The sequence below is a fragment of the Rhodnius prolixus genome, unplaced genomic scaffold, assembly GCF_049639745.1.
Source record: "Rhodnius prolixus isolate KJV_2025 unplaced genomic scaffold, Rpr scaffold_7, whole genome shotgun sequence".
Taxonomy (NCBI): Eukaryota; Metazoa; Arthropoda; class Insecta; order Hemiptera; family Reduviidae; genus Rhodnius; species Rhodnius prolixus.
In genome coordinates this window covers 9,146,105-9,381,037 of record NW_027411582.1, presented here as the reverse complement: position 1 = coordinate 9,381,037, position 234,933 = coordinate 9,146,105, and the positions used below count along the sequence as shown (strand labels likewise).

Below are 234,933 nucleotides of genomic sequence, written 5' to 3'. Positions count from 1 at the left end.
GTTAGCAACAGAGTACAACGAAATTCATGTAATAGTATTGAGGATGTAGCATTGTTACCCTTCTAATGAATTTATTTATGACTCTATATGTATATCTAATGACTTTTATTTCTATCTTTCCAAGAGGCCACAAGAAGACGATTAACAATGAACTAAAGACAAATGCCTCGGCTTGAAATTAAACAAATCAACCTAGAAACGACCAATGGAAAACTGAAACGCGTTATGTGTAAAATCTTCCAGAGTTTCACTGTAGTTTCCTTCTTTTCTGCTTATAATAGTATATTTTCATGGCAAGCGTATATTATACACATTAGGTCAGCTAGTTTTGGTTGAAATGTTTCAGCTAAAAGTGAAAAATACAATATCTTTCACAGTTTAACTGTAGTTTCCTTCCTTTCAATTACTAACAGTATATTTTCATGCCAATTGTATATTTTACACATTAGGTCGGCTAGTTTTGGATTTAGAGATTCAGAAAAAAAGGAGTAAATACAAAATCTTATTTAGTTTTACTGGAATTTTCTAATTTTTTTGTATCCATCTTTGCTTTTTCATGGCAAAGATGGATACATTATATATTTTACACTTTAGGTCGGCTAGTTTTGGTTGTTGATGTTCCTAAAAGAGGTGAAAAATTGATAATCCTTATAGGCAAATTTGTAATATTTTTATGTTAATCATTACAGCTTCTGACTACAGTTACACAGTCAAAAGATCCTGATGAATGATACCTATGGACCAGAAACTAAATACTTTCTGCTAAGGCCATCAACTCTCATTATTTTTAGTCCTATAATAGTAGTAAGTGGCCACAGCTTCGGCTGATTTAGATATTATGTATTTGTATGAATAATGTTTAATAAATGGCTACTATTATTATTATTATAGTAGTAACCAATTCTTACAGAGAACTGATTATTTAGATATATTAACTTGAATATTTATTTCTTACTAAGAATGGGTATGTGAATAGAAATAAAAATCTGAACACTTGTTTTTTAGTTTTACTGGAACCGTGCTCAAGCAGTGTATCCAGAAGAATATTTATTTTTGTATTTATATATTTACAAAAACTTAATACACATACAAAGAGTTACAGCAATACAAGAAATATACAATTGTTGTTGTTTTTTTTGTGACAATTCATTGTAACTGCAATAGTTAAGTGGATATTCTTCTAAGAAACATTTTCTCAGCATAAGAGATCTTTGGACAGTAATAGAATTGACAATTTAAAGGTTGTTCGTTGTATTCTCTTAAGTATTAGTCACAGTATCATTGGTTAAACACACAATATTTCAATATATGATCGCCTTAACTTCACAAAACATGGGCAGCGAAAAAGGAGATGCGCTAGATCTAGATGCACTACCCTCTTTATGATTGCATACCCGGTGAAATTTGCAGTTAACTGAAGTAAAAGATTCCTCTATATATGCATGTTTAAAGACTTCTTTATTTGAGTCTCTCATCTGGCTGATTAATCTGATTTCCATTAGATGACATTCAAAGTTGGGAAACTGAGAACAACACACATCAATGAAATAGATACCAAACTATTTCGCTAAACATCAATTAAATCCACTAACATTTAAGTGAACAATAACGAACTTAACACAGAAATGAAATTAACTGTAGTATGTACTTTCAAACTCAATAAAAAAAAAGTAGATTTGTACTTCCAAAGAAAATACGAATAAATACCTAAATGCTGATCCTTTGAAAAATTGTTGGGTTACATTTCAGTTATAAGACTATATTGTCACATAAGGACACGATGTCATCCCCCAAACAAACTGCAAGCAAAAGAATAGGGCATGATTCTTCTAGATCTGGTTGGAGTATTTTCCCATTTTTGTAATATCCTAAGATTTGGCATCATCCAATCTGCAGACCAATAGAGAAACACCAAAACCTCTGAAATCAAAACAATTAAGAAAATGTTGATTCACAAGGAATAACTACAGTTATTTTTGGATTCTTTGGTACCCTGCATCAGGTGCTTCTGAAGTTGTTTCTATTAGTTAATTACAGAAAGCAGAAATTCATTCAAATGAATCCTGATGAATGAGACCAGAAACTAAAAGGAAAATAATTGATTATTTCAAAAGCTTTTTCTGCTACAGCTGATCTTATAACCAATTGTAACTGAGAATTATTTATATATACTTTAATATCAAGGTTAACTCACAATGTAAAACCACTTAAAACTGTTTATAAGTATAAGCCCTGAAGATGGCCTAGTCCCCTAGGTGGAAAGGCTAACACTAAAACAAATAAAAAAAATTATAACTTAAAATGGTAATAATCTATCTTCCTCTTAGATTAATAATCAGTCACTAAAAGAGTCCTAAAATATCCATAAAGGTGACGACTAAGATTTTTGTAACTGTCTTCACATCACCGAGGAAAAAAGAGGTTGGTTGTACTATTAACATTTCTTTTGAGAGTTTGCAATTCAGTGATCAATTTCACTAAACTGCATTCTTTTTTTACGTATCAGCTAATTTGTATTAATTGTATAGTTGAAAAATTTATCATTTCGTTTTGCTCATCAGAAATGTAAGGCAACTCTAAAAATAATGAAAACCTCAAAATGACGAAACACTTCAATTTACTTTATTTTGTTTAAAGGTGCGTCAACATCTGAGGTCATTGGCGCCTGGAGCATTTTTCAGTGCACAGTCGGCCTCCAGACAGTGTTCCCTCTTTAAAGAAAACACGGTCCATCACCGGATTATAATTACTCCAAGTATGCATTAAAACAAGCTTTTTCGCAAATAAGATGGTAAGTTAAAAGTATGGCTGAAGTAAAGGAAACTTGAAAATTACTTGTTCCATAGCCAATTTGTTTTTAAACTAAACTTTTAACTATCAACTTCAAAATTGTTGGAGGCTATATTAAGGGAGAGTCACCAGTTTTAGAGTTATACTGGATGAATAAACAAACTGTATAACTAACTAGCTACATCTTTATGCAACAGATATAGATAGGAAGTAGGAGAACATTTAACAAAATATACAACAAACTGTTATTCGTAACTTGGAATTAGACCTGATAAATGTAACAAAATATAGCAGTGAGCATTGAACTATTGAAATTTTACAATTAATGCAGTCAATTTTTAAGAAAAAACATCATTTTGGGTTCTATTTTTTTGCAAACTTCGTTGGGGATGGTTAATAGAAAAATTAACAAAAAGAGAATAGAAACTATATATAATAAACGCAATAAGAAAAGCCTTATTTTCCTTTGCAAGAAAGGAGAGCAAAATAAACACTTTTTAGCTTAACAATTCTACTATTATAAAAAAAAACAGCAAAGAGATTTATAACTTGTTCATGGGGCTTTCTACCTTTCATAATATGGATAAGGCTTCTTTTAATTAACATAAGTGAACTATAACAAAATTGAAAAAATAAAATAAAATTATACATACTCGTACATCAAAAATTCAACTTGTACCATTAGAAATTTATGGTTATGATTACACTGGTTAGATTATTAAATAAAACGCGGTCTGTTTATAACCTTTAAATAGTTCACCCATTGGATTCGAATCATTGGATTGGTGGATTCAAGCGTTGTCCTATTTATTTCATAGTTTCTCGAAAACAATTACACCAATTTGCTTGAAACTTTGTACAATTATTAAACATATCATATTCTATTATTTTTATTAAAAACTATTTTCTGAGATATCATTTCAAAGAGGTTTTTGGTGTGGAAGTCCAACTCCAGAGTCATCACTCTTATCTGCCTCGTACAACTGTTTAAAAGATTTCCCAAGCATTTTTTTTTAGAAATTTTTTGTCTTCATTGCGTAAATTTGCAATCTTACTTACGTTTTAACGATGGATCATTAAATACCTACTAAAAATTCAACCCTGATCTCTTTTGTTTGATGGATACGAAGATTGTCCTATTTGTTTTATGGTTTCTCGAAAACAACTACACCAATTTGCTTGAAACTTTGTACAATTATTGAACATATCATATTCTATTATTTTTATTGAAAACTATTTTGTGAGATATGATTTGAAAGAGGTTTTTAGTATGGAAGTCCTTCACCTCTGGACCTTCACTCTTACCTACTTAAGATTCGGATCTAGTCTCATTTACTTATTTGACGGTTCAATCACTGATTAAATTTTAAAGATAGATTATTACTTAACCCAAATTTCAATTTTAAAGAAAATCTATCGAGCCAATTTTCAAGAATCGCCAAAATGAAGTCGTAGCTATTACTTTCTACTTTCGTCTTTAAAACTTAAATTACATTTAAAAACTCAATTTCAAACATTAATTAGACTAAAACTAGTCTCGTTAAAGTAAAAAATGATAAAAAAATGGATAATTAGTTGGAACTAATTTATTATCAAAAGCACCGCATGGTCACCATTCGCATAACGTAGTACCTAATAAATTAATGAATAAATAAATAAAAAAATATTTTAGGTGTAGAAAACTTTTTTTAAGCCACAATTTCATTAAATTCAATATAAGTTGATTGAATAATTTTTAATATTTGTAAAGTAGAACATATGTTGTACATATGTAACGGCCATTTTTGCCATTACACTCGTGGTCTCAGCCAGGCAACATCATAGATGCAAAGTAAATTTATTTTCTTAATTAAAATTGAAAATATTCCATCAAATTTGTATTATTATTAATATAATAATAAAAAAGCAATAAGATTATATAAAAATTTATGATTTTACAAAATTTTATTTCAATAAAATCGAAAAAAAGAGCTGGCTGCTTAAGCAACTAGTTCCAACAGGCATGAATTTTTATTTCTTGGAGTTAATTAGTGTTTTTTGTAAATTATTAGTCTTTTAACTTAAATTTATTTTTTTTTTATAATAATTTTAGGATAATTTAGTTTTTATAATAAAAATTTGATGGAAATATGTTTTTTTTTTCATGGTTGTTAAGTATCCTCAATCCTTCTAACCAAATTTTACTAATATTTGTGTTTTCTTATTGTTACAGATACCGAGTTCGGAATTGTTAAAATCCTAAAGAGTGATTGTTCACGATTTTTTCAACCCTTTAGACCAACCAAAGTTCAGAGTACCCTTTTTAGTTTAGCTTTTGCTGTTAACATAAACAACACTCTTACACTGACACCATATCAGATAACAACAATCACATAAAAACATGTAACAACATGTCTCATAACTACATCCAAGGATAAAATCACATTACACTTAAAAAGTTCGATGGCATTTGAATAATCAATGAGTGTTGTATAATGATTCTTGAATAAAACCTTTTTTTATTACTAAACTGTGGTACAGTTGGTTTGAAACAGATATATTTTTGTTGGCACCAAAAGGAAGAAGACAACAAAGAGGATGACTTATTTGATGAGGTATTATACTGCCCAAGCAAGACTATTCCGATAATATGTAAAGCAAGAACAGGACCAAAGAAAATTACAATTTAGTTCTAATTACAAATGTTTGAGATGAAAACGTTTATGCAAATGCTGGAATTGGTTAAGATCACTTTAATAAAAATAGAATATTCACAAAAATGGAAAAAAAGAAAATTACTGATGTAAATTTACTTACTGATGACGCTTTTTAAATTGCGCATTAACTACTTTAGCAAATTCATGTCTCAAATCGAACTAAGTAGAGTTTAGGTGTTACACATTCAATTTTCAGTTTGAAATTAGAATCGAGCTACAGGCTTTGGTATTAATGAAACATGCCATCACAAAGCTGCGATAAAATAATACATTTAAAAAGTTTTTCTCTTTATTTTGTTATGGAGAAGGTTTGGTTTAATTATTTACAGAACTCAATTTTTTAAGTTTGAGTTCAACAGCAGGCAAGGTGACTTGAATTCTGTGGGTGCATTTAGGCTTTTTGTAATTTTTAATTAGGCTTACAACTTAGTTATGGCTCTTTGGAGGCGTCATCCTCAAGGAGACAGATGCATCTAAGGTGTCATAACTAAGTTGTCGGACTAAACATATGTTATTCTAATGATGTTAATCTGAGATATATGAGCGAATTAAGAAAATATTAAATGATCAATAAAAAAAAATATTTGGAGTGCTTCCGAAAGCAATTTTGTGGATATTAGAATTCACTTTGAAGCCCCTACTTTTCCTTCCGAGGCCACTCAAGAGGAAGTCAACAGACAGGAGGCACTACTCAACTAGACCTAACGATTCAACGATTTCCTGTTCTTAAAATTCTGAAACCAAGAACGAATTGGTAACCAACAGTTGGTTCTTCTATTCCGACACTAGCTTTTCAATCATCAACCAACCCTTCTGTTCGGTCGCGATCGGGGACGTTCGGCTGGCTATGACTTCGCGCTGGTCGGCCCATCGCCCGCGCGCGTACTGACGTTCGCCTCCGCTGGTTGGACTTTCAGCTTTTCGGGTATATTTAAAACCTTATTCTTATTCTCTGAAGCTTTGTATATATTTTAACTTATTTTCTATGTTATTCTATGCCATTCTCACGCTGCCCAACTACCCCCTCTACCTTCTCTTAGACCACATGGTCACCTCCTTATCTATTGAGAGAGTCCACTCCTGACCAGCGTCCTGTACGGTGCTTGGTCTGCTGTATGTGCCTTTGAGCCTGCTGGTTTTACTGTGCTTCTTACCGCTTCTCTACGCTGCTACGCTTCGCTTCCGCCTTGGTGGTATACGCGTACCATCACTCGATTGACATCCAGCGACATCACCCCAATAATTCTACGCTTCGCGGGCCACTCCGTGGCAAGGTTCGTCCTCTCCTTACGCCTTTCCTGAAATTTCCCTCCACGCTACGCTTAACCCTCAGACAAGTATATACAGTTACTATTTCCGCTTTCCTTCTAGACGCATATACATGTACTATTTCCGCTTTCCTTAAAGACGGTTATACCTCTACCATATCCGCTGTCCTGGCATTCGCCCTTATACTTCTAGCACTGCGCTTCAGGAGCTTCACATCCGGCCGCAAGGGTAAGTGTTACTCATTCCTACCTCTGCTCTACTCTCTATATATATTTGCATGTATTCAAGTGTGACCTATTCACGATATTGTGACCCGCTTCGTCACTTCTGGTTTTATCCGCTGGCGCAAAGCGCCCCGATTAACGCTACGCTTTGGGTTTTATTTTACATAAAGAAAATGCTGTGTGCTTAATCTTTAACTTAGCGGCTGGACGCTCTTTCTCTTATCTTCATTGGCGAAAGTTAAATCGTGTACATGTTCTTACAACGATCAAAGAAATACTGAGCTAAAAAATAGTATTATCTAACTGGTTTACTTACTGCTGTATCCCTCCCACTCTATCACCTATTTCAAACATTCGTCGATTAGAAATAGGTTGGAGTTAAATATTCGTTTCATTTGAAAACAAAAAACATTATTACGCTTTCTCAAGATGTTTTTAATTTTTAAAAATTTGTTTTTGTCCAAAATACGAAGAATTTCAAATAAAATATAATATACAAACACAGAATGATCTAGAGTGCAGGTGGAGTCAGTCGTCGTTACCATGGCAATGGAACCGTTTAACGACTAAGGCCCATCACCAGCAATTTCATTGGTTAAATCCACTGGAATTGGTGGAGTTAAATCCGGAGTGATTTAAATCCTTTTGAAACCGGACTCGTTCCATTTTTTCGTTCACTGAATCTAGCCAATAGAAAATGCTGGAAACATTAGCGGGAAGTTGAGAAATTTAAAAAGAATATTTTGAACATTGGCGGGAAGTAGTTTAAAAAGTCAACGGTAAGTGTGCTGTACTGCGCATGCCCTAAAAATAAACAGGCCACACCTCCGGGCGCTATTCTTTACATTAGCCAAAATGGTACTTAGGAAAAAACGAAATAATTATTAATGAATTTCAGAAATTTCTCATGTTTCTCTTCAACTTCGTTTTTTTAGGTGCCTCTTTCTTTCTTACAAAAAGTAAAGTTAATATTCAGATTTAATATTGGTAAGCATTGTTTCCTATGTTTGTTTAGCTTTTAGATTTAAGGAATTATTTAGTTGTCGACATTCTTAAGTGGAGATTAGGGATCCAGTTAGGACATTTCCAAACTGAAATGATGATAAAGAAATAATTTCTTCTTTTTATTAATCTCTAGTGTGATTCCTGTGGTGGAGTGAAGATCCTTAGCCTGCATTGTTTTGGACTTCTGTTGAGGAAAGAAGTTGGAAGATTGACTGGAAAATGCTACGACGATAGAAGAGGAAGCAGCTAGAAAATGTGTTTGCAGTAAGTGCAGATTTTGTTATTTCGTTGTTTGTATTATACCGAAATTTTCTTAATAAATTTGGGGCCTCTGTTACGAGGGTCGTTTGAAAAGTCCATGCAAAGTCAGAGAGATAGCACTACTGGCGCGTATCGAGGTTATGTTTAGTTATGCTACTAACTGAATTGAATATTCAGTTTTATCGACCAATCATTGAAAATATTGACAATTTAAACTTAGTTGAAAATACAAAATTCAAATTTATATAGATTTTTAAACTGCTACGATTTTTAAACTGCTTATAGACAATGCTACTTATTTATTGTATTCCACTTGTTGATCATGGTAGGAAAGTTAGACATTAGTAAATTAGAGCCGTTGGTTTGGAAATATTTTATTAAATCTCCAAACTACATATTTGCATAAAACATTGTGATTATGTTTTGAAAACATGAAATGAATTCAAATTAACGTAAGTAGTTTGTGAACCTCAAATGATTATTACACGAAGAAGTACAATTTGTTTAAGTACAATTTCTTCAATTTGTTCTCAAAACTGTATTCACTTGAGTTAAACATTTAATATTTGTTTATTGCCTAAGGGAAAAGTAATCCCTTTAAGTATTGGTTTGCCATTCTCTACACTATTCGAACTAAGGGAAGAATAAAAACTCAGATAATTTCTAAATTCCTCTTTATTACTTAATTAAGTTGAACTACAGATATAAACATTATTTTTTGAATTACACATCCTTCTAAGTAATAATTGTACATCGAATATTAAGCTATTTATTTTTTTTTTCTTCAAGGAGCACCTTATCAAATACTAGTTATCTTATGGAATTGGTTGAAACCTCTGGCATCATCATAAATATTTTCCTGCAGTGCTGTATATTGAGCTTTACAGAGATCGGATTTCTGAACAAAACAGTAATATGTAAGTTTTTTGCAACATAATGTGCATATATTATTCTTAAAGAATGCGTTATATAATTCATTTACATGAATAAGGTGTGAATAGGTTCAAAATAATGCAATAAAAAAAAGTAGTTTGAGAACATGCTAACTTTAGTATGAAATTAAATTGATTATTAAACGAAGAGGGAGAGTACAATTTTTTAAATTGTCCTCCATTGTTTTATTTTCTTGAATTGATCATGAATTTATTGCTTAAGAAAAATGGAATCCCTTTAAGTTCAGAAATTTATCAGTCCCCACAAATTCGAACTGAAGTAAGATGAAAAAAACCTCTTATCTGACAATGTAAGCATTATTAACCAACTGTACATCCTTATAAATAAGTGCAAACCACAAATTGAGCCATTTATTATTTTACAGGAAACACTACGTTAGCACCTAAGATATTTTCCTGAAATGAATGGGTTCTCAACTTCCGTCAAGGACTATCCTGGAATCTGCTTATAGAAAATCGAATTTCTGATCATAACTGAGATCTGTAAGTTTTTTGTTATATTATACCTAATGAACGCACTAAGTAATCACTAAGTAAAAATAATAATAATTGAAGATTTTAAAACATTTAATGTAATGTAAGGGTTGTGGGTGAATCAGGATAAATTTGTTTTATCATCAAATAGAAGCAATCATCACATCATTTTAATGTACCCAGTATGCAAGACTTCTTCACCTATGATTACGGTAAGAATATCTTACGCCAACTTGTAACCATGTTGGTGACTCTGTAGACTTATATAAGCCCACCTTACACATGTAACGATGCTGGTGACTCGACAGTGGTCTGTATTAGTTTATGGAGGTCCTGTATAAGTCTTGAGAGTCGTCAACAAAATATTAGATAAAGGATGTAAACATGTATTGTAAAAAAATGAATAAATAATTATTAATATTCAATAAACGAATTAATTATAACAATATTGTATTTATTTTTCCTTTTAATCTTCAAATTTATATAAAAAGAACTTGAAATGGGTGCAAGAGTCATGTGAGTGTGTATGAAGCATTAAGCAAGGTTACAACAATGGCCACCGAAGTCTAGAGAGTGTTTAGCAAGTTAGCAAGTTGACAAAATGGCTGCCAGAGTCGTGAGAGTTTGTATGAAGCATTTAGTAAGGTTACAACAATGGCCGCCGAAGTCTAGAGAGTGTGTAAGAAGATAGGAAGGTTACACAACAATGGCTGCCAAAGTCTAGAGAGTGTGTAAGAAGATAGCAAGGTTACAGAAAGGCTGCCAAAGTCATGTGAGTGTGTAAGAAGCATTAAGCAAGGTTATAAAAATGGCCGCCGAAGGCTAGAGAGTGTGTAAGAAGATAGCAAGTTAACACAATGGCTGCCAAAGTCTTGAGAGTGTGCAAGGAAGGCTACGAGAGGTAAAACAGACAGCACGAGCGATCTAGTGACAGCTGGTGGAACTAAAAGTAGGGGGGGAGCCCGTTGTCATGGTGATATGACGCCATCTAGAGGGTATATAAGAAAGTTCGCGGCGCGGGCCGGGCCGGGTGGGGCGAATAGTTGCCTTCCGACCGTCGAGGTGAACACATCTCCCTAACCATTACACATGACATTTTATCAAGATTGTTTATGTGAAGAGAGGTGTTTTGACTAGATTAGATATTTTTGGAGCGACGAGCGACATAGCCCCCTCCTAACGAGTACGACTCTGCAGTCGTACTGAGGAGACATCTTGTTTGACAGTAGTATATAAACAGTGTTAGTGCTACCTAGTGGCAAACATGTGAACTAAATTTTGTTTACATAGTAAACAAGTCCAGTAGGTGCTGCTACCTAGTGGCAAATATGTGAACTAATTGTTCTTTTTTTTTGTTTTACGTCTTTCTGATGCAATTTTTTCAACTTTTTTTTACATTTTCTGCTTTTTAACGCTCTCTGACGCCATTTGTTCGTACTACTATTTTATTTATTATTTTTTTTGTTTGATGTAAACGGAATTTTCAGTTTTATACGTACCTGTACATTACTTTATTTGCCTCTTATCATCTTTAGTCTTTTTTAAATTTGTTTTTTCGCAAATTAATAAAAATAAGAAGTTTATGGGAAAAAGAGAAAAGACATAATGACGTTTATAAAAATTTCTAGATAATTCTTTATTTTGCTACCAATTATACATTTTTTTTTCTTTTGTATTACCAAAACATTTTAAATTCAATTACATCTTTTAAGCAATGATTCTTAAAATTATCTACATTATAAAATTTAAATTTAAATTACATTTTCAAACTTAAATATATTTTTTTTTACATTTAATCGACCTAAATAATAAAGAATTGCAATTGGATAGGTGTTTTCCAACGTCTTTTTCATTTTGGCTTAATTCGATGAACCTCTTTTGCAGGAAGCACTCCAGTTTCGCCTGTTTCAACTCTGAAAAATAACAATATACAATGAGATAGACTGTTCGGCTACTGAATCGTCCTACAAATCAAACTCAACTTTAATATGTTACTTTATATAATACGTTTAAATAAAAATAGATCAATCTTTTAGAAAGAAAACGCGAGAAAGTAAAACTGTGTGTTAGTAATTACATGAACTTAATTCATTTCAAAATAGCAGTTTACTGTACTCTTTTAAGTGAAATAAACATTTTTTAAATAAACACTCGACATTTTTTGTTCTTGTACCTTTAATTTTTCCAATCAAATTAAACTTTCTTTAATACAGAATCTTTACTATACTCATTCCGATTCTACAGGAATATATAAACAAAAATGCTCAAATTTTAATAAATAATGGATAAGATTATCTGGAAGACAACACCACAGAGTGGTAGGTAGATTTCCTTATTTGCTTATTGCAGGAATAGAGATGGATGGGAATCACCTCTTATTTACGGAAGTGCTGCAGCATTCAAAGAAATGCCCTCAAAAGTAATCATTTTAGATTATGTCTCAGCTTTACTGGGCTGCGAGTCGGCCAAGGGCTGAAAGTTTTCATGTATTAAAACCTTAGTAAATGATAGAAATTCATTCACACTTATATAGCATTTTACATACAAAATCTTAGGTAAGTCTGTAACAAATTAAACCTTTCTGCAACTAACTCGTAAAAAGGTTTAATTTGTGTTGAAAAACCTACACATCTAAACTATTTGTTAAAAAACTTATCAATTAAAATAATTTTAATTTCGATAAATTAATATGTTTTCATTGACAATTGGGTTAATTACCGATAGTTCCTGAAAACAAGTTTCATTAGTTAAAAATGTTTAGTTCCGCAGAAAAATAGTTTGAATAAATATAAATGTTTGACGTCTTATTTTTTCAATCTTTGACACGAAATTACAACTTTTTATTCAGATTCAAGAGAAAATATTTAATTTATTGGGATAAAGGTTTAATTGATGTTGAATAATAATAATAATAAGGTGTATATTTCCAATTTACAATAAACGTAATGAAGAAAAATTACAATATATAACACAAATGCATGGACTTGGTCCATCAGCAGAGAAGCACGTAACTAAAATTCTAACTTGATACAAAGCAAACAAAAAAATAAAATAAAACAAAAATACATAAAATTTAAGAGAAGAAACTAAAAATTAAACTGTTCTATCATAAACTTCCTATATCTACCTGCGCATATACAATACATATTAAGCTGTGCCCAGTCCTTACCATTCAAATACTCTAAAAATTGGGGTTCACCTAATTGTTTTGTCCCAAAACATTTAATTCTGAACTCCCTTAAAACAGGACAGACGGCAATGTAGTGGTAGACATCTTCCACTTGACCCAGATTGCACAAACTGCATAAATGCTCTTGCTCACTTCTCCCAATTCTAAAATTCAGTCCTAAGAGCTGACCTCTTACCTTAAAAACATTTTTCATTAAAATAAAATTGTTATCATCTGCTATATAAGGATTTTGTAAACTCAATGACAAATCCTTATATATACTATGATAAACAGAACGATTTGCTTTTGACAATAAACTGCATTTAAATTCATGTTTAATTTTATCTAATAAATTAACTATATTAGGTGAATCACTATAATTTACTTCACAATCATATTTTTTGCATAAATTTATAAAATTCTCGTGCCAAAACAGTTTTTTATTAATGATTTCTTGAGCAAGTAACTTGGTCAACCTGGAATTATCTAATGACAATACTTTATGAATATAGTTGATATGCAGAGATAAAGTAAAGATATATAACGGACTAGCCCCTGTTTCCAAATATATTATATAGTCCGGCGAATTTCGTGGAAGAGAGAATATTTTTTTGATGAAAAAGGTGAATACTCTTTCAATAGAAACAAACCGCCTAAAACCCCAAACTTGCGCAGCATAACAAATAACTGCTCTTGAAACAGCGTTGAAAACTTCCAATTTCGCTGATATGGGGACACCATAATTTTTCAATAAGCTGCTATAGGTCGAATTTATTCCAAATTTAGCAGTAGATACTTTTTCTAAGAAATGCTGTCTAAAAGAAAGCCTTGGCGACACTCGAATCCCCAGATACTTATAGTCATTTACTATTTCTAGATTTTCTCCAAGATATGACCAATGTTCATTTCGCGCTAACCTCCCACCATTTCTGAAAACCATTATTTTCGACTTGGTAAGGTTCACTGATAAATTCCAGCAATCACAATACCGAGACAAATTATTTAACATTCTTTGAAGTATGGAGGGGTGATCAGCCATTATAACAATATCATCGGCGTATAATAAACATCTAATATTTATACCCGCAATACGAATGCCACCTTCTAGGGCCTCATGTATATCATTTATATATAACGAGAACAACAGTGGTGATAACAAGCATCCCTGTTTCAAACCCATTTTCGTTGGAAAGCTTCTCGTAAGGCCTACCGGAGTCCACACACAGACCTCGGTCTGTTTATACAAACCTTGTACCGCATTTATGAATTTAGTAGACACCCCCATTGTATGTAATTTATAAAAGATATTATTTCTACTTGGAGAGTCAAACGCCGACTTAAAATCAATAAAACAACAGTATAATTTTTCCCCTTTATTACTAGTTTTCAATTTAATAATGTTAAGAAGATTAAAAATGTTGTCCACTGTGGAATATCCTTTTCTAAATCCAGCTTGGTATTCCAGCAAAACATTATTTTCAGTTACCCATGCTTCTAACCTCTGCAAAAGCAAACCAGTAAATAATTTAGAAATGCAGTCCAAAAAAGAAATCCCTCTGTAATTCCCAGCAACATTTACATCTCCTTTTTTAAGTAATGGAAAAATAATTGATCGCGAAAAACTCGCCGGCACATCTGACGATTCATAAATGTAATTGAACAAATTCAGTAATTTCTCCAAAAAATGTTGTGTACTATACTTATAAAATTCAAAAGGAACGCGATCAAGACCGGGCGCTTTTCCAATCTTTACCTTATTTATTAACTATCGGGTTAATTACCGATAGTTCCTGAAAACAAGTTTCATTAGTTAAAAATGTTTAGTTCCGCAGAAAAATAGTTTGATTAAATATGAATGTTTGACGTCTTATTTTTTCAATCTTTGACACGAAATTACAACTTTTTATTCAGATTCAAGAGAAAATATTTAATTTATTGGGATAAAGGTTTAATTGATGTTGAAATGCTTTAGATGTAATCAATAATGGATAAGATTATACGAAAATCAGCTCCATAAGGTAACATGGTAAGTAAGGAGATTTCATCACTGATTTATTTAATGGAATGTAGAAATAGATTTGAATTATCTCAAATTATATGCTGGATGTGATGAAAGGCCATCTCTGTAACAAGCAAGTCGGCAAAGGACAGTTCTTGGGCGAAGGTTCCAGCTAAAGAACAAAAGAATTTCATTGAAACCTTTTCTAATTCAATTGTGATATCGAAATGATGAATGAAGTTCAGGCTTTCCCACTAAATTAGACCAATGATGTGTGTAGCGTACTGTATAGCAATAATATTACTACAATTATCAATGAAATAAAAATACCATTTCTATAAAGTTGGTATACGTATATTAAAGAAGACAGGTGGGTTCTTATAAGGAAAGTTACGAAATAACGATACTTCAATGTGAATAAAGGTGTCAGCGTGAAGGAGAAGATACAAAAGTATCAACAGCAAACCGATGAACATTGATTTTCATAAATCTAAATCAGAGATCTCACCTTACAGATAATTACTTATTTATACAAGAAAAATAAAATGAGAATTCAGTAATAAATAAATAATCTTGAGATGAAAAACCAATAGAAAGAGCTGAAGTGAAGGCCTTCATTTCAACACAATAATGGTGACCCTTAAATCTTTCTTAAAAATTAGAATGGAGAAAAGAATCATCCACCTAAACTATTGACTAATATCTTTTAATACTACAGATACCAAAACCTGTTGCTCAACTATGTTGATCTTGTAGCAATACAGCTCTCAAAAAACAATTCCTTTCCATACAAATTATGATAAATTATAGTCAGCTATTATTAGATATACTTAAATAACATTTCCGCTGGAAATGTCACACTACTAAGATCGATCCTAAATATTCCAGAAAGCCCTACGTTATTTACGATGATTCCAATTGAACGAAAATCTACAATAAATGTTTTTGTAAACAAATTCTACAAATAGCAATGAAATGGACTAATGAAAAATAATAAAATTAAATTGTAACTCTTTAAATTTGTGCCTTAAAATAAACTAAACTTACACACATAAACAAAAAGATAAAATGCTAGTTACTACTTCTATTAATCGACGAAAATACACTTAAACTTAGAATGTTATCACAACGGGTTTCATGTGAAGCATACTTGATGAAGGACTTACCTTCCTTGGCCAATCATATAAGTAACATACACTTCAATCTATCCCCAAAAGAATTCTGAACAAAACATTGCAAAGCGTAAAAAGGCCTAAATCAGTAAGCCTAATCAGGCAATTCGCAATAGATAGAAAATAAAAAAGTAATGACTTGAATGGAATCCAATAATCACAACAAAACAGTCAATGAGTCATTACTCTAACCCAAAGAAAGAAACCTTTTCTAATTCAATTGTGATATCGAAATGATGAATGAAGTTCAGGCTTTATCCACTAAATTAGACCAATGATATGTATAGCGTACAGTATAGCAATAATATTACTTCAATTATCAATGAAATAAAAATAACATTTCTATAAAGTTGGTATAACGTTATTTGAAATACATTCCCACGAAAAAAAAAGAAAAGAAAACGTTTTATGCAGATATTAATAAGATAGAACTTAATTATGTTCCCAAATTTCAACTCCTTCGAATCTACTAACATAGTGACTCCACTATCCGGTGTGCCCTACATATTATTAATTAGGTATTAAAGACAAAAGTACTAATGATTTGATAATTGATCAATAAGATCTAGGAAATCCTACTTTCAATACTTTTGGCAATCAAATTTAGGAAACGATAATGAATATAAAGGAAAGTTCGCAATTAACGCCTGGTGTTGACTAAAATTAAATCAAAACTGATTCAACAGTTAAAAAACGAATAACAGATCTTTCAATACCTATACATATTAACAGCATGTTTTGCCGAAAATGTATGTGAGGTTACCTAACTGGATGAAAATTAATATAATCTTACTTAATATTTGACGTTTTTCTTTATCGGAATTTATAGAATTTAAGTTTAGAATATAAGTCTGAGCAACGATAAGGTAAATCGTATGGAAAGTAAATTACTTTTTCATTTCCTTTATCTATTTCATCGAAGACTCAATGCAATGTAGGAACCACACTACAAAAGTATCATCACTGTTATAACAGTGCCTTTCTTCAAATTAATACGCGATGCGTTATTTAAGAACTTTGTCTTTACTTAGAGCTATTATTTGAATAACTCTCATTTTCATACATTAATTAACATGCTGTGCTTACTAAAGCATTTCTAGAAACAATTTTATACCCCTCAATCAAACCTTGTTTTTTATCCTGACAGGTGAAACTAAATGTGACATAGCTACAATGAAACACTGTTTACGCAATTAGGGGACAAGGTTTTCCAAAACCAAGGGTATCATCTAAGTTATAAATCATTATCCACTAGCCAGATAAAAGAATTATATAAATATGTGAATCTCAGACATACATATATCTACATATGTCTCATTAAATTAAAAAAAAGAGTGTGAGCAACCTTTAATTAGTTAAAATATACAGATATGTACGCCAAGTGAAAAAATTGCGGTTATTACTTGAAAAGTAAATCAAAGAAGAGTTCCACAATTATTGTCAAAAGTTTTTCATGGGTAATTCCATCTTTACCGTATTTTTTGTTGAAAAAAAAACCCAAATATTAGACGACAATTAGCTTTTTACATCTTACTTTTAAAAAAAGATATTTCCTACCTGTACATTTTACCATTGGCCTCAATTCAAAAATTCAAATACCAAACAGGACCGTTCGGATGAACACAATTGTTTATTAATTGATACATCACAAAAATTTCCTAGGATAGATGATTTACGTCTATTTCACTTGGGCTTCTATTGATGAACAGTTTTGCAGGCAGTACTCCAGTATCAGAGGTATTTAATCTGAAAATCAATATTATGTACAATCAATAATATTTATGTAAATAAAATAATTAGTTTTTACTGAGTTTAGCTTGAATTAAGGATCTAGGAATAAAAAAACATTTATAATAATTGATTATGTATTCATAAAAATTAAATAAATGTGACTGAAATAAAACTAAAGAATTGATATGAAGGATTAAATTATTTTTTAAAGAACCTAATCCTTTCTTTCAAAGAAAATGAAATATATTTTCAAAAAACATATTATTTATTAAAAAGATTACTCTGATTGAACAATACAACAAACATGCTACTAATATTCTAATTTTTTAATTATTTTTTTATACAGAATAGAAATAGTTCTGTGATTGTAAAATATAACAGGATTTCAATCAAATTAAAACCTTTCACCAAAATTAAAAACTTTTTTTCAGCTACAAAGATAAAAATTTATATGAAAAAAGTTTTAGATTATGCAGTAATACTCTGAACGTAGTAAATAATAGATAAGAATACTTAAAGAACAGTTCCTCAATTAGAGAATCTAGTTTAGTTTATCATCAAAAAAGAATACCTCATAAATACGGCCGTACTTGATGGAAGTATAGAAAGATCCTTCAAAATAATGAAATGGGTGAAATAATGGAAAGCGAAATAATGAAATAGCGGAAGACAACGCGCCCAATCATCCTATTTGAAGTACTTGACTTAATTGTTGCAAAAAGTTCAGTTTTGAAGAAGTAAAAAGACCAACCAAATTATATAATTAAATATTCTGAATGTGCAATCTGTACAACACTAATATTTATGACAATAATTCAATTCAGTAATACCAATTTGATCCAAAACGCCCTAAGATGATAGAGAATCATTAAAAGTGTAAGCACAAGCACTTTTTTTTTTTTTAACGTAAATCTAAGTTCATGTACCTCCTTCTGGATAGTTTGAATTTAGGTAAATCATTGCACTTTCTAGGAATCTAATCTATTACTCTATACTTAATTATTTATATTTAGATAATACGACATATCTTAACTAATATCTAACTAAGAAACTAATATCCTAACTGAGAAACAACATGCTGTAAGCTGAAAACACGTACTTACTGTTGCTGTAGGAGTTAAAATGTGTTACACTGGATAAAATGTCATGAATGTCATCAACCCAGCCATTTGTCTGAATTAAACTAGATCAGAATTACCATTAGAATGTCGAAAGATCTCTGAGAACAAAAATAAAAATTATATAAACTCTTATTTATACCATTGTTTTCATTGTAATTTACAAATATTTAGAAAAACATCAATTTTCAATAAGTTAGAATTTAAAACTACTGGTGCGAACCTTGCAAAATTCAAGGTCCATAATTCTTGGACGTTATTAAACTTTACATTAATTTAAATTTCATGGAGATTACTCTCCCTTTTAAATGAGAGAAATGTGGAAGTTCATAATTCCCAAATACATAATCTTAATTAGCTATTAACTTTTACAGTAATAAAATTATTAACATGTTACGAACTAAATCTACCTACTTATGACAGTTGAAACATTTTTATGAAACAAAATAATGAAGACTAAAATCAACATTTTTAAAATTACATGCGTACACTTAAAATGCATCTACTATCAACTGTCTTGGAAACATGTCAATTTCATAAACACTTCTAATCACATTAACTCCTAATTAAAAATAAAAGTATACACAAAAAATGTAGCTTACCGGTAAGAAGTCCTTAACGCAGTAATGATGCAAAAACGAGTTTTTTTAATTTCCTAGGAAGTTATCGCTTAATGCAAATAGACAACACAATTTTCTAAGGTATGTAAAGTCCTCACTGACTTAGTTACAGCAGCATCAACTGGAAAACTAATAATCATAAATAAAAAAAACATCAAATTATGAGGTTAACGGTGAATTTTAAACGTGGAAATTCTTTTAAAGGAAAACTTTTTTTTTAAATACTAACGATATAAAATGTTTATCAACGTAGGTGAAGAACATTTAATTAATAAGGCAAATTATTACTGTTGCTACATGATAAAGAGAAAATTTGGACAGAACCGAGTGACCTTTTTACCCCATTGCTTTGCCAGACAGTTTAGTTAGGAGGTTATTTCATGTTTATTTTATAGAGTCAACGTACATGTTCATGCTACCTAGCGGTAATCACTAAAACTAGTTTCTATGTAATTACATCTTCTTAGTTTGAGCTATTGCCGCTAGATAGCATTAACATGACATTAATGTCTATTTTTTTCCATTCCTAATTTTAAAATAAGAACAGAATGAATAGAATTTCTAATAAGGTTGCCCAATTTCTTTAATTTAAATATATCACAAGCTATGTATAATAGAACCAACAAATCTTATGAAACTATTTTAATAATTATGGGACAATAATATTGTTATAACAAGCGAGGAAAATTAGTAATAAATCTCCATAAGATGTATTCATATTTCACTATTTACAAGAAATGTAACTAACATTTTGCATAAGTAAATCAATAAAAACTAACGATTTTTATAAGAAGTTGAAGATGTGGAGTAAAAGGTTATCTACAAATCTAACGTTGTTCCTCAGCCATGCTAATCCATTGAAACCATTAATCAACAGTAAGACTTCAATCTTCTGCCATTACTTTATGCTAATATGAAAATACATTGAAGGCGATAATAGATTGGCCCAAAGGTGACTTCGTACTTAAATGCACTGCTGTCAAACTTTTATCGGATGACAATATCACTTATTACTTACTAAAAACTTCACTCAACTCGATACCGAAAATTTAAGTCTTACCATTACCACAGGAAGACTTCACAATCCTTTCTAGAACAAAGCGCCTCAATCTATCTTTTAGATTATACAATATAGCGTTTTTCATTTATTATATTTTAAATGTGTCCAAAATTCAATCAAAATAACGAAATTCATGAAAAAGTAATGAAGATTATGCAATTTTTCTTTCTTTATGAAACACAACATCCAAAATTAGTCGAACTAATGAGTATAATATGCGTTTGGCATAAAACAATGCTAGAAACCGACCACAAGGAAATTCATGCAAAAGCAATAAAGATTATGCATTATTCCCTATTTTCTCTCCAAATCCAAAAATAGTCGATCTAACTTGTATAATTTACGATTGGCAAAACAAAAAACATAAAACAAAGAAATACCAGTAAAAATAATGAAAATTATTCAGTTTTCCATTTTCACATCCAAAACTAGCAAGTTTAATGAGGACAATTTACAACAATTTTTCAATATATATCTCAAACTTTCGCAGATACAGCATAAGAAAACACTTTTATGTTCTACAACCCTTTTAAAGCTGTCGTAATTTATAGTTTGTAGACATTTCGCTTATCGTTAATGGAACAATTTTGAATTTTTAAAGTTTAATTAAATTTGGAAAAAATTTTAATTGAAGCTACATTTAAGCATTGAAGTGTGTACTTTCTCTGTTAGCCTACTCCCGGGAGAAGTTGCCCAGGGAGCACCTCAAGAAGGTAGAGATCAGATTTCGCTCCCCAAAAATTATCTACCGATTATCGGAATAACAACAATGTATAGGGATATCTTTTCTTATTAATGCAGTGTACAAACTTAAAATATTTTTTATAAAAATTAAGAAGTTTTAAGATTTGCAGTATCGATGTGTAATGGAAGAACCTTGACAATTATTATAGAAAGAGAAAATCGTGTGATAGTTCTCTCGAATTGTTTTCTCTTTCGTAATAGAAATTGAAAGAGGAATAGTGGTGATTTAGATAAAAGACACTGAATGAAACTCAAGTGAATCGAAATAAATTTGTTATCTTAATTCGGTCACATAACAGTATAAATAAATAAGAAATTATTTCAAACATTATTATAACTAATTGTCAAAAGGTTTTATAAAAATAATTTTATATTTAAAATTTTAAAATACTTTCAATTAATTATTAATAATTTTCATATTGGTAAATATTAAATATATAATTGCTACACTGTCTTTCAGCAAAAGTTTCCCTCCATTTGTACTATACATTTCTTTTGGTGTATTGTAATTGTAGGTAATAGAGAACAAAAGTGGAATACTTTGGTTCTTTATATGGTGATTTGGTTTTGTGTGGCTTTGTGTGGAATAAATATATTTAATTTCAATAAAAATGCAGTCAAGAGTTTTCAAGACTGCAGACTGTTTCAGTTGGAAAACGTAAAATATGGGTGCTCTGTTTCCCAGTTTAATCACCTAGCAATCAACATTTTCTTTTTAAGATTGTAGGAAAGTAAGTAATACATAGTTTTTCTTGATTCTTTTGATTAAAAAATATCATCAAATTGTATGATTTACCAAAATTTTCTTATAGTAAGTTCTAGAAGGCAGCAAAATTTAAAAACTAATCATGAATTTTGAAGAAATCTAGATTTATTTAATTCTATGTATGAGCTATACCTGAAAAATCAACTCTCTAAACGTTTCCAATAAAAATGAATGTTTTATTAGATAAAATACGTGCAATTTACTACTACAATAAATAGACATAGGCCCTAAATACTAATAATTCAGATAGGTCCAAACGTTCTAAAACACATACAGTTAACAATATTATACCACCTTCTTTATTTATTGATATTTTAAGAGCAACCAAAGCTTTAATAAACATTCTGAGTTATCAAGAAGATTTGTCCAATTATAATTATAATAATTGTAGTAAGCGAAAGTGGTTTTAGATGATTTTAAGTTGCTCATACTAAACTTGAAACGTTCAATTTTAACTGTATTTCACCTATTTGATTTAAAATTTACTTAATGTACAATCAAATTTAATCTTTTCTCAGAGCTAGTTTTTAGAAAAATTGTTGGCAAATTGTGAATAATGTAGAACTTTTTAGGGTACTGCAATGAATGTTGGTTGGTTGTCCTTAAACAAAATTCTGCATTAATAATAAGCCCAAGAATGCATTTACAAGTAATTTTAACGCCATCTAATGTAAATTAAACCAATAATCTGATTTATTTCTTTTAGATTTTCTTTAAATTACCAAAATTATGAAAAGTGCACGAAGTAAGCCCTCTCTTACGCACTATTTTGCTGTAATTTCTATGAAAGGATATTAAATAGAACTCTGTTTTCGTAATTAAATACTTCCTCTGTTATGATTATGAAATAAAATGATTATATTGTTGATAATCTCTTTCCAGGATTTTATTATTATATTGAGAGGATTCGTCTCTATTGGGATCGATGAAAAATGTTTTTCTTGAAACGAAAAATGCCAGTTCATGTCACTTTTTCTTGAGGAAAAAACAAATGTGATGTGAGATAACCATTTTCAAAAGAGGTAAAAATCTACTTAATATTTATGTTTAGTTAGTGTTGCCTTGATGAAGCTTGACGAAAGGCTTTCTTTAATTCTGTCAGGCCAGAAAGTTTATTCTGCCTTGAAGTATCACTATGTAAAAATTTTAATTGAAGCTTTTTTAATCTTTAAAAAGTGTACTGTCTCTGTTAGCCTACTCCCGGGAGTAGTTGCCCGGGGAGCACCTCGAGGAGGTAGAGATCAGTTTTCGCTCCCCAAAGAACGCCTTTCTACCCACACCCGCATTCTAGTTGGTCTTTTAAGCAGGCAAAGGGTTATATAGAACTCCATACAACGGAGTTTATATAAATGTATTTGAAGAAAATTGGAGGTAAAGGTAATAGGATCAATAGATCGTTTAGAGATAAAAGGAAATACAGGGAGATCTACCTGCATAGACCAGAGACTAGAATGAAGTAAACCTAGATTTCTAGGTTATGTATGAGATAGGGTAATTAGGGATATAGGGAAAGATAATGAGAAAGGCGTTCGGAAAGAAAAGGGTTTTTGGTCTGGTGGGTAACTGGCATTATAAAAAGATACAGACTTGATGAAATTCAAGTCTCCAAAACTAACAAAGAAAACGAAATTGAAGAAACAAGAAGAAGACAAGTAACAACTAAAACCCCAGCCTGAAATTAAACAAATCAACCAAGAAACAACTAATTAAAAAAACAGTAACGTGTAAAATCAGAGCTAGTGTTTTTTGTCACGAAGTGTTGTGCAGAATATGTATCCGAAAAAACCTAACACAATAATTAATTGGTCGGTATATGTGATTCACATTTAGTCTTAAAAAACCGAGTAAATACATTGTTAGTGGCCACTAAAATGTTTTAAATAATTATAATTCCAAGTATTCATTTAGGTGAGTAGTGAACATGCAATTAGTGAAATGATTTAATTTTTCCATGCATTATTATTATCATGCTATTAGTTACACCATATTAATTGGATATGAAAATAGAATATAAGTGGAATTATAATTATTATTGAAACAAAAATTATAGTAGAAAATTTGTAGAAGTGTTTCAATAATTTAAAATAAAACTCTTAAATATTTTCGACAAACTTCAAACCTATTAATGTAGACAAAATTAGAATCCTTTGAGAATGCTATCAATAATAACTAGAAAAGATCATCTACCCTTAGACGAATTTGAAATGAAACCATCTGGACACGTTTCCCAGTAACAGCGTACGCAATCAACCTATTCAACCGTTTTCTTCTTCTAATCAATGTCTTTCTTTACTTTCAACTAGATACATCAGCCATCCATTGAAATTCCTTTGAAATGGTTTCTTCTAATGAGGCAGGGGCACCCTTGCCCAAATTACAACTAGCCTTAACCTAACTTATAAACTAGATACTTTAGCCATCCATTGAAATTCCTTTGAAATGGTTTCTTCTAATGAGGCAGGGGCACCCTTGCCCAACTTATAACTAGGCTTAACCTAACTTATAAACTAGATACTTTAGCCATCCATTGAAATTCCTAAGATATGGTTTCTACTTATATAGCAGGGGCACACTTGCCCAACTTACAACTAAGCTTAACCTAACTTACAAACTAGATACTTTAGCCATCCATTGAAATTCCTTTGATATGGTTTCTTCTTATATAGCAGGGGCACACTTGCCCAACTTACAACTAAGCTTAACCTAACTTATAAACTAGTTACTTTAGCCATCCATTGAAATTCCTAAGATTTGGTTTCTTGTAATGTGGCAGGGGCATACTGCCCTACTTACAACTAAGCTTAACCTAACTTACAAACTAGATACTTTAGCCATCCATTGAAATTCCTAAGATATGGTTTCTACTTATATAGCAGGGGCACACTTCCCCAACTTACAACTAAGCTTAACCTAACTTACAAACTAGATACTTTAGCCATCCATTGAAATTCCTTTGAAATGGTTTCTTCTAATGTGGCAGGAGCACCCTTGCCCAAATTACAACTAGCCTTAACCTAACTTATAAACTAGATACTTTAGCCATCCATTGAAATTCCTAAGATATGGTTTCTACTTATATAGCAGGGGCACACTTCCCCAACTTACAACTAAGCTTAACCTAACTTACAAACTAGATACTTTAGCCATCCATTGAAATTCCTTTGAAATGGTTTCTTCTAATGTGGCAGGAGCACCCTTGCCCAAATTACAACTAGCCTTAACCTAACTTATAAACTAGATACTTTAGCCATCCATTGAAATTCCTTTGAAATGGTTTCTTCTAATGAGGCAGGGGCACCCTTGCCCAACTTATAACTAGGCTTAACCTAACTTATAAACTAGATACTTTAGCCATCCATTGAAATTCCTAAGATATGGTTTCTACTTATATAGCAGGGGCACACTTGCCCAACTTACAACTAAGCTTAACCTAACTTACAAACTAGATACTTTAGCCATCCATTGAAATTCCTTTGATATGGTTTCTTCTTATATAGCAGGGGCACACTTGCCCAACTTACAACTAAGCTTAACCTAACTTATAAACTAGTTACTTTAGCCATCCATTGAAATTCCTAAGATTTGGTTTCTTGTAATGTGGCAGGGGCATACTGCCCTACTTACAACTAAGCTTAACCTAACTTACAAACTAGATACTTTAGCCATCCATTGAAATTCCTACTATGTGGTTTCTTCTTATATGGCAGGGGCACACTTGCCCAACTTACAACTAAACTTAACCTAACTTACAAACTAGATACTTTAGCCAACCATTGAAATTCCTAAGATATGGTTTCTTGTTATATGGCAGGAGCATACCGCCCTACTTACAACTAAGCTTAACCTAACTTACAAACTAGATACTTTAGCCATCCATTGAAATTCCTTTGAAATGGTTTCTTCTAATGTGGCAGGGGCACCCTTGCCCAACTTACAACTAGGCTTAACCTAACTTATAAACTAGATACTTTAGCCATCCATTGAAATTCCTAAGATATGGTTTCTACTTATATAGCAGGGGCACATTTGCCCAACTTACAACTAAGCTTAACCTAACTTACAAACTAGATACTTTAGCCATCCATTGAAATTCCTACTATGTGGTTTCTTCTTATATGGCAGGGGCACACTTGCCCAACTTACAACAAAGCTGAACCTAACTTACAAACTAGATACTTTAGCCATCCATTGAAATTCCTTTGATATGGTTTCTTCTTATATAGCAGGGGCACACTTGCCCTATTTACAACTAAGCTTAACCTAACTTATAAACTAGTTACTTTAGCCATCCATTGAAATTCCTAAGATATGGTTTCTACTTATATAGCAGGGGCACACTTGCCCAACTTACAACTAAGCTTAACCTAACTTATAAACTAGTTACTTTAGCCATCCATTGAAATTCCTAAGATTTGGTTTCTTCTAATGTGACAGGGGCATACTGCCCTACTTACAACTAAGCTTAACCTAACTTATACTTAAGCTTAACCTAACTAGATACTTTAGCCATCCATTGAAATTCCTTTGAAATGGTTTCTTCTAATGTGGCAGGGGCACCCTTGCCCAACTTACAACTAGGCTTAACCTAACTTATAAACTAGATACTTTAGCCATCCATTGAAATTCCTTTGAAATGGTTTCTTCTAATGTGGCAGGAGCACACTTCCCCAACTTACAACTAAGCTTAACCTAACTTATAAACTAGATACTTAAGCCATCCATTGAAATTCCTAAGATATATTTTCTTCTATAGTGGCAGGGGCATACTGCCCTACTTACAACTAAGTTTAACCTAACTTATAAACTAGATACTTTGGCCATCCATTGAAATTCCTAATATGTGGTTTCTTCTTATATGGCAGGGGCACACTTGCCCAACTTATAACTAGGCTTAACCTAACTTACAAACTAGATACTTTAGCTATCCATTGAAATTCCTAAGATATATTTTCTTCTATAGTGGCAGGGGCATACTGCCCTACTTACAACTAAGTTTAACCTAACTTATAAACTAGATACTTTAGCCATCCATTGAAATTCCTTTGAAATGGTTTCTTCTAATGTGGCAGGAGCACACTTCCCCAACTTACAACTAAGCTTAACCTAACTTACAAACTAGATACTTTAGCCATCCATTGAAATTCCTAAGATATATTTTCTTCTATAGTGGCAGGGGCATACTGCCCTACTTACAACTAAGTTTAACCTAACTTATAAACTAGATACTTTGGCCATCCATTGAAATTCCTCATATGTGGTTTCTTCTTATATAGCAGGGGCACACTTGCCCAACTTACAACTAGGCTTAACCTAACTTACAAACTAGATACTTTAGCTATCCATTGAAATTCCTAAGATATATTTTCTTCTATAGTGGCAGGGGCATACTGCCCTACTTACAACTAAGTTTAACCTAACTTATAAACTAGATACTTTAGCCATCCATTGAAATTCCTTTGAAATGGTTTCTTCTAATGTGGCAGGAGCACACTTCCCCAACTTACAACTAAGCTTAACCTAACTTACAAACTAGATACTTTAGCCATCCATTGAAATTCCTAAGATATATTTTCTTCTATAGTGGCAGGGGCATACTGCCCTACTTACAACTAAGTTTAACCTAACTTATAAACTAGATACTTTGGCCATCCATTGAAATTCCTCATATGTGGTTTCTTCTTATATGGCAGGGGCACCCTTGCCCAACTTACAACTAGGCTTAACCTAACTTACAAACTAGATACTTTAGCCATCCATTGAAATTCCTTTGAAATGGTTTCTTCTAATGTGGCAGGAGCACACTTCCCCAACTTACAACTAAGCTTAACCTAACTTATAAACTAGATACTTAAGCCATCCATTGAAATTCCTAAGATATATTTTCTTCTATAGTGGCAGGGGCATACTGTCCTACTTACAACTAAGTTTAACCTAACTTATAAACTAGATACTTTGGCCATCCATTGAAATTCCTCATATGTGGTTTCTTCTTATATAGCAGGGGCACACTTGCTCAACTTACAACTAAGCTTAACCTAACTTACAAACTAGATACTTTAGCTATCCATTGAAATTCCTAAGATATGGTTTCTTCTTATATGGCAGGGGCATACTGCCCTACTTACAACTAAGCTTAATCTAACTTATAAACTAGATACTTTAGCCACCCATTGAAATTCCTAAGATATGGTTTCTTCTTATATGGCAGGAGCACACTTGCCCTACTTACAACTAAGCTTAACCTAACTTACAAACTAGATACTTTAGCCATCCATTGAAATTCCTTTGAAATGGTTTCTTCTAATGAGGCAGGGGCACCCTTGCCCAACTTACAACTAGGCTTAACCTAACTTATAAACTAGATACTTTAGCCATCCATTGAAATTCCTAATGTATGGTTTCTTCTTATATGGCAAGGGCTCACTTGCCCAACTTACAACTAAGCTTAACCTAACTTATAAACTAGATACTTTAGCCATCCATTGAAATTCCTTTGAAATAATTTCTTCTAATGTGGCAGGGGTACACTTCCCCAACTTACAACTAAGCTTAACCTAAGATATAAACTAGATACTTTAGCCATCTATTGAAATTCCTAAGATATAGTTTCTTCTATAGTGGCAGGGGCATAGTGCCCTACTTACAACTAAGCTTAACCTAACTTATAAACTAGATACTTTAGCCATCCATTGAAATTCCTTTGAAATGGTTTCTTCTAATTTGGCAAAGGCACACTTGCCCAACTTACAACTAAGCTTAACCTAACTTACAAACTAGATACTTTAGCCATCCATTGAAATTCCTGAGATATGGTTTCTTCTTATATGGCAAGGGCTCACTTGCCCAACTTACAACTAAGCTTAACCTAACTTATAAACTAGATACTTTAGCCATCCATTGAAATTCTTTTGAAATGGTTTCTTCTAATGTGGCAGGGGCACACTTCCCTAACTTACAACTAAGCTTAACCTAACTTATAAACTAGATACTTTAGCCATCCATTGAAATTCCTAAGATATATTTTCTTCTATAGTGGTAGGGGCATACTGCCCTACTTACAACTAAGCTTAACCTAACTTATAAACTAGATACTTTGGCCATCCATTGAAATTCCTAATATGTGGTTTCTTCTGATATGGCAGGGGCACACTTGCCCAACTTACAACTAAGCTTAACCTAACTTACAAACTAGATACTTTAGATATCCATTGTAATTCCTAAGATATGTTTTCTTCTTATATGGCAGGGGCATACTGCCCTACTTACAACTAAGCTTAACTTAACTTATAAACTAGATACTTTAGCCACCCATTGAAATTCCTAAGATATGGTTCCTTCTTATATGGCAGGGGCACACTTGCCCAACTTACAACTAACTTAACCTAACTTACAAACTAGATACTTTAGCCATCCATTGAAATTCTTATGATATGGTTTCTTCTTATATGGCAGGGGCACACTTGCCCAACTTACAACTAACTTAACCTAACTTACAAACTAGATACTTTAGCCACCCATTGAAATTCCTAAGATATGGTTTCTTCTTATATGGCAGGAGCACACTTGCCCTACTTACAACTAAGCTTAACCTAACTTACAAACTAGATACTTTAGCCATCCATTGAAATTCCTTTGAAATGGTTTCTTCTAATGAGGCAGGGGCACCCTTGCCCAACTTACAACTAGGCTTAACCTAACTTATAAACTAGATACTTTAGCCATCCATTGAAATTCCTAATATATGGTTTCTTCTTATATGGCAAGGGCTCACTTGCCCAACTTACAACTAAGCTTAACCTAACTTATAAACTAGATACTTTAGCCATCCATTGAAATTCCTAATATATGGTTTCTTCTTATATGGCAAGGGCTCACTTGCCCAACTTACAACTAAGCTTAACCTAACTTATAAACTAGATACTTTAGCCACCCATTGAAATTCCTAATATATGGTTTCTTCTTATATGGCAGGGGCACACTTGCCCAACTTACAACTAACTTAACCTAACTTACAAACTAGATACTTTAGCCACCCATTGAAATTCCTAAGATATGGTTTCTTCTTATATGGCAGGAGCACACTTGCCCTACTTACAACTAAGCTTAACCTAACTTACAAACTAGATACTTTAGCCATCCATTGAAATTCCTTTGAAATGGTTTCTTCTAATGTGGCAGGGGCACCCTTGCCCAACTTACAACTAGGCTTAACCTAACTTATAAACTAGATACTTTAGCCATCCATTGAAATTCTTTTGAAATGGTTTCTTCTAATGTGGCAGGGGCACACTTCCCTAACTTACAACTAAGCTTAACCTAACTTATAAACTAGATACTTTAGCCATCCATTGAAATTCCTAAGATATATTTTCTTCTATAGTGGTAGGGGCATACTGCCCTACTTACAACTAAGCTTAACCTAACTTATAAACTAGATACTTTGGCCATCCATTGAAATTCCTAATATGTGGTTTCTTCTGATATGGCAGGGGCACACTTGCCCAACTTACAACTAAGCTTAACCTAACTTACAAACTAGATACTTTAGATATCAATTGAAATTCCTAAGATATGGTTTCTTCTTATATGGCAGGGGCATACTGCCCTACTTACAACTAAGCTTAACCTAACTTATAAACTAGATACTTTAGCCACCCATTGAAATTCCTAAGATATGGTTCCTTCTTATATGGCAGGGGCACACTTGCCCAACTTACAACTAACTTAACCTAACTTACAAACTAGATACTTTAGCCATCCATTGAAATTCCTCAAATATGGTTTCTTCTTATATGGCAGGGGCACACTTGCCCAACTTACAACTAACTTAACCTAACTTACAAACTAGATACTTTAGCCATCCATTGAAATTCTTATGATATGGTTTCTTCTTATATGGCAGAGGCATACTTGCCCAACTTACAACTAAGCTTAACCTAACTTACAAACTAGATACTATAGCCATCCATTGAAATTCCGAAGATATGGTTTCCTTTTATGTAGTAGGGGCCCACTAGCCCAACTTACAACTATGCTAACTAAAGCTATTTACTATGTAACTAAGCTTACTGATGATGATGTGAATAAAAAAAAGAAGTCATTGGACTAGTATCGCACCTAGACAATAAGCTTAAATCATTCTATTCCCATACAAACTAATCACGTGTGGCTTTTCTTAATATTCCAAAGATATCGGTGTCGTCTAACTTGGAGGGTGTATTTCGTCCAACTTACAGCTAAATTAACTTACTAACTAATGACGTTTAACACACGTGATATTCCTAAGATAAGGTTTTCGTTTGACCTGAAGGGGTATTTTGTCCAAATTACAGCTAACTTAACTTACTAACTAATCACGTTAGGCACATGTTGTTATTCCTAAGATATGGGTTTCGTCTGAGTTTGTGTTCATGCGGTTTACTTAATTATTTGCAAGAGATGTGAACACCAATAGGTGAAGTCTTAAGATATAAACGCGAACTTTAAAAGCTTAATCTAATCCATTACTTGATTAACTAAACACCTATCGGATCCTGTGATATTTCGTAAAATGTGAATTTGGTTGGGCGATTCTAAGGATATTACATTCATCTGACATAAAGGGTTCATGTCTCCTGTCTTGTAGCCAAGTTACCTTAGAACTGATTTCAGTTGGCACCTATTGGGATTCCAATCATCTGCCATGATCTGTAAAATTTCCTTAACTTATATCTAAGTAAACTTAAAAACTAATGATTATTCTATTATAATTTTTGCTAGGCTGGAGTTTCATCAGACGTAGATTTACGTAATGCGGTGGTTTGGATTAGTTCCATGTTATAGCTGCATAGCAGAAATAACAGCCTACAAAGAATCTATGAACCAACGAACATCAAAGAATCATAAAAAAGAGGTATCAGGTTTACTTCCATTTACTATCTACAAAAGTAACCGCCTTTAAAGATACAATTAATTTACAATGGACCATTTTTGTCTGAAGAACAGCTATCGAGAATTCACAAAGAACACAAACCAAACAAAACGAAGCTCTGTGTACGCCTAACAATCTACTCAGATTTCGCAGATCAAGGTCAAAGTAATCACAAAAAGAAAAGAAGTAAATTAGCTTCTAAATATTTGATTACTAATACGTTTAAAATTTACATTAACGATAAAAACAAAAATATTTTTAGTTTTTATTTAACTTCCCACGTTTCGAATCTATAAAAAGGATTTCATCTATTTAGAGTTTAACCCCTATGGATTGTTAATCTACTGCAGCGAAAACAAGTCCATGAACATTAAACTCTCAACAGAAAGAAAAACTATCTCAAAACATTAAATTCAAAACGTTGAACGTATTAAATAAAAGCACATTTTTTGAAATTAAGTAGAATTAAAAATCTACATAAATGTTTAACCAAAATCATAATATACACATAAAACCGTACAAATAGACTGTTTGAGACTGAGGCACTCAATTCGGAGCAAGTCAAGCAATTTCACTAAATTAGAACTCTTATACTCGTACATGCTCTGCGCCCAGTTCTGCTTGGCACATTAATAACAGTAAATTATTTGTTCGGCGACATATGTCGTTAATAGTTGTTCTAGAGATCACATAGTATCCCTGTATACAGCGGTAGCCGATTTAGTTCCGTTTGCCACACCGTATTACTTCCCGAACTCGCTTCACGCCGAATAAACTTTTAAGCTATTTAAAATAAAATAGTAACTCGGACGATGGATATTTCATACCGAATGTTTTGACGTTCACGGATTATCTTAATACCCGGATATCCGATTTTATCGTTCCCTAGAAGACCCGCTAATACAAATATGATCAGAACGCGCACCGTTTTATTTTATATTAGCCAGGATATTTATAGTATGGTACCATACTTTTAAAATATATCGTATTAGTAGTGAACTCTAGAAAAATTAAGTGTCGCATTTAAGCTAGCAATTATTTTTTTATTAACGTGCAAAGGAGCGTAAGGTGCAGATAGTTTTAGAGGAATAAAAGAGTAAAATTGCATGTCTGGAAAATAGCTTCAAATTCGCTTATCTTTTACGCGAAGTTAGGGTAGGAGCTAGTTATATACAGGTTAGTAACATAATGTAGTAGGAGTAAGAATTTAAAACAAATCAGGTCAGTTATCTATTAAAACTGCATCTCACTACACCTGAACTTTTTCAATGGATGTAAACTGATATGATGGCCTTTAAATGTGCTTAAAACTATACCTAATTCTATAACTAAATCGTTAAAACTATACCTATTTCTATAACTAATTCTTAAAACTATACCTACTTCTATAACTAGTTCTTAAAAATATACTTACTTCTATAAATAATTCTTAAAACTATACCTACATCAATAACTAATTCTTAAAACTATACCTACTTTTATAACTAATACTTAATTCTATCGCTACTCTAAAACTAATGCTTTACTTAAACTAAACTACAACTAACAATGTAACTAAAAGTAGTGCCATCTATCAGTTTTTATTGTCACTTATGATATAGTCAGTTTCAATTCTTACTTCCTAATACATAAGAGAAAGATTCTCTAAGAAAAGTTTAATCAAGTATCAACTTGTAACTTTACGAAATTCCAACGTGTGTCAATACTGATGAGTTTCAGAAGGAATAAATGCCTAAATAATCAACAGTCTTTGCCATGAGAGAAATAATAAAATACATAAATGCTAATGATAAATGTAGAGGGTCAATACAAATAAGAACAGAGTTTACAAATCTGCTTCTGAAAATATTCAATGATGAGCAGCAGTGATTATAATTCAATCGAGATTAATAATCGATGGTATGGGACACTAGGAAAGAATTGTTTTTATAAAGTATGGATGCACATGGGTGCATCATTTTTTGGAGTATCGTCTCAACTACTAGCACTCAAAGCAAATGCGATATTATACAAACTACACTAGATCCAATCAACATTTTCTTAAAAAAAATATTTTGCAACAACGAGAGGACCAATTTCAACAAACACCAAATTGATTAGAACATATTCTTTTCTCCATTCTCCGTTAAGCCATCTACCATTACATCCGAAATATTTATAGGACTTCCATTCCATTCCTTCATCCATATCCACTTTGCTCATCTATAACGTCATCCCAGCCTCATTAAAACTAAGTTTTTTTTTTACCTGGATGAGAATGTTAAAAACATATGTCCCTTATGTAAAAATATTGTAGAGTTAGATTTCTTTTTTTATTTATCCATCTCATGTTTGACATCTAAGTTGGTACATGTGCGAATCATATAACTTCTTTTTATATTACACGGTTTTCACATCACAGCTTCTAGTTTATACTTACTTAAGAGTTAGTAAACTAACTAATTTAACTACGTTTGAAATATTTTTTGGTGTTCACATCATCTCATGAAGATTATAACTATCTTATAAAACTAACTAACTAAATTACGTTTGAAAAAATATTGGTTTCCACATCACTGCATCAGAATTATAACTATTATTTGAAACTAGGGAACTTAATTACTGAACGATGTTTGGTTTCCTCATCACAGCATTAGCGCTAGCGTTTTCTTAAAATTAGCTTATAACTAACTATCGATTAAAATATGAGTTTTTTCCACATCCCAGCTTAGATCTAGCGGTTCTTATAACTAACTTATTAATAATAAGCGTTTAAATGGTATTTGGCTTCCATATCGCAGCTTGGAATTAGCGTTTCTTTAACTAATATCTTATAACTAATTAACAACTAAACAATAATATGTCCCCAGAATAATTTAAGCTTTTTTCTAAAATTAACTTATGTCAACAAAATTTTTTTCACAAAATTCACATCACTGCATCACACTTATAGCTACAAATTTACTAAATTAATTAATTTAAAACTATGACTTCCACATCATTGACTGTCAGGGTTTGACTGGCTCACTTCTGTAGCTTCTTATTTACTTAATTCCTATTAACCATTTTTGGCTTCCATATCATAGTTGCTTTGCCCTTCGTCATACAAGTTAATGGCATACTGGAGTTTAATATTAAGAGGATCAGGGAGAAAAATAGTAAGAGATATCTTTTTTGTTCTTTTTTTTTAAATACAATGTACAAACTTAAAGTCCCTTAAAACTAACTTATAACTAAGTAGCATTTCAATTTTTTGGTTTTCACTTCAAAGCTTGGTTCCACATCTTCATTATCATTGACGTTCTTCATTATCGTTGATCTTAATAATTATCTTAACTGTACTTAAAACTAATTGTTTGGAACATGAATAGTTTAATTTGTTAGGTAAACTATAATGTTATTTTCGTGAAACGTCACTAAATAAACTACACTTAAACTAACAAAAAGCCTTCTTTAATTCTGTCAGGTCAGAATGTTTATTCTGCTATGAAGTATCGCTATGTATATATTTTTCTGTTCATCACTTTTACTTGTTTTTGTAAATAAACCATTATTGATTTAAAAAGAACCCTGATTCTTATATTAGTACAGAAATTGTATATTTAGCTGGCAATAAATTTTTCGCTAGTTAATTTAAGTTTTGAACATAAAAGGTAAAAGACAAACTTAAGTGAAAAGAAGACATCAATACAGAAAAAAGTTGAAAAAAATTTAACACGCTTGCTGTAGAAATAACTTGACAAGATCTTATTAGTTTTATTTCAAGTTCAAACTGGAGCAGTTGAGGTATATTTTTTTAAGTAATTTTTCATATATATCTCAAACTTTCGCGAAACTGCACGAGATAACACTTTCATATTAAAACAGTTCTAATTTATCATTTCGCTTATCGTTAATGAAAATCTTTGTATTTATAAAGTTTAATTAAATTTGGAAAAAATTTAAATTGAAGCTTTTTTAAATCTTTAAAAAGTGTACTGTCTCTGTTAGCCTACTCCCGGGAGTAGTTGCCCGGGGAGCACCTCGAGGAGGTAGAGATCAGTTTTCGCTCCCCAAAGAACGCCTTTCTACCCACATCCGCATTCTAGTTGGTCATTTAAGCAGGTATAGGGATACGTAGAACTCCATACAATGGAGTTTGTAAAAATGGATTGGGATAAAATTGGAGGAAAAAGGAATAGGGTAAGAATATCGTTTAGTGATTGAGGGATATACAGGGAGATCTGTCTGCATAGACCAATGACTAGAATGAGTTAAACCTAGATTTCTAGGTTATGTATAGGATGGGGCAATTAGGGAAATAGGGGGATCATTCGAAAGGCGTTCGGAAAAAAAGGGTTTTTGGACTGGTGGGAAATTGGACTTACAAAAAGATACAGACGAAGAAAACAAAGTCTGCAAAACCAACAAAAAAAAGAAATTCAAGAAACAACCAGAAGACGATTAACAACTGAAACCCCAGCCTGAAATAAAACAAATCAACCAAGAAACAAAAGATTTTAAAACAATGAGACTTGTAATGTGTAAAATCGGAGCCAGTGTTTTTTGTCACGAAGTGTTGGGCAGGATGTGTATCCGAAATAAATCTAACACAATAATTAATTAGTGGGTATATTTGATTCACATTAAGACTTAAAAAACCGAGTAAAAACATTGTTAGTGGCCACTAAAATGTTTTAAATAATTATAATTCCAAGTATTCATTTAGATGAGTAGTGAACATGCAATTAGTGAAATGATTAAATTTTTTCATGCATTATTATCATGCTATTAGTTACACCATATTAATTGAATATGAAAATGTAAAATAAGTGGAATTATAATTAAACATTGAAGCAAAAGATTATGATAGATAATTTGTAAAACTAAGTGTTTCAATTATTAATAAAAGAACTCCTAAAGATTTTCGACTGACTGCAAAGCTATTAATGTAGAAAGAATAAGACTGCTTTGAGAATGCTATCAATAATAATTAGAAAAGATCATCTACCCTTAGACGAATTTGAAATGAAACCATCTGGACAAGTTTACCAGTAACCAGCGTACGCAATCAACCTGTTCAACCGTTTTCTTCTTCTAATCAATGTCACTCTTTTACCTAAATACAACCTTTTTAGGATTAAAACGTAGATTAATTAATAAAAATAAATTGCCAGGAAATATACTCTATCTGTTCCAAGAGAAACGAAGTCCCTTAAATACACCAATAATGCTAAGTGAACAAAAACAAATACAAGTGAAATTTAAACATATACCAATACTTCAAGAGCACTTCAACAGTCTGCAAAACAAACTGGAAGAGTTCACTTAAATTAGTTTAAGTTGAAGATGAAATTACTTTTTTAGTCAGAACGTAACTAAATAATCTATTTGTCCCAAACAATTTCCTTAAAATACTACTTATCAACTACTTTGAGATCCACCACTAAGATTCCAAAAATATGGTTTTCTTTTGAGCTGAAGGATGACACTTCATTACATCAGGCATCCATTGAAATTCCTAAGATATGGTTTCTTCTCATATGGCAGGGGCACACTTGCCCAACTTACAACTAAGCTTAAGCTAACTTACAAACTAGATACTGTAGATATCCTTTGAAATGGCTAAGATATGGTTTCTTCTTATATGGCAGGAGCTCACTTGCCCAACTTACAACTAAGCTTAACCTAACTTACAAACTAGATACTTTAGCCATCCATTGAAATTCCTCATATATGGTTTCTTCTTATATAGCAGGGGCACACTGGCCCACTATACAACTAAGCTTAACCTAACTTAAAAACTAGATACTTTAGCCATCCATTGAAATTCCTCATATATTGTTTCTTCTTATATGGGAGAGGCACACTTGCCCAACTAACAACTAAGCTTAACCTAACTTAGAAACTAGATACTTTAGGCATCTATTGAAAGGCCTAAGATATGGTTTCTTCTTATATGGCAGGGGCACACTTGCCCAACTTACAACTAAGCTTAACCTAACTTACAAACTAGATACTTTGGCCAACAATTGAAATTTTTGATATGTGGTTTCTTCTTATATGGGAGGGGCACACTTGCCCAACTTACAACTAAGCTTAACCTAACTTACAAACTAAACACTTTATCCATCCATTGAAATTTTTCATATATGGTTTCTTCTTATATGGCAGGGGTACTCTTGCCCAGCTTACAACTAAGCTTAACCTAACTTACAAACTAAAGACTTTATCCATCCATTGAAATTCCTCATATATGGTTTCTTCTTATATGGCAGGGGCACACTTGCCCAGCTTACAACCAAGCTTAACCTAACTTACAAACTAGACCCTTTAGCCATCCATTGAAATTCCTACTATGTGGTTTCTTCTTATATGGCCGGGGCACACTTGCCCAACTTACAACTAAGCTTAACCTAACTTACAAACTAGACCCTTTAGCCATCCATTGAAATTCCTACTATGTGGTTTCTTCTTATATGGCCGGGGCACACTTGCCCAACTTACAACTAAGCTTAACCTAACTTACAAACTAGACCCTTTAGCCATCCATTGAAATTCCTACTATGTGGTTTCTTCTTATATGGCCGGGGCACACTTGCCCAGCTTACAACCAAGCTTAACCTAACTTACAAACTAGACCCTTTAGCCATCCATTGAAATTCCTACTATGTGGTTTCTTCTTATATGGCAGGGGCACACTTGCCCAACTTACAACTAAGCTTAACCTAAATTATAAACTAGATACTTTAGCCATCCATTGAAATTCTTCATATATGGTTTCTTCTTATATAGCAGGGGAACACTGGGGTAACTTACAACTAAGCTTAACCTAACTTACAAACTAGATAGATCAGTCATCCATTGAAATTCTTCATATATGGTTTCTTCTTATATGGCAGGGGCACACTTTCCCAACTTACAACTAAGCTAAACCTAACTTACAAAACTAGATACTTTCGCCATCCATTGAAATTCCTCAAATATGGTTTCTTCTTATATGGCAGGGGCACCACTTGCCAAACATACAACTTAGCTTAATCTAACTTACAAACTAGATAGATTAGTCATCCATTGAAATTCCTCAAATATGGTTTCTTCTTATATGGCAGGGGCACACTTGCCCAACTTACAACTAAGCTTAACCTAACTTACAAACTAGATACTTTAGCCAACCATTGAAATTCCTATGATATAGTTTCTTCTTATATGGCAGGGGCATACTTGCCTAACTAACAACTAAGCTTAACCTAACTTACAAACTAGATACTTTAGCCAACCATTGAAATTCCTATGATATAGTTTCTTCTTATATGGCAGGGGCATACTTGCCTAACTAACAACTAAGCTTAACCAAACTTACAAACTAAATACTTTAGCCATCCATTGAAATTCCTTAGGTATGGTTTCTTCTTATATTGCAGGGGCACACTGGCCCAACTTACAGCTAAGCTTAACCTAACTTACAAACTAAATACTTTAGCCATCAATTGAAATTCCTAAGATATGGTTTCTTCTTATATGGCAGGGGCACACTTGCCCAACTTACAACTAAGGTTAACCTAACTTACAAACTAGATACTTTGTCAATCAATTGAAATTTCTGATATGTGGTTTCTTCTTATATGAGAGAGGCACACTTGCCCAACTTACAACTAAGCTTAACCTAACTTACAAACTAGATACTTTAGCCATCAATTGAAATTCCTAAGATATGGTTTCTTCTTATATGGCAGGGGCACACTTGCCCAACTTACAACTAAGCTTAACCTAACTTATAAACTAGATACTTTAGCCATCCATTGAAATTCCTCATATATGGTTTCTTCTTATATAGCAGAGGCACACTGGGGTAACTTACAACTAAGCTTAACCTAACTTACAAACTAGATAGATTAGTCATCCATTGAAATTCCTCAAATATGGTTTCTTCTTATATGGCAGGGGCACCACTTGCCCAACTTACAACTAACCTAAACCTAACTTACAAACTAAACACTTTATCCATCCATTGAAATTCCTCATATATGGTTTCTTCTTATATGGCAGGGGCACACTTGCCAAACTTACAACATAGCTTAACCTAACTTATAAACTAGATAATTTGGTCATCCATTGAAATTCCTCATATATGGTTTCTTCTTATATAGCGGGGGCACACTTGCCCAGCTTAAAACTAAGCTTAACCTAACTTACAAACTAAACACTTTATCCATCCATTGAAATTCCTCATATATGGTTTCTTCTTATATGGCTGGGGCACACTTGCCAAACTTACAACTTAGCTAAATATAACTTACAAACTAGGCACTCTAGCCATCCATTGAAATTCCTCATATATGGTTTCTTCTTATATAGCAGGGGCACACTTGCCCAGCTTAAAACTAAGCTTAACCTAACTTTTAAACTAGACAATTTGGTCATCCATTGAAATTCCTCATATATGGTTTCTTCTTATATAGCAGGGGCACACTTGCCCAGCTTAAAACTAAGTTTAACCTAACTTACAAACTAACCACTTTATCCATCCATTGAAATTCCTTTGATATGGTTTCTTCTAATATGGCAGGGGCACACTTGCCCAACTTACAGCTAAGCTTAACCTAACTTACAAACTAGATACTTTAGCCATCAATAGAAATTCCTAAGACATGGTTTCTTCTTATATGGCAGGGGCACACTTGCCAGCTTAAAACTAAGCTTAACCTAACTTACAAACTAAACATTTTATCCATCCATTGAAATTCCTCATATATGGTTTCTTCTTATATGGCTGGGGCACACTTGCCAAACTTACAACTAAGCTTAACCTAACTTATAAACTAGACAATTTGGTCATCCATTGAAATTCCTCATATGTGGTTTCTTCTTATATAGCAGGGGCACACTTGCCCAGCTTAAAACTAAGCTTAACCTAACTTACAAACTAAACACTTTATCCATCCATTGAAATTCCTCATATATGGTTTCTTCTTATATGGCAGGGGCACACTTGCCCAGCTTACAACTAAGCTTAACCTAACTTACAAACTAAATACTTTAGCCATCCATTGAAATTCCTTTGATATGGTTTCTTCTAATATGGCAGGGGCACACTTGCCCAACTTACAGCTAAGCTTAACCTAACTTACAAACTAGGCACTTTAGCCATCAATTGAAATTCCTAAGACATGGTTTCTTCTTATATGGCAGGGGCACACTTGCCAAACTTACAACTAAGCTTAACCTAACTTATAAACTAGATAATTTGGTTTTCCATTGAAATTCCTCATATATGGTTTCTTCTTATATAGCTGGGGCACACTTGCCCAGCTTAAAACTAAGCTTAACCTAACTTACAAACTTAACACTTTATCCATCCATTGAAATTCCTCATATATGGTTTCTTCTTATTTGGCAGGGGCACACTTGCCCAGCTTACAACTAAGCTTAACCTAACTTACAAACTAGACCCTTTATCCATCCATTGAAATTCCTCATATATGGTTTCTTATATGGCAGGGGCACACTTGCCCAGCTTACAACTAAGCTGAACCTAACTTACAAACTAGACCCTTTAGCCATCCATTGAAATTCCTCATATATGGTTTCTTCTTATATAGCAGGGGCACACTTGCCAAACTTACAACTAAGCTTAACCTAAATTATAATCTAGATACTTCAGCCATCCATTGAAATTCTTCATATATGGTTTCTACTTATATAGCAGGGGCACACTGGGGTAGCTTATAACTAAGCTTAACCTAACTTACAAACTAGATAGATCAGTCAATTATTGAAATTCCTCATATATGGTTTCTTCTTATATGGCAGGGGCACACTTGCCCAACTTACAACTAAGCTTAACCTAAATTATAAACTAGATACTTTAGCCATCCATTGAAATTCCTCAAATATGGTTTCTTCTTATACGGCAGGGGCACCACTTGCCCAACTTACAACTAAGCTTAACCTAACTTACAAACTAGGCACTCTAGCCATCCATTGAAATTCTTCATATATGGTTTCTTCTTATATGGCAGGGGCACACTTGCCAAACTTACAACTAAGCTTAACCTAACTTACAAACTAGGCACTCTAGCCATCCATTGAAATTCTTCATATATGGTTTCTTCTTATATGGCAGGGGCACACTTGCCAAACTTACAACTAAGCTTAACCTAAATTATAAACTAGATACTTTAGCCATCCATTGAAATTCCTCAAATATGGTTTCTTCTTATATGGCAGGGGCACCACTTGCCCAACTTACAAATAAGCTTAACCTAACTTACAAACTAGGCACTCTAGCCATCCATTGAAATTCCTCATATATGGTTTCTTCTTATATGGCAGGGGCACACTTGCCAAACTTACAACTAAGCTTAACCTAACTTATAAACTAGATAATTTGGTTATCCATTGAAATTCCTCATATATGGTTTCTTCTTATATAGCTGGGGCACACTTGCCCAGCTTAAAACTAAGCTTAACCTAACTTACAAACTAAACACTTTATCCATCCATTGAAATTCCTCATATATGGTTTCTTCTTATATGGCAGGGGCACACTTGCCCAGCTTACAACTAAGCTTAACCTAAATTATAAACTAGATACTTTAGCCATCCATTGAAATTCTTCATATATGGTTTCTTCTTATATAGCAGGGGCACATTGGCCCAACTTACAACTAAGCTTAACCTAACTTACAAACTAGATAGATTAGTCATCCATTGAAATTCCTCAAATATGGTTTCTTCTTATATGGCGGGGGCACACTTGCCCAACTTACAACTAAGCTTAACATAACTTACAAGCTAGATACTTTAGCCATCAATTGAAATTCCTGTGATATAGTTTCTTCTGATGGGACTGGTGGGTAAGTGGGCTTACAAAAAGATACAGACTTGAAGAAAACAAAGTCTGCATAACCAACAATGAAAACGAAATTCAAGAATCAAGAAGAAGACGATTAACAACTGAAACCCCAGCCTGAAATAAAACAAATCAACCAAGAAACAAAAGATTTTAAAACAAAGAAACTTGTAATGTGTAAAATCGGAGCCAGTGTTTTTTGTCACGAAGTGTTGTGCAGAATGTGTATCTCAAATAAATCTACTAAAATAATTAATTAGTCTGTGTAAATTGATTCACAGTTGCTCTTAAAAAACCGAGTAAAAACATTTTTAGTGGCCACTAAAATGTTTTAAATAATTATAATTCCAAGTATTCATTTAGGTGAGTAGTGAGGATGCAATTAGTGAAATGATTTAATTTTTTCATGCATTATTATCATGCTATTAGTTACACCATAGTAATTAAATATGAAAATGTAAAATAAGTGGAATTATAATTAACATTGAAGCGAAAGATTATACTAGAAAATTTTAAAAGTTAGTGTTAATTGAAGCTACATTTGAGCTTTGAAACGTGTACTGTCTCTGTTAGCCTACTCCCGGGAGTAGTTGCCCAGGGAGCACCTCGAGGAGGTAGAGATCAGATTTCGCTCCCCAAAAATTACCTACCGATTATCGCAATAACTATAAGGTTAAGGATTATCTTTCCTTATTAATGCATTGTACAAACTTAAAATCTAGATATTGTTTTGAACAATTGAGAACGTTTTATGATTTGCTGTATCGACGTGTAATGGAAGAATTATTATAATAAAATGTCACATAAACCTTGAATAATATTTTAATTTCTCTCAGTCTAGAATATTTTATTTAAGAACATAAGAAATCTTTTTAGGGAAACGAAATGCCCTCCAATTGTTTTAAATAGAAATTGATGGATCTTTCCATAGCTTAAAATTTTTTTAATGAAGTAATTGACTAGCCCATTTATATTTATATCTTTCTTTTTATTCAATGCTGAACTCCAAAGTGAAGGTTGCCTTTCTTATTGTGCGCTTTAAAATTATTTCAAAATCCAATCAATTTTAGAATGTTTCATTTGAATCCTTAATTGATTTCATTAATTAATTTTATTTTAAACTATTTGAATTTCTATTATAAAATTTTATTTTGCAGTGTTCTTATTGAATAAAATAATAAATATTATTACTTACTTATTTTTTTCCAAAATTTACTTAACCCCTGCTTATTCTGTTCAAGGTAGGTAAAGACTGTTCGGGATGACGTACTTCACAATTCGGACTATTGATTGTTTTAGAAATGTTATTAAGAAATGTCCCAAGGTCTGAAGCTATCTCAAGAGTTAAGTTACAACAGAAAAGTAAATTAATAAATTTAAAATTAGAATAAACATAAATTTAAATTCAAAATGTAAAAATTAATAAAGTGAATTAGAAAAATAATTAAAGCAATAAGAATCATTGCTTGTCCAGGCATGCAAGATTCGTTGGTCGACCACGTGCTAAAGTGTTTAATTTTTTATTAAAAATTATATTTAAAATAATAAAAATTAATTTCATGTTAAAATGTAAAAATTAATAAAGTGAAATAGAAAAATAATTAAAGAAATACGAATCATTGCTTGTCCAGGCATGCATGATTCATTGGTCGACCACGTGCTAATTCAATTCTTTTAATTTTTTAGTAAAAAAATATCTAAAACTCCGTAAATTTAATATATTTGTATCACTTTATTAATTTTAATAAAAATTTGATTGAATTTAATTAAATAAATAATAAAATCTTACTTACGTGAACAGCATAGATGTTGACTGGTCGGGAGCCCAATGGCAACTGACTGCAAAAATCCGTTAGTCGCCATATTTGAACTTGGATTTTTTATAAAATCAAATTTAAGCATAATTCTATTTAAAATGGATTAATAACAAGTTAATTTAGATAAAAAAAGTGATTTTCCCATACTATTAATAGATTTAACGCCTTTTTTTAAATAAATAATTTGGGACTACTTTATGACGTCACACCTAAGCACATGGTTTTGCGGAAGAATACAAAAAGTAGTTCCAATTGAAAATTAATAATACTAATTTTTTTTTTAAAAAAAAAATATTAAATTATCGAGTTGAAATAAGTAGTTAAAAATTTATTTTCCATTAGAAATAGTTTTTTAAGGCAAAAATGAGCACCTCTACTCCTGACCTTCTTTGGCTAATTCTTGAAAATCTGCTCGATAGATTTTCTTTATATTTGGAATTTAAATTAAATAATAGGTAAAGTTTAATAATAAATTAGTGGTAAAACTTAAAATTTTATTTAAATACTAGTTTTCGAGTGTGACCTAGGGCTGAAGTTGTACTCCAAAAGTGGTCTTAAAATAAGTTTTCAGAGAACGGTTTTTAGTAAAATGTATGTAATACGGCTTAAATAGAAAGTACACAAAGTTTGAACAAAATCTTTGAAGCTGTTTTTAAGAAAATCCGTAAAAACTACTTAACCTATTACCACCTACCTTGTAAGTGGCGAATTTCCACGAACCTACGCGATAATTTTCTCTTTAAGGTTAATATTTTTGCAAAATCTTCATTGTCTGTAATACTACGTTAGTGGTAAGATCTTACTCTTTTGTTGAAATTGTTTCATATGTAAGCCCTAAAGTAGAAAACCTTTTCATATTGAAATTTTAGCTCGCATTTACTCATTGTAATTGAATTTTACATAATATTTAATAATAATAGTTAAGTGTAGGCGGAAACTTTTACCTGTGAGCCGTTTTATAAATAACTTAAATCAGCCTTTACTCAATCTTCCTTTTTCCCGTAAGTGCACTCAACCAATTTCTTTCTATTGGTTAATATTAATCAAAAAATAAAATTTAGGTTTGGTTTATGTGATGCGCCTGTTTTTAACCAGTTATATTATACTTAAGGGCAGTTTAGACCCTAGATGTAATGTTCAGTTCACCAAGATAGCTCAAAAACCAATCAATACTGAACTATACATTCAATATTTACTTTTCTGGTTGATCAATATAGCAATTTTAGATCAAAGTAATGTATTTTAATAATAATATACACCTAGAATCCTAAAGATTAATATATCTACAAATTATTTGAATCTGGGATGTCATTTCGTTCAAAATACTATCAATTATGTGATTTGCCATCACCTACGTGAACATACAGAAGTTTATTAAAAAATAAAGTTATTAAAAATTTTATGTTTTTTAATTTGGCTAAAAAACAGCCATCTATAGACAGGATAAGAGTATAATCAAGATGTTTATTAATATTTATTAAGCAAGTTACAATAAATTATTTTTATCATTTTCAGATACGAATGAGGCAGTTTTAACGTTACAAGAACGTTAATATTAAACGAGCTATCAAACCTAAAGAAAAAGTGTTACACTTTTACAATTATACTACAATTATACACCTCTACAATAGAGAAAATCTTCTCATGAACTAACCACTAAAATTACGAATTGAGGCATCTAATAGATGGCACTGGATTTATTTTAAAACAATTTTAATGTGACATTCATGTAGAAATATTAATAATAAAAATCTTTGTTAACTCATATTTGTGATGTTTATTTACTTACTTTAGAAATCCTTATTTTAGACTCTAAACTTTAGAGTGATTTGATATAATAAATCTTTCATTATTAATTTTACTATGTAATTACTTTCACTGTAATCACTTTTCTCCACGTAAATAAACTCGGAGAGTGTTCTGTATATTATTGTAAGAAATGTATTTTATTCATGATAAATTACATGTTTAAATATAACATTTTTTTTATAACCCTTTCCAATCAGTATTGCTTGTCTGCTTAAAAAAATCGGCAAAAATAAATAAAATTAGTTGCAAAAACTGCAGCGCTCAAAGGATTATTATAGTAGTTGCGAATGGCAAATAAAAGGTCGCAGTCTGAAACAACTAAAAGTTATAATTACAGTTTTACTATTGCTTTATGCTCTATATTTGTTACTACCGTAACGTAGACGACTTTCTAGACTTTATAGGACCTCCTTACCATTGACATTTTACCACGTTGGCGACTCTCTAGACTTAAGTATGGCCTCCTTACACTCACATATAACCATGGTGGTGACTCTCTAGGCTTATATAGGGCCTCCTTACCTAGACTTATATAACCATGTTGACGATCCCCTAGAATTATACAGGAGTACCTTACACGCATATTGAACCATATTGACGACAAACTAGACTTATGCAGGACCTTTTTACACTCACATTTATCCAAGTTGCCGACTCAAGACTTAAAAAGTACCACCTTACACTTACATTTAACCATGTTGGCGACTCTCTAGACTTAAGTATGGCCTCCTTGTACTCACATTTAACCATGTTGGCGACTCTCTAGACTTATGTAGGGCCCCCTTACACTCACATTTAGCCATGACTCTCTTGACATATGTAGGGCTTCCTTGCCCTCACATTTAACCATTTTGGCGAATCACAAGACTTACACAGGACCTTTTTATGCCTAGTGTGTCACCAAAATGGTTAAATTTGAGTGTAAGATAGTCCTAAATAAGCCTATAAGTCGTCAATATGGTTAAATGTGAGTGTAAGATAGAAATGAGTGATAAACTTCTATACTAATAGGAATCTGGTTCCCTTAGGCAATAAACAAATATTAATTAATTAACACAAGTGAATAAAGTTATTGAAAACAATTAAAAAAAATTGTACTCAGTCTTTTCGTTTAATAATAATCATTGGAAATTCACAAACATCTTACGTTGATTGTTGTTCATGTTTTCAAAACATAATCACAATGTTTTATACAAATATGTAGTCCCAGGATTTAATAAGATATTTCCTTATCATATTTATTATCTACCTTGACAAACATCGAAGCACAATGCCTGTAATCGTAGCAGTTGAAAAATTGATACCAACATGTATATTGGTTTAATTTTTTTTTAAAAAAAACTTTTTCATTTCTATAAAATTAAAAATCTTTCAACTGTATTTAAATTATCGATTTTAAACTTGTTTTCAATCAAATTACCGGTACACCTAAAAAAGATGGATGAATATACTGATAACAGTCTCGTCAAGTTTTCGTTCTTACATATTTGTTACTTGAAAGTAACAAGAAACCTTACGAAACGAATCAACATTCTTATAGATAAAGTAAAAAATTTAATAGATCTTAGATCTGAACAAATTACAAATGAAAAAATTAAAATGTATGCATCTTACTCCATCTTTGTACGTACATCTGAGTACACTGAACCACTGTCTTCATGCCAGCATTCAGACAGTGTTTCCTCGTAACAGAATTTACAACCCAACATCACTTTTAGGAAGTTGCTAGGAAGAAAAAAAATCTAAGGACAGGCAGATGGATTCGAAACCACGTTCTCTAACCTACCATTCTGCGTTATATTATTACTTATTCGTAGTAGGTAATAAACTCTGACACAACCATCAAGTATATTGTGCTGAATACATGTTCAACCGTAACCAGTTATCAAATCTAGGCAAAATAGATTGTATCTCCGGATCACCGAATCTAACATTCAATAGAGTCTCTATTTAGTGTTAAAGTTTCCTCTATAAATATTGTTAGAGTTAAGTTAACAAAATTACTAAAAGTTAATGTTTCCTCAAATTCAATCCGTACTTCTTGGTCTCTTATTTTCTCCTTCCTACACTCTAGTAAGATCCCTGTGTTGTTCATTAGTATACAATAAAAAGGATACGATATTACTTTAATATAGCCACTTTAACTGCTGTGGTCATTATGCCTTAAGAACATCCACTATAAACAGTAATTAAATGGTCCACCATTACCACTACCAACTACTAGCTACTGCATTACTGAATATATGAGACAATTTATACTATTAATACTGCAAAGTACATAAATACAATAAAATAAATATTAAATATGAAATGCTATAAACAAAACAAAACATATAAGAATACAAAATTTCCAAATGTGGACTCTCTAAATAAGGCAGGCCTCTAAATAGAGGCGGCTTACAGATAGGCCAGGACATTGCTTACTTCAGAGTGGTCGAGAACTTAGTGCCTCTTTGACCGTTGATGCTATTTTATGGAGTTTTCTGAGCCAGTTATATCTTAAACACGAAACCAGGATATGTTCCATCGTTAGTAAGCTATAACGTGTTACACAGACAGGCAGCAGTTGATGTCACATATGGCCATTGGTAAGGATCCTAATAATAATATTCTATCCAAGAATCCTATCTAAAAATCAATGTTGCAATGCCACTTCAAAAATCTAGAAACGTTTAGAAATTATTTCTAAGTTATGCTGGCTTACCCCCTTATCACCACAAACCATAGTGAAATTACTTACAATCATACATTCGCCAAAATTCAAAACTATTAGATAGTTTATAAAATATAGGAAAATAAAATCGTATCATAGTTTGTCAGCAAAAATTAAATTTCTATCGCTGGCTACCAAAATCTAAGACATTATTTCAGTGGTTCAAATGCGGTTACACATTATTGAAAATAAAATGTACAAATTAAGGCGGAATTTACCATTTATTTACTTCCACTTTAAGCACTTCTACCTTCAAATTAGAGATCACCGGTTTATAATACAGTTTAAAATGTTGAGTATAAGGGTTGATTAAACGCCAAAAGGTACACAAATCAGCAAGTACCCAACATTTCATTAATACTTCATTGATATTATTTAAGTACAGTTGGGTATTAGCTCTGGTGGAGTAAAGATCGTACTCCTACTATAATTAATTTTTCTCTAAGTTCTAGTTAGTTTTGATTCATGAAAATTTACAAAGTTAAAGTTTACAAGTGTTACTTACTTATTAGAAATTTTGTTTAAAAACTGTCGAATAGTTTTTATGTTATTAGCTTATGAATAAATCTCTATTTAGTTAAACTAGAAGCAGTGTGTGCAGTCACTACAAGTGGTGGGGATTTGTGTGTGTGTGTCGGTTTCGTGTATATCGACAAACATTGTGCTCGCTAATTGTATCTGTCCAGAGTTCACAAACTTATTATTTACCTTCAAACAATTTCTTATATCTGCAATATTTATATATTTCTTTTTCTGTTGAAAATTCATACAAAAATGGGAGATTCTGATAAGTTTGAAAAACTGTTTGAGCAGCTTGGATGCATAAACAACACTTTAATTTCCTTTCAACAGCAATTTAATGCATTAAAAGCGGAAAACCAAAGCTTATCGAACAATATTACTAGCTTAAAATCTGATATTAAGGCGGATATTAACACTTTGAGAAATGACCTTAAGATATTAAATGTAAAAAATGCTAAATTACATAAACAGCAGATATTATTTGATGAAAAAATCAGCCATTTAAATTCTAAAATGAGGGAATATGAACAGGTTTCTCATGCTAATAGAGTACGACTGACAAATATACCCTATTCTGATAAAGAAAATATTTTTTCTGTAATAAAAACTATTGGTGATTTCATTGAATGTAGTGTTACCGAGGCAGATTTTGACTTTCTTTACCGCTTAAAAGTAAATCGCTTTTTGCAATCTCCACCAATAATCATAAAATTTGTTAGAAAAGAGTTAAAAATTAAGTTTTTTAACTTATTCTGGGCTAAAAGAGAGTTGGTTAATACTAATTTATTCTCTGACAAAACAATCAGTCCGATGCGTATCTATATTTCTGAGGACCTGGGCCGTGAAACTTACAGATTGTTCCGCAGAGGAAAGGAGCTACAGAGAGAAGGTAAAATAAAGTCTATTTGGACTAGACAAGGAAGAATATTTATTAAGAAAGAAGAAGGGTCTCAGCCTACACTTGTGAGGAATGAAGAAGTTCTGACGAAATATCGATGTGATAGTATTGTTGATCTTGGTGAATGTTCTTCGCTAGCAACTGGAGAGGATAAAACAGAAACCGATGAGTTGTTATTGTCACAAGAATCTAGGAAAGCATCAAAGAAACGCAAGATTAAAAAGATGCTGTCAAATAAAATTTCGAGATTTTTAAAGCCTACACCGTCTAATGTGGTGAGTGACAAGTCTACTTTGCCGTCTCCAATAACCATCACGCCTAGCTTGCCATTCACTACAACTACCAAGGCTAATCAAGCTACACCACTCCCAAAAAACGATTCAGGTCTGCAGCTGAAGGTGTTTCCTTAGGCAACAGCCAAGTAAGACTTTTAAATTACAATGTTTCTATCAATAATCCTTCAATTGTCGTTTGGAATATTAATGGATTGAAAAATATTTGTGATTTTCCTTTGTGTTTACAAGACTTGTTAATAATCGGTCTAGTAGAGACTCACTGTACTAGTGATCAGTTGAAATTTCCTTCTGCCTTTACTAAATTTGACTACATTTCCTCTCCAGCAGTTAAGGTCCATAAAAAAGGAAGAGCAAAAGGTGGTTTGTGTGTCTTGTACAGAAAAGATTTGGGTCATGTTAGAGTAATTAGAGAATCTCTGCACTGGATATTTTTGCTCTTTACATTTACAAAACCTTTTTTTGTCAATTGTAATTCTTTTCTATTTGGTTTAATTTATATTGGCCCAAGTTATGATAAATTTGAAACATTACTGTCATTAAACGATACTATTGCTGATATAAAAAATAACTTTAATGATGTACCTTTCTTGTTGGGAGGGGATACCAACTGCCGTATTTCAGATTTAAATCAAACAATTTATGAATATTTTGAGGCTTCTAATTTGAATTGCAGGAGGAAATCTCTAGACAAAGTTGTTAATAAAGAAGGCAGGCAGCTTACAGAAATGATGGAATTATACAATTTTTTTGTAATTAATGGCAGATCGAAGAGTGATTACTGTGGAAATTATACTCTGGTGAATTCACTTGGTAAAAGTGTGGTTGATATACTCTGGTCTAATTTATCATTTTTTCCTCTTATTAAGGATTTTAAAGTTATCCAAGTGTACACTCCATCTGATCATTTTATTCTTTTGTTGGAATTAATACCAGCTCAAAACTATTTTAACTCTAACCACATAACTGCTCCAGAAGATCAATTTATGTCTCTTAAATGGAAACCGTTGATGCTTAATAAATATTACAATAACATGTTACTAAGCAGTAAATTGGGCATTGATTTTACTGTTTGTTCCGTTTCACAGATGTATATAAATTTAATAGAAGCAATACATGAAGCTGGTAAAGATTGTAAAATGTATTCTCATTCATCAATTATAAAGTCACATTCCATTAGTCATAAACCATGGTACGATAATCAATGTAAAACGTTAAAAGGTGAATTGAAAGAAGCTCTGAAAGTTTGCAAAAAAGAGTGTTTTCCGGAATACTTAATAAAAGAATACGTAGGCTTAAAAAAGAAATATAGGTGTTTTTTAAAAAAGAAGAAAAAAACTTATGATATTAATTTTTCGGCAACATTAGCACAGATAAAAAATAGTAAATCTTTTTGGGAGATGTTGAAACCTTTCCGCTGTAAAACATTCACTGAGAATCCTATTGCCAAGGAGGTTTGGGAAGATTATTATAGTTCCTTTTACTCAGACAATTTTGTGGATAATACCATTTTTTTTGGCGTTGTACACCCCATTTTAGATGTTAGAATCTCTCAAGATGAAATAAAGAGTGCCATTTTTACTCGTAAATCTGGCAAGTCATCTGGTATAGATGGTGTACAGTATGAATTCTATAAGAATTTACCTGATATTTGGTTTTTGTATTTGGAATTTTTTTTTAACAGAATATGGGATCAGGAAAACCCCCCTGTAGAATGGTCAGAATTTTTGAATATCTTGATTCACAAGAAGGGCGACCCGAACTCTCCCAATAATTATCGTAGTATTACCCTGGCAAATACAGTACTCAAAATCTTCACTCAAATTTTGTTTAATAGATTGTTTAACTGGGTGGAGTGCGTGAATCTTCTACCAGAATGTCAATCTGGCTTTAGAAGTAACCGTAGCTGTTTAGATAATATTTTTACCCTCATGACAATGATACAGCAGAAACTCGCTATTAAAAAAGGTTATTTGTACGCCGTTTTTGTTGATTACAGAAAGGCGTTTGACTCGGTCAATCATCACCTTCTTTGGAAGAAACTTTTTAATTTTGGTGTCAGTTCGAAATTTATTAGAATTCTAAAGTTAATATACGTTCGAGCTAATATGATTCTTAAGATTAATTCTGAACGCTCAAAGCCAATAAACATCAGTAAAGGGGTACTTCAGGGTGAAATCTTGAGCCCGTTACTTTTTAATTTATTCATTTCGGATATGGAAACCTTTTTTAGAAAGAATGGGGCTTTTGGTTTGCGGATAAACTCGAGTCTTGACATCCTCATGCTATTCTATGCTGACGATCTTGTCGTTTTTGGAGATAGCCACTGCGATTTAAGGAAGAAATTAAAACTGTTGGAAATGTATTGCCTAGAAAATTGTTTAGAGGTAAATCTCGAAAAAACCAATATTGTTAAGTTTTATAAAGGAAGACCCAAAAAAGAAAGACACTTTTTATATAATGGCCGTCCTCTAGAAGTTAAACCAGAATATAATTATTTGGGGGTAAGATTTTCTTCCTCTGGGAGTTTCCATAAAGCGCTTGAGCAAGCTTTATCAAGAGGTAATGCAACTACGGGTGCAGTTTTAAGTACTTGCTCCAAAGCGAGGCTCATGGACTGGAACTCGAGAGAGAAATTATATCAAGCAGTCGTTATACCATCTATTCTATACGGAGCCCAGATTTGGGGACTTGCTCACATAGAAGCTTTAGAAAAATGTCACTTGAACTATTATAAAAGCCTTCTGCGTCTGCACACAAATACCTCGAATTATATTGTTCGTCTCGAGACCGGCTCAGTCCACATTAGTTGGTACGTGTTAAAGTATAGTTTACTATGGTACCTCAAATTACTTAATACTAGTAGCGATAGATACCCTAGAGCATGCCTAGATAAAATGTTGTCCTGCACACAGGGAAGTGAAATTATTTGTTCCCGAAAGTCTGCTAAGTACAATTGGGTTGTACGATTGAAGGATTTATTAGATCAGTTTGATGAGTCTAGCCTGCTGGGAATATCTGACCCTGAAGTTTTCTCACGAATGATTTCTCCAACTTTGGAAAAATATAGACACTTTCTTGTGAATCAGGATTTGGATAGACTACATAGCTCCACTTGTAGTATTTTTTACCCTCAAGTATTCAACCATAGCTCGATCCCGCAACAATATCTCCTTACTCAATTACCCATTTCATACACACGTTTATTTGCTCAACTTAGGACAATTAATAAATACACATTTTCATTAAAATTAAAAAATAGCGCTTACAGGATAGATTCAAACAGTAATTGCCTTTTATGTGGTAATGTTCTAAAAGAGGATTTGTACCACATATTCATGGTTTGTCCAGCATATTTTAGTATCCGAGAAAAGTATCAGAACAGAGCTTCTTTCAGTTTACCTTTTGTGTTAACTCAGTGCAGTAGAGCTGCAATGAAAACTGTATTTTGTTATCTGTGTGAATGTTTCTCTTTAAGAGAGGAGTTAATAAGTTGAAAAATTGATTTATGTTTTTTACTTTATTTCTTTTTTAATTACTTTGATTTTATTTATCTTTTTACTTATTTCCAAGGTCTTAAAAAATACCATGAAATACCTCAAAGGAGCTATTCCTTAGACCTATTTCAATGACATATTCAAAGTGTTTCTTTCATTTTTTATTGTGCTTATGTTTGTATATATTTATATTAATTTATGCTGTACCCAACTGTTTTTGAGACAGGACGTGAGTCCTATAAATCAAATAAATAAATATAATAATATTATTTAAGTAATTTTACCGCATTAATTTTCATTAATATTTTTTAAGAATTTATTAGATGTCACATACCCTTATGCTGGCCATTTTCATCTACAAAATATTTGTTCAAGTAGCACACCATTTAACTTAGATTGACTGTAATATCTATTTATCTATAATAATCAAACTATTGATTACAGGTAAAAAAGAGAACATTATAAAAAATAAAAAAATATGAGGCTAAAAAATTCATAATTTTTTTTAAAAATTGCTTACACCAACATACATCAATGATTTTATTTATTTATTTTTATTTTTAAATAAAAATCGTCGGTTTAAGTTCATTCTTCGATTAAAGTAATTGTTATTTTATGTAGTAGTCAATCTGGCTTTATCGTAAATAATATAGTTTTCTTCAATTACATTCTCCATCTAGGTGTTCTTCCCACAATGTTGTGTATATGTAATATAAAATAAATAAGATATGCATATTTTTAGGACAGCTAATTATTCCAGTATTTTACCATAAGTAAAATTAGGGGAACTAAATTAAATTACAATTGAGAAATGAATAAATAATGTTGAATAATCTACTTGTTATTAACTGTGTGTTATTTGTCCTCACGAATATTTCGGTAAGACGAATTCAAGACTGAAATATTGTTTTAAATCCTCCGTGATTCAAATTTAAACAGTAGCCGACTCTAAATTTGTCTTTTTCTAATTTAACATGCATGTATATGTGACAACTTCAGAATAAAGGGCACATTAAAGAGAAATCAGAAGAATAATTTGGAATAGAGTTAAAATAAAGTACCTATTTATACGAAGATATAATATACATTTTATCACAATTATAACTATTATGAATGAACTGGCCAGCATAAGGGTATGTGACATCTAATAAATTCTTAAAAAATATTAATGAAAATTAATGCGGTAAAATTACTTAAATAATATCAATGAAGTATTAATGAAATGTTGGGTACTTGCTGATTTGTGTACCTTTTGGCGTTTAATCAACCCTTATACTCAACATTTTAAACTGTAAGTTTTTGTTAAGGAGATTTTTGTACCTTTTGGATAGATTTTCCTTTTTGTCTATTAGCAAAGTTACGTCTGCTTTACAGATTTTTTTAAAATTTGGAATAAGCTATTCTATCATTATAACCTGATATGGTGTTAAATCGGAACCGTAACTACCACTGGAGAGATCTTTTTAAAGAATGGTTATAGTTGCGGTCCCCAAACCATCCTCAATAACCACTTTTTTGAGAAAGCGTTTTGAATAAAATAGGAAGGTATTTTTACGTAAATAGCAAAATTAAACTGCGATTTCAGTACTTCCTTTTAAGAGGAGCAAGAAAAATAAACTGCGATTACAGTACTTCTCCCTAAAAGGCAAAGATTTTGAATCGAACGACAATTCATTGATGTAAATCGGTTCACTCATTGATAATTTTAACGATTGCAGTACTTCCTCTTAGTAGGTGTAAGAGCATGATGGCACTTCACAGCCATGTAGAGGAGCTTTAATCACTTCTTCGTGCTAAATTTTATCAAAATCGGACTAAGCTTTGTAGAAATATTAGTAATAATAGTTTTAGAAAGGGCCTTATTTGGGTGGGGCAAACTTCCCTTCTTATGTGGCATAGCGTTGAGACTTTTAAAGTACAAATCTGTACAAAATTTTGATTCGAATGACACTTCATTCATGAAAATCGGTTCACGTGTCGATAATTTGAAACGATTGCTATACTTCCCCTTAACAAGTGTAAGAGCAGATCGTCGCTTTATTGTTAGGTAGGGGAGCCCTAACCCTATCATCCTATCAAATTTTATCAAAATCGGGCTAAGATTTACAGAGTAATTAGTAATAATAATTTTGGAGGGGGCCTTACATAAAGGGGGCTAACTCCTCTCCCATTCGATGTACAGCATCGATACCCCCAAAAGGCACATCTACATAAAATTCCGAATCGAATGACACCTCATTCATGAAAATCGGTTCGCGCGTTTAGGCGCTACGTTGTTTACAAAAAAGGTAACAACAACAAGAACAACAAGAAGAACAAGAACATTTTTTGAAAAAGCCGTTTTTGCTCATTTTCGGCAACTTTTTTCTCGAAACCTATTAGATCTGGGTGGTTGCAAAAAAATTACAGCTATAAAGGAGTGTTTGCTCTATATTTTAAAGAAAATTTGGAAATTTTATTTTTTATAGAAAAAGAGAAAAAATTGTCAAAGTTGGGTGTTTTTCAACGTTACGCTTTTTCGTGCAGTTTTTGATGGTCAACCCTTATACAACTGTCCTACCGGACAGTTTTAATATCTAACACTGGTTAACTTGTGGGATATTAGTGACGCAAATTACCGATTTATCCCTGTAGCTAGGCTTGAATCGTACTGACTAGGCATCAATTTCCACTGTTTTCTCAAATATTGGTACTTCTACCTTCCAATAAGAACAACCCTGTTTGTACATTCTAATACTGGCCTGGTTTTGGGACTTTAGAGACGAAATTTACCTTTTAAACGTACTAACTAGGCATCAATTTTCAATTTTTCTAATAGTTTTGGCACTTCTACCTTATAACAAGATCAATCCTGTTTGTACCATCAAACACTGGCCTGGTTTTTGGTCTACACAGACGGAATATACCTTTTAATCACTCTACCTAAGCTTCAATATCCATTTTGTCCCATTGTATTTGCACTTCTACCTTCGAATAAGAGCGACCCTGGCTTTATATTTTAATACTGGCCTAGTAATGGGATTTAGAGACGGAAGTTATCTTTTAATTACACTAACTAGGCTAGAATTTCCACTTTTTCCGATTGCATTTGCACTTCTACCACTGAAAAGAAACGACTTTGTCATTACGTTCAATCACTAGTCTGATTTTGGAACTTAGGGTCGAATGTTACACAGTAATGTCGCTAATTACGATTGAATGTCCACTTTTTAGCCTTCCATTTGCGCTTCTACTTTTAAGTAAGAGCGACCCTCAATGTACATAATAATACTGGTTTGTTTTGGCACATTAGAGACAAATGTTACCTTCTAATTACACTACTTATGCAAGAAATTTTAGTTTTTCCCAATGCATCTGCACTACTACCTTCAAATAAGGTCCTCCTATTTCTACATTTGGTCATTGGTCTTGCTTCAGGACTTTTGAGACGGAATTTTCCTTTTAATTATACTAACTAGCCTTCAATTTTTACTTTTTCGCCTTGCATTTCAAGGTATACCTTTGGATAAATGCGATCCTAACTAAACATTTTAACTCTGGTCCGATTTGTCACGAAGTGGTGGATGTTACCTTTAAATCACAATAACTAGGCTAGAATTTCTGCTCTTTCCCACTGCATTTTCACTTCTACTAATAAATAAGGAAGTCCCAATCTGTACATTAGAACACTGGTCTTTTTTGGGACATTTGAGACGGAAGTTTCCCTTTTATCTTACTAAGTAGGTTTGATTTTCCAATTATTTCAAATGTACTTCCTCTCCTACCATCAACTAAGTGTGATTGTAAGTATAAATTCTAACTCTGGTCTGGATTGGCACATTGGTGGAGGAAATTACCTTCTAATCTCACTATCTAAGGTAGAGTTTCTACTTTTCCAAATATATTTGTACTTCTAGCTTCCAATAAGGGCGACCCTGTCTGTACATTCTAACTCTGGTCTGGTTTGGCACATTGGTGGAGGAAATTACCTTCTAATCTCACTATCTAAGGTAGAGTTTCTACTTTTTCCAATTATATTTGCACTTCCAGCTTCCAGTAACGACGACCCTGTCTGTACATTCTAACTCTGGTCTGGTTTGGCACATTAGTGGAGGAAATTACCTTCTAATCCTACTATCTAAGGTAGAGTTTGTACTTTTTCCAATTATTTCAAATGTACTTCCTCTCCTACCATCAACTAAGTGTGATTGTAAGTATAAATTCTAACTCTGGTCTGGATTGGCACATTGGTGGAGGAAATTACCTTCTAATCCTACTATGTAAGGTAGAGTTTGTACTTTTTCCAATTATATTTGCACTTCTAGCTTCCAATAAAGACGACCGATTTTGTTTGTACACTCTCACACTGACCTGGCTTTGGCATAATCTTGGTGAATGGTATCTTTTGATCGCAATACTAGGCTAGAATTTCTAAGTTATCCCATTGTATTTTTACTCCTATTAATAAATAAGGACAACCCTGTCTGCCACACATAATAATATACTTATTTCCCTTTAATGTAAATTTTACTGACATATGTGTCTCTCAGCCAACCTCAGTAGAGCATACAGACGTGTCATCCTAAATGACAGATCATTTATTAATAAGTATGACTATGGGTCTTCGGTCAGAATTGAAGCTCTATAAAAATTACTAAATGTAAATCGGGAAAGTAGGTCGTGATCATTAGCTTTCAGACAGTCTCCGCCGTCCTAATAGCCCGTCGAATATCTCCACTTGTTAAGGAATCTAAGCGATCAAAGTCAACTAGGTTGGAGCAACCCGCATATTGTAACAGATCCACAACTTGGGACACCCAATTAAACTTTTTATCAGTGGTAAAATATATAATTGTATTTTCTTGTAACCTAGAATTGCATAAAAAAGAGATAAATTTAATAATGATGTTGATAGAATGCGACACATTCCTCCAGAACTAAACTATTAATTAAGGAAAAAATATAAATAGTACTGACATAGTCCTATATAAGTCTAGTGAGACGTCAATATGGTTAAATATGCGTGCAAGATACTCCTGTATAAGTCTAGTGGGTCATCAATATGGATAAATGTGAATGTAAACAGGTCCTGTATAAGTCTAGTGTGTTGTCAATATGGTTAAATACGAGTGTAAGGTGGTCCTATATAAGCCTTGAGAGTCACCTATATGGTTAAATATGAGAGTAAGGTGGTATATTATATAAGTTAAGTGTAGGAAGTCTCCAACATGGTTAAATATGAGTGTAACGAGGTCCTATATAAGTCTAGTGAGTCGTCAACATGGTTAAATAATGTGTATGTAGAAACTGCATTTATGTTTACAGAAATTGCCGCTAGAGTTCTCCACCTGATGGAGCGTTAAGTAAGCTTACAGCCTATTTAATGGCGGCTCATAAGCCCATTTCTCTTTAATCTATTTCACGATTAAACAACACAAATTCTCAACTTTTTTGTTTCTGTTAACGATAATTGGGTAAAATATGAAGAAATATCCCAAAAGAAATATTATTTATCGTATTTTTAAAGGATTTTTTTTTCTTGTTTAAATCAAAAGTTTATCAAATACCTATGGGAGAAATGTTGGGAAAAAATTTTTAAATTAATTATTTCATTACAATTATCACGTTTGAAGTAGTGGCCAATCACATTGCAGTACGGTTGCAGACGGTGGGCAGGTCACGCCTACCTCTAACGTCATCACCTCACCTCTAGTGTAGTCACGCCCCGTCCAATCATAGCGAGTCAGAGCTGATCAAAGCGTGCTTAACAATGGTGCTTCAATACTTTCACTTATTTTTCTAAATCTTTTATTATTTTCTCATATTTTATGATCTTTTTTTGCTTGATATAGAAGTAATATTAATCTTACGTAGATGTTGAGAATAAATGCTAACAAAATTTTAATATTTGAAAGAGAAACATTCTCAATTTTCAAGGAAATTTTTTATTAAGTTAAGATCGTTTTCGAATAGTTTTTGCCAATATTTGACAGTTTCGCCAAAACCATTTTGAAAAGTCGTTTAGTGAGTGTCGAAATCAATTTGATTAACGATTGAAATTATTTTTTTTTTTGTTTGATTAACGATTGAATTTGAAATTTAGTTCACAAACTATCAAATGAACCTGTAGGGAGGAAGTGGATTAGCCACTTCTTCAGGGTACTTAGCGTCCCTGCGGGTATCCCAACCTTACAACATGAACATGAGCAACATATACTATAACCCCCCCCAATATATTTTCACAGTAAACATAGGACATAGTCATCATAGTACAGGGCTTATTAGTTCAGAGCCGTTGTTTAGATTGTGTCAGAATGAGGAGGAAACAGCCTGTTAGATAGCGTTGCAATCGAGTAATTGCGCTATGAAACCTTTGGATCTTTCAGACCAAAGGAGATAGTAGCGCACAAAGAACTAGTTGGGAAAGACCTCCACCTCTTTAGAAGGGGAGGTTTTATCTTCTAGATAAAAGGGGATGGCACAAAAAGCCTCTTTTGGCTGCGGTAACGTGAGGCATAGGTCCCATCTCCCATAATCTAATCTAACTGTCAAATGATCAAAAGTACGATTAAATTTTGATTAAAATTTAAAAAATTAATTAATTAAATTTATGATTAAATTGTATCATCAGTGCCCATCTCTGAGTTAAAATAAGAATCAGCTAGTAACCGAGTGGCAACACTGAGTCGGGGAAGAGAAGGTAGCACAAGGTTGCTTCTACCGTGACATCGAGCAGTAAGTTTCATGTTTAACTTTATTTTGTAATCGTAATCGTGTCTAGTTTATTTACATTATTTTAGTGCTTACCTATGTTCTGATTGAATACAAAGTGCATTGTTCGTTTTTTTGTTTTTTTTTTAGTGGTCAAAATTGGGTCCGACCCAGTATACTATCTATCCCGGTCTTATTAGGAGTAGTAATCTTTTTAAAATCTTTTTTTCTGCCCTAATTAGCTATAAGATTCCAAATTTTCCTTCATTTTTTTAATGTATAAAAAAAAAGGTCAATGCTGGCGTAATATTGATTGTCGTCTCTCCAAAACTTTTTTTTTTTTTGGGGGTGTTTTGAATCATCGATCCCCGGCCTTAATAGTTGTTTTTATATTCACTTCTTTCTGTCCAACTGGCTATAATTTTCCACTGTTTCTGGTAAATGCAGACAGAAGTTTAGAGTCTACATCTACTCTTTCATGAAAGAAAATTCGTGACTAGTACAAAATAGTCGTTAGTTATTACATCTATTTGTTAGATTGAGTCTTCTTACTGGTGTATTATTTTCTTTTATAGTTCTAATTATGTTAAAGAAAGTTTATTTTCGTTTTTTAACTAATTAATTAGTTTTGATTATAATGAAACAGTAATTTTTTCTTCACTTACTGTAGGCTAAGTAAGCATATTGTAATGTGACAAATTAACGAAATAGAATTATTCTATGTATATTCGTTTTGAGGTCCCCTAAGTCCAAAAAAATGTTTTTTGAAAATGTTCAGTGTGGTGAAACTAGAGAGCTCAAAAACGAAAAATCGAAGTAAGTCCAAATTTACAATATATTTTGTTAATCTTAGCATAATAATTTTTTTCGCTTTTGAGGTTTGATCAGTATTGAAGTGATTTTGATTAGCTGTTTCCTTAAATACTTTTTTAAAATGTCAGCATACACATACTGATCTATGAGCCCACCTATAAAATGCAGGTTGTCAGGAGCAGAGGACGACATACTACCCCAGACCAAAACTGATCCAACACAATGCTTGACGGTTGTACTAATATTCTTCGTCTCGAGCTCCTTATACACTCTTCTCCAAACCTGTCAGACCTAAAAAGATTAAATTTACTTTCGTCACTGAAAACCACTTAATCCCAGAATTTGTAATCCTTTGCCAAGTATAAATTTGCGGAGTCAATTCTTTTCTTTTAATTCTCATTGCTAATGAATGTTCGTTTGTTTTGCGGTATACTCTAGCACTGTATCCTACATTTCGCAGAACCCTCCTCACAGTTTCTGCACTATCATGTTTAATTCAGTTCTCTGAATCTGTTTAATCTCTAACCGTATTTTAGGGGCACCAATATGGGTGTTTAGCTCAATTTTCTGTTCTATAATTTTGTACAACGGGAACTTAAAATTTTAGACCGGCCATGTATTATTTTTGTTTTTAAATTTTTGGATTATGGATTGCAGTGTAGAAAACAGCGCATTGGCAATTTCACTGTTCTTTCGGTTACTTTCATTTTTTTCCCAGTGTTGAATTACGAATTTTCTTACTTCGAAGGAGACGTTTTTACCACACAGACATCTTTATTTGGGTATTTAAGTAAAGCTACTGAGCAAATATTTTTGCCAGTATTTACTTGTTTTAACGTTTGCCCTTCATTAGGTTAAGATTTAAAATTGACTTGTTTGTGTGAAGATATCATACATTTTAAAATAAAATATTGATAGATCAATGTATAACTTTTGTGAGGTAAAAATGGTTAATTTTTGTTCTTGTTTCATTCACTAGCGGCTTAAAGTTTCAGTAAATGAAACTTTTCGAAATGGATTCTTCATTGAGAATACTAAAATTACATTTTTCTCAATTTATTAATTTCCAAATTAATTACATTAATTATGCTTATTAGGGTGTATGAAACTTTTGTGAGGCACTGATAGATGTAATAATACCAGAATATTGGTAATTGTGGTGTTAATTACTGTTTTCCATACATGTATTGTATATCCCAATTTTATCGATTATTGTCATGCTTTGCTCCCCAAATTGTTTTTTCATTAATTATTTCAATAGTTATTGGATGTAACCTGAAACTCCTTTTCCCTCGTCATATTGACTTCTTGATTTCTTTCTTTTACATTTTCGTGTTGATTATAGCTGTTACAAATATCTTCATTTTGTTCACAATTAGAATGATCCTCAGTACTTACATTTGTGAAGTTATTTATGTTGATTCAGTTTCTATTACTTTAGTTTGAAGAGTCGGAGATTTATCTGGAGAAATACTTCTCTGATCACCCTCATTTTGTTAACTTGGTGTGTAATAAACATTTTATTAACCGTTTACTACAAATAAAATAAAAGATACACTTTTTGAATGAAATAGATAAGAAGAAAAAGGTAATGTAAAACAACTTTTACAATTTCTACAATACAAGTGAGTGCAGTGCAGTTCGCAATGTTAACCTCTAACCTATCACTGAAAATCTTCATGTAAAGTTTCAGTACCAGACACGTGATTACAATATTGGGAACAGCACCTAGCTAAATATATAATATAAATCATGTGTACAAATAAATGGAATTTCGGTCTAATTTTATTGCAGATAGTATTGAAGTGATTCTAGTACGTATACGGATGAATTCTAATTGTGATTGGTGTGTTGTATTTCTTAGATAGAAATATTTCCACTGCAATAGTACAAATCGCCAATAACAATCCTATTCCGTAAATAATAAACGCTCCTTGTACGTGAGACAGCTTGAGGATAATTGGTCCAGTTTCACTATGAGCATTTCTTGCCTCCATTAGAGCCATTTGCTTCCTACAATCCAAACTCATAAACTATATTCCCAGGTAAACAGACAGAAAATAAAAAATTATACTATTTAAATACCTGGTGTTTAAGAACTTTCTGGACACCGCACCTTCCCAATAGTACATTATTCCTGAACTAAGAAGTATGTTCACTAATTTGTTTAACCGGTAGGTAAATGGGGAACCTAAAGGTTACTAGTAATTAGTACAATACTGCATTCATTGGCCCTGTTTTCCCCTACTACTAATATCCATACTAACTAATTATAATATATGTTATACCGTGCCATAATAATTAATGGTTTCTATCATTTAGTCAAAAATTTGATGGCACAAATTAGTTCGTCCAGATATTAAAGAGGGTGTAACTTCATTTAAAATAGTCAATCTAACAAACCTTTACGCAGAGCGAAAATGAGCAGAGATCCAAAAAGATTTTCTTTCATGACATGAGAATTACTAATTACTTCATCAGTAAAATGACTCTGTTCAGCAAAGTGTCCTTTATCAAACAAAATATTGTGTTAGTAATAGTACAAAAGAACGATATTGATTCAGCACAGTACGAATCACAGTAATAATATACCAGCTGGCAGTCGCTCTAAAGCTAAACCATATTTTTGTTTTGGTGCTTCTGCTAGCAGACGCTTTTCTGGCAATTTCTGTGTAATTGAGATTAAAGATGGTACATAATGTGAGTATATCTTATCAAAAGATAGGAAAAAAACTTTTACTATCACAAAAATTTACAAACTTTAAAATGTTTTGCCACAGTTTGAACTTTTTCATCTTCAACCGGTAGCAAAGAATATACAAAGGCCTCGTGAATGGCTAACCAATATAGTCCACTTGTGGACAGTTCATCAAATGTATCTATTGGTTTAGTGAATCTGAAATAGATACAAACTGTTAGTAAGTGAACAAGTAGGTCAATAGTACTTTCTCTAACTTCTTAAATTAAGATGGTGCAAATTTTTTGTATCGGGTTTCTTTAGCTCCAGCTCTATTAATATTTAGCTAATGTGGAACCTGAATGGGTGATAGTAATTAGCGGTGGCTGACTGGTGCATTGCTCTCACTGGGCTTTGTTCTGGTCAAAAATAGTGAACTTAGGTGACTGTTTTTTTTTAAAAAAAAAAACTTTTAGTGTAGATCTACATTTATTCGAAACATTTTTGGAGGTAAATGAAATTCAGGAAACTTAGGGTGGCTTTGGCTCCCATGAAAGTGTCAATACACTTTAATGTACAGTTCTAACACATACATTCAAATTTAAGAAGGGTTAAACTCGGTGTCAAAATTTTGAGTTTAAAGAAACTTTATCGTCCGGATGCACAACATTGTTGCGCGGATATTATTTTTTGATGATGACACTTGCATTTCTTTTAACATTATGCAGTGCTATAACTTTTAAGAGTATGCACAATGATAAGCCTTTTTTACTATAGAATTTAGCATGATTAATTCGTGTGAATGATCACACCAAATTATTTGTATTATGGCGTACCATTATCTTCTGTCATTAAATCCAAGAATTCGCTACCTACATCTGGACCGATGTTCTCAATGGCAGTATATATATGTGCTGGAGGGGCTTCTAAGAGGAGAAAATCTGGACTACCAGACTCAGGACCAATTCAACTAATTAAATTGTGGGTGTAATGGATGTTGGTGATGAAACCCTAGCTGCGTTGAAGTGTAGAAGGTAATATATTCTGAAAGCAATCTGTATCTGATTGATAATTGTGATAACATGAAATAGATCTATGTTGATGCTTACTGTGGTACAGTCAAATGAGAAGAAAGTCCTGCTGAGTAGCAGGAGGTTAGCAGTACACACGATATTGCCACAGAAGTAACTATCTGATTTATAGAGACGTGATTGTCTTCTAAATTTTTCGATGGAGGTTGCTGTACATACATTCCCAAGACCATTAAAGTAATATCTTTGATACCTTCTAATTCACGCTCATTCGCATTATGATTTCTTCCTAATCAAAGAAAAAAGTAATTTATTTTCGTTAAATTCGCTTTAATTTAATCAATTTGTTCTTTTTCTTTTTTTAGGGCAACCTCAGTATTACGCACTGCTGATTATCCAGGAAGCAGAATAAATAAAAATGGATGAAATTGCGAGCGATAAGAAAATAGCACTCCACATGAATGGATCGAACGGTAGGAATGGAACCCTCCATCCGCTTAAAGGGACCGGCTTTGGAACAAGCAGAGTTACCGCAGCATAAAGCCATGTAGCACTGTAGTCCAAGTAGCTAGCTGGATCTATCCAAAGGTAAATTGCGCCAAATCCCACGTCAGCTTCATCCTTGTATACCATTCCTAATATACCTAAATAAATGTGACTCTGTCAGATTTTTTTTATTTTCGTAATTCACGTGTAATATTGAAAATATTCTTACCATCTCCAGAACCGTTTCCTTGTATAGTTCCCCATAATGCGTCATCATATACAATTTGTATTGTGCAATTGTACAAACGGCAAAATAACAAGACTACTCGCATTTCTATACCTTCGATTGAATCCTTTTCTACTATGGTGTAAGGAGAATATGTAAATGTAGCCACTCTCATCGCTATGTTCGTACATAAAATTAGTGAAAACATTCGTTTGTTTAAAGGAATATAACTACATAAAATTAGTGTTTTTTTTTAAATTTTTTATTTTTGTTAAATGCTGTCGGGAAGTTCCAACCGAATAGCGAACATATCTCTCTCATACCTGAAGATCCAAATTCAAGTTTTTCATGTAATTTGTTAACCAAATTTTTGACAAAAATTACATTTTTCTGTTTCTGCAAGTAATTGTTTTTACTGACAATACTTTTTGAAGAATTTAAATGCATCGTTAGAAACTGGACTATAAGAATCTACCTCATCGATTAAGATAAGATGACAGTTCAACAGGTCCTTAGAAAAAGATAGAAAAACAAATTATTTTTCTTTTTCTTTTTTTTTTAGCTATACACAGTTATTCAAGCGTTTCTCAACTTTTTTAAGCCGTTCAAAAAGTAGGATTTCGGAAGGTCCTCAGAATAGACATCTGTATGGGCGATGGTCTCCTAGTTTAACGTAAATCGTTGTCCACCGAACCATTTTTTCGAGTAAATAAAAAGTCAACTATTTCGCGCACCTTGATTCGTCGATCACTACCAACAGTATCGTGGATTTTATTATATATTATATTGGCTCATAGTGTTTTCAATGTTATTTTATGGCTAAGGGACTTGACTTCGAGAGCGCAAGAAATATAGCTCGTCAATCAGTAAATTACTACACTTTACCATTCATTCAATACATGTTCTGCCAATGTGACGTTTTAATTGTTTCAAAATATTACATCAGCTACATTTTTTATATCAAGAGACAAAACATTTTCTTCTTGCAACGCTCAGACCTATCTTACAGAAATTTATTGTTCATTTAAAAAAAAGTCACCATTTTTACTAAATTTCTTCTTCGTTTTTACAAGCCTATTTACGCGAATTCTGTGTTCTGAATTTTGATTTTAAAAAAATGTAATCCGCACATTTGAATTGAATAAATTTCACGAAATTTGTATCTATAGTAAATATTATTTCAATGTACCTCATTCCATAGAACTAGACACTTAATAAAATAAATAAGAATGTAGGTCAAGAACTCATTCATCAAGAATTTAATTGTCAAATAAACTGTCAAATACCTCTTCCCTCAAGGTTCAAAATTTTATCATAAAATATATTATTGTTGAAACGAAAACCCTTTATTGGATGCCAGCTGTCTACAAATATTTTTGTTCGCCTTGGTGAACTAGCGAGCTTGCTAAAGTCATTCGTCCATAATGTTATTGGCCAGTCTGAAATTTTAGAATATTTAAAATATAAATACGAGTAATTGATTCAAAGTTCCAATTAATTTAATCTTATTGTACCTTCATGATGATTTAGACCAAACTTAGACTTATTAGTGTCGTTGAAGTCTATTTCAGCTACAACGATATTTACTGTAATATCTGATTCTTGAGCAGAAAGTATTTCCATAGCATGATTTCGTTTGTTTTTACAATCGGGTAAACAGAAAAATTTGGGATTAAGCCTGTGGAAGGTCATTTGAAGTGATGTATGCCATATTTTAAGAAAACACAAAGGGTCTTCTACTTGTACAATGTAACTGTAAAAATGGGTCAAATATTTATTAGTCTATATAATACATTACAGCAAGTGATTATTTCCGTTAATTTATATTATTTTGTATTCTAAATGATTTTGTTTTTGTTTTTACAATTACCCGTCGCAGTTTTGTTTAAAGCCCTCAGCAATAATATCCACCAATCCTTGATCACACTTCTCTTGAGGAGTTATCTGCATAAAACTGGTTCCTAGATCTGTATTAAAATCTTGAAACATTTCCTTAGTTGTAATTAGAGCGATACATTTATGAGACAAGTAGTAGGTAGTAATTACTTGTTTTGTAAGTATCTCCATATTTTTGCAATTTTCCTCTTCTTTATTAGGTAAAATAGAATAGGCTGCAACTTTTATGGAAATCAATGCATTAGTCAGCATAATAAATACATAAATAACTTGACCCATGTTGATTCATTTACTAAACGTTTTCATGCACTATAAAGTGAAAGAAATTTATCTACTTAATATATAAGATCGCTGGGTTATTATAATATGCAAATTACCAATAAGGGTAATTTTAATAGTCTAATGAAAGGAATAAACAAATTTAGGTGAAGAAAGAATAATTCGTTTGATGTAATTTTTTCACTTTCTCTTAATCAAATATTTAAGTTTTCTTTATGCGGTAACTTCTTTTTCATACTTAGAGAAATCAATAGCAACTATTCCCAAATAGTTTAGTATTGTAGGAAATTTCAATTCTTTTTATTGAATAAAATTATCAAATAGTATTTTACTTAGAAATGTAGTATGAATGAATTTAATTTCGAACATTAGATTTTCATGGAAAATGTATTTTTGGTCCAAAATAAGTATTTAATAAAAGGGAAAGTCCGATTTATTGACATTACATTTGAAGGGCGTGCTGTCTCTATGTACGAGTGTGCTCACTTTTATTGCACGCCCTTAATTAATATTTAATAAAAGAGATACAAGCTATAGATTGCAAGAAATTATACTGCATTAATTCCAAATAATAATAATAATAACGTTTACTTGCAATGTTGTATTTTAATATGTGAGAGTGAGTTGTAAAGTGACAATCCGAATGAAAATAACCTATTAACCTTTGTTTTTGGATACGTCTAATCTTGCTTTACTTGAAATTAAGTCACAAGAATAAATTGTTAGCCTTTAAAGACTTGATTTGGTGCGTCGTTTCTTTTAACACATAAATAATCTATAGTGGGTATTAAATAGAATCTCATAAATCAAAAGTGTTTAGAAAAGAGCCTAAACTAGATATTCCGTTTTGATTCTACTGTTACATCCGATGTAAACATTTTGACTGGCAACAGACAACAAAAAGTCGAATAAACTGATAGTTTTTCCAGATTTTCTAAAAAATAACTCCATGTTGCTTGCCTTTAAACTTCTAGATTTCCCTGTCTAAATGCTTCCAAATTTGGTTTGAAGATTGTTCCCTGTAAAAATAATTTTAAGATGTTCTTAAGGAATTGAATCTTGAGCACCTTTCTAATGTGCCTTTTCAGCAGAATGTACGGTTTCACCAGTTGTTTACTATTAAGGAGCATTGCTAAAATTCTAAATTTGTATTATTAATTCAAGGACAGATATTGGTCTAGTGGTTATGAAGTGTGGCATTGTAAGTGGGAGATCCCCAGTTCGAATCCCGAGTATAACTACTTTTTATTTGTCAGAGAAAATATTAATAGTTAAGTATGTGTGTTCACGATATCTAATTGGTAGTTAGACGTTATAACCCGCCAGCAAAATAGGACACTTTATATTTTATTAAAATAAAAATTCGTAGAATAGAACCAAATAGAAAAACAAGCAAATTTTATTATTAATTTTGGAAAATATATTTTGTATTGATTTATAGCTAAATCCCTCAGTAACGCACTCCTTTGCAGTTAGAAAAAACAACACGAACAAAATACATTAATGGAACGTTTAATTGCAGGGAAACTCTAAACAGTTTAAAGTGCGGAAAAAATTTCAATCTAAAGCCTGTCTCAGCAAGATCGATAACTGGACTTCCACTAAATCGCATTGGTATGTTGAATTCATTTTTAATTTCATTCAAGACATTTTTATTATTCATGTTGATAGCTACAGTAAATAACTGATATATCAGAATAACAAAATTATTTAATTATATACAGGGTGACAATGTCTGTAATTCTAATTTGTAATAGCAAAAATTGTTTATAAATTGAACTAATAATATTCAAGGATTTTTTTTTTTTTTTTTAAGACATATTACTGATTCAGAATTACATAAATGTTTCTCCTAACTCATCGTATTTTTACTATGAAAGCAATTATTTTACCTTTCTATAAAATAGATAAATAAATTTTGCTTTACTATTATTATTATTACTTTTTCCCAATACTCTCACAAATTTGGTTAGATCGTTAAGTAATTATTCTGTCGAGTTTAAAGTCAACGTAAGTCTTCAAAAAATTTGTTACTCTGTAAGTTAGTACTGTTGCTTGGGCGCTACTTTATGTCCAACAGATCAAAAAATTCAACTGAAATTTTTTCAAAATTTATTTTATCCTCCAAAAGATTCTAACTATGTAAACATCTCGTTCGCCAAATTTTAAAAATAGCAAATCCAAAGACATTATTAATTAAAAAAAAACAAACAAAAGAATTGTAGAATCAATTGTTGAACCGCTTTGACAAAAGGCAATAATGCTTATTTTGTTTCGAATGTTGTCCGAGTATAAAAATTTGCACATTAGTTCCAATGGTTCGGAAATATTTAATTCAAATTCTAGGGCTACATGTAAGTATGGAACATATAAGTGTTGAAAATGTTAAATGATACAACGTAAGTAGTTTCTGTACTTCCAATTTTGTGCTATCGAAAATACATTTATTCTTATTTTATATTATTTATTTATTTTTATTTTTCATTTTTACTATTAACTTGCTGGTTATCCCACTTCCAAGGAGAGACAACAACTTACAATTCGGAATAAACATAGAGCCTACTGACCCTATTACTCACTATGTGCAAATAGCCAAATATAAGGGTCATACGACTAGCCTATTCCAACATTTTCGCCACTATTACTTTCATTGGAAATAAGACATACTAAGCAACCTTTTCAAGTAACTAGTCCTGAAAACCTCGAGTAAGGATGACGGTATCAATAACACAATGACGCTGTTACATAAAAGAAAGAAGAGAAAACGGATGGACGTCTTAGAAAGAATAGTAATTTGCAAAACGTACGAGTCAATCTCTAAAACATTATATTCATCAATATTTTAGCAATAATTGTTTCCCTGTACAAATGAAATTAGTTTAATTCCGTGTTTTCAAAAAATTAAATTCGCGCCCCCCAAGTAAAATAAAATTGCAACTTTACAGTTCTAAAATATGTACTAAATGTGTAACCCTTAACAAGTACTAGGTTTCATTAATTGTTGTTTCATCATTTTGACAAAATGTTTTCAATTCATTAACATTTTGAATATTGAATAATTCATATAAACACCATGTAACCTCCCTCATTCAGTCAATCAGTGGTGGGCGAGATGGTAACGTGGTGAAGTCGTTGTGTATTATCCGTTCTGATTAATCCATTTCTAAGGATGGTTTTAAGCCCGAAACTTGTCAGGGATAGAATTAAAATGCGTGCTGCGGTGAGTAAAATCAAAGTTTTCAATTATTATTAGTTTTCAGTTAGTAAAAATACAAAATTTATTTTGGTAGAAAGTGATTAAATAACAATAAGCAATATTTTATAAATTAAGTTTAAAAATGATTAAAAATTCTTAGGAAAAAACGAAAATTAATGAATCTCATAGAAATTTCTCATGTAAATAGTAAACTTCGTTTTTATAGGTGCCTCTTTCTTTCTTACAAAAAGTAAAGTTAATATTCAGATTTAATATTGGTAAGCATTTCTCCCTATGTCTATTTAGCTTTAAGGAATGGATGGCTTCGCGAGTTTAGTTGTCGACATTCTTAAGTGGAGATTAGGGATCCAGTTAGGACATTTCCAAACTTAAATGATGATAAAGAAATAATTTCTTCTTTTTATTAATCTCTAGTGTGATACCTGTGGAGGAGTGAAGATCCTTAGCCTGTATTGCTTTGGACTTCTGTTAAGGAAAGAAGTTGGAAGAGTGACTGGGAAATGCTACGACGATAGAAGAGGAAGGAGCTAGAAAATGTGATTGCTGTAAGTGCAGATTTTGTTATTCCGTTGTTTGTATTATACCGAAATTTTCTTAATAAATTTGGGGCCTCTGTTACGTCCTAAATTATTGAATGAGTTCAGCTTTAGTTTCTAAAAAATTCTACTGTCTGTCTCGGAGTTTTTCAGTCTGGATATTGTATTGTCAGTAACATTAAGCGAACATAATGGAGGAAAAGTTTGTAATGCCTAGTTTCGATTTCCTTGTTTATATTGTTATACTGTTTCTAATATATTATATATTTATATTACTTAATATAAGTAATAATAACATCTCTTATTTGAAAAGTCAAACTCAAAGACATGGGGTTCTCAACACAGTCCTGAGATATGTGGGACAAACGGGAGATAATTTTCGTAGTTCTAATACTCATTCCAAATTTAATGTCAATTATAGGAATATAGTTAACTAAGTTGCACTAAATTTTATCTTAATTTCAAGCATCACATCATGGTAATATAATCAATATTACCTACCATGCCATTATGCATGAAGTTTCCCATGCTACTTCGGAAACGTGCAATCTATAGATATAAGCCAATCACTATCCATTAAGCTTAACTATAAACATTATATTCAGCATTTTCTAGTTTATTGAGCATTTCCACTCGTGTAAGAGAGCAGTTTATTGCCAAATTTGTACCTCTACCCACTCCTGTTTCTCAGGTGGAATATTTACTATTGAATTCATGTATGAATTAACAAGTTTTTCTATATAATTATTCTTGATCAGTCCTCTGCCAGTATTGCAACCAATAACATTAAGCTTCCTATTCATTCTTGTAATGGCAATTTTACATAATAATGATTGTTGATACTATTTTTAAGTTCTTCGTAATCTGAGTTTTCTGGGTTTACACTCATTAAATTTACTTAATAGTTTTTCAATATATGCTATTCGACGTTTCTTGTTACTTTCAAGTAACAAACTTGTAAGAACGAAAACTTGACGAGACTATTATCAGTATCCTCAGTTATCTTGTTTAGGTGTACCGGTAATTTGATTGAAAACAAGTTTAATGAGAAATTGAATATTCAGTTTTACCGACCAATCATTGAAAATATTGGCAATTTAAACTTAGTTGAAAATACAAATTTGTATAGATTTTTAAACTGCTACGATTACAGACAATGCTACTTATTTATTGTATTCCGCTTGTTGATCATGGTAGGAAAGTTAGACATTAGTAAATTAGAGCCGTTGGTTTGGAAATATTTTATTAAATCTCCAAACTACATATTTGTTTTATGTTTTGTAAACATGAAATGAATTCAGATTAACGTAAGTAGTTTGTGAACGTCTCACATCTCTCTGGTGTGATACCTGTGGAGGTATCACACTAGATTATTACTTGAAAAAGTACAATTTTTGTCGTTTTTCTCAATAATTTCATTCACTTGAGTTAATAAATTAATATTTGTTTATTGCTTAAGGGAAAAGTAATCCCTTTAAGTATATAAGCAAAAGTTTGCCTTTTTCTACATAATTCGAACTTAGGGAAGAATCAAAACTACCAGATAATTGCTGAAAACCTTTTTATTACTTAATTGGAACTACAGATATAAGCATTGTTTTTTTAATTACACTTCCTTATAAGTAATAATTGTACATCGAATATTAAGCTATTTATTTTTTCATTCTTCAAGGAGCACCTTATCAAATACTAGTTATCTTCTGGAATTGGTTGAAACCTCTGGCATCATCATAAATATTTTCCTGCTGTGCTATATATTGGGCTTTACAGAGATCGGATTTCTGAACAAAACAGTTATATGTAAGTTTTTTGCAATATAAGTGCATATATTATACTTAATGAATGCGTGATATATAGTTCATTTACATGATCAATCTTTTAGAAAGAAAACGCAAGAAAGTAAAACTTTGTGTTAGTAATTATATGAACTTAATTCATTTCAAAGTAGCAGTTTACATTTGAATAGTTTCAAAATAGTGTAATCTTAAAAAAAAGTAGTTTAAGAACATGCCAACTTTAGTATGAAATTAAATTGATTATTAAACTAACTGGAAGAGTACAATTTTAAAAATTGATCATGAATATTTATGCCTAAGGGAAACGAAATCCCCTTTAGTCTAGATCAATCATAGTCTCTATAAGATTCGAAATAAAGGAAGAGCATTATTAACCAACTGTACATCCCTATAAATAAGTGCAAACCACAAATTGAGCTATTTATTATTTTACAGGAAACACCACGTCAGCACCTAAGATATCTTCCTGAAATGAATGGGTTCTCAACTTCCGTCAACGACATGGATACTTTCCTGGAATCTGCTGAGAGAACATCGGATTTCTGAACGTAACTGAGATATGTAAGTTTTTTGTTATACATAATGAACGCACTAAGTAATCACTAAACTTATACAGGACTGTCTTATTTTAAAATTTAACCATTTTGACGACACTCAAGACTTATATAGAACCTTATTACATTAACATTTAACCATGTTCGCGACTCAATAGACTTATATAGAACCTTATTACACTAACATTTAATCATGTTGGCGACTCACTAGACTTTTATAGGACTTCCTTACACTTGCAATTAACTATGTTGGCGACTCACAAGACATATAGGATCTTCTTAAACGAACTTTTAACCATATTGACGACTCACAAGAATTATATAGGAACTCTTTTCACATATTTAACCAAGTTGGCGACTCACAAGATTTTTATATAGGACCACCTTATACTCAAACTTAACCATGTTGGCGGCTTACTAGACTTAAATAGGACCTTCTTAAACTCATATTTAACCATGTTGGCGGCTCACAAGACATATATTACCACTTACTCTCACATGTAATGATGTTAGTGATTCTCAAGACTTCTATTTTAACCACTTTACACTCTCATTTAACCATGTTAGTGGCTCTCCTGACTTATATAAAACCACTTTACAAATTTAACCATGTTGCTGACTCCAAGGTGGTCCTATATAAGTCTAGAGAGTCACCAACACGGTTAAAAGTGGGTGTAACGTGGTTCTGTAAAAGTCTTTTGAGTCACCTACTTGGTTAAGTGTGTAATGAGAAAGGTGATACTACAAAAGTCTTATGAGTCACCAACTTGGTTAAGTGTGTGTAAGGTCATCCTATATTAGTCTTGTGAGTCACCAATATGGTTAAAAGTGTATGTAAGATAATCCTTTATAAGTCTTAAGAGTCACCAACTTGTTTAAAAGTATGTGTAAGGTAGTCCTTAATATGTCTTGAGAGTTACCAACTTGTTTAAATGTGTGTAAGGTAGTCCTATATAAGACTAGAGAGTCTTCAACATGGTTAAAAGTGGATGTGTAAATTGAACCTATATAAATCTTGTGAGTCACCAAGTTGGTTAAAAGTGTTTGTAAGATAGACCTATGTAAGTCTTGAGAGTCAACAACTTGGTTAAAAGTGGGTGTAAGGTGGTCTTATATAAGTCGTGTGAGTAGCCATCATGGTTAAAAGTGTATGTAAGGTGTTCCCATATGTCTCGTGAGTCACCAGCATGGTTAAATGTGAGTGTAAGGTGTACCTACATATGTAAGTCTAGAGAGTTACCAACATGAATAAATATGAGTGTAAGGTGGTCCTGTATAAGTCTTGAAAGTCGTCAAAAAATATTAGGTGAAGGATTTTATAATTAATTGTAAAAAAATGTATAAATAATTAATTATAAATAATAAATGGTTTAATTATAATAATATTGTATTTATTTTTACTTTTAATCTCCCAATAATAAGAAAAATAAAAAAAAATGAGTAAAAATTAAGAGAAAATATTTAAAAAAGGTCAAAAATGGCTGCCAAAGTCTAGAGAGTGTGTAAGAAGATAGCAAGGTTACAGAAAGGCTGCCAAAGTAATGTGAGTGTGTAAGAAGCATTAAGCAAGGTTATAAAAATGGCCGCCGAAGTCTAGAGAGTGTGTAAGAAGATAGCAAGTTAACACAATGGCTGCCAAAGTCTTGAGAGTGTGCAAGGAAGGCTACGAGAGGTAAAACAGACAGCACGAGCGATCTAGTGACAGCTGGTGGAACTAAAAGTAGGGGGGGAGCCCGTTGTCATGGTGATATGACGCCATCTAGAGGGTATATAAGAAAGTTCGCGGCGCGGGCCGGGCCGGGTGGGGCGAATAGTTGACTTCCGACCGTCGAGGTGAACACATCTCCTTAACCATTACACATGACATTTTAGTTCCAAGATTGTTTATCTGGAGAGAGGTGTTTTGACTAGATTAGATATTTTTGGAGCGACGAGCGACATAACCCCCTCCTCACGAGTACGACTCTGCAGTCGTACTGAGGAGACATCTTGTTTGACAGTAGTATATAAACAAGTGCTACCTGGTGGCGAACATGTGAACTAAATTTTGTTTACATAGTAAACAAGTCCAGTAGGTGCTGCTACCTGGTGGCAAATATGTGAACTAATTTCTCTTTTTTGTTTTACGTCTTTCTCATGCAATTTTTTCAACTTTTTTTACATTTTCTGCTTTTTAACGCTCTCTGACGCCATTTTTTCGTACTACTATTTTATTTATTATTTTTTTTGTTTGATGTAAACGGAATTTTCAGTTTTATACGTACCTGTACATTACTTTATTTGCCTCTTATCATCTTTAGTCTTTTTTAAATTTGTTTTTTCGCAAATTAATAAAAATAAGAAGTTTATGGGAAAAAGAGAAAAGACATAATGACGTTTATAAAAATTTCTAGATAATTCTTTATTTTGCTACCAATTATACATTTTTTTTTCTTTTGTATTACCAAAACATTTTAAATTCAATTACATCTTTTAAGCAATGATTCTTAAAATTATCTATATTGTAAAATTTAAATGTAAATTACATTTTCAAACTTAAATATATTTTTTTTTACATTTAATCGACCTAAATAATAAAGAATTGCAGTTGGATAGGTGTTTTCCAACGTCGTTTTCATTTTGGCTTAATTCGATGAACCTCTTTTGCAGGAAGCACTCCAGTTTCGCCTGTTTCAACTCTGAAAAATAACAATATACAATGAGATAGACTGTTCGGCTACTGAATCGTCCTACAAATCAAACTCAACTTTAATATGTTACTTTATTTAATACGTTTAAATAGAAATAGATCAATCTTTTAGAAAGAAAACGCGAGAAAGTAAAACTGTGTGTTAGTAATTACATGAACTTAATTAATTTCAAAATAGCAGTTTACTGTACTCTTTTAAGTGAAATAAACATTTTTTAAATAAACACTCGACATTTTTTGTTCTTGTACCTTTAATTTTTCCAATCAAATTAAACTTTCTTTAACACAGAATCTTTACTATACTCATTCCGATTCTACAGGAATATATGAACAAAAATGCTCAAATTTTAATAAATAATGGATAAGATTACCTGGAAGACAACACCACAGAGTGGTAGGTAGATTTCCTTATTTGGTTATTGCAGGAATAGAGATGGATGTGAATCACCTCTTATTTAAGGACGTGCTGCAGCATTCAAAGAAATGCCCTCAAAAGTAATCATTTTAGATTATGTCTCAGCTTTACTAGGCTGCGAGTCGGCTAAGGGCTGAAAGTTTTCATGTATTAAAACCTTAGTAAATGATAGAAATTCATTCACACTTATATAGCATTTTACATACAAAATCTTAGGTAAGTCTGTAACAAATTAAACCTTTCTGCAACTAACTCGTAAAAAGGTTTAATTTGTGTTGAAAAACCTACACATCTAAACTATTTGTTAAAAAACTTATCAATTAAAATAATTTTAATTTCGATAAATTAATATGTTTTCATTGACAATTGGGTTAATTACCGATAGTTCCTGAAAACAAGTTTCATTAGTTAAAAATGTTTAGTTCCGCAGAAAAATAGTTTGATTAAATATGAATGTTTGACGTCTTATTTTTTCAATCTTTGACACGAAATTACAACTTTTTATTCAGATTCAAGAGAAAATATTTAATTTATTGGGATAAAGGTTTAATTGATGTTAAAATGCTTTAGATGTAATCAATAATGGATAAGATTATACGAAAATCAGCTCCATAAGGTAACATGGTAAGTAAGGAGATTTCATCACTGATTTATTTAATGGAATGTAGAAATAGATTTGAATTATCTCAAATTATATGCTGGATGTGATGAAAGGCCATCTCTGTAAAAAGCAAGTCGGCAAAGGACAGTTCTTGGGCGAAGGTTCCAGCTAAAGAACAAAAGAATTACATTAAAACCTTTTTTAATGCAATTTTGATATCGAAATGATGAATGAAGTTCAGGCTTTCCCACTAAATTAGACCAATGATGTGTGTAGCGTACTGTATAGCAATAATATTACTTCAATTATCAATGAAATAAAAATACCATTTCTATAAAGTTGGTATACGTATATTAAAGAAGACAGGTGGGTTCTTATAAGGAAAGTTACGAAATAACGATACTTCAATGTGAATAAAGGTGTCAGCGTGAAGGAGAAGATACAAAAGTATCAACAGCAAACCGTTCATCCTTGATTTTCATAAATCTAAAACAGAGATCTCACCTTACAGATAATTACTTATTTATACAAAAATGAGAAGTCAGAAATAAATAGATTATCTTGAGATGAAAAACCAACAGAAAGAGCTGAAGCGTTGAAGGCCTTCATTTCAACACAAACATTGTTACACCTAAATCTTTCTTGAAAATTAGAATGGAGAAAAGAATCATCCACGTAAACTATTGACTAATATCTTTTAACACTACAGATACCAAAACGTGTTGCTCAAATATGTTGATCTTGTAGCAATACAGCTCTCAAAAAACAATTCCTTTCCATACAAATTATGATAAATTATAGTCAGCTATTATTAGATATACTTAAATAACATTTCCGCTGGAAATGTCACACTACTAAGATCGATCCCAAATATTCCAGAAAGCCCTACGTTATTTGCGATGATTCCAATTGAACGAAAATCTACTATAAAGCTTTTATAAAAAGTTCTACAAATAGCAATCAAATGGACTAATGATAAATAATAAAATTAAATTGCAACTCTTTAAATTTGTGCCTTAAAATAAACTAAACTTACACACATTAACAAAAAGAGAAAAAGCTAGTAACTACTTCTATTAATCGACGAAAATACACTTGAATTTAGAATGTTATCACTACGGATTGCACGTGAAGCATACTTGATGAAGGACTTACCTTCTTTAAAACTGAAAGAAAAGTTCTTCGATTGAGATGAGAACACTTCCTTGGCCAGTCATGTAAGTAACAAACTCTTCAATCTATCCCCAAAAGAATTCTGAACAAAACATTGCAAAGCCTAGGCGTAAAAAGGCCTAATTGCAATAACATTGCAAGCCTAATCAGGCAATTTGCAATAGATGGAAAAAAAGTAATGAATCGAATCCAATAATCACAACAAAACAGTCGTCAATGAGTTTACAAGCATACGAATAACGTTGTTCGAAGTACATTCCCACGAGAAAAAAAAGATTTATGCAGATATATTAAGAGACTTAATTATGTTCCCAAATTTCAACTCCTTCGAATCTACTAACATAGTGACTCCACTATCCGGTGTGCCCTACACTGTCCACATCTTATTGATTAGGTATTAAAGACAAAAGTACTATTGATTTGATAATTGATCAATACGATCTAGTGAATCCTACTTCAATACTTTTGGCAATCAAATTTAGGGAACGATAATGAATATAAAGGAAAGTTCGCAATTAACGCGTGATGTTGACTAAAATTAATTCAAACTTGACTCAACAGTTAAAGAACGAACTACAGATCTTTGAAAGGCTAGAGAAATTACTTTTTTTAAGTTGGGCTTGGATAAATTATTCTTTAGTATAATATATCCAATTAGAGAAGCAAGACATACTTTTCCAATGTTTATTTACAATCCGATGTTAAAATTCATATTTACACAAATAAGTTTTGATGCAAACAATTGAGATAAATTCATGCTGAAATATTTACTTCAAATGAAGTAAGAATAAAACAAATTAACCTTTTTTTCTTCTGCAGTGGCTTTTAAAAAATTACAATTCTTATGAAGAAACATCCAACTTAACTAGTACTGGAGAATTTCTTTCAGTATTGGAGATAAACGGTTTGTCTTCATTTATTTGTATGTTTTGTAATAGGTAGTAACTACTAGTACGTTTTACGAATAACTAATTTGTTATTTATCCATTTTTTAAACCAATATAATTGGTGAAATATAAAATTGCAGCCGTACCAAATATGATTTTTTGAGCTAGAAGGCGCTAAGTTTGAAGTTTGTAACATACTAAGAATGACAGCTGATAATAGTTTGTTTCCAAAGTTATACACATTTTCCATGACATATTAGTTTAAATTAAGTTATAAAAAAGCAATTCGTACTATAGGTATTATCCTGTAATATGCTATTCGAACAATGCAGTAATAATACTGAAAATCTAGCCTTGTAGCTTGTTCTAGCTACTGTGACTCACTCACGTGACTTGCGCAATGATAAGTGCATAGGCGTAGCGTAACTTGTACCTGCCTTAACCTAAACAATACCTTCCCATTCAGGGTACAAGAGATTGCGGTCTTCAATCGGTGTGATTTGGTGGTTGTGCTTAGTAGTTGAAATGCTGGTTGTAAATTCATAAATTCAATTGTAATCTATTCTTGACATTAAGTGGTTACTTATGTGCAATAACTACTGAACGATTGCCAAAAAGAAAAAGTGTTATGTTAAAGTAAATTGCAATCATTTTACATTAACTAAATGACTCAATCGAAAATAGTTCTGTTATCATGCGGGTCATACAACCCACCAACAAACATGCATTTACGAATGTTTGGTAAATACCTATAATATTTATTTGCATATTTCGAAATTCATCAATGTGAAGCTCAGTTTCCATCACATTACTTATTTTGAAAGACAATTCACAAAAATAATTTTAAAGGTTTCCCTATCTATTTATTTTAGAAATAGCAAGAGATCAGTTGAATCGGCAAGGAAGATTTCATGTTATTGGTGGTATAATTTCACCGGTGCATGATAACTATGGGAAAAAAGAGTTAATATCATCAACGCACAGATGTGCACTCGTACGTTTAGCTTTACAAGATTCTGATTGGATTCATTTGAGTGATTGGGAATGCAATCAAGAAGGATGGCTTCCAACAAGACAAGTTTTGCAGTATCATCAGGTGCCAACTTTATTTGATGTATGAATTTTTTTATTATTATTCATTTTTAAAGTTTGTTTTTTTTGTAGAATAAATTAAACTCTTGCTTAAACTCCAATGAAATGACTGGAAATAAACGATCATTGTCAGATTCCGACGTACCTCAGTGGATTCAACAAGCACAAAAATTTTGTCAAAACAATATGAGTAGTATTAAAGTGAAATTATTGTGTGGTGGTGATTTATTAGAATCTTTTGGCACACCAGGTTTATGGAAAGACTGTGATGTAAGTAATCAAAATATATTTTTTTTCAATAAACGCGAAAATACAGATAAAAAGCTCTAATGTGAATTAGTTTTGGAAACTACTGGGTTTATTAGGATTTGATCGTTTTTAAGATTTTGTTCTGTTTGACGAAATCCAGAAAAGTTTAAACAAATTTCTACAAAATGTGGATGTTTAGATACCTTCTTAAGAAACTCGTATTTATTTTTTTCTGGCGTAAAATAATAAATGTTAATAAGAGTTTTATTTGTGCCCTATTCCCATATACAGGACTCAGGACTCAGTATCAATTTACATTACATTTATTTTTTATTAAAAACTCGTACGCATTAGTTTTCTAGATTAGAAACGTCTAACTTATAATAATACATATTTCGAGATTTTTTTTTTAATGCCCCTGGCCAGCAATGAGAACTTAATTACAAATTATTTTTATTCTATAAATATAGATTGAAAATATTGTTGGCGATCACGGTCTTGCTGTGATAACGAGAGCTGGGACTGATCCTTTAAAATTTATTTACGAATCAGATGTTTTAACTAAATACCAGGTAAGTGATTCCTTTTAATTAGGTTTTAATCGATGGTTAGTTCATTGTTATAATATTTTTTGTTTTAACAGAACAATATATCGCTTATAACCGAGTGGATTTCAAACGAAGTTAGTTCAACAAAAATACGAAGAGCTTTGAGGCGAGGCGAGAGTGTGAAGTATTTACTCAGCAATCAATTAATCGACTACATCAAAAATAATGGACTGTATTCAGCACTTGACAAGTGAGTTCAGGGTTTTTATTAAGACTTAAAAGAGTTTTAAGATTTCTAAGTATTGTGCAATTTTTTGTAGGTTTTTCGATGTCTTAAATGGCCAATGTTTAATCAATAATCTAGACTTAATCTAACCTTTACCATTCACGCAAGATTTTTTTATTTCATAAATTTAAGGAGTCATTGATGATAAAATAATATAATCATACTGATTACTTTCTATTACTAATATAATTATTCTTTAAGATGCAGTTTTTTTTCTGATATCTAAATAAATTAAGACGTACTATTTAATAAGTACCTTAGTAAGTCTTAAACAATTGTTGTTGCCCCGCAGGCATGTAGATCAGCATACAAGTTGTAACCAAATATTTTTGTTGATAAAACGTCTCTTTTACAGCGTTATAAGCCAAATGTACATCCCAATGGAGTTAGGGAAATCTCAATCTTGTGTTTATAATCATTACATTTCTGAAAATCCTTCTGAATTGGAAAATCAGCTTATTGTTATAACAGCTTAAACTTTCCTACAGATGTGAGAGATAATTTTTTTTTGTCTTAGTGTACAACAACTTAGACTATATTATGCTTAAATGCCTTTGATAATTGTTTCCTTCTTGCTTTGCCCTCGAACTAGTTCTACTACTGCGTTCCGTGTCCCCATTTAACAAAATGTTCATTGATATTACCTTCCCATAGTTATCAGCCTTCTAAATCTCCTTCACCAGCTGTCCAAATCATTTAAATCATAAATATAAAATAAATATTTAAAAAACATTAATAAATCGAGATTTTATCATCGTTTATGCAGGGAGATCTTTTAACGCGTGTAATTTCTGAAAATAAGGAAGAGTGAAAGTGGAAGGTGTTTGAGCTTATACTTTAAAATTTATTATGTATTATATTTTGTCGATGTGTAAGTCTGTCACTTTTGACCAATGCTTACATTTGCTTGTTAAAAATAATTGAATCAACTTAATTTTATAAGTAATACAAATAGAGATTTGTAGAGAGAAATGAGCTGATATTATTTCTTGGAGTGGAAATATGTTTTTCCTTTAAAAAAAAGGAATACTGAATAATCATGGTTAGAATGATTTTTAGGATAGCTACTGGGATGTGCATTTGAAGATGTATAATTGTGTAAAATCACCTTGAACATCGACACACTTTCCAATAGTCATTTTATTTTCAAATATAATGCTTTAGGACAATTTAAAAAATTATAATTCTTTTATTTGTTGCCGCTTTACAATTTAAAATAAACTATTTAATTGTTGCACGCTTTCAATAATTGGAAACGAGCAGCAAGTATGACGGAAGCAGTGTACTACTTACTCCATCGCCGAACGATGTCATCATGTCAACAATCGACGTACCCGATACTGGTAATTACTACAGACAGAACAACAGACTTGGTGTTCAGGAGGCGGTGATTAAACGTGCCAGGCCTGGCCTGGCCGTGCCTCATAGAAAGGTAACCACCTCTTGTTGTGGTGGTAACCAAGGTAGCGGTGCTGGGCCTCCGTCAGCCTCCTTTGATGAAGGCCTAGAAGAAGTAGATGAGATTGAATGTAATGGGGCTAGTTGTACAGTTGAACGTGAAACTAATGAGACCAGGGTTGAAATACAGATTAGCGAGGATGGGCAGATACAAGTTATTAGTGATAAAGAAACCACTGTCTAAAGTCGATAATTAAATTGCTTAAAATTTTTCAGATTATCAAAGATTAGTCAATATTAAAATTTGTTGATCGAAAAAATCTTGTGCCAAAAAGTCTTTTTTTTTTCAGCTTTCTGGAGAAGTATATTTTTCTAATTTCACAAACAATCGTTCAGAGATCTCGTTCAATTTAATGAACAGCTTTTTTAAATTAATTTCACAAAGACTACTGGGGAATAACATTAGGAGAGTATAAGTTCAAGAAATGTATCCATATGTAGATTTTAGAACTAGGTACGTTCTAGGAAAACATCCTGGCCAAATAAGATTAGTATCTATTAGATGTGATAAATTTCTATTTAACGTTTTCACAGATCAAGTTAGTCTTGACATCAAGCAGTTTTAAAAAATTAACACTTATGTAAAGCTTGTTAAAGTTTTAAGTGCCAATCCTGGGTTTCCCAGAACTTCAATCTCGACTTAAGTTCAAACATTTTTTTTATATGGCAAAAATATACTAAAATGGGGTGTAAAATGTAGAAGTGTTCCAAAACTATCCCGCTTATTTAGCATAAAATCTGTTTTTTATGAATACAGTTTTTATCCAAGAAATATCCCTACTCAAATTAATTGCGCTCTTGTGTGGAAACTCTTCCAAATAGATTTAACTTTCTAAAGTGGAACACGTATCTCGTACATTAATGTAGGTACTTAAATTTTGTATTCCTTAATCTAAACTTAAAAGAAAATGAACCGCTCAAGTTCTCAGTTCTAGGTCAAAGATAACGAAGACAACCAACATATTTAAAATTAATACATTGTTAATAAAATTCTATAAAATTTCTCTGAAGTTCAATTTTTCGAAATCTAGTAGTGGAATGTGATTTTGTCTTCTTTTTTAGAAAATTTTATTATGGATTTTAATTAATGGAAACAATTTTTAGATTTTTCATTTTTTTTATAACTTTCTTACTTAAAAGTTGCATGTGGATGATATTTTCTGTAGCCTGCATTTTCTGCATAATCTCTCTCTCTTGGGCTAATCATTGAGTTCTTTTTTTCAGTGATACATTTTCCTCCTTAAGTCTTGAGAAATAATCTAGAAACTGGCAAGTTATAACATAGATATGAAATTCTAAAATGCATCTTGTGTGTTTCAAACATTATTTTAAAGTTATTCATCTCGATATGATAATAAGCACAAAAAGTCGTCTTCATTAGATGAAAACCAACAATAATTTTTGTGCCAATATAATTATATATAACAAATTATGTTTTTGTTTTCTTTATTAGATTTTTATTAATCATTGGTTGAGAGATTATTTAATAATAAATTTTAATATTTTTACGAATTAAAAAAAATAAATAGGTAAATTATATTTTTTTAATGCAGATTTTTAGTGTAAAAATCTATGTGGAAACTTATAAAAGTAAAAAATTGGAAATTTTGTGCATGTAATAGTTTTAGTAGTAAAATCAATTTTGTCGTAGTTTTTTTGAAAAGTCTATTAATTTTTTTTTAGTTAATTAAAAGCAAAAAATTAAGCAAAAGTGCATATCATTAGGTATAAACATGATAACAAAATTGTTTCTTGTTTTTTAATTCAATCAGTATTAGTCGGTTAGTGTTCGGTCCCTTCAAAAATTTGAGCTTTGTATAATCTATACAAATAAATGTAAAACAGAGACTTGAAAACTAGAATTAGCTCACAACTTAATTGATTGTCTCTTTCCAAATTAATCGCGATTCTTTCAAGACTGCTAAAATAACATCTGTCTGCTGCAACTATTTTTTATCTTGCTGTCTTTGTCGACACACATCATTGCCTGCATTTATCAGGGTGCCGAAGTAAAAGTGCTGTGTGGCAGATTTGAAACTGTAATTATCTAAAGAAAATGGATTCAGTGATGACCTATCTAAACCTGAGATCATATAGCCTTTATTATCATGAATAGTGAGATCTTATTCTCCGAGAAGAACATGTCATTGAGAAGTACATGTTAGTAATTGGTTAGATTTATTAAAACAAAAAACTAAAGAATTGAAAATTTGTCTTCCCAATTTGAATATTTTTTTGTTCCTAATAATTTTTTTCCAGTGTTGCATTAAACAAAAGACATGCCATGTGACCACTGCTCTTTTCCTCGACAAAAGTAACTTTAGAAGTATTTTCTATGTAATATTGCATGAAAAACTAAATAGAAATCAAAGTACATTCTAAAAAGACCGAAATTACCTAAAAATTTGGTTAGTTAACAAGCGCAGGACAATATTTTTCTCGTGACAAACCACCTTGTACTATCACATCATGTTGCCTTTACGAGTTATTTGTACCAAAAACATAAGTTCTCCGATATACCTTATTTAAAGTACTTTTTTAAAACTAGCTTAATTCATTTGTGGGATACTTACTTGGTATAAGATTTCTGAAATATAAATGAGACGTTAATTTGTCATCCTTTATGTAGATAGTTCGTTCTTAAGTTGTACAGTACATACTTCCTAAAGAAAAAAAAAAACTGTGATTGACAATTTTATAGTTTGCTAGATTATGTGTTGTTCCTATTCTTACATTAATATTGCATTTCATTAAAAATAAAGTTCAATGTAATGTCTTGTATTTTTCAGGCAGTGAGACCTGCATGCCTGCAGTAAAACGCCTGATTATGTACGTTGGATGTGATCGTCAGCCTGTTAATGTCTAGTTTATACAAACTAACTTAAAAAAAAAAGAAATAATAAAAGCCTACAGAAGATTATTTAACAATTTTGCATGCACGTTCTTAAATTTTAAACTACTATTTTTCTTAAAGTTCTATCCGAACCTATTTTTGCCCTCTCTTTTGCATTCGCTCTAATTACATACTATTGCTGTTAGAATATTATTACTAATAGAATACGTAATTTATTTTACCACCTTGAAAATTCTGATATATCAGGGATGAATAAGATTCAGTAATTTGAAAACTGATTTTTAATTTTACTTAATTTTGAAAGAGGAAATAAATAGTGTCAGATTTTCGACTTCGGGTGTCGTTATGTGAGTCTGAAAAGTAGTTCTAAATATGTCTGTATGTATCATCTCAACTATTTGGAAAGTTAAAACTTCATATTTTCTTTGTGTAAAGATCCCCTTAGATCTTAACTATTTATAATTAATGAAAACATGCACGTTAATCACATCGCTTAGCAAGCAGTAATTAGGAATTTAAACTAATTAAATTTGTTTTAGAGCAGTTCTGTAGGAAATATAGAGGTGTGAAGTATAATTACACTTTATTGTTTTAGAAAGGAACATATATTTTTCCTACGTACGTACTTATGTAGTTAATATGAAGCATAAGAATTTTATATGTGTAAGCCGTGTCCACATCGTTTTTTTAAAAACAATATAGATTTTAAATAATGAACCTTTTCACATACAGGAGCAAGAAGTTGGTGTCTGCTCCATCCTATCCGACACAGCGGTTATAAAATGAACTTTTGATATCAGACACTTACCTCTCCCTGGCTTAGCTGCCTGTCATTGATTCCTTTAAGTGAATTAATCCTTATTTTTTGAAGAATTTATCCGATTGTAAGCCAAGCAATTGTCAAAGACGAATTCTTTAAACTTATCTAAATATAATGGGTACTAAAATTACTGAAACTTATTCATAATTAATTTATCGTAAATATTGTTCTAGGTGTGAATATTATTTTGACAATATTAAACTTCTGATAGTAATAGATTGTCTAACAGAAAATAACCAAAAACTTTTTCTTTTATGTTTTCTTTTCTTTCTGTGAATTAGTAAGTTATAAATGTAGAGTTTTTTGCTTTAGTATTTAATTCTAAAATGTAAACTAATGTGTAAATTTCAGTTGATTTTTAATTCATTTTCGAATTGCCTAAAAATTATTATGAAATGAAAATAATTATATTTTTTTAAACTAGAATTGCTTGAATTAATTAAGCCGAATTTTAGATGTTCCTAATTAAGTTACCAGTTCAAAAAAAAATAGCAACTTATTTATTTTCGCATTGGAAAAAAGGAAAATAAATTTTATTAGTTAAAACTTTATTTATTATTAACTTTCCCTTTTCCTTTGTATTAGACCAAATAATTTTCAAAAATTTGCATGTCATTTAAATTCATTTTTTAAAAGTGTATAGATAATATAGTTTAAATACTCGTAGAAATAAAGTATTTTTAATTGCACATATTCTTAGACTGGATATGTTTTGTTTGGTAAGTGTTATACAGATTTTAGTTTGGTAAGTGTTTTTTAGTTGTCTTTTATTCCATCGTTACCAGTTTTGGGCTTTTTTTTTTCATATAAGGAAATAACAGGTGTAGGCAACATAGCCTTCATCGATTTTATTAGTAAAAATATCTTACCTTTGAAATTACATGAGAAATTACATAGAAAAACATGAGATGGTTCTTGATCAACGAGCCCAAAACCCAGGGATTACGAAGTGACTGTTTTTAGAGTAATAGTACCATCTCTCGTCTCTCAAAATAAAGAAAGAAGCATGGCGCATGTTCTTTTAACCATATTAATGTGCTTACTAAATCATATTTCTTTGTCGGAACCTAAGTTTCTTATTAGCTATTTTTGAATATCTGAATGCATTGCATTAGAATAATTTTTGTTTACCTTTTCGTCTCATTGAAAGATTTTGCGAAGGGATTGCAGTTAGTTCTTGTTTTTATAAAAGAAGTATTTCATCCGTGATCTTTAATTTTATGATTTTAAACTTCTTTTTTTACGTATCAAGTAATATTTCTCTTAAACGGACACCTATCAGAAATGGAGAACAATTAAGACTTTATGTGAAATAAAAATTAAAAGTGCCGCAAAGGGCAAATGGAAAGACGTGTGAAAAGAAAAGATAGAATCAGAAGCTGAATAATTTGTTTGGCAAGAAACGAAAGTTAAAGACATAGAGAAGACTGTGAAGACACTGAAATGGAAGTGGACTGGCCACGTTATGCGATGTAATGATGAAAGATGGTCTAGGACATGCAACATTATGGACGCCCTTTTATGGCAGTAGGAAGAAAGGAAGGCAGAAAATGAGATGGTTGGATGACATAGTAAAGGTAGCCGGACACAAGTGGCACAAAAGAGTTTACAATAGAGAAGAATGGACCGAGATGGGAGAGGCCTATGCTCTATGATTGGGCCTGGTTTCAAAATAAAGAAGAATTATATTTTATTGTGTTTTATAAAGAAGTATTTTATTTTGTTTTTGATTAAATATTTAGTTTTGTTCGTTATTTATCTGAATTTAAATAAATAAATTATATTAAATTTAATAAATAAGTTATTATGTATGTAATGAAACCAATATAGGCTTATACTATTATTATGAAGTAAAAAAGCTATTTTTTAATGCTTTTAATTTGTGGGACTCTGTAGTGAAAGTGGTACTTTTTGGGGCTTTAATTTTCACTTGAAAACATATTTCTTGGGTAGCAAGCGAGGTAAAAACGTAAAATAAAAACGTGGGTTTAAAACAGTGATTCCCAATCATTTTGTTTAGGCGTCTAGGTCTCATTTTGAAAAGATTTTCAAGGGCAGGTTGAAAGATTTATCTGAAATTATGGCTGATCACCAAAAACTGCTCGAAAAAGCGTAATGTTTAAAAACATCCAACTTTGACCATTTTGTTTCTCTTTTTCCTATAAATTTATAGTTGATATATACATATAGCAAGAGTGTATAAATCCCCTTTTGACTGGAGTGTTGTATTTTTTAAATTTGTATTCTTCTGCCAAAAAAAAAGATGCCCATCAACATTAAAAACAAAAAAACATATCAGAAATTCCTTATAAATTTAGTATTACAACAAAATGTGGAACACCGTTAATTATTGCAATACTTAAAAGATAATAAAGAATGTCTTCTCAACAAAATAAATTAATTTTTTTTAGAAATTGTATTTCTAGTTGATAATAGAAAACTTAGTTAATGCATCTTAGCACATAATAAATTAACCATTATGATTTAAGCAAAATTAAAATTAGAAAGCTACCAAATAATATTTATGGGGAAAATAAATTGTTACTCTATTAAGATGGCTCTAGCAATTCTTAGTAGCAAACAATATTCTAAAATTAACTTTCTTCATATAGCTGATAGGAAACTTTATACTAAGAATAATTGCTTAGTTTTAGAAACAGATTTATGTAAAAATAAACAAATATGAGTTACAAATTTCGGATAAAATTATAGGGTTAGCAAAACTGTTTGGAACAGTTTTAATGAAATAGTTATATTTTTAATTACCTGTAGCCATTTCTATCGTAAGTAATTCTACTGAAGGTCTACTAGTTCTTCGGGAATGTTCTTAAAAAAATTAAGAACATTCTATCCGATTTCAATTAGATTATTCAACTATTTTTATTTTATCGTACTAGGTAAAGAAAATATTGTTGTTCATAAAGTGTAAATTGTACTTAACGAATTATATACTGTATTGTTTGTAAAGTTGAAAATATATACTAGTTACAATTTTTCTAATTACTAGTCTTTTTCTTAACCCAGAATATGATGCATGAGTGAAACAAAGAAAAACAAACAAAACAAAAAAATAAATTAAGATTCAATGATCTTGACTAACCTGTTATATCTTAATTAAGAGATCTTTAGAGAATAAAACCTTCGCTGCTTATTTAATACACAAGATTTCTTTCCATTGGAAACAAGTAGAAGATTAAGAGATCACGCTAGTGACTTTGATTCAAATGTCCTTAAATGCCATCCTCTGTACGTGACTTCATGCAAAATTTAGTTTTTGAAACGATAGTCCTGGAGATTGGATAGAGATCAATTTTTCACTATTTATATCAGTCAGATGTATAACAAAAAAAGTAACAATACTTTCTCTTTAAGTACGACTTCATAGGCAGTCAAATTCTTTCTAGCTTCAAACAATCCTCTCTGCTACTGATATCAGTCATTTAGATGGGACTCTCAAAATGAAATTTCTTTGATAAAAAAGTTACAACATTAAACATTAAAAACAATATATATTAAATATAAAATATATTTACAATATCATTATCACATTGACAAAGCATTTTTATTATTATTTTTTAACTTTGTTTTTTAAAATAGACGACGAGCTTAAAAACTAAGTAAATAATACCACAATGAACATGCAACTTGTGTTCCCATTGGATTATAATATATTTACTGGATTATAAAAAATTACCATTTTGAATTTACTTTAAATTTTTTTATATCAAAAAGAGCCACTGATAAAAGAGAGGCAAAAAAAAAAAATGTCCAAAATATAAATAAATAACACAAAAAGGAACTAATTTAGAGATAACAATGTTTTAAGCTAAAAAAAATACGACTATGCAAATTGGAAAAATAAAAACCACTCTGTAAGTGTGATAGTCTTTTAGTGCAGGGTCTTTTTTATGTATGTGTTTGAATTGTAAAAGTTTTGTGAAAATATATTTCTTGGAAGAACCTGAACACACTGTTTTCCATCTTAATGAAAAAATAGAGAAGATCATTTACAAAAATACATTCATACTAATTGGAAGAAAAATGTTTCATAATGAATAATTAGGCTTTTTATACTTTAAAACATTTTCTCACCTCTCAGTCTAAATCCATCACCAGGAAGCAAAAGTAGAAGAAAAGATCCACGCAATCCTTACCCTGTCCAGGAACCAGCTGGTTATTACCACGAAAAGAATGCCAATTAAGCGTGCAAGTGATACTAACATTTATGTATATAATTAGAAACACTCACAGAAATAATTCTCCAAACAATCGTAAGTCATTTACTGTTGCAGTTTACAAAATAGAAAAATTTTCCCCCAAAAACCGAAGGTTATATTACAACTTATTCGTGCAATTCTCATAAATGGTACTAAAAATAACCTATAATTTGTTTTCTAAAAAAAAAAAAAGGATGAGGAATATTATCGGTTAGAATTTGTATGGCACCATTGACTAGACTAAGACGTTTGTCTTCTTGAGTCATGAGTATTTATACGGAACTGTGAATAAACAAGATGCATAAACAAAAGTAGGAATAAAGGAGTAATTATTGTACATAGAAGTGACGTAATTATTTCTTACTGGATAAAAGAGTCAAAGAAGGAGGACCACCTCTCGTCAATCCTCCTCTATAGTCTGGAGTAACTAGATCTTGGAATAAAAATCGTAAAGAAATTTATTATGGCATGATGATTACCTAATCATCACAAGTTATTTAAACGAATTAGGAATTAGAGAATATCTTGACTAAAAATTCAGAAAAGACTGTCGACAACTTAGGATGTGATGGAGATAAACCTCTTCACTCTGGTTAGTGGTAGGATTCTCAAAATCAGTAGGAGAAAGAAACGCATTGGCACCAGGAATGGTTATCCTGATAGTCAAAATTAAAATAAATCTATATTACATAAAATAGATAAGTAAAAGAACTCATAAAGTGAGAATCACGTATTATTTTTAAGCATCTGATGCGCTCGCTCACTAAAATGACAAAAGTATTTTATAAATTCAATGTAATGAGCCACTAATAATAGATTTAAAGAAAGTTTGCTTTAGAACAATCTTCAACAAAAATTAAACGAGTGACGGATGGAAATTAGTTAAAAAATAGTACCTCTATGTTAGCTAAACTTCTTAACACTAGTAAAGAAAAGTAATCGCCTATTTTCCAACTACCAATTAGGTGTCGTGAGTTACAACATATTATTCTTACGATCCTTATATGTTAAGGCTGACACTACAAGCTGTCTCCACAAAACATCATTATAAAAACCTCTAATTTTTTCATATTCCCTCTCTTCATGTTTTACACTCCGAGCTGTTGAAATCTACGTTTTATTTTATTAAATATTTTTCAAAAAGCTCTTTGTACTTGCAAGCATCATAATTGGCGCTCACGAACAGGAACTCGAAAAGCTTTTGAAAAATTTTATTTTACCGTGGTCATTCACCCCGAACAGCAGGAAGCAGCCCTAAGGAGGAAGACTTCGAGGAGCAGCAATATCACACGAAGACGAAGGAAGAATCCAAGATCAATTTCTTGTGAGTAATTCTCTCATATCTCATCAATTGTATGTATTATTTTTTATGTGTATTTCCTTATCATTTTCAAGTTTTGACTTACAAAATTCCAAACGAAACTCCTTTAGTTTCCAAACCTATCTCAGTTGAGATACTCAAATACATCCCCCGATATGATGGGAACATCCTATAAATTACCTAATTTTATCTCCACTTTGCAAGATATATACGCAGTGCATTCCGATGAAGCTGTAACAGAAAGGGTTAGTAATCATTGGGTACTATTCAGAGCTGTGATGAGCCATTTAAATAGTCCCGCGAAGGCGGTAATCTTTAACAATAATGCGGATCACAAATGGACATAATTAGGATTCTAAAGAAAAATTTCGCAGATAATAGGACCGTTCCGAACCTAATCGCCGAAATAACAGTAATGAAATAGACTAGAGGAAATTAAATGAGAAAACATTAGCTGATTAGTATCCTCTACCAAACATCTAAGATCTGTTTGGAAAAATAGGAAGAGCTACTTATTTTTCGGCCATAGATCTGGCTTCAGTGTTCCACCAGATTGAAGTAGAACCAGAATCGGACCCAAAAACCGCATTCTCTACCGAAACTGGTCACTATGAATTTCGTCGCTTGCCATTTGGTTTAAAAAAATGTACCACCAACTTTCCAAAGAGCGATGAATATAGTTTTCTCCAGACTACCAAATGTTTTAATATACATGGACGACATAATCATTTTCTCAGACAGCTTAGACGAACGTTTAAAAGCCGTATTCGACAGCACAACCTAAAAATACAACTCGACAGGACAGAATTCTTCAAACGTGAACTACTATACTTAGGCCACCTCATTTCTAAGGATGGAATCCGGCCTAATCCTTTAAAGCTAGAAGCAATTAAAACTTTTCTAATACCAAAGACGACTAAACAAATCAAACAATTTCTAGGATTAACTAGGATAACTAGGCTATTACAGAAAGATGATAATGAACTATGCAAAAATCTGTAAGCCTCTTACTTGTGCACTGAGAAAAGACGCCAAAATAGAACTGGAAAACAAAGAATATAAGAAAGCATTTGAAAAACTTCAACTCTTACTTCAAAACAGCCCAATATTACAACTCCCAGACTTCTCAAAACAATTTATCTTAACTACAGATGCCTCTAACTATGCTATCGAAGTAGTATTATCACAAATATCCAACGGCAAAGACTTACCCATATCGTATGCATCAAGAACACTTAATAAACATGAATTAAATTTATCTACTATTGAGAAGGAATTGCTATCCATTGTTTGGGCCTGTAAACATTTCTGTCCTTACCTTTACGGAGGGACATTCCTAATACAGAGAGACCACAAACCTTTAAAATGGTTAAACAGTATAAAGGAACCAAATTCTAAGATAATACGCTGGAAGCTTTTATGGGAAGAATTCGATTTTGACATTAAATATGTTCAAGGGAAAACGAATAACGTAGCTGACGCACTATTCAGAATAACTGACCACCCGGTAAACACTCTTGACGAATTAACCCAAGAGACACTTGACGATTTCCTTAGAGAATACGGAAATGAAAACAATGATGGCGAAGATGCAAGTTTGATAACCATCCATCCCCAAGGCAGTTCTAACGAGCAGGTAATAATAGTAGATGATGATAAAGTACTTAACATACAACAAAATCAACTAATTTTAGAACGCGGCACCAAAGCCCCAATTATTCTTAAAATTTTAGGAAAGACTAGACCAAAACTTTACATCCAAAACTCCTCAGATATTTCAAACAAACAACTTCTTTGAACTGAATATTTAAAACCTAACACACTTACGGAATACTAAGTTCTAAAGAAGGTCCTTTAAATGAAGAGTACGAATCCATTTTTAACAAATTAAAAAATGTAATAAAATAACCAATAATTTCAACACAATAAAATTAAAAAGGCACAAGAAACCCAATCTAGATATTACAGATCTAGAGGAACAAAAAGAAATAATCACTAATTATCATACAGGTAAAAAGTACGGTATTAACGAAAGTTACAATCAACTTTGCAGAAGCTATTATTGGCCCTCCATGTTAAGAGACGTTACAGACTTCATGTTAAATAAATGTCAAATCTGTCAAAATACAAAAGGAAACCTGTTTACATAGACTATAAAATCATTCCGACTAGATACCTTCCAATACGACCAATGTAAATTCCTTACTATAATAGACTGCTTTTCTAAAAAACTTTAGTTAGAAATACAATCTTGTCTCAATGAATATTTTTCACTCCAAAAATAGTACAGATGGATAACGGACGAGAATTCGACAACGAAGGACTGAGAAATTTCCTAAAATTATATGACATCGAACCGTACTACATTACTCCAGGTCACCCCAATTCGCAAGGTCTATTAGAAAGAGTCCGCTCTACATTGATTGAACTTTTAAATGTTATTCAATTAGAAACCAAAAGTAATAAAACTGAGGAAAATATGAAATTAGCCCTCAAAGCCTTATAACCGAAGAACGTACAAACAATTAGAACAATTACAATTAGTACACAAACTAGTCAAAAATAAAATGGAAGAAGAAAAACAACGAAGAACTGAGAAACTAAACATTAGTCGTGAGAAAAACCTAGACATTTCTGACCATCCATATTTCAGAACAACCTTTCCCATGAAAAATAAACCTAAGTATTTTAAAGTAGCATACGACAAAACAAAGAATACTGCCAAGAATCCCAACCTAAACCCTAAGCACTCCTTTAAAATACACCCTAATCGCATCAAGAATCCTAGAAGACGAATAAAACAAAAAGACTCGCTTGTTTCTGCAGAAGATGCTCATTCTCCTATTCCTGGTCCCAGTGGCCTCTTACAAGACAACTGACTTAAGCAACACTTAGGGTATTGCCCCTATTAAAATACAAGATTCCTTAGTGATTAACCAACATTGCACAACATTGATGTAAAATTGCTGCAAATAGAACTAGGCAACATTGAAAGATCACTGCAACTCATTCGAGCTAAAACGCAAGACGAGCATTATCTTAACATTATCAATTTACATTTAAATCATAAGAAAATGAAACTAGCCCACCTGCACTTTAACACCTATAGAGCAAAACGAGGACTTATTAACGGACTTGGTACTGTAATATCATGGCTAACCGGTAAAAGGGCCGTTAATGATAAAGCTAAATATGACGAAATACTGAAACAAGTCCAGACCAACGAATATCATTTAGAACATAATGTTGAAAAGCAACTGACTATTAACAAAAGACTTATAGAAGAATTCAATAAAGACCTCAAAATTATACATTCAAATAATCAAAAAATAAGCGACTATTTTAAACTAATCTATAACGAATGCCATAGAACTTAACCATCAACTCTCATTTCTATTTAGTACACTCACTTTATTATATAAATGATTTAGTCACAAGTATAGAATTTTGTAAACTAAACATCCTCCATTCCAGCACTCTAACTCTTGAAGAATTGAACATCGTGGTCAAAAATTCTAAAGCAAGTTTAATCTCAAAAAACTTAGAAATATTATGGCAGTTAGTTACCGTACATTGTTCTGTCCACAATGATTACCTTTCCTACTTTATAAAGTTTCCGCTCAAATCCCCAACCTACGAAACTAAAAAGAGATAATGAGTTGTGGGTCCGAGTAGAACGTGTGCCCCTTATAATGTACATGCTTGTATAAAAAAAAAAAAAAATATAAAAAACTAAGAGATAATGAGTTACTCACAGGCAATTGTATCTTACTTAATGATAAATATACTGAATGAATGTCGAAGCCTACCGATGTACTGTAGCATACCTCTGGAATGTATGGAAGACTGAGTAAAGTCGCAATAAGTAACCAAAAGAGAGTTAAGAAATCAATCAATAGAACTCGATCAACAAGAAGTGAACAAAACTCCAGTGAAAGATAATGAATGTGATGTTCCAAGTGAAATAATATTGGTGTAAACATAAAAGAAGTCGTCTTAGAATTTCACGAAAAAACACCTGTCCACCACACAGATCAAGAGGATCTAGTAATTAAAAAAATTTTCTATTTCAAACATCTGGGCTCCTTTACTAAAGCTGATGGCACCTCAAATAAAAAAATAAAGGAACTAGTATCGTTGAGATTTTACTATTATATGTATACATGCCGATGAGAAATGAGCATTAATTGTCAGTCCTTTCTATGGAGAGGAATACTAGAATAAAGAGTGGAAAAAAGGAGGACTGAAGAAGTTAAGAAGACGATGGAGTTGAAGATTTGAGGTAATACAACACTTTATAACAATACTAATTGATACAATGATATTAGAACCTATGTAGTAAAAATAGAGTGCTCAATATTTTACTCTAATTGAAGGAATGTAAATGAAATAAAGCCAAAAAGTTGATATTAATAAAAATGTTGAAAAATTTACAATATCAGATTCTCCTTTACTCCTCTAAACTTATACATTATTTCGAAATATTAACAATTAATCAACAGAAGCAGAAATCTTCAAGTTTCAACAAGAAGTAAACTAGGAATCGTTAGGAGAAGTGAAAAAAGTTGATCGACAAGTTTGTAAGATGAACGTCAAGAAAAGGACGCATCTTTTCCAGTGATACTAGTTTGAGAAAGAGAAAAAAAAAGCTAAAATCGCAAACTGACATTTAAGATACAAGATTCATGAAAAACTGAATTGACGTGAAAAATAAAATAAAATTGTTGAGAATGATTTTTGGTTAAAAACATAATATAACTGAACGATCCAGTCTAAACAACATTTATGAAGAAGTTACCTAACAGATCAAGATATTAAGGTCTTTCCTAGAGGGCTAAATCTGGCTATGCCTTTTAATTCACAATTTTCCTTTGGAAGAAGACTGAGTTTGGAGACCGTTTATTTGTGAAACATTCAACTGTACTTTGTTAGAGTTACGAATGCCAGTGAGTTAAGAATAAAAAAAACAATGACCGATGTTTTTTCGATTTTACACACTTAAACAATTTAACAAATATGTGCGAGTAAAAACACTGAGTGTTTTTTTTAGAAACATTGAGTGTACGCTCAAATATTATTACAGACTAGTTAAAGATGATCAAGTTTAATTCTTATAAGAAAAGAAAATACCATTGATAAAAATTCAAGTAAAACCTCACTCTTCTTAGTTATAGTAAATGCATCATCCATAGGCCAGTCCAATCTCCTGCGCTTTCTGACTTCTTTTTTTTCTGGATAATTATTTCCATTTTGAAACTGAATGTCACCTAACTGATGTTCTTTTGAATACTGTTCCGCCTTGTTTCTTTTCTTCGGAACATAAACACCAGGGTGTTATTGTACGATTACAACGTAATAAAACATTAACAACAGTGAAATCAGCGCTGTCCACAGTGACTCTTTGACGTGATCTAACTGAGTAGGATACATCTTTTAAGCCGGTAACTCGATCTCTTCTCCGTGTCACTTCTTTCTGGTTGTAACACTTTGCCATATCCCTTTTGCGAACCACACGATCGTGTACATGCCTGTAAATGAATCACAAAATGTAGGAATACAATTTTTCAAGAAGGTATAATAACCAGTATGATATGCCAGATCCTAAGACGGGAGGCTAAGATCTAAGGGAATCCAGTCGCCTCTTGCCCTAGATTTTGAGGGCGTTCACTGACCTTATAAAAATAGGACAGTTTTTCCCCACTAGTTGATCTATAAAGGTATAAGCACAGATCAATTTTATACCAATGCATTAAAAACATAAATCAGTTTTTTTTTTCTTTTTAAAGCTACATGACACCGGTTGTGGTTGGTAATTGTAAATTATTACTTTTATTTATACACATAAATGAACTCATTAATACATCAAATATTGGATAATATAAAGAGATCTATCCGTCATTGTTTGCCGATCTGTTTCGGATTCTTTTCCCATCTTCATATAGTGCCTCACTCATTAAGAAATTCAAACAGAAAATTTGTCTATTCACAACTTACGCTGTATAACTTTGTGAAGTAATATTTTCTACATAAATATTTAGAATTCTCAAATCTTCTTCACCGCTTAATAATTTTAATTGTTAATACATACCTGAAAGTATTTTCAATTCCGGTGGTAAGATTTGTGGGTCTTGTAATATTCAAGCCTGCCTCTTTCAGTCTCACAAAAAATTCATCATCTTCTAAACCCCAACCCCAGTACTTATTACTCATCCCGTTTACAGCAAGAAAATCTTCTCTATATAGAAATGACAATTTTTTTTAAAAACTATTATTTCATTCAATATGTTTAACATAAGGCAAAAATATATACTTACTTCTTTATAATAAGAATACCACCAACGAAATTCGGATAGTGATACCTAGGATGAAATTCTGGTGAAGCAACATGATGAAGACCACTGTTGGGGTAGGCGTAAGATAATGAAGGGTTTAATGGTAACAGATCGACATCATGCATTGCAATATAATCACAACCTTCTGTTGTGGCGACTAAGAATCCAACATTAATCAATGAAGCACGATTAAATCTGTACTGATCTACCTAGAAGTAGATACAAAATTAAGTATACATTGATGGGGTTTGTAATAAAAACAAATGACCACATTCGAAACAAATGATTTCTAAAATCCAACAAACAGGTCTTTCAAATCCAATATTAATCTTTAGACTGAGAAATGTTTCACACAAATTATGTTTCTTATACCGTCAGATTAATTATAAGCTACCTAGAAAACCATGTTAGTGCTTTACTACACATTACTAATTTGATTCATTATATATTTTTAAAAAACTGCAGCTATTAAAGTTTAACGAGCTCCTTTAAAATCTAAGAAGATATCCTCGATCAGCAGCTCTGGTCTTGTACTAGTATGTTATCAAAACATTTTGAGGCTAAAATGAGATTGAGACATCCGAAATATCTTAATCATTTAGATAAAAAAGATTATGTAAAATTTGAAATCGGCATTTCTTAGTTATACAACTTTTCATTGATTAAAAAATCTGAAAATATATACATACCTGTTATGAAAGAACTCTAATAATAGTGGAAGTGACGACAAATAATGGCTGAGCAGAATTGTAGGGGTCTATAGCAAACCTAACTTTTAGTTATGCCATAAAAAAGCAAAGTCACAATAGGAGACCCTAACCAAAATGTCCAGTAAAGTACCATACAATTTCTTGAGGATGAAACGACATTAATTCAAAATACCTTTCAAATACGTAAACACATAGTCTTCATTTCAGGGAATTAGAAATACTTTTACGGTTAAAGAGGATTTGTAAAAAAACATCTAAACTTTATTGGGCTGCCAGAAGGTTGATGACCAAAAAGGCCAGCACTACACGCTAAAGGAAAAACGTTTTCACTGCATAACATATTTCAATCATTCGCAGGCAAAAAGTAGATTAGGTGGTGGACGAGGACGGATTAGGTGTATAGTCTAATAAAAGAACCGAGTTTTCAAAAACAAATAAACACGCTAAGTTTTGGAGACTATGCCGTTAGAGCCGTCTGTAAATGCAACAATAATAGTTATAGTGAAATCCATGATATCATACCTGATTAATGATAAATATTTTATGATTTATATTCTGCTTAAGCAAGAAATTATGAATATGTGGAGCAAATTCCAATAATTCTTCAAATCTATCTCTAAATGGCACAACTACCCCTAATAAATGTGTACTGGTAAATGAAGGTTTTGAAGAATCTTTAGAGCACTCACATTCTTCTTTAGAACCTAATTGTACAAGATGTAAACATTATTTTATGTCGCATAGGTTTTAATAAAACATTATAGAGGATACTAATTTTACTTTACCTGCAGATATGTTAGCTAATGAAAATAACGAAAAATAGAGTGAAACAATAAACGTTGCAAAAATACAAACAAATAAAAACTTCAAGCGAATAGCTCTAAATAGATTATTGTGCATTATATAAAAAGGTTTACATATCAAAGAATTAAATAATTTTAAATTAAAATACTGGCAAAATAAAATTACGTACAAAATCTATAAAAGCCATTTTTAACTGGCTTTCCTATCCTTCTAGGTGGAACCTACCTTGATGGTTACTCTTTCAGTATGTCACCTGGTCGATATAAAAAATTCTTACATAATAAATTATTTGTTTTCTATTTTTACAAGCATTGCCTTATTTAATAAAAATAATGCTTATAAAAATAAATTGTTAAAATAAAAAAATTAAAATAAGTTTTGTTGTTTTTACACGTATTTTAATGAAATATGCTTTGCTAAGGAAGTTCTATACCTTTTTCACAATAATTTTTTTTTTTCTACATGAACACCTTTTCTCACATTCAGGCTTTGAATATGTGAGCATAAAGCAATAGTATTAAGTTTATGTACTTTACTGTCGAGTTTCATGAATCATGCTTGGTCTATAACTTGTGTTAGATATTCTAAGGTTATATGTATGTGGTTGTCAATTCTGCAATATGGTAGGCGAGGATGTAGCATATGGGCCTAGGACTGCTGACCTCTGCCTTTTTTAAATTTAGAACCAAATGTATCGAAACCTGGAACATTCTAGATTTGTATTTATTGTACCTCAGCAGGGTACTATTTGTACCTTAGCATGGTGAGGGGAAGAATAATTAGTTGAACCTTAGTTAGCCAGTATTTGTGCTCAAAAGTCTTGTCTTGAATGAAGAAATGGATAACGAATTCTTCAGATATTAAGGCGTCTCTATCGAAATTCTGGCATGAGATCTCAATGGATAGGCCGCCACTGACATGGTTCTTTCCCCCATGATATGGTCTGCAAAGATAGTTGATTTTTTATCTAATGTAATGTACGATATAACATCAAAATGACCGTGTCCTAACTAAGAAGTTGCAAGGTTGACTTCTTAAGAATTTCCAACTTCATATGAAATCCTTCACGTACACCATCTAGTACGACTGAACCATGATACCTACAAAAACCATAAAGAATGTACTCTAATCAATTCGAGGAAAAAAAAAACTATCAATAAAAAAATCAAAACTCTATTCAATAAAGTGACGCTTTTGGACAACCGATTCTCTTGATACTTGAAATTTCCATTACATATATAATTCCTATTAACGATATGCAGGTGATTACACAGAAATGACATTTATGAGGGATGCCTACCTCTCTCCCAAAATACATTTTCCTTGGAAAATGTTACAAATAAAAGTTGAAGACCGCCGTACTTTTAGATTTCATGACGGATTCACATGAACGAACCCCACTTACTTCATCCACACGAATTCTTGAAATGCGTATTCCCATAAGAACTCCAAGTCCAAAATCTGCATAGTTCCAGAACTTTCTTTAACAGAAGACAAGAGAAAGTAAAATGTGCTTGAAGATTTCTCGACACTGATTCTGAATTTACTATAATCTAAACAAATTGTAAAAAGTGAAATGAATTTAGAATTTTTTAAAAATTATTTTATTTTTAAATTTTACAAATAAATTATATTACAATAGCCAATTTATTATATAAATAGATTAAATTATAAATATACTTCCGTCTTACTGAACACAAAAAACTTGATAGTTTTTTTTTAAAAGTTCTAAATTATTCATTAAATTATAATTAAACTCTATATTCCGATGGCACCTTTAAATAAATACATAGGAAATGGCAGATCAAAAATTTGCTTAAATTTTTTGGTTCATCTACGCCATCAAGGAATAATGTTATTATATTAAAAGGAATGTGAAGGTGATTTTTAAAAAAATTAGGCTCGTAACTGATACAACTTGAGAAATTTTGCTTGCTTTTCGAATGCATTTGTTGGTGGTAGGATTAGGAATCATTTATTAAAATATTTTGTTACACTGGGTCCAAATTTTTCAATCAATTCATTGCATCCACTCAATGTTTTTTTGAGTCTCGCCTCACAATTAAATTTTTAAAAAAGTAAGAAATTACCTATAAAATTAACCAAAATTTTCAAAATGATGGATAAAATATGGCAATTTTCTGCCTTTGTTAACTTCTTCACAGGCTGACATGATGCTTTTAGTCAGTGGTCGAGGGCCGCAACTGAATACTCCAATTTTACTTACCTAAAACACATTGATTTTAAAATCAAGCTAAACAAGTTTAAAGAAAGTATTGGAGTAGGCTTAAAGGGTTAGCACAGACTAATGCGGTGGCTGGACGTTCCTCTTTGTGTGTCTTGGGAAGCCCAGCCAATTCTGGACAATAGTCTTATCAAAATATCCTGGGCGGGCATCAAAAGCTGGATGGTTTAATGAGTCGCATTGATAGCGTCTACTATCAATACAGCAAATCAAACCAAGAACTCATAGGTTTAAGGATTAGAAAGCAGCATTCACAGCCAAGTTCTGTAAAGTCTGATCAAATTGTTAATACTCATAATAGTAGTTAATTAAAACAATAAAAAAACTTACATAGCTGTGCTTTTTCTGTACAAATTTTAGGAAAGAAGACATATCCGGCCTTCCGAAGTGATTTATTGCCTTTAGGCCAGTAAACATACTAGTTTTGGAAAGACGTTGGAAATGATTTTCACATATATACTGAAATAAAAACAAACATTTTTTTTTATAAATAAATCAATTGACTTTAAATAAAATTTGGTGACAAATACTCTACGGTTATAATATACGGTTTCGAAAAAACAGAAAACCAAACTTACCAACATAGTAGTTCTTAAATCAAATTTATGAAAAAATTGTGTAATAAATATATGAATTTCTAAAACATTGGTTACATCTTTTTTCTCTACATCCCTTAAAACTTCGATGAACCATTCGAAATGTCTGTGTGATGGACAAATCCATAGGAAATAGACCTTAAATTTTTTAAAAAGAAAAAACAAATATTTTTAATTTTTCAAGATATAAATGATTTTCAAAAATGTGTAATATTTTACCTTTTTACAAGACACACCGCTGTATCTATTTGTTGAAGTGCCAAAAACTAGATCATTTAAAATTGAAGCGTAAGGAGTTACTCCAATTCCACCACCCACCATAACTGCAACTTCAAATTTATACCAGTCTTGATTACCACCTCCAAATGGTCCTTCAAGGCGTATCTGTAAAGTAGGGGGACAAATTCGAGTTTTAAATTATGAACGTGTAGAGTGAGCTTACAGAAAACTAAGTGTATTTAAGGGTTTGGTACTAAAGTTATAAAAATAATGTTATGGACTCGTAAAGTTGGTTCGATTTAAAAACATTACACAAACATACAGAATAGATACCTATAAGGTATTACACATCCCTAAATACAAGGATCAATTTCTGAAAAAACTCTTTTTTGGACTCAGGAGACCAAAGCAGATTCTACATCCTTGCTTGAGAATCCTGTTTCGGTAACAGCTGCAAGAAAGGAGGCTGTGGTATGCTTTCGTATGACTACAGGGCATGACTACCTCCAAAAACATTTGCACAGGATTGGGGTGGTGGATAGCCCTATGAGTCCCCTGTGCCTGCAAGAGGAGGAAATGGATAGTCAGCACTTACCGGTCTGCCACGCCTTGATAGATGTCGTCGCGAACGACAGCACAAATCTAAATATCCATGACAATAAAGCCATTATGACTAAATTATATAAAAAGATTCTACATCCTTATTTCGAAAAGAATATCCTTTTTGAAATGCAACCTTCTTACAAGCAGTAAGAGAACGTAATCAAATAAGTGTGTAAAAACAATTTCAGTTTACCTTAGGTTGATCCAATTCCGCATTAAAATTGCAAGGGTCAAAATAATTTCTTAGTTTCCAAGTCCAAGGTCCTTGAGCTTTAATGTGACAAGATAAGAAATTCTCATGGGGTGCTGAGGTTAATGTAAACGAATGGAATTCCTCTTGTCTGAATGATGTACAGGACAGACGTACCCACTGTCCAGAAAGATATTTAAAATTTGGAGGACGATAGAATTTTATTTTAATTACATCCGATGGCAATAGTTCCGTTTCTAATACATCCAACGCCATGTACTTTGTACGACAGCTCACTACCTGAAAAATAAAGTTAATAACTATATTTTGACGCATTACCTAAAGAGAGATAGATAAATTTAAAGTCACACAATGCTGATCGAAAACAATTGTTATAGTTGTAAAACTTTTTACAGAGGGCTCGCTCAATTTTTTTAGTAAAAAAAAACATGAGTTTAAATATAATTTAAACTACGGAACCTCGTTAAAAATAAGAAAAATATAAGTTAATAATTAAAATAAGCAATGCCCATTGTACATCACTTGCCACATCCTTGATTTCCACACTTATTCAAATTATTAACAAGGAGATCATTATATCTTTATTCGAATTCAATGTTTGAGTCCCCAACATCTCGCAAAGTAATATTCAGTTATCAAAGGAATCCAGTAAAACTAAAGGTGTTACCTAGCTCTACAACTAAGAATAGTAGCAACGTTTGAGGTACGGTAGTTGAGAAGATATTGGATGAACAATTTTGCGTGATAAAGAATAATAGAAAATATCAATCTGTCTAAAATATAATTTGTTCCATTTTTGCGTAACAAGTTCGAAAGAATGCTAACTCATTTACATACACTGTGAGTGTTTATACTGAATGGCAGCCTCTGCTGAAAGATTAATTTTAATATTTGGAAATGTTACATCAGATCGTCATGTGAAAATGCATATGAGGTATTTTCTTTTGAGAGCAATTGAAAGTCAGGGAATGGCTAGGAAGGCTATGCTCAAGTGACCTTGAGGACTGACGTCGTACACTAGTAGTAGCATACGGTAACTTTACATTAAATTTAAAATAACAAACCTGTAATTCGTACTTAGTGGGTTATTTCACATTAAAAAAAATTAAAGCTTACCTTATCTAAAGTATAGATAATACCAGGTCCAACGAAAAATATCCAAAATCTTGGTGGGCCGGTTAGTTTGGCCAGTCCATGCACCAAACATAACACATACAACACTACATACAGACTGTGTGCCGACCAAAAGAACTTGTAAGCCTTCTTCCTTATAGTTGGATGTGCGAACACAAATATTATTGTCATCACAATAAATAGTAGAACACCGGTGATACCTATGTTCGATAAAAATTGATGATTCAATCGAGGAAATTCTCAAAAACAATTAATGAATATGAGTTACAAAAATATGTATCAGAAATTTATCCATACCTGTTATAGTTTGAAATAACCAGAATGTTATACCAGGTTTATAATCAGATGGAAAATGTACTTCGCTTGTTAAACAATGTACATGTTCTAATGGTTGTGTGGATACATGATAGAAATTGACAATATGTCCGACAGTGTGTAACAATGAGAAAAATAATGCTGTACATGCGGCTATTTTATGAAATACTATATGCGAATCTAATGGTATATACTGTTGAATTGAAAACTCTTTTAATTTGGTCAACAAGTTCCTGGACATTGTCAACAGTACTAGAGAATAGCAAAAGGATAGTGAGGCTGCAGATCCTCTTGTAATAGCTATGCCTACGCCCATTATGTGACGTAGATCAGTATGTTCAGCTAGGAATGAATAGTCTGAAAATAAATTAAGAAATAAGAAACATTTAAAACTGCTAAATTTTTCTAAAATTTATTTTGACAATTTAAGTAAGCCTTAACTCTTCTTTAGTAAAGTATCTTTTTAATCTGAAATCTGAAACACTCATACTTATTTTCTGTTGGTTCTGTTTACGTCATAAGAATTTTTGAAACTTAGAAGTTGCACAAAAAAAGATGGTTGTCTTTAATTTTAAAAATGTACATTCCAGTAGCAATACTTTTTTTTAAAGAGGGATAAGAGAAATTAAGCAAAGATTCCGTTGATGGAAACCATAAGCCACAGCTCTTCCAGAACCTGCTATAATCAATTATTTCTGAAAAAGTTCCTTTAATGGTAATTGTACCAACAAGTTCGTGGATTAAAAACCATGTTTTGAAACAGAAAAAGTTTCTATTGGTTTCTATTATGTTTCACATGAAGCTAATCATGAATTGAAAGGGAATTTCGGCCCCATCCTTGTGTTTCAACCCCGATATTTTAGGATATATAAGAGCCTTATATTGGACAATATCAGGGGTCCCCAAATTTTTACACAGGAGGCCAGTTCACTGTCCTCCATACGGTTGGAGGGCCGGACTATTAAAAAAAGTGCGGCAGGGGCCAGATAAATGGCCTCAGGGGACCGCATGGGGCCCGTGGCCCGTAGTTTAGGGACCCCTGGTCAATATGTTTAATAACAATTAACCACATTAATTGCATTCAATTAGCTAGCAAAAGTGTAAACATTAAAGATATCGAAAATATTAAGTAAAACTTACGAATAAATCGTTCAACAAACAAAGCTATGGTGATTACATAAAATAGAAATAAATAGAAAATATTCTGGCGATTCTCTTCTAGAAAAGTAACAACACAATTATAAGTTTCCGTAATCCAATGTTTATCATCATCTATGATTGGTTCGATATGAAAACTTGTCATCCTATAACATGTAAGAAATCGATGATCTAATAACAGTTCTATGAAAAATGAATAAATAATTAAATTAAAATAAAGACAAAAAAGAATGTTTATTAAAGCTGAAAAACTAAGTTGTACCTTGCAACATTGGTAGAAGTGTCTAAGAAATTTTGTTTTGCTCCTTTACAATCAAGTCCAATAGCTACAAAGTCACCTTTATATTCTTTCATCATCAACTTGAAATCAGCATAAGTTAAGAAATCTTTCTGCTCAAGTCCGGCATTCTAGAAAGCATAGATTCTTTAATAAGATCAATAGATTAAAGAGTAGAAATCCAGAGATTTTCTGTAAATAGCAAATTTGAAACAAATAACTTTTGAAAAATCTGATGTTCTTTCTAACATATAAGCATTACTGTATTAACAATGATCATAAATTCAAAATAAATATAATAATGTAATATCATAAATTCTAGTTCTCCAATCTTGAAATTCACATAAACACTAATTTAACTAAAATATTCAAATGTTATCAATATGAAGTTGGAATGCTTATGGGGAATTAATAAACTGAGTAGATTTTTTATCGAATCTTCGATCTTCCGCCTCATGTCATCTTTCATGAGTTGACGTATGACTATTCGAATTCATTTAGACTCAGAGCTTCATCTTAATCTGGGGACTTCGATCATGTTTCTCCATTAAAAACTCAGTAAATTCGGTTTTCTTCGAATTCTCATACAAATAAACAAAATTCCTTTTAAAAAAAATCTTTAATTACACTCAATAATTTAATTACCTGAAACATGCCATCAATAAGTTCGGTGACATGTTGATCAGAGAGACTAGTAGTTCTTGCAATTTCCACGAGCGATCGCAACATTTCTGACAATTCACCTTTATCAATCACACCATTCCTATCATTGTCGCACATGTCGAATATGATTCTTAATTTATCTTCAGTTTTACCACGAGAAAATAAAACTACTGTGTCCAAAAATTCCTGTCAAATTAAGAAGTAAAAATTTTTTTCATGAATTAAAAAGTCAACTTTAATTCGTTTAATAAGAGAATTTAAAAAACAAATAATAACCTGAAAAGAGATTCGCCCATCACCATCCTTATCAACGATATTGAACATCATTCTAACAAAAACATCATCCGGTTTCATGCCTAAAGCTGACGCAAATTCACCACGAGATAAAGAAGTTCGCATCACTACATCACCATCTGCAGCTTCAGCAGAACCACGTCTTCTACGTTCTCCTGGTTTTAGCCCAAAAGTTAGAGCGTAAGCTTCACGAAAGAAATGTTCCAGTCTCCTTTGGCGACGTTCTTTTGTTTCTGCTTTGGATAACATCGCTTCACGGCCGGACTGAAGTTTAGAAATAAATCAATTATATTAATATTTACTTTAATATAAATATTTTAAGCTAACGTTCTCTAAACATTTCCAAACTCACTTGTAAAATAACCAAATGTTTCTTTTGTGAAGTCAAGAAAGCATCAAGTTTATTGATGAATTTCCTTCTCGCAGACAGAGTGTCAAATTCAAGGACCAGATCATGATCCCTTGGCACCCTAATTAATACCATTGGCCGCTTCTTCTTGCCACGTTCAGGTGCCTAAACAGATAAGGATATCAGAGATGAGTTAGAGAGTGTGCTAGTTGATTTTTTATTATGATTATATTAAGGAATCATGAATCTCAAAAACTTTTTCGGCTGTTAATGTTTTAAAATTAGGACGTTCGTCTGTACAGGTACATCAAGCAGGCAGGTAATGTAGCCTTACTGAGGCAAAGCCATGCTCTCCGGAGTCCCATCTGAGAGAAGTTTAGACCAGAAACCATTCCTTCTTTAGGATGATATGAATAAATAGTATTAAAATAATAAATAAATTATAAAAAGGTGAGGATTCATTAAAAAAATGACGTTGCAAAGCCTTGCAAAAGGGAACTTACACAAATGGAGCAGAGGAACGCAAGGCAAGTCCAAGATGAGAATATATTTTTGGATTATTGCATACTATTAATCATATAACAATAATAAATAATAATAATATGAAACAGAAGATTATAAAATTATGCCTACGACCACGGATTCTTCTACGGTGACAGTATCAGTATTCTTGAAATTCACCGTCCTAAGTTTTTCGCCTTTCCTGTCAACCGTATGTAAATAAGCTTCAGGTCCAAACCTTACTTTAACTAGTCGTCTATGATTTGCGTGCAACCATTCTCTAACAATAGAAGAAAAAAAACACAAAGTTTTGATTACTTTAATTAGATAATATTGATAAGTTCATAGAAAATTATTTCAAATACCTGACAGCCATTTTATCAACAGTAGCACTTGAGGATTTATTACCCGATTTAATTTCTTCCTGTCTCATCCTGAGTTGACGACGTCTCCTATTCTGTAGTTTTACTACTCCGTAACCAGCGCCAGCGGTTACTAAAGGCACAAAACCTAAGAAAACGCATGCATACACATATGCCAGCTCACTGCCCTGAAAATAAAATTAATTAATTATGATAAGGAAATTAAATCGTAGGTTTTGAGCGACTTTTTGTTTTCCTGATTGGTACCACTAGTTTTCTTATTAATGCCATTTTATAGGCATTCAGTTTTTAGTTCGCCACTTAGAAAATTTCAAAATAATTCCAAATAAATTCGGAATTTACCATTATTGAGCTAAATTACCTATTAAATGCTCAAGATAATGGTTATTTTAGCTGGGTATGTCGTACCCAGTATGAATTTACATCAAAAAGTTTTCCGAATGAATATCGGACTTATCTGTACTATTTTTATAAATACAGATCGTGAGAACCATTCCTCACTGTGGAGGAACTTCCTGGAACTTCATAATCTAAATAAGAAATTTTTTCGAAACTGAATTCTCTAAATGGATACTCCCCAGATCAGTTCCAAGAGGGCTAGATTCGAAATGAGTTATTTTTATCAAAATTCTATTGGACGCTGAATTTTAGTTAATATTTCCAAAGAATAAAAATGTTTTCTTTATAGAAAAATATTTTTGGGAGGCTCAACCTTGGAATCTAAAGAGAAACTACGCCATTAAACTAGCGAAGACAGCGAAGATTTAGAAAAGTTTCGTCATTGTTTTCACGTTGATATCATGGCGTAACTCACATCGAACAGAAATTGCAATTAACACGCATGTAATTGCAATTAGTGTAAACCCTGACTGACCTTCGCGTCTAATTGATTATAGTCGATACCTACCAGGCACCACCAATTATTAGCAGAACAGATGACTATGTTTTTATTTATTAGAACTTTATTTTTTACTCACGCTGTTATTTAATTACTGCAGTTCTTATAAACTGGGCGTGATCACCCAAAATTTAATGGCGACTTATCTAAAAGAGAGGTTCACATTAATCTTATATAAGATTAACTTACAATTCCCAAATTTCCGCTGAATGGTCCATGGACACACACTCTTCTTAGTAATAGGGAATCCGCAAGGATAATATTTTTAACTGTGTTTACATCTTATTTTAAATAATTACTTAAAAAAAGCCTTACCTCAAAATAATCATATCCTTTCAAATAGGAACACGGTTCAAGTACGGAAGCGTTTAACATGGCAGGCTGTGGACAAGGATCTCCTTCTGACCAAAAAAATACATCCTTTTGCAAAGAATCCGGTTCAATATCTGTAGCATTAACTATCACATCCCATAAGGTTACTTGCTTTATTTCAGCGATTTCTTCTTCGGTAAAAATTCTTTAAAAAAAATAAAAGAAACATTTTAATACTTATTTTATCAAGCCTTCACAGTGTAATTAGAGCTTTCTATTACCTACCCATTTTCAGTATTTTCAAACCAAAATCTATCTGAATCTCTAAGTCTGGTAAACTGGTCCAATATTATAGCAGCAAACAATTCTCCTGGTCCGTCTTTTGATTCCAGCATACCACCAATGTAGAGATCGATATTATCTATGGACCCACCATAAGCTGTCGATAATTTCCCTTCCAATGTTGGATCAGAATTAAATAAATCTGGATTTATATCTGACCATTTCTTGTGTTTGGATAAGCGGAAAAATGATCGTACCTATAAAGAAAATTAAAAGCAAAGAATTTGATAATTGAAACTTTAAAATTGCTCACAAGCTTATCATCCTAATCTTTAAATAAGTTACTCTGTCTAGAACGGAATAACATCAAAAGTTCATTAATGTTAATTTTTGAGGGAATCATTACAGTTCACCAATTTAAAAGAACAGACAAATTAATGACGCCTATTATCACTTTGTACGAGGGTCGTTTGAAAAGTCCGTGCAAAGTCAGAGAGATAGCACCACTGGCGCGTATCGAGGTTATGTTTAGTTAGTAGCATCTCTTGGAAGAACACACACCAAGTTTCAGCCAGATCGGTCTATTTCTTTGTGTTTGGCATTCGTTTGAATCGAGGAAGTCGAGTGATTTTCAAAAAATGGACGAAAAAGAATTTCGTATATTGATTAAACACTACTTTATGAAAGGCAAAACGCCTCAAGGAGACTAAAGAGAAGCTTGATAAACATTATGGTGACTCTGCACCTTCAATTAGAACAGTTTATAAGTGGTTTCAAAGTTTTCGGAGTGGCCATATGGGCGCAAGTGACGCTGAACGTTCTGGACGCCCTGTTGAGGTTACTACTCCAGAAATCATTGATAAAATCCATGATATGGTGATGGATGACAGAAGAGTGAAGGTGCGTGAGATTGCTAGTGCTGTGGGCATCTCGAACGAACGGGTACATAATATTTTGCATCAACATTTGGACATGACAAAGCTATCCGCAAGATGGGTGCCGCGATTGCTCACGCTTGACCAAAATCGAAATCGTGTGAAGTGTTGCAAGGACGGTTTGCAGCTGTTCCAGAAGAATCCGCAGGACTTTAAGCGTCGTTTCGTCACTGTGGATGAAACATGGATACATCACTACACTCCTGAGACCAAAGAACAATCTAAACAATGGGTTACCAAGGGGGAATCTGCGCCAAAAAAGGCGAAGACCGTTCCTTCGGCCGGAAAGATTATGGCGACTGTCTTTTGGGATTCGCAAGGAATAATCCTCATCGACTATCTGGAAAAGGGTAAAACTATTACAGGTGCATATTATTTATCGTTATTGGACCGTTTGAAAACCGAGCTGCAAGAAAAACGCCCACGATTGGCTCACAAAAAAGTCCTTTTCCATCACGACAACGCACCAGCTCACACCTCAGCAGTTGTGGTCACAAAATTAATGGAAATAGGGTTCCAACTCGTTTCACATCCCCCCTATTCTCCAGACGTGGCTCCCTCGGACTACTATTTGTTCCCCAATATGAAGAAATGGCTGGCGGGAAAAAGATTTTATTCAAACGAGGAGGTGATTGCAGAAACGAATGGCTATTTTTCAGACTTGGACAAATCCTATTATTCGGAAGGGATCAACAAACTAGAGCAGCGTTGGACGAAGTGTATATGCCTAAAAGGAGACTATGTTGAAAAATAAAAAAGGTTTACCCCAAAAAATTAAGTAGTTTTTATTTTTGCACGGACTTTTCAAACGACCCTCGTATATTGGTCAGCGTTACCAGCGTTTAAATGAGTTACCATCAACTAAGGGTCTTAAATGAGTCTTAAATTGTATATTAAAAAAGAGACCTCAATTAAAATGGGCTAATTTAGTTTTGGAGATCTGTTAAAACAAGAATTGATACTGCAGTTTAAACTGTTTTCTTATAATAATGTATCATAAATAAAAGCTAGTAGAACAAAGCACAAACCGTATTATAATCAGGAAGACCGTTATCCCGTCCCCTCATGATATTCAGAGCGCCTAGATCTCGCCTTGAGAACTCATTAGGGCCAAAGAGTCGATCTCTGACATCTGAACATAGGGTTGTATCTTCTTTCTCAGCTAATTGTGAAGCCATACCCAACAGGACTTCTTCTAGACTACTCTCGCTTAGGACATCCTATTAAATCAAATTATAACCATATAAATATACATATGAAGTAATAACATTTTAATTATATTATTGATAGAATGGTACTAACACTGGAATCCCACCAATGAGAACACAATCTCAACGCAGGATTACCCATTGGGGTTTTTCTAAAATTACATTTATTATCACGTCTGTAAATACCTGGCGGTATCAATGTGTGACCAAAACGGAAAGCTGCTGATTGAAACACATGTGATACCCCAGGATGTACATCTAGTTTGTAACCAGTATACTCAGGCAGTTCTATACCAGTGAATGCTGGTAAATATTCATAAGCTATGATATTCTGAAAAACAAATTGAATTAATTTTTTGTATACTTATTATTTTGTGAGTGCATAAAGTAGAATATAAAGTACCTGTAGATGAGCTATAAGTAATCGCCGAGCTCTATGAAAAATCTCCTCATCTGGCCAATCAGGATGTGCTTTGTGCACCCTTTCCGCTAATTTGTTATGCCATCTGAACCAGAGTATGGAAAATGATAGTAAAGCAGGATTTTGATTACTTCTGGGATCTCCAAGCACTACCAACAATTGACAAAATACTAAAGATAATAATAAAATAGCTGTTAAATAAAATATCCTTAATCCTGGATTGAATATCGTAAATTTACTGTCTATTGTACGAAAAACCTGCCGACGAGGGTGACACCTGAAGAGAATTGTATTTCGGGCGAGATGCTAGCTTCTAGACCTAAACTTTAAACCATGGGCAAATGAAGAATCCCTTAACTGAACCACGGTAAACTTACTATTTAAAGGACATGCTCTTCATTTTCTTGCCAAGTGTCCGATTTGTAGGGAGTACAGGCTGCATTTTGCATTGAAAAATAATTAAACGAACTAATAAAAGCAAGCTGCTTTATTTCAAAAAACATTTTGGATAGGCTAAGCCTCGGTGCCTAAACAGAAAGCTAAGCTCCTGCTTGACATTTTGTCAGCCTTAAATTTAGTAAGATTACGCGTACGTATTAGGCTATGCATATGGGATGATCAAGCAAAGGAATGGATGTTATATTGGGTGATCTGGGTGCACTTGTAATCGGTGTTAAACTCTGGCGCTGAAGTGCAGGCAAACAGAGTAGTCTGGGAACACTTGCAAAAGTAGATCAAGTTCTATTTCGGACCGAAAAACCGTGGAAAGGAAGTAAGAAAAAAAAGGAAAGAAAATGGAGCATATTATAAGGCTGTAATTAAATAAAGTATTGTATGTAAATTACTAAGAAATATCATTTCAGATTACTTGTAAGTGATTTTTTGGTCTTTGTCTTTACAATCGTTCACACTGTGGGAAGAAATACATTAATTTACATTATAAGTTACAAATTAGCATTTCACGGTTCAAATTGTAACACAAAAGCGATCAAAAACAAGAGAAAGAGTTCCAGAATGTTGATTCCAGAGACGCTTGTTTGTATTTCATTAGGTTTGATAGAAATGGCATAATTGCATCCTACATTGTTCATAAGAATCTCTGATCAGAAAATCTTATTTTCAAAGGACATACACACGCCAAACATCCCTTTGATTTAATGAACCTAGGCGGTGAACCCAAATATCTTGGAATGATGAAACCATTTGGGAAAAACTCTGCCCTGAATGAATGCTAATTTTCATAGAAATATATATTTTTTTCACTAATTCCCTAAATAATTTTTAAATATTAACTGAGCCAGGGAGCAGGTTCTGTTTTCTAAAGTTCTTTTATGAAAAGGTTCGCCATGAAAACTGAAGCCAACTTAAAAATATTTTCAACTTACAGAACAATCTTTCAGGTGACAAAGTTCTTAGAGCATGCGGTACAGGTTGATTGAAGAGCGGTGCTCGCATAGTATTCTTAACGGGAAGTTTTCCAGTAGTATCGGTAAGCAAGCTACCGTTCGCATAAGATCTCATTGTGCTTGTCCATGCTTCACTAGTACTATACACAAAACTACCATCAATCCAGCTAGTTACACGATTAACCTATAAACATAAATATACTTCCACTTGTTTCTACGTTGAATAGAGATTTCTAATTATAGATGAAGATAAAAACTCATTAACCTGTTCCCTAGGGCTGTTTGGACTCTGCCCTGTGGATGGATCATATCTGGCTCGATGAAATGGAATACTCTTACCGCCTTTACATTCTGGATCGTACATTTCATCGCATTTATCTATGGGTATCTGATGTACTTCAATCGGACAGCCACTCTCTGAGGCCATCACTACTTCGCTGCTAACAACTTGACCTTTTGTCCACCATAAAAAACTAATATTAGTTATAAATTGAATTATATGAATAATAAAACCAGAATAAAATGGTTATTAATTACCGAAAAACGCTAACAATGCAGTTCTATTTCTGATTGAAGGTAATCCATCTGAACCTTTCATAAATAGTTGTGAAATTCTTCTTGCACTCGGTCGATCTTCACCGGACATCATGTAAACTCCATCTTTATAAGCTGCCGGTGTTTTTCTGGTCATCTGACTTTCTGCAAAAGAATAATAATAATGGAAAAATTAGATTTGCATTGATGGTTTCCTAACTCATGGTATTAGTGTTAATCACGCAAATTAAGTTTAACTGAGGCAGGAAATTTGCATAGATGGCACAGAATTTTTCATTTTCGCAAAAAAAAAATCAGTCCGAAATAGTAGCAATTTAAATATAATAAACATCACCAACTATAGCAACACCAGTTCAAATTCAATTAGGAAATAGCAATGGCTGCCAAGACACCTGTGCGCTGCTGGTCTCTGTAGGAGACAATAGGAACTACTCAATTAAATAAGATTATTTTATTTAAGCAACAAATTTATTCTTTTGCATTGATTCTCCCAAAAACAATCATTATTCAAGAATTTCTTTATTATTTATCTTATTTTGTAAACTATGATAATCTATTCATTTATCTTATTTTGTGAACTAAAATGATCTATACATCAAAAATAACAAAATATTTCAGAAATTCTCAAACGTTTGAAAGAACTTTTCTCTGATCCCAAATATGATTACTTCAGATCCCTAGTTTAAATACGAAGTATAATACACACATTATTCTAGCTTTAATTAATTAGCATTCTTTATTTACAATTTAAAGAGATTTAAACGATTCTCATTAGTGAGGCTAAATTTAGGCCGAGTTTTAGATCATTTTTGCAAAATTGATTGGTTTGGATTCTTTACTGGTAAACATTTCTTTAAAATAATTTAAAACCATTGTAAAATTATCTCCCTAAAGAATTTTCCAGGTTGTAACTACAGCTTAACTTTTAAGGTCTTTTTTTTTCCTAAAAAAAAGTCTAGATTTTTTCTCGTGTAGTACACGCTATTACAAAACTCATTTCCCGTTCAATGGACAAATCTCTTCCACCGAAAAAAAAACTGGAAGCCTAAGTTGCACAAAGAAATGGATCTGAGAAGCAAGAGAGAAACGGAGGACTTAAGTTCAGATGATTTACTACCAAACACTGGAAATTCACAAAATTAAATAATAAAGGATAATTATTCGCGGTCTTTTGACCATCTGGCCACAGTTCTGATTAATACGGGATCAGGGCAAAAACTGAAAACCTACTATAATTTATCCTATCCTAAAATAATTTCCAAACCAGTGGAAACAAAAAGAAAATTCATTCCTCTCGAAAATACTTTTCTAAAAAACAATAATAGAACTGTCTTTAAGTCTTACGCTTCCACCTTAAAATTAAATACCCAACTCCTCTTATTTAGCTTAACAGCTGATAAAGCATAACACTGATATAACGATCATGGTTAAAGCTGTAAAAGCACCCCAATATTTGTAATAACTTCAACAGAATTTAAAAAAAAAATCATTACAAACAATTTGGAAGTAAAATAACACCGAAATTCATTAAAAATTACCCTCTTCCAACATTACGGTCTATAGAAACCTAATGAAATTTTATGAAACACAATGTTAAAAAACATTTCATATAATTATTGATTAATGCTTCCATAAGTAAATGGTGATCTGTTAAAAAATTATACTAAATATAATATTAATGAAATTTGGAGTCATAGAATATATGAACCCAGTTGATGCTGTTTGTCAATAATATTTAATAACAAATCATAATGTATATACATGGGAAAACCAATTAAAAATTAATTACAAAGTACTCATAATAATCAAATTAAAGTACCACTGTAATTGACAACAGTAATATTTTTAATGACACTTAAATCAGTTGAAACTATTTTATTTAAACATTATTTATGGCAATTACTTTTTTTAAAGGAGTTTTCATAAACTGTTGGCTATTTTTGTTAAAACATATATTATCTACAAAATATAATATGGATATACCATTTCTAGTAAGTTAATAAAAATAATAGGAATAATATTAAATTATAGACACCAAACAGCTTTTGGCGCTGTAGCCCATATTTGTACAAAACAGCTATAACTGGAAATTAAATTTTATTTTGTTGTAATTTGCTGTATTTATTTCTATTGCCTAAATGTAAATAAATATATTTATTTATTTTATTATGTACGATTCCAAATTTATTTAATGTCTCTGTTTAGAGTTCTTTAAAAGATAATTATGATTTGTTGTATCGTAACTCAAGCCAGTAACTACCGAACTAAAATACTACATTGATGAAAATAAATTCGGTACCATTTTAATCTGCTGATTCTATCCTATTGCTAGCTTTATACATTTTTGGACAAAAGCTAGGTCACCACACGGAAAATTTGTAGACTATACCTTCGCAGTCTTAGAGTCCATAACTTTTCGTCTGTTTAAGTAAATTCAGGCTAAAAAATATAACAGGGCCATATTAGCACTGTTTTTGCGCCTTTCTTTAACCCTCTGATAATCGCAATTTAAATTTAGTCTGGGTGATAATAATTGCAATATAATTTTGTAAAAACTAAAAAGATCTATACATCAAAAATAACTAAATATTTCAGAAATTCGCAAACATTTGAAAGAACTTTTCTATGATCCCAAATATGATTACTTTAGATCCCTAGTTCAAATACAAAGAATAATACACACATTATTCTAGCTTTAATAGCTAAAAGTTAAAAAAAAGTTTTAAATACCTTAGAAAGTGGAGAATCAAACTTAACCACACTAAAACGGAGCTGATTCTTTTCTCTCGTACAAGACTGATCGACCATAATGTAATGGAGTCTCTCTACCATGGCAAAAAGAAGTTAAATACTTAGGATTAACTTTAGACTCAAAACTAACATACACAAAGCATGTGAATGGTGTATGCAATAAGGTGCTAGGCGTTATGTGCAGTCTGTTCTCCTTGCTTAATAGAAACTTATCCTTGGGCTTACAAAATAAATAATTAATATACTATCTTTAAATTCGACCGATACTCCTGTATGCAGCCCCTGTCTGGTCTCACACGTGTGCTACCAATTACAGTAAAATACAGAGAGTACAAAATGAATGCCTCAGATTGATTGGTCCATTTCCCAGATGGACGCCCATAGACTGCATGCACGCAGTACTTGGCGTTCCTAGCAACTCCACTACTGTTTATTGCCTTCTGGAAACTTTTGTCACTACCTGTTACAATTGTCCATACTCTCATATAGTAACCATTGTAAATTATATTATAAGTTCTCTTGGCCATAAAAAATATAAACATAAGCGCTTTAAGCATATTTTGTCGTAACTATTATATATCAAGTTGAGGTTTTTTTTGCTATTTTTTCCTTAATAAGTAAATATGTTCCCTTTTAATCTGTACTAATATTTATCTGATGAGGGTACATAGGCGCTAAGCTTGAAACCTCAATTTCTGTACTTTACATATGTATAGTTTTGTAAATAAATATTATTCATTCATTCTATTTTTAATTAATTAGTCATTCTTTACTTACAATTGGAGAAGGCTTTTATTATGATACCACTTTACAAAGAAAAGAAATGTGTGGCATGTGCACTGGTCTAGACCGGATCTAAGAACCCGCGACCAGTTAACGGCATTAACTAAACCCTTGCTTTGCGATGCTTAATCGCGCTTAGAGGGATCTTCCCACACAGTAGCATTTTTCACTGTAAATCGCCTTTCGGTTGTTCCAAGCGCCATCTTTCGTCGCACCCTATCGCTCAGGAGCAATAAGTTGTAATGAGGCACTTGGGTTCGATTTCTAGTCTCGTTCTTTCATTTTGTTTGATGCATGAGTAAATATCAGAAATTTAAATACAAATCCGTTTGCTTCTTCTCATCATACCAAAAAAATAACTGCTCAGCAGGATGTAAAGACTGCCTGTAAAAAGTAGGCAAAGCTTTACTTTCAGTCTATGAGAAAAATCTGAGACAGATTACATAATCTCAGGCCAAAAAAATGTGTTTGTTTTGGCGTAGCCAAATTCGTCATAGTCTTCCGCGCTGTTTAATTAAGTGGGCTAAGGTGCTTCTACAGAGTTAATAGTCAAATGGCAATAAAGATCCTCAGTTTGTCAAGTCTATTGTAGGTTTTCATGGGATCACACAAACCATCGTTGAAATGAGCAGCTTCTTCAATGCTTATAATTATCTCTTGCATAAGTAAGCTAGGCAATAAGAAATCGGATGAACTAAAATATGCTATGAACTGAAATAATGAATAAAATGATACCGCGAGAGAATAAGGTGCGTGGGCCACCTTACGCTTTTTATCTGAACGTATTCACAATATCTATTACAATTGTATCAGCTGATGGATCTTTAACTCAGTGCGCATTAATTGCAAACATTATAAATCAAACCATGATGAAATAAAATGAATAGAAAATTATTTATTAAATAAAAATAAAAGAAAACAAAAAAAAGAACTGGCATGATTGACGATGTTGATTGGTCAGATCGAGAGGTGTGGTTCTAACAACATTGATACAACCTGTATGTTAATAAATTTGTTTTCAAAGCCTGTCAAACTTAAATGAGGTTTAATAAAAACAAAATAAAAAAAAATAAGAAAAGAAAAAAATAAATTATATATTCAATGGTGACACAAATTTTAAGTAAAAAAAAAGTTAAATCAGTGAATCTAACTTTACAAAAAGAAAATTTTAACAAAAACTAAATTGGAGATTTAGTCTAAGGTTGCAGTGAATTGATATCACTTTATAGAATGGATAAATTACAGAATTTGCATTTATTCATTATGTTAATAGAATAATCAAAAATTGACTATCAGCATCTTTTAAGAGTTTTGTAAGAATATTGTATGTGGCTGATTTTCGTGCAGATTTTCAATTTTATCACCGAAATTTACGTTTTAATAGTTAAAAACAATAGTTTTTACAAATTACTCACTTTCTTCTGCCATCACAGCCAGGAATATGGAACGGAATATACAGAAAGAATATAGATCTACTAAGAATGCAACATACAAAGCAAAACGTATTATCATACACCATAACACAAATATAACATTATGCATAAAAAAACGTATCCAGAACATAACACTCATATGAATAATCACCTTCATCATTGTACAGTAATTGCATATGCACTTTTCAGAGAAATCGTCGTAGACAGTAACATAACCTGAGGACTGAGTTAACAGTGACTACCTATAAATATTGTACAATTTACGTAAAAATGAAACAAATCCTCTTCACAATATTGTCAAAAAAGTTTAGAATACAGATAATTTGTTTTAACATGATCAAATTTTGGTAGTTTCATTTACAAACTTAACAGTCAATAACTTGGCACCATTTCAATGATTTCAACTGAATCAGATGCGGCCCCTTAACAGCGTTATTACAACACCAAGAAAATTTGCGATTTGTTTAACATTAATAATTTTAAGAATAAGAAGTAATTTCTTTTCTTGAATCATTTGAATATCCAATTAAATACAACTCGTGCCCTAATTTTTTCTTCGGCAATTTTGAGTAGATTATTCATTTTTGCCTAGTTTCCATTAGACAATCGTACTTGTTCAAATCATTGAAGCAAAGCAAGCAGTTGTTTAACCTGCACGAAATTACCGAGGAAAAATTATCAGCGTCGGTGGTATTAACGTGGAAAATTATTACCATTTTATATATTATTTCTCTTCAATTTTCGAATACCAATGGTGCCCAACATCTCCATCAGAGCTGGGTACAATTAAGATCAAGGTTTGGTACATCCATCAAAACAAGTTCCTGATGTTGGGCTCCCTTCAAAGAAATATTAAATCAATTAGTCTTTAAAAATAACATCTGGTTATTGTCGGTAAAAACTTCTCGTCATAGTTTAAGGCCTAACGGTTAGTTAGCCTAACGAATGATACTTTTTTTCTAATTTCTTTTTACAGTTTAAATCTAATAACTTTTACTGGCTAATGATTCTGAGGTCCTAAATTATGAAGTTTTTATTGGTGATGTCCAAAGAGTGTCCATAGTGTACACTATAGGTATGGTAGATCAAACCTGATTAAAATGCATTAAAATTAGTTTACCAAAGACATTACAGAAAATAAAATTACAGAAAACAGACAAAAATGAATGACGGAAAAGTAGGGATATATAAAATTGAATGAAATATTTAAAATAAATTTGAAACATTTGAAAAGATAATTGGGGAGAGATATTTTAAGTTTAAAGAACCAGCAAAGTGTAGTGGTGGCAAGGATTTCGGAAAAATAATTACTTCGGAGACGGAAATTCAAAATTAGAGATAGAATCGTTGAGATTTGTTTTTATTAAAGTTTTTAAAAATTGTTATTATGGTTAGAGGTACCAAGATTCAGAAAGACTTTCTTCTTCTTTTTTTTTTTAATTGAAGAGTTTGGGTGGAGTTGTCTGCGTAATAATTCTGATAGGAGCCGATGAAGTGAAGGAGGAGTAAATATGGAAGGGCTGTTGAAATCCATAGTTACTGGATTTATACTAATAAAGTTATTGCTTTCAAGTTATCACCATAGCATGGGGTGAGCATACAAAACTGGTAACATAATATAAATTATAAAAATTATTAATTTGACAATGCATTAGAGCTGAGCTCTTTGAAATCCTGTAAAATAGTGAAATTTACATAAAAAATACATACATGGGTATAGGAAACCTTATTAGACAATATAATGGAAATCTTCAGCATCTTAAGATATAAATAAATGAGAATAATTGTACTGATATTTTGAAGAAATGAATGTTAAGCCAGAGAATAATTCAAACACAAAAGTACAGAAGAGACAATGGTACATGTTTATGCCCTACAATAAAATTGATCTTACTCTTAATCCCTCGATAGTAAATTTACATATACGAGGGGGTACCCAAAAATAACCGGAATTGCGTTGCCGCGCATGGAGCTTATGTAGTACGCATTTCTGCCGCTAGACGTGTATAGCGTAATTCCTTGCCAGTTCAGTCCTGCCTGTGTTGTCTGCCTGGCTTGTTCTGTTCATCTGCAGTGATTGTTTTTACCAGCGCTGTTTTGTTCTTTTTTCGTTTTTTATGATGGCAAGTTTAAGTGAACAACGTGCAGCTCTGAAATTTTGTTTTCTACTCGGCAAAAATGCTGCTGAAAGTGTTTTAATGTTGAAAACAGCTTACAAAGATGACGCTATGGGAAAAACCTCGTTCTGGACGTCCATCAACTGCCCGAATCGACGAAAATGTTGAAAAAATTCGAGAGCTGGTGTTCACAGACCGTCGACAGACAATTGATCAACTGTCAGAGAGTAGTGGGTTATATTGGAGCTCGGTTCAGCGAATTTTAACGGAAGATTTGGGGATGAAAAGGGTTGCTGCCAAGTTTGTTCCTCGAGTTCTGACTGACAATCAAAAAGAACATCGAGTTGAAACATGTCGTGCTTTGAAACAACAGCTTGAAACTGATCCAGACTTTCTGTCAAAGGTCATTACTGGTGATGAGTCATGGTGCTATGGTTATGACCCAGAAACAAAGCAACAGTCGAGCCAATGGAAGACGTCATCTTCACCCCGACCAAAAAAATGTCGTCAAGTCAAGTCAAACATCAAAACAATGCTGATTTGCTTTTTTGATGCCAAAGGCGTAGTCCATTCAGAGTTTGTCCCCTCCAAGTCAGACCGTCAATCAAACCTTGTATTTGGAAGTTTTGAAAAGATTGCGCAATAGTGTTCGCCAAAAAAGACCCGATTTGTGGCAAACAGGAGACTGGTTCTTCCACCACGACAATGCACCTGCACACACAGCCATCTCTGTTACACAGTTTTTGGCTAAAAATGGCATGGTTCCGCTGCCCCACGCACCTTACTCGCCTGACCTGGCTCCGTGCGACTTTTTCTTATTTCCACGCATGAAAAAGGGCATGAAAGGTCACCGATTTGACAACATTGAAGAGGTCAAGAAAAAAACGAAGAAGGAGCTGTCAGCCATTTCTAAAGATGACTACAAAAAATGTTTCGAACAGTGGAAGCACCGTTGGGACAAATGTATTAGTTGTAATGGAGAGTATTTTGAAGGGGATAAGGTTGTTCTGTAAAAAATTTGTAAATAAATAGCTTTTAAAAAATAATTCCGGTTTTTTTTGGGTACCCCCTCGTATTGCTTACTTTGATGTCATCTAGGCACAATAATTTTTCAAATTGGACCAAGTTAGAAACCTGATCCTCTTGAAAATAACATAGTAAGCATTTTATTGAATTTATACATGTCAAGCAGATGTACCAAAAGAGAAAAATACCTGATAATAGGAGAAAAATCAATTATTACATTCATATTTTCGACTTAATGATAAAAGTTAGACCCTCTCACGAAAACTTAAGCACAAAAACTGTTGAACATCAAATTCTGTAACAAAAAAAAAAAAAAAAAGCGAAAACAACAGTTGCTATCTACATATGTCAAAATTGGACCAAACAATAACAGAAATAAGAAGAGATAAAATTAAAGTCCCACAGATTACAGTATCTCAGTCCGGATTCGTGACTTAAAGATTTACAGAGTCACACACTTCATTGTTTGCATGATTCGCTAGTCACGATCCACAACTACCAACAATTGTAAAAAAGTTGTGAGCATGATTTAAATTACACTTCTATGGCTAAAACGATGCTATTATATAAATTGTTATTTAAGAAAAATAAATTCTTTAATTTGAATTTATTACATTAGAATTAATCATATCTAATTCAATTACATCTTTTACTTCATGTCTAATCTACTTCGAGATTGCCAAATCTAAATTTTTTACTACTTATTAGGGGAAAAAATAAAAAATAAGATTTTGCAGAAAAACAAATAAATAAAACCAAATCTTACAAAAGGTGGAACTATATTTTTACAGATTAAGCAACAACTAGGATAGTTGACATATCCGAAGGAAGTGTGACCTGGTCTAGTTTTGACATTATTATTATTTTTTAGTTTAAATAAATTATAAAGAAGAATGAAATTCCAAAAAATTATAACTAATCTTATATAAATATTTATGTTAAAATAGTAAAAGGAATATTCCAACAACTGCAATCGAAAGTGGATCAACAAGTGTGTAACTATGTAATACTGGACCCCAAATTTGGTTTTGTTGGGTGACAAGATAATATTTACATAATAATGCAATCAATCATAATAGAGAACAGATCGGGTTGATCAACTTAGATAAAACTGAACCACAAGGCGGATTTTGATTCCCAAAGAGGATCATTTATTGTGCTATCCCCCTATAACTATTTACTAGTCCTTTTTTGTGACATGATCTCAATGCTAAGAGTCACAAGGGTAAACAAAATATCCTTGTAATTTTATGAGATTAAGTTGGAACAGGCACAACGGCCTGGGTCTTGGTCAAGTTACCGGTATGAAACTGCTAGACAAATATCCGATTTGAATTCTCCGCAAGTTTTCGTCTTTTACTTACACGGGCCCGCACACATACAGCAAAGAACCATTATTTGTGTACTTTAGAGCACAGAGCACATCATATTATCAGTCCTAAAACGATACAGTGATGAGGATTATCAGGAAATGAATTAAGGGAATTAAAGTATGTAGCTGGAGAAAGTACAAGGGTTTTACAGAAAGAAACAATTCGGGCACCAGTAAGTTACTCGTTGGATTTGGGAAAGAAGTATTTAAGAGTTCTATTACCTGGGGCTGGTTACTTGAAAGAAAGAGAGAACAACTCCATTTGTAAATCATCATTCGAAACAGAGTTCTCGCTTCCTGTACACCAGATGTAGAATTTTGTTGACACCGGCAAGATATTACAAGGTAGGATCTCGGCAGAACTATTTGGGAATTGAGAGATTTTTCTTTTTTGGATTTAAGTGGCATGATAGCCTTGAAGTGCCTCCAGTTTTTGTGACCCCTAGCTACAATAATAAAACCACAATATCAGCACAATACCGATACTTACTTCTAACGAGAAAATAAATGAGGCTAGAGTACCTCACAAATAATGAAAACTTTTTTAAAAATTAAATCGACCTGTATAATTTCTGAACTAGTATAAGACGTATGAACTAATGAATGACACAATTAAAACAGGTCCATTGACTATATTAATATTATTTTTTTTATTTCCTATCAATATTATTGGTACTTATATTTAATAAACAGGGATTAAAAGGAGTGTTAACTGGCCAATGTAAGGACACTGTCACAAACTGGATGTAAGTTTTATTAACTCTTACGAAATTATTATTATTGATTACTCTAATATGTATTACATATTTATCAATGTATACACGTATCATTTGTTATTATTTAAATAAATATGAAATAATAATAATATTGTAATGTCCTTAATTACTTAACGTATTAATATTAAGAAATGTCACAGCTGCGTAACTTTTTTTTTTTTAAAGATTAAGTAGTCTACGGTCTCTTAGAGTAGTGGCCGGGCAAACACATTAGTCAACAGTTCAGCAATTAAAAAATTCTTTTTTGCGACTTAAATTTGTTTTAACTTTAGACTGTATAGGAAGGCACATTGCTTTAAACCTACTTACGAGTATTCCTGAGCTGGCATTTTCCCAAAACCTCCTCTAGCTGTTTGAGGTATGTTCACTTTCCTAAAGAACCTTCGAGAATTTATAATTAACATAATAATCTTCTTCTTTTGCCCGATCGCACGCTTTTTCCCATAATTCAAGAGTAAAAAAATCCATACTCTTCAACAGATAAGATATTCCTTTTATTGCTTCATTTTGCACGACTTCGAAGCATTGTATCAAAACCCTTCACTTCCGAAGATATTGTCAAAAGCAGCCAAATCGGTGCAGGTGGTAACGAGTGTACACTATACCTTCAATCAAACTACTATACAAATAAACTCACCCATGCCAAAATCCGTCTTCTGCATATGGACCGCAAAGTTTCAATCACTTAACAATGACATTCATAAATATTCACACAGGGGAGGAAAAAAACAGAATTAATCCAAAACCACTTACAGTTAACAGTTCTTCCACCTAATTTGCAATAGATATTTCAGCAATTAGAACGTTTCGATCGAGAAATTGCAGAAATAAAATGCATGAACTTCTGCTTTAAGTAAATAGATAAACCATTAGGTAAATGATCTATTGCCACAAATTGAAACTCGAAAATAAGCATTCTACTTAGATAAATTATGATAGCAAAGTTATAATTTGATTTGCTCATGATCGCTACATACAAAATAGAATACATACAGAATAGATTAAGTTGTAGCATTGAAGAATTATCTTTAATCTTTTAGACCTTGGAGGAATTGAGAATATATACAGAGTGTACACGGAGAAGAGGTCGAAGCTTCGGGAGGTGATTCAGCAGCTTAAATGCAACGAAAAATATACTATTCACTTTGTCCCGATTCTCAATAGTGTCCAAGATATTTGCATTTTTAACTTTTCCGTAACGGCCGTAACTTTTCCATCCTTTATCCTACAACAATCCACAATAGCCTCTAAGTCCTGTACCACTAGTGATAGTGAGGAGGATAACACTGGGGAGGTAATATAACCCATACTGCCTTCATAAATCTAATATTTACAATTAATAAATTTTAAAAAAAGAAACAAAAAATTATTAATAAAAAAAATAGATGAGAATTCTAAAAATACAAATAAAAAATACTACATTTTGAACACTAAGCAACAAGTATAAATTTCATTAAAAAATTACACAATGGGTGCCCCCTATTAAAAGAAAGTAAATAAGAACGATAAGTTTTTCGTTGCTCTTTCTTCAACTATTTTAAGAACAATTTCACCTTCTGATGCACTGATAGATTACCAAGCTCTTCAATGACGTATTTGCTCACATCTCTTCCCAAGACTGCAAAGTTCTACCAACTTTAAAGTTCGAAGTGTTTGGACAAATATTTGCAATGATTAAGTTGTAGCATTGAAGAATTATCTCTAATCTTTTACACCTTGGAGGAATTGAGAATATATACAGAGTGTACACGGAGAAGAGGTCGAAGCTTCGGGAGGTGATTTGGAATCTGCTTATTCCAAAAGAAAGAGCATCAAATTTCCTATAAATCTGCTTAATCCAGAGTCTCAAGACGTTTCTTATAAACAATGAAATTTTTACTCTGTCTAAAAAATTCGTTCTCATTGATTTTTGTTAAAATTTTCAACTGCATTTTTTTCAATGATTAATGAATCAAGGAGTCCACCCAATTACAGAGAAAGTTGTACATTTATTGAGGTTCAAGATCATATGGATTTTTTTTTCGTTTTTAATAAATTGTCCGAATTGTCCAAACTTTTGAAACGCATTAAAAATGAATGTCTAATGGCTAGTTAGTTACAAGCTTATAAAAAGAAGAACAAGAAAAGAAAATTAGAAATATCGCTATGCGGTGTACACGACCATTTTAATGCACTTTTCAAATAGTACCTTGGAATGGGGCCAATAAGTATGAAGTAAATTAACTTATAGTGGGCATACATTGTTGTGTATGCAATAACAATACTATATTGTAGACAGCACTGTCAGATTTACCATAAACTGACATACCAACATACTAAAGGTTAAATTACGTGTATAAAATGTATCTAACTGACTGGTAATAATAGCCTCTGAAGCTGAATGGTTTTCTTTCAATGAATTAAAAAAAAAAAAAAATGGCGTTTAACGCAATCATATGGCTTTTTCTTTAACCAATGAGAAACATTTTAACTGGCACGTTTTCTATAACGTTTATCTGAAATAAATCTGGTAGGAGAGAAAACATTGGTCGCCTGAGCCTAAAGAGCCTGAACTGAACGCACGTCTGACCGTCAGACACGCCTTCATTAGAAATGCGCAATCATAGGCTAACCCAGGAGCAGGGGATAGTGGTTTTCTAATGATATGTTATAAGAGAAAGAGTAAATTAACGTAGTCTAAACGTTATTTAGGAAATTACACCACTGAGACAAATGGAGGATTTCTTTAGGCGCTCTTAAGATGGAGCATCCTTCTAGTATTGTGTGTTTCCTTCGAGTTAAGATTCTGGCGAGAGATGCCTGGCTAAAGCTTGAACGGAAGAGTTTTTTTAGTGCCAATCATACTCAATACGTGTATTACATCCCTTCTTCCAGTCTAACCTACACAGGATATCCGTATATCTTCAAAGGATAGAGAGCTACGCCGATATTGTTTACCTAGTCCAGCAGTTGCCAATCAAGAGTCTACGATTATCCGAATGGTCTTTCGGTCATGTTAGAGTAGCCGCAGTAAACTTATGCTGATGGCGAATAACCTGAGTTGGTTTCCACCATGCTTTGTCCGCAGGCCTAATGTGGCACCTTGTTGAGCAGCTTGATGACTTTTTACCCTTTCGAGGGTTACCATTGGATCCCTATTAGACCAAGCAGGTCTTTTACTCTTTTAGTATAAATCTCAAAGTAGAAATCCTTTGACACATTGTACGAAAAATTGTCTAAAAACTAGGCAATATATTTTGTAAAAACAATATCACGATCTTATTTGAAACTAAAATTCTAGGCTTGCTTTAAATTGCTCAATACTCGTTTCATAGTGACTAAAAAAAGATCCATCTTTGAACCCTTATTCTACAATGTGATCACTGCAATAAGGGATGAACTCACTGACCTAAATCTTCTTCAAGGCCCTTTTCTTTCGGGCTTTCATCCTTTAATTAATTTGGTGCGCAGAGATTTCTACTTGAGTAAAACATCAATGAATCATCTACCCCTGAAGATGAATGATATTCTGAAACCGGACGACGGATAAAATCAGAGCTATTACCCAGGCAAGAGTGGACCTAACAAAATTCTCAAATCAATTAAATTTTGCTTTCTCTTAGTGGCAAAGAGGAAGTGTCAGTGATCGTTCACAGGAAATGGACCGTTTCAAGATTCGTCCTGAAACCGTAAAAGTACTTTTAATTAACGAAATTTATGTATGCAGAGAGTTATAACTTCAAATTAACTAGATTTATTTATTTAATACTATTTAGAATTTAATTTTTGGACACTTCTAGGGAACGAGAATTCCCTAAAGTGTAACGAGTTGGGATTTTATTCGCTGATACCACTCCTTATAGTTCTGAATACGAAATTAAATTTAAAAAAGGTAGGTCTTCAATTTATCGATATAAAATCCAAATTAACTGCCCAAATACTGTTGTTATTTATTATTATTTTCTGTAAAAAGTAATAAAGTGTAAAACAAATTCAATATTTAAAACGATTTCAATGTTTAACTTTAACATACACAGCAAATAAAATTATAAAATTTATAGGGAACCCATTTTATCGATTGTACAAGTGGGTGGTCCTGTGATTTTGGCCATTGAATTTTCTATTGACATTATTGATTTTTTTTTTTGCCATTTTTAAAATGTTTACGCTCATAATTTCACATAAATATCGATTTTATGTCGCTATCTTTATTATATCTCGAAAAAAAAAATATTATAAAAATGGATTCATATTGTAAAGTTTTTCCCCAAAAAAAAACTTTACTTACACAACTAATGCCTGCCACTAGTTATTTTATATGTGGGTTTGATTACATAATAAAACTCGCTAAAGTTGTAAGTAATAACCTGATTTATTAACACGTTAACATTACTCACATTAACATTTACAAGCAACTAACGCTATTCATTACAGTCACCATTTACAACAGTCACAACAGTTTACTGTTACTTACTCACTTCGTAACGCCACAAAACTGTTCCCCGACTGACCACTGGTCCGCACTGCACCGAATTGCACTAGTCTCAGCTACACTAACACAGCTCTACTCATCAACTGACTAATTGCCCAACTAGCTACCACTGAAGCACTCCGCAACACTGACTCTCCAAGACTAACTCATAAACTTGACTAATAACTATAAACTCTAATAACTCCTTAAAACTTGCTTAAAAACTTAATTGAAACTTAATTGAAAACTGACTTCTCCAGCTGTGTCTGCCTCCTTTTAACTGCGTGCCTCCCTCCAACTGGGACTGCCCTCCTCCAACTCTCTGAGCATAAGTTTCCACGCCCTCCTGATGTTCATTGGCTGGAGAAAACATACTGCCACCACCTCAGCTGTGAGCCGCCTCCTCCCATTCTCTGTCTCTCTCCAACTCCGGCTGTCTCACTCTCACCTGTCAATCACTGGCTGGGAAACACATATGCCACCACCCCAACTGAGGCCTTTCTCTTAGCTGGCTTTTACACAGGTCACTAACTCCTTGAACAATCTAGCCCCTTTCCTTTCTAGTTCATGTATAGACCGGCCCTTTTGTCTACACAGTGGTGGCCTGTTACCGACTTTGGTCGCTTAACCCCTAGAACAATCTAGGCCTTTCTTCTTTGCCACAAGTAGATACCGCCCCTTTTGTTTATGCAGTGGCGGCCTGTTACTGACTTTGGTCGTTCAACCTCTAAAACAATCTAGGCCTTTCTTCTCCGCCCAGGTCAACTTCGTTACAATATTTTAAAATTTGGATCCCGTATGGTAGAGGTGGCCGTAAATAGGTGATAAATTCACAGCTGATTTGAATATACAAAAAATAAAAATAAAAAATCGATTGTGAACACACTCATGTGACTTTCTCTTGCTATATCATTATCATTCTGATAAAGTAGATATTTAGTGAAATATTATAGTTATCGAGACTTTAGAGGAAATCGAACTCAGATCTATCGCTCTGGTTTAGAGACGTTATTTAACCCCTAGTGCATTACAGGATAAGATAAACAAATAATCAATCGATAGCATTTGAAATAAATATCGTAGGATAAAAGTGGTTTTATACGAGACCAATTATCACGATTTTTCGAAGTATTTCGTATGTGAAAAGTAGACGCTACTTTAGGCCGGAAGGAAATTTTAAAAACAGTACTGCCTTAACAAACAGAAAATATGAAATAAAACCATTATAATGAGATGTTGAGTGTTGTAAATAAAGACTTCGTAAAATGGGCCCCCCGATTATTATTAGTAGGTATAGAAAATAAATAAATGCACGTTACTGAATGCAAGTGTGTGTAGCCACACCCTATACCGTCCACTGCATTTGAAAACAAATGCACATAAAATATAATTGTGTTTTAGAAAGTAAAAAAATTAGGTTAAAATAAGTTTTGAAATCAAGTAAAATGAACCCAGGGCCAGGTTTTATAATGACTGTATTTAAAGTTGGAGTCTCAACATGGAGAGAGAATTCAGCTAATGTTGCTGGAAAATTGTCTCACAATAAAAATGTATTATTTTAAATTTGAACTAATCAAGGAAAATATGTAGCGTGAAACAAACATCTGGTTTGTATTATTTGTCTTTAAATTGAGGCACGTCTACGTCTAAATGTATTTATTTATTATTGTTACTATGGTTTCTTAGCAAGTCCTTAGCAAGTATAAGCGAAATTTATAAAGCGATGTTGAAACAAATTTTAATAAACCTGTTGTATAAAGAAATCCAACTAAAAAGAAACAAAAAGATATTAGATAAGGAATATACCCGTCAAACTCCTGATACGTAATGTCGTTTCACGAATATATTTGTTTGTCAAATCACGTGTGGGAAAATTTGAAGTCAACCACCGGGTCATGTTCTTTCTTAAGCTGTCCATTATCGGTCCCTACATCCTAAATACGTATGGAACAAAAAATATTGAAAAAATTCTAGACTACAATCCGAAAAAATTCTTCAATCCAATCAAAATTAGGAAATAATACATATTCTGCAATCATTCGTAAACCGTAGTAGTTGGTGTAACGTAAAATAAATTTTAGAAATAATTTCTTTTTGTTTTTGCATAATTTCATTCTTTATTAAATACCTACGGTGGAAAAGTAGTGAAATAATTCTAGAGTACATTTTTGAAGCAAATAATAACGATTAAAAGTCTTAATGGCGGAACATAGAAGTGGTTTGTGGCAATTGAGTATGGTTTACTCCCACCTAACTGCAATTCTATTGGCTAGTATACACGCCCACTAGACCCCACTTCGTTCCGCCATTAAGATTTTTAACCGTAAATATCTCTATTAAAACAATAGTTTAGAATTTTTTCACTATTTTTTCCTCCGTAGGTATTTCATAAAGAATCAGTTTATGCAATAAAAATTTACTCTTCAAAAATCAATGTAATTTCCAACTTAACTGTTTTATTCCGACGAAATTCATCAATCCAATCAAAATTAGGCACATGATGATTGAAATAAAACATATTCTGCAATCATTCGTAAACCGAGTACTTGGTGTAACGTAAAATAAATTTTAGAAATAATTTATTTTTGTTTTTGCATAATTTCATTCTTTATTAAATACCTACGGTGGAAAAAATAGTGAAAAAATTCTAGAGTACATTTTTGAAGCAAATAATAACGATTAAAAGACTTAATGGCGGAACATAGAAGTGGTATGTGGGCGTGTAATTGAGTATGGTTTACTCCCACCTAACTGCAATTCTATTGGCTAGTATACACGCCCACTAGACCCCACTTCGTTCCGCCATTAAGATTTTTAACTGTAAATATCTCTATTAAAACAATAGTTTAGAATTTTTTCACTATTTTTTCCTCCGTAGGTATTTCATAAAGAATCAATTTAAGCAATAAAAATTTACTGTTCAAAAATTAATGTAATTTCCAACTTAACTGTTTTATTCCAACAAAATTCATCAATCCAATCAAAATTAGGCACATGATGATTAAAATAAAACATATTCTGCAATCATTCGTAAACCGTAGTAGTTGGTGAACGTAAAATAAATTTTAGAAATAATTTATTTTTGTTTTTGCATAATTTCATTCTTTATTAAATACCTACGGTGGAAAAAATAGTGAAAAAATTCTAGAGTACATTTTTGAAGCAAATAATAACGATTAAAAGTCTTAATGGCGGAACATAGAAGTAGTTTGTGGGCGTGCAATTGAGTATGGTTTACGCCCACCTAACTGCAATTCTATTGGCTAGTGTACACGCCCACTAGACCCCACTTCGTTCCGCCATTAAGATTTTTAACCGTAAATATCTCTATTAAAACAATAGTTTAGAATTTTTTCACTATTTTTTCCTCCGTAGGTATTTCATAAAGAATCAATTTAAGCAATAAAAATTTACTCTTCAAAAATTAATGTAATTTCCAACTTAACTGCTTTATTCCGACAAAATTCATCAATCCAATCAAAATTAGGCACATTATGATTGAAATAAAACATATTCTGCAATCATTCGTAAACCGTAGTAGTTGGTGAACGTAAAATAAATTTTAGAAATAATTTATTTTTGTTTTTGCATAATTTCATTCTTTATTAAATACCTACGGTGGAAAAAATAGTGAAAAAATTCTAGAGTACATTTTTGAAGCAAATAATAACGATTAAAAGTCTTAATGGCGGAACATAGAAGTAGTTTGTGGGCGTGCAATTGAGTATGGTTTACTCCCACCTAACTGCAATTCTATTGGCTAGTATACACGCCCACTAGACCCCACTTCGTTCCGCCATTAAGATTTTTAACTGTAAATATCTCTATTAAAACAATAGTTTAGAATTTTTTCACTATTTTTTCCTCCGTAGGTATTTCATAAAGAATCAATTTAAGCAATAAAAATTTACTGTTCAAAAATTAATGTAATTTCCAACTTAACTGTTTTATTCCAACAAAATTCATCAATCCAATCAAAATTAGGCACATGATGATTAAAATAAAACATATTCTGAAATCATTCGTAAACCGTAGTAGTTGGTGAACGTAAAATAAATTTTAGAAATAATTTATTTTTGTTTTTGCATAATTTCATTCTTTATTAAATACCTACGGTGGAAAAAATAGTGAAAAAATTCTAGAGTACATTTTTGAAGCAAATAATAACGATTAAAAGTCTTAATGGCGGAACATAGAAGTAGTTTGTGGGCGTGCAATTGAGTATGGTTTACGCCCACCTAACTGCAATTCTATTGGCTAGTATACACGCCCACTAGACCCCACTTCGTTCCGCCATTAAGATTTTTAACCGTAAATATCTCTATTAAAACAATAGTTTAGAATTTTTTCACTATTTTTTCCTCCGCAGGTATTTCATAAAGAATCAATTTAAGCAATAAAAATTTACTCTTCAAAAATTAATATAATTTCCAACTTAACTGTTTTATTCCGACAAAATTCATCAATCCAATCAAAATTAGGCACATGATGATTGAAATAAAACATATTCTGCAATCATTCGTAAACCGTAGTAGTTGGTGAACGTAAAATAAATTTTAGAAATAATTTATTTTTGTTTTTGCATAATTTCATTCTTTATTAAATACCTACGGTGGAAAAAATAGTGAAAAAATTCTAGAGTACATTTTTGAAGCAAATAATAACGATTAAAAGTCTTAATGGCGGAACATAGAAGTAGTTTGTGGGCGTGCAATTGAGTATGGTTTACTCCCACCTAACTGCAATTCTATTGGCTAGTATACACGCCCACTAGACCCCACTTCGTTCCGCCATTAAGATTTTTAACTGTAAATATCTCTATTAAAACAATAGTTTAGAATTTTTTCACTATTTTTTCCTCCGTAGGTATTTCATAAAGAATCAGTTTATGCAATAAAAATTTACTCTTCAAAAATCAATGTAATTTCCAACTTAACTGTTTTATTCCGACGAAATTCATCAATCCAATCAAAATTAGGCACATGATGATTGAAATAAAACATATTCTGCAATCATTCGTAAACCGAGTACTTGGTGTAACGTAAAATAAATTTTAGAAATAATTTATTTTTGTTTTTGCATAATTTCATTCTTTATTAAATACCTACGGTGGAAAAAATAGTGAAAAAATTCTAGAGTACATTTTTGAAGCAAATAATAACGATTAAAAGACTTAATGGCGGAACATAGAAGTAGTTTGTGGGCGTGCAATTGAGTATGGTTTACTCCCACCTAACTGCAATTCTATTGGCTAGTGTACACGCCCACTAGACCCCACTTCGTTCCGCCATTAAGATTTTTAACCGTAAATATCTCTATTAAAACAATAGTTTAGAATTTTTTCACTATTTTTTCCTCCGTAGGTATTTCATAAAGAATCAATTTAAGCAATAAAAATTTACTCTTCAAAAATTAATGTAATTTCCAACTTAACTGCTTTATTCCGACAAAATTCATCAATCCAATCAAAATTAGGCACATGATGATTGAAATAAAACATATTCTGCAATCATTCGTAAACCGTAGTAGTTGGTGAACGTAAAATAAATTTTAGAAATAATTTATTTTTGTTTTTGCATAATTTCATTCTTTATTAAATACCTACGGTGGAAAAAATAGTGAAAAAATTCTAGAGTACATTTTTGAAGCAAATAATAACGATTAAAAGTCTTAATGGCGGAACATAGAAGTAGTTTGTGGGCGTGCAATTGAGTATGGTTTACTCCCACCTAACTGCAATTCTATTGGCTAGTATACACGCCCACTAGACCCCACTTCGTTCCGCCATTAAGATTTTTAACTGTAAATATCTCTATTAAAACAATAGTTTAGAATTTTTTCACTATTTTTTCCTCCGTAGGTATTTCATAAAGAATCAATTTAAGCAATAAAAATTTACTGTTCAAAAATTAATGTAATTTCCAACTTAACTGTTTTATTCCAACAAAATTCATCAATCCAATCAAAATTAGGCACATGATGATTGAAATAAAACATATTCTGAAATCATTCGTAAACCGTAGTAGTTGGTGAACGTAAAATAAATTTTAGAAATAATTTATTTTTGTTTTTGCATAATTTCATTCTTTATTAAATACCTACGGTGGAAAAAATAGTGAAAAAATTCTAGAGTACATTTTTGAAGCAAATAATAACGATTAAAAGTCTTAATGGCGGAACATAGAAGTAGTTTGTGGGCGTGCAATTGAGTATGGTTTACGCCCACCTAACTGCAATTCTATTGGCTAGTATACACGCCCACTAGACCCCACTTCGTTCCGCCATTAAGATTTTTAACCGTAAATATCTCTATTAAAACAATAGTTTAGAATTTTTTCACTATTTTTTCCTCCGTAGGTATTTCATAAAGAATCAATTTAAGCAATAAAAATTTACTCTTCAAAAATTAATGTAATTTCCAACTTAACTGCTTTATTCCGACAAAATTCATCAATCCAATCAAAATTAGGCACATGATGATTGAAATAAAACATATTCTGCAATCATTCGTAAACCGTAGTAGTTGGTGAACGTAAAATAAATTTTAGAAATAATTTATTTTTGTTTTTGCATAATTTCATTCTTTATTAAATACCTACGGTGGAAAAAATAGTGAAAAAATTCTAGAGTACATTTTTGAAGCAAATAATAACGATTAAAAGTCTTAATGGCGGAACATAGAAGTAGTTTGTGGGCGTGCAATTGAGTATGGTTTACTCCCACCTAACTGCAATTCTATTGGCTAGTATACACGCCCACTAGACCCCACTTCGTTCCGCCATTAAGATTTTTAACTGTAAATATCTCTATTAAAACAATAGTTTAGAATTTTTTCACTATTTTTTCCTCCGTAGGTATTTCATAAAGAATCAGTTTATGCAATAAAAATTTACTCTTCAAAAATCAATGTAATTTCCAACTTAACTGTTTTATTCCGACGAAATTCATCAATCCAATCAAAATTAGGCACATGATGATTAAAATAAAACATATTCTGCAATCATTCGTAAACCGTAGTAGTTGGTGAACGTAAAATAAATTTTAGAAATAATTTATTTTTGTTTTTGCATAATTTCATTCTTTATTAAATACCTACGGTGGAAAAAATAGTGAAAAAATTCTAGAGTACATTTTTGAAGCAAATAATAACGATTAAAAGTCTTAATGGCGGAACATAGAAGTAGTTTGTGGGCGTGCAATTGAGTATGGTTTACGCCCACCTAACTGCAATTCTATTGGCTAGTGTACACGCCCACTAGACCCCACTTCGTTCCGCCATTAAGATTTTTAACCGTAAATATCTCTATTAAAACAATAGTTTAGAATTTTTTCACTATTTTTTCCTCCGTAGGTATTTCATAAAGAATCAATTTAAGCAATAAAAATTTACTCTTCAAAAATTAATGTAATTTCCAACTTAACTGCTTTATTCCGACAAAATTCATCAATCCAATCAAAATTAGGCACATTATGATTGAAATAAAACATATTCTGCAATCATTCGTAAACCGTAGTAGTTGGTGAACGTAAAATAAATTTTAGAAATAATTTATTTTTGTTTTTGCATAATTTCATTCTTTATTAAATACCTACGGTGGAAAAAATAGTGAAAAAATTCTAGAGTACATTTTTGAAGCAAATAATAACGATTAAAAGTCTTAATGGCGGAACATAGAAGTAGTTTGTGGGCGTGCAATTGAGTATGGTTTACTCCCACCTAACTGCAATTCTATTGGCTAGTATACACGCCCACTAGACCCCACTTCGTTCCGCCATTAAGATTTTTAACTGTAAATATCTCTATTAAAACAATAGTTTAGAATTTTTTCACTATTTTTTCCTCCGTAGGTATTTCATAAAGAATCAATTTAAGCAATAAAAATTTACTGTTCAAAAATTAATGTAATTTCCAACTTAACTGTTTTATTCCAACAAAATTCATCAATCCAATCAAAATTAGGCACATGATGATTAAAATAAAACATATTCTGAAATCATTCGTAAACCGTAGTAGTTGGTGAACGTAAAATAAATTTTAGAAATAATTTATTTTTGTTTTTGCATAATTTCATTCTTTATTAAATACCTACGGTGGAAAAAATAGTGAAAAAATTCTAGAGTACATTTTTGAAGCAAATAATAACGATTAAAAGTCTTAATGGCGGAACATAGAAGTAGTTTGTGGGCGTGCAATTGAGTATGGTTTACGCCCACCTAACTGCAATTCTATTGGCTAGTATACACGCCCACTAGACCCCACTTCGTTCCGCCATTAAGATTTTTAACCGTAAATATCTCTATTAAAACAATAGTTTAGAATTTTTTCACTATTTTTTCCTCCGCAGGTATTTCATAAAGAATCAATTTAAGCAATAAAAATTTACTCTTCAAAAATTAATATAATTTCCAACTTAACTGTTTTATTCCGACAAAATTCATCAATCCAATCAAAATTAGGCACATGATGATTGAAATAAAACATATTCTGCAATCATTCGTAAACCGTAGTAGTTGGTGAACGTAAAATAAATTTTAGAAATAATTTATTTTTGTTTTTGCATAATTTCATTCTTTATTAAATACCTACGGTGGAAAAAATAGTGAAAAAATTCTAGAGTACATTTTTGAAGCAAATAATAACGATTAAAAGTCTTAATGGCGGAACATAGAAGTAGTTTGTGGGCGTGCAATTGAGTATGGTTTACTCCCACCTAACTGCAATTCTATTGGCTAGTATACACGCCCACTAGACCCCACTTCGTTCCGCCATTAAGATTTTTAACTGTAAATATCTCTATTAAAACAATAGTTTAGAATTTTTTCACTATTTTTTCCTCCGTAGGTATTTCATAAAGAATCAGTTTATGCAATAAAAATTTACTCTTCAAAAATCAATGTAATTTCCAACTTAACTGTTTTATTCCGACGAAATTCATCAATCCAATCAAAATTAGGCACATGATGATTGAAATAAAACATATTCTGCAATCATTCGTAAACCGAGTACTTGGTGTAACGTAAAATAAATTTTAGAAATAATTTATTTTTGTTTTTGCATAATTTCATTCTTTATTAAATACCTACGGTGGAAAAAATAGTGAAAAAATTCTAGAGTACATTTTTGAAGCAAATAATAACGATTAAAAGACTTAATGGCGGAACATAGAAGTAGTTTGTGGGCGTGCAATTGAGTATGGTTTACTCCCACCTAACTGCAATTCTATTGGCTAGTGTACACGCCCACTAGACCCCACTTCGTTCCGCCATTAAGATTTTTAACCGTAAATATCTCTATTAAAACAATAGTTTAGAATTTTTTCACTATTTTTTCCTCCGTAGGTATTTCATAAAGAATCAATTTAAGCAATAAAAATTTACTCTTCAAAAATTAATGTAATTTCCAACTTAACTGCTTTATTCCGACAAAATTCATCAATCCAATCAAAATTAGGCACATGATGATTGAAATAAAACATATTCTGCAATCATTCGTAAACCGTAGTAGTTGGTGAACGTAAAATAAATTTTAGAAATAATTTATTTTTGTTTTTGCATAATTTCATTCTTTATTAAATACCTACGGTGGAAAAAATAGTGAAAAAATTCTAGAGTACATTTTTGAAGCAAATAATAACGATTAAAAGTCTTAATGGCGGAACATAGAAGTAGTTTGTGGGCGTGCAATTGAGTATGGTTTACTCCCACCTAACTGCAATTCTATTGGCTAGTATACACGCCCACTAGACCCCACTTCGTTCCGCCATTAAGATTTTTAACTGTAAATATCTCTATTAAAACAATAGTTTAGAATTTTTTCACTATTTTTTCCTCCGTAGGTATTTCATAAAGAATCAATTTAAGCAATAAAAATTTACTGTTCAAAAATTAATGTAATTTCCAACTTAACTGTTTTATTCCAACAAAATTCATCAATCCAATCAAAATTAGGCACATGATGATTGAAATAAAACATATTCTGAAATCATTCGTAAACCGTAGTAGTTGGTGAACGTAAAATAAATTTTAGAAATAATTTATTTTTGTTTTTGCATAATTTCATTCTTTATTAAATACCTACGGTGGAAAAAATAGTGAAAAAATTCTAGAGTACATTTTTGAAGCAAATAATAACGATTAAAAGTCTTAATGGCGGAACATAGAAGTAGTTTGTGGGCGTGCAATTGAGTATGGTTTACGCCCACCTAACTGCAATTCTATTGGCTAGTATACACGCCCACTAGACCCCACTTCGTTCCGCCATTAAGATTTTTAACCGTAAATATCTCTATTAAAACAATAGTTTAGAATTTTTTCACTATTTTTTCCTCCGTAGGTATTTCATAAAGAATCAATTTAAGCAATAAAAATTTACTCTTCAAAAATTAATGTAATTTCCAACTTAACTGCTTTATTCCGACAAAATTCATCAATCCAATCAAAATTAGGCACATGATGATTGAAATAAAACATATTCTGCAATCATTCGTAAACCGTAGTAGTTGGTGAACGTAAAATAAATTTTAGAAATAATTTATTTTTGTTTTTGCATAATTTCATTCTTTATTAAATACCTACGGTGGAAAAAATAGTGAAAAAATTCTAGAGTACATTTTTGAAGCAAATAATAACGATTAAAAGTCTTAATGGCGGAACATAGAAGTAGTTTGTGGGCGTGCAATTGAGTATGGTTTACTCCCACCTAACTGCAATTCTATTGGCTAGTATACACGCCCACTAGACCCCACTTCGTTCCGCCATTAAGATTTTTAACTGTAAATATCTCTATTAAAACAATAGTTTAGAATTTTTTCACTATTTTTTCCTCCGTAGGTATTTCATAAAGAATCAGTTTATGCAATAAAAATTTACTCTTCAAAAATCAATGTAATTTCCAACTTAACTGTTTTATTCCGACGAAATTCATCAATCCAATCAAAATTAGGCACATGATGATTGAAATAAAACATATTCTGCTATCATTCATAAACCGTAGTAGTTGGTGTAACGTAAAATAAATTTTAGAAATAATTTATTTTAGTTTTTGCATAATTTCATTCTTTATTAAATACCTACGGTGGAAAAAATAGTGAAAAAATTCTAGAGTACATTTTTGAAGCAAATAATAACGATTAAAAGACTTAATGGCGGAACATAGAAGTGGTATGTGGGCGTGTAATTGAGCATGGTTTACTCCCACCTAACTGCAATTCTATTGGCTAGTATACACACCCACCAGACCCCACTTCTTTCCGCCATTAAGATTTTTAACTGTAAATATCTCTATTAAAACAATAGTTTAGAATTTTTTCACTATTTTTTCCTCCGTAGGTATTTCATAAAGAATCAGTTTATGCAATAAAAATTTACTCTTCAAAAATTAATATAATTTCCAACTTAACTGTTTTATTCCAACAAAATTCATCAATCCAATCAAAATTAGGCACATGATGATTGAAATAAAACATATTCTGCAATCATTCGTAAACCGTAGTAGTTGGTGAACGTAAAATAAATTTTAGAAATAATTTATTTTTGTTTTTGCATAATTTCATTCTTTATTAAATACCTACGGTGGAAAAAATAGTGAAAAAATTCTAGAGTACATTTTTGAAGCAAATAATAACGATTAAAAGTCTTAATGGCGGAACATAGAAGTAGTTTGTGGGCGTGCAATTGAGTATGGTTTACGCCCACCTAACTGCAATTCTATTGGCTAGTATACACGCCCACTAGACCCCACTTCGTTCCGCCATTAAGATTTTTAACCGTAAATATCTCTATTAAAACAATAGTTTAGAATTTTTTCACTATTTTTTCCTCCGTAGGTATTTCATAAAGAATCAATTTAAGCAATAAAAATTTACTCTTCAAAAATTAATGTAATTTCCAACTTAACTGCTTTATTCCGACAAAATTCATCAATCCAATCAAAATTAGGCACATGATGATTGAAATAAAACATATTCTGCAATCATTCGTAAACCGTAGTAGTTGGTGAACGTAAAATAAATTTTAGAAATAATTTATTTTTGTTTTTGCATAATTTCATTCTTTATTAAATACCTACGGTGGAAAAAATAGTGAAAAAATTCTAGAGTACATTTTTGAAGCAAATAATAACGATTAAAAGTCTTAATGGCGGAACATAGAAGTAGTTTGTGGGCGTGCAATTGAGTATGGTTTACTCCCACCTAACTGCAATTCTATTGGCTAGTATACACGCCCACTAGACCCCACTTCGTTCCGCCATTAAGATTTTTAACTGTAAATATCTCTATTAAAACAATAGTTTAGAATTTTTTCACTATTTTTTCCTCCGTAGGTATTTCATAAAGAATCAGTTTATGCAATAAAAATTTACTCTTCAAAAATCAATGTAATTTCCAACTTAACTGTTTTATTCCGACGAAATTCATCAATCCAATCAAAATTAGGCACATGATGATTGAAATAAAACATATTCTGCTATCATTCATAAACCGTAGTAGTTGGTGTAACGTAAAATAAATTTTAGAAATAATTTATTTTAGTTTTTGCATAATTTCATTCTTTATTAAATACCTACGGTGGAAAAAATAGTGAAAAAATTCTAGAGTACATTTTTGAAGCAAATAATAACGATTAAAAGACTTAATGGCGGAACATAGAAGTGGTATGTGGGCGTGTAATTGAGCATGGTTTACTCCCACCTAACTGCAATTCTATTGGCTAGTATACACGCCCACCAGACCCCACTTCTTTCCGCCATTAAGATTTTTAACTGTAAATATCTCTATTAAAACAATAGTTTAGAATTTTTTCACTATTTTTTCCTCCGTAGGTATTTCATAAAGAATCAGTTTATGCAATAAAAATTTACTCTTCAAAAATTAATATAATTTCCAACTTAACTGTTTTATTCCAACAAAATTCATCAATCCAATCAAAATTAGGCACATGATGATTGAAATAAAACATATTCTGCAATCATTCGTAAACCGTAGTAGTTGGTGAACGTAAAATAAATTTTAGAAATAATTTATTTTTGTTTTTGCATAATTTCATTCTTTATTAAATACCTACGGTGGAAAAAATAGTGAAAAAATTCTAGAGTACATTTTTGAAGCAAATAATAACGATTAAAAGTCTTAATGGCGGAACATAGAAGTAGTTTGTGGGCGTGCAATTGAGTATGGTTTACTCCCACCTAACTGCAATTCTATTGGCTAGTATACACGCCCACTAGACCCCACTTCGTTCCGCCATTAAGATTTTTAACCGTAAATATCTCTATTAAAACAATAGTTTAGAATTTTTTCACTATTTTTTCCTCCGTAGGTATTTCATAAAGAATCAATTTAAGCAATAAAAATTTACTCTTCAAAAATTAATGTAATTTCCAACTTAACTGTTTTATTCCAACAAAATTCATCAATCCAATCAAAATTAGGCACATGATGATTAAAATAAAACATATTCTGCAATCATTCGTAAACCGTAGTAGTTGGTGAACGTAAAATAAATTTTAGAAATAATTTATTTTTGTTTTTGCATAATTTCATTCTTTATTGAATACCTATGGAGGGAAAAATAGTGAAAAAATTCTAGAGTACATTTTTGAAGCAAATAATAACGATTAAAAGTCTTAATGGCGGAACATAGAAGTAGTTTGTTGGCGTGCAATTGAATATGGTTTACTCCCACCTAACCGCAATTCTATTGGCTAGTATACACGCCCACTAGACCCTACTACGTTCCGCCATTAAGATTTTTAACTGCAAATATCTCTATTAAAACAATAGTTTAGAATTTTTTTACTATTTTTCCCGCCGTAGGTATTTCATAAAGAATCAGTTTATGCAATAAAAATATTTAATAAAGAAAATCGATTTAATTTTTACTTAACTGTTTTATTCCGCAATATTGAAGTGGAAAAGTGATTTAGATATTTTGAATTTTATCCATGTCAATCACAGGGTACCCCTCTAAAATTTGATGTCAACCAACGGGTCGTCATTGTCATACTTTAAAAAATTATTTTTGGTTGATATAAAGATCGAATTTACTGCTATTTAAATATTAATTATTCATAATATGTCCTAATGGTTCGAAATTGTACATCTGGAGCCAAAATAACGGAAAATATTCTACAACAAACTCGAATTTTTTTCTTAAGCTATCGGTTACCGGTCTGTTCACCCTGTGTCCAATTTAATAATGTGACTCCTGCGGGAAGTAGATGACAGAAGGATAGTAAACTATTGAAAGATCGACTTGCCATAGAACTAGGATCGTACCATTGCAAAACGATTACATTTAACGATAAGAAGAAAGCAAAATGTGCAAACACGTGGTGTTATTGTCTGTAAAGGGGGAGATAGAAAGAAAAAAAACAAATCTTAACGAGCTAGAACGGCTCGTTCTATTGTGGTCTCACTCACACCAACAAACACATCTACTCACTCTCTCTCGCTCCTTTCGAACGTATGTATGTCTGTAAGGTGTGTTTTGTGATTGGATTACAAAACATGTAGGGTAACTTCTAACACAAGGAACACCCAGTGCACACTCACATTAACACTAAGATAAGACGAAAAAACAGATAAATAGTGTCCCTATGTGTATGTGAGACTCCTTTGGAAGTCTTATCTAAGTGTAAGTAACCAACGTCTTGGCAATTCGAAAACAAAAACAATATCGAAAGCCCCACCCTGTTACGTCCCCAATCTCGGCTCTTCTTGCGGTTTCTTGTCATTTCTACTTTATCATTGAATTTACCACTTTCTTGAAATGAATAAACGATTCAGAGAAAGGGAATGTTGATGAGGCAAATAATTAATTAATTGAAAGACCATGAAACAAAAAAAAAGAGAGAGTTAGTCTGGTCGATACTGGCAACAATCGATAGCTGACTAATTGCCTGGACTTTTCCACCTACAGAATCAAGATCACTGATCAAGATATATTCTGTACATGATCTTTGTGAATAAATAATTAGTTTAGTTTTTTATAATGTAAATATTTATTTATTTTTATTTAACGTGTAATCATTAAAAGGACCACTATAAGAACAAGCAGTGAATATAGAATATCAATCAGAAGTAGACGTTTTAACCAGAGATCGAAATTAGAATTTAACTTTCATTAAAAAAAAATATTAAGGTTTAACTTACTTTTATTTTAAGCGTACTGATGTTTTTATTGAACTTTTACGTCGCAGAAACGTTTTTTAAATTAATAAATAATAATTATAATAATTTCCAAAAAGAAAGTGATGAAACGTTAAGAAGTACCTACTTTTTAAAAAGTATTTTTTATAAACCAGGTTAACCAACCTCAATTCATATAAAAGAAATATCCCTTTACCAGTATAGCTGGTAGAAAGACATCAGTGCAATTATTTCTAATAATAATAATAAATAACATCCAAATACCATCCTTTCCACCTTTGCTGATGAGACTGCGATCTTATCTCCTCATTCCGATCCTCTTATCGCTACACGGGCTCTTCAAACACACATCAACCACTTACCGGGCTCGTTTATCAAATGTCGAATCAAAACTAACGTTACCAAATCAAAATATATAGTATTTATTTACTCTTAGGCGGAAAATCCTACCTCCCATCTTCATGAACCAAACTTCTGTACCAACTGTGGACAAAGTACGCTACCTTGGACTGTACCTAGAAGCAAACGGTTGACAAGGAATCCCCCAGACTAGACTGGAAAGACTAGGCGCCACGGTAGCCGAGCGGTTAGAGGCGAGACCTGAAAAGCTAATAATGTATTGTGGTGTATGGTGACCGGGGTTCGATTCCCCGGTCTTAGGCCTTGGATGTTATTTAATGGTTAATAAAAGAAATTTACAGTAAAGAATGTTTGCTAGTCGCCTCCGTCCACGGCACCTAATTGGTAGTTGGACGTTTAGCCCCGCCTGAAAAAATAGGTAATTACTTTACTTTACTTACTTACTTTACTAAAAGACTAGAAACTAACCAACGCTACAAAACTTCTCGCCAGACTACTCGATAAACGATCGAAACTCAACCTACAAAACAAAAGACAGTTACAACTGCTGTTACTGCGACCTATTTGGTCATACGGCCCATCGAAGTATGGGGGATCGACTAAGCGTTCCAACTCTTTGCGCATCCAAACATTGCAGCCTAAAATACTACGAAAATTACTTAACTAGGTATCTAACCTCACTATCCATAATGATCTCCAAAATCCCTTTCGTCAAAGATCTTGCTAAAACTCGTTTTCTCAAAATTTCATTCCTCTACAGCAGCTCATCCTAACCCTCTCATAGAAAACCTATGTTCCTCCACATTACCAGGTAATCCTCTAAGGAGATCGAAGAGAAGATGGCCCCGCGATCTACTCTCTTCGTAAGAGCAGTATAGCAAGAGTTAATGGAGTGTCGCCAATAGGGTGCCTTCTCCGATCTATATTCATGTTATTGTTATATTATATCACATTTGCTTGTTGCAACAGTTGTTGCAGTTGTGAATTCCAATAAAATATTATAAAAAGTAAAAATAATAATAAATAATTACTGTATTAATATAATATTTAATACCAAGTTAAAAAGTTTTGTATAAAAATATTTATGTTGGTTTTTTTCCTTTAAATATTATATTTGCCGAAGGTTACCCCCGCATGTAATTAACAGTGTATCACTAGATTGAAAAATAAACAAATCAATTTAAAAATTAGACTGGTTTTCTTTTTTATAACCTGCAATATGAACAAAAAAAATGATTAGATGTGGTTGTGAATGTTCTTTACTTTAATAGGAGCATTAGAGTGGTCCACCGACATTTTAAGACTTACTTCTTTAAATACAATTTTTATCCTTTCATCAGTCGTTAAGTTTATCTTATTTATTTATTTTTTTTCCCTCTCCTATATCTGATTAAGACTAAAACAGTTTACGGAATTTTTTATACTTGTATGAGAAACGACTGCGATAGATCTATAAATTTCAATATTGAGTTTCAAGATTCTTTGATTTCAACCCGCGTTTAGAAAAATGGATAAACTGAATGAATTTTACTATGTTTTACTATTTGTTGCTCAAATGATTCGTTTTATTGACAATATCCAGGCATGAAATTATTTTAACACTGATTATGTAAATTTTTTTGGGGTGTATGCGGGTAATTTAACTTAAACTAAATTGTAGATAAAACTGTTTTATTTTTTTACCTTCTTTTAATGATTTTAATACGGGGAAGTAATGCAAATTATTTCTAATCTTGCTTACATATTTTGAAGAACGAAGAAGTAGTGGGCTATAATGAGAATTCCATTTTTTTTTTTTTACAAAAATTGGGGGGGCAGAGAAGCCGCATCGATTGCTATGTTCATTTGCACCTTTAAAAAAAAAATTGTTCAACGCTAAATTTGTATTAAATGAGGTGGAGCGAAAGATTGAATATTTGTTGCGATGTACGTGATCAACTCCAAAACACCAGGAGCACACAAATATGTGTACTAAATTTATTGAAAAATAATCAGCTTTTAGTTTCTGTTTTGTGTAGTAAATTTTCATTTATAAATTAAAAAAGTAAAGTAATTGCCTATTTTTTTCAGGCGGGGCTTAACGTCCAACTACCAAATTAGGTGTCGTGGATGGAGGCACATATACTTTACTGTAAATTTCTTTATTAACCATTAAATAAAATCCAAGGCCTAAGACCGGGAATCGAACCCTCTAAACCAACAATACATCTTAGCATTGCGGGTCTAGCCTATAACCGCCTAACTTAATTTACTGTAAATTTCTCGCATTAACCATTAAATAAAATCCAAGGCTGGGAATCGAACCCTCTAAACCAACAATACATCTTAGCATTGCGGGTCTAGCCTATAACCGCCTAACTTACTTTACTGTAAATTTCTCGCATTAACCATTAAATAAAATCCAAGGCATAAGACTGGGAATCGAACCCTCTAAACCAACAATACATCTTAGCATTTCGGGTCTAGCCTATAACCGCCTAACATACTTTACAATAAATTTCTCGCATTAACCATTAAATAAAATCCAAGGCATAAGACTGGGAATCGAACCCTCTAAACCAACAATACATCTTAGCATTTCGGGTCTAGCCTATAACCGCCTAACATACTTTACAATAAATTTCTCTTATTAAACATTAAATAAAATCCAAGGCCTAGACCGGGAATCGAACCCACTAAACCAACAATACATCTTAGCTTTGCGGGTCTAGCCTATACATGCCTAACATACTTTACAATAAATTTCTTTTATCAACCATTAAATAAAATCCAAGACCTAGAGATAGGGAATCGAACCCACTTAACCGACAATACATCTTAGCATTGCGGGTCTAGCCTATAACCGCCTAACATACTTTACTGTAAATTTCTTTTATTAATCATTAAATAAAATGCAAGGTCTAAGACCGGGGAATCGAACCCAGCAACCACAATACATCTTAGCTCCGCAGGTCTTTCATTTATAAATTAATCACATTAATTTCAGGTCAAGGTGTTTTGACTGTCCTATTGCGATACTATAATTTTTGATGGTCGATGATACTATAAGAATTTGAGCTATCTGCAATTATTTTGTTTTCAAGCTAAAGTGATTACTACATACAAACATACATCCACAAGAAGGAGTCACTAGAAGGCTACCAATAATCTTGGTTGTTTGGATCGAAAGCTTTTAGTAAATATGCAAAGTCCTAGACTCATTATAAAATCCGAGAACAGAAAGCTATTATTCAAGCAAAGCAGAAAGAATTGAAACCAAATGCATAGTTTTCAAGGATGGGATGACCAATCCATTGGATAATCCTTTATTGAATGGATTAAAGCTCATGCAGGCAATACTGGAAACGAGTTAGGGAATCATTCGACCAGGGAGTATGTAGCAAGCATTGTCCCAAAATTTTGTTTTTTTGTAATTGAAGTTCTCTGTTATGTCTATGTTTTGGGGAATGAACATCTCTTTATCATGGGATCACTTTTATCACTAATGGGATTAGATTAGATTAGATTGTTTAAGACGGGCGGTTCCACCAAAAGGTGGAAGGAACGCAGGCAATCCTAATGCCCATTGTTCCCCGCCCACCCCTCATCTCATAAGAGATACCGGGGTTTAAAAAAAATAACAAATCCGGCTAAAAGTTGCCAGATGCTAATATAATAAACTAATAAATTAGTAACAGGGCACTAGGGAGCATAACGACTTAATCGCCCAGTGCACTGAATAAACCTAGAAAGTTCGTTTAGATTACCCGATGCCACAATCTCCGGCAGGGAAACATTTACCCTACCGAAGACGAGGAATCTAGTTTTAGAATAAACTGGACACACCTCAACAAAGTGCCTCACAGTTTCCACTAATGGAATAGATCGTGAGCTGGTAGTGTTGGGAAATTTTTGAGAAATTGAGGGAATAATCACTAATTTACATTGAAAATTACTAATTCATCGTAATGTTTTGCTTTTACACTATTTGTAATCGTAATTTTATTTACTTTTCAGTGCAGTGTGCTTGTTAAGTATTTTTTTTTTTTTCAAGTACGAGCACGTTCCAATTGTTTCTTTACAGATTTTTTCCATATTTTACTGAATAACCACTGCCATCTAAATATTGCCTTATAAAAGCTTGTAATATACTATGATTAAATTAGGAGAATGATGTAATAAATATTCTACAAGATTTAAAGCTAAATTCCAGAGCACATTAAAGAAAGATATATTCTCTGAGCGATATTCCAGCCCAAGAAAGTGGTGCATGTTAATGGTTGGAATATAAAAGAAATGAGAATAAATTAGAATGCCACGACAAGCCGATCTTGTAAATCTTATATATTCATGTTAGAAACGTCAGACTAATACTGACATAGCCTCAGGTTATCGCCGCCATAAGACAGCTGTAATTGCCCAGGTCGGTTTTGTTTTAATTCTAGGCCGATCTCTTTAAACCGATTATTTAACCAGAAACATAATAAGAAATACTTATTTTAAAAACACTTAGAGCTTAAATCTCGGCTTATTAACTCAGGTTTTATAGTGCACTTTAATAAATAATCTCACGAGAGAAAAATCATAAATTTTATGCACTAATTTACTGCGGTATATATTTTATTTTTAAAAAAATCAATTTATTAAAAATTTAAAAGTGATAAATTTTGACATTTAAATTATTTTCTAAAATTTTATTTTAAGACTGCAGCCATAAAACTAAGTACTAATTTTTCAACGAGCTTTACAAGTCATACGATTTTTAGATAATCGATTAATCGCGGGCGAGTGTAGCAGAAGTGACTCTTTTATTACTGTTATTATTTCGTAATTAAAGCCTCATCTCCGTCTGAGGACATTGGCGCCCTCATTACAGGCAACATCCTCTCTTTACGGAGAATATTGCCTCATCACCGGTACAGTAAGCTGCTTCTTGAATCCGGAATCTCCGTATTCTTAAGATCAATGCCACTGCCTGCAGTAGACCTTTCAATTAGTCGTCGATATAATATAAAAATAATAAGATAAGATAAGATTAAATTAGGGCGGCCTCAAGGCCAACGCCACTGCGACCCCTTTGGATCTATTGTGGCTCCCCGACTTTAGAGCTCACCCTCCAGACCCGTCCGTTTAATTAGACTCTTAATTCTGGAGAGTGACTCCTGGGTAAAGCTCTCAGGCCTTGGTTTTTCCTCCCCGAGAAGTAACATCCTTAGCCATACAAGCCCCTCACACTGACACAACACGTGCAGTGCAGTTTCCTCTTCTTCCAGGCAGAACCTACAAAGGCTGTTATCTGCCAGGCCTATAAAAACAATGCTATTGGAGGGATCAAATCAAAAATTAAACAAATAATTATTAATTTCCTTTCCTCCTGATCTAAAATAGGCTCTATGATTTCTAAAAATCTGTTGGTACGTAGTTTTACATTAACATCAATACTTGATAGAGGTAAGCATGATTATGTAGCTGGTAGAATGGATATTTAAGTTATTGTAAAAGTTATTGCGTTATTGCTGGAATGGAGGAAATAATTCTGTAATGTTGGGCAAGATAGTTATTTGTGGATTTAAATACATAATTTATTTTTTCTAATAGTTATTAGCAATGATCTACTGTACTATTGGGTGATAAATAAATTCAACAGACTTACCAACCGAACCCCAATGGGGATGCGCCAAATTGTTGAACCAGCCATCGTATCGTTGTACTTCGGTATAACTATGTGTTCTCTCTGCAACATATCAACAATAAATTACGTTTAATTACAAAAAAAATTACAAAAATTGTGAATTTGAACAAAAGTGGTTCTAGTTTCTTGAGAAAGGGCAACTAATATCTATAGTCACTAAGATCAAGTTTCAAAACTAGGTGAATTGAAGCGCCTAGTGTACACTTAGATCCAAAAGTTCAAATCGAACACTTTGGCAACAGCCTCTAAAATGGCTTTACTATTTCCGGTGTTCTTCTGCATGCTCGGAAATTGCATAGACATAAATATTTAAAATAAAATTTTAGAACCGCGACATATACTGAAACTTTAGGCGCCACGGTAGCCGAGCGGATTAAGAGGCGAGACCTGCAAAGCTAATACGCCTTGTGGTACTCGGTTCGATTCCCGGTCTTTAGGCCTTGGATTTTATTTAATGGTTAAATGAGAAATAGTAAAGTACGTTTGCTAGTCGCCTCCGTCCACTGTCACCTAATTGGTAGTCGGACGTTAAACCCCGCCTGAAAAAATAGGCGATTACTTTACTTTACTTTTACTTTATACTGAAACTTTCTGGTAGAGCTTAAGCTGCAGTCCAAAAGAACCAATCATAAACCGAATGATAAAATTTGGATTAAAAAATATTTGCATTTTTTGAGCTAAGCAAAATGTTAAATTTTGAACTTAATGCTTGTTTTTGAGTTATGGTGGATAAATTTACCCCATAGACAGACAAACAGACACCCAATAGACATCGTTTGCCCACATAAATCTCCGGAAATAAACTGAAGTTCTGTTCTATCTAGTATCCTATCGCCAAATGATTGTCACAACTTTTCAAGCATCTAGATAACTTCCTTACAGATAGAATGGAACTCCTTGAATCCCAATAGCCAAATTCCATCAGTGATGGGGGATAAGTCGATTTATTTATTTTAGGAAAACAAAATATATGGATACTAATTGTGGTTAATTCGATTAAATCGATGGAGAATTAGTTGAGACATAAATTTTTTTATGCCAGAAACCCGCCAATCATTGCTACCAACGTTTATATTAAAATCCACTTTAATGATATCATTAGCATTTACCTGATCATGATTAATAATAGTGTAATTTGAGAATGTCAAATCAAGTCCAGGCCAACAGGTAGTTGTTTAAACACCACTACTAAATATTGACATCCAGTCCTGCTTACACTCTTACTACTAGACCACCACGCAAGAGTTATTAATTTCCCAGTTACCTTAAATAATTCATAGTTCGGACAAAAAGGTAAGAGATAAAGAAGTGACTACTGTCCAGGTATTACTAACCTGTTCCCAGTAGATTTATCAACTTGTTTTTTTTTTCTTTCACTCGGTATTTACTATAATAAATGGCCGGTGTCAATTGTGGATGTATTCTACATACTTAAAGAAATATTACTCATACTGTAATCTGAGATGGGGCCGCAGTTGCACGGCTGAGATTCGTTTAGAAATATGATAGATAACCTTCGCCGGATTTAAGGTTTTCGTAAGGTTTACTGTACCTATTTAAAATGATAAATGTTTAAAGTAATAAATAAAAATAAACGAGCATTTTTTTCATTCTCTTAAGGACCTAAGGCTTACTTAAGGTCCTGTTTTTCCACAAAAATTTGGCACTTTTACTAAAACCATTTACTACATATTGGGATATTACTTTTTAATTAATTTATTATGATTCGAGGACTTAGTGTACTGTCAGTTTCCGCGCAATAGTTTTTACGTTACAAACAACTTGTCCATCACCAGGCAGTGTCTAGGAAGAAGAAATTGCTGAGGATGTTACAGCTGGACTGGGAACTCCGTGTGGTATCTGGTGCCCGAAATACTGAAGTAATAATCCATTCCCCTAACAGGGACTAATAGTTTTGTTTTATTTTTTAACTTCTTGGTCTCCCAATGAGTGGCTGAGCTAGCGGTAATTAGGTTCTGCGCTACCGAGATTAAAGGGCGAGGAATTATTAATTCCAAGGTCGTAATTTTCTCGGATAGTCAGGCTGCTCTACGGGCAATTAGTTCCTACCAGGTCAACTCAAGGCTGGTTTGGGACTGTCTGGGTGCCCTGAAGGAAATTAGTGACCAGAATAAGGTCTTTTTAGTTTGGGTACCTGGTCATTCAGGACACAAGGGGAACGAAGTGGCAGATTTATTTAGCCCGGGAAGGTTCTGCGGGACAATTCGTTGGCCCGGAGCCCTGCTTTGGGGTTTCGAAATGTGTTAAGTCTGCGGCCATTAACTTATGGGTGCAGAGTAGGGCTCAGGAATGGTGGCTTGCCACCACTGGGCTGAGTAAGGCGAAGGAGTTCATCAGAGGCTAGTCGCCGAGGCTGACCGCAGAATTAATCCGTCAAGGCCGTGGGGCTATAAGGATAATTGTAGGCCTATTAACGGGCCACTGCGGGCTCAGAAAACACATGCATCGCATGGGCGTGGCAGATAGCCTTTGTAGGTTCTGTCAGGTAGAAGAAGAAACGGCACTGCACGTGTTGTGCCAGTGTGAGGGGCTGGTCTGGCTTAGGATGTTATTTCTCGGGGGAGGAAAAACCAAGGCCTGTAAGCTTTACCCGAGTCGCTCTCCAGCATTAAGTGTCTGATTAAAAGGACAGGTCTGGAGGATGAGCTTTAGAGTGAGGGGAGCCACAATAGATCCAAAGGGGTCGCAGTGGCGTAGGCCTTGAGGCCGCCCTAGTCTAATCTAATCTAATCTAATGAGTGAGAAGGACTAGCAGGGATGTCCCTGTGTGCATTCCAGCCTAACAACTTTGAGCACCACATACACTGACAACCCAAACTTTCCGACAACACACTTACAGCCAGCAGAGTTCACTTGTTGAGTGTAAAAATTTGGCACAGTTTCTCTCAGAATAATGTAGGCCCAAAGTTGAGCCTGTATTTTTCGCTAACGCAATCTTCAAGACAGAAAACCTTTAATAGAATTCTCAAAAATAAGACGGCAAGGCTTTAGTCCGTAGAAGTTCAAGATAAAAAAAAAAAAAATTTAAGCTAACTTAAAGTCAAAACATTTCCAAAGAGGTTATGAAATCTGATAATCTTAAAGAGCGAGATTTATATCTGATAATATAGAATTATACACCCACTAAATATCAAACACAATAGCAACAATATAATTGTTAAAGCTTATCTACTCTTTATGAAGATGATAATAAATGATCATCTTTTTTTAAAAAATGAAACACATACCCATTAAACACGCAGCAATATTACTATTAATAAAAGTGTTAATAACACCAATAAACTGTACGATAATTAATCATTCTCTAATTATTAATCGTTCCAGCTGGTAACACTGTCTTTCTAAAGAAAATATTTTTCTATTCAGTGCCTTTTGAATATCTAGTAAATGGATTAAGAATTAAGGCTAGACCATTAATAGTATGAAAGGAACCACCTCAAAGGAATACGATCTCATTCATAAATTATACTAAGCCACATGAACTACCTGTTTTGTATACCAAACTACGTACTTACTACCTTTGCTCGTTTCATATTACTTTTAAAAATTCATTAATCATACGCCAAAATGTAAATATCTGACGATTCCATTTATAGTATTACACAGATAACTTCATATTTACATAATCTGGTGTGTCCATTTTGTTAGTTCTGTTTCAACCTTAACTGGTAAGTACATTCTATTTTAACAAATCGTTTCGATTTGTCTACATCCGAATTCAATGTTTAAATTATGTTGGTTTACGGTTTTTAAACTGTAATGAATGGTTAAATTAAATTGGTTTGCAGCTTCAAAATGCTTTTTTTTTGAACAATTTATCCTCATAACCGTTGCAAGATATGGCCTTTCTCAATGCTAATTTTTTTCTTACATCCACTCATCAACAAACATCTTGTAGAAACAAGAGGGAAGGTTAACGTACGATCAGGTTACTTAGCTTTGCTCACGAACACCATTTTTCAAAATGGATTTTGGACAAAATATATTTCCGGTTAAATGTCGATATCGAGAAAAATTAACGTAGTTCCTATTTCCGTTACATTGAATTAATCTTTTCTACACTTTTTCAAAAAAAACGACCCCTATTATTAATTTCATTTATGGTAATGTTATTCATTAATAATTGCATCTTAGTGCAGTTTTTTTTTTGTAATAAATCTTCTAGTAATAAAGGTACAATTTTATTATTTGCAATTTAAGCTTAATTATGGGCACAACTGATTGGAGTAAAAATGAGACATGATCATAATTATTGAATATTTCCTTTCGGCGAGTTCCTGGCTTAATTAATTTTATATCGGTTAGATAATTAAACTTCATTAAAGGTTGTAATAATATTTTTTTTTATTAAAAGAAAAAGAAAAACAAGAACTTGCAAGTAGCAAGTTAAGTTGAGCGCTCTAAATCCATATTAAAATATTAAAAAACTTATTACATATCGGTCTTTTATTTAAAAAATATAATTCTTGAATAGATTACTTCCATGCATTAATTATATAAAAAATAAAAATAAATACGTCGATAAAATTAACGATTAAGTCATACCTGTTCTGTACCATTTAATTAGTCTGTAAATTGGACTGGTTCATTTTATTTTTAATTTTATTTTAACAACTGCATTACTTTCTTCTGATATTGCATTCAAATTTTCCTATTTCCGAGTTTTATTGGCAGGAAATGCACATTTTAAGGAATTACCTGAATTCGTAAAAGAGATCTGTATATTAGTGGGCCAGCATTAAAAAGTCTGGAAAAATCTAATAGTGGGATACTCCTCACAATAAGTTTTTTAAAAAAATAAAATCAATAGTTTAAACGGAAGTAACCTTTTAATTAATAGTTTTACAGTTAATTTAAGCAATTAATTTTCAATTTAAGCAACATACACGTCTTTAAAAAAACTAGTTGAAGTACCAGATGTACCTTGTACATTTTATTTTAAATTTAAACATATTTAGTTATTATCACCTTCAATATACACCCCTCCCCCATCACCTACAACGCTCCATGCGAATTTACCATTGTTCGAAACAATGCTGGAAGTCTTTTTCTGTGAACTCCTGTACGACGCATGCCGCTTTTTCTTTCACAGCTTCAAAGGACTGAAATCGTGTTCCTTTTAACGCAGATTTCACTTTGGGGAACAGATCTAAAGTCACATAGGGCCAGGTCAGGCGAATAAGGCGGTTGGCCTAAAAACTGGGATGTTTGTACTTGGCTAGAAACGTCTTGCTACAGACAATGCAGTGTGAGCCGGCGCGTTTATCTTGATGGAGAACCCCGTGACTTGTTCTTCCACAAATCGGGTAGTTTTTTTTTTCCTTACTCTTTCACGGAGTTGAGCAAGCATCTTATGGTAGTAATGTTGATTAATTATAATCGATATTTTCATCCGTTTTGGACGTGGAAGGGCGACCTGGGCTGTCATCATCTCCGACGTCTTCTCGGCCATCTTGGAAACGCTTGAACCACTCAAAAACTCGCGCAAGTGATTAAAATTCATCGCCATAAATCTTTCTTTTAATAAAAGATAAATTTCAGTAGCGGTTTTACCCAGTTTCATGTGAAATTTCACGACAATTCGTTGCTCTACTACATGTGTAGTAGTATCATGTTTTCGGCAAAACTTAACTAACGCCTCTTACACAAACACATCAGGTTCCGGTCAGACAGATTTCTCTAAAAACACGTGAGGCGCGCTGCAATCGAAAGAGAAGGCTTTACGCTGCACAGCTGTCGGTCGTTAGGATATGGGCGCATGCATAGTTCTTCTGTAGCAGCATCAGTCTCGTTATTTAATGGCCACACCTCTCGTATGTATGTCCTACACATACAATTTTTACATAATAAAATATTATCGGGGAACTGATCATGGTCCCTGTTAAACAGTAGTTAAAAAACATCGTTTTCTTTTTTTAACCTCCCCAACTTAGTCAGGTTATGCAAGGCCATATGAATAATGTACTAAAAAAAAAATATGTATATATATATAGTGACTCCCATTAATATTGGGACAGTACATACAGAAGTTAAAAATTGACGAAAATTAAAAGTGGCACCCATTTATTCAAATTTTTATAAATTCATTTCATTTTATAATTACTATTAATTAAATAAAAACTATTTAAATAAGTACATAAAAATGTTTTGGTAGATTAAAAAAAATATATATAATAATAAGTGCAAATTCTACCTCTCATAAGTATTGGGACACTATTATAATTTATAGTTTGTCCAAGGTTTTGCCCGAATATTTATATAATTTGTAAATATATACCTTAAGCATATATTCAATATGAAATTAATAATTATATTAGTTTATATAAATCAAGCCAGGTATATGTCGCGCAAAAATACAAATACAACGATTGAACAAAGAAAAATTGTAATTTCTTTGCACAAAGACAATAAAAAGTGTTAGAGGGACAGAAAAACTGATCGGACCTAAAACATCTACTGTGTAGAACATCATTCAGCGTTACCAAAAAGAAAAAAGAATTGTTTCAACTCCACAAAAAGGCCGTCCTCAACTGCTCTCTGAGAGAGAGCAGCGTTATATATTAAAAGAATTAAAAAAGATCACCGACTTAGTGCTCCAAAACTTCAATGTGAAATTTTTGACATGTTCAGAGAGCAAAAAAGGAGCAGAAACAGTTCGGCGAGTGCTAAGAAAACTCGACTATCATGGTAGAGTAGCCTGGAAGAATCCTTTTGTCAGTAAGATAAATCGTGTTAAGAGAGTGAAATTTGCCGAAAAATATTTCAATGTAAATAGTGACTTTTGGAATGATATACTCTAGCGATGAATCAAAATTTAATGTTTTCCAGTCAGATGGAAGGGTTATGGTCTGGAGGAAAGCGAATGCTGAACTCGAAAAGAAGATTTTACAGCCAACTTTAAAGGGTTTTAAAGCTGCACCTCCGGGTGGAGGTGGGTCAGTTTTGGTTTGGGGCTGGATGTCCGCATCAAGATTTGGAGAATTAGTGTTTATTGATGGAATGATGCACAAAATGGTTTATAGTAATATATTAAAATATAATTTGAAAAAAGTGCCCAAACATTTGGTATTTTAGGGTCTTCTAAACTCTACCAAGACAACGACCCCAAACCTACGGCTTGGGTGATACGTCAGTGACTGTTATATAATTGCCCAAAGTTTTCCAAACCTTTCCGCAGTCACCGGATCTTAATCCCATTGAACATTTATGGCAATATTTAGCCAGTGCTTTAAGTAAACGAGTAATATCCAACAAAAATGAATTAAAACGATGTTTCCTGGAAGAATGGGAAAAAAACACAACCTGAATTTACCAAAAACTTGTTTCACCTATGCCTGATCGTTTGAGGGCTATTGTAAGTCAAAAAGCAATTATTAAATTATTACCAACCAAATATTAAATAGTAGGAGATTTTAAATATTGAACGTTTAAACTCTAGCACTTCTGGTGTCCCAATATTTTTGAGAGCATTATTTCACACTTTTTCAAAAAGTGCTACCTAACAGTTTGGAATTTGATAGATTTATACTTATATATCATTTCTACAGATGTTGCTAATGTAATTTCTTTTAAAAAAAATTCCAAACTTTTGTATGTTGTTTTCATTTTCCTTTTAAATCATTTTGTAATAGGTGTCCCAATATTAATGGGAGTCACTGCATAAATAACGTTCTACGTTGACAACCACTGAGGTAAGCTGTGATTTCCAGAGATTCTAATCGCTCTTTTTTGTGATTCACATCTTTTGGTATTGTATGCTATGTAAATTTCAATATTTGTGCACATGTCAAAAGTAGAATGTTATATTAGTAGTTATTAGTCATAACTGATAGTAGTTACGTCTTTTTTCGGTATCTTTTATTTTATTTTTTGGTTCTTTTTAAAAGAAAATTCTGCAACGCTTTTCTTAAAACTCCCCGCAATTTTTTTTCCCCCACACGAATATACCTTCAAGGAAAATGCAGTTCTAAGAATTTGGGCTTTAAAGTATAAAACTTATGGAACGGAAGTGCAATTAAAGCTCAATAAATATTTTAGTATTACATAATTTTGTATTTATTTTAATTACCTAAATTTTGCTACCAAAAAAAGGCGTGTTCGTACCAGTTTTTTTTTTTTTTAATTTTCAATTTAAAGCGACCGCATCAATTAAAATTCTAGTTAAAAGTTGTTGCATTTTTTTAAAAAAATAAATCGTTAAATACTAATATCTTTCCCCCTTTTGGGAATATTTATCTAGTATTAATTGCGGACAGAGGGAGTTTAATATGTATTCCAGTCAGATGTTGCTTTAGTCTATTGTATAATAAGTATTTATTACCCACATTCATATATAAATATATATTCTAATAGCTCCACTTGTCTTTCTAATTTATAAGAGAGGCCGTGGAAAAGTTCTGCTTGTTCCTTTTCCTTCCTTTGGCCAACCATGATTTAATACCTTGTGATTATTATTTATTATACTTATATGAATATAACCTATAAGTTATGTTTTTAAATAAATCACACAAATATAAAACTAAATTTTAAATAACCAACTACCTAGTTAAATACGTAAAAAATTAAAAAAAGGTTCTCCATTAGAATGAAATAAATAACTTACTTCAATTATAGAAGAAATTATAAATCCATTTAGTTTTTTAAAGACGCTAGAGTAGCGTATAAAAAACCAGATGATTGGTTATAATTTAGTAATAATTTTTAGGACGGCGGGAGATGTGAGAACAGCTGTTAAAAATATGCTTTTTTTTTTATTATTTTTTTTATTTCTTAAATCAATTTAAGTCCAGTAAATTAGCCGTGAATTTGAGGTGGATAAAGTTGATGTTATTATTTTTATTTTTTTTAAATTTATCGTCTATTTGCTCCATAAGTTGATTATTAATTTAGGCAACATCTGTAGTGATTTATTTCTGTTTCTTTTTTTTAAAGTTGTCGCTTTTAGTTAACGAAGGTCATTGACTTGGAAATGATAACTATAGCTGTGTGGAACTAGTGTGATTGATTTTTGACTTCCTTTTATAACTGATAGAAAGTATTGCGGTCGTGTCGTCTTTGAAATTAAAATTCTACCGGAAGTACAAGGTTTTCGTTTCTTGGGTTCAAAAAAAAAAGAAAAAAAAAATGCGGTACGAAAAGTTGTAAAACATAAAAAATCTCATAGTTTTTTTTTTAAAATCATTTATTTAGTTACAATCAACGCATTTTGCGTAATAAGCAACAAGGGTAACAATAAGCAACATTCACACATATCAGAGTGGAGAAGTTACCCAGCGGTAACACTCCAAAAAACATTCTACAGTCTACTGACTCACTTCATCAGAGAGGAGATCGCGAGGCCACACTGTCTTTTAAGACTTTCCTAGAAGCGTTGGAAATGTTCTGTGAAGATAGATGTTCTGTACAAGTGGATTGTGATGTGTTTGAATGTTAAGATGGAATTTTCTGTATCGTGTTTTCAGCAACTTGTGTTGCACGAATGAAATGTTCAAGTCTGGGTGAATGGTTTTGATTGGTGGACGTAGAATGGAGAGTCAAACTATAGAGCGAAGAATTTTAGACTGCAAGGACTGGGATCCTTTGCAGATTTGAGCGTTTAGTTGAACCCCACAGTTCGATGATGCCATAAGCCCAGACTGGCTTTTATTATACTTACAATATATAAGTCTTTTGTTGTCCAGAGTGAGTTTTGATTTGTTGTCGAGTAGTCTTTTCAGTTGTCAGAAGCGTCTGTTGAATTCTGTACTCTTAAGTCCGAGTATGAGGATTCCATGTAAGTCTTCTGTCAAGGTAAAGCCCAAGGTAGACTACGTAGGCTACTGGTAAAGGAATTAATTTGTAAAAGATGCGTCGAAGATTGAAAGTCATATTTTGAGATTTAGTTTCGTTCAGTTTGATAGCCCCATTTTTTGAAACATTCTTCTAAGGAGGTGAGGTGAGACTGAAGGTTTCTATGAGCTATTAATGGATCTTTGTTAGTAGATAAGATGACAGTATCGTCAGCATAGGTGAGAAGAGTAGTTTGAGGATGAGCAGTTATGTCTTAGGTGTAGATTGTGTACAGAATGGGGCCTAGCATGCTGCCTTGCCGGAAGTCGCGTCAGTAGTCGCGTCAGTGTCAAGTAGTCTTTTCAGTTGTCGGAAGCGTCTGTTGAGTTCTGTTCTCTTAAGTCGAATATGAGGGTTCCATGTAAGTCTTCTGTCAAGGTAAAGCCCAACGTAGACTAAGTTGACTACTGGTAAAGGAATTAAATTGCAACAGATAGGAGATGCGTCGAAGAGTGAAAGTAATGTTTTGAGATTTTGTTTCTAGTTCAGTTTGATAGTCCCATTTTTTTGAACCATTTTTCTAAGGAGGTGAGGTGAGACTGAAGGTTTCTATGAGCTATTAATGGATCTTTGTTAGTAGATAAGATGGGCAGTATGGTCAGCATAGGTGAGAAGAGTAGTTTGAGGATGAGTCGGTATGTCTGAGGAGTAGATTGTGTACAGAATAGGGCACTAGAAGGCTGCCTTGCCGGAACTCCAGCGTCAGCATGGCTGAAATGGAGAAAGAATAGTTCCTACCTTCACTCTAAAATGACTTGTCAGTCAAGTATGATTTCAAAATGAGGAAATAGGCGGCTGCAAGGAATCTCATAGAATAAAAATGTCACTTCCGATAATAGATTTCCGCTGCATCTTAACAAATCAACCACAACTCTTTCAGTCACTCACAATTAGACGGGGAAAAAACATTTGCATCTGAGAAGTGCTCCTTCTCGCCGACAAACTTAGGATATGGTAGCTACTCTTGTCGCGTAATCACAACGTCAACGACAAAAAATAATGAAATGCCCGCTAATATGTGGCCATTAACAGACTCGGATTAACAAAACAGCTTATCTGATTAATGAGGGCTGATCAAATGAAAAAAAAAAAATAAAATAAAATAAAGTCCTGGGCACCAAAAATAGATACATTTGGTTAAATATGGTGAAGCCGATTACGTAATAATTTAACAACAGGTGCGCGCTGGAATGTTATTTTCAATGTAAGTGTTCATAATCGGAACCGTGGATAAAAAAAAAACGAACTAAGCTCTAGTTTTTTTTGTACGTAAAGTCGACTGAAATAGACTGTAAGGCTCAATTTTCTATTATCTTGTCTTATTTACTACATTCCTCCCTTTCGTTTCTATCGCCTGCCTCCATTCGCTGCAGGATTATCGTTTGATATTCTCCCGACTGTCCTTCTATGTATATTTGAAACTAGTACAAACTCCTTATTCGGGCATTTTCTTTATTTAATTATTTATTTTTTCAATTTGTAACGACTGACCACTAGCTGCTGATCTTCATCTACATTTGGATGTTTTTATTTGCAACTACTTAAAAAAAACACAGACAAATTTAAAAAATGCACTGGACTTTCTCTCACTCTAGGCTCTCAAGGTTCGAACCTGAGATTTTTTTTTTATTTTTGGCCTTGGTGATGCACCTGCATGCGTTCCAATTCTTCTTATATCTCATTAACAAAAATCTTACTGGTTTAAAAAGATAAAATTTAGTACATGTTCATCAATAAAAAGACGCTTTATTTTAACTCTATTCCAAATTATTCTTCTGATCTATCTTTATTATTATACCCTTTGATCTGAATAATCATCACATTCACTCGCACATTAACATTGAAAAAAGGAGAAAGTTAGAGTTGGTCTATTCGTATTACTGCCGTGATTTGAATCACAGAGTTAAAACAAAATTTCAGTCTTACTACAGAATACGAGATCACAAATTACGCACAGCTAATAACAAATAAATAACTACTTGTAATAATAATTCATTGCACAATATTTAAGTAAATGCAGTCCCTTTAATTGAGTACTTGTGAAGAAGTTATGTAATCAAATCATTAGTAAAAAAAAAAGTAAAGTAAGGTAATGCCTATTTTTACAGGCGTGCTTTACTTCCAAAACTACCAAATTAGGTGTCGTGGACGGAGGCGACTAGCTGACATACTTTATTAACCATTAAATAAAATCCAAGACTTAGAGATATGGAATCGAACCCACTAAACCTACAATACACCTTAGTTATGCGGGTCTAGTCTATAACCGCCTTACATACATTACCATAAATTTCTATTATTAACCATTAAATAAAATCCAAGACTTAGAGATATGGAATCGAACCCACTAAACCTACAATACACCTTAGCTATGCGGGTCTAGTCTATAACCGCCTTACATACATTACTATAAATTTCTATTATTAACCATTAAATAAAATCCAAGACTTAGAGGTAGGGAATCGAACCCACTAAACCTACAATACACCTTAGCTATGCGGGTCTAGTCTATAACCGCCTTACATACATTACTATAAATTTCTCATATTAACCATTAAATAAAATCCAAGGCCTAAGACCGGGAATCAAACCCAGTACCACAATACATGTTAGCTTTGCGGGTCTCGCCTCTTAACCCGCTCGGCTACCGTGGCGCCTAAATCATTAGTAAATTACTCTAATAATGAATTTTGAAAGAAATTATATTCATTTTTTTGATAAAATTTATTCAGTAAAGTTCACAATTAAAGTTTAAATTTTATCTAATCTGATTGGACCGATTATTCCATTAGAAGGCTCATATGACCGCTCTCTAATCCAATTTAAATTCTTAATCGTTAACTAGAAATAATATTACAAATGAAGTTTAACAGTAATTCGGTTTAAAAAAAATAAAAAATATCAGACCCATGTCAAGGCCTGATAGATCCGTTAGAATTTAATTGATTAATTATTATAATGGCACTGTTTTTTTTTGAATATGTTTTTGTATTTAAAATAAAACCGGATGTTTCTGAAGTGAGTCACTTATTTTTACAAATTTCCTGTCAGATAGTGAAGGTCTTTGATGTTACCGAAACTTTTAAAAACTTCTTAATATCAAAATTTAGGCTTTTATTTAAATTCGTGAAAAATTCCAATCATTTGTCACCTGACGGTAGAGTGAATGACAGCGCTGAAGGAGATGGGATACAAGCGTGTAACAGGACGTGCGACAATAACTGTAGTGGTAGCTTTGAAGTGCAGAAGTCAAGGCCATATTAAACGGGGGGGGGGATATTAAAGTATAAATATTGTGCGCGCATGGATGATGTGATATTTTTTGTTTAAGGAAGCAACTTTGGTATCAGCCGAGAACTGCAAGGTCATATAGTCTTTTGTCTGTCTGTCACAGTTATTGTGATTGATTTAGATTTTCACTAATTGAAAGTAAATTATTGAGTGTAATTTCTTAATTCTACGAGTGGTTTGTTTAAGGTTTCATTAAAAGAGTCTCATGTGGAACCGACATACTCGACTGAAACGACAAGACGTGAACAGACGCTACAAGCTACTTGACTCGACTACCTTGACCTCAGATCCAAACTCGACTTGAATCACAAACTGACAATTTACAAAACCCATATGGACATACGGAGCAGAAGTGTGGGGCTCAACCAAACCTTTCTAACTCCAAATGCCTGCAGACACTACAGTCTAAAATCCTACGGAAAATCCTGAATGCTCCATACTACATTTCTAACCTTACCATACACACTGACCTTCACATCCCCTTTGTCTCTGATCTAATAAAGTCTTGCTATCGTAAATTTCACAGCCTCCTAGCTCTCTCCATCCTAATCCTCTTGTCCAACAACTCTACTCTCCACACCTTCCAGACAATCCTCCCACGTCGCTTGAAGCGGAAGTGGCCTAGGGACCTATTGATGTGAGTGTAATATCCACCGAGAAAGAATTGCACCAATGGGTGATTACTGATTACTCTTATCATGACTTTCTTGTGAATTTAACCAGTACCATCAAATTTACTTGATGCAACATTTTTTGTAGTTGTAAATATGGCTAATAAAGTGAAAAAAAAAAAATTATGTTGTAAATTACGTTTTGAACTCTTTAGGGTTTTAATTTTCACTTTAGTTATTACCGGAATAAACAGGTTTTGAAGAATCTTGTGTGAATAAACACTAATCACATGACTCACTTACAACTAATCTCTAACTTCCGTTATCACAACATACATTTCAAAAACAAGCACTTCCGCAGAAAATTTCGCTATCATCAAATGTCTGCAGGATTGCAACACTTCCCCTTAATGAGGGATAAGAGTAAGTAATATGTAATAGTACACACTATAACTTGTGCAGGTGCAGCACAATTAAAGTCCATCCGCAAATTAGATTAGATTAGATTGTTTAAGACGGGCGGTTCCACCAAAAGGTGGAAGGAACGCAGGCAATCCTAATGCCCATTGTTCCCCGCCCACCCCTCATCTCATAAGAGATACCGGGGTTTAAAAAAAAATAACAAATCCGGCTAAAAATTGCCAGATGCTAATATAATAAACTAATAAATTAGTACCAGGGCACTAGGGAGCCCATCCGCAAATTACACAATCCCCCTTAAACGTAAATGTTATTTAAACGTAACCATTATTTTACAGTTAAGTTTAAGTAATTGTAGTTCTGTTATTTCTAATCGTTTGCTCGTATGCAACACTAGACGAGAATTTCTTAGCCGCTGGCCATTCATAAATATTTGTTAATGGTAGCAACCCACTCACATAGCTCTCTGTCTCTCTCTAACACGTTAGTCAAACTTTGTGGGCAAAAACTATGTTTCATGAGAAGTTTTAATTTCTTTAACAATATAAGTAATTACTTGACTTTAATCTTGATAATTGGATTTATTTTTTTTATTTTTTTAATTTAAGGCGCGTCATCATCTGAGGTCATTGGCGCGCACACGAAGCTTTTTGCAGTGCACTTCCGGCCCTCCGGATTTTCTCTGTAAGGGTTTTTCTCTAGAAAAAGAAAATTTAAGTGCCAGCAGATGGAAAACGTATCCGGGATCTCCGCGTGGGAATTCAGCTTGCTAATTACTTAGATCAGCGTTTCCCAACCTGTGTGGTACGCGAGTTGCTGGTTGGTGGTACGCGAAAAATAATCAGTAATGGCGGACATAAAATTTTTTAAAAAAAATGGAAGTATAAAAATATCATAGAAACACATTTTCCTATAATTCATAAAAATTAGTTTAATTAATAATATTATAAAGTAAAGTAGTTAATATGTACAATAATAAGGTTAGTCTGTCTCAAGATATACGAGAAAATATAATAGCACATTTAACAGGATTAAAATTGTCTTTCATGGAGTATTTTCCAAAACCCGAAAACACTAAGGATAATTGGATTTCAAAACCCTTCTATAAAGAAAATTTAGGGAAAGCTACATCATTATCAATAAAAGATAAAGAAAATTTAATAGAATTATTGACGGAACTTAAATGATAACTGTGTAAAGATCTGCTTAAAAAGACTGGATTGTAATGGAGTAAGCTCTATCCAAGCAACATTAAATTTAATTGGTACTTACAGAGGTAGTTGAATGCTTAAAAGATATTAATTTAGAAGATTTGGGCACAAATATAATAATCCTAAAGAAGAACTTTGTAAAATTAATTAATAATCTTGAAGAGAAAAATATGTACTCAATTTTTAATTGTTTAAAAAACGTTTTAAAACTAAGATCTTACAGTTTATATTAAAGTGAACTTGAACTTGAATCAAACGAATTTCCATTTTTACGAAGTGGTACCATTTAGCATGATGTACTACCAAATGGTACGCGAGCCAAAAAAGGTCGGGAAACGCTGTCTTAGTTGATCTGTTCCTTAATAATGTTGTTCTTTTCTAGATTAGGGTAACGTGTTATATTTTAAGCCATTTTAAGACTGGCCATACAGCCGCTTCATTTTTTTGTCTGTACATCAGTGGAAGTTACGATAAAGCTGTTACTTTATTTTTTAATCTTCTTTTTTTTTATCGTAGACTGCCCACCAATATCTGAAAGCTTACTAAAAAGATAGCGATTATATCTGATACAAACATACGACTAGCCACTTCTTCGACTGAGATCTTGATTTGTGTTCAAACAGTCCCTTATGGAATCCTTATCTCACGATCAAGCGTACTAACACACCCTTTACGGACTATGTACCTATGTTCAAGGGCGCCACAGTAGCCGAGCGGTTAGAGGCGAGACCTGCAAAGCTAATATGTATTGTGGTACGGGGTTCGATTACCGGTCTTAGGCCTTGGATTTTATTTAATAGTTAATAAAAGAAATTTGCAGTAAAGTATGTTTGCTGGTCGCCTCCGTCCACGACAAATTGGTATTTGGACGTTAAGCCCCGCCTGAAAAAATAGGCGATTACTTTACTTACTTATGTACAATGACTGAAACTTGAGGGAAGTCACAATAGAAATTTTGAGAAACGCCATGAATTCAGCTCACGATTCATAAGTCCGATTAGGTCAATTCTAATGACAAGAATGTTTAATTACAACCAGCATATTTTGTACAAATATTTCATTTTAAACAATAAATGATTCATGCTAGTTTGGCTTAGTAATAATTCTTAGAGGTAAGGTGAATTTTAGCTAGCCTTGACCCAGTTTAAATCTAAATCCTTTTCTATTTTTTGATCGGTAAAAAATAAATAAAATAAACTTCAACGACTAATATTAAATGAAAGCCAATCAGAATCTAACATTAGCTAATGTTTTGGCTTCTTTAAAACGTAACCCTTGTTTATCTGATTGGCACAAATCACACTGTATTTACGAAATAATAAAAAAAAAACACAGCAGTAGTACGCATCTCAAAAGATAACGCAATATTTTGGGCAAAAAAATAAAATTATGCGTTGTGTCTTTCTTTAATTTAGCAAACATTTTTATCTAAAAAGTTATGAAACTTGTTTAAGAAATAACTTTACTTTAATTTAATCTTGTTTTGCTTTGTTTATGTAATTGCTGTAATCTGAATTCCTATGATAAATAACTCCCTTTCAAGTTGTCAGGGACCTAGTGTCTAAGGGAATACAGCCAGCGGGAATTAGGTACTTATTTAACTGTACCATTAAAGGAATTTAAAATAAACAAATCTTATGTAACGGACTCATTTCACTTTATCTCACTCTTCGTGGTTCTGACGTCAACATTTTGTCGTACCCAAAATTTTTAAAACATACGAGGTGTGTTCAAAAAGTAACGGGAATTTTCGTTTTTTGAAAAAAATATTTATTTATTCATCTACATTAATATTGTCGCCTTCAAAGTAGTCCCCTTCGCATACTATACACTTGTGCCAGCGCTTTTTCCAATCCTCGAAACACTTCTGAAACTCGATCTTTGTGATAGCTTTCAGCTCTTTCAGCGATTCGCTTTTAATGTCATCTATGCTTGTAAAACGACGGCCTTTTAATGTTCTCTTTATGTTTGGAAATAGAAAAAAGTCACATGGAGCCATATCTGGCGAATATGGAGGCTGGGGCATCGTTAAAGTTTTGTTTTTGGCCAAAAATTCACGAACAAGCAATGAAGTGTGAGCAGGTGCATTATCGTGGTGCAAAATCCATGAATTGTTTTGCCACAAATCCGGGCGTTTTTTTCGGATTGCTTCACGCAAACGGCGTTGAACTTGTAGGTAGTACTCCTTATTGATTGTTTGACCTTGTGGCAAGAATTCATGATGCACTATGCCATTAAAATCGAAGAACACAGTGAGCATAACCTTCACATTCGACCGCACTTGTCGAGCCTTTTTCGGTCTTGGCGATCCAGAATGCCTCCACTGGGACGATTGAGCCTTAGTTTCGACATCATATCCGTAAACCCATGTTTCGTCACCTGTTATAACACGTTTCAGTAGATCCGCATCGTTGTCGACTTCATTGAGTGACTCTTGAGCAACTTCCATTCTCCGCTGTTTTTGTTCGAAATTCAACAATTTTGGAACAAATTTTGCTGCCACACGTTTCATACCCAAAACATTCGAAAAAATTTCATGGCATGAGCCAATTGATATGGCAACATCATCAGCGACTTCTCTGATTGTGATTCGGCGATCGTTCATAACCATTTCTTTCACTTTTTTCACGTTTTCATCGGTTGTTGATGTGCTTGGACGTCCAGGTCATCTTCAACGTTTTCGCGGCCATCTTGGAAACGCTTATACCACTCGTAAATCCTTGTTTTACTCATAGCAGACTCACCATATGCCTTTATTAACATTTCACACACTTTATTTCATTTTTTACGCAAAATTTAATACAAATTCTTTGATCCATTTTTTTTAACAAACAAAAATCGCCAAGCTCGAAAAACACGTCTAACCTTAACGGCTGCCACTTAAGAAGTAAACAATGAATATTACTGAAAATTTTATCGTACTTCAGGGGTATGTGTACCAACATAATAAAAAAAAAAAATTTACAATCAGACTCTCCAAACCCGCGAAATTTAAAAATTCCCGTTACTTTTTGAACACACCTCGTATTTCATTTTTAACAAACTCCGTCCAGATTGTAAAAACCGTCCAGTACACTGAAATGCACTTTTAATCTAAACATAGGACTGCATATAAATTCTGTCAAATTTATTTAGTTCCGATAATAATGATGACGCAAAATTCTATTACAAAAAAGATTCCATTACAAAATAAGTTAAGTAAAAAAAAAAGAAAAAAATACATAATTTCAAATTACATTAAGCGAAATGCTACAAGTCTCATTACTGTGTAAATAACCTCACTCAAGGTTATTCAATTTATAAGGTTAAGCTTAGTCAGAATAAGGAAATGTCCAGATTAGTTGCCAAGTGATTGAGCTCAATGAAAGAATGAGTTGTGATTTTTAGTAGGTATCATAAACAGTCCTAACAAATTAGGTACCACATTAACTTAGCTAGAAACAACATAATCGTATTTCTAGCTGAGAGACATTTAAGTAATAGGGAATTGTAAGTGCCACAACTCTGCAACTAAATACTAACAATTCCATTAACTGTTATTACATTCCAAAATCATTACACTTTGTATTTTATATAAGTTAGTTTAAACAGTGCTATAATGATATTTACAATCAATTAATTGTATTTTAAACTGATTGCAAAATTTACACAAAGTCTAGGTAGTTCCGTCAAAGTTTATTATAAAAATATTTGATTTTATCCGTCAAAGGAAGTATGTTATATTTACAAATGTTTAATATTTTTTATTAATGTGTGGTAAAGAAGTAATGTAGAGTCATGCCTATTTTTGTAGGTGGGCTTTACGTCCAACTACAAATTAGGTGCCGTGAACGGAAGTAACTAACGAACATACTTTAGTATAAATTTCTCATATTAACCATTAAATAAAAACCAACGCCTAGAAGACCAGGAGAATCAAACCCACTAAACCAACAATACATCTTAGCTTTGCGGGTCCAGCATATATCCGCCTGACATACTTTACTATAAATTTCTCATATTAAAATCATTAAATAAAATCTAAGGCATAGACACTGGGAATCGAACCCACTAATCCAGCAATACATCTTAGCTTTGCGGGTCTAGTCTCTTAACCGCTCAGCTACTGTGGCTGGTCAATTATTTTTTTTTGCGATTAAATTGTTCGTTTGTATTCTTTAACTTCCTCTTTCACTCCCAGGATGTAGGAATTTTAATTCTTCAAATAGGATGGGACATCCCACTGTTTCTGTCGGCAGTTTCACTGCTGCGATCATCCATAACTAACCCGAGCGTCCTCGGTTTGTTAGTTCTTGAGCTAAACTTTTGTGGGGGTGTGTGAGCCGAAAAAGGGGAAGCAAACGGCCTTCGGAGCTTAGCTGTTATTAATCAAGGACTGGCGTTATAATGGAAGGGGTTATTTCTTCCTCCCTTTGTCTCATTCTGGAGCTTCCGCTGTATCAGACATAACCAAAAATGGCATCATTATTCTTTTCTACTTTATACATCGATATGTGCTTGTGACTCCCGTATTTCCTGTGTCAGAAGAATAGACGCTTCGGTTATTCAGCGGTTTTCAGTTCAGAAATATGAACCAATCATCAACTATTATAAAACAAAAAACACGCCGCAGTAAAACCTCTTTCAATATAAATATTAACTTTAATTATTACATTGTGAAATACTAGTGCATAGAGAGGTACAATCTTTATGCACGAATTGCAATAAAACTAATGAATAAAACAAGGTACTAACAGAAAAGTGCATTTAATTTTATCCCACACCTTACAAAAAAAAAATTAATCTACAGAAATATCGAAATATCAGAGCTCTTCTATTCCACGAGATCAGAACCGCTCGTCGAGACCGTCAAATCCTTGACCCAGATATCCGCCCTCCCCTCACCCCTCACTTTCCAGCTAATATCTGTATCAATTTATTTGTTAATTATTTTAATGGTATTCTATTGGTTGGTTGAAATGGTTTTTCTTTAAAAAAAGGAAGGTTTTTTTTTTTAAAAAAATTATTTTGTAATTTACAATCTGCATACATTGTGTACAATAAGTAAATATGAAGGGTATGATGAACTGGTGCGAGAGGAGAGCAGGAGGAGAGAAACTACCCAGTGGAAGCACTCTCTATAGGAGAGAGAGGAGAATGTGTGGAGGAGAATGTGAGGAGGAGAGAGGAGAGATAGGAGAATAATGGCGTTTAGGCCTTCAGACTACAAGGAAGTCGCGAGGCCACTGGCGATTCAGTCGGCGAAGAGTATTAGGGATGTCAGAGGAGGCGAGAGACAGTACAAGAGGATTAGAGCTAGTCGAAAGAGTAGTATGGAATTTTTGGTATTTAGTCTTGGCGAGTTGGTCTATAAAGGGAATGTTGAGGTCGGTGTGAAGAGTGAGGTTAGTCACCGTAGAAAGGAGCGTCAGCTATCTGTCGACAGGAGTTTTGACTGAAATGCCTTGTACTGTCCGTATGTTTGTAGGTTTGGCTGAACCCCAAAAACTTTCTAAATATAAAAGGAATTAAAAGTGGTTAAATATCGCGTAAAACTATTATAAAAAGTATACGAATAATTAGAAATTTAGTGGCTAAAAATAACTAAAAGCCGTGAATGTTAGCCAATAGAACCTTTTATTTGATTTTACAAAAATAAACATCGTCTAAGTTCAAGTCCAAAAAAATGAACTATTATCACGCAATACATCTCAGTTTGGCGGGCTCTATCTATCTAACCAACAGCTTAATAAGGCGCCTGTATTAAAGTTCTCCTATTACGTTAGCATTGTATACTTTTGTATTTTTTTTTTAAACTTACAGATAATTTTAGATTAGTTTAGATTCACGCTGAGTTTATAAAAAACCCATTTTTTGGGGGGATACACGCAACCTCAAAACGGATATAATTCTAATGTTTCCTCTTAACTAGTACAAAAAAATGAAAAAACAAAATCATATGATATTTGTAAAAATATAGAACAACTTTCGTGAAATCGTTTTCTAATAATAATTAAATTAATGATTTATAAAATAATAATAATAATAATAAAATACATTATCAAATCGTGAAAGAATTTTATTATTCTAATAACGATGTTTTACTTAACCAATTTCTATCAGTTCCTTTCGATCTATAATAAAATTTAAAAGTTCAAGGCTGTTATATACCTCTGTAACACCCCTAATTAAATACAGGTGATGATGAAATCATGAAACATATATACGACGAATGAGGTGGAAACTGGGATTTTGTGGAAAACTTGAAGAAAGAAATATTGTTTAACAAAGAAAAAGAAAATTAGATTGATTTGTTTAGATTAGTATAATTATTTTTATAATTTTCTTATTTCTCTATCTAAGTATCGAAGCGATCCAAAGAATAAATAAGTTTTGACGAACGGAAGTGCTCGTTAAAAGAAGTCAGATAAAAGTGTCCGCGGCTCCAGAGAAAAGTATCTTTTCTCTCATCTATTTTGATGACCCCAAAAAAAACAAGTAGCTCTCTCAGTTTATACTCAAATTTAATGACGTCCTAAGTGAAAAATTTTTCTAGTAAGACCGGATAATAAAAAAGAATAACTAGTAGATAAAAATCATTATTTTTTTTTTTTAAATTTCAATTAATGAACGAAGTTAAAATATAAAAATGCAGTTTTATCTGTGCCGGTCATCTTTTATAAAAATGCAAATCTATGTTAGATGAAAATAAAAATCTGCCTCTTTTTTAATAACATTAATTTTAAAATGAATATCCATTACTTAGAAAATGTTACAAGAAACATAACAAGTAAAACTGCCGTAATAAAATGAAGTCCTTAATATTTACCACAATAATCCTTTCTAATTTCAATGAAAATGACGAATTTAAATAATGATAGTGAAAAATAATAAAATTAACAAAAACTAAACAGCTGAAATATTCAAATGTAATTTAGATACCACTGGCTATTATCTGGATGGATAGTTAACAAAGCTTTCACTATTGTTAAGGCCAATCGATTATATTATCGAACGATTCATCGTTGTGTAATTCTAGTATAGATATTTTGTAACCTGTTTATCGAATTTGATGAGTTTTTAGTATAATTTTTAATCAAAATTATATTGTAGTTATTTTTTTTGCCATTTTTTTGACAAATTTACTGTCCAATTTTACAACCGGAAATAATGCGTTACTGAAAGAATTTTTTAAACTTTTGTGAAGTTTATTAAAAAAAAAAAAAAGTCTGCTCAATTACTTTTATTTGAATAATTTGTCTAGCAAAAATATAAAAAATTAGGGACTCTCTAAGCGGTTAGGGTTAGCTTTATCCTCTTTTAGAGTTTTGGACAGGGGTGAAGAGAGGGTGTCCACCAAAGAAACTATAAAAAACGGAAGGTAAGAATCGTAGAAACTTACAATTTGATATTTCGCTTAAGTATGTTATAATAAAAATTAAATAAAATTATAAGACGCTACAAATTTGGGCTAAAATCAACCAATTGAAAGTACCATTTAAGGAGTTTATTCGGTCTAAACCAGTGGTTCTTAACCGTTGTTCCGCGAATATGGTCCAAGTGTTACGCGAAATTTCAATTTTAAATGTATTGAAAATTAGAAAATTTTCTTTTGTAGCAACGTACTTTTATGTTCATTATTTGATTAATTTAATTTTCATTTTTTAAAACTGTGTAATAATTTATCCTTTTTAATTTTAATTAATACACCTATATCTTTTTTGAAAATTATATTCGATTTTTTATTATTCATTAATTTTAAGTTCTTGCTAAATACCGAATTTCAAATTTTTTAATGTTAGTGTTCCGCGAGAAAAATATATACATAATTGTGTTCCGCGTCTTTGAAAAGGTTAAGAACCACTGGTTTAAACATATAATTAAAAAGCATTATATTAATAAAAATTAAATGAATCAAAATTTCAAATTTGTAAAATCAAAAAATCGTTACATTTCGTTTTAAATTTTGCCACAGAACAATGAAAGTTATTCTGACAAAGCTGTGTCCGTCATATTTCTGGTATAAAGACTAATTTTAGATTTATATAGCATTAAAGCTATTTCTTTAGTATAAATTCTGTCAGAAGAAAATCTACTTAGATAAATTGCACAAAGTGAAACTCTACGGGCATTTAATGTGCTAATTTTTGTTCACATTTTTCTTAATTGGCTACAATTTCATATTTATGAGTATCAATGAATTCTCGGCCATTCTCTCAATGACTTGATCTTTAATTCAATACATGAGCCACCATTTACTAGTACCGCCAGCTCCAACAAGTACACCAATTAGCTATCTCGTACAGAACAATCTATCTCCTACATTAAATTAAATACAACATGGACAATGTTTTTACTCCTACTGGACAACTATTAAACGAGCAGAAAAATACATAAAATATAATGATATATATTTAATACGGGGGGGGGGGAATGCTACGAGTTTAAAAAACATCGTTGTTTACTTCTATAAATGGTAGCTAGAGCGAGCCATTACTTGTTTAATGCCTGACCGTCCTCACTAGATGTAATCACGTCATTTTGCTGTTGTAGACCGATAGTCTGCGACTGTTTATAAATATATATGGAACACCTCGATAAGCGGCAGAATCTTTACCCAATTATCTTCCACGTTGTCAAATCTGATAATAATTAATTTTTTGAAGAAAGAAGAGCTTTTATTTATTTATTTATATTAGGAAAACATTTTATAGAATTAAGTTTTAATGAGACGACCATTGGTAGGATTGTCTATCTGGAAATAATCTTAGAATTTTGGTCGCCTAGACAGGAAATAGCTAACTTCCTAGCTCAAGTTGGTCTCTTTATTTCCTGTAACCTTGATGATATGACGAAGAGGTGAGAGCATGTGCTAGTATTTAGAGGAAATAAGCTGGGATACCACCATCCTTTGAGAGAAGTTTCTGTAAGACTTTTATGATTTTGGAGGAATCCGAAGAAAAAAAAAATACTTCTTGTATTCCTGCATCAATTAAAATCTATTTCCGAGATAAAGGAACCACCAAATAGCAGCACACTATAATATCTAAAATGGTATTGGTTTTAGTTTTTTTAGGCACGACAACATCTAAAGCTCATTGGCACCCGTAGTTGTTTTTTCCAGTGCCTTTGCCGGCCTCCGGAAAGCGCTGTACAATGTACATTACTGGAAAGAGAAAAAAAATCTAAGGGGCAGCAGCTGGATTCGAAACCGGGGGCTCTAGTGTGCTGGAATCCAGAACACGCTAACCACTAAGCTAAAAACTTCCCCTCCTCTCAATTTATATTAAAATTATTATTACAAAAAAGGTAGCAACAACAGCATCAACAACAACCACAGCAAGAACAAGAACAATTTTTGGAAATGCCGTTTTTGCACATTTTTGGGCGTAGTTTTTCTCGAAACCTATCAGATCTGGGTTGTTGCAAAAAAATTACAGTTATAAAGGAGGATTTGCCCTATATTATAAAGAAAATTTAGGAATTTTATCTTTTATAGAAAAAGAGAAAAAAATTGTCGAAAGTTGGGTGTTTTTCAACGTTACCCTTTTTGCTGGAGATTTTGACGATCAACTCTTATACAACTGTCCTACCGGAGAGTTTTTATAAACGAAAACAAAGACATACAGATCGCAATGGTGTTTTCTACTGTGGGTTGGTCAACTTCACTTTGTTCTTTTGCCGACCCATTACACTGTTGGCCAACAACAAAATGTTGCAAGAATGTTGCCTGCTGTGAGCAATGAATAAGATTTAAATGATAAGAACCAAGAGTTTGTTTAGGTAGCTTAAATGTTGAATTTAAAATATTTTTTTTAGAATTATAAGGATCCATTTGTTTTTTAATCCTTTGGGATTTAACGAAGAATTGAGAAGGTAATGAACTGGAACTTGGACTAGAAAGGAATCATTTATCACGTTTTTATCGCCTTCATAAAATCGCCTAGATTAAATTTATGAACTATTAAGGTTTTAGCCATATAAATCAGTAATAAATTTTATTACAGCCCAGTGATTTGAATCAATTAACCTGTTAAGCGTGTTTGACGTGTATACACATCAAACCAAATCTCTATTTCGGTGCGTTCGGCGTGTATACTCGTCATGAAAAACGTAAAATTGTCTATTAACTAAAAAAACTCGAAATTTTAATCAAATACAATAAGAATATTATTTGGTGGGCTGTTTCCTTTATCTTACCAATAGAACTGCGGTGGGAAACAGCCAAATGATAAATGGTTGTACATGTTTGGTCACCGCATTAGAGATTGGGAAATTACGCACACAAATAGAAGCTCTCAACCCTTGTGCAATGCCGTTTTTTTACCTTAGATAGAGGTTCAAACCTCAGTACGAGCATGATTTCATTTATCACAGAATTCAAAGCTCTTTTCTTCCTTGTAAAACAGCTCTTGCGTCTCTAGTTAACTAGAGCGATGCATGCGTGAAGCGGTACAAGATTTTGAATGAGCACAGAATGCTCTGTAATCTGTAAGCCCCAGAGATTGCAGAAAACGTGCTTGCAGTGTCTATTACACGACGTTGTAAACGTTTTTGGTTGTTTTGCCCTGCTGCGTTCGTGGTGTATGCACGTCATTGTCTGATTTTAATTCCGCACACTGAGGGGGGGTTTTTTAAAGTTAAATTCCGCGCTTAACTGGTTAAACCAAGTTATTTTTTTCAATCATAAATAATCTAAGGCTACATGTACACGAGCGCGGAGGAGTATGAAACATTTAATGCAACATGTCGCGAAGCCGTTTTTAAGATATTTGTTTGTGTATACAGCATCAAATCTGTACAGAGATCACCGGGCTTTTCCGCTGACTCCTAGATGCTTCTAGGAGCTTCTTACGGCTCACGGATGGATCACACTGGTCACGTGAGTATGCTGTGCACTAAAACAAGTTCCGGGCGCCATTAACCTCAGATACTGACGCGTCTTACATAAAAAAAATAATAAATAATAAATAAATAACAAATCATAATAATAATAATCCAGCTATTGTTTTATTTATTAGATAGCTTCTTTATAAGGAAGGTTATAAAATTGGACATAATAGGTTATAAATATGGCAGTTATTAAAAAACAATAAAACAGAGCAAAAATTGTATTGCTCGTTATTGAAAAGTTTAGAAATAATGAAACGAGTAAAAACAACAAAAATTTTTACGCAATAAAATGAGTTATTATTATTGTTAAAAGCTAATACCGTAGAAGGAATGTAGCCTTCTCATGGTTGTTGTTATTAAGTGGATATGACGACTTCAGTGGCCACATGATAAGTGGTTAGTTAGTTGAAGAAAGATTAGTTTGAATGAAGAAGGCGCTTGTAAAACGTCACCTAGCTGACATTCTGGGCGGTTTTTTAATAACCCACTAATGTTTAGAAGAGCTAATGTTTATGCTTAACCACATGTTTGTTAAAGTAGCCTTTGCACGGTGAGCACTGTGATTAACTTTGAGAACAAAAAAAATTGCATAAGTTTGTTTTAGTTAATTACGCATACTTTACCCATTTATCTAATCACGTACTAACACATAACTATTTTATCTATTCAGGCTAGATTCTATTAGTCACTTTAATTAATACCTGCTTCATTTTTAATTTAAAAATATTTACGCTGTTTAACAAATTTTCTTCTACGTATGTGTGAATTGAGTATGTTAACTATGCATTATGAAATTTTTAACTTTTAAAGATTTATAATTTCTTTTAGAAAATTGACTAAGGACATAGTAACCGAGCGGTTAGATAGGCTAGACCCGCAAAGCTAAGATGTATTGCGGTACTAGTCTATATTCCCAATGGTTAATATAAGAAATTTACAGTAAAGCACTATGTTAGGCGGTAATAGGCTAGACCCGCAATGCTAAGATGTATTGTTGGTTTAGTGGGTTCGATTCCGCCCGGTCTAGGTCTTATACTTTATTTAATGGTTAATATGAGAAATTTATAGTTGGCTAGTCGCCCTCCGTTCTCTACACCTCATTTGGTTGTTTTGACATGAAACATGCCTAAAAAAATACAACTTAAAAGAGAAATTAAGGATGCTGCAGAAATGGCTAGCCATAGTTAGAAATGGATGAAAAAAGAGATGAATTTCGAAAATTGATGGAGAAGAGGAGTGACGTAAATCAGGTGGAGAGTTCAAGAGTGAATTGGCAAGGATGAGGAAGGACTTGTCACAGGCCGCTGCCCTGTGGGAAGGATTGTAAAGTGTAAAATGACGGGGAAATGTCCGTGGGATTTAAAATGAAGAAATTGAAAGATATAGAGAGGTCTTTGGGATTTAAAAGCTTGGAACTAGGAAGGCTTTAAGGAAGTAGTGGCGCTGAGTAGAGCCAGTACAACGAAATATGTGATATGGGGGTCCCTAGGGGACCCCAAAGAAAAAAGAAATACGCTTTAGTTTGCCTTCAACATCCCCAGAGAGAGGTTCTCATATACCAGAAACCCATAATACAAATTGGGGAAAATTATGAAAAAAAAAAAGGAAAATTTTAATCCACAAAGTTAACAGCCAAAAAAGTAAAGGCATTAATTATGGACAATTAAGGGAAGCGCCGGTTCAGAAAGTTTTTAAAAAACCACCTCCAACGAGATGGGGGCAAAAGCTTGTTGTTGTTTTAATTCTCAATTCTCAGATTGATCAATCTTTAAAGGATTGATGAGAAAAATTCTCAAATTGCACTAAATCGAAGAATTGAAGAACTCAGAACCTAGAAATTTAATTCTCTAACGCAGGGGTCCCCAAACTACGGCCAGCAGGCCACATGCGGACCCCTGAGGACATTTATCCGGCCCTCGCCGCACTTCCCGAAGGGGCATCTCTTTCATTGGTGATTAGTGAGAGAAGCACTATATGTGGCGGTGCCGCAAAGCGCTGCGTCGCTCATGTACAGTACTACTTTCGATGACGTGGGGTGTGCACGCGTCTCGGCTCCGAAAGCAGTGATTATGGTTTTCTGAATTATGGGGACCTCTCTAGGGATGTTGAAGGCAAACAAAATAACAGCAGAAGTAGGAAGAAAGGCAAAGCACTATAACTAAACCGGACATTGGACCATCTCATTAGCCAAAAGCAGGCCCATAGTTCCCACAGAAATACTGGGCAGTTTGATTATTTAAATTTACTTATGCTTTATTTTAAATATAGTATTTGTCCCGGTCTTGTTTTTTTTTTTTTACTTTAAAATAGTTTGTTTTATAGTCCGGCCCTCCAACGGTCTGAGGGACAGTGAACTGTGTAAAAAGTTTGGGGGACCCCTGCTCTAACGATTACAAAATGGCCACAACAATAAGTACTAAGAGTGCATTAATATTGTAGCAGAAAGCCAGACTAAGAAAAAGCACAACTTTTCTCACAAATTAGCAGCAGCAATAAGTTCGGCTTTGTTTATTTGCAATATTCTCGATATACAAACACTTTTTAGTGATTACGGCCATACTACCAATCACAACACGTACAGTAACAATATTTTTAAATCAGATAATTGTTTAGTGCGGTTACTCCACAATTATGAAACATTCTACAATTTTTCTTTATCTTTTAGTATGAAAGTGGGTATAAAAAAAAAAATGCACTTAGTAATAAGAACCAATGCAATTCTTACAATACCTAGTTATAGTTGGAATAGTTTTGTAGCAAAAAAAAAACAAACAATGTGCAGTATTTTGCAACAGAAATGTTGTGCAGCCGTTGCATTGAAATATACCAATAATATAAATAACTGGCGACATGTTAATTAAAGTGTGTATTACAAGTTGACAGCTTAGAACCGCTACCTGTCTCATTATTCTGCCATCTTTATGTGGCTGCCACATTCTTGGCTAGCCTATTGTAAACTGTAAAGCCTTAACTCTATAGACTGACTCTTTGTGCCTACTAATTTGGTGACAATTAACTTTTGGAATAGAGCTATTATTATTTGTAAATCTATTCATAAAACTAACTTTTAATTAATTTTATCAATTATCTGATTCTTTACGGTTTGAATTATCTTGGAAGAATGGGGTTTTTTTAGAAGCCCTAGGAGGTTTTAGGGCAGAGAGAACTTCGCTCCCTTTCTTCTTCTTCTTCTTAGTCAATCCTCGTTTACCTTACAGTGTCGAGGTCCACTAATTCCTCCTCCTTTCCATTAATTCCTCTCACATTCCAAGTTCCTAAACGAATAATCCGTTTTCCTCGGCTAGTCGTAACCTTCAAAAATCCATCCGTCATTATTTGTGTTACTTGTAATCTATAAATTTTCAGTCGTATGAGGTATTGGCCCATAGAAACCTATCCTGATGGAGGGGCTGCCTCCTTATGAACATATCTCCATATTAGGGACGGTAGCCCTAAGTTGTGTACTGTCTGTACCTTGTCTGTAGTGTAGGGAGTGTTTGTGGATATGTTTAGTGTACTGTTCTGGTGAGTGTGCATGGTGACACTGAGCTCAGGTTACCCCGTGAGGTTGCTATTCCTCAAGTAGCTGCATGCAACAGCTACTCCTTGCAGGGGGCTCCCTTTCTTGTACTTAATAAATAGTGGCCTCCTGCATTATTTGAACTATTACCATTTTTATCTATACTAATCTTACTTTATTTAAATGAAATAGTAGTTATATTGGATTCACGGGCAGCATAATTAAGTCACCCTCTAGATAATTACAAAGTTTTCTGAGTCTGCCAGTAGCTAGCTAATTTAGGTAATGCTGATAAGGTACCAAATTGTAGGATATTTGGTAAAAAATACACCAAAAATTTAACCAAACCTTTTTATCATTACCTATTATCAATAAAATATTGCGATTTAAACCAATTATAGAGTTTACATTTCTCTACAATTCCGTAAAGAATTCATTAAAATCTGAACAATACGGAAAGTGTTATGAACGTTTGAAATTTGAACGGATTTGAAAACATCCAAAATTTATGCTTTTTTTATATCTCACGAACTATTATAACTAGAACATTGCAATTTTTAACAGTTATAGGGCTAACTTTTCTCTACAATTCGGTAAATAATTCATTAAAATGTGATAAATACGAAAAGAGATAAGAATAATAATAAAGGCGGCGCCACGGTAACCGAGCGGTTAGAGGCGAGACCTGCGAAGCTAATATGTATTGTGGTACTGGGTTCGATTCCCGGCCTTGGGAATCGAATTTATTTAATAATTAATAAAAGAAATTTACAGTAAAGTATGTTTGCTAGTCGTCTCCGTCCACGACACCTAATTGGTAGTTGGACGTTAAGCCCCGCCTGAAAAAATAGGCGATTACTTTACTTTACTTTACTAATAAAAAAGGCAATAACAGTGTTGCCCAAACACAGCAAATCTTAAAATCGTATGGTCTTGTGAAAGGAATAGTTAAAGAGTCTGAAAGGAAAACTTTCTCTTGCTGAAAAGGAGGAAACCTGGATGACCAAGACTATTGTGAGGGTCAAAAATACCTTAATAGGTATGGAGAGCGGCAGGAATCTAAAGGAACAAAGAAGAAAAAACAACGGGAAAGACAGGTATCCATTACAAAGACTAAAAGCTCTCCCCCCCAAAAAAACTTAAGAATATTTAAAGTTTTAAATGTTTTTAAATTTAAACTTTTGAAATGAGTGTTCTTGTGCTGGGAAGAATTTAATCTTAGCTGTTAAACCTGTCAGAATTACATTAGGGGAAAAAAACGAAAGAAACAAGTATCCCAGCGCCCCGTGCGGAGCTTTAATAAGCTAAGACTAATAAAGCTAATTAGCTAGATAAAAATTCCGATTAACATTCTTCTATTAAAAAAAAGAAAAAAATCCAAAGTTAATTAAGAACCTGAAGTGACTACTAAGTTGCAAAATTTATTGAAATCTTCTAGTTGGGGGGACTAGGGGAGTCAAGTTTAATTAAAGTCCCTCTACTTCACGTAATGATATGTCCACATTAATTGGGCTTCAACATTAAGTAATAATATTTATTAATTACTGCAGTACTTTAACTTTTTCGTACTAGTTGTGTAAGAGAATTGCGAGCTTGCTGAATTTTCGATATCGAACTGTCAGGAGAAATATCTGTTTAAAGCCCCAGAGCCGATAAAAATTATAAAAAATTGAAAAAAGCTATCCCTGAGATTTATATTTCTAATTTGGGGCTCCCGTAAGTTCAACTTTTCTGAATGTGCCAACAACTTTTATTTATATGATTTTTCCCGAGTAAATTCAATTAAGGAGCCTTTGCGAGAGTTAGGGATAGGAAAACGGGGGTTTTCCCCGTTCCATTTCACTGTAATTCTTTGACTGTATACAATAAAGAGGGTAAAATATGACGGGCCAGTGTACCGATAAAGAAAATCTCTGAGACGTCATTGTAATCACACTCAATAAATCAGGAAGTGTAATGGAAAAACGGTGACTTAAGTCACTTCGAAAACTCTACACCAAACTTCTGTCGATGGATGAAATACCAAAAGATGGATACAATAAAAATGCTCACTAAGATAGATAAAATCAAAGATATACAGACTATTTTCTCGAAAACCATTTACATGTGTAGTATGTCTGGCGGATCTGAAAACATGGACTTCCGCTCAAAAAACTTACAGCATGGTTACAATACGATGGTTAAAAAGAAAGTAGCGAACCATTGTAATGTTGCATTGCTGTGGAAAAGAACGGCCTATGTAACGAGCTCATTAGATTGATGTATCAGTTACGGACAGACAGATGTTAATGGTCTGCGCCACACCTCTAACTGAACACTAATCACCTCCCATTGCTAGGGACACTTACAAACCGACACCAGCCAACTTCGCTGAATACTTTCTAACAAAAATCTTGCAAGAGAATTGAAATACCCATTTAATGGCGCCATTAAATTTATTACATTGCTACCATCTCTGGCCGCCAACAGTACACGTACGGAATTAATTTATTATCTTACAGGACAGAGGTGTTCGCCTACATTCCTGTAAATACGCCTCTCTCATTGACCCCTACTCTACCACCCTGAATTCTGATTGTAGTTTAAGAAAGGAAATCATTAGCAAGTTTAACCAGCATAGGTGCAGAGTTTTTAAGAAATGCCGTCTTAGACAATTCCAAAAAAAGAAACAAGAAAATGCAGGAACTATTGTTTTCAATTTTATTAAAAACAAAAACTATTTTGTAAGTTCACTTGACTTCCTGTTTACAAGCATCTAGCTAACAACCTTTTACCAAAGAACAGTCTGAGAATGTTAAAGAACTTTTTGCCCTAAGGATGAAATTTGTTAAAAAGATGATTAAATTGAAATCTATAAATCTATTCGTATTATTATAAATCTACAATACGTTATATCAGTGGTGAGCACTGATTAAAAATAAAATTGAATCATAAATCTAATTGATTGAATTTTAAAAAAAAATCTAAACTGATGATCTGGGATCACTTTAGAGTTTTCGAGGATAGGAAGAATTTGTTTGAGAAAGAAGTCGGTGGAGCAGTAACTGGGAAAATGGCTGCGATTTGTACAACGGAGATTGCAGATTAAGGGTATTTGCGTGAAGGATTTGGATCTGGCTCTGTCTCTGAAGGATTGGGGGAGCTACAGTAACTGATACTGTAAGGTTTAAGAGCGGCCAGAATGAGGATTGAATGTAAGAGTTAGGATTTTCTTTAAGGGCTCCAGTTTGACAAGCAGAGCTAAGATGCTTATATTCAAAACAATCATTCGGCCAGTGGTTGGTTACATATGGTTGTGAAAGTTGGGTACTTAAAAAAGCTACTTCTCAATATATGAGAAAGAAAATTACTTCGACGAATATTTGGACCCTGTCTGCGAAAATGGGCGCTGGAGAATTAGAAAAAATGAAGAGGTTCGGCAGAGTTTCGGGGGGACCAGATCTGGTATCTTTTTGTAAGAAAGAGAACCAGGTTAAGGTGGCTTGGACATGTCGAAAGACTGCCACTAAACAGAATTCCAAGGAAACATATGGAGGGAAAGCCAGGAGGAAGCAGAGGGAGACCTCGTATGAGATGGTTAGATGGTGTGGAGGAAGATATGAGAGGGATGGGTGTTAGAAGATGGCGGAGGTACGCTTGTGACGAAGCCGAATGGCAAAAAATTATTGGAGGAGGCCCAGGTCCTTGTTGGGCCGTAGCGCTATGCGGTAAGTAGGTAAGGGGCCCCACTTAAAAAGCCTAGGTCTTACGCCTTAGAGCACTCGTCTTGAATAATAATCGTAATAATACATGAAGGGATTGGCTTGGTGGATAGCGTATGGATACCCATGTGAAGGTTCCGAATTTGAATCCACCCGCTGTTTCTAAGATATTTTTTTTTTCTTTCAGTGCTTCTTACATCACAATGTCGGTGATGATGGTCAGTGTTGTCCGTAACGACAGAATACTGTTAAGAGGCCGGTAGTAAACTGTAAAAAGCTCCGGACAGCAATGGATCTCAGATGATGGCACTACTTAAATTTAAGTAATTATAAAAATAAGCATTAAATCGTGAATACCACATTTCCTTTTGACACTTTCAACGAACCCTTACAAATCAAGAAAGAATCAAAGCAGTATCAAACAGGTGAACAGAAATAGAATCCCACATCATATATTAGAGAATACTCTAATGAAGAGGTCATCATTGGTGAAGCAACTCGCAGAGGAAGTTGGTAACCATCTGTGAGGGAGTCTACACTGAACAACCTAGTTATTACTTCAGATCTATCTCTGGCTAGATTACGGAGGATGTTTCTCAATTTCATTTCTAACGATCTTTGAAAATTAGATAAAAATTACCAATTTGAACGCTATTTCTTCAAATTAAGTTTTTTTTTTGCATAAAATCAAAAACAAAATTTTGAAATGAATGCAAAACCATGTCACTAATTGCTCAAATCAAATTTGAATATACCGCTATATTTTTTTTAATTTTTTTAATATTCAAATTATTTTCACAACTGCATTATATAATATCTGCAATTAGTGAAGCTAATACGACTCCTACTACATGATACAGATAAATAGATACTTGAACAGCAAGAGGAGAGAATTCGCCCAGTGATTAAACTCCCAAAGAGGAGGCTTTGGCTGAGTCTCAAAGTTCTATTCAGCATGTCCAGACAGGTTTAAGTATCATTGTGATAGATAAATTCGTTTGTTGTTTAGTTTGTCGTGAAGTTTAAAGGTTGAATCGCCTGTTCTTTCCGTTGAAGTTTGTAAATTCCAGGTTAGGCATTTTTCCTAGGTACTTAACACTATCTGTTGTGGGAGAAGAAGTGTGGCTTAGGTAAACGGGTGGAAGGATAGTTCTCCTTAGGGAAGAATGTAATTTAATGTCCCACAAAAATTAAATAGAGATCAAAATCAATTACGAAAAACGAAACTAGAACGCCCAATACACCTGCAGCTTTGAAGTGTAATCTAACCAAGCCCACTCAGCGTATTGGCACATTAATTTAAATTTGGATCAAACTCTAGAAATTCAAGACAAAATTTAACAATACAAGAATGCGCAACTGAATTCACCACTTTCTTTCTCAAAAAAGAACACGTGCATGGCAAGTGATGTATTTTAAAAAAAACATGCCGCCTCACTTGTTAAATTAGATATGTGCCTGGAATAACTAAACACAAACAGCACAACAAATAAGGAACTCTAACTTCCTTTCTCCAACAAACAGGTTAGCTGAAACTTTGGTAGGCTTAAAAAAGGTTCATTGTAACCACGAAGTCGATAATAATTATACAAAAATAAAATATGAAAAACATAATTGAAAACCCAAACGGCTTTCCCGTTTATTATTGACGTAATTGAATCTTCTTGAATTAGCAATTTTTTGTTTTAACTGAAAATTTAAATTAAATTCAAAATTAAAAAGATTTATTCAATAAAATGAAAATTATAGTGTATTTGACGTGTATACACGTCAAACCAAATCTCTATTACGGTGCGTTCGACGTGTATACTCGTGAAAAATGTAAAATTGCCATTAACTATAAAAACTCGAAATTTTAATAAAACACAATAAGAATATTGTTTGGTGGGATGTTTCCTTTTATCTTACCAATAGAAATGCCAAGTATTTTATACGGAGGGGTGTGGAGGGAGTCAGCCAAATGATAAGTGGTTGGTACATGTTTGGTCTCCGCATTAGAGATTGGGGAATTACGCACACAAATAGAAGCTCTCAACCCTTGTGCAATGCCGTGCATGGTACAGACCTCAGTTCGAGCATGATTTCATTTTGTACAGAATTCAAAGCTCTTTTCTTCCTTTGTAAAAAGCTCTTGCGTCTCTAGTTAACTAGGAGCAATGCATACGTGAAGCGGTACAAGATTTTGAATGAGCACAGAATGGTCTGTAATCTGTAAGCCCCAGAGATTGCAGAAAAGGTCGCTTGCAAGTGACTATTACGGCCCTGTGTTCATTGTTTGATTTTTAATTCCGCACACTGTGGAGGGTTTTTTAAAAACTAAATTCCACGCTTAACTGGTTAAAAGGAAGCTTATGTACAAGAAACAATATTTTTAAACGAAAAGCCTACAGAGTCAGTTAACCTAGAAACTTGTCTAGTTATTTATCGGGTACTTGAAGAATCGATCTTCAGAAATCCATTTCTGGTGGACAGAAATGCTTCCAACTCGGAATTCTGGTTAGACATTTCGTGTTCAGTGACATACGAGGGTCGATTGAAAAGTCCGTGCAAAGTCAGAGAGATAGCACTACTGGCGCGTATCGAGGATATGTTTAGTTAGTAGCATCTCTTGGAAGAACACACACCAAGTTTCAGCCAGATCGGTCTATTTCTTTGTGTTTGGCATTCGTTTGAATCGAGGAAGTCGAGTGATTTTCAAAAAATGGACGAAAAAGAATTTTGTGTGTTGATTAAACACTACTTTATGAAAGGCAAAACGCCTCAGGAGACTAAAGAGAAGCTTGATAAACATTATGGCGACTCTGCACCTTCGATTAGAACAGTTTATAAGTGGTTTCAAAATTTTCGGAGTGGCCATATGGGCACAAGTGACGCTGAACGTTCTGGACGCCCTGTTGAGGTTACTACTCCAGAAATCATTGATAAAATCAATAGCTGCTAGTGATGGATGACAGAAGAGTGAAGGTGCGTGAGATTGCTAGTGCTGTGGGCATCTCGAATGAACGGGTACATAATATTTTGCATCAACATTTGGACATGACAAAGCTATCCGCAAGATGGGTGCCGCGATTGCTCACGCTTGACCAAAAACGAAATCGTGTGAAGTGTTGCAAGGACGGTTTGCAGCTGTTCCAGAAGAATCCGCAGGACTTTAAGCGTCGTTTCGTCACTGTGGATGAAACATGGATACATCACTACACTCCTGAGACCAAAGAACAATCTAAACAATGGGTTACCAAGGGGGAATCTGCGCCAAAAAAGGCGAAGACCGTTCCTTCGGCCGGAAAGATTATGGCGACTGTCTTTTGGGATTCGCAAGGAATAATCCTCATCGACTATCTGGAAAAGGGTAAAACTATTACAGGTGCATATTATTCATCGTTATTGGACCGTTTGAAAACCGAGCTGCAAGAAAAACGCCCACGATTGGCCCACAAAAAAGTCCTTTTCCATCACGACAACGCACCAGCTCACACCTCAGCAGTTGTGGTCGCAAAATTAATGGAAATAGGGTTCCAACTCGTTTCACATCCCCCTTATTCTCCAGACTTTGCTCCCTCGGACTAGTATTTGTTCCCCAATATGAAGAAATGGCTGGCGGGAAAAAGATTTTATTCAAACGAGGAGGTGATTGCAGAAACGAATGGTTATTTTTCAGACTTGGATAAATCCTATTATTCGGAAGAGATCAACAAACTAGAGCAGCGTTGGACGAAGTGTATAAGCCTAAAAGGAGACTATGTTGAAAAATAAAAAAGGTTTACCCCAAAAAATTAAGTAGTTTTTATTTTTGTACGGACTTTACAAACGACCCTCGTACAATAAACTGACACGGAAGTTAGGTGGAGTGGTCTTTAAAGAATGAGACAGGCCTAGGTCTACCTGGGCAATAATTGCCGAAGTATAAGAAGAAAATACCTCAAAAAAAAAAAAAAAATCGGTGTAAAGAAGGCGAAATTATTCCTGGCTAGTTTCCAGGTATTGGAAGAGGTCTAGAATCCTCGCTGGTACTGGGAGCTTTCTCAGAGCTCTTGAAATGTCGCTCGGCACTAGTAGGGGCACAATATATCTAGCACGGACTTCCTTCCGCCCAAAAAAAGTTCTAAATCAACTAAATTAAAAGGAAATCACATTTTTTTTGGCATCATTCTCCAGAAATCCCTTTTAGGGCAGGTTCTAGGGGAGAGATTAGGAGATAAGGTTTCCGCTTAAGTACGATTAACACCCATGTATTGTTCGTAAGGACTTAAAGTGCTGCTAAAATTCTGAAATGGGATCCAGCCGCTTGGTTGGTCAGAAGAATAATGTCTTGGGCGCTTCTTTTAGCTTCTGCCATATCTTTTATTAAGATAAGAACCTCTTTTTGGAGGAAGGAAGAATCGTTTCTAAGGACGTCACCCTCCTTCAAAATTCCCTTTAAACTTCCAGCTTCATGAAAGGAAAAGTGATCTGAATGCGTTCCCACCAGCTATTTTTTATTAGAACTACATTAGCTCTTAGTTTTCTACAAAAATGGCGTTTATAACTGGCACTATATACCTCTAAAGTAACCTACCACACAATAATCGTCTAACTATAATAGGTTATATTACTGTTGGTTTATATAGCCTCCTTCTGGCTGGGAAGCTGTAAATGGAATTGCTGGCACCTGAGCACGTACACTCAAGTCCATGGACCGTGGATCTATATGGTCTTATTGTGGTTACCATCGCGTAATAGCTAACATATTTAGCTCCCTATATGTTAACTATAAACTATAGCAATTTTTTTCTGTTTTCTTTTAATGCGTGCAACTTGGACAAAACATCTGGCCAGGCAGTTCCTTCCCGCAATAACTTAGAACTGCATCACTCGTTATTCTATCTATGGCGGAGTGGCTTCGTTTTATTTTTTTAATAATAGTTTTTTTTAATTTTTTTTTAATTCTAATAGTTAATAAAATTGACATTACTATATTTGTCGCTTTATACCAAATTGAAATACATGAAACGCTGTTTTGAATTTAATAATTTTGCAACAAAATTAATCTATTGTTCATTATTTTTGGTAAATGAATAATAGTTTCAATAGGATGAAAAATTAATGACAGTTTCAGTCATTAAAAACTTTATTATGCCGCGAGCTTTCTGCCTAGGGACTAGGTCATCTTCAGGGCTGTGGAACATATTTATGGTGTGGTTACAATAATTCTATTACAAGGAATATGCATAATGTAATGAAAATTTACACAAATATTTACCGAATTTACAATATACTGTTTTACATCATTAGAGGGTTTGATGTGTCTTCTGTCTTGTCTGTTCATGGACTGAATATGATCAATCTGTGTATGATGGTGTTTGGTTGTAAGGAAGTCACTGTTGCCAATTGTCAAGTATTTTGTAGTAAGTTTGCGTATACGTATATGTTGCTTAAATTGTTCGTGTCTGTTTTGAAATTTAAACTGTTTTCTGTCTTAGATATGTATATCATTTCTAGCACTCACCAATCCGTGAAGTTAATTTGGGCAAAAATGCAGTGTTTCAATGGTTTGAAAATTGAGCAAAACTTCGAGTAACCCTTCCAGAGACAAAAAAAAAAAATAAATAACGTGTGGCTGTGTTATGGACACGGCCGTGTGTTGTACGAGAATACGTTTACGTAACGGGTTATATTTTTTATATAAAATATTTTTATTTATATATTTAGGATGAAATCAAGGAAACAAATCGACGATCGAACACAATCTATGCCTACACAGTCCGTTGTCGATGTAGAAGCGATTTCATCATCCACTTGCATAATTTCAACCGCCTCAGCTGCAGATGTACTGACACCGTCGTTGATTCGCTCGGCCGCATTCATTCTTTTACGTTTCCGGCACAGCTTGACTCGATCATATGGTGTTTTATTATTACCATTCGATTGTTCTTGAGAAGCCCTTTCCAACCGTATACGGATCTCTGTATTTGCTTTTGGCTTTTCGACGCGTATAGGCCGACATTATATATTTTTGATAATATTTTTTTATTCTAACACCTTATTATATTCACTGTCACTATTTTACACTAATGTTTTATATGCAATAGATAGATTGTGACGACAGCTGACGATTAAAACTTAAACGAACATCGTAGCTTCTCCGAGTCAAAAGTTATACTAATTACAAATCTCGATACGCAGCAAAATGATCTCAAAATGGCGGCGCTTCCCCCTCCATCACGCGCGATGCGTCACAGTCCTCGCTTATCGTAATGAATTCTTTGATCCTTTAGCTATCCAGTGGTCTAATTTAATTTTGGATCTAGACGATGGATTCGAAACTATAATGCCAAACTGTATCCCCCGATTTTGTTATCATTAGGTTTTTTGGATTGCCACCATACGATACAAATTTAAAGACGTATTCACGTCAAAATAAATAAATAAATTCTCTTTAAACCGAACGAATATTTGCCGAAACGGCTCAGTTGTTCTTACCTAAATACTTTAGCCACAATCAAACAACTAAATATAATTTAGAATGTAAATGGAGAGCGAGAGAGAGGGATAAAGTAAATGAGAGAAATAGAGAGATTTTTAATTCTAAAAACAGCAAACAAAGCAAAAAAAAATTATCACGACCACAGTGGTTAATACCACGACCTCACAAAAACCCTGTGTGATCAACATAACTTGTTCAATCACCCTTTTTTGTTCAATAACCTCACACAAGGTTACAATTCACAAATAAAACGCAAACATATTCAGTTTTAAATAGAAAAGAACTTTAATAATATAGTTTAACGATGCTTTTGTAGATATTCAAGTGGCTAAGGATTGATTTTTTTTATTCTACAAAAAAAGAACAACAACAAATATTGTTCACCAATGGATACATATAAACCTTTCTAAAACTGTCAACAGCTTGTCAAAATGTAAACACAAACAATATAAGAAGGTCTTGCAACATGTGTTTTTTTTTTAGTAAGGTTATTATGATTCAGGTTATCAACATTGTGTTTTTTATTAGTGTAATCTAATTTTATTTGTCAATTATGGGCATTTTCATAATCTCCCTCTCTATTTTTTGCTTTATATTTTTTTATTAAACAGATGTCAACCAATATAAGGGCATAAAAGTATTCTTTGTAATATTTGGTTCGTTGAGTAAACTATAGAATTATAATAAAGAAAATATAGGCCATGGTAATCGTGACGTAATACGATCACATCTATACACAGGAACATATACACAGAAATATGATGGAATAATTCAACGAATATATAATTACATAAAGTTGCATATAGCATAAAACTTGAGCAAACTGCAACTACCAAACCTTAATGCTAATAAATACATTCTACCTTATAATTATTATTAAAGCCCCATGTAAACATGATCTATAGTAGAACATGTTCTTCAAACATTATTTTTATGGTAATCAGTAATTGTAGAGCGAGAAAAATCATTTAAGACGTGATTTTTATCATAAAAAGTTTTTTTGTTTTTACTTTACATATAACTTATTTTTAAGAGGAAGAAGGTAACAATGTAGCTCATTTTATTCCGCAAGAACGCTCTTACTTCGGTAAGAGCAAGTTTAGCATTCAGCTGTTGTCAGGCATTCAGGTCAAGTGGAACTGAAGCGTGTTTTTTTTTTTTTTGTAAGTGACAGATCCCCCAGTTCGAAACCCTCGTTTTTGCTTGTTAGAAAAAATTATTAAAGTAAATAATCGGCCACGGTAGCCGAGCGGTTAGAGGCGAGACCTGCGAAGCTAATATGTAGTATTGTGGTACTGGGTTCGATTCCCCGGTCTAGAGGTCTTGGATTTTATTTAAAGGTTAATAAAAGAAATTTACAGTAAAGTATGTTTACTAGTCGCCTACGTCCACGACACCACCTAATTGGTAGTTGGACGTTAAGCCCCGCATGAAAAAAAAACAGGCGATTACTTTACTTTACTTTTTTGTTAAAGTAAAGTATGTGCTTCCGCCTCCGTGCACGACACCTAATTAAGCTTAGCCTGAAAAATAGGCGATTACTTAACTAGACTTTACTTTCAGTTGTAAGAAAAGGATTTAATCATTGTTTAAATTCAGTTTAAAAAATTAAATTGCTAACTCACTGTTTGGAAAAATATTTTTTTCTCCCTAATTTATCATTACTATAAAATAGTTGTATGCAAAGAATTCAGTGAGGAAAACGTCAAAAAATAAAATAATATTTATTTAACAAGAGTGGAAAGCAGTACTTTTCCTCACACGAGGCAGGATTTGCACGCACGAGCGAGCGAAGCGACGAAGGGAGATAATACAGTTTGAATTTTGAAGGAATATAGGAACCACCAAAATTTAACCTTCCATATCTCAGTAACTATTATAAGTAGGATATTGAAACTTTTACTATTTATAGACGGTAATCTTTTCTACAATAAGATATAGATACTACTAAAATCTGATAAACAGAAAGAGAGATATTACAGTTTAAAACTTGAAGGATTCTAGGAGCCTCCAAATTTGAACCTACCATATCTCAATAAACAATATGAGCAGATCATTGAAATCTAAACTATTCATAGATGTTACTTTTCTCTACGATTCGGTGTGGATATTATTACAATGTGATAATCACGAGGGGAGATATTACAGTTTGAATTTTGAAGGAATTTAGGAACCTCCAAAATTTTACCTTCCATATCTCAATAACTATTATTAGTAGGACATTGAAATTTTTACTATATGTAGACGGTACCTTTCTCTACAATAAGATATAGATATTATTAAAATCGGATAAACAGGAAGAAAGATATTACAGTTTGAAACTTGAATGATTTCAGGAACCTTCAAATTTTAACCTACTATATCTCAATAAACAATATGAGCAGATCATTGAAATCTATACTATTTATAGATGTTACTTTTCTCTACGATGCGGTGCGGATATTATTACAATGTGATAATCACTAGGGGAGATATTACAGTATGAATTTTAAAGGAAATTAGGAACCTCCAAAATTTTACGTTCCATATCTTAATAACTATTATAAGTAGGTCATTGGAACTTTCAATATTTATAGACGATACTCTTCTCTACAATGAGATGTAGATATTATTTAAATCTGATAAACATGGAGGGAGATTATACAGTTTGAAATTTGAAAAAATTTAAGAACCTCCCAAATTTAACCTCTATAAATTATTATTCAATTATTAATTAACAAACGTTAATGGGAGATTAGGATCCTTTAAAGCTAGGTAAATAATTCATTGAAAGCAGTACCACACAGTATTTTTAATAAATCTATCTCCGGAAAAATAAAAGTAATCGAAATTTTTAAGAAAACTCATTATGCCCTTATATGTTCATTATCAGACCTAGGTGCTGGCACTTTTTATAAACGTTTTTAAAGTAGATTGTCTCTAAAATAAAGAAAGTCATAGATTACAAATTGCACTTGTGTGTGAAATTGTAATTTGGATTAAGTACATATGAATTTTTGTTTATAAAAATAGCACTTGTTTAAAATATATCCTAACATTTTTTCTAATATTTCAGAGTTTAGATTTTTTTTTTTTCGAAGTTTGTCACATTGCCCAAAGTTGAAAATCAACTCGATTACAAAGCTTTCTTTTTTCTTTTTAATGAAAAGTGCGTGAAAGTATAGAAAATTAGCTTTTAATAGAATGGTACTTCCTTTAGAATGATTTCAGCTAAAAACTTACGTTGGGCTGAATGCCGAATATTAACCACAATATGGAATCCTAATTTTCCATCTCCGAAGTTCTTATAAAATGTATTTCCTTAGGAGAAACCCCCCCCAAATGTGGCAGGTGTTATAAGTAAAAAATTTACAAACTACTTAAAATCGATATCGTTAAACTGTTTAAAAACTATTAATAGTTGAAGTAAATCCCTTAACATTGAGCTGAATTATTAAAGGGAGAGAGAAAATAAATGCAATCAAACTATCCTTGATCCGAAAAAGAAAAATGCATTTTTACTTTCAAATTGTTTTAGATAAGTATCGATTGCTCTAAATGTTAACTGAAATTAAAAAAAGGAATACATAAAAAAGAGGAGTGCCTTTAAGGTGTGCCATCTGGTGACATGATTGTGTACTTCTGTAGAACTTAGGAGTAGGAGGGGATACCTGGGGGGGTCTACCCTTGGGTCCAATGTGTGAAATCATTGATTATATTACTTTCACTTACTATCTCAATGAAGAAACTTACAGCGATTTGGACAATTTTCCAAAATCATGTTTTTTTCTCTGGAATTATCCCATTTTGGAGGCCCGGAAGTGAGTTTATTTGTGTACGACTCAAGCTCGAAAATGAAAATCTTAAAACTGTCCCGGAAACCGGCATTGAATAAAGCACCGAGCGCCAATACGCGTCTTAAAATATATATATATAAAAAAAAGTATGAAATAAAGTCGCACGAATTTTAAAACTATCTTTCTTGAGGCTCTCAGATATTGGATCTGGAGAGAGAACATGAAAACAACTGGGTGATGCTTCCAGGGGTTAAACACAGCAAGAGTGTCATCAGCCCTTGGCTGTGTAAACAAAGAAACCAAAGAGACTCTGGGCTTAGGCAGGAAATCAGATTACTCCTGATTACAGGCCTATTCACAGGGTACGCCAGTTTCAGAAAGCACCTGTACAAGGTGGAGGCTTATCAGCTCGGAACCGTTGTGTGCAGATTGTGCCAGAAAGAAGTGGAGGAAACGGCCTCTCTCACTTGTTATTCGATTGCAATCGAACGGCTGCGCTACGATATCTTTGGAACTTTTGAGGCCAAAGGAGATTGTAGCGCAGTAGGGAAAGTTCTCAACCTTTTTAGAAGGGGAGGTTTCATCTACTAAACTCAAAAGAGGAAGGCACAATAAGCCTCTTGTGGGGCTTGAGTACCGTCCCGCCTTTTAAATCTTAATCTTAAAACTATCTTAAAAAACGCTATTAATCTTAAGAACCTACTATTATAACTCCCCAGGGGACTTCTTTGCCTCAATTCTATTGGGAACAGACATAAAATTGTTCCTACTTGGCATGTTTACTAAATATGCGTTAGGTTTGATTTAGGTTCATAAAACGAAAGAACTTTTCTAGGACACATTTAAAAAAAAAAAAATTAAAAATTGATGATGCTATTGAATTGGTCGAAATACTTATAGAATTACTTTACAAAGTCTAAATATCGTGTAGTGTAAAGAGTAGTTGCTTGTAAACAGGTTTTTAATGCCATGTGACTTTTCTTTTAATGAGAAACTGACATTTTCTTCTTTATATACCTCATTAAATATTATTTTTAATTAAACTAATATTCTTTACAAATAGAGAGGACGAACAAGAAGCGTGTACTTTAGTGGTACAACTAGTTCAAGTAGGCGTATAGAAACAAATCCTCAAAGAACTATTTGTTATTGGAAAAACATTCGTAACATAAATATTCTTTAATGCACTTTGATTTTTAATTTATATATTAGTATATATGTATTTTTATTTACTATTTACTATAACAGCAATATGTGGAGGACATTAACTGTATTTTTATAGCTGTAACGACAAGGGATACTTTTAGAAAAAAAAAAAAAATCCAACATATATATGATAATTTTTTGTAATAAAGTTTCTAAATAAAAATATATATGATGCAGATATTTAAATAAATATGCAAGTCTTGTATGCATGGCGACATTAAACTTCGAATTTTGTTGCAACGGTTTTAATTCAATAAAAAAAACTAACTGACAATATGTGGAAAATTAATTATACTATACGTAGTGAGTTTTCTTTCGTAACATATCGTGTCGCTTTCATACATATTCATGTTCATTGGGCACATTATTGTAGGTATGTGAGTACATATAACATGTATTGATAGAATTACTTTGGTGGTTACCGTCTCAGTGGTTATAAAGTAAATTCAATAAATGCGATAAAAAGTTAAATAAAAACCCACGCAAACATCACTTAACTTGCCCCCCTGATGCAATATTAAAAATAGATAAGAGAGGGGGATTATAGTTAAATGTTTTGTGGACTGCAGCCTTCTTCTGAAGGAAATAAGTCGTCCGGGTACGCTCCCAAATATTTCTGAATTAGCCACTGATATACGAGGTGTGTTCAATAAATAAGGTGAATTTTCAAATTTCGCGGGCTACGTACATTCGAATTTCGATTGTCTTTTTTTTTATGTTGGTACACTTGTCTCGAACATATTTTCAAAGTTGTAGCTATATAGCATGTTTAGTTTGTATGTTAGAGGCATAAATAAGACAAGTGTTTTGCGAGTTCGGCGATTTTCTTCTGTCGAAAAAAATGGATCAACGAAGTTGCATAAAAATTTTATGTAAAAAATGGAATTAAGTGCTCAAAAACACTTGAAATGTTGACAGTGGCGTACGGTGAGAGTACTCTGGGTCAAAAAAAGGTTTACAAGTGTTACAAGCTTTTCACAGAAGGTCGAGAAGATGCGAATGACGACGCTCGCCCTGGACGCCCCAGCACATCAACAACCGATGAAAATGTTGAGAAGAATCGTCGAATCACAATTAGAGAAGTTGCTGAGGTTGTCGGCATATCGGTTGGCACATGTCCTGCAATTTTTTTTCGGAAATTTTGGGCATGAAGCGTGTAGTAGCGAAGTTCGTTCCAAAATTGCTGAATTTTGATAAAAAAAAAACCGTCGCATGAGCATCGCTCAGGAATTGTTGAATGACATTATCATGTCTCAGTCACCGTATTCACCAGATTTGGCGCCCTGCGACTTTTTCCTGTTCCCATGATTGAAGAGACCCATGAAAGGACGGAGATTTGCGACGATTGAGGAGATAAAAACCGAATCGCTGAGAGAGCTCAAGGACATACCAAAAAGTGCATATCAGAACTGTTCCGAGGATTGGAAAAAATGCTGGCACATATGTATTATATCTGTGGGGGACTACTTTGAAGGAGACAAAATAAAAATCGATGAATAAATAAATATTTTTTAAGAAAAATGAAAATTCACCTTATTTTTTGAACACACCTCGTACATGATTCTCTAATTGAAAGTCTCATGATAAAAATTTATCTAAAATCTTCAAATTTGAAGAACTTAAAAGAGAAAAAAGTATAGTAATCGCCATTTTTTTAGAATAATAATTTATTCGATTATTCAAATGGCAGACATTTGCGCCAAGGTTGTCGAGCGGTTGGAGGCGAGACCTGCGAAGCTAATATGTATTGTAGTACTGGGATCGATTCCCGGTCTTAGGCCTTGGATTTTATTTAATGGTTAATAAAAGAAATTAACAGTAAAGTATGTTTGCTAGTCGCCTTCGTCCACGACAACTAATAATTGGTAGTTGGACGTTAAGCCTCGCCTGAAAAAAGTAGGCGATTACTTTACTTTTTTATACTAAATGGCAGACAAAATTTTGCTGTCCCAAACAATATCAATTCAAATAATGCGCGGAGAAACTTCACAGCGGTAGCGATCCGCCCGACTTAAATCAGATCAATTCACTGCAGCAAATCACGAGGGCATTGACGTTTAAGTCGTATAAATCGAATTGAGGTCACGTCGGCCAGGAGGTCATTATGAATGGGTTCCGGTTAGGTGCATAGAAGAGAGCATTGACAAATGTGTGGTGGTGATTTTTGATTGCAAGGTTCGCATTCTTAGATGGTTAGAGCACTTGGTAGAACCCCATAGTCTGATTGGTTTAAGTAAACTGTTGTGCTGGAGATGTTTGTCCTCTAGTCATAGTCTGGATCTGTTGTCTAATAGTCTTTTCAGTTGTCTGCATCGTGAGTCCATTTCTTGTCACTCAAGTCGATTGTTGAGGTTAGTCTTTTATTGATGCGACAGCCCAAGGTAGCGCGGAAGACATCACAGGTTGGGTAAACCAGTATTGGTCATAATGTAGAGGAGAAAGTGTTATTTTTCACAGGCAATTTGAGGATGATTATTTTTTTAAAGAAGTGCCCCTCCAAATACTTCAATGCGGGCATTTTAATTTTGGAGCACGCTGATTTTGAGTGATTCAACAATTTTTTTTTTTTTTTTTACAGCTTGGATAAATATTGGCCAAACTATTGCCTGGATTATCGGGACAATATTGTGTCACAATATTTTTTAACGATAAATTATTGTGCTCATCTCATTGCATAAGGTGCATGTTTACATAATCATATGATAAATAAAGAACAAATATTGCAAAATATTCAATTTACAAACGATTTCAGATTTTTTAGTCTTTTCTCTTATTTATGAAAATAAATAAATTTAAGTTGAGTAATAAATAAAGGTGAGTTATTGCAGGTGAGGGCGATAATTAAAGGTGGATAAATAAATCCATGTACAGATGAAAGGTGTTCATTAACATTTGTTTATCCCCACCACTTCTTGTTTCTAGGAGGCTAGCTTTTTTTCTCCAACACTTAAATAAAATACAACCACCCGTCTGGCTTTTGTACCTAGCCAATAAATAAATTAATTTAATTTATATTACTTGTTTGATAAATAATTAATTTCAGTTTAAAGTTGAAATAAAAACATTCAAGCCCACATATAAACTCTAAAACCATGTAGCATGAATAACAACACTCTTGTTATCTCGCAACAATACTTTGGTTTATGACTAATAATTCATTTTCTAACTTAGCCAAGTTATATCTAATAGATTAGTTACGATTGAACCCAAAAATTGTTGAGAGGGTAACAAAAATTGAAAATGCAATAATTAAATATCGTATCTAATGGATTATAATGCAACGGATTCTTATGCATTTCAAGACAAAATACAATTTCTCATTATTAAGAAACTTGGAACGATAAAGTAAATCGTTTAACTTATACAGGATTTATCTAATAAAATTTGAACTTTTAACTTTCTGTGTATATAAATTGTATATAATCAAAATATCTCAAAAATCCCAGGAAGCTGACTGCAACTTAACCATTAATCCCTTAACCGGTAAGTCTACTTTACTAAATGACTAACGATTTTCTAAAACGTACACTTACTGCGCTCTTTGGCGGTCTACGTATAAAGTTTTGTTCGAAATAATTATCGATGAAAATTCGATTAAGGAGCTATACTAGGAGAATCGATTGGTAGACTTTACTGTACCAAACTATTTCTAGGCGCAAAGGTAGCCGAGCGGTTATAGGCTAGACCCGCAAAGCTAAGATGTATTATTGGTTTAGTGGGTTCGATTCCCTATCTCTAAGTCTTGGATTTTATTTAATGGTTAATATGAGAAATTTATAGTAGAGTATGTAAGGCGTTTATAGGCTAGACCCGTAAAGCTGAGGTGTATTGTTGGTTTAGTGGGTACGATTCCCCTGGTCTAGTTCTTGAATTTTATTTAATGGTTAATAAGAGAAATTTACAGTAAAGTATGTTAGGCGTTTATATGCTAGACCCGCAAAGCTGAGGTGTATTGTTGGTTAGTGGGTTCGATTCCCTATCTCTAAGTCTTGAATTTTATTTAATGGTTAATAAGAGAAATTTACAGTAAAGTATGTTAGGCGGTTATAGGCTAGACCCGCATAGCTGAGATGTATTGTTGGTTTAATGGGTTCGATTCCCTTATCTCTAGGTCTTGGATTTTATTTAATGGTTAATAAGAGAAATTTACAGTAATGTATGTTTGCTAGTCGGCTCCGTCCACAGCACCTAATTTGGTAGCCCGCCTGATAAAATAGGCCTTACTTGTTACTTTATTTTATTTTTATTTTTAAAAACCAACAGTAATAAGTAACGATGTTGTAGCATTTAGGCAATCTGTGGTTTTAGAAATAAATCGATACACGATTTAGAACAAATCTGCCGAAGCTGTACTCTCTCTCTCCATACATATAATTCAATCACACAAACTGACCCGGGTATGTAAGTATATGTATGTAAGTATAACTGACGAAACAATCACTACAAAATAAGATACTGATACAAATGTATATCTCCACATAAATGTTCCATTTTGGTTAACTTGATACACAATCCAGTTTTTGTTTTTTGCTTTTAATGCCCAACTCAAAGCGGTGTTTATATATTTTGCAACATGAATTATTATTATACACGTATTGTTGCTACAGTTGCACAGAGAGAGAGAGAACAGTATTTTAGTATAATTGCGTAATAAGATAAAAATTGTTTCCTTTCTAGTGGCCCAGCTAGCAACAATGCCCTGCCCAATGAGTATTTTTTTTAAAAAATATTTTTAAATGACAAAATTAAGAAAGTAGCCAGACGACATAAAAATTATTAAGATTAGGCAGTTTTTAATATATATATATTTTTTTTGTATATTTTAATTTAAATTAACTAAATTTTATATGCTTTATTTCTTAGATTTTAGTTCAATGATGTGGGGAATCCGTTTAGCAAATTTAGAATTATTTTAAGATGAGCTTAAACTGATAAAAATTACAAAAAAGAAATATTTAAAGTGAAGTCATGGCTTACAACAATTAACTTTTCAAAAAAAAAATTTCCCCGTAAATTTTAGTGTAATGTACCATTTTAAAATCTACTTAATTTAGGAAAAAACATCCTTAAAGTTCGAAGTTTGAGAGAAATGTATAAGTTAGAATTACCAAAATTTTAATAAAAAAAATCTATACGTTTTCCCGCCACATTATATTGTTTTAAATAGCAGCTTTAAATTTTAAAATGAATTATTAACTTATAAGAAATAAATTATATTCATTCATTTTGTTTTTTATTATAATAATTATTATTGCATCTATATGCAGTACAAGTTATTGCAGGTGTTCAATAATTTATGTTGAGATTAAGGAGGCACATTGTAAATGGAAATTTATTTAAATGTATAATCAGCTGTTGTTACTGAGATGTCTTGACTGATACAGCCCACTCTATCTATCGGATAGTCATTGCACTTTCCCCATTACTAATTTTATTTTTTATTTATTTTTTTATAATTATAACCATATTTATTATTTATACCTTCTATTATTTATTTTAAGGAAAGTTTAGCGCGATTTGATTTTAGATTTAGAATTTGAACCCGGAAATAGACATTTTTGGGGTCCTTAAAGTGATTTTTTTGATAATAAAAGTAAAGTAATTGCCTATTTTCTCTGGCGGGCTGTACGTCCAACTACCAAATTACGAGGGTCGTTTGAAAAGTCCGTGCAAAAATAAAAACTACTTAATTTTTTGGGGTAAATCTTTTTTATTTTTCAACATAGTCTCCTTTTAGGCTTGTACACTTCGTCCAACGCTGCTCTAGTTTGTTGATCCCTTCCGAATAATAGGATTTGTCCAAGTTAGCCATTCGTTTCTGCAATCTCCTCCTCGTTTGAATAAAATCTTTTTCCCGCCAGCCATTTCTTCATATTGGGGAACAAATAGTAGTCCGAGGGAGCCAAGTCTGGAGAATAGGGGGGATGTGAAACGAGTTGGAACCCTATTTCCATTAATTTTGCGACCACAACTGCTGAGGTGTGAGCTGGTGCGTTGTCGTGATGGAAAAGGACTTTTTTGTGGGCCAATCGTGGGCGTTTTTCTTGCAGCTCGGTTTTCAAACGGTCCAATAACGATGAATAATATGCACCTGTAATAGTTTTACCCTTTTCCAGATAGTCGATGAGGATTATTCCTTGCGAATCCCAAAAGACAGTCGCCATAATCTTTCCGGCCGAAGGAACGGTCTTCGCCTTTTTTGGCGCAGATTCCCCCTTGGTAACCCATTGTTTAGATTGTTCTTTGGTCTCAGGAGTGTAGTGATGTATCCATGTTTCATCCACAGTGACGAAACGACGCTTAAAGTCCTGCGGATTCTTCTGGAACAGCTGCAAACCGTCCTTGCAACACTTCACACGATTTCGTTTTTGGTCAAGCGTGAGCAATCGCGGCACCCATCTTGCGGATAGCTTTGTCATGTCCAAATGTTGATGCAAAATATTATGTACCCCTTCATTCGAGATGCCCACAGCACTAGCAATCACACGCATCTTCACTCTTCTGTCATCCATAACCATATCATGGATTTTATCAATGATTTCTGGAGTAGTAACCTCAACAGGGCGTCCAGAGTCACTTGTGCCCATATGGCCACTCCGAAAATTTTGAAACCACTTATAAACTGTTCTAATCGAAGGTGCAGAGTCACCATAATGTTTATCAAGCTTCTCTTTAGTCTCCTCAGGCGTTTTGCCTTTCATAAAGTAGTGTTTAATCAACACACGAAATTCTTTTTCGTCCATTTTTTGAAAATCACTCGACTTCCTCGATTCAAACGAATGCCAAACACAAAGAAATAGACCGATCTGGCTGAAACTTGGTGTGTGTTCTTCCAAGAGATGCTACTAACTAAAAATAACCTCGATACGCGCCAGTGGTGCTATCTCTCTGACTTTGCACGGACTTTTCAAAAGACCCTCGTAGGTGTTGTGGACGGACGCGACTAGCAAACATACTTTACTGTAAATTTCTTTTTTATTAACCTCTAAATAAAATCCAAGGCCTAGACCGGGGGAATCGAACCCAGTACCACAATACATATTAGCTTTACAGGTCTCGCCTCCTTAACCGCTCGGCTACCGTGGCGCCTGATTTTTTTTTTTTATATTATTTGATGGGATTTTTTTTTTCGATTTGATGTGACTGAATCAATCATTTGATATCGATTTTTTTACCGGAAATAAATGATACGAAGTAAAATATTTGTACAACAATCAAGTGCCACTCTCTACTGTTGATGACGTTCGCTAATTTCGGCCCTACTTCGACTAAAAGTTGTCTTACTCGACTTATAAAAAAAAAAAAAAAAAAAAATTGAAAATCGAACTTATTCAAAGACTACTGGACTACAGACCATGAATTGCACAAGAAAACAAACCTTCAATTAATTGATTTTATCCGACATGATTAATCAATTGATTAATCACAAAATCAGCAAGTGTTGTGCGAAATGGAAACATCAGTAAAATCAAAATCTTAACAAGAAAATGTTAAATCAACCTCTGGTGATGGATGAATATCCGAAGTCAAATAGGTGCTACGACCTAATCACAATTTCAATTATTCTATATTAATTTTTTAGAAATTTTTGTCACCAAAAATTCTTGTTTACACAATTAGTAAATACAAACAACTAATAGAATTATTTATGTAAATACGTGTGTAAAGTATGTGTAAATTACAACAATAGAGTAGTAATTGCAAGCGAAAATTTCCCCCGTTCTACTTTTTAAAATTCCCAAGCTGGCAAACTGTTGAAAGTGTGTAATGGGTGCACCAACAATGTGTAATTTTACAGTAGCTTCCGGATTTATTTTATTTTTAATAAATAAATAAATAAATAAAATGCTAAAGTAATCGTTAAAAAAAAGAAAGAAGCTATTTATAATGCAAGTTATTTTTAGTATTTTTCACAGAAAAACCAAAATATCTAGCCTGACAACTCACACGACTTTCTCTTAAAACTATTCTCAAAGTTCGAACTCTAAGGCGTCAAGACAGCCGAGCGGTTAGAGGCGAGACCTGCGAAGCTAATATGTATTGTGGTACTGGGTTCGATTCCCCCCGTCTAGAGGCCTTGGATTTTATTTAATGGTTAATATGAGAAATTTACAGTAATGCATGTTTGCTAGTCGCCTCCGTCCACGACACCTAATTTGGTAGTTGGACGTTAAGCTCCGCCTGAACAAATAGGCGATTACTTTACTTTTTTTTTTTTTAGTTCGAACTCTAAATTTTTTATTTCAACCTCCAAACTTTTGAGCAATAGTTTTTTAAAACTTCTTACGGACCTATACATTATTTGTAACCACATACAATAAATTATTAACTAAGCTTATTGGTACAATTTCTTGAACAAGTATCATAAATTATTAGCTAAACATTTATTGTTTAGAATTGCAATATAATAATAGTTTAGTTGCACTATAAGGTGTTAATTTATTAGCAGTATTAATGCACCTTGTGTTGCAGTCCGTGATATACGTTTTAAAGAAACTGGAAGACCAATAAAAAGTAACCAATAACATTCCTAGTTAATATGAGCAAGGAAATCCTGCATTGACAATAATGGCAAATGCAAGGATGACAGGATGTTGGACTGTTTGAGGAAGTCAGTGCACTAAGATAGTTTACTTAATCCGAAATAGTTCAAAGGACATTTTATAGTTTTTTTTTTCTGCTATTTCCTTTTAAGTTTATTATTTATTAAAAGTTCTCCTTTGGGTTTTTAAATTCATTTATATTATTAAAATTGATCTCTGTTCACTAAAGATTAGTCAAACCTGCCAATATTTGTGGACACAAAGTAAGCTGAGAAAAATACAGAAATGGAACTTTAATAAGTAAAGACATTAATTTCCATAAGATCTAATAGGTTTTGAGTCTTTTCTGCCCTTATTCTGAACAAATAAATTGGATCTGTTTTCGAGTTTGGATTGGATGTCTTAAATGCTTCTTAATAGTTACAATTACAAATATCAGAACATTATGGCCGTTTCCGGTAAAATTTAAGCAATAATTGCTCCTAAAAGTAACCCAACCAAAAAAATCTAATTTCTTAAATAAAAGTGATGCGCCTATTATGACTTCAGGTGGGGGAAGGTTGAGGCCATTTTTTTGAGGGGGGTGGAAAATCGTGAAAATCTATCGCAAAAAAAATGTTTTCCGATAATTTCATGAAAAATGGGTGTCTATTTTCCTTCTAGTATTTAAGGAAGACCTAATTAATTCTGCTTAACATCTATTGTGACGAGGGCTGCCACTATCAAGTATCTTGGAGTATTACTTGGATCGTGGGCTGACCTTTACCCCCCACATAAAGGACAGAGTCAATAAAGGTAAGGCAGACATTCGGGTGCTATTCCCGGCTGTTCTGCAGGTACTCTAAACTGTCCCCAAGAGAATAAACTCCTGCTGTAACATGAGAATAGGCTCATGTTACTTTATGCTTGTCCCTCCTGGAGTTTGACATGTCGATCCAAAATCGCCTCGCTGCAAATAACCCAAAATAAATTCCTTCAGGCTTGTGACAACTTCCGCCCGCTACACGCGTATTATAGACTTAAACGCCAACACCAACATGGACTATGTAGAACACTACATACTGGTTTCTTCAGTAAGTGTGAATCCAGTCACAACCACCTCTGCAGACGAATAGGTGACTATAATGTGGACACGGTGCACAGGCACAGGAGAGTTAGGGACTCCCTGAATTGAAATCTCTCTTATAAGCTAGGGGTTTTCCATTGTTTTCCCCTTAGTATACAATATAATTTAATAAATTTGTTGTAAGAAACTATGTCTGGAGGTTATAGTTCTCAACTAGCACTCCAATGTATATATGTATGTATTTTATATATGAAATAAATTTTTTTTATCTATCTAGCTTAACATCTAAGAATTTTCTCCAACTTCAAATGCCTTCTTAATTAATTTTCCTTACATCGGAAAAACGTTGGTTTACTGCACGCCCGGGTAGTACCAACAACAACAGCTCTCATTCAAGTACATTTTTTGTGCTCCCGAATCACAAAACTGTGCTCAAAAATAGCTCAAAATCTAACACGTGTGTTCATGATTGCAGCTTGAGAGACATTAAAATTGGAAATATGAGGGACTTGGTACAACCCCAGATGTGTTATTTAATTCAACAAATAAAATTTGGGAATAACCTTTTCAAAAAAATTTAATAAATAAATAAATAAAACATAATATGTTCCAGTGTCATCTTTTTGAATAGTTCACATTCCACAGTTTGCACAAAGTTTGTACAACCAGAATTTTAAAGTAATGACGTAAAAGAAAGTTATTTAAAGAGTGTCAAAACGTTCAACTTCTTTTATTTTTTTTTAATGAACCCGATACGAGGGGGTACCCAAAAAAAACCGGAATTATTTTTTAAAAGCTATTTATTTACAAATTTTTTTACAGAACAACCTTATCCCCTTCAAAATACTCTCCATTACAACTAATACATTTGTCCCACCGGTGCTTCCACTGTTCGAAACATTTTTTGTAGTCATCTTTAGAAATGGCTGACAGCTCCTTCTTCGTTTTTTTCTTGACCTCTTCAATGTTGTCAAATCGGTGACCTTTCATGCCCTTTTTCATGCGTGGAAATAAGAAAAAGTCGCACGGAGCCAGGTCAGGCGAGTAAGGTGCGTGGGGCAGCGGAACCATGCCATTTTTAGCCAAAAGCTGTGTAACAGAGATGGCTGTGTGTGCAGGTGCATTGTCGTGGTGGAAGAACCAGTCTCCTGTTTGCCACAAATCGGGTCTTTTTTGGCGAACACTATTGCGCAATCTTTTCAAAACTTCCAAATACAAGGTTTGATTGACGGTCTGACCTGGGGGGACAAACTCTGAATGGACTACGCCTTTGGCATCAAAAAAGCAAATCAGCATTGTTTTGATGTTTGACTTGACTTGACGACATTTTTTTGGTCGGGGTGAAGATGACGTCTTCCATTGGCTCGACTGTTGCTTTGTTTCTGGGTCATAACAATAGCACCATGACTCATCACCAGTAATGACCTTTGACAGAAAGTCTGGATCAGTTTCAAGCTGTTGTTTCAAAGCACGACATGTTTCAACTCGATGTTCTTTTTGATTGTCAGTCAGAACTCGAGGAACAAACTTGGCAGCAACCCTTTTCATCCCCAAATCTTCCGTTAAAATTCGCTGAACCGAGCTCCAAGATAACCCACTACTCTCTGACAGTTGACCAATTGTCTGTCGACGGTCTGTGAACACCAGCTCTCGAATTTTTTCAACATTTTCGTCGATTCGGGCAGTTGATGGACGTCCAGAAAGAGGTTTGTCATCAATCGACATGTCGCCATTTTTAAACCGAGTAAACCACTCGTATACTTGAGTTTTTCCCATAGCGTCATCTTTGTAAGCTGTTTTCAACATTAAAACACTTTCAGCAGCATTTTTGCCGAGTATAAAACAAAATTTCAGAGCTGCACGTTGTTCACTTAAACTTGCCATCATAAAAAACGAAAAAAGAACAAAACAGCGCTGGTAAAAACAATCACCGCAGATGAACAGAACAAGCCAGGCAGACAACACAGGCAGGACTGAACTGGCAAGGAATTGCGCTATACACGTCTAGCGGCAGAAATGCGTACTACATAAGCTCCATGCGCGGCAACGCAATTCCGGTTATTTTTGGGTACCCCCTCGTATGTGCATCTACGTGATCTAAGCTCTTACATGCTACAGTATCGTGGGGATGTAAGCTCGAATAACCTTGTCAGAATACATTTTAACCTTGTAGTAGTCTCGTCTTTTATTTTCTACAAACTTTTTTTATTTATTTATTATTATTTATGATTTTATCATCATAAACTTCTTTACTGTTATTAATTTATATAAATATTTTATTTAATTTTACGGTTTCTATAACTCGTTATCAAAATTTTTTTTTGTAATTATTAGTAAAAATAAAATGTAAATAATCTTAAAAAAAGAAAAAAAAAAAGTGCTGGAATAACTTTTACAATGTAGGAACGTTAGGAATTTATCATCTGCCCCTCTACAATGATTACATCATCATTTATAAAAGGATCATCAATTTGTAAATCATCATAGAAATAAAGATATCTTTTTTTTTATCTTCCTAAACCTTTAAAACTATGTACATATTAGAATAGTAACAAAATTATTCAAAATGAAGTATTTACAGGTAACAATTTATTTAATACATGTGCTTTTTGATTTAGCCCAGAAAAAATTATTTTTTAAGGTTTCTGGATGAAGTGAAATGTTACCTTTTAACTACTTAAATATAATTAAGGTGTACTCTAAGCAGAACTAGAATTAGAACAATAATTAGCCGGAATGGTTTAAAGAATATCGCAGTTACCTAGACAAACATGGTTTATGGGAACTGTCACTAATAAATGGGTTGTTACGACAATAAGCAGGCTGAGAGCGAACCACGCGGTGTGCGAATCGTATCTACACAGGATCAACAAAAGGACCCTCTCCTCTTTGCGTACTTACTAAGATTGCAAACATATAATAATGATATGTCCACGTTATGTATAGTAAAAAGGAAACGAATGTTTGACGACATATACAGGTATTTAGATGCACTATTTCGCAACGAAGGCATAATATTCTCCAGCAACATCTATGTGCTTAAATCTGTAGCAGAGCTAGCAAAGAAATATGGAATGTATTTAAAAGTTATAGCCGATTAGAACGAATGCAAGAGAATGATTAGAGAAGGATTATGGTGATTTAAATTTCGGTTAAGCTATAAGGATGGCAGGAGCACAGAGTACTGATCCATCCATTAGTTGTAAGGTTTATGTAAATAGTTGTATATAGTAGAGGGATGAATGTGTGAAGCGAATGTATTTATAAGTAAGAATGGAGAGTGAGTGATATTCTAGTGATAAGCACCTAGACGATGCTGGCTGTATGGCGGAAGCCAATGCCAAAAAAAAAGGCAAAAAAAAAATATCGCGAAGCACTGATTTAACTTCCGGTTTGTCATTTGGTTCTTAAAAAATTAAGTTTGGTCAATTAGTTATCGTTAAAATACCAATGCAGAGTTGTGTATCCGATATCTCATGCACATCATAAATGTGTAATTATAAAAAAATATTTTATACGTTAAAAACATCGTAAAATTATGACCAGAGAAAATCGTAAGGGTGTACCGCACCCAATTTATTTAATTAATTAGTTAATTTTTGGGTGACTAATTTTGTAAAAGGAAATGTGAGCAAAAACAGTTCAAAAATTTAATATTTGGTTCAGCCGCCATTTGTGGGGGCTCATTCTCTGATTAGCATCTTGAACCAAAAATAATCTAACCGGAATTGGTACCATTTTACAGAATCCGTCTGTATTAGAACACTCCAGTTCAAAAAAAAAAAATAAATAAATAAGAAAACCGGAAGTAAGCTTTGTTTCAGTAGCTGAAAATAACTTCAGTACTTCAACCGGAAGTACCATTCTACGAATTTTTTTTTAAAATTTAATTGACGTTATTTTCAAAAATATCTTCATATATTGCCAGCATGCCACGTTTACTCTCCGGCGGGGCTCCTGTCTAGCTGTCCTCTTCAACAGCAATCCTCTTCCTTGTACAGATCTGGTGCTAGCTACCTTGGGCTCTACATAGACAAGCGACTCACTTGGGACCCACACACTAGACTTAAAAGACGAGCAATGACAAAAACGTGCGAAACTGCTCTACAGACTACTGCCCATAGAACTCAAACGCTTAATATACAGTACTATTCTCAAACCTATGTGGACTTACAGGACTAGAGCTGTGGGGTTCAGCCAAACCTACAAACATACGGACTGTACAAGACATTTCAGTCAAAATTACTGCCGACAGATAGCTGACGCTCCTTTCTACGGTGACTAACCCTCACTCTTCACACCGACCTCAACATCCCCTTCATAGAACATCTCGCCAAGACTAAATATCAAAAATTCCATACTGTTCTCTCTACTTGCTCAAATCCTCATGTACTGTCTCTCACTTCCTCTGACATCCCTAATACTCCTATTCGCCGACTGAATCTCCAGTGGCCCCGCGACTTCCTTGCCTTCTGAAGACCTAAATCATTATTTCTCCTATCTCTCCTCTCTCCTCCTTGTATTCTCCTCCTCACATTCTCCTCTCTCCTATAAAGAGTGCTACCGCTGGGTATTTTCTCTCCTCCTGCTCTCCTCCCGCACCAGTTCATCATACTCTCCTCCTCACATTCTCCTCTCTCCTATAGAGAGTGCTACCGCTGGGTAGCTTCTCTCCTCCTGCTCTCCTCCCGTACCAGTTCATCTCATTCCCCTCCTATTTACTTATTGTATATATTTATACAGATTATAAATTACAAAATAAATTTAAAAAAATATCTTCAAAGATTGTTCTTTAGCTTGATTTAATTTGGCGAATTCTAAATGTGGTGAATTTTATTTTCATTAACCTCTCCCAGAATGTAAAATAATGTCTGAATTTTGCAGAATACGTAACGAAAAATCAACAATAAAAACAGAACTAAAGTGGTAAGGGGGCAGCACGGAGCGGCGGCGGGGAGGACACAGTCAGTTTATCCCTTCTTTGCGAGTTTCTATTGTATTGTTTACGAGAACTTGCAACATAACATTTCGGCTGCTGCAACCACAGTACGTATGCGCTGCGACAATGATGTAACAGTTATTATCCCCTCTCACAGAGAATTATTACTGTATTCTCGTTCCCCAAGTAGCTGCTACTGTATCATTCATTTGTATGGAAAAAAAAAAAAAGATGATAAGATGTCTGTCAGTCTGTCATCTGTTTTTAAATACATCATCATTGAGCATCATCACAGATGAATTGTAACAAGTCAAATTCATGAGTATCTAAATGATTTTGTAAAATCATTTACGTAGAGAGAGAAAGAGATATGTCAAAAGATTTATTTTATTTTATGAAAACCACAAATCGTTTGGAAAATTCTCAATGTCAATGTGAAAATACCGGACGTGAGTTTATCTAATTAATTAAATTTTCTTGAAAATTAGAAAAACATATTTGACTTAAATATTATGGAATATCATTGAAATAAAATATTGTTGCTGAAGATTTTAGCCCACACGATATTCTGCGGGAAAAATCATACTGATAGACAGGCCTACCAACGTCTTGTCCACGTTTAAAAAAAATAATCCGCGAATAAAAGTACACCGGATTATGTTATTTACCGCTCAATATTAATCGTTAATTAAAAAAAAAAAAAGTCCAGAAAATCTAAAATTGAATATCATGACGATAATCAGTCCATTATTAAAATATTTTATTCCTGAATATAAATGCCAATTCAGCTAAATACAATTTTTTTTTTTTATTAAAATGTTTAGGTATATGGGTCAGCGACTCTTAAATTCTGTAAAATTTGTACTTCTATTAACGCTGATGTGACGTATTTATTACAATTTTTAAATAATCAATGTTTTAAAACAAAAACTGTTCTAAAACAATAACAAGTTTGTTTCCTTATTAATTTAATTTAATTTTAATTGTTCATAATTTCTTAATTTCCTGACTGAAGAAAGAGCAGTTATCGTGTATTTCCGGTGAAAAATTAACTTGAAAATTTGACCACCAGAGTAAGACTTCATTCAAAGCATTTCCGGTCAAGCGATTTGTCTCAGATTCGTATATTTAACGAATTATTTTATTCTCAATACTATAATACTGATTGATAAGGCGCCACGGTAGCCGAGCTGGTTAAGAGGCGAGACGTTTAAAGCTAATATGCACTGTGGTTCTGGGTTCGATTTCCGGTCTTAGGCCTTGGATTTTATTTAAAGGTTAATAAAAGAAATTTACAGTAAGTATGTTTGCTAGTACGTCTCTGTCCACGACACCTAATTTGGTAGTTGGTCGTAAAGTAATTGCCTATTTGTTCAGGCAATTACTTTTACTGATTGATATATAGGTGAACGTATAGAATGAAGGTATAGGTTGAAGGTGCAGGATGAATGTGCAGGAAGAAGGTATAGGATGAAGGTACAGGAAGAAGGTATAGGGTGAAGGTACAGGATAAAGGTAAAGGTATAGGATGAAGATATGGGATGAAGGCACTGGTTGAAGGTACAGGATGAAGGTATAGGATGAAGGTATAGGATGAAGGTACTGGTTGAAGGTACTGGTTGAAGGTGCAGGAAGAAGATGCAGGATGAAGGTGCAGGATGAAGGTGCAGGATGAAGGTGCAGGATGAAGGTACAGGAAGAAGGAATGGGATGAAGGTACAGGAAGAAGGTATAGGATGAAGATATGGGATGAAGGTACTGGTTGAAGGTACAGGATGAAGGTATAGGATGAAGGTATAGGATGAAGGTATAGGATGAAGGTACTGGTTGAAGGTGCAGGAAGAAGATGCAGGATGAAGGTGCAGGATGAAGGTGCAGGATGAAGGTACAGGAAGAAGGAATAGGATGAAGGTACAGGAAGAAGGTATAGGATGAAGATATAGGATGAAGGTACTGGTTGAAGGTACAGGATGAAGGTATAGGATGAAGGTACTGGTTGAAGGTGCAGGATGAAGATGCAGGATAAAGGTACAGGAAGAAGATGCAGGATGAAGGTGCAGGATAAAGGTACAGGAAGAAGGTATAGGATGAAGGTACAGGAAGAAGGTATAGGATGAAGATATGGGATGAAGGTACTGGTTGAAGGTACAGGATGAAGGTATAGGATGAAGGTATAGGATGAAGGTATAGGATGAAGGTACTGGTTGAAGGTGCAGGAAGAAGATGCAGGATGAAGGTGCAGGATGAAGGTGCAGGATGAAGGTACAGGAAGAAGGAATAGGATGAAGGTACAGGAAGAAGGTATAGGATGAAGATATAGGATGAAGGTACTGGTTGAAGGTACAGGATGAAGGTATAGGATGAAGGTACTGGTTGAAGGTGCAGGATGAAGATGCAGGATAAAGGTACAGGAAGAAGATGCAGGATGAAGGTGCAGGATAAAGGTACAGGAAGAAGGTATAGGATGAAGGTACAGGAAGAAGGTATAGGATGAAGATATGGGATGAAGGTACTGGTTGAAGGTACAGGATGAAGGTATAGGATGAAGGTATAGGATGAAGGTATAGGATGAAGGTACTGGTTGAAGGTGCAGGAAGAAGATGCAGGATGAAGGTGCAGGATGAAGGTGCAGGATAAAGGTACAGGAAGAAGGAATAGGATGAAGGTACAGGAAGAAGGTATAGGATGAAGATATAGGATGAAGGTACTGGTTGAAGGTACTGGTTGAAGGTACAGGATGAAGGTATAGGATGAAGGTATAGGATGAAGGTACTGGTTGAAGGTGCAGGAAGAAGATGCAGGATGAAGGTGCAGGATGAAGGTACAGGAAGAAGGTATAGGATGAAGGTACAGGAAGAAGGTATAGGATGAAGGTATAGGATGAAGATATAGGATGAAGGTATAGGATGAAGGTACTGGTTGAAGGTACTGGTTGAAGGTGCAGGAAGGAAGTATACCTTAGCTGTAACTCTCTTTCAGAAAATTTTGAATTTTGTTCTAGATTTTGAGGCAACAGCCTGGAGTATTTACACTATTGCGTAAACCAATTCGCATTTCCTGTTATTGATTGATTGATTGAATAAAAGGGCGGTTACGCCGAAAAGGGGAAGGAACGCAAGCGATCCGAAATGCCCAAGCATTTCCTGTTAAGTAATTTTTCACTACATTTGATATTTTTTTGCAACTCACTTAATCTTTAATAATAATTAATTCTGTCCGGTAGGTACAAAGGGTTGAACGTCAAAAAGTGCATGAAAAAGTGAAACGTTGAAAAACATCCAATTTTGACCATTTGTTTCCTCCCATTTTCCATATATAAAAAAATGAAATTCCCAAATATTCTTAATATAGGGCAAATCCTCCTTTATAACTACAATTTTTTGCAACAACTCAGATCTAATAGATTTGGAGAAAACAAGGCATTTTGAAATTTGGTCTTGTTCTTATTACTCTAGTTCCTGTTAATCCACCTCTGAGGATGGATGAACGTCCGATTCCGTTCTGGTATACCACCATAAATAAGCGTGCTATGACAGTTAAAATCAAAAAAATATTATCTAACAATGAGGAACTAACTAATCACATTCTCAACATTACAAAAAAATTAACTTTCAAATTTGATGCAACTTCCTATAACGCAATGAGGCCCCTGATTAAAAGCACTATGTTGTAAGCTGAGCTTTCGACGTCCATAAAACAGGTAACCGATTAATTACTAAGTTCCAAAGCAGCAATTCAAGATCCTCAAACTTTGAACTTCATATAGATACCCCAAATTTATCGAAAACCTACAAACCAAAAACTATCCAATTAATTTAAAAAAAAAAAAAAATTAACTAGGTAAATCGTTTTAAAAATTAGAAGCTGTACTTTCTCAAAAAAAAATTCCTGGTTTACAGGCAATAAAATGAAATTAACGAACATTTATTAAATAAATTACTTATATTAACTGATCAGGGCAAAACGTGCCTGATGGAATTTCACAGCAAATTGGTATCCACTGACCTCGGTTGCTTCTTGATTATAATTTTTTGGTTTTAGAAAAATGTAAAATTTATGTTTAGTGAAAAGGTCACTAAATAACTAATTGTGCATATTTTGCTTATTTTTTTACGTGTAAATATTTAAACTTTTTGATACTGTTAATAAATTTTAGTTGTCAAAACATCGGAATAACACTCTTGTAGAAATACGTTTTAAACATGAAGGCGAAAATAGGCTAGACCCGCACAGCTGAGATGTATTGTTGGTTTAGTGGGTTCGATTCCCGGTCTCTAAGTCTTGAATTTTATTTAATGGTTAATAAGAGAAATTTATAGTAAAGTGTGTAAAGCGGTTATAGGCTAGACCCGCACAGCTAAGATGTATTGTTGGTTTAGTGGGTTCGATTCCCGGTCTCTAAGTCTTGAATTTTATTTAATGTTTAATAAGAGAAATTTATAGTAAAGTGTGTTAAGCGGTTATAGGCTAGACCCGCACAGCTGAGATGTATTGTTGGTTTAGTGGGTTCGATTCCCGGTCTCTAAGTCTTGAATTTTATTTAATGTTTAATAAGAGAAATTTATAGTAAAGTGTGTTAAGCGGTTATAGGCTAGACCCGCACAGCTAAGATGTATTGTTGGTTTAGTGGGTTCGATTCCCGGTCTCTAAGTCTTGAATTTTATTTAATGTTTAATAAGAGAAATTTATAGTAAAGTGTGTTAAGCGGTTATAGGCTAGACCCGCAAAGCTAAGATGTATTGTTGGTTTAGTGGGTTCGATTCCCTATCTCTAAGTCTTGAATTTTATTTAATGTTTAATAAGAGAAATTTATAGTAAAGTGTGTTAAGCGGTTATAGGCTAGACCCGCAAAGCTAAGATGTATTGTTGGTTTAGTTGGTTCGATTCCCTATCTCTAAGTCTTGGATTTTATTTAATGGTTAATATGAGAAATTTATAGTAAAGTGTGTTAGGCGGTTATAGGCTAGACCCGCAAAGCTAAGATGTATTGTTGGTTTAGTGGGTTCGATTCCCTATCTCTAAGTCTTGGATTTTTTTAATGGTTAATACGAGAAATTTATAGTAAAGTATGTTAGGCAGTTATAGGGCTAGACCCGCAAAGCTAAGATTTATTGTTGGTTTAGTGGGTTCGATTCCCTATCTCTAAGTCTTGGATTTTTTTAATGGTTAATACGAGAAATTTATAGTAAAGTATGTTAGGCAGTTATAGGGCTAGACCCGCAAAGCTAAGATGTATTGTTGGTTTAGTGGGTTCGATTCCCTATCTCTAAGTCTTGGATTTTTTTAATGGTTAATACGAGAAATTTATAGTAAAGTATGTTAGGCAGTTATAGGGCTAGACCCGCAAAGCTAAGATGTATTGTTGGTTTAGTGGGTTCGATTCCCTATCTCTAAGTCTTGGATTTTTGTAATGCTTAATACGAGAAATTTATAGTAAAGTATGTTAGGCAGTTATAGGGCTAGACCCGCAAAGCTAAGATTTATTGTTGTTTTAGTGGGTTCAATTCCCCTGGACTAGGCCTTGGATTTTATTTAATGATTTCAATATGAGAATTTAACAGTAAAATTTGTTTGTTAGTCTCCTGTGTCTGCGACACCTAATTTGGTAGACGTAAAGCTCGCGTGAGATATTAGGCATTCTTTTTACTTTTTACTCGTTCTCACTCACATACACAATCTCTCTCTGTCACAGACACACACTACCAACACACAAATGCAGAGACAAATTCCAAATCCAGATTTTTCAAACACAGAAAACATCAATTCAGTTTTTCCCAATAAAAACCCAAATTTGACAAAACATATGACGAGAGTTAAAATGGATAATGGTTTCAAAACCAAATCAATAAATAATAAAATTTCAGTAAGCTTAAGTAGGAAGATTAATGGAACAGTAATACGTCACTTCTTTTTTTGACAGTAACCTTCTCAAGTGCTACCTTCTGCAAGGTTACTCGCAATTGCCGTACAGGTTTTTTTTTTATAATGTACTCTTATTTTTTTTATGCGTTGATTTCCTGCATATCCGGGTGAACTCTCTCCTTGTGTGATAAAACTGCAATGAATTTCAAATTCATTAATAAATTTTGTCGCCGCACCCTTACTTTAGTCCAAATAACTGTACCTACTGGTGTGTTCTTAATTTTTAACCTTGATCTTTGACCAGTGAGATGTTGATGGCCCTCATCGGGATTATTTAAAAAGATTAATAATGACAACCGGAAACGGTTTATTTCTGCTCTCGCTCACTCACTCTATCTTTTTTTTTTTAAACAGAGCAAAGAAATTGGATCTAAGCCAGGTAATAATAAATGTAAAGGACATTTATAAAGGTATGTTCTATTTTTTTTTTTGTGTAAGTAGTTGTAAATTCGCCAAGTGGGGAACTTGTCCTGTAAGTACTCCATGTATGAACTTGATTCCTGCTTGTTATTCAAGTCAATTAGCAAACTTGGAACTATACAAAACAAAACTTGAGTTTTACTTCGTAGCAAGCCTGTGTATTGTATTTCCTGACAGGTTTCGGACTTGTACCAATCAATATTAGTTGATTACTCAGAGTTAGCGAGTGTAGTACGAGACGGAAACTGAAGTAAAATAGAAATCTCTAAACCAAATTGATGAATGGCAGTCCTACACCGGTTAGGGATGCAAAGAAGTATGCATGCTGCGACGTTTAAAATCAAAGATATCCAAAAATGTTTCTTAATGTTTCAACAAGCTTTGAATTTTTTTTTTTTTAATTTCTCCTAATGTTTTGAAAAAGTAATTCAGTCGTTCAGATCTCAGATTCCAAGTTTTTACCAGAAATAACCCGTTTTATGGTTCCCAGGATTTGTCCTGTGGGGGGGAATGTGTGCTCAAATTTGAGATTTTTCGCTATCGATGCCATCAAAGAACAAGACAATAAGATTTTGATCAAAATTCAAAGTGCCTGGGAGCATTTCCCCAGCGTGTCTCTACAGTTTGCGGATAGTGGACTGACCCCACCACACCAGTTGGTCTGGCTTCAAGTAGGCCTACAGCCCTGGGACTAATACACAGCCGCGGACAAAGTGAGTCACGTAGGAGTGTGGGTGGGCTGTCTGGTCCATGATTACTCTAAAAACTGCTCCTATGGTTTTCTGTCAAGTTATTGCACTAATTGCTTTAAGTAAATCAATCAATTCTATTTTAAAATTTTCATATTTTTAGGGCACTTGTAAGAGAAGTGAGAAATTATCCACCGATGTGCTTTTTTTAGAATCATCTCCCCATCATCCACAAAATATCAACAGAAATTAATTTTATTAGCAAAATTCTAAATTTGAAGCGAATTTGAGACTATAAATTTCCTTGTACACAGATCTGGAGCGCTACCTTGGGCTCTTTATAGACAAAAGACACGTGGAACCCATACTCTAGACTTAAAAGACAAGCAATGACGAAAGGTGTGAAACTGCTTTACAGACTTCTTGGACGACGCTCCAAATAACCCATTGAACTTAAACGTTTAATATACAGTACTATCCTCAAACCTATGTGTACTTACGGACTACGTAGAGCTGTGAGGTTCAACCAAACCTACAAACATACGGACAGTACAAACATTTCAGTCAAAACTACTGCCGACAGATAGCTGACGCATCTTTCTACGGTGACTAACCTCACTCTTCACACCGACCTCAACATTCCCTTCATAGACCAACTCGCCAAGACTAAATACCAAAAATTCCATACTGCTCTCTCCACTAGCTCTAATCCTCTTATACAGTCTCTCGCCTCCTCTGACATCCCTCCTAACCATCCACCTAGCAGACTGAATCGCCAGTGGCCCCACGACTTCCTTGAGGTCTGAAGACCTAAACATCATTATATCCCGTAGAGAGTGCCAGCGCTGGGTAGTTTCTCTCCTCCTGCTCTTCACGTACCAATTAATCTTGTACTTCCTGATTTACTTATTGTATACATATGTATATACAGATTGTAGATGACTTAATAAATTAAAAAAAAAAGAAAAAAAAAAGCTTCAAAATTTTACGCACAAGGATTTACAACTTTTACGCGAATAAGTTTTCTAGAATCAGATTTGGGGGAGGTATTGGGGAAGACAGTTGCTGGTTTTTAGATTTTGTTCTTCCTAGGAGCTTCTTACAGCTGACTGTCCAGTGTTGTCAGAGTTGTAACGAGAGAACCAAGCCCAGAGATCGGCAGTGAACTGAAAAACTCTGACGCGACTCTAATAAAAAATAATTAATAATAGATAGATATTATAAGCAACTCAAAATGTTCCTTTAATAATTCTTCTTCAAAAAATAGAGAGTCCCAAAAATTATTCTACAATTAACTGTTTGTAAAGTCATCTTAGCTTCTAATAAATGTTTTACTAAAAGAGAAGAAGAAGAAATAAATAATAATAAAAAAAAAAAAATAAATAAGAAACTATAAAAAGTAAATAGAGTTGGATTGTAAACATCTTGATAACCTTTGACACTAGTCACGAACTCTAGATCACGTACCTGCGGGCCGAAGGAGCGGGGTTACGTACTAAATAAAATGAAAAGAAAACTGAAACATTGGCTACAGCATTCTGACGTAAATTATTTTGAATCATTTTCAAAAGTTTAAAATAAAATTAAAGATGTTTTAAAAGATAAATATATTTACCAACAATTAATCTGAATAATCATAATTGCTGTTTGTAATGCAAGATAGTTGCATACAATCGATTGTGCAAAAGACATTTTAAAGAATGATTTGATTTATATCGGGCTGCATTAAATATTAATATATTTTTAACGGTGTTTAGTTTTATTTTCATGGCTGGTTTACCATTTAGCGTTAAAGATATTTTATGTGCTAATTATATAATTTAATTTTTATGAGTTGATAACAGGCAATTAATATCTTAAGAGCTTAATAAGAGCTTTGGGCTTGTGCAGGTTTCTGAGTTCGAGTTTTTCATCGTCTTACCTCTCCGTAGGAAAATTCCAGGGCAGCATCGGTACCCAAATTGGACCCAACTTTAAATAAAAGTTATGAAAATATGTGCCAAAAGTTTTTATCAGGAAATAATCTAAGTTAACCGACGGACTTTTCAAACGACCCTCGTACAACTTATTAGTATCAAAATATGCACTAGAAATTTAGAACAAGAATTCAAAAACTATAGACATTCCCCATGATAGATGATGTCCCCATGCTGTGTCACAATCCCCATCAGACCATGCTGCTTTGAAATGGATGCTGAGCTTGAAAGATCCCTCCGCGAAATTGACACGATGGTCTCTAAGGATTATCCGAATTCGTGTATGATGTAGAACATAAGCCAGGGATTAAACACCTTCACTCTGAACGGGTTGAGACGAAGAGTCGCTTCAGCTTCTAAGTCAGAGACGGTAAACGAAATGGTGTGAAAGCGACCGATTCGGGCGAGAGTAATCCAAAGATCACTAGTGTAACCTAACCAGAGAAAACCTATGTTCACGAATCTGGGCTCTTATACTGGACCAGATGGTAGAGCTAAAAAAAAAAAAAAAACCAGTGGCGGTTAATGGTACCAGCCAAACAGCACATTCATATAATCAAAGCCCATCATGACGTCCCCTGGTCCGGTCATCCCGGTTTAGAGAGGACTTTAACTCGTATCAAGGAGAATTTTTTTTGGCCCGAGATGGCTGTACGTCAAAAGTTGCCACTCATGTAATGAACGTAAGACACCAAGTGGATTAGCAGAACCACTGGGCTGAGTAGAGGGAGCTGCTTATCCTTCGAATTGGTCTCCCTGGAGGAAGTAACATGGGAAACCCATGATTGATCTATGATTGATCATTTCACTCGGTACGCAGAGGTGATCCCGATGAGAACGCAAACGGCTGAAGAGACTGCTCGGGCATTAGTTCATAATATTTATTATTCTGAGACATGGGGGCTCTCGTCAGGTTCTGCGGACATTCAATTCAGAAAACGGCTAGCCAAGACAGAATACCAGATATATACCATACTGCACTTTCTCGTAGCCCTAATCCTTTCTTCCAAGTATCTCGCCTCTCCTGTCATTCTTGACCACTCTTCACGCCGACTCTGAACTGCCCACTGAGTTTTTCTTAAGAACTTATAGAGATCACGTATAATATATACAATAGATGCACTCACCAACAACTTTGTTAACTTACAAAGCTGATACACTTACAATCTATGGACAATTAAGGAACCCACTATAGATCTTTAGGTTGAAGTACTTTGTGGCTTTATATGTTATCTTCTTCTAAAAGACTCTAATCTAATTTAAGACTCCTTAAAGAAATTAATCAGCTTCCGCTATGGGCTTTATAAATAAACTTTAAAAGAATCAGAAATTTATTATCTCAATAGTATTTTTTTGATTTGTCTAGAATTGGTTAATCGCTTCAATCCAATATTTTCTCCAAAATATAATTGAATTACTTTTGAAGGAAAAGTTTAACGATGCAATTTCTTGAAGACCAGCAAAGTTCAAGTTTTCCTGTTTGAACGTGTCTAAAAGGATAACTACTATTTTGTTTCTGTTTTCGAGATATTCTATTTCCCATAGTCGGCCATAATTTAACGAGATTGCAATACTTCCTTTTACTCGAGTACCAACAGGAAATAAATTATAAAAGTCACAATTATTTCTAAATAAAATATTGTCACAAGAGAAGTAATAAAAGATTGGAAGCCAGAGGTGGTGGAGATTTCAATGCAACCGCGAAACAGAGAGAAGTATCTAGAAGGCCTTCAATCTATTTATGGTGCATTATGATTGGACTTCAATTACAATTATAGAACGGAAGAGAAACGTAAAGAACAGATATTGATAATTAAGGTTAGTGAAATAAATTGATTTATACAGTGTTAGCAGATCTGTGAAGAATCTTTAAAGAACAAAGATAGTGATAGCCTCTAATTGAGAATTGTGGCATGATAATTTGAATAACTCTTTTCCGGATTTCCTTTAAGAACGCTGAGTAAATTATTCCCAAATAATTTCATTTCTACTCACGATAAAACTCCCACGATATTTCTCTCAATACTATTCTCATAACTCTAACTCAAAAATGATCTTCAACCTTGGAATAATTGAGACATACCTAATTATTGACAAATTAAACAGTTTGAAGTCGCTCATTATACTGAAAGGTACGCCTACTCAAAACAGTACACGTAATGCTTAAATAAAGTTGACAGAAAAGCGTGGGGGAGGGGCCACAATCCATAAAGTGAATGAGCCATTCAGGGGAAAATTCCGAAAATCGAATTTGATAAAATGCATCAATTGTTTAACCCTTTTAATAATTAAAAAAAAGTGATAAAACTTTACAATACAAAAAAAAATATATATATATTACAATTTAGAAGAAATCCTCTCTCTCCCCCCCCCTCTCCACCAAAATACCCTTAAACAAATTTTCCGGAAAATAAAAAATGTTGCTAATAAAAGTTACGCACATAAAATTAGTAATCCAAAGTTTAGAGAAATATCGATTGAGCCGTTTTTTGAGCAAATCTTACAAAAAAACTGACAAACGATTTTTTTTTAAATAAAAGGTACTTTCGATTAATCGATTTTAATTAAAACCTTATTGAGGTATCCATACCTGGCAGCAGCTAAGCGAAGTATTCAGTTTTAACTGACATTAATTTTTCATTTTTCAAGTATAACGGTAGAGGATATATGATTTATATAAAAAGAGGAAGTGCAGTTTATAAACAGAAACATTTTAGCGTAATCAAGGAAGCATTAATATTTCCGGTGGGAAAAATTTAAAATCGAAAATCTGCACGATTTCAATATTTTCTAACTGAATTTAAATTCTCAAAAGATTCTTTAAAATTCTCTCTAAATTTATGTACATTTTTTAAATCGAACCGATAATTTATTTTTTATTTATGATTTAAGGCGCAGTCAACATCTAAGGTTATTGGCTCCCGGAGCTTTTTTCAGTGCACTGCCGGCCTCCGGACAGTGTTCTCTAGTTACAGACAACACTGTCCATCACCGGACAGTGAGCTGTAAGTAGCTCCTAAAACGAGAAAATCTAAGGGTCAGCAGCTGGATTCGAACCCGGGACCTCCGCGTGGGAGTCCAGTACGCTAAACGCATAGCTAATCCCTTCCCTGATAATTTATTAATTGAAAAAAATAATGAAAAAGTTACATTTAACTTTTAAAGAGAAATTTAAATACATTTCAGTTTTCTTAGATGAAAAAGTCAACCCTTATAAATTATTTAAAGTAATAATAACTTTTTGCGTAATAATTTTTAATGAGTTAATAAATTTTGCTATATAAAAAATGAACTTCTGAGAGAGGTTAATAATTTCAAAGTACAACCTTGCAAAACCTTGAAAACGCTAGTAGTGGAAAAGGTTGGACAAATTATGAAATCAGAGAAGCTACAAAACTGACTCACTTCGATTCTTTTCTGGTCTTGGTTAGGCATTTAAATTACTAAAGTGTAATGTCTATTTTATTCAAGGCGAGCCTTTACGCCCAATTACTAAATTAGGTGACGTGGATGGAGGCGGATAGCTTGACAATACCTTACTAATAAATTACATATTAATTTCATATTAATGAATTTCATATATGATTCATATTAATCAATAAATAAAAAAACCAAGTCCTAGACTGGGGGAATCGAACCCACGGAACCAACAATACATATTACCATTGCGGGTCTAGTATCCTAACCACTCTGCTGTCGTGATGACTGAATGTAGAGAGGCTAACTTCAATCTATAAGCATAAGCTTTGGAAAATTTGATTTACAATGGACTATAGTTAATTCAGGTCTAATGTTCAGTGTTCCAGTTCTCGGAGATTTATTCGTTTAGTAAAATAGTTTTCAATTTTAATTAAGAGTTCTCCGGAAGTCAGAATTGTGCAACTGTCACAAATTTTAGCTGAATTTCTGTGCTGTAGTTAAGTTTTGATTTCGTCATTCTTCTAGCAGGTACATATTTTTGTAAGAATGTTGGTCTGCAGTGATACCTGTATTTGTATTAATTTTCTTTATTACTGCCAGCCTAAATATTATTATATTTAGCTATGTCTAAAAGACGAATTCAGTCCTGAATTTGGATAACTATGATTCACGGTTGTCCGAACAAATCGTGCAATAACCTTGAAGAGAAACAACCCTAAACTCTACCAAAATTAACCAGTTTTGACCGTAGATTCTGAACCTAATCAAGTAGATTACTGCCTTAGTCAGACTTTTTTATTTTTTATTTTTGAGGATGACCAAGTGGATGAAACTAAGTTCCACCGGCTTTATGAATGTGTTCATTATAACCGTAAACGAGTCTCGAATTCTCGGACGAAATAGAGAACTAGCAAACTTTGGCTTTTGTGTTTTCTTGAATAGAGATTAGAGCTGCGATTTTTTTTGGGGGAGGGGTGTAAGAAGCTCACCACTAAATGGGTATTCGGGTTCAAAATCACCAAAAGCATGAACATGACATTACGTTAAAAATCAATTTAAAAAAAAAAGTCCTCAAATTTAGAGATTTTACGAAAACAAATATCAAGATTTTGGATAGGTTTTTCACTAAGTGATTAACTCTTATCTAAATTTACCATAACATTTCACAGCAAAATTTACTGGCAATTTTAAAAATAAACTTTGAAGTCAGACGAGAAATTTTCAATGAATTATCTGCGATTTTCAAATGAAATACAATAATTTAGAAAAATCAAATAAAAATACATAATACTTACGATTATAAGTTAACGCTTGCTTACAAAACAACCACACAGCAACTATCACAATAATTGGCCTCATATTTTATAACGAAATACAGAAAAAAAGAAAATTAAAATAAATTTCCCGAATTACAAAAAAAAAAAATTCACGTTTACGAAGTAATTTTTTCTGTTTTAAATCCATCAACAATTTCACGGGGCCATTTTGACGGCCCGATGGAGAAAGTTGTACTGGACTTGGAGTTAGTGAAAGCTATCCGGGACAGGAGGTTTGTAAAAATTGCCCCCTCCAAGATTATTTCGCTCACACAGACGGCCAAGAAGTAAGCAGGAGTAAGAACTTCCCCCTCTCCACTCGATTATAGGCGTGTGTGTGTGTGGATTTAGGTGGTTAAATATTAAGAAATACCCGGATCTGAGAGTGTAGATTAATAAAATAATATTTTTAATACTTTTTAAGGGCTTAGCATGAAAATTTATTCATAAACCCTTTACTTGACAAAATGGTCAAAAAAACATTTAAATGCCTTCAAATAAATGAAAGCAGTACTAGGCTAGGCTATATGTTGCTCCTTTGCAGGCACAAAGATAGAGTTAGTGCCACCGTTAAGTAGTCAAAAACGTTCCTTGAAATCATAGATTCACAACGTCCATCGAGACTTATAAGACCAAAACTACCTTTGAATCCGTTTTACTAAACAAATATATAAGAGTAATACTACAATCAGATAAGTAAATATTTAAAGATTTTTTTTATTTACAAAATTTGGTATTCAAGCACAGAACCTTTAATGTTTATTAGCGAAATATTTCGAGTGAATCCATGAAGTGTCTTCTGAAGGGAGCTCCTTAAGGAAGAAAGCTTAATATAGCAGTTTCCCCGTGAAAATACTAGGAAAATTAGCAAAGAAAAGAGAGAGAGAGATATAATCGTCTAGAAAGTTCATGATAATCGCCTTTCTAGTTGACAGACTTTCGCAGAAACCTCAGGATTGAAGAGATAATACCGGAAAGTGGAAAAAAAATTAAAGTATCTGCAATTTTGAGACCATTAGGTTGTTACAATAATTGGAGATTATATTCAAGAGAACTCAAAACAAGCATATACGGTGGAAAAAAATCGATTCCTCAAACACTAAAATATAGAAAGAAACAACAAGTGCACGCCCAGAAAGTACTCAATTTAGGGAATTTCAGGTGTACTGCAACTAGTCAATAGACTTGAATTCATTAGATAGATGGAATAAATACTCTGCATAAAACCAACTAAATTTGAACAGGATATGCTATCTAGCGACAGAAAGTAGAACTAAACAGCGTTAAGGTTAACTTCTGAAATAGTTCATTTTTGCATTGAAAAAATTCTCAGCAAGAAGCTTTAAATAAATTTAGGATGCACTTAAAATGTATCACTGATTCGATTTAAATAGTAAAATGGTGATAAAATATGTTAAATACAATTAAAATATTTTTCAAAGATATTTGGACAAATAACTTAGCAGTTGAAATTATATTTTGAGAAATCCATTATATTTTCTGGATATTTTTAAGTATTATTAAAATTTCTAAAAAAAAATATTGCGAGAATAAATGAAATGATGCAATTTGTTAATTTGAACTGCACGAAACAAAATTATAAAATATTTATTTAAACGTTAACATATTGCTTCCTTTAAATACTCAATTAACTTATGCCCCTTTAAAGATTTTTGAAACAAAACTACAAATGAAACATTTCTGATGGATTCTTAGATTTTGGCAAAGCAATACGTTAATCTAAATATTATTAATTAAATAAGTGATCAAAAGGAAATGTATTTATAACAAGTATCCTACCTTATTCTTCTTTGAAATGTACGCTTTCAAACTGGGTACATCCAGCACTGGACACAAAACCCACCAATCATTCATTTTTCTGTAATTAAAAAGTATTACTTTAATGTTTTTTTTTACTAAAAATATTAAGAATTTGATCTTTAAGGCGGAAATTTAAATTTAAAGAGGCGTCAATAGTAAAATACAAATTAAAGATCATTCAACTCAATTACAGAATCATTTGGTATCAGAAATAGATCAGATCATTTTAATAAGAATCAACCTACATTAATTGTAAATCGTTATCACTCAAACTTTTTTTCTTTTAATTTCAGATAAACTATTTTTCTGTGGTAAAGCAAATACCTTTTTTTTTTTTGAAAAATTGGATGAAATATGAAAGACTTTTTCTGTTTAATAAGAGACCATTTTGAATTTGAAAAAAGTTTGAGCATTTTTTTTTAAAGAAATGCTCACTATTTGTTGATTTGTGGTAAAATTATTATTGACTATTATTAAAGCTTCTGATCAGACACATTATTGTTTTAACTTTTTATATAGAAACCTTAAATTTAATCTAATAAATCTTTACATAATTAAACTTACATATAGGAGGTAGTTTCGGCTGAGCGACATGACATGACGTCAGACCTGCTTACTTGAGGAGGGAAACGAGCAAATGATTTTGTTTCTGTTTTTAATTGAAGTTGTTGTTTATCTGTAATAAAGAAATATTAGAATAAAAAATTGCTATGAAATAAAGATCTTTAAAAAGTTTAAGAAGCAATTCAATTAAAATATATATTTATATATAAATTATTTAAGAAAAATATATATAACCTTTTTTTGTAGCCACATGTAACCAAGAGTAAAGGTTTCAACAGTTTTAATGCAACAGAGCCTTGATAACGGTTGATAACGGGCGACCTAAAATATTCACTGAAAAAACAATGATTGGTAAATATTTTAAATTCTGTTTCAAGTATAGCAGAAATAGTTGCCAGTTATAGTTTTTTTTTTTGCATGATCTGGTTCACCTTCAAACAGTGTAAATTTAATTGTTTAAGTGTTATATAATTTTGAACTGTTTTAATCAAATTTCAGTGGAGCTATGATATAAAGTTTTTACTTAACAAAAATGGAATTTTTTATTGGGGCAACCTCGGCAATATGTGCTGGATTTTTTACAAACCCATTGGAAGTAGTAAAAACTAGGTTCCAGTTGCAAGGAGAATTACAGAAAAGAGGTACCATTTCGTAGTGATATTTCTAAAAAGATTTATTTATTTTTTCTGAAACATTTAACCTAGATTTATTCATTACGTTACAGGTAACTATAAAGTTCATTACAGAAGTTTTATACACGCCTTCTACATAATTGGCAAAACGGAAGGTTTAGTTAGTCTACAAAAAGGTTTAGTACCAGCACTAGGCCATCAAGTATTGTTAAATGGTGTAAGATTAGGTGGATATCAATTAGCTGAAGATAGACATCTAAATTTACGACCAGATGGCCAGATTTCTATGTGGAGAACCATGGTGATTGGTGCAATAATGGGCATTGCTGGCAGTATTTCTGGTAGTCCGCTGCTTTTGGTAAATTTTGTTTCTTATTTAGTTGTGTGTATTAAGTTTAAATGGTTCCTTATATTGAATAAAAAGACCGACGTACAAAAACCTATGACCATTTAGAATGAAGGGAGTCCTTAAGTTCTAAGTTCTGAATGTTTCCTTAGTTATCTTTTAATGTTAATGTCATATTTGTTTTTATCATGCATCACTAGGTAATTAGCATTATGCAAAGTTGGTAACTTTTGTTTCCACATTTAAAAATGAGTAAACATTCAATTTATCTGCTGATAAGGAGACCCCTTTAATCAGAATAGTTACATAATTATTATAGTTCAGTTATTCTATAATTTTTTTTTTTTAAGCATAAACACGTTTTATTCGAACATTTAATTTTACCTTAAATTGTACAATATCACTTAGGCCGCAATTTTAGTTTTGTTTAACAAAGAAGTTAACTTTTGAAATTTATTCCAGGCGAAAATTCGTTTACAATCTCAGGCAGCAGCTAGTATAGCCGTTGGCCATCAACATAAACTCGAAGGCTTGATGTCAGCTCTTCGAGAAGCTTTTAAACAAGGAGGTGTTGTTGGTCTGTGGAGAGGATGTGGAGCAAGTATGCCCAGATTAGCGGTGGGATCAGCTTCTCAGCTTACCACTTTCTATCTAGCTAAAGAGTATTTAGCACAGAATCAAGTAATTTGCATTATAATTTTTTTTTTTTCTAGGAGTTCCTCAATACTGAGGTTTTCCTCAATCATTTCTTTATTTCAGTTTCCAATTAGATTTATCCCAAATATCCTCTTCTCTCATATGTAGCCGTGGATGCTTTCTCGGATGATATCTATCCACTTTCCCTTAGGTCTGCCCTTTCTTCTTCTTTCTTCGGCTTCCCAGTCTTGGATTTCCTTAGCCATTCTTCTATCTTCCATTCTTTTTATGTGGCCGTATCATCTAAGTTTCATTTCTTCCTCTTTCTGTAACAAATTTTTGGAAATGTTAGCTTTGATCTGTGATTAATTCATGTCCATGCATACTTTGGTTTCACCAAGTAATGGTGAGATCCGCAGAACCCAATGCGTCAACCCTCTACTAGGAGGACCAGGATTTTCTTGTAGGGTTTATTTCTTTGGGTTTACATCGGCCATGAGATTCATCTTCCCAAGGCACAGTTTTTTTTCATTATACCCAGGATGAATTTAAAAGGATAGAATGAAGAGAATAGGGAGAAGGTGAAAAAGGGAAACCCTAATCCTCGGACAGTGGCCCCCAGGGTACTCTTTTAGTCGCCTCTTACGACAAGCAGAGTGTGCTGTGGATGTATTCTTAGTCCCCATCCACAGGGACATTTTATTTTACTAATTTATAAGGCATTAACCTTACCTCTATTTCTTTATTTATTACTTCAAAAATTTCCTTTAGGGTCTGCAAGCTCAAACTTATTCGTTATCTTAACTATTCCAATGGAATAAATCTAACAATGTATTCCTTCCAACCAAACTGAGAAACTGTATAATACATTACTCCATAAAGAAATAGAGGCCAGATTTTACAGCTACATTATTAAGGTTATTAGGAAATACTAAGTAGAAACTGTTTCTATTCTTCTAATAAGGAAGAATAACTCTTGTTAAAAACTTAAGGACGTCATTTAATTTAAACAAATGATAAATAAAGAAATAGAGGTAAGGTTAATGCCTTATAAATTAGTAAAATAAAAAATGCATTCATGTTAGTATTCTATTAGAAATTATTGTAATCTGTATAAAAATATTAATAATCTATATAAAAATGATATATATTAAATACATTATTTTCTATTTTCAGTATTACAGAATAAAGGAGGGATTATTGAATACATTTTTAGCCAGTATGTTAGGAGGTATTGTTGTAGCCATATTTATGGGACCTTTGGATGTAATATCCACCAGGCTCTATAACCAGGGTAAGTATTTTTAATCGTAAATCCATTTTATTGTATTTTAGTAAACAGATTTTAATACAGGGGTATCTGTGATATTTGACTTTACATTTCAATTTTTGGGATAACTGTTGCGCTGGATTGCTGATCAAGTAGTTCTATGAAAACTTAGTGGGTCTTCCGTATCTTAATTAGTGTATTAATTACTAAGTATTCACTCCAAATACTAACTTTAAAAAAAATTTGCCTTTTGATTGATTTCCACTTAGGCTGGAAACATAGTGGAGCGGCAAAGCGGCGATGATAGCGAAGAGCAAAGCGGCGAAAACAAACACTCTCTAAAGATAGCGTTGCTCTATCTTCGCTTTGCTCTCCACTAAGCGTGGTCACATATGTTAATTGTGTTTGATTTCGCCGCTTTGCTCGCCGCTCCACTATGTTTCCAGCCTAAGTGCTCTATCCTATCCCAAATGGCCTATTCCAAAGTCTAATGCTGATGCTAGAAAATGATGTACGTAATTATTTTGAATATTGTAGCTAAATACTACAAGCGTCGTTACGGAATGCATAATTATTATGAGCCACTAGCATATAAGCGATAAAACATTTATTTCATTTTAAAACAGTTTAAAGGTTCAAAATTTCATAAACCAGTGCAAGAACTGATATTAAAGTATGTCTCAAACAGTTGAAATATGAATAATAAATGGCATAATTTATGGCAGCATACTTAATATGTGGGCTTCTGCCGTTTGAACCCACCACCACCCTTGGCTGTTTGGTCCATGTCGCCAACTTGCTTAGCATAGACTTAAAGTTCCTCTCTCACATTAAGTGCTCAGGACCTCTCTGTAAACCAATTTCTGTTTTTTTTTCTACGTGGAACTAGACTGATTCTGATGGTCAGGTGAATGAACACGCCATGTACGAGTACAACTGTCTAATGGGAGAAACAGACATCTTAGATCCACATCTACCATTTTCAAATACTATCTCATGATTTCTCTCTGACTGAAGCCTGTGAAAATCACGGCTTTGATGATGTGTTTGTGAAGAGACTTCACCTGAAGGATGGTGAAGATATGGATGGAGTGTACAGTTTGGTATTTGGAGCGCCAGTCTTTTGGTAGAGGACTTGAGATAGTATTTCTAGTGATAAACCACAAATTGTTCCAGTTGTTCTACCAAAAGCTAACTATCGACGTTAATTACCAATTGGAAGTTCTATTTAGCATAGTTTCTGAACTCCTTCCTACAATGTAACTACCACCAAATTCAAATTGTTAAGGTACATCTGTCACCAAATTCAAGTTTTGCTATTTTTAAAGGTTAACGTCGAATTATCAAGTATCATTTTCTAGCAACAGCATTAGACTTTGGTATAGGCCACAAACGTTTGTTTGCACTTGTAGGTTTTCCATTTGGACTCAAAATGTTGGAAAAAAAAAATTAGCGAGCACCCTAATTGGAATCTAGATGCCAAATTTTCAAACTTTGTCGGCGGTTTCAGAGCATTCGTGATGTGTGTGAATGTTACGACTTCCGGTGAATTTAAATTTAAAAAAAAACTCCCAACAAACGATAAAAATAAGAACATTTATTTAAAAAATCCAAACAATGTAATAAAATAAATATTTGATTTCAGGTGTTGACAAAGCTGGCAAAGGATTGTTATATTCAAGTTACTTTGATTGTGTAAGAAAAATGTGGTTAAGTGAAGGATTCAGTGGTTTCTATAAAGGTATTGTACCATGCTATGTAAGAATTGGACCACACACTGTATTGTGTTTCGTATTTTGGGATACGTTTAAAAAATTACACGAACAGTACTTTGTTAATGCGAAATCAGAAAGACCTGACCTAAAAGTTTAATTTAATTATTACTTTTTAATCGTAGAATGGTGAGTGGAAACTTGTAAAGTGGTTGGGACATTCTTTTTATAAAATGGTATGTAGACTGAAAGAGGAGATAAAATATATATATATATATATTTTTTTACTTGAAAAGTTTTTCGAACTATTAATGAACTGTGATGTAAAATCGCTTTAATGGTGTTCTGTTAAATACTTGAAGTATAAAATACTTTTAAGTTCAATATCACGTGATCTTACGGGTTTTTGTTAATTCTATTTTTTTACTTGGTTTATAATTGTTTTTGTAGTAATTCTATGATGGAGCTTAAATTTTGAACATTGTAAATCTCTGGTGGATTGTAATTTCTATGAAATGTATACTCAAAATTTTGACCGAGGGTTCTCACAAATATTTTGTATCATTGTGTTGAGTATCTCAGTCAGTAAATAATTTGTCACGATATTATCTACAAAAAAATAATTCAGTTGCAGCTGAAAGTAAATGAATGTTATTTATAACGCTAGAATTCGTTACTGTTGCATACAATATACAGATGCATGTTTTAAGCATCAGAATAATTTCTATTGTTAATATTCTTTTTTTTTATTTAAATTGATGAATTTGCTACAGATTTTTTGTAAACTCAAATTTTAGAATCAAATTGAATTCCCACTTAACTAACTTGGTGCTTTAGATAACTTCACTGTAATAAAATCTCATAGTTCCTTTCAATTGCATTTAGTATCGCACGTTTCACGAAATCCGTTGGTTTGACTTCCCATAAAGTCGGAAGAAAAGTAACCTATGACAAAAGTTCACGGAATTGTCACAATCTTGTCTTCAAACACAGCAACCATTCAATATGTAAGATTGCTTTTCAAGATGGTATGTTTACACTGAAACGTCACTTCAGCAGGAAGTAAACCCCCTCTTCCCTCCCGAATTGTAATAAAATTGATTGTTATTTTATATACACAAAAAATTAGAAATCTATGAAGTTTGGGCGCATCAAAGCTTAAAGAGAATTGAAGGAACCATTTTTGAGGAAATGTCTAAAGAATCTACGCTAAAGTGGCGCTTTAAGTATAGGAATTTTGATCGTAAGTTATTGATGGGTTCCAATCCCCATCAGGCTGGAAAACTAGGATTTTATCAAGTTCTATCTCGTTATTTTTCGTTTTTATGATTTTTTATTTGCATACAAAGAACATTTCTGAAATACTTATTTTATTTTAATGAACCTTACTACTTTATTGCGGGTTGAAACAATAACTAGCCAAATTTTGATCGATCGTAGTACTTCCTTAACGAGTGAATTAGATTAGATTAGATTGCTTAAGACGGGCGGTTCCACTAAAAAAAGGGGAAGGAACGCAGGCAATCCTAATGCCCATTGTTCCCCGCCCACCCCTCATCTCATGAGAGATACCGGGGTTTAAAAGAAAAACAAATCCGGCTAAAAGTTGCCAGATGCTAATATTTTTTTCTTTCCTTTCCTCTGGCTCTACGGTCCTCGAAGGACCTTGGCCTCCTCTAACACCTTTCCCCACTCCTCTCTTACTAAGGCAACTCTTCTCCATGTTCTCACTCCCAAACTCCGAACATCTTCCTCTACATCATCCAGCCACCTAATCCTCGGCCTTCCTCTTTTTCTCGCCCCCCCTGGGTGTCCATTCATTATCTTCCTGGGAATTCGGGAATCTTCCATTCTTACCAAATGGCCTAGCCATCTCAATCTTCCCCTCTTAATGAAACCTACCAAATCCTGCTCCTGGTACAGCTTTCTTATTTCTTCGTTTTTCCTGATTCTGTACCTTTCCCCTTCTTTCACGGGGCCAAAAATTTTCCTCAGAATCTTCCTCTCCCAGGAATTAATCAATTTTCCATCCTCCTTGGTCAACACCCACGTTTCACTGGCATACGTAACCACTGGCCTCAATATGCTTTTATAGACGGTTAGTTTTGCCTCCCTTGATAGTTCTCGAAAACTTAAGACTTTCTGTAGTGCCCAGAAACACCTATTGCCTGCCGTTAACCTGCCTTTTATTTCTACACTCACTTCATTTTTATCGGTTAAAACGGCCCCTAAATATTTGAAAGATGCAACCCTCTCAAAATTGTACGGTGCGCATATAGGCGACTCATCACTACCAAGGTTTCTTCGAGAACACACCATAAACTTTGTCTTCGTCTGATTTATTTTTAAGCCCAGTTCCTTCGAAGCCGCTTCAAATTCTTGAAAAGAACCCGCCAGAGCTGCTCTGGTTCTTCCAGTCAAGACGACATCGTCCGCGTATGCCATATGTTGGCTTAACCGATTATAGATTGTGCCATTGGGGCTTGTCCGTATGGCTCTTACAGCCTTTTCTAACGCTAAATTAAACAGCAATGGGGAGAGGGGATCCCCCTGCCGCAAGCCTTTACTTAAGAGAAAAAGTTCCGAGGTCCTACCTTGCACCTTCACACATCCTTTTGTGCCGGATAATGTCATTCCGGTGAGCCGGATCAATTTCGCTGGGATGCCAAACTGCTTCATACACAACAGCAGCTCCTTCCTTTCTAAACTGTCATAAGCCTGTTGAAAGTCGATAAAAAGATGATGGAGAGTAACATCATACTCATATGTTTTTCCCATCATCATTCTCATGGCAGATATATGGTCAGTCGTAGACCTACCTGGTCTAAACCCGCTCTGGTACTCCCCAATTATTTTCTCCGCCCACTTATTCAGCCTATTCTTTAAAAGGGTAGAAAATACTTTATAC

At 33.0% G+C, this 234,933-nt stretch overlaps 6 protein-coding genes and 7 long non-coding RNA genes across 32 annotated transcripts; 5 read left to right on the top strand and 8 right to left on the bottom strand.

Moving 5' to 3' along the window:
* Positions 1-994: 994 nt before the first annotated feature.
* LOC141446917 (uncharacterized) lies at positions 995-3,718 on the bottom strand. The gene is made up of 4 exons (XR_012453992.1): positions 3,444-3,718; positions 2,195-2,270; positions 1,708-1,920; positions 995-1,523 (listed from the first exon to the last, which is right to left on the bottom strand). It is a non-coding gene; the product is annotated as an uncharacterized lncRNA (long non-coding RNA).
* On the top strand, positions 2,151-11,814 carry LOC141446920 (uncharacterized). Of its 2 annotated transcripts, none has more exons than XR_012453999.1 (7): positions 2,151-2,421; positions 2,638-2,791; positions 5,003-6,983; positions 8,118-8,248; positions 9,035-9,162; positions 9,564-9,681; positions 11,557-11,814. It is a non-coding gene; the product is annotated as an uncharacterized lncRNA (long non-coding RNA). The 2 variants fall into 2 exon arrangements; XR_012453998.1 differs by lacking the exon at positions 11,557-11,814 and adding an exon at positions 9,781-11,422.
* Positions 11,279-19,870, bottom strand: LOC141446918 (uncharacterized). Of its 4 annotated transcripts, XR_012453995.1 has the most exons (7): positions 19,711-19,870; positions 19,464-19,610; positions 18,847-18,962; positions 17,570-17,758; positions 12,842-13,037; positions 12,045-12,144; positions 11,279-11,585 (listed from the first exon to the last, which is right to left on the bottom strand). It is a non-coding gene; the product is annotated as an uncharacterized lncRNA (long non-coding RNA). The 4 variants fall into 4 exon arrangements; XR_012453994.1 differs by having other exon boundaries at positions 12,045-13,037; positions 18,843-18,962; XR_012453993.1 differs by having other exon boundaries at positions 12,045-13,037.
* Positions 19,871-21,732: 1,862 nt separating this feature from the next.
* On the top strand, positions 21,733-46,358 carry LOC141446897 (uncharacterized). Of its 5 annotated transcripts, none has more exons than XR_012453990.1 (6): positions 21,733-22,016; positions 22,934-23,073; positions 31,811-31,943; positions 32,031-32,147; positions 44,020-44,136; positions 46,107-46,358. It is a non-coding gene; the product is annotated as an uncharacterized lncRNA (long non-coding RNA). The 5 variants fall into 5 exon arrangements; XR_012453988.1 differs by having other exon boundaries at positions 44,016-44,136; XR_012453989.1 differs by lacking the exon at positions 32,031-32,147 and having other exon boundaries at positions 21,734-22,016.
* A 15,472-nt stretch (positions 46,359-61,830) lies between these two features.
* On the bottom strand, positions 61,831-66,182 carry LOC141446582 (uncharacterized; the record flags this gene model as incomplete). The annotated part of the gene is made up of 7 exons (XM_074113123.1): positions 61,831-63,839; positions 63,912-64,017; positions 64,230-64,346; positions 64,419-64,494; positions 64,587-64,722; positions 65,613-65,828; positions 65,917-66,182. Coding segments are annotated over 7 exons (1,119 nt in total), but the record flags the coding sequence as incomplete, so codon positions are not given.
* LOC141446914 (uncharacterized) lies at positions 66,129-68,411 on the bottom strand. The gene is made up of 4 exons (XM_074113883.1): positions 68,117-68,411; positions 67,761-67,999; positions 67,533-67,685; positions 66,129-66,423 (listed from the first exon to the last, which is right to left on the bottom strand). Exons 1-4 carry the CDS (start codon positions 68,392-68,394, stop codon positions 66,209-66,211), a joined length of 885 nt encoding a protein of 294 aa, XP_073969984.1. The 5' UTR covers positions 68,395-68,411; the 3' UTR covers positions 66,129-66,208.
* Positions 68,412-70,269: 1,858 nt separating this feature from the next.
* Positions 70,270-76,574, top strand: LOC141446919 (uncharacterized). Its single transcript, XR_012453997.1, has 4 exons — positions 70,270-71,641; positions 72,053-72,183; positions 73,847-73,974; positions 74,406-76,574. It is a non-coding gene; the product is annotated as an uncharacterized lncRNA (long non-coding RNA).
* Positions 76,575-76,901: 327 nt separating this feature from the next.
* On the bottom strand, positions 76,902-83,057 carry LOC141446923 (uncharacterized). Of its 3 annotated transcripts, none has more exons than XR_012454005.1 (3): positions 82,721-83,057; positions 77,585-77,761; positions 76,902-77,202 (listed from the first exon to the last, which is right to left on the bottom strand). It is a non-coding gene; the product is annotated as an uncharacterized lncRNA (long non-coding RNA). The 3 variants fall into 3 exon arrangements; XR_012454004.1 differs by lacking the exon at positions 82,721-83,057 and adding an exon at positions 80,205-80,643; XR_012454006.1 differs by lacking the exon at positions 82,721-83,057 and adding an exon at positions 79,385-80,146.
* Nmnat (nicotinamide mononucleotide adenylyltransferase) lies at positions 80,662-92,024 on the top strand. Of its 4 annotated transcripts, none has more exons than XM_074113878.1 (7): positions 80,662-81,030; positions 81,162-81,385; positions 81,454-81,651; positions 82,101-82,202; positions 82,274-82,428; positions 83,728-83,807; positions 86,712-92,024. In XM_074113878.1, the coding sequence occupies exons 1-7, from the start codon at positions 80,955-80,957 to the stop codon at positions 86,786-86,788; spliced, it is 912 nt and encodes a 303-aa protein (XP_073969979.1). In that variant the 5' UTR covers positions 80,662-80,954; the 3' UTR covers positions 86,789-92,024. The 4 variants fall into 4 exon arrangements, with proteins under 4 accessions (XP_073969979.1, XP_073969978.1, XP_073969981.1 ...); XM_074113877.1 differs by having other exon boundaries at positions 83,728-83,896; XM_074113880.1 differs by lacking the exon at positions 86,712-92,024 and adding an exon at positions 83,973-84,943 and having other exon boundaries at positions 83,728-83,918.
* Positions 85,069-88,570, bottom strand: LOC141446924 (uncharacterized). The gene is made up of 3 exons (XR_012454007.1): positions 88,466-88,570; positions 86,496-86,585; positions 85,069-85,188 (listed from the first exon to the last, which is right to left on the bottom strand). It is a non-coding gene; the product is annotated as an uncharacterized lncRNA (long non-coding RNA).
* Positions 91,086-101,227, bottom strand: beta4GalT7 (beta-1,4-galactosyltransferase 7). Its single transcript, XM_074113882.1, has 5 exons — positions 100,962-101,227; positions 100,699-100,880; positions 99,449-99,675; positions 99,223-99,369; positions 91,086-98,662 (listed from the first exon to the last, which is right to left on the bottom strand). The coding sequence occupies exons 1-5, from the start codon at positions 101,074-101,076 to the stop codon at positions 98,398-98,400; spliced, it is 936 nt and encodes a 311-aa protein (XP_073969983.1). The 5' UTR covers positions 101,077-101,227; the 3' UTR covers positions 91,086-98,397.
* A 1,334-nt stretch (positions 101,228-102,561) lies between these two features.
* Positions 102,562-225,257, bottom strand: Duox (dual oxidase). 7 transcript variants are annotated; one of them, XM_074113842.1, is made up of 24 exons: positions 225,024-225,257; positions 151,795-151,875; positions 115,928-116,089; positions 115,656-115,843; positions 115,370-115,574; positions 113,967-114,133; positions 113,658-113,894; positions 113,384-113,575; positions 111,424-111,677; positions 111,142-111,343; positions 109,911-110,095; positions 109,678-109,825; positions 109,048-109,209; positions 108,678-108,959; positions 108,384-108,587; positions 107,724-107,869; positions 107,444-107,607; positions 106,286-106,660; positions 105,971-106,188; positions 104,837-105,133; positions 104,041-104,205; positions 103,804-103,959; positions 103,556-103,684; positions 102,562-103,207 (listed from the first exon to the last, which is right to left on the bottom strand). In XM_074113842.1, the coding sequence occupies exons 1-24, from the start codon at positions 225,085-225,087 to the stop codon at positions 103,079-103,081; spliced, it is 4,512 nt and encodes a 1,503-aa protein (XP_073969943.1). In that variant the 5' UTR covers positions 225,088-225,257; the 3' UTR covers positions 102,562-103,078. The 7 variants fall into 7 exon arrangements, with proteins under 7 accessions (XP_073969943.1, XP_073969944.1, XP_073969945.1 ...); XM_074113843.1 differs by having other exon boundaries at positions 109,681-109,825; XM_074113844.1 differs by having other exon boundaries at positions 109,684-109,825.
* A 2,412-nt stretch (positions 225,258-227,669) lies between these two features.
* Positions 227,670-232,759, top strand: LOC141446911 (solute carrier family 25 member 35-like). Its single transcript, XM_074113881.1, has 6 exons — positions 227,670-227,780; positions 227,928-228,070; positions 228,154-228,419; positions 228,870-229,088; positions 230,220-230,337; positions 231,959-232,759. Exons 2-6 carry the CDS (start codon positions 227,962-227,964, stop codon positions 232,183-232,185), a joined length of 939 nt encoding a protein of 312 aa, XP_073969982.1. The 5' UTR covers positions 227,670-227,780; positions 227,928-227,961; the 3' UTR covers positions 232,186-232,759.
* Positions 232,760-234,933: the final 2,174 nt, after the last annotated feature.

Bases quoted from the DNA above. Each gene is read 5' to 3' on its own strand.
- LOC141446914 (XM_074113883.1), bottom strand. From the start codon at position 68,394: ATGCTGACTAATGCATTGATTTCCATAAAAGTTGCAGCCTATTCTATT. The intron at 68,000-68,116 runs GTAATTGTAAAA...CCATTTTTACAG, and splicing joins TTTAAACAAAACTGCGACGG to TTACATTGTACAAGTAGAAG. The intron at 66,424-67,532 runs GTATTTGACAGT...GTACGAACATAG, and splicing joins TTTGAACCTTGAGGGAAGAG to CGATGAGAGTGGCTACATTT.
- Nmnat (XM_074113880.1), top strand. From the start codon at position 80,955: ATGACTCAATCGAAAATAGTTCTGTTATCATGCGGGTCATACAACCCA. The intron at 82,429-83,727 runs GTGAGTTCAGGG...GGAAACGAGCAG, and splicing joins CTGTATTCAGCACTTGACAA to CAAGTATGACGGAAGCAGTG. The intron at 83,919-83,972 runs GTAACCAAGGTA...ATGAAGGCCTAG, and splicing joins AACCACCTCTTGTTGTGGTG to AAGAAGTAGATGAGATTGAA.
- beta4GalT7 (XM_074113882.1), bottom strand. From the start codon at position 101,076: ATGCACAATAATCTATTTAGAGCTATTCGCTTGAAGTTTTTATTTGTT. The intron at 99,370-99,448 runs GTAAGTATATAT...ATTTCTATATAG, and splicing joins GGTATTCTTATTATAAAGAA to AGAAGATTTTCTTGCTGTAA. The intron at 98,663-99,222 runs GTATGTATTAAC...ATTCATTTACAG, and splicing joins GGAATTGAAAATACTTTCAG to GCATGTACACGATCGTGTGG.
- Duox (XM_074113842.1), bottom strand. From the start codon at position 225,087: ATGAGGCCAATTATTGTGATAGTTGCTGTGTGGTTGTTTTGTAAGCAA. The intron at 113,895-113,966 runs GTACTTTATATT...TTTGTTTTTCAG, and splicing joins TACTTATAGCTCATCTACAG to AATATCATAGCTTATGAATA. The intron at 108,588-108,677 runs GTTATTATTTGT...TTAATTTGACAG, and splicing joins ATGGGCGAATCTCTTTTCAG to GAATTTTTGGACACAGTAGT.
- LOC141446911 (XM_074113881.1), top strand. From the start codon at position 227,962: ATGGAATTTTTTATTGGGGCAACCTCGGCAATATGTGCTGGATTTTTT. The intron at 228,420-228,869 runs GTAAATTTTGTT...AATTTATTCCAG, and splicing joins CTGGTAGTCCGCTGCTTTTG to GCGAAAATTCGTTTACAATC. The intron at 230,338-231,958 runs GTAAGTATTTTT...ATTTGATTTCAG, and splicing joins CACCAGGCTCTATAACCAGG to GTGTTGACAAAGCTGGCAAA.